The sequence below is a fragment of the Calypte anna genome, chromosome 5A (genome assembly GCF_003957555.1).
Source record: "Calypte anna isolate BGI_N300 chromosome 5A, bCalAnn1_v1.p, whole genome shotgun sequence".
Taxonomy (NCBI): Eukaryota; Metazoa; Chordata; class Aves; order Apodiformes; family Trochilidae; genus Calypte; species Calypte anna.
In genome coordinates this window covers 35,843,200-36,086,992 of record NC_044251.1, presented here as the reverse complement: position 1 = coordinate 36,086,992, position 243,793 = coordinate 35,843,200, and the positions used below count along the sequence as shown (strand labels likewise).

Here is a 243,793-nt window from a genome sequence, read left to right as displayed (position 1 = left end):
CAAGGTTCACATTTTTCACTGCATGCTATGTATTTTTACACAACTTTTACTTATTACAGACTTTATGGAGTGTCAAAAAAAATGAACCACTCCTCAGCTGCAGTGCAAATGTGGTTAGTGATACTCTTTTTGCTGCAAACCAAACCCCCCAGAATGGGAAGACGGCGAAAGCCTGGCAAAAAGGAAATGTTATCACCCTTGTTTTATCATACAGAAATGTGTGATATGATATGTATGATAAAACATACACTCCTGCCTTCCAACTTACATAAGGTCAGGAAGTAAGTTTCAGGGAATCCTCACGTTCTGCCTCAAGCATAAGACCCATCACTAAATCTGGAACACCACGGGCCCAGTGCTGCAGAACTGCGAGTACCCAAGTGCTTTGCCTGGTGCTGGCAGATGCTCACCAGTGACAGGGGAACACTTTAAAACAGAGGAATATAAATCAAATGCCTGTCTTTGAGAGGGAGGCCCAGAGCTGCTCCTCGGTAAGCATCTCCCGAGCGATCCCGTTTCCCCCGGCTCTGACCGGCAAAGCCTGTGCCCTCCCTCCAGCCCGGCCAAGCCTCAGGAACCCGGGGCAAGGGGCTGACAGGGTTCAGCCGCTGCCCGGGACAGGGAGGCGGTACCGTAACTGCTGTCTCCGCCTCACGGGAGACCCAAAGGCCCACCGGGCCGGACCTCCCGGTCGCTCCAAGCCTTTGGACCCCGCTTCGGCGCCGCCTCTGGCCTCGTGAACCGTAGCACCCCAAGTCCCACCGGGAGCGCCGGAGGCCAGGATCATTTATTCGAGGATGGAAAAGGGAAGCCCCGAAGTGCAGCGAGACGCTGGGAGAAGCCCGGAGAGCCGCTGCAAAGCCCTGACTGACGGCGGGTTCCTGAGCAGGCGGAGCCGGGGATTCGGGCCAGAACGGGCCGGGCCTCTCCGGAGAGGCGGGGAACGGCGGACGAAGTCTCGCGAGAGACGGCGGGGGCAGCCGCCGCCGCGCTCCTCCCCGTGCCGGTCCCGGCGAGCGAGGCCCTGAGCCCAGGCCGGGCTGAGCCGCGCCGGGCGGGCGGCGGTAGCGGCGGGGAGGGGGCGGCGGCGGTGGATTGGTGAGGCCCGGTCCCAGTCCTGGTCTCGGTCCCGGACCGGGAGGTGCCGGTGAAGATGCCGGGCGGGCGGGTGTGCGCTGCCTGCGGCTGCTCTGAGATCGAGGTGGACGCGGCTCGCGGGGACGCGGTGTGCACGGGCTGCGGGTCGGTGCTGGAGGACAACATCATCGTCTCCGAGGTGCAGTTTGTGGAGAACAGCGGCGGCGGCTCCTCTGCTGTGGGACAGTTCGTGTCGCTGGACGGTGAGCGGGACCGGGCTGGGCCGGGGCGGGGCGGAGCGGAGCCCACGTGCGCCGAGCCGGGTCGGGTCGGACCGGGTCGGGCCGGGGGATGCGGTGGTGTGCGGGGTATGGGGGAGAGGGGACGGCGTGAAGGGATGGGGTGTGCGGGGATAAGGGAGAAGTGGGTGGGAGAAGGTGTGAGGCGAGTAGGGGGCGATGTCTGGAGAGAGGATGTTGGGGGAAGGAGGGAGTGCGGTGGGGAACAAGTGACAGCAGGGAGAGGGGACAGGGACAGGGCACGGGGTGAGGCGTGGGGGGTGGGTGCTGAGGGTAAGGAGAGGGTGTAGGGTAGGGGGGACAGTGAGGTGTGGGGGTCAGAGTGGGTGGGAAAGTGCTGCGCAAAGGAGCAGGGGGATGGTGGGCAGGGAAGGTGGTGCTGGAGGGAGTGGAGATGGGAAAAGTGCTCTGTGTGTGTGTGACAGGAGAAAGTGCGTGAGGGGCTGGAGCTCCGTGGGGTGGGTGCGTGGGAAGAGGTTTGGGACTCTGTGTGGAAGGAATGGGTGCACAGGGAATGGGGAGGTACATGGAATTATTTGGGATAGAGGACAGGAGAGTTGGGTGCTCGATGGGTGGAGGGAGTATGTGGAGGCAACGTGTGATGGAGCAGAAAGAGGCTGGAGTTGAAGGGTCAAGAGTCTCTTGTAGATAGATGGGTTGGGGCGTTTGTGGGAATGCCCTGGAAGATAAGGTCTGTGTGCCTATAAAAGGGCCACGTGAAGAGAAGGTGTTTTGAAGGAGTGAGAATGAAAATGAGCATGGGGAATGTGTAAGGAGAAGGAAGCCTTAGTAAGAAGCACGGAAAGGAGCTTAACAGTGAAACAAGGAGGACTGATGGACTGTACAGCTGTGGTGGAGAGAGTAGCATTGTATATTGAAGTTTAGGAGTTAATTGTAGGCTAGGATTTGTCTGATGCCCTTCCTGCCTTCCAACTCAGGGTACTGGTATTACTATTTTTATTTTTTAATTTTTTTTAATAGCTTATAATCAGCTCTTATATCCTTCACTTTTTCCTGTAGTGATGTGGAGACTACATTTTAAAGGGCTTGTACTGCTTTTTCCCTCCCACTCAAAATTATGCAGGACAGATGGTATGTAAGCAAGAGCTCATTTTGGGATGCCTTTATCCTATGAAAAAAAATCACAAGGAAAATAGAGAAGTGCACCATATGAGGTTTTTTCCTTCAGAATGAATGAATTACACAGTATTTTTCTAAGTTGCTTTAAGGGACTTTTCCCCTTTTGTTCAAGAGATGCTGTTGCTGGCTGATAGTGCATTAATTCCTTGATATTGTATAGCTAGTTACCTGTTATGTGTTGCTTTGAAAAATAATTCTAACACTAGGGAAGACAGATAAGCACTGTGGTGATAGGTGGTTGTGTAAAAGTGAAAATGTAACTGGAGCACATTCTAGCATGCTTGTGGTGGCTTTTTCTGGCTGGCACAAGATGTAGTTGTAGGGGCTTCCCTGTGTGTTCATACAGTGATCCTTTAACAAGTCCCCATGTATGTATTTTGGTGAAGTGTTGTTTGTGGAAACAGTGAAACAGGACATTCAAAGCAATACTTTTTGTAGTTTTGCTGAGTTACTGCAAGGCTGAGTGTGGGCCTTGTTTCACACAGTAAATATTTTAAGGAAATATGAGTATAGTTGACTTATGCTGGTATAATCCTTTGTCTTCCAAAATAGATGCTTCTGTTGTGAAAGTTTGTTTGGTTTTTTTTACTTGCCTTAAACTAAGTGATGCAAGATAATCTGAAGTTATGTATGTGTCTTTGTGATGTGTGCTTGTCTAGTATACTTCTAGGACACTGATTTTAGTCCTTGGGAATGGAGAGAAATGTTCTTTTCCTGTGTGACCAAGACAGAATCCAAATATTGTGCTGGCTGGAGAATTTTTGATGGAGCATATATTTCTTTTAGGTTCGAAAACATGTACTTGCAGAAAGCAACATTTTCTGTTAAGTTGTAGCTTTCAGTCAATTCTGATTATAGAAGCATGCTTCCATCAACAAGCTTCCACGTGTTTTTAACACCTTTTCCTGTCACCTGTGTCAGCTCTTCAGGTCTGAGGGATCCCCTTGGTGAAATGCCTTGGGCTGAGGCTCCTTGGTTTGCAGTGTGGTGTTCATAGGCAGCCCTAATGTCTGGAGCTCTTGATGTGTCTGAGGTTCCTGGGCTCCTATTTCTGAGACCCTGGGGCTTGGTGACTGGCTCTGGGTTACTTGTAGACCATTGCAGACGTTTTGCAAAGTGTGAGAGCTGTCAGGTTCTCTGTTGCAGAGCTGAGAGTTGAGTGGGGTTCCTGGGGTCTGTGAGTTTGGAGCTCCTGGATGAACAACTCGATTTCTGAAACCCTCTCAGGATACATGAGAGCTTCTGTTTGTGTGTGAATGTATGTTGAATAGGTACAGGTGCCTCTATTCATAATTTATTGTCATCTTCATCATAAAAAAGCAGAAGGGGATGGGAAGCACTGAGATACCATTACTGATTTATCTTTGGTACGTCTCGCAAAACCTTTTATTTTGTCAGGCTGCATATAAAGGGTTCATAATCTGGCATTTGTTTGTGGAAGGAGAAGGAGTCCTGCACTTATTAATGCTATTAATACCAAGTGCCCTGTCTAGGTCATTCCAAGTCCTTGCTTATAAGCCCATTAATCTCACTATAAACTGTAGTGAAATGAGGCAACCAGGTGCCACTAATTACCAGCTGGTGGGCATGAGCTTGTGTTAAGCCCACCTGTGCCTGATTAGGGCAGGCCCCCACTGCGCATGAGCAGGACTGGGGGGGCCAATAAAAGGTGAGGCCTGAGACACAAGCTCAGCTCATTCCTGAGCAAGCCAGAGGAGAGGTTGGTCGAATCCGGAGCAATAGCACTGAGCCAAGCTGACCAGTCCTGAGGGCAACAGACTCAGAGCACTATTCGTGAGTTTCTGCTGGAACACTTGTTTGGACCTTGGAGCGCCGTGCCCTAAGAGAGGTTCGTCTTGCAACAATAAACCATGGAAAATCCCTTCTTCTGTTCTCTCTGCTTTGGAAGAAGGCGTGAGATCACAGTCAAGTTTTCCCAGTATTTTGTATTATTTTGTCTTTTGTAATATTTACATGTAGCTGTGAGTGTGTATAGTGCAGGAAGCCCCAGTATCAATACTGATACATTTCACAGAGATATTTGGTGTAGCCAATGTTTTCTGATGCAGGTGTGTGAGTCTCTCTCTTTCCATGGTTTTGACACTTTTAACCACCGAGCATTGGTGTGCTGACAAAGTGTGGGGTTGTGCTTGGATATGAGTGAGAGGCTTTGCTTTACTAGTGCACTAAGATTTGGGGAAATGCAGACCATTAATACTGTTGGACAAAATGGTAGAAGCAGTGAAGGACAAAATAGGTGGCTGTACAGGTTAAATATGAGGGAAGAGTGTTGTTTGTTTGTTTTTTTCCCGCAAACTGGCATTTCTCTCAGGTCTGTTGTCACTTTCTAAAGAGGTCAGTAAGTGGATAAAGTAAATTGTTATATTTGCAAAGGGAGGTCAAGATCCATCAGCAAAAGCTTTTAAAGAATATGAGCTTTCATGGATAAGGAAGGTCCTTACAGAGCAGAGGAACTGGTCAATTTGTGAGAAATGTGGACTAGAAATAATAGGTCTGCTGAAGGAGGTAGTAGTGACCTTCCATAAAATCTAGGCTGATGATCTGGAAAACAGGTGAATGATGAATTAATGAAATTTGCTGGCAATGCTAAATTATTTAGGGTAGTAAAGACTGTAGAGGATGTGCTATTTTTAGTACCTGGGTAGTGGGATAACAGATGGGATCAAGAGTTGCAGTGAGAGTAAGGATTGTTCCTTCCTTCCTTCCACATGTGGAATGTCAACATCTGGACTGGCTAACAAAACTTGGGAGGAGATCTCTTCATCTTAATGGATAGCTCTGTAAAAACATTTAGCTCAATTTTCATTTGCAGCTCAAAAAAGAGTGGGGAGGAGGATATTAGAAGTTATCAGGAAAAGAAAATGACAGAATATCAGTACACTTACATATGCACAACATTATCTGCAGCTCCCATGCTGTGTGCAAGTCTGGTGTGTTTTCTTTTTTCTTCCCCCTTCTCAATAAAACCTTTACTATAATGAGAAAATATCCAGAGAGGAAGATAAAGTGATTAAGAGGAGGGCTTCTTGAGAAGCTTCTCAGAATGACTAACAGACTCACCCCTTTCATACTGGAAGAGATGATTGAATGGGGACATGGCAGAGGTCTGTAAATACAGTAGAATCATATGGCAAGGATGAATGATTATTCATTATCACATAAAGAAAAAACTTAGGGAGTGCTAAGAAGTCTAGCAGCAAGCTTAATATAAAGGTAGCAGGTAGGAGGTTCAGAAACATTAGGAGGTCTCTTTCTCTTCCATTTTTTTTTTCCAGACAAAACCCCATTTAATTAAACTATGGATCTGTAGTTGTGGAGGTTAAAAAGTATGTGTAAATTAATGATTGAGCAAACGGAATAAAAGAATGTCACAGCCATTAAAAATGAACTATTTGTGGCTGAGGAAATCTTTGAGTGACTGACCTTGACTCTGGGAGATTATATCAGAAGTATCATGATGGCGTTTCCTCCTGTGTTTAGTGTTCACTTGTAGGCTTGCATATCAATGGATTTTACCATTCAGGGTTAGGATGCTGAACTACCTAGTCCTTTGATCTGACTTGCCACAGCTCTTTCTTTTGGGTATTCAGAGGAAGATCATATTCTTTGATTTCTACAAAGATGCTTTTGAGGGTTTTGACCATTCTTTTAAAACTGGTCCAAGAATTGGAGGGCTATGTTTTTGAAGCATGATATGTAGGTGTCCCTAGTTGTAAATACTGCTTTGTTTTTTTTCAGCTTGTGTTTTGCAAAGTGGTGAGCACAGAAGTCCTCAGACTTTGAATGTTATATAGACATGTTCTCTCTTGAAAATACTTAGCTAATTCTTCTGATTTTCCTTGTGAGAAGTAGGCAGTAGGTATGTTTGCAGTTCTGAGAGTTTGTGATAAGGTATCAAAAAACCCAGAATGCAAGGTGAGGATTTATTTAGAGTGAGGCTTATGAAGTTGCATATGCAGTACTTTGTAATAAGAACTATGAAATCTTCTCTGATGGTAGTTGGGGCATATAAAAATTGAGTTAGCATCCTTATATAAAAACACGGAAGTAGGCCATCCCAGTCCCTGTGAGATGCCCTTTGGAGGTGAACATGACCATTCTCAGCATAATATCTCCAATGCTCTTCATGGCCTTGGTCTTGATGGAAGTAGAGGGTATGATTGGAGGTTAGCCTGATCCCACCATTCTTTTTAATGCTGCCTTTCTTGGGAACTGGGAAGCCATTTCTTCTTGTGAAGTAGCTGTCACTTGCTGGGTCACAAGCTGGGAAGTTCTCAAGGGAGTACTTTCTTCCTGCTCTAGAAGGAAGCTACTTGTGTATCTTTTGGTTGATCTTCTAAGAGGAAAGTCCTCCCTAAGCAGAAGCTAGTGAAGGTATTCATAGGCCCTGTAATGGTTCTGTTAGTTTTAATTCATAATTATGTTGGAAATGGTCACAGTCAGGAAGGGTCCAGCTGTAGCGCTTAACCCTGTCCATATTATTCTCTTGAAGCTTGTGAAGACCATGCACTGAAATTGAGTTTCTGAGCTTGACTGATTTGACCCTGGATAAGTCAGTTATTTGTGTAAAAGGGTTGTTGTGCACTTTTGAGCTTCAAGGAACTTTGTGTTGATCGCACAGAAAAATATTTGATGCATGTTCTTTTCTTAGCTGAGTCAAATTTTGTAGAGTAACTGTAGATAGCCAGTTCAGACTGTCTCAAACTAGCCAGAAGAGGGTGCTCTCTGTGGCTTCTTGTCAAGTGTGGAGTGCATTTGAATTAAAATTCCTCATATTGCTAACTGGAAGAAATGTATCTTGCCTTTTTTTTTAATGATTTTTTAGTTTCATACCTGAGTTCTTAGCAGACTCTTGTCCATCATAAGATTTGAACACAACCCAGAATGTAGTACAATACAATACAGGGTCTAAGAGCAAGTTGTGTTTTTCCCTCTCCTTTATAGTGTAATTGCATGCTGGAAGATGGAGCTCCACCAAGCACTTTGCCAGTCTGCACTGGTTTGATGGGTGCTGCTTTTTTAGAAAGGCAAGTTGGGAGTCATGTGCTGTGTTTAAAGGTGGGAAATTCTCTGTTTACTCTTTCAGGGTAGGCTTCTAACTTGGTGGTAGTTGTTGGGATAGGCTGTTGTGTCTGTCTGGACTGTTGGAAGGAACCTTAAAGATCATTGAGTTCCAACCCCCCTGCATGGGCAGGGACACCTCTCACTAGACCAGGTTGCTCAGAGCCCCATCTACCCAACATTTCTAGGAATGGGGCACCTGCAACTTCCCTGGACAACCTGTTCCAGTGTCTCATCACCCGTACAGTAAAGAATTTCTTCCTAATGCTTAATCTACAGCTTAAAACCTTTCCCCCTTGTCCTGTCCTGTTGCTACGTGCCCTTGTAAAAAGTCCCTCTCCAGCTTTCCTGTAGCCCCCCTTAAGGTACTGGAAAGGACCTCTAATACTTCCCTGGAGCCTTCTCCAGGCTGGGCAACCCTTCTCACAGCCTCTCTTGATAGGAGAGGTGCTTCAGCCCTCTGATCATCTTTGTGACCCTCCTTTGGAATTATTTTTCAAAAGCTTTTAAGTAGTTCTTACTTAGCATATCTCTTCCCCTGACCAGTTGCCTATTTTTGCAGAACTGACAGAAACCTTGTTGTTCTGAGACCTCTGTCCCCCTCTCAGGTTTGTCTGAAGCTGTGCAGAGGGAGGGGTGGGATGAGCAGCACTGCTGTGTACCATTTTCCCTGAGGAAAAAAATGGAGGCTGTTGTGACATGGCAAAATGCAGCTTCCATAGTGTGAGACATCACAACTATGGGATGGAGAAGACAAGTTGGTGGACCTAGGGGCACTTATCAGCTCCAGATACAACCTACAGGATACTTTATCCTCAAATGTTATAGAGTGACTGCAGGTTGGCCACCAAAGTGGTTTTACCCTGCCTTTGGGGTCTGAGGTGAATGAACATCTGTGTGAGGCTGAACAGTGTGACGGTCTTGAAACAGGTTGACTTGTATGGTTGGTTGCTGGGAATTTCTATTTGTTTGGGTGGCTTTTGATTTAAAAAAATATGTATTAGATGAAGTTAAAAATTAACATTATTGTCTTTAAATGCTATGCTGACATTTGTTATTTGAGATTTACAGTAACAGGTGTGAATTAAAGTCTTTCGAGTTAGTGACTAATCCAGGAGGTTATAGAATGGTGACAATACAGACAAAGTCACAGAAATGGGAGGCTGCAAGGGGCATTGGCAGCACCAGTCCCACTTCAGCCCTGGAGTTGGTTCAGTCACATATCACAGAATACCCATGAGCTTGAGGCTCTTGTACAGCTTACATGGAGACTCCCTGACCCCAGGAGTTTGCAAGAGAATGGTTTGTGGCTGGTGGGAGTAACGGTGCTAGTAGAAAGTTATCTCTTTGCTTATAAGGAGAAAGCAAAGTTGTGAACTACTTAGTAGCCCTTAACACCCAACAAGTCTTTTGTTAAAGCTGACAGTGTCAGAGGCTCCACAACAACATAAGTAGGGTGCTTCTAATTGGAAGTTTCCTCCTGCTAATAGTTTTTTTGTTGCAAGTAAATTATAACCACCTTGCTACAGTGTCCAATTTCCTCAGCCTTTGACATACATAATGATTTTTTCTCTTTAGTAGAGCTGTGGTATGATCAGTTTTTCAGGTATGCCAGTGGAAGCTCACTGAAGTATTTTGTATTACTACTGTATCCTTAAACATTTGGTTTTGCAATGAGGAGTGTTAGCTATATTGACTCAAATGCAGAACTTGACTGGAGTTTCTCTTGATCAAAGTGTTTCACAGTCTTTTGGAGTTTGTGGAAGTGGAAAGTTATGGTCAGCAAGCTGGAAAGAAGAAGGACTGGATACAGGGAGGAGAAAGATTTCATAAAATTTAACTTAAGCTTACTAGCCATTCATCTTCTGTGCCTTTTTGTCCTCTAGAGCTCTGTAAGATGGATGATTACTGTCAGAGTAAGTGCTAGTGTGATGGTTGACAAAGAGGATCAACTCTGTATCATATTCTGTGGTTTTTGTCTGGTCAGTTATGTGCAATGAGGATTCTTCTGTATTTCTAATATTATGAAAGTGAAAGGAGTAGAGATTTTGTTTTTAATTGGCAGTTGTTAATTGGCTTTCATGTCAGAGATAATGATAGACCAAATCCTCACAAAAAGTATGTCTTAAAGTGTAGCCTTGAGCAGTCCTGGAGTGGGTTCCTCCCAGTAATACACACAATAAACTTGAAATGAAAATGCTGGGTACTGAAAAGTGAAAACAATGTCAGTATCAGCAAAATTTCTCTTACTTGTGGTCCAGACTTCTGGAGATGACACTAAGTCACAGTTAATTTTAAATCATGTACAGTGGCCATGATGCAAGAAGAAAGCATAGATTTGCTGGATTTGCAGAAAAATCTACAGAAATCCTGTAGAGCATTTGCCTGTTTTACTTTGTGCTAGGTTTTCTCATTACAAAACTAATTCATAATTATGTTGTGTTGGGAAGGAAGAGGAGAAACTTGCATCTCCATCACAAAAAATAATAACCTGCTCTGCATTTTAGTGAGGTAACTGGCTCAATTTTTGCTTCTCTTCTGAAATCCTCCAGGTGGCAATCTTGCATCAGAGTTAGGTGTGTAGTGTTTGGGGTTTTTTCTCTAGCATTGAGTCTTTATTATGCCATCCTTGTGACGGCAACAAATGCTCACTTGAAGTGCTGCAGAGTATACAAACTGCTGTCAGTTGTGAAAATGCTGAATTGTGCATCTAACTTGGACGTGGACTGGTTTCATAGACTTGAGCAGCCCTAAACTTGGGTGTGGTGGATGCAACACTATATTTATCTCTTCAGTGGGTAGTTCTGAAAATAAGCCCATAGCTAGCTAGCTATGATGGGCTATAAAAAGCTTGTCTATATAAGTTTATCGAGTGGTACCATTTCAGTGGATTGTGGTGTGTGCATATCTGTTAATTTCCATGCAGAAATGGCTGAGAAGAGATTGATTTCACTTACAGGCTTCAGTAGTTTTGAGCATTCAGAAAACTTCAGTCACATCATTTTGCTATTGTAGGCATGAATTGTAATGGGACATTTATTTACTCTCCTTTTGATTTTTATGGTCTAACTTAAATAGGAAGCTCATTAATTTTTTATATCAAGTGATTTAGTGTATGCTGGTTATGAAACCATTGGTGTGATGCAGTCTGCATTCCCTACCAGACCCAGATTTTGTGCTGGGTCTGTAAATACGTGGGTTTTCAATTGAAGGTTTTCTTCTACCTTGTAATGAAGAATGGACTGGTATTTTTTGGTTTTAATTTCACAGGGAAGGATTTTGATAGGACTGGTCTTATCAGATAGCAGATACACTTCAGGTCGCAAGCAGCTTCATTGCCTGTCTTCACTTGCTCATTTATGTAGAGGAAACAAAATCCATAAGGCTGGAACTGAATCTGTTTCTTCTCCAAGTGCTGAATCTGAAACTCAGCCTGTCACCAGCTCGCAGAAAAGTGCCCTTTAAGCTGCAGATGCCCGAGTGGCTGCTCTTTGACCCTTCTATATTGAGTGCTGTTCCTGCTATCTCTTGTCTTTTTACTGCTATTCAAGGTTACCTCAGACTTCAAGCTTTGTTGTCTTTTTTTACTGCTTGAGGAACATTTTTGAAGAGAAGCAGAGTGATGTCACTTCATTTCTTAGTGAGTTGGTGGAGCAAAACAGAAATCACCAAAGTGCCTGGGTCTGACCCTGCAGACAGCAGCTGTGTCTCAGAGCAGGGTTATGGGCTGGGTCTGGACCTGAGTAAGCTTTGTCTGACTATCATCATGTTTCCATGTTTATGAACCTTCAGGCTTTTTTTTTTTTTTTTTTTTTCTTTTGTGTCTTGGGGCACTCTGGCCCTCTGAGAGGACCACAGAAAATTGATTGGCTGTACTTTGAGATGCCTCATACCTTTCCACACCTTCTGCTGCCCAAAATTTCATGTAAATATCCAAAGCTAACTTGAGAGAAGGCTCCATTAATGCTAAGCTAAGAATCTCAATTGTTTTCTAAAAATAATCAGCAGATGACAGTGAACCTGGTGAGGCACCACCTCATGAAGGAAGGTGTTCAAATTGGCTTAGAGAAACGTTAATGTTGAAGATTTGGCAGGCAGTACTTGAAGACACAAAATAGTTCTTTAATTTGTTTTTGTATATCTTGAAAGCTGAATGTGAAAAACCAAAAGCCTGTTTAACTTACTTTTGAAGTTGTAGAGGGAAAAAGGAAAAGGTCAAGAAATGTAATAATTTCAGTTAAGCTGGGATATTAATTTGGTTGTGCTGAGCAATTGCTGTTCCTTTACTTTGTACTTTTGAAATGGGTAGCTTTGTAGGGATTTTTGTCTTTAAATGCATTTGATAATTTCACAGTTTTCTTTTTTTTACGAGTTTATCTTTTTATTACCCTGCTGAACAGTTACAGTAATGAGCTTGGTTTGCATCCTGCTTGTAAAGATTAAAGCTGATGGTGAGACTTCATAGTCAATGGCAACATTAGTTTGCAGTTGTGAGGGTGTAAGTGGAGTTTTCTCTCAGTTTTCAAAGCCAAATGCTAATTAGAGATGTGCAGTCTTTCCAGTTAACTTGCTGACAAGTGAGCACATCAGTTCTGATAGCAGAATCTGTCTTTCAGATAGCTCTGCTGGTACCTGCTGTAGACTCCAGAGCTTGAAAAGCAATGATTTTATGTGCAATGTTAATGTCTAATGAAAAAAATCTTAAAGAGCAAAACCACTACAATCTCAGCTTAGTTTCATTTTGTTTGTGTTCTTTCTGGATTTTAGCTTCAGAGTAAGTTAAATTATTCTGTTAATAGCATTGTTTATCACCACTCTGATTTGTTTTTGCCCAAGTGTTTTTGGTAGCAACAGGGAAACCTTTAAAAGAGTAATGTAGCTGTTTTGACAGTGATAGTCCAATGGAGTTCAGTATTTTGATGCTCACAAAAGACAGAGGGGACTGAAAAGTGGAGCCTTGGTGCAGAGGAGAGGGCAGTGGTGCCTTTGTGGCAAGTGCTGGGTGAGCCTGCTACCTCCAGCTTGCACATCTGTCTGGTCCTGCTCTTGCCTGGCAGTTTTTGGCCTCCTCTGCTCTCCTGATGCTTGAGTGTGCTCACCTGCTGCAAATCAAACAAGTGACGGTAGCCTGTGGTAAAGCAAACCTTAAAACAACGGGAAGGAGGGTAGCAGGCAGTAGGATTTCTGAAGAAATATTTGCTGCGGAAGAAAAGGAACATAAAACTATTGCTACTGTTTATATTTTTTGTCAGATAAACCGTTCTTATGCAATGTACATCACAAATGTTACCTGTGCTAGGGCAGTTTGGTAACATTTCTCTGTTTTGCCTCATTGGTTTGTTGTGTTGGAGCATCTGTGGAAATACCAGACTATGCCTGTAGGATTGGCAAGGAAGCTTTGCTGTCTGTAACAGTCTGGAGCAAATACAGACTCTGGAGTGTTGTCTCTGTATCCAGTGAGGTCACTGAGTATTTTTCATTTCTAATTAGGATGTTGAACTGAAGTACTTAGCTATGGGGCATTTACCTGAAAGCTTCTGATTATTGTTTGTTGAAAGGATCTGTTAATGAATGAAGGTGAAGTCAGTTTCTGTTGTGGATAGTACTGGAAACCTAATTTAATGAATGTAAGAAAATTAAGCTTTGAATACTTAAAGTAAATAATTCTGTAGGATTATTGGGTTTTCTGGTTAGTTTGTTTGTTGGTTTGGTTTTTTGTTTGTTTGCTGTTAGGTTTTTTCCATCAATATAGATGTATATTATATTTGAGTGAGAGGAGACTAGCTAAGAAAAATTGTTCACTCTCACAATTTCTCAGAACTTGCATCTGCTGTGGAAGTATCTTATTCAGGTGTGTAAGAGAAATGTCCTGAACTGCTTTCAAGTGCCTCTTCACTCTTCTGTATTTCTATCCCAGGATCAGTCTAGTTTGTTCTGGAGAACTGGTGTAAGATATTGAGACATCTACAAGAACTGGAGGAAAAACCAAGCATCAAAGGCAACAAGATGACTCTTTTCCCCCATTCTGAAGAGCAGACTTGCTTGAATTAAGTAGAAGTCCAATTACCAACAAATTACTTGTTTTCAAACCTGTGCAATTTAGCTTTTTGGTCTCACTTGCTGTTAAGTTGATAGGTTTGAATATTCTGCTTGAGGTAGCCTGGTTGTTTTAGTGAGAGACTATTTCTGTTCTTGGTAGTTTAATTCCATGTTCTGCAAGACTGGTTTGCTTGGGTAGGTCCACTGACTCCCAGAGGACTCTGCATTCAGGCTCCTTAGCATTGGCACGGATGCGTAAAGCAGCCTAAGTTTATGTTAATTTAAAATTCAAACTTAGTGTATTCTCCAGCCTTTCAGGGTATAAAAGTAGCAATTCCAGACCTTGAGTTTTTGTAACCCAAGTGTCACTGTGTGTGCTGCAAGTTATTTTAAAATAAGTGTTATTTCTGTAGTAGCCAACCCGGTCATTACAGAACGCTTAAGGTGGCTTTTGTTCCATGGTACCAGAAATTGGTTATTAAAGTTCTGTCTGGAATATTCTTCAGGCAAAAATATTAAGGAAGCAATTATTTCATAATTTACTTTGAGAAATATTTTACAATATTGATTTCACATTCTACCTAAAATAGGGTTTGCAATATTTTTATACTTTCTTTAGAGCTGAGATTGAGAGGGTTTATGGAGCTGTGTAATTGTTACATTAGTAATCCCAAGGAAGAAATAAATTGCTCAGGATTTGTACTCAGTGTCTTAGCCTTCCATGTACTTCTGTTGCCCTTCTTAATATAATCTGGCATGTTGTAAATTATACAGATGCTGACTATTGGCACAATAGGTTTTCATTTAATATTTCAATTCAATTACTCCATTTGACGTGTATCTTTTTTTCTTTCCTTTTTTTTTTTTTTGTCTTCCCTAATAGGTGCTGGCAAGACACCAACTTTAGGAGGAGGATTCCATGCCAATCTGGGAAAGGAGTCACGAGCACAAACTCTGCAGAATGGTACTTGCAAGCTTTAGTCTTGTTAATATGAATATTTTAATTATTATTATTAATAAGGTTGATTAAAATTAGTTCATAATTTTAAATGTGACCTCAAAACCTTGGCAGGCCACTCGTTATTCAGTGAGCAAGTCTGCCTAGTGCTGATTTCACATTGTGCTCTCCTTTGGTTGTTACACTTGATTTATGAGGTCAGGTAGCTGGCTGACAAAGGGTAATGGCACCTGACAATACTATCATAGTTGAAGAGGGCTTTTTCAAGGTTGACATGCCTATTGCACCTTTTTATTATCTGTAAACCTAATGAGATTTGTTATTTTATCAGTTCTCAGGGTTCTTAAATGCATTATCATGTTTAAGTATAATTGTTCAAATGCTTTTTTAAATGCAGTGTAAGTTGACATAATGCATGTATTTATGCACTTTATAGTAATTAAATGCTTAATACGTGACTGAACAGAGAGGTAAAATGGAAAAAAGATTTTAGTCTCCAGATTATGTAATAAATATCCTCATTACATGCTATATATTTTGAGATCTACATAATCTACACTTTTTTAAGATAGTGAATAAAAGCCGTTTTTATTGCAGAAACAGAATAGTATTCCTGTTTCAATTGCTGTTAATTGATATAAATGGACAGGAGTTGACATCTTTTGGATGATTAATACTCTCTCATGACTCTTGGAGATGATAGCTGATGGACTGTCACATCAAAGATTCAGAAGCTGATATGTAAATAGCCAAGGGATGTATAATATAATTTTAACTGATATTGTGCTTACATAGGTACACAAAAAATAAGATTGATCTGATATTACATCTCTATAGGTATAGAGAGGTTAAAGTTGATCCGTGTTACTGTAACATACCCAAATTGCTTTACTCAACATTATGCAGCTCATATATATACAGATTGTTTTATATGCAGAATGGTTTATTCACCTGTTTGTACTGAACAGTATTGAGCCATGATTTTTTGGCAGAGGAAAGCTTTCACTTTATGTGAGGCAGTTTCACTGTCAGGCCCAAAGGTACTATCTTACGAGTTTTAAAAATGCCTGTATAAAGCAGTGGAGTAAGACCCACTAGAATACCTTTTACAGTTAGTGAAGTTTGTGTTTGGATAAAGGCACTTTAATAAAAACTGTAATTTTGCACAAGCATTTTAAAAATAAATTGTCTCATTGTGCATAAGGACTGCCCAGTTCCTTGTCTTTAGTTATAGAAAAATAAAATGCTGAGGGGTGAAAATGCTGGCCTGTTGCTTCTTGGAGCGTTTGAATCCTTCAGAGTCCCTTTGGTTATGCTGAAAGTAATCACAATTAGACAGTGGAAGCATTTTTCTGGAGTCTAAACATGGCTGCTTTCTTGGATGAATGTTTGCTGGGAAATATGTCTGAGCATCTTCCTTCCCCACACCTTTTGTGCATGGGGCTCCCCTTATTGTATCCAATGACTCTGACTTGACTATGATCTGTCAGCATCGTATACAAGAATTTACAGTTGCTTTAAATGAAATTATTCCCCAAACAGTTTTGAAACAGGGAAATAATTTGTCTTTTCACTTAATCCTGTCTGAGACACTTTATGGTTTGTTTGGGTTTTTTGTTTGTTTGTTGTTTGGTTTTTTTTTGTGTGTGTGGCTACCTTTTATATAAGTTGGTCTTTGATTTCTGTAGCCAACCTGCATTTGTCATGTTGCCAATATGTCTCTGGGAAGCTTCTTTTCAGTGAGCAAAGTGACGTCCTTGCTCAGTCTCAGGGATGAGAATACCAGTTGATATTTCAGGTAAAGCAATTGGTGTTTGAGAGGTTTTTCTTTCTGCTGCAGTATAATGAGCTAGTTGTCTGCTGCATTTAGTTGCATTTTTAGCTTTATGTAGTTTTTAATTGCAAATTGAACTATGGCAGAGGAATTAGTATATCTCACCTTATCACTGTACTTGTGATCATGTCTTATTTTGATGAAATTGTGTTAATACCCATTGTATTTAGACTTGAAAGTGTAGCAAGGTAAATTAATATATTTGATATATTTTAAATAAAGTGAAACTGAAGTAAACTGCTAGTTGACTATATTAAAAATGAACAGTTATCCTTGGAGTGCTATGCTGTCTGATCAGAAAAAATGTTTAGTTACTTATTTGATGATGGAACTGGTTTGCATTTCCATAATTAACTGAGTTGCAGATGAACTGCTGAAATTAGCTCCCATCAGTGCTGGCCCAGAACAACTTGTGAGCAAGCTTCAGGAGGGCTGTTCCTGCAGCTCCCTGATGGTCAAGGCTGCATCCTGCCTCCAGTAGTGTAAGCCCAAGATTTTCTCCTACACTAGGCAAGCTATTGCCGAAGGGAAGAACCAGCCTCTGGAAAGCAGGGATGGCCCCAGAGCCTGGGTTGGGCTGGAGTTTTTCCCCAGAGAGCATTGGAGAGCAGCTGGGAGCGTGTGTGTGTGTGGTCTGAGAGCTCTCACACTGTGCCTGGTCTGCTTGCCAGCAACCTGCAGGCTTGTCATGATGTGGGGAAAAGTCCAGCAATGGAGCAGGGACTTGATGTTTTTTTTTTATAAACAACAACCTCCCCCTGTTTTCCTTTCCCTCCCCCATGGAGTCTGGGCCAACTTCTCCCTTGCTGTACTGTCTGTGTTTTCAGGAGAGGTGATTTGGCCTCACTGTCTCATTTAGTCACTAGCAGAGCAGTTAGGTTTGGATGAATGTATGATACTGCTGTTTTTTGAGGCTCCTAATGAAAGGATGTTTAGAACTAGATGAAAAACAGTTTTTCATTAGAATACCCATGGCAAGTTTACAAGTTTATTTTTTTTTCTTGGATTCTAAAGTGAAGAAGTGCAGCAGTAACATCTACCAATTGCTAAGCAGTTCTGGACCCTTCAACAAAACAGTTACTTTGTGTATTGGTGTTTTTATGTGTGTGTATATGTGCTAAACAAAGTCATGGGCAAACCCTGAAGGCTCTGTAGTTCCTAGTTTTGCATCAGAATGTCTCACGCACAGAGCTAAGTCTCCCTTGTCACACACCCTTTGCTGTATATTTCCTCACTGTTTATAATGTGATGGTGCATGGCAGAACGTATTCTCTGCCTTTCTTTCTTTCCTGAACCAGCTGATGTTTGTGGGTGTTTGTTTGGGAACTGGCTGCTTATAAAAACTGGAATCTTGTTTACACTTGTTGAAGTATTTATGCAGGAAGGTCCTAATACTGTCCTATTTGTTCATAATCAGGTTGATTTTTCAGTGTGGTACTGTGCTGAGTGCTCTGAGCTCTGCAAGTTCAGCAAGCTCATGTCCACAGAATGCTTCCTATCTGTTCATTTAGAGCTCATTTTTGTATTAACAACCTGCACATCTATGAGATGATGTGAAGGGTTGTTTCAACTGTGTTTGAAAAGATTTAACAAAATAGCCAAACAGTACTGTTCTTGTGAGAAAGAATTATGAATAAAATAGTAGCTCTGAACAGAGACCCTTTGACAAGACTGCTTCTGTTGCTTGAGCCTCTTCAAATTCCTACAGTATTGTCCTAGGTTTATGGTTACTTACAGGGCTGAAATGCAGAGTTCTTTAATTCTCATTTTACAGCTCTGTGCTGCATTGCATAATCTCTCTAAATAGCTGGTTTATTCTTGTTTCCTTGCAGGCAATCTGCTCTCACAATATCCATGTCAGACTCATAGTTACAAGGGAGTTGTTCTTGACTAGGAGCTCTGATACCTTCAGTAGTCTTCAAGTGGCCAAAAAGAAAAGGGAGAGGGGAAAGAAGGTCAATGGCATGATTATAATTTGAAAGCTTCAGTTGCAGATAGTCAAATTTGGTTGAGACTGAGTTTGAAGATTGCAGCTGCATCTAGGTTAATCCAATTTTTGAACTGTTAATGCTGTATTTTTAGTAATTTCTTTAAGTGAGTGTGTGTTTTCCCTCTGTCCCCTTAAATATTAAAATACTGGTGGCTGTATTTTGGTGCTAAATGGGAAGGCATTTCTGAAGATGTTCACTAATTGATTTTTTACTGTTTACATTTAAACAGCTTGCTTAATTCTTTAACCTTTGTCATCAGCACTATTTTCATAGCTGGTTTATTACAAGTGATTATGGAGGACTCTACTTCCTTCTAGAACTATACAGCATGATTTAAACCAGGACAATATGTTATAGGCATAAAGAGCAGAAGGATCCAAGAAGAGGAACAGAGAACACTATTTAACAAAATTGAAACGAGAGGAGAGGCAAGGCCTAGTAGAATCCTAGAATAACTTACTTTGTAAGGGACCTCCAGATGTCCATAAGGGGGTGGCTTTGGAACTGTGTTAAGCTGCTCAGAGCCTGGTGTAGCTGAGCTTGGAGTATCCCCAAGGAAGGATATGGTACAGTCTCCCTGGACAACCTGTTCTTTTATGCTTGACCACCCTCACCATATAGAGTTTTTTCATTGCATCTAGTTAGAACTTAGTTTGATGAAATGTAATTCTTGTCTCTTGTCCTTTTGCTGTGCATCTCTGATGATTCTGGCTCCATTTTCTTTATAACTTGCCACTGAGTAGCTGAGGACATCAGTGAGACCTCCCTCTTAGTTTTCTCATCTTAAGACTGAGCAGATTTAGCTCTTGGCCTCATGCCATGTGCTCCAGTCTATTAATCATCTTAGCATCATCTTTGTTGGTTTTTTCCAGTATGTCAGTGCCTGGGCTGCTGTAGAGGAGTCTTGAACTGGACAAAGTACTCTAAATACAGTCTTGCAGGTGCTGAACAGGGGATAGTAATTGCTTCCCTTGTCCTGCTGGCTGCAGTCTTAATAATGAAGCTCCAGGATGCAGTTTGTCTTCACCACTGCAAGTGAGTACTGCTTGGTCATGGTCGTCTTTCTGTCCCTGAGGATCTACAGATGCTTTTCTGCAGAGTTACCCTCTAGCCAGTCCCCAGCCTGTGTGGTTGCCTGCAGTTTTCCTGTCCCAGGTGCAGAAAAGGAATTTAATTTGCCTTGTTGAACTTCATGAGGTTTCTGTGAGCTCATTTCTGCAGCATCTTAAGATTCATCTGAATATCTGCTCTGTTCATCAGTGTATTGACCACTGTCCCAGTGTGATGTTTTCTGCAGGCTGGCAAGGGGAGGCTTCTGTCCCATAGTCCATGTTGTTAGTGAAAGCCTCATCAGTATTGACCTCAGTATCAGTCTCATGGCTCAGTGCTGACCTCTACCCTTTGGACTTGGCCAGATTTTCACCCAACTTGTAGTTCACTTGTCAAGTCTATCTCCTCAGTTTGGCTACCAGATTACTAAAGGAGAATGGTGAAATGGGGTGAAGGAAGAGCAGTAGTTACTTTTTACTTTGATTGCAGTGTGGCTTTTATTCCAGTCAGAGACAGTCTGCTCTTGTTAAATCTATTCTGGCAGTTCTCAATTACTTTCTTACCTTTTGTGTGTCTGCAAATGGTTTCTGGATAGATAAGATTTGTTCCATGCCCTTCCAACAAGCTGAATGGAGGCTGACTTACCTCTAGTGTCCTCCTTCTCCCTCTGGAAGAAAAGCCTGATGCTTGCTGCCTTCTAGTCAGAGTGAATAACCTCTGGTTCTTCCCTGAAGAAGGAGCTCTTTTTCCCAGCTCCCTTATCATCCTCAGTTGCATCCCAACTGGTCTACTTAACTCCTGTATGTAGATCTTGCTTACCTGAGCCTTTGTTCAGTCTTCTTTACCATGGGTAATGGTTCTCTTCCTCCAAACTCACAGAGACCCATGAGATCTGAAAACAGACCTCACAACAGAGACCAGGGAGACTCAGGATCTGCTCTGAAGCCAAGCTGCCACACATCCTTCCTGCCCAACTTCCTGCACATCAACGGGGAGTGCTGTGCTTTGGGGAGATTGTACTTCAAGACTGACCAATCTTCCTGGCTTGCTTGATCTTGATCTGAGGTCCCTTCCAACCCGGCTAATTCTATGATTCTATGATCTTCATCAAACCTTAAGAGGTCCTGCTTACCACTGCTCTAAACAAACTGAAGCCTGCCCTCTGAAATCTAGGGTTGTGATTAATGCTACCCATCTTCCTCACACCTATCAAGATCTTATACTTTATCATCTCAGGGTTGCTGTAACTGAGCCTGCCATCAAACTTTAAATTCTCTACCACTTCATCCGTTCTAGAGAAGGTTAGGTGTTCCCCTACTTGACATGTTCCTGGCATGCTCTAGGGGGCCACTGTGTTGCTTGAGACCCACTATGATTCCCTTCCAGCAAATGTTGAGGTGGCTGCAGTTCACCATGAGAACCAGAACATGTTGCTGTTGTCTGAAGAAGGCTTCATCTTTGAGATCTAGAACGGGTGCATTTGACTCTTTTCCTTTCGTCTTGCCTCTCATCCAGACCCATTAACTCTTTATTGGCCTGCCACTTGTTTTTCAGCAGAGCTTCACACATTCAGTCTGTTACTCTGTGTAAAACAAGTCTCCTGTCACCTTCCCTGTCTGTCCTTGTTATGGAGCCTGTAACCATCTCATTACTCCAGTCAGGTGAGCTGTTACACCCCTGTCTGTTGCCACCCAGTGAATTTGTAGGTTTGTGGTTGTGCATAGCCTTTGAATTCTTCCAGATTGTTTCCATTGCTGGATGCAGTCTTTTCTGGCTCTTTCTCCTGGATCAACTGCTATCTCAGGCTGAAATTTCAATTATGAAACTTCCAGTCTAGTCTCTCTTCCATTTTTTTGGTCCTTCTTGCTTTCATTTCTGTTGGGATAGAAACTAATCCTAATCCTCTCATCTCTACCTTTATTGGGTTTTCTCTTACTGTCTTCTAAACTAACCATTGCTTAAACTTCTCCTTTTCTGGCTTTGTCTTGTATCCTTCTGAATTTCTTTACTCCCTAGGGCTTTGAAAGACTTCCTTTTCTAGCCAGACCATTGCTTCAGTTTTACCCTCTTTAATCTCTTTACTGCCTTGTCCCTTATGAGTCCTTTGTTATCATTAGCAACTTCTGTCTCATTCATTTCCCTCATATTTCCATTTGATCTGTTAACTTTCTCCATTTCTCATTGAAGGAGGATAAAGAGCATCTTCCCCTTTTCATTTAGGGTGATCTTACATGTTTTTTGTGTGTGGATGTGTTTCGTTATGGTTTTTGTCCTTGTTTCAAATGCAACTTTGTTTTATTCTCAGCATACCACTTCCATCTAGTCCCATGTCATGACTTGAGTTAGGGTGGGATTCAGCTGGCAAAGTTTAGATGTCTGGGTGAGCTCATCATCCTGAACTCCTCTCAAGGTCTCTACAAAGAGGCAGACAGATTTAGGGTGTGATTAAGTGAATCTGAAAGGAAGTTCAATGACTCAGTCTTAAGTGTCTGTTTCTCTTCACTCACTGAAAGGAAGTCTAGATTGACTAAGCTCAGATGCTGGTTTCTGAAGATAAGGGTGATGAATCCTAGGCTTTAGTGTCTGCTTATGTTTCTCCTTTTTGACACAAACTTAATATGGCCAAAACTTAATTTTGCAGTTGCGTCCTAGTGCTCTGCCCTTCTACTTGTTAACAAGTTCAAGCTTCCTCCCTTTGAGGCTACTCCCAGCTCTCCCTCCTGTTTTGTACATCCATCCTTTTCAGCGTCTGCTAAAACATGGATGTGTCCTACCTGTAACATGTATCTGTTTCTTGCACTATTGCTACTTTTCCTTTGTGAGCAGAGCATGCTCCAGAGCCAGGAAAGCAGTGAAGTTGTGACCTGGAATGTTAAATCTTTGGCACCTCAACTTCTTCATCAATTATTTTCCTACCCTGTTTGCCATTTTACGTTTGTGATCACTGTTATGTATCACACAACGGTTCAGTGGGGAGCCTTTCTGATGTTCCCAGGCTGTCATGTTTGTGTTCCATTTTCCTGGACCTCTTTTCTTCTGAGTCTTGCTTGAATGTTGGTAGTTTTAGGCTTTCCTGGTACTTTGACGCAGGCTCTACCAAGTCACAGAAGCATAAGCTGCAGTTCAGATACTGGAGTCCCTTCAGGATATCTTGGTACTTTGCACACATTTCTCAGAGCTTAAGCTTTCAGGGTTTGCAGGCAGCTGCACTAATCAGCAAGGAGTTGGAGACAGGCAAATCACTTATTTAAGAAAAACAAACAGAAGAACCCCCAGAGGTAGAAAACCCACTTTTTAGCCAGCATAAGTTATTCCAAGAATTTGGATAAAAGCAGAAGAATGTATTTCCTTGCCTGTTTCCTTATTACTCTGGGAGACCCATGGTGTTTGATTCAGAGGCATCTGAGGAAGCTGGGATCCTCTTGGTACTGGTGGTACTGGTACTTTCCTCCAGCACATGGAGTATCTCTTTCAGGTGGCTGATGAGATCCTGTGCTTCATGATCTCCAGTTATCTTTGTTAAAAGACCAGTCAAGTTCACCAGCTGGTCTGGGACAACCTTTGATTATGCATTGATTAATTAGTTCCTAATTGAATTCAGATTTGAAAAATTTTATTCTCTTAAGCCTTGGCCATCTTTGTGAGGTTTTTAGGGAATGATGATTGAAAGACCTTTCTCTGCTAGCAATGCAGTAAAATGGCAGTATCAAGGAGAGAAATCCATGTATGCTTTAATGAGATCTGTTATGTTTCTAATGAAGAAGGTCAGAGATCCTTACATAACAGGTAACAAAATGGTAGGATGGACATGTTAAAACTTTAAGTACAGAATCCCACTTGGTTGAAATGAATCAAAATTTGCTGATCTTCCTTCTTCTGTTCCTGTGTTTGCTTAGCTAGAAAAGGCACTTCTAAAATGCCTTGGAGTTGTTTGGTCAGTCTTTACGTAGACTCAGAATGACCTCTTGCTACTTTTAATTTTGAGGATTGCCCTTCAAGTTGAAAAATTAAAGAAAAAAATCAAAGTCTTCATCAAATGAGTTAACAGATGACTTCTGTTGTCACAACTAGTAACAAAAAAGATTTGTGTGTTCAGTGACTTTGAATTGGGCTGTTTGTGACTCTGGAGTTAAAGGAGTCTTTCATGATTCCTTTGCTCTGTCTCCTCTCCTGTCTGCTCTGTCTCTCAGTTTATTAGTTGGCTGTGGGCAGGGAAAGTGTTGTGCCAGGGAAGCACAAATCTCTGCTCCATTTTGACAAATATAAGAAGAAATGCCTTCTAAAATTCTTCATGCTTGTCAAATTTCTTGCTTGGATATTGAAGTTTTGGCTCTTGTATCTTAACATTTTTCCTTGTTAACTGACAAATTTTTGTGACATGGAATAGGACAATATATATCACATTTGTGCAATTCACTGACAGAGATTTATCTCCCTATAGCCTTGTGTAGATAATTGGAACCTGTCATTTCTCTTGAGTGTAACTCTTTACTTAAACACAGTTTACCTAGCAGGCTAATGTTTATTAAAACATTTGCTTTTTACATTACCATTCAGAAGGAGATGAACTTGCATATTAATAGGTCTATGTTCCTTGTACTGTGTGACAGAAAACAGGGAACTGCTTCTCCTCCTTCCTACCCCTCTACTGATTTCTATAAAATTCTGTGCTAGTAATCTTCCTCTTCTAGCAAGCTCTGTATTATACCACTTGAGCTTTGGAAGGTTGTTAGACAAGCTTAAATTATACCTCAGGTAACATCTCTTTAGTTTAACTGTTTTTTAAGGGAAAATATGTATAGCACTTACATGCCATAGGACCATCTTTTAAATGTTTAAACGTGAGTTTTGAAGCATTTATGTCATTTTGCATGCTCTGTGGTTCAAAATCCAAGGGTGGGAACCTGCTCCAAAAACAAACAAACAAGCCAACTAACAAACAAAGCCTTCAGAAAAACAAACCCCAGCCCCATCGTGAGCCAGAACAATTCTGCACACACAGACAAGTTGTTTTGAACCTGGATGATTGCTGTGCTGCTGACAGGTAGCTGTGGGAGGCTGGAGAGCTGGTGTGCTGCATGGGTGGGAATCAGCTGTTGTGTAAAGGGCTGGGAATTCTTGGAGTGGTGTTGCCATCAGAGGCCTTCATCACTTAGAGCTGCAGCTCTGGTGGAGTCCAGTTCCATGATAAGCATCTCTAACAGCAAAGCTGGTTTGATCCCTGCCTTTCCCATCCTTCAGCTACTCTCTCCCATTCCCCTCTTCCAAATGTGTTCAGCCTTACTTTGGGCAATGCTTCCATTTACTGGGGCAGTGAAAAGATCTGGGTTTGCAAGCAAATTAAAAAAAAAAATAAAAAGAACCAATGCTTTTTTTTTTTAAATTTTCGTATTTCCCTTTGATCATTTCACTCCCCCACATACCACCACAGCGTGGGAGAGGGAATGGATGCCATAGAGATGAGCAGGAGCCTCTTAAATCAGCTTTGCAGAAGGAGAGGCTGAATGCAGGACCCCACTGCGACTCTTTCAGATTTCATTTTTTTTCAAACATGTATTTATAACCTATAACCCACTGTCCTGTTACGTTCAGTCCTGCACAGTCAGAGTGAAGGAAGGTGTTTTCTGTTCTTTTTGGCTTGACTTAATATGTGTGGGAAGCTTTTTAGAAATGTTCTGTTCATTGACTGCTGCTAGCAGATGGATGCTCTCTGCTTGAAGTGCCTCAGGCCTTTATATCTTCAGTTCTCTCCCCTTCCCTCCTCCCAGCACACACCCTGGAGTGTGCAGGCTGTGCTAATTTAGTTGCAATTTAAAGAGTGATGAAGAAGAAATGCTCAACTCTAATAGAATTCTTGTCACTCGCAGCATCTTTAGGGAGTACTTTTTCATTTCAGGATCCTTAAGGATTTTTGCAGCAAAGTGCATTAGATGTTCCTCAGTGCTTTGCTGGAACAGCAGTAAAGTTCTAAATGCATTAGGACCAAAATGATAATTCTGTTTATATATTAATTCAGAATATGCAGCATGTATGACATCCAGTTTGATTTTTTTCTAAGTGATTTTAAAAGCTGAGGCTTGACTGTTTCTGATTCTGAGGTGACCTTTCATCTGTATGAACTATAAACCAAATCTTTAAACAAACAGGTCATTAACCTACCAAGTTAAAACATTTGAAGCACTTCTTGAATTTTACTAAGCTGCCTGTTGCTGTGTCAAAAGCTTTCCCCACTTACCAATAGATGCTGGCTTTGAGGACTTGCTTAATTTATGATCAGAATCACAAAATGTTACTATTCACTGATACAAATTGCATGCATTTTTTACTGAAAAGAATTCCAAACTGTGCACATCCAGGATTAAAATATGTTCCATGCTGATTAATATGCCTTAGCTTAGTGGATGCCTTAAAAATACTGTGCTGCTGAGATCACCAGGTGGTGCTGTTACACACTGCTTACAACACTGAAAATAAGCTTAAATTCTGCCATTGTCATAGTTACTCAACTGTAATTTCATGGGAGGAGTGGTAAGAGAATTGATTTCATTAATAATGTCTTTAAAGTAGAGCTTTTCCTCAAAATTGTGGGTTTACTCTTCTCCTAGCTGCTCACAGTGAAATTCCCACACATAGGATAGGAATGGTATATAGGAAGTTGAAAGCTGGGTGAGTGGGACCATTCTGGGGGTGTAGCCTCTGTGATTCTTTCCTGGGCACTGAGTTCATGAAGGTTCTCCTTAGGTCATGAGGGAGGATAACATGCAGGTATAAGAATAGAGTGGTGTCTGAACAAGATGAGCATAACTTGTTTCCTGAATGACTTTTAATTTCATGAGTTCTGAAGGGCAAGAAATCCAGCCTGCTCTAGAAAGAGGCTCCTATGAAAAAAAAAAAATTAAATCCAAGCTCCTATATACAGCTTCTTTTTATATCTTCAATAGTTATAATGTTCTTCATCTTACTTAGAAAAACCTTAAGGTCATGAATATAAAATAAAGTTATTCTTTTTCTCCCTACAGTTGTACTGTAATTAGAGTTGTAAAGTTGCTTTTTTTCCTAAGGCTTTGCAGAACTGGCTATTTCTGGAGAAATTCTGGAGTGGGAAATAATGAGTTTAAAGTTGCTAACTATTCTTTTAAGATTTCTTCCAAACCCCCCGACCCCCCCATCCAATAATTGGATACTGAATAATCGAATACTCAATTGAATCAGTGTGAACAGTAAGGACAGCCAAGTACTGGTCTGCACAGACTAAATCTAAGTACCACCAACCACATAGGTAGAAATGATGGAAGTTTAATTGCAGGAGGGTGGGGGAAGAATTGTTAAATGCATAAGTCTCCTGAAGGCACTAATATTGCTGTCACTTTCCTGCTGTCATTCCTGCACTGAGAATGTAACAGAAATCATATTGTTTCCTACACAGGGAATTTGCTATAGAAATTGTGAGCAAGCAACAGAGAGACAGAAGCCCAGCACAGTCTCCTCAAACCCATGCTCCAGTGTGGATAAGGACTGCCAGGAGTGTGGCAGGATCTGGGTTCAGCAAGCTTTTGAGTTGTTTTGACCTGTTTTTGAGCTATGCTGTTTAGACCTACTCTGGGTGTCAGCGGGAGCTGTGTTTGCTTGGCACTATTGCTTGGGATTCCAAATGTGTACCTAGAAGTCTGGCTTTAATCATCTAGACTCAAAGCCTTCATGCTGTTGTAACAAAGCTATCCCAAACAAACACAGAATAAATTAAGTGAAAAAAGTAATTGATAGCTTAGCTGTTTAAAGTCAGTTCAGAGGATTCCCGCATTTTCAACCCAAAGAGGCTTCTCTTAAGTTTGAGCAACAGGAAAATCAAAAATGGTGTTTTCTTAAAAGGACATTAGCAGTGAGTGCAGCAAAACAAGTGGCTAATTATATTCAAATATGCGATTCTCTAAGAAATTATGCTAATTAGTATATAAAATTTTTTTTAATAAAATCAATTAGAAATGGGATTTTTAGAACAAAGCAGTATAATCTTCTTTTATGTGCTTTAAACCCACAGAGTTGTTTCGTAGTACTTTCAGGGAGTATATTATAAAATGGATATTAAGAAAGTGGTTTAGGATCATAGTTCTAGTTCCTGGGGGTATATATAAAGCTGGGTTCTTGGACAGGAATTAGACACACGTGTCCTTCTGTGTGACTGCCATTCATTAGACAGAATGCATATGAGTAGTATTTACATTGTATCATAGATATGCTATTTGATTGCTATTGTAAATCAATATTTGTGGAAAGCACATTTTTTACAGGAGGATTAATGAGCTGGGTATTACTACAAAGGGAATTGTATAAGGAAGGTGCAGTAGTTGCACTTCGCTTTATAGGCCATTTAGGATGAATTTCTGAGAATGGGTTGTTCTCCAGACACTGGTTGTTAGATCTGGTCTGACAGGTTTTTTTTTGTGGGTTGTTTTTGGGTTTTTTAGGTTTGTCCATTTGTTTTTAATAGGAGTATAGAACTGAACTCAAAGGTCACTTGTGTCCTGTGCTTGTAAATTGCCATATGAGACACAGCCATCTAATATTGGTCCTTTTTAGAAAGCTTTGTATTATCTTGCCTAAAAGGGAGATATAAATACTGCAGAATCTCCTGCCACACTGTCATGGAGTAGCATAGGTACTAAGCATGGGTGTTCATCCTTAGTAGTCATCTTGGTACTTATTTTTAGGGGCTTGTGGAGCAATTTGATGCAGAAAGGCTTTTTTTTCTTCCTTTGGGCTTGCTTGCATACATGTATAAGCTTGAACGGTTGCTTTATCCATGATAAAAGACGCTTTCTAAGTCATGTTAGGAAATGGATTTTTCTTCTGGAATGTGTATACTGCATCTTTTGAGGGAGTACATGGACAGCTGTAAACTCCTGCTTCCAAACTCTTAGGCAAATCATAGGAGTTGCACGTTACTGATGAACTGTTCCCAAGGCTTGCTGATGTACTTCTTGCCAGTGCTTGTCTCACTTCTTTATCTTGCTCTGGCTGATGCCTGCAGAAAACTGATTTTTCTTTTTTTTTTCCCCTTGGTTTGCTGCTCTGCACAAATCTGAAGAGTCCTTGGAAGCTGGTGCAAGGAGTGGTGGTGGGATGGATGGATGGATGGGGGAAGGTTGGATTTCCCCTTTCAACTGACTCTTGTAACTTCATCATCTGGTAGCTTACCTGATCCCTTAGAGAAAAGGAAATTTCTTCTAATCTCTAGACGATTAGGGAGGTGCTTTTACAAAATAAAAGTGATGAAAAACACAGCCCCAGCTGCTCCCAGTTGTACCTAGTTTTTAGGCTGAGATTTTTGTTTGTTCTGCCCTGTTTCTTGTCCTTGGGCTGCTGGGGAGTGAAGAGGGAAGCCAACTTTTCATGAAAAGGGGTAAATCAGTAATAGCTCCCAGTTCATCATTCACTCCTCTCTAGCTTCCAGCCTCCATTTTAAGTGGGAGAAGAATCCCCACTATTTGCTAGTCTAAATTAATCCTCATTTTTGAAGGTAGGCTATCTTCCTATCATCAGCAAATTGGCATCTGTAAATGAGGAAGATTTTGCAGAGGTTGCCTTAGTATTCTGAGCCCCGTGCAGTTTGCCAAATCCAAGCAGGTATTTGCTTACTTCCCTAGCTGTGAAAGCTCTGTGAGCTCAGAGAAATAGCTAGATATATTAAAAATTATTGAAAGTCAGCTGAAATATTTTAAGTGCTTTCAAAGCAGTACTAATGTGGGTAAATAGCTTTGCACCTTACCACCTTAAAAATATGTTTCTGTATCTAAAAGCTTCTCTCTTTTGGAAAGTGAGAAGTGGGGAAATTTAGCTGCATGAGATCTTTATAAACTTAAAAGGAAGCTAATTTACAGGCTTGCTTAGGTACACTGTGGGAATATTCAAAATCATCCCAAAGTATATTAGGAAATTATGGTTCCTAGCATGCTCAAAAAAAAAAAAAAAAAAAGAAAGAAAAAAAATACTGTTTCTGGTGTAAGCTGAATCAGTCCTTGAGCACGTTAAAAAAATACCACTTTTCAAGTGATTTTTGGAACAAATCCAGGGTGCTTGTGAGGTGACGTTTGTTGTCTGAGTGGTCTGTGTTATTCCAGCTGGCCTTATAGTAAGTTAACTCTTGCTTGCTGCCAGCTTCTTTCTTGAGTGAATGGGTAGCTGTAGCTTTGGTCAAAATAAAGTTGTTAGAAATCTGGTAGATCACTGTGAGTCTACCTTGCATGGATGTTAGATGGTCTCGTCAAGGTTACCCTGAATCCTATTTCAGATCCTGAAGAACTGGGAACAGAAATCACCGGGGTTTTTTTTTTTTTAAGGATTACTGTGGTGCTCATGTATTCTCTTTGCCACTGATTAGACAGCTTTCCTGCTGTATGTGTGGGTAGTTTCATTTTCCCTGAACTCTTTACTTTTTGATCTGACATATACAATGAATTTCCTTCTGAGATCACTGCAGTTTGATACCAGCGTTAAGAAGAAAAGGAAACTCGATCAAGTCTTTGACACAAGGAAAAAAAAAAAAAGGTTTGAGGTTGTTTTGAATTTCTGAGAAACGTTGATTTGTCGTGCCAGAAAAGTCAAGATGTAGGATTACAGTGACATGATAAATACCAAATATAATCCTAAGGAAACTTCAGCAGAAGATCAAGATGCGCATAAGGCAGTGTAAGCAGTGACATGGAAACAAAAATCGAGTTCTTCAAAGAGTACATTTGGAGTGATTTGTCTCTTCTGCATCTTGCAGCAGAAGTGAAGGACTGCCAGTTGCTTTTGTGGTTCAATGTGGAGAATCGTGGGTGGTTTTCCAGCTCCTCAAGATGTATGCATTCACTATTAAGCTGTGAGGGATCCTTATGTCAGATATCTATTCCTGATTTAGTCTGTGGAAAGCATAAAAGGGAGACAACATAATAACAGCCACTTGGAACAAAATGTTGTTGAAGTTTGAGTGCTGTGATTTCAAAATGATAAGAGGCACAGTTACCAGACACTAAAACCACAAGTAATTTGGGGCCCTCAGAAATGTTCTAATGTGTCAAGTTCAGCTTCCATCTACAGGAGCATGGCTTTCCATAGGAGCTGAATGCTTATGGTAACTGAAGCTAGAATAAACAAAAGTGGTACCTGTACTTCTTGTTACACAGTGGTGTAGCAGGATGGCATTTGATGATACAGGGAATTTCTGTTGTAGCTGCCAGGGCTGTGGATATGTGGATGTAAGGTGATTTTGCACAAAGCTAGATCAGAATTTCATCTGCCTGGCTGCTTTTCCTCACACTCTGGAGTAAAATACCAAAGGTCAGAAACAGATAGGGCCAAATTATAATTGTTCTGTAGTCCCAGAGGTTGATTAATGTACCAGTAGAACTTAGGTCTTCAGTGAGGAGCTACTTGTAGCATAAACAGGTCTGAGGCAGGCAGCTGATTGAAGTGTTTATTCTTGTGGATCTTAGAAGAGGTCAATGAATAGAATTTCCTCTATGGACTCTACCAAAGTAATATGTTAGTTAGGTTCAAGATGATGCTGATGTTAAGTATTCCTTAGGGTTCCTTCCTTGATTGCAGCACCACAAAGTCAAAGAGGACAACAGTAAAAACTCATATAGGTGTTTTTACATCACCTGTCTAATTAAAAGTCTGAGGCAGGTAGGTAGTGCTTTAGAGCTAACTTATTTGTAAAAGGAAATTTTCCAAACACTGTCATTAATCAGGGAAATGCTATAAATTTGAGACCTGTTTGCACTCAGACTCAGACTATATTAAATTCAGATACATCATTACCACAACTGGTGCTAGAACTATTTATGGGATATGTTGCAATCAATTTTCTTTCCTGTGTTGAACATCAGCATCTAATGTGTAGGAGCAGTAGTAGTATCAGGGGAGAAGAATCCATGTCTCCTTTAATGAGATCCATTAGGTTGCTGCATAGCAATCATCACATAAATCTACTGATTTCTGTTTAAGTCTTTAGTCAGTATGTGCTCTGGTAGCTATTTTTCTCCATGCCATATTACCTAGGGGAAAATGAATTAATAATGCACTTAGTCTTGGATATGTATGTTCAATGGATGATCTCATGTCCTATCTTGGAGTCAAACTGCATAGAAAAAACCCTGTTGTAATTGATCTTTGAGGTTTAGCACATAAAGAACAGGAAACTGTAATTGTGCTTACCTAAAATCATCTCTACTGGCACACTTAGAAGCAAGTGGATTTGCTAGAAGACCAAGGGAAGTTGTTATCTAGAGATTTCCTTATGGGCAAAATTTCTCAGTGTTGGTCAGAGTTTTGAGTTTTATTGTTATGTGTTGGTTTTGGTGTTGTTTGGGTTCTAATTGTGTTTTTGTTTGTTTTTTGGTAGGATTTCTTGTGGTTTTTTTGTTTGGTTTGGGGGGTTTTGTGTGTGTGATGTTTGACTTCTTTTTCCGTCTCCCCGTCTCCCCTCCTTTTTTTTTTCCCCTTTTTGCCTTCGTTTCGTTCTTTTCCTTTTTTTCCCCTCACAGAATTTCAGAACTGTCAGGGTTGGAAGGGACCTTTTAGAGATCATCTAGTCCAACTCTCCCACTAAAGCAGGGTCACATAGAGCACATACTCAGGACTTCATCCAGGAAGGTTTTTAATATCTCCAGAGAAGGGGACTCCACAACCTCCCTGGGCAGCTGTTCCAGTGCTCTGTTACCCTTGTCACTTCCTGTGTTCCAGCTTGTGCATGGTGCCCCTTGTCCTGTCACTGGGAACTACTGAGAAGAGTCTGGCTCCATCTTTCTTGCACCCACCCTTTAGATACCTTTAGACAAGTTTGGGTTTTTTTAATTTTTTTTTTTTTAATTGCTATTGCTTTCTTTGTCCTTCCAAAGTGTTGGTAATGCAGTATTTAATGTAGGAAAACCAGAATGGAGTGGTAACTACAGAAAAATAACGAGAAGGCGGGATCTTGCGTAGGTGGATTTTTGCTGTACAGGTCAGTTTGGTCACTCTGAATGAGACTGGATCTGTATTGTACTGCTGCCACAGGCTGGAAAGCTGTTGTACCTAGTCAGCAGAGACAGCTATTTGGGGGGGAAAGAGCAGGAGCATTTTTCCCCCTGTTCTCTACGCTCAGAACACTGAACGATTCTGTTATGCGAAGCAGCCTCTCAAGCTTTACAGGTTTGCAAGAGTCTAAGAACTTACTCTAACCAACTAAATCATCTTAGCCTGTTCTTCTTAGACAGGATCACTCCATACTGTGAATTTTTCTTGTGCTTTGCCCTTTCTGTATTCATATGTTCCAAGCAGTGGGAGTTTCCACCAGTTCCCTTGGGAACCTATTTTGAGGTCCAGTGAGTTTTGTTGTTAAGTTCCTGTTGATGTCGTGCTAACATTTTCCTTTGATTTCACATTATTAGTCCTTAGGCAGGAATTCATGCTCCTATCTATTTACAGCTTAAACTGTCTTCCAGAAATCTAGTAATTTGCTTTTTTCTTAAGAAATCGTGTTTGTGAAGGCTATAAATTCAATCTCTGGGTCTTTAAACACCCACTCCCTACTCCCCTGCCATGCTCTCCATCTTTAATCCTGGGGTGGTCAGGGTTCCCGAGGAGAGCCAAGTCTAGTGAGAGTTACCTCCTCCCAGAAGAGCTGGTGATGACATCCTGTATCTAAAGAGTAGCTCCATATAAATGGAAGGGATCACGAACATGCAAGTATATATTATTCAAATATGCCAAATATTTTCAAGATATATTTCTACAGAGCCATGCTAGTGCTGTAGAAATATATAGATGGCACTGTAATTTTAATGCTTTACTAGAGCAGTCTGTACATCTGACTTACGTAAATGTTATTTAAAAAAATATAAGGCTGTTACTGAAATATATGCATTTGCTCTTTAAACATAAATCTCTTTTCAACTCCAAGCCAGAGTAGATAGCACAAGAGGCTGGCTTGATAAATAGCATACCTGATTCACTACATTGTTTAGCTGAGATTTGTGACAGCCTTCACTTTTTTTTTTCTTTTTTTTGGGGGGGGTGTTATTTTTTGTTTGTTTTGTTTTGTTTTCAAGTTTAGAAAGGAAGGAAATGCAAAAGTTGGCTGAAGCTCTGTCCACAACTTCTTCCACCATCTATGGGCAGTACACAGATAAAATTATCAGGCACAGTTGTAGCTCTGATCTAAAATGGGCCTTTTGTAGCCCCCTTAGGTTCATGCTTCTTGTTATCTGTAGCTGATGGACTCAGCTGCCAGGGACAAACTAAGGGCAGAATTTCATTCTTTAGCTGCAGCCTGTATAAAGACTGATGCTTTCTTACCTAGCTTCTCTATAAAGGAAGAAGTATTTGACCACTTTTGTCAGCTTCATATAAAATACCTTAAATAAGTATTAACCTAATACAATCTTGCTTTTGTAAAGGCTCTGTGCCTTTCCCAGTTTGATTTTGATGCTTCTTATTCGGCTTCCATTTTTAGATCATGTTTTATCTCGTATCCTTTTGATATGATTGATATTTTGATGCCTCTTTTTCCTCAACCCCACTCAGCTACTTCCCTCTGTATCCTTTTTCTCTGAAGGCATTCTTACCATATTTCCAATTTTTGAGGTGATTTAGGAAATTTGCAAATTAGTTGATATTTATAAAATTTTTCCTTTTGGAATTACTGTGTCATACATCTTTGCCAGCTGGGTAAGGGCTGGCTGGGGGAACAGTGCCTTTTGTTAGATTTTCAGTTAGAATTAGGATGGAAGACAAACAAACAAAAAATCCCAGACAACATGAGTAGCTTTGGGCTCACATGCCTTTTTCACTCTGAAGGAAGCAGCAGCCAACCTTAAGTCAAGTACAGGTTGAGAGCAGAGTGGATTTTAGTCTCTGCCAGCAAGGTCTTTGCTGCCTACACTGTTGGAGGATGGAGAGTGAAAATAATTTACTTCTAACAGTTGTATTTTGACAGAACAAGTGGCGTGCAGAGGAGCAAGGCTGAGCTCTAGGGGAGCAAAATTCTTCTGCACGTCTGAGTACAAGTAAATTCTCAGACATGTTATAAAAGGTAAGTATTAGAGGTGGACAAGGAAAGCAGAGAAGGTGCACAGAGATACACACTGGAGCCTCTTGACAGGAAAGGGGAAAGGCTGGCCAAGGGAGGTAGATTTAAACAGGAAGATTTTTTAATGTTTACTACTTTTTACACAATCTAAGTATGCATGACCTTAGCTCAGAGCTGCTGCAGTGCAGCTGGGAAGTGTTAATTGTTTAGCAGTGGTAACTCAATTATTCTGCTCTTGTCCCCCTGGCCAGTGGGATACCTTTAGGTCCAATGTCTTCCTCATCTTCCTAGGCAAAGCAACTTGAGTCCCAGGGCTCCCACCTTGGTGTCTGCAAAACTCTGAAAAATGGCTCCTGTCAGTTTTCTCTCTTCTTTGCCTTACAAAAGCCCTGCTCTGCAGGAAAGGCACTAGAACTTGCTACCAGTGAGCAGATAACATTGTGCTGATTTATATGCTGTTTTCATCTGTGAAGTTTTCCATTGTATCAATGGATCCTTTTGTGTTGAGTGTCATTTTTGTTTGTTTTTAAGGATTCTGATAACTTTTACAAATAGGCATCAGATTATTTTTTTTTCCTATATTGTGCTGTATTCAGGAGTTTTTCTAGCTGTGTAGATTTATGACAGTCACTTGTTAGTTAAATGCTTTTCCTTTGTAGGTATAAAGCAAGTTCTGATCTCTCTAACAATGCTAGAATTATGTTTTTTTTAAACTTTCTGAAAGTGGTCTTTTCAAAACAGTCAGATTATGTCATGAGCAATTTTTTTTTTCTTGCAGTGATGTAGCAGTGATTTTGGATGGTTGAAGGTAGTGCTTGGATCAGCAGTAATGCAGTGTGACAGCAGAAGTGTTTACTTTCTTGTTGTGACAAGAGTAACAATTGGTAATTGATAAGTATGGGGGAAAAGCTTTACATATATATAGCTATACAAAAATCTCTCCAGAATAGCTGTCATTTAAAATGTAATTTAAAAAAAAAAAGAATTCACTGTCCAAATAAAACAGAGGATGATTAAAGTCAAAGCCTCACTGATGGTGCTTTCAGAAGGAAATCTTGCATGCTTAAGTTATCATTACCTAAAGATTCTTGGCATCTTAATTTTTTCCTTCTCATTCTTTCAATGTTGAATAGGTAGGGTCTGTGCTACATTAATCATACATGTGCTGACAGCTCTTGCCAGTAGTGCAGCCTTCAATCTTAGGTGGGTAAAAAAATGCAGCTAACAAATTTTTGAACTAAAAAAGGCCATATTTCCTTGCTTCCCAAATTAATCTTAAATGAACTGAAGCGTTCTAATGCGCAAACAACTAATGAACATGTTAGCATTTCTTTGAACTGTGATAAGTCAGAGTTGTGCAAGCTCGCTTGTATGAGAGGAGTGGTGTGGGCTGGGAGCAGTAGCAGGGAAGCAGCAGGAAGCATAGGGGTAGTGTGTACTTTTCTCTTTGACCCATTTAGGCAGCAGTCTGACATTTGCTTTAAGTTGATCCAAGTGCCTGGTGCTGCTGACAGCTTTTCTCCTCACGGCAGCCGCATTCTGATGGCGTTAGGGCTTGGGAGGCTGCTTGTTGAGTTACACCAGGGAACTGGTCCAAATGAAAATTTAACTTTTTCTTGGTCAGGCTGATTTTCAGCAGAGTGCATTCCATCATCTGTATCAGCAGGTGGCCACGTAAATGTTGTGCTGGAGGTGTGAATGCTGTCTGCAGCAGCAGCTTGGGCTTTAGCCAGACTGAAGACCACTGTGATCCAATGCTTTCAGATGTGAGTGAATCAACATACTGGGGATTTGTTGTTTGTGTTTTGTTTTATGTCCATATTGGATATGGTTGGATATATGATACCACATGGACAGCTCAGTAAGGACGTCACGAGCAAGTTCTTTACCTGTACTAGGAAAAAAAAAAAAATTGGGGTAAGAAGCAATTAAAACACTGCCTAAGGATGATGGGGCAAGATTAGCAAGTTACATGGAGGTCATGAATAAACTGTATGGATTCTCTACTGTTTTGAGGTAAGGGCAGCAGTTAGATGGATAATGGGCATGAAATGGCAGCAGTAGAAATGCCACTTGCAAGGGAAGCAGAATTCCAGGAACTGAATGCAAAAAGTCAGAGGAACTGCTTATGATGCCAAATTTTTCAGAGTGGGTAAGGCAAATTAATTCAGATGGCCATTTGCTGTATATGCAAAGAAACTGTCCATGTGGGAGTGGTATCATATAATCAAGGAATGGAAAACATTCTTGCGAATGGGGGTGGGGGAAGTTATGTGGGCACTTTGCAGGCATTAATGGAAGTAATTGATGGCATTAATGGCTATGCACAACAAGGACCAATTTTGAAGGAATGAACACTTAAAGACAGATAAACGTTGAGAAGAGATGTTAACAGCAGTTTTTCTGGGTGAAAGAAGAGTAGCATAGTATCAAGTATTTAAGAAGTGGCTGGAGTAGTGACCACTATGGAATTTTAGGCCATTAATCTTAAGGATATGTGCTAATTCTCTTTAGCTGAATGAATATTCGACATCCAGTGGAAGATCATTACCAGGAGAGATGGGGAGCTACACCTGGTAATTGGGGCACTCTCCTGGGAGGCAAAATGGATGGGTTGGATTGTTGTCAGCAGGCAGAGAAATTGAATACAGGTCTCTGTGCTGAGCTAGTCTGCTTCTGTCCCTAAGAAGATAAAACAGAAGCAGCAATCCCTCTGTAAACAGATCTGGATTAAGTTTTTTTTTAAATTTTTTTTCCACACGGTTATTTTTAACAAGGATCAACTTACTCCTTTGGTTTTCTGTGCAACCCCACAAGCAGTTGTGTTGGTGCAGCTGGTGGAATATCACAGGGAAAGGTCCAGTAACTGTTCTACTCTGCTCAGAAGAGCAGGAGCATGTCCTTGAGCAGTCCCTGAAGCAAGTCTGCCAGTTGACACAGGCATGGGGATGCATCTGCTGGAGGAAAACCAGGTGTGCACGAGCTCCAGGTTGCTCATCCCTGGGACTGGCGCGTCCTATGGAGGAGCTGGGGAGTTCTTGTGTGGAGAAGTGTGGGTCTGGGGAAGTGGGGTGCAGCCACAAGTAGGTGGTGGCAATGTGGGGATTTGGGGTTAGACTGCAGTTGGGCAGAGTGTAGGAAGGAGGCCAATGCATTCATTACTTTTCTCATAGTTATGTTGTTACTGTGCTGGGTCAGCACTGCTGTAATGCCCTCCAGTGCTGCTGCTCCTGTTCATTGGCCTTTTTCATTACAGGCTTGCAGAGATAAAGCTCCATCTCACTCCCCATGTTGTGCAGGTTGCTGGGAATGCTCAGGGTGATGGCTGCAGCCATTGCCTCAGATTCCTCCTTGCCTTTCCCTATTGTTTGGGCTTTAAATATTTTCTTGTCCTTTGATCATGGGAGTCTACACTTGATTAGGCTTCTGGGACCAGTCTTCATAAGAGTAGCCTCACTGATGTTCCTGAACTTCCCCTGTTGAGGATTTGTTTGTTGTTTGTTTTACTTACTTGCAATACAAATTACATAGAAGCCTGGCATGGAGCAAAGAGCAGGAAATTCATTCAGGCTTTGAGCTGGGACTTGGTGAAATTGGAAGATATAGCCAAACGTGCAGGGATGCCCACACATAAAAATGGCAATTTTTTCCCTTTTTTGGGAGAGTTTTTTTTTTATTTAGAAAATAAAAGGAGTGAAAAACCACATACAGATAAAATCTGTACATAAAATTCAATTGGCAAAGTAATTCAAATTCTGGAAATGAATATCCAAGCAAAATGCATCCAAAATGTTTCCTTTAATAGAATCTGGTGTTGTTACCATAACAATCCTTTTTACAATAAAAGGATAGTACTGTTAACGTGACTCCTTTGCCCAATTCAGGTACTGCTGATTTCCAGGGCCCCTTGAGCAAATTTCAGAAAGAGGAGAAAAATCTTATCTGTATGCCTGGATTTTGATGATGCATTTTAGTATTGTAATAACAGTTCCTTTAAGCTCTGGCTCTGTGGTACACAGGCCTTTTATTTCCTTGTAAACTTAAGCTTTGTACTGGAAAGTACTTTGGAACTGCAGCATTACAGTCTCTGTCAGGCTGAGGGGAAGGTTGCAGGTGAGCAGGCAGAAGCCAGATGAGAGTAATTTATAGCTGTAGCTGATTTATAAGGAATCCAAAAAAAGGTATGATTCCTCTTGAATAGTGGAAGAGAACAAGATGTTTCAGTAATAACGAGATCATAAAAGAAAGAAAAATGGATCTGATTTTTTCCCCTTTTCTATTGCTTCTGTTATAACTTAAGCTGCAGTTTTGCTATCAACTGCCTCTTGTGTAAGCATTTAGTATTACCAAGATTTTCTGCAAATCTTTTTGCGACAGTGATTTCTAGCCTACACATTTTGTTTTGTAATAACTACTGTTTCCACCATCAAAAGAAATGAAATTTTCTTAAAAGGATAGAAGCATTCAGTGGTCCTATCTGAACTCATCAGTTCAGGTCTTACATGCCAGTTCAAAGCACTGAGGTTGGCATCAGTTGAGAAGATGATGGTTTTTCTTTCAGCATACTGTGAGAAGCAGGGTAGAAATGCTTTTTTAGTAGGCTTGGAACTAAAAACTGAAAAGGGCCTTTTGTTTTTTGATGCAGATTCAGGAGCGTGATAAACTTTACTACTTGGTAGCCTGGGAACTTGGTTTTGTATGTTACTTACAGCAGCCTTTCTCTCTCTTTTCTTCCCTTGCCTACCTCTCCACCCTAATGGTATGATGAACCTTTGAGAAATAAATGGGAGCTGTCTGATGTGTCCTGTATATCACAAAAATTCCATAGTTTTTTTACTTTCTTTCTTTTGCTCTTTAAAGCAGCATAATTTTACTGTTTTACTGCTGAAGGAAGGGGGAGGACTTTTGTAACCTTGCTAAAAGCTTGTCCTGCCTTTAAAAAGGCACTGTTCCTTTTCCCAAAGATACTTAGACACCATTTTAATGCCATCACTAAATTGCAAGCATGAAGTGTAAACAGTGACCTTAAAGGATCTATTTCTCTTGGTTTAAAAAAAAAAACCTAGGATCTTTCAAAAACAAGTAACACCCCAAAGAGGTGACTCATTGCAAGCTACTAATAAAAGATGCATGTATTAGGAAACTCATTTTACCCCTGTATATTTTGTCTTATATATGGTACTCTTGTCTAGCAATTTAGAAAAAAAAGCAATATTTATTTCTGACTGTTCCACGTGAGGATGTTCCTTTATAGGACAGAGATAGTAGTTACAAATTTTCAGAGTAGTGTCCCACTGTAACTTTAAAAAAAAAATTGTTCTACTGGGTAAAATGGATCAGAAAGTCATGAAGCTCTTGTCTTGAGTTTTGTTTTATAATCCAGAGCATGGCCAGTTAAAGATGTGGCAGTTCTTTTTTCCACCCAGTAGAGCAGTTCATTTAATTTGAGTTTGTAAGACTGCGTTGTAATCTGGTAAATACCAAGGGGAGCAGATTGCTAATAAATTGCATTGTGATGTTGAATATTCCCACTGTTCTGGCTGAAATCATAAGGCTTGTTGCACTCTTGCAGGTAGCTGGACCAGCTCACTGCACACTGGGACCATATGGTCAAACTGGCAGAAAGGGCCATTGTGAGGGCTGACTGAAGCCATGCTGGTGGTCTGGAGCAAACAATGCAGTCAGGAGATAAACAACAAATGGAAGATTATAAAATGCCACTCAGCTAGTGAGGAGCAGTAGGAATGGGAGTAGATTCAAGTGTTGATGGATGGTTGGTTTGCTGGAGGGAATTGCTCATCTTCCCAGCTCAAAGCTGCTCTGCAGTTCCTCCCTACACTGACCCTACTGCTGGGGGAGCAGTCACTGATGTAAGAAGGTGGCTGAATGCTTAGCAAGGTTTGTGGCTACCATAGCACAATTAGGAGGACTTTTCATGTTGAGGGCTGGTGGTATGAATGTGTATTTGGTCCCTGTTCACATTTGTTGCTGGATAAAGAATTTATTTTGCACCATTATTTTCTTATTTGCAGCAGCTGTAAATCTGAACGTCTCCTTTTCAGATACCAAAAGATTTAAATCACTATATTTACGGTTAAATAAAATATGATGAAGATGCATTTTTCAGTTCTGAAAATGTCAGATTGGTGGGACTGGCAGAAGAGGTTGGAAAATACAAAATTGACTGGGATAAGGGCACTGTACAACAGTTTGGTACAGGGTTGGAGTACTGGGGCAGCTGCTCTTTAGGGGATACGTGTTTTTTCTTTGAGCTACCTTTTAAATGGTGATGCTTCTTGAATCTGTGAAGGAACCATAAGGATTACAAGGTTCTCATTGTTATTGTGTTCACTGTGGAGAAATCTAGAAGCACGATTGCTAGTGCTTTTTATTTTACTTCTCCAGCATTTTATTTTGTGGTTGTTAGTGTTACAAAAGATATCAGAAAAATAGAACTTTGTTGTCATGTTAAATTCAAGGGGTGGAGATGATGGGGGAACAGCAAAGCTTTTGATCTTTCTTTAGTAAATAGCAGACTGGTTGCAGGATGTAAATGTTTATCTTAGATGATGCTCTAAGCAGTACATTTTTTTCTCTTGTAACAGATAAGGACAAAACCAAGTTAGTCATCATGATGCACATGATTTCTAAGATGCTTCTTGTCCTGTGTTATGTTGTTCATTTGGAGGATCAATGGTAGTGTAACAGATGTCTTATTTTTCCACAAACTATATATGCTTGACATAATAGTACAAAGTAGCTTGAGAGAGCATTAACACACTGAGTTAAAGTCTTTGCTGGTCTGCTGAAGGCTGAGTAGAACATTCAATGAAATACCATTTCCTAACTGGCTGAGTAGCTTGCTGTGCTCTTAGGTCTCTTTGGTATTTGTCAGTAGACAATGACTGGTCACCCCTAGAGTAATTGCATTTTAAAATATTGATGCTGAATGAGGAGCTCGGGTAAAAAAAGCTTATCTTACTCAAGCAATCATTCTGTTTATCCAGGATAGATTATGATGACTTATATTTCAATATTTGAAATTAAGAAAAGGTTAAATACTCAGAGAATATTAATGGTACCTTGGGGACAGGACCAGCTCAGTGGGAAAAACAGCTTGTGAAAGAAATTAATTTCAAATGGCTTCTTCTGTGTTGTTTTTTTCTCTTCTGGAATGTTCTTTTTTTCTGAAGTGCCCTCTGTGATGTGGAGCCCTGGATGAGAATGCTGTTGTGAGGATTACCTGGGAATGGGGATGGGCCAGCGGAGTGCTGGGGGAGTGCTCATGTCCTGCTCTTCACTATGCATCTCTGGCTCATTTGGGCTGTTCTCTGGTGTGTGCCCAGGGCCACATCAGCTATTGCCATGCTGGTGGCATGGAAAGCTTCTTCAGTATCTCATCTTGGTTGATGGTAAACCATCCTGGTCCTTGTGGAGCCAGGTGTGCTCTACATACTTTCCCAAGATGCATTCAGGAGTGGACGTGGCTCTTCCATGGCAAAGGAGCAACTCTGTCCTCTCTGTTCTCACAAAGCTTTACTTACATGGAAAATTCAGGCAACACTACTAAACTACTAACAATAACTGCTGAAATAGTTTCCTTGTTTCTTTATTGTTTCTTTTTTTGACTTTAAGATGGTCCAATTCAGTGTCCTCACTTATATCCGGTGCTGCCCACTTGCTGGTGCAGTGATTGTAGCGTGGATCTCCCTGTAGCTAAGGGAGAGGTATAGAGGCATGGTCATGTCTGGGGTTTTTTTTGTGTTTGTTGTTTGCTTTTTGTTTGGTTTTTTTAGTTTTGTTTTTGGTTTGTTTGTTAATTGTTGTTCATCTGCATGTAGTACCTAAGATCAGATGAAAGTTCTTTGTCTTCATCTCAGAAGCCATGCATGGCAAAATGATGGCTCCACAGTGAACTTGCTCAGGAAGGGAAGCAATCAGGGAAGCTGCTTTTTTGCCACTGCAAAAATGAATTTTCATACTCAAGAGTCATCAGTGCATTTTTTTCCCCCACAGATGAGTACAAACTGCTTGTTTCTTAGGGACATAAAAGTCTTGATCCTGCTTCACCATACAGGTTGTGAAGTATGAAATAAAGTTAAGGGGAAGATGAGTGCTAGTTAAGTGTCTTAGTTTTGGGAAGATGTAGTATTGGAGGCTGCTGAGTGTGCAAGTCCAGGGCTTGCTGATGGCAGTGGAAAAACTATTCACTTACTGGGCTTTGGATTATGTTTGAGTAGCTTACTGTACCCACACCTCCTGTGGGAGGTGACATTTCCTTCCTCCGTCATCACTTTACCCATATGTCTCACACCTGGCTGACCAATGTGCCTTAAAGGAGGTGTCATTGGTGAGTGCACAGTAAAACTGCCACATGTGCAGGAAGGAGAAGCTGCTGCTTTTTGGCAGCTTCTATTTGGCAGGAGCCTTGTTGACCCTGGCTGTGTGTCTGGAGTCACTTTTTATTACAGCTGAATTGAAGCAGCACCTTTGGCAGAGGGTTGTTCAGACATTAAGAGTTTTTATCATGTTATTAGTGCAGCAATTTCTGTAAGGCATGCAGTCTGTACAGGTACTTGTGGTCTAGTAAACATTTTGTGGTCATCCTCACTGTCTGTGACCAGTGGTGGCTGAGGCAGATGCCAGGTGCCTCACCACCTTCAGCACAGACACTCTTGACATCTCTGAAAGGAAGAGGCCAGTGTTTCCTGTAAATACACAACTGGGAACCTCTGTCCGGCACATTGAATTAAAGGATCTTTTTTGATGTGCCATCTGACCCTGTATGCTGAGGAACTCTGGTGCTCTGTTTTCCTTATGACTTCCCCCATCTTTTTCTTAAGCTGTATTTTCAGCGTGCTCTTCCGCAGCTGGAGCTGTGAGGGTGGACCAGACCTTGCTTCCCGCATCTGTCTCAGCAGCTGTACCACTTCCTGCCATGAATCACCCAAAGTACACTTTTTTTTAAAATTATTATTTAGGAGTGAAGGCACATTTGTTTTCATGCAGCCACAAACGAATCTTGTCAGTCTAGCAGCCAAGTCTTAAGTGAAGGCTCTGGTGTGAAAGTGTTCAGAGGAAGGAAGTGCCTCCCATCTGTGGTGATCATGGACAAACTCGGAGCAGAGCTCCTTTCCTTGTGGGCTTTGGCTGTGGTCAGAGGAACTGCAGACTTTTTACTTCTTGGAGAGTTGCAGGAAAATGTCTCCTCTTTTTGTGTGTCCATTTCAACATGCCAGGACCTCTGGTTTTCAGATGTTCATCACTACAGCTAACCAAGTGCTAATTGTGACATGAAACTTGAAGCAAGGGGGGCATAATATTTTTATTTTTTGCTAAGAAGCCTTGGCTATGCTTTAGATCCTCTCTGGGGCTGACGTTTGCAGCTTTGTTTTCATTTTCGGGCTCATTGATTGCATATATTTCAATATTTTTGCAAATGCCAAAAACGAGGCACTTTTTTTTTATCCTGAGAAGCTGAGGATGATATACAGTTCCTGAAACTTGAGAGGTTATTGCATTTCACAGGGATATGAAACCTCCCCCCTCGATTTTGTCTTTTAAAGAACCCACAAAAAAATCCCCAACCCAAAAGCACATTGTTAAGAATTTTTTTTTCCTTCTTAATTTTTCTAGGGAAACGTCAGATTCACCACTTGGGAAATCAGCTTCAACTCAATCAACATTGCCTGGATACTGCCTTTAATTTTTTCAAGATGGCTGTGAGCAAGCGCCTAACCCGGGGAAGAAAGATGACCCATGTCATTGCTGCATGTCTCTACCTGGTGTGTAGGACAGAAGGAACTCCTCGTATCCTTTCACATTTTAAATAAATAAATAAGACATACTTTTAGCAAGTCCAACTATCGTGGTTAGATGTTGATTCAGAATTTGCAAAGGTAAGTGTTTAGGATAGCCTTGTCACTGGTGGTTTTACATAATGGAATTAATGGGAGTTTTCCCTATGGTTCAAGTAGTTTTTTCCCTTTCTAAATTTTCTTTCTTTCATACTTCCTATTTACAAGAAGCTATGAATGTCACTCTGCCTCCCATCAATAACTCAAAATTTCTTCTTTCTCAGTGTTTTCTTCCAGCATAAGATGGTGATTTTCCAGTGCTTTGCTAGGTGTGGTTTTTTTAGCCATTGTTTTGTTTTTTGTTTTTGAACCAATGAAAATCAACCAAGCCTCCTGTAGTGTCAGCATTGAAGAACAGGCTAGGGTTTCAGTGGGTTTTTCCATAAGTTATTTGGATTTTCTTCTTTTGATGCTGGTGGGTTTTGGGGAAAAGATATTTGATAAATTCTGAAATTTGCTCCAAGTCATACAGGAAATCACTGGCTGGAGGTGGGACTGGGCACAGACTGGAGTTGCAAGTAAGCACTCCCTGCCTCTAGACCATCCCTATTTTTGCCTTGTAGAACTACATGTAAGCTTTAAATACTGATGACCATCCAAATTTAATAGTTGATATTTTTTACTTATTTAATGTGTATTTCAGCTGCTGAAATTTGGAGTTGTAGTGTCAAACAATTTCTTCAGTGTTATTTTTAGCTCTTTTTGACTTTAAAGCAGTATGTGCATATCATCAGTATTCTATTTGATTTGCTGCTTTTTCTAGATTGCTGTTTCCATTCTGTATTTTAGCATTTGAACAGCTTAGCTTTCCTTTTAAGATTATTATTTTTAGTTTCAGAAACTGCATTCAGTATTCTAAAATTAGTGTTGTGGTCATTGCATTTTGTTGTTTTAAAAAAATGTGGTTTTGCAGGAATAATGGAATTAAAAGGAAGGCTTGTCTGTTGCACTGTTTTTTTTAAAGTCTCCATGTGAATTTTGAAGAGTATTACTCTATCATTACCGTAAAGACAGTGTTGATTTGAAAGAATTACCAATAATTTTTATGCCCATAAAATAAATTATGTAATTTATTTACAGTCATTATTTGATACCTCTGGATGATAGCATAGCCATAATATGAAAATCCATTTTTCCTCACTAGTAGTGATAAAAAAGCATTGGAAGCAGTGTAAGCTGTAATAGGCAAGTAGGAACATTGTAATGTAGCAGCCATCTATGCAGCAAGTGTAGCTGACTTTTCTAGCAAACAAAAATTCCTTTGCTTGTTTGACATGCAAGATGAACTGCTCTGGTTGACATATAATAAATACAGAAATTAATTCCCAGCCTTTTTTTGTTAAATGGAGGTAATTAGTTGTGTGGTACTTCACATAAAATACTAAGGCCAGGCTTTGAGTAAGACTGAAAAGATGGGTTCTGTCTTTCTTTGTCAATACCACAAAGTACTCCATCTTCATTTGCACAGGTACTGTGTCAGCTCTGGATCAAGAAGTTGTAGTGTGTGACTGTATGGCTCAATTTCGTTAGCAATGATTTTTTTTTTAAATCCATTAGATAAGCTTAATTTTGTGGTGCATATTAAAAATTCAACAGTGTTGTTTTGGCAGAGTTGAGCTTCTGCCTGTGTTCTGCTGTTTGAATTTGTAGTTTGGTATTCAGTGTTTAAATCCATTGTAGTTTGAAAAATCAAACTCCAAATAAATTATGGATTTGGAACATTGAAATCTAAGTTCCTTTTTTGATACCTTATACTTTCATTAGCAATTTGAAAACCTGAGAGACACAGGTGCATACTGCTGACCTTTGAAATGAAAATAGATTCAAACCTCCATAGATTAATTATGATGGTAATTATCAGCATGTTATATTTGCTTCCAGCCTAGTTCTGGCAATATAGAAATGGTGCTACAGAAGGCAGGCATATTCCCAGCGCCTTTGTTTTGGAGAGACTAAGAGCTAGTGTAGAGGATGGCTGTGTGACAAGATGCTGTAGCAGGAGTGCAGATACATGTTCAGCGTTAGAAGCTTTTCATTTGGTTTTGGTCTTCTGGAGAAGGCACCAGATGATGGCAAGCAAGGAAGAGGTGCTGTAAAAAAGACATACAGTATCTGTAACACTTCAAGATTGTGTAACACTGCTAAGTGTTATACAAGATTTACTGAGTTTAAAGTGTTCGTTATCAGTGTGTTGGTTCTAGAATTCTTATGGAGACATTTGGGAGAAATTTAGAAAGAAGATTAAAGATTGAATATTGGTCAATGGATTTTAGAGGAAAGAAGTGTATGGAAGAAATAGTGATGGGCAATGGCATTGTCAGAGCTCAGAGACAGCACCTTGGTTTTGGGTGGCCCAGGTGATTTAGTGGAGTGACTTGTGAGTCACAGAGGGAAGAGAGATTAACTGGGAACAGATTAGTTACTGTAATATAAGATACAGCATATTTCTTTTAAAATATTAAGGTAGAGGGTACAAAGTATGTTTGTGCCTGGGGAGGTTCAGTGGGATGCAGTCAGAGGCAGAAGTGGCAGAAAATGTTATGTTCTGTCCAGTGGCAGAACCAAAGGAGTGGGAAGCATTTGGAGAGGGGAAAACATAATTTAGTTGTGTCTGCATTGAGTGCAGTTTGAGGGACTGGAATGTATTTATCTAACACGAATATCTGCTTATTCTTCTTTTTTCATAATGTACATGTCGCCAGCCAGCCTCTGTGAAAATGTGAGGCAAAATGCAGCCAAGTCTGCTGGTGCAGTCTCAATCATGCCTGAAAAAACCTCAGTCTGAAGAGGAAAATATAAAGTTCTCCTTGGTTCTTATGTGTTCAATTAATTTCATTAATAAAAACTAATGCAAAAATGCAAAATATTCCATTACCACATTTTTTAAAATAAAAAAATAGTTCTGAAGCTTAAAGACAGCATAAATTTTATTTAAGGTATAGCTTTTATTTGTAGTTCTTCGGAGAGTTTAATAGTTTAATAGAGTATTTGAAATCTGAATTGATTTTACCTCAATTTATGGTTTTTATTAGCTTATTTGACACAAAACCCCACAGTGCAGCAACTTTGACATAGCTTTTCATTTGCTTTGCTTATATAACTTGTCAGCATTAATGTTCTAAAGGGAAGATGGCTTACAAGCCATTAGCTGAATATGGGGGGTGCTTCATCCCTTTGATGAGCTACCTATAAAACTTTAATTTATTACTCTCTTAATAAAGTGCATCTATATTATCCATGTCAGAAGTAAAGGTATAATGCAATAAAAATGCATTTGAAGAAGACAGTAATTTTTGATTCCTCAGGCTTATTGGAACCATTTGTTCCCATCCTAGGGGCTGCACGGTGCTGAACGTTTCCCGTGACATCTGACTTCAGCTGGCAGTGCCAGCAGTCTGGGCATTTCAGACTCTGGCCCTTAATTTATTTCTTGGAATAGTAACAGTCCTCAGTTGTTTTTCTTTAATGTTTTGAACAGCTTTTCCACCCCTGCATATATCTGAATGGAAACAAAGGGCTCTTTAGCTGGTCCTGCTGTTCCCAAGAGAGAGAAATTGGGAAGAGGCAGGCAGGGTGTTTGAGTGACTTAAGGGCTGGGCTGTAACCTTTGGCTGCCCTAGGGTCACTCAGGAACAATGAGAGCCTGGCCAGGATTTTCCAGGTGGGATATCAGTTTGTTTTAATCAAGGAACATTGCATTCTGTTTCTAATCCTTTTTACTGTACACAGCTGCTAAAAAAGCTGTACAACTTGCCACTATTTTGTTAGTAATATTTCCTAGTGCTACCACCAGGAGGTTTTTTTACAGCATGATTTTACATGGTAAATGTCTTTTATCCCCTACACATGCAATTTTCTTTTTTTTATCTCTTTATTCTTTTCCTTTGAAGCCCTCTGGAAAATGCACCTTTAATAGTAAACCAAATCCTGTCTTGTTAGAGCTTAGTAAATAAAACCTTCTCCACGTGAATAGAGTCCTCACAAAGTTCCTTCACCAGCTATCTTGTGTAAATATCCTTCTGTTTGCCTCTGGAGGTAAATTCAAGGCAGGTTTCCCCCCTCTAGTAAAGCTGAGCAGTCTCAATGCCAGGGGGCTCACGGAGCCCTCCCCACCACCCAGGGCTGGGCCACCTTCCTGAGATGGAGGTTGCCCATGTTATTCAGATGATTTTCAATAGCTTTGTGTGTAGTTGGAGGAAAGAGGTGTGGTCCTTCTGGGGTCAGCCAAGTGAGGCCTCTCTTCAAAAAAACTTTTCTGCTAAATGCCTATGAGAAATAATCTCTTAAATTTGAGTGCTGGGAGTGAAAGGCTGACAGGAGAAAGTTTGGTGTCTTCTATGTGTAAACTAGCAGTGGGTGGGAAAGTGTAAACTGTTTTTCCTCCCCGGCTTCCTCTGCCCTATGGACCTCCCTTTTGTTTGAGGGAAGATCACAAAGCCACTGCAGGATCCCAGCAGCATGAAGGATTTGGGAAAAAAAAAAAGGACATCTTGCTGAAAGGGGCAGTACTTTATTTCCTATTTGTCTGGTTTTTTTCTATTTGTCTTATTTCCTATTTGTCCTATTTGGACTTTAATGCCAAGCTATATGAATGCCTCCTGGTTTAATGTGTTTATTTTCATGTCACAGTAAGTGAAGGTGAGAGTATTTATCTTCATTTCCAGGTGCAGAACCAAGGCACTGTGACACATTCAAAGTTACCCAGGTGGACTAAGGAGTTGGTATCTCTAATCCTAGATTAGGCAGCAGCTACTCAGCCTTTTTGCCTTGTTGGTCCTTGCAAGAGAAATTCAGCTGATTTCCTCTTAAGCATTAGCAGGCTCTGTCAGCTTCCATACTGTCTTGGGAAGCTTTGTGTAATCTTGCCATGAAAGTCTTTGATGGGTACATTCTTTGTTTCCATACTAACACTTCAAGGTCTATCACTGCAAGGAAAAGGGCAAGACTTCCTTTTTTAATAGAAATGAAAAATTAGATCTCTAGCAATCTTTTGACCTCTACTAAAACTTCCTGGAGCCAGCAGGCCCTAATGTTCCCAATTAAAAATTTAAAGTTAGACTTTAATCAACAAAATTTTAGAGCTGTAATTAGGGAAGTTTATAAAACCAATTTCTATTTCTCTTTGATTAAGGACTTTCTTTTTAGTAACTGACCTTTTACTTTTGATTAAATACAGTAGCATTCAAAATGTGTTTTGTTCAGGTCTTGAGTGTGACAAGGAGATATGAGATTAAAAATGGATTTTAAATTACGCAGCTAAAATACATAAAATATTTACAGAAGCAAATTACTTTGTTTCATGTCACTAGATTTTTGTGTGTGTGGTAAAGGGCACCAAGATGTTAACTTCATAAAAAGTTGAAGAGAATATTTTCATTTGAAAGGGACCTACAATGATGATCTAGTCCAACTACCTGACTTCTTCAGGGCTGACCAGAAATTAAAGCATGTTGTTAAAGGCCTTGTCCAAATGCCTCTTGAACACTGACAGCCTTGAGCCATCAACCACCTCTCTTGGAAGCCTGTTCCAGTGTCAGACCACACTCTTGGTAAAGAAGTGCTTCCTGATGAGGCTTGGAATCTTGGAAAAGCCTTATCCACTTCATTTCAAAATGAAGTTTTAAAACTGGTAAGCTTTAGAGTGGATAGATTTTAGGTGGGAGAGTTTCAATCCACTAATGAAAAGTTTCCCCCATAAATAGATAGGGTGTGGCTAATGTTGTCCCATGTTATTAGCAACTATTTCCAAATAGTTCCAGTGTTTGGTAATGCTTGGCTTGTCTGGTCATTCCTACTTGGTACCACAGGAGAAAATGATGGAGACATAGGGAAGAGGGCAGCCAGGGGCAGCAATAGAAATTTGATTTCTTCACCTTAATTTCTCTCTGTCACTCTTCCTCCAGCCTGGGTTGGGACTACTGAATTTCAACAGCAGGGCCAATGACCTGGAGCCAGAATATCCAGACTTCTTTTCCAGGGAGTGAAGGAGAATCATACAATTTTTCATTTGTAGTTCTGCCTCACACTTTTTTTTTTTTTTTTTTTTTTTGTCTGTAAAAAGCGATGTCTATAAAGGAACTATGTATGCTGCAGAGAAAATTAGGTGTTTTGTGTTTCCTGTTGGTGGGAAAATAAAATTTTCCCCTCCTCGTGCTTGTTGACATTGTGTGCTCTGTTGTGTGGCTCAGATCTCTGCCATGCTGCATCCCCTTACTGCAAGGGCTGCTCCTGGCCTCCAGATGCATTACAGAAGATCCTGTGCCTCCCAAAGTCCTGTGTTGTATCTGTCAGTCCTCTCTGGATGTCTTTGTAGTCTCTGAAGTGATGCTGAACACTTGCATTGTTTCACTCATATCTGGTGATTTGCAGTGTCTTTTATAGAGAGTTCCCTCTTGAGACAGAAATAACCTGAAGCTTTTTAAACTGGTTTGTATGGCCCTGCACCTGAGGGACAGGGCTAGGGAGATGGGTCGTAGCACTCAGGTTTTCTCTTCTTGTCACCTGTGGAGGGAAAGCCACAAACCCCACTTGTGCATGACTCAGATGTGGCATAAAAAGAGTGTGTGATTGCTGACTGGCATTATCCTGCAGGGTGCCCTGTCACTGAAAATCGTGGAAGCTTTCCACAGGGAGACTGTAATTTTCCTGTGGAGATACTGTACTTGGGTGATTTTCTTTGTTCCTTTAAGATACTGGAAATATAAAAGGGGAAGGGAACTTTACATTGTGGCTTGTGTCAACTCAACATCTTACTGTTTAAATCCTTGTGCTGAGTGCCCATTATGGATGCTGCAGGGACGGAGGGGAAAAGCTGCTGTAAGTGCAGTAGTGATAATTGACCCACTTAAGAGAGCTGCTCTAATTTTGCACATTACAGCATCCTGGAAATTCAGATAAGAATGCTGATCTCTCCAGCTAATAGGATTTCTAAATATATCATCCAAAAGAAGCAGGAGAACTGTAATTTTGTGTGTGTGTGTTCAGACTTAATGTTTTGTTTAAGAACTGCACACTCAGAAAATCTGCTTTTCTGTTACCAACTCGGGATAAAATAGTATTTGACCTCTGCTGCTGGCAAGGGGAGACCTGATCCTTTCCCATGGAATTCACTGTGGAAATTCTCACCAGCTTTTGTGTGGAGGAGTGACCAACTTTTTTCCCCTCAGCATGCTGGTACCCAGCAGGTGACTCAAATTGTCAGTTTTTCCATAAAGCAGCATTAAACAAAGTATCTGTAGAGACAGAGGGGACAGGGTCACAAGATGGCCTATCAAGATTACAGATTTTGGCTGGGTTTGGTAGCTTTGTTATTTGTTTTCCTCATTTAAGGGAAATTTTGAGCAGTAAAAGTCAAAATAGACTTCTTGTGAAATGTAGCTGCAGAAATACATCATTGCTTAGAAAAGGGTGTTTCAAGTCTCTCTAGGCAACTCTTTTTCAAAGCACATGGATGGGTATGGTGGCTGAAAACCATGGGGTTTGCTCTCAATAAAGCAATTGCACGTAGATTGGTTTAATTTTGAAGATCCTTTGCCATTGCCCATTGTGCTTTTCTATATTGGGACAAAACCAGTGGTCATGGTCCCTCTTTGAATGGAAGGAACAGGCTTTATTCTGTAGGCTTATGGACTAGGTCCACTGAACATTATAGGCTTCAATTTTATTATGGGCAGGTAGAAGAAACATCAGTTGTTTGGCAGTCCTGTGCTCTGTCACCAGGTTGGGCCTTGTGTAACACAGAAATACTTAACAGCAGACACATCTGAGCCAGCTTGTTAATGTGTGTAATAGTGGTCTATAACTGCCTGCAGAAAAATAATAATTACTAAAATTCATTGCATAGTCTGTCCTCCTAGTAATTAGGTTCCAATTTGGGGTTCCTGAACTAATGAGACATTCTCATGGTAAAGGTAAAAGAAGGAAAGAAACAGAAGCGAGCAACAGGAGAGCTCTGAAGGCACCAGGAATACCAGGATAAAAATAAAAAGGGGCAGCCCTTACCAGCAGCACTGAGAGGGGATGAGGCTTTGAAACATGGTGACAGAGACATGGGAACTAATGAGTGGAGTGAAGGCAAGACAAGTTCTGGGTGATGGATGAGGGGAGGGAAATGTGATGGCAGAGAGGCCTCCTTCCAGTGAAATAAGTACAAAGGAGGGGTGATAAGAAAGGGGATCACACCTCTGATGTCTTTGACCTTGAGTGATCCTTGCATACTTGTGAAAATAAATATTTAACAATCTTCTTAAAGCTTGTTTCAAAGAGGAAATGATTAGGTTGGCTCTCTGCTTAATTCCAAAGTGTTATCTCTGCATCTGATTTTTGGTGCTTATGTCAGCAAGACCAGCGTTAGGACTGGGTGGTGTTTTGACCTTATGGAGCTCATATGTTGCAAACACTGGCTAAATAAAAAAACAGTGGGGTGCAGCTGGTCATTGTGGAGCACATACTTGCTTTTGTCAGAGGATATGGTGGATGTGATGTGGGGTGTGGAGGACACGCTTCCCCTTCCTCCCATGCGTGCCCATCCCCCTTAAGAAAAGAAAAAAGAAAACAAAAAAGTGTTATCTGATGGTTTGTTTAAATAAATCCTGGTAGCAAACATGATCAATTATGGTTGATGGTTTTGATCTGGTCACTGAAAAATATTCCTGGTTGCAGCCATCACTAATGTTTTCTGCATTTTAATACTTTAGAAGTCAATTAGAAAATTAAATGCTCTCCTTCATTTAAATAATTTTGAAGATTGAGTATTTGCATTTTAATGCAGTAAGAATGATGTCTTAGAAGACAAATTAATATTATTAAATACTTTAATTAAGATCAGTAATGCAAAATAGGATGAATAAAAACCAGTGCATTGAGACCTATGAGCACTTCTGTGCTTGCTGTCTGCAAATATTATTTTTGCTCAAGGTCTTCTAATACTGTGTCCACTTTCATTGTATTCTTAAGTCTTATGCAGCTCGTTTTTTTAGCTTGTGGTTTTTTGATGTTATAAGAACAAAGTGAAGGTATATCAGAGAAACGAGATGTGGAAAAATGAGATTAATTCTTGTACTTGTCCTGTCCTCATATGTCAGAAGTGCTCTTGTTAATGATTTCTTACATCCTAATAAAGTCTAAGCATTTTTAAAATTAGTAAAAGTACTTCTCAAGAGCTGTCTTATTTTTGAGATGTTTGTCACTAGGATTCTGTTTGTGTGACAGTCTTTGTACTCAAACTTGGAAATGCTTCTCCATGAAAGAGTGTTAGCATTTTGTGATCTCATGCCAAGTAAAACAATGAGCTGAGCCTCTTCTAACCTTTTCACTGTTAGCCTACCTTTATGGCAGACCTGTGTCCTTCCTTGAAGGCAAGAGAAAATGTCTTTTAGGTTTAACTGCTGGACTGGCTCACTGTTGTTTTAAGTACTAATGATGCAATACTTGATCACATGGTGGTATATCTGCTATTCTTCCCTGTTTGAGAGAGAGAATAATCTTTCCATCTTAACCAGTTTCAACTGTTTGGAAAAATAGGAGCCTTAGATGTACCCAAAACAACCAAAACCTTGATTCCTTCCAGAGCTTTCCTTTTGAAGCCAAATGTTTCCCTTGCCTTCTTTATTTTGACTTGCTAATTGGAAATAAGATAATGTGTGCTTTGATGCTTGTTTATTGTGTATTTTATTTAGATTATATCCTTTAAACACTTGACAATAAAACATAAATTGCAGAACTCTCATCTTTAGATCAGTTGTAAATGAATCATTTAAGTTTCCAACATCCTTCCAGTCTGGGAGCAATGCAGTAGACTCAGTGATGTTTTGACTGTATGTGTTGGTAAAGTGCTGTGAGATCTGCTAATCAGTATTTTTAAATGGAGATATGTAAGTGTTTGTTCATTGAAAGAGCAGCTTGTCTGCCAAAAATAAAGTCTTAGCTTATGCCTCGACAGGGAGCAGCAATCAGGGTGCTCTTCAGATATCTTTTGTATTGGTAAGCAGGGAGGGATGGTGAACAGTGTATTTTATGTTGCCATATATGAACTACTCATTTTGAAAGAGATGAAGTATATAGATTGAAAAATATCCTTTTAATGTGGACCAAAAAATGTCTAACTTAAGCAATAATCCTTTTAGTATGAAGAGAAACCTGTGCATTAAAAATGCACATCCAGCAACGTGACATGTACTAACTGAAGTGTTAAAGTCTTTATTACATAAAAAGCCAGATCTCCAAACATTGCTTCTTAGTGTGAGGAGAATTTCTCACTTTATCTGTTTTACAATATTTTTCTTTCTATAATTGATGCTTTCAACTTTTTATTGTGTGTGTAGAGAGCGTTTTGGCCTTCTGTTTTGCAAGGGGAAACTGAGTTGTTATTTCAGGTACTGTAACGGGCAGCAAAATCCTAGGACAGACAAAGAGCTGGTGTGTCAAGTAAGACTGCAGAAAACTTGAGAGGTTACCTAAACCTAGTATTTTCTGAGAAAGCACCACTGTGTTTCTTGCATTGCAGAGATTTTCTGCAAGCTAACTTGCATGAAAAATATTTTTTTTTCTTCCTTCCTAATGAAGCTGTCACTTCAGAGTAATAAAGTTCTGCCTACTTAGCTCCTAATTGTGAAATGCTTTTCTGTGACTTTTCCTGTTGGGCAAAAGAGCAGGGCTGCCTGAATTGAGAATATTCCTTTATACATTTGCCATTGAAATTACCAGTGGGCCATCCTTGATTTCCAGGGAAATGAGGAAAGAAACCTGAAATAATTGTAAGTCATTACTGAAGAAGTCTTCTAAAGAAACATCTGGAGGTTTCAGCTGCTGTGTCTCTGGTACCTGAAATCAGAGAATGCTCTATTCTGTACGTATCTGGAGTTGAAAGTTTGGTTTTCCCACATGATTACTGTTAACTTCTGCAGAATCTAGGTTGACTTTTCTATGTGAAAATTTCTGGTACTTAAAGAATCAGTCTGTTTAGAAAATGCAACAGATGGACAGCATCTGTGGTGCTGTCTCTAAGGGACTCCCAAATCACTGCATTCTTGTCACATCTGGAGGACTCAGTTCACTGCCAGTAATTATTTCCAGCACATATTCAGATCATAGATTTTTCAGTTGAAAAATATTTTTGTATTCGTTATCTTCTACCTAGATTCTAAGCTCTGACTATGGCAGAGGAAACCAACTCAAGTATTGGTTGCTGCTGTACTCATTCCTCAGTTTTTCAACTAGTGGCTTCAGTGTCTTAGCTGTTTCTCATAGTAACTCAATGATGAAACAAGAGAGTGCTCCAGTTTTGGGGTTTTGCTGATAATGTTGGCAGCCCTCCAAGCAGAGCTGTAAACTGGTCACTGTCCTCCTGTTGCAACTGGAGAGGTTGGAAGCACCATCAGGAGCCAAAAATATTGGCTGAGAGATAGTATCCAAAACATGAGAACAGCATCAAAAAAGAAGCTGCAAAAAACAGTAGCTTGAGAGAAGTGTTTCATCATAATGGTCCTTCCTACTGACAGGTTCTAGGATGAGAGGAAGGAGAATACAGAGCATTTCCACCAGCTCTCCAACAGTCAGGAGGTGTGATACACACAGAGAAATATTTAAACAGGAAATGTATCTGAAGGTGATGAAATATGAAGGAGACAACCCAGAAGGCCTGTGTCCCATGTAGGATCGTAGAATAATTTAGATTGGAAGCAGCCTCTGGAAACCAGCTTTACAGTTCTCCTCTCATGTCCTCAGTAGATAGCTGTTATCCTGCTCTGGCTGAGTGTTGGTTGTCTCTAGCAATGAACAGTCAATCTCTCTGGATTTTATTACCTTCATGGCAAAGATTTTTTGTTTTCCTAATACCTAGTCAGATTTTCTCTTGCTGCAACTTGTGTCTGATGGCTTTTGTTCTGTCTGTGTGTCTGGAGAGAAGTTGGCTTCATATTGTCTATACCCACTCATTAAATGGTTAAGACAGCATTAGATATTCCCTAAAGCTGAATGAGCTCCAAGCTTTCATCTTTTCTTCATAAATTACATGTTGCAGCCTCTCAGAGGCCCTCCACTGCAGTCGCTCCAGATTATTTGAAGTTGTATTTCAGAACCTAGACCTGAACATAGCTCACCATGTATAGTCTCCTAGGTATTGAATAGGGCTGCACCTTTGCCCATGCAGCTCTGAATGTGTTCAGCCTTTCTTGATGCAAGAGCATGCTGCTGACTGCTGCTCAGCTCATCCTTGGAGATCTCCAGCTCCTTTGTGCAAACTGTTCCTTAGCTCATCAGTCCCATCCTATACCTATATAAATTATATAGTCCCACCTTGGCACTATAACAAGGAGTTATTCTGTCTCAGGCGTGAGACTCTTCAAGAAGTTCAGAGACACATGCAGCTCCTGTCAGCCCAGTTTTCCAACTTGATAAGATCCCTCTGAATGGCAGCCCCACCTTCTGATGTATTGACTGCTCCCCCAGCTTGGTATCATCTGCATACCTGCCTAGGGTGCCTTCTGCCTTCCTGTCTCTCTGCTAATTGAGACAGCATTGCCCCTGAGGGATCCCTGTAGTACCTGTCTGCTACTTGCACTTTGTGCTATTAATCACTGCCCTTCAAACTTGGCAGTCCAGCCAATTTGTGCTTACCTTCTAGGCAAGCCAGCTGAACCATGATGTTTCAACACTTTGGCTTTGAGAACACCAGGGCAGACCATTCCTTCAGCTTTGCTTAAGTCACAGTAAGCATCATTCACCTCTGTGCCAGTTTCCCCCAAGCCTGTGTTGGTTCAGGTGCCACGTAAAACTGATGGGTAGGTGACATTTTGGCCAAAGGTGCAGCTGAATTGTGTTTTGACTTAGCAGTTTAAGTGCTTAGATAATGGTCTGTACAGGTAATTTCTCTTTGCTCAGAGTCCAGAGTGATCCATCTTCCAATGAATGACCCAATGACAGGTGCTCATTGATTATTTTATTATTTTTAGTGCTGGTCCCTCTTCTTGACTTGCAGAAAACCCAGATTCACTTCTGTAAGGAGAGTTAAAAGCCAAGAGGGCAGTCAGGGCTGAACCTGGCCTGTGTTCCTTTTGAAGCTCTTGTTGCTGTGCAATCTGAAACTCAAGAATTACAGGGCCAGGAGAAGAGCAAACACATGGAGGGTTTTGTAGGTGAATGGCCAGGCTTTGAGAGGGAGTATACCTGGTTTAGCTTCTTTCAGGTTATTTCTATGTGTTTCTTTTTTTTTTTTTCCTGATGTATTTATTATATAGTATAATGCCTTAACACGCAAACAGTTCTAGCAGCAGGACTGTACCTCCCTTTTGCTGCTTCATCACTGAGGGTCCCAGTGATGGGAGTGTAGAATTATAGTGTTTTATTGAGAAGGTAAATATTTCAATCCCCATCTTCTGGCTGGTGAAACTGGGGAACAGAAAGGAAGCAAAATGCTCATCCAAGCAGTAATACGATGCGGATATGTTTGTGTCCCATGTGCGTCTATGCCTCATACAGTCATATGATGACTCCCACAATCTAAGAGGCCTGTTCTGCAAATTACTGATTTTTCTAAGACCCTGAAATACATTTTTCCAAGTATATTGGCTAAACCACATGGAACTTTTAGCTAAAATTGTGAAGAATAGCAAGTTCAGCAAGCTTACTAACTCTGGTGCTGTACTGAACTTCTTATCAAAATCCTAGGCTGAATTTGTAAGTCTCATTGGTGGGGTAAAAAAATTTATAATTTTTTGAAAGCTTAGCAAATACGAGACAATCAGGGAGCAGCTGTAAACATGAGACCCACAATAGAAATCTCTGTTGTTGTTCAGAGCAGAGATGTATTTTAGGATCTTGCAGTCAGCACACCATAAAATGGTATTTGAAATTATGCTGCTTGGTTACAATAAAACTGCTGCAAGACTGTGTGAAAGGAGTCTAAGCAGATCTTTCCTAGCATATCACTGGCAGTTTTGACTTTCCCAGAGGCAGATGATATGTACATCATTACTGATTTATTTTTTTTTCTCCCATGGAGGATTCCAGCAGCTGAGATAAGTTTACAGTCTCTTAAAACTGATAATGAAAGAGCAGTCTCTGCTGTAAGAGAGACACAAGATAACTGCTTGCCATTGCTACAGCATTCAGAAGAAGATAATACAGGGAAAAAAGTTTAAAATTACATTTCAGAAAAATATTCCTCATTTTCCTTCTTGATTAAATCCATTTAATGAAGGTTGTTAACTTTTAAGAACATAAATGCCATTTGCAAGTAAAGTGACTCCAGTGTGTTCAGAAACTGATGCTGTGCAATATTGTCTTGCAATGCTTTGGGAATTCCCAATTAAGTGAAGTAAATATTGAGAATAGTGCCAACAGAATTGCAGTATCTGTGACAAGTGCAGAATTACAACAGATTGCTTACCCAAGACCTGAGTTTTCAGTGGGGTATCAGTATGTGTATTCTGGCCCCTTCAATACCCTCCTTCCCCCCCCTCCACCTTTCCTCAATAAAGGGTTTTCCTTTTGCTCCTTAAGGATCCTGTCATAAAGATGAATAACCAGTAAACAAGGAGTTGACACTTGCTTTATCATTTTAAACACTGAGAATAGATATGTATATTTATGAAGTTATTTTAGAGCAAACTGATGCAAAATTGAATTAAATGTTAAACTGAATAAAGGAATGCTAAGTTATTCTAGGAGCTTCTTGCGTTGTGTTTTGGTTAATGGAAGTGTGAAAATTAGGACTGGCATATTTGAAAGAAGTGGCTCTATCTGCAATATAAATGGTGTCTGTTCTCAGTGTCAGGTACTCAGGGTGTCACTTGGCTATTAAGCCCTTTTTGCCTGTTTTGGGCAGGTGGGCAAACTTCTGTGTTGATTTGCAAATCATAAACCCACTAATTATATCAGGACATTGCATTAAGACAGGATGTAGCTGGGGTCTTTCAAAGGCAGGGACATGGTCTGAAAAATAGCTATTGACCATATAGTAAACTACAGGAACATTACAGCAGAAGCACATTTAAAAGCTTGTTTCTCTGACCTTTTGGAGGGACTAGGGCAACATCTGGAGGGACCCTGAGTTAAAATGTGTGTTATTATAGTGAGATAATTCAAAGATTCCAGAGTATTTTACCAAGGAAGGGGCAACTGTTGTCTTCATTATAAAGATCTGTAGAAGGATGAAGTGTTTCTTGCAGGGCAGAGGCAAAGATGGAAACAGAAGCCCAGTGTACTGAGGCACAGCCTAGTGTTTGTTTTCTGGGGGAAAACTGATTCCAAAGGAGAAGCACTTATTTCCCACCTTTTCACACAGGTGAAATGGAAGGGTATCAAATGCTCATGACTGTATTTTCCCCACTCAATAGATGATCTGTAGGATTTATTCTAATAATTGAACTCTCCAAAAAGTTAGCCATCTTAAAGTCTCAGATATCATTCTTCCCTGCCATGAGAACTCCTCCCTCAATCTGCTGTTTTACACTTGTTCAAGGACCAAATTTAATCTTTTTCTACGGGCAAGTTTTCAAGACATAAATTTGTTTTAAATTGAAAATCCAGTATATTATGTCCTTGAAAGGGAATGTGTTGAGAATTGTATCCATTTCAAAAGATGATGCATCACCTGTGTCTAGTGTTGAAAAGTATTTAAAACTGATACTTGTTAAGCTAGTAAAGCTATTGAGCTATTGAAGTTTTTTTTACTGTTTGTAGCTAAAAGTAATCTCTTTGTTGTGCATTGCTGTGAAGTAGAAGTGAAGACATGATTGCATATTGTGTCCTGTGCACAGGTTGGTAAATTCAGACGTGCTCATTTAGTTACTTGTATTTGTTACCATATCCTAAAATACCTGGCTAACTGCCCGAGGAGGTAATGTGAGTTTTCTACTCCTATACTGCTAAATAAGACTTCCTTGAATATTCATACAGCAGCACTCTAAAGTGTAGCCTGTGCTAGATGCATTCATCTTTATTTGGTAAAATGTGTTATTAATAAATCAGTTGGGATAAGCTGCTGTTTTTATGAACCAGAAGGCAAGCCTCTTTTAGAAAATGTAATTTGCTTTAATAAAAACCAAATTGTGTATACCTCTATGCTGTTATGACTTCTGTAGGTTTCTGGTACAGTGAACATGTAGAAATTTTTTTGTATATTTAGTGTAGTCATTTCCTAAAGTGAAAGCAGTTGAGGATTTTTCAGCCCATCAATGCAGTGCATCAATTTAGCTCCGTGCTTTGCTAGTAATAAAACCAGACTCCTTTGAGGAGTTCAGCCAGTATTAAAGTGTGTTGTACTGATTTCCAAGCACTGCTGATAAACTAGTTTTCAGCTCCATGCAGTATTTAAGTTCTTTAACAAGGACAAGTGACAGGGGAAGTTACTATGCATTACAGCAATGCCTTGAATCAAACTTGGTTAGATTTACCACAAGACTGGTAATGAAACAGTTTGGTAGGATTTGCCAAAGTGTTGCTCAGCCGTGCCCCAGGAGAGAGCCAGAATAAAATGGTGTAGGTGTGAGGGAGGGTGGGCAAGCAGAGAGCTCTCCTGCTGAGGTGAGCCTTTCTGATCAGCAGGAACACACCATTAGGGGCAAAGCTATTCCTATCCTGCCTGCTTTCTAGGTACAAGGGCTCCCTTTGGTGCATGGCAAGAAGTGGCCAGTTCAAATAATGAAAGAGGTTTCTACAGGTATGTGCCTACAGGCATCTGATCCAGAAGGGCTTATTCTGTTATTGTGTTACATGACATATGCTGATATGATTCCCTTTGAGAAAGGGAAACTTAACACATCCTACCCCTGGACTTCTCACCAAAGGCTATTAAGGACTCAGCAGCCTCACAGTGGCAGGGATGTTTGTTTTTGAAGCTGTAAAATTAAGGCCCCAGTGTAAGAAACTTTCTGCTAAATGACTGGGACTGTTTTAAGTTTAAGATACTGGATGATGCCTATGCATGGATAAATCAATTTCACTGATACTGGCAGAAAGGAGCATCTGAGTTCCTGTGTCCCAGCGTTGGGTACAGCAGCTGCTGCACTCCGGTCCCAGCAGAGGTCTCTGAGATAATTCTCTGAGGAGCACTTAATACCAGCACATTAGACTCAGTATGGGCATGAAAGCAAAGTTGTAACGCTTGGCTTCCAGCATGGAAAATGTAAAACACTCTGTATCTACAGAATTTGGTTTTGTTCTGGTTTAATTGAGCACAGTAATGCTACTTTTAGAAAAAAATATAGCTGGATGTTTACTGTGAGTAAGCCAGAGCAGTGCTCTGATGAACTTTTACACAGGAACTGTGCATGTTCTTAAAACAAGGAAGGCGTTATCGGTTTTATAAGATTTTGGTCTACTATAAAGCAGTTATTCTTCAGGCTTTGGCTCCTTATTTGTTTTAAGGTTTCTCTTTCAGATAAGGTAGGGCTTTGTTTTGGAGCAAGCTGGGCGGAACTCAGCAAACTGTTACTTTTTCAAGAGAAATTTGAGAAGGTGGGATGGGTGACTGAGATACCGTCTCAGGCTTTAGTTTTGATGAATGCTTTAAGCTGCTGCGAGCTGGCACAGCTTCAGAAAAAAGTCATCTTGCTTTGCCCTTGCCTGCTCAGTCCTCCCCCAGTCCATCCCCGGCCTTCTATCAGCCCAGGTGTTTGTGCCTGTGAAATAGGGAATTAATCCAGTTAAAAACGGGGTAAAAATAGAAGGAAAAAAAATACTTATTTTTCCTCCCCCAGTCCTTCCCTGGCCTTCTATCAGCCCAGGTGTTTGTGCCTGTGAAATAGGGAATTAATCCAGCTGAAAATAGGGGGTAAAAATAGAAGAAAAAAAAATACTTATTTTGGATGTTGCCCTAGGCTCGTTTGCCATGTTCCTGCACAAATAGCAGCCAAAGGAAGAGAGTGGTGATGGCCAGAATCAAACCATTTTGGGGCAGACTGAGATTGTTCTGTTCATTCATGCTGGTGTAAAGTGCCAAGCAAACCACAGCTCTAGTACATAATTTTAATTTTTTTTTTTCTTATGTATCTTTCCAAACTCTTCAGTTTGGAGTTTTCTGACAAGCAGAGTGGGCAGCTCATGACAGTGCTGGTTTTCCTTTGCCTCTTCTGAGGAGGCAGGGATTTTTTTCTCTGCTCCTGGGTTCTGCTGCTTCTCTCTCTGAGCCAGCTGCTGTGTTTCCCTGGGTGTGTGCTGCTGCTGTGCTGAATACCTCACTGACATCTCAGAGGAGTTCTTCCAAATCTCTGTCTCTTGGGTTTTGTGAAACGTTTCTTTCACTCTTGGTACAAGTGTTGTAACCTTTACACATTTTGTATACAGGGAAAAGAGAGACAACTGAACTCTAAGTCTACTTAATTTTTTACTCTTGGTGTCCTTCTTCCCAGCTGCTTTTTTTAATGCCCACTTGATTATCAAATGCTCACTCTGTGCAGATTTTTGGGCCATGAAATTTCATACCTGCTTCTGTGTTTGAACTCTTTTCAAACAGAATGTTTTCTTCAGTGAGTTTACTATTTACTTTTGTTTCTTTTCCCTTTGCGGCCTGAGCTTTGCTCCTTTCCTGGTGCCTCTCTCCCAGTCTTGTCTGCCAGCCCCACTGTTCTTTTAAGTTCTTCCTTAAACCTTGCTTCTCCTAGCAACCTCTCTTGTTTTCCCTCACCAACACTTGTTCAATTTACTGTTCAGGGTACAGGGTCTCTCCTTCTTGTTTGGCCACTGTTTTTGATTGTATCCAACTGTTACTTATACACGGTCACTTTATCCAGGTTGATGGTTAATCTTGTATCTCTCAAAATGTTTAAATTAATACTTACATTTTTCATTCTATACCTCAATTTTCTTTTCCCAAAGCAAATACACTAACTAGATTATCTTTCAGTATCTTAGTATGGATTATTTTTAATATTGTATCCATCTGGTATGTTGAATAATTGAGAGTTGACTATACATGCACTTTGTGACAAGAAATCATTTTTTATTTATTTTCATTTCACTTTTTTCCATGTTGTTGCTCCACGTTTGTAAATTTACATACAACTGTGTAAACACTTTGCTATATCCCAGAAAGGAATTTATTTACTTGAAGTCAGTATCACTGGGGACACAGCCTTGCCAGAGTCCTTTGAAGACAGACACAACTCTCCAAAGGGGCTGCCTTTTCAAAAGTGCTGATCAATCGCTGCATATTCAGCGAGCCTGGCGTGCTTTTGAAAACATCCCTCTGAGTGGGGCTGACTCTGAAGACAATTATTAAGAAGAGCTACAGCATTAATTTAGTAAAGACTGAACTGTATGTGCACTGGGGAGTCTGGAGGTTAATGTAGCTGGCAGGCTTGGATCCATCCCGTCTAACAGGCTGAGGCGCCAGCCAGCAGCCTGCGTGCCCTAGAATTTGTCTGCAGTCGCTGGAGGCAGAAGAAGTGAGAAGTGGTGTCAGAGGCTAATTCAGATCTTAGGTGAGCCAGAAAGCTCCACTCCTAACCTGTCCAGTTAACACCATGAGATGAAGCAGGCTGAATGCAGCCCACAGTGCCTGTCTTGTTTCTTAATAACCTGCCCAGGTGGTTGTGCGCTGCTGAATTTCTGCTGTGAACTTTGTCTTCAGTGTGAAGATAGAGGTGTTGCATGTGCTGAAAGGGAATTGCTAGAGAAACATCCTCCTTTATCTGGGGAAGGAATACAGCACCACCGCTTTTTGCCCCAAATCGGGGATTTTAGAATAGAGAATATAGAAAAATACAGTTTCGTGAAGTAGAGATGTGCAGCTGTCTGCAAAGAAGGAAAAAAAAACAAACCACAGACCAAAATGCAGTTAATTTTTTGCTCATGCATTATTCTACATATATAAATAAAGATGGCTTTTTATGAAAATGGCATTTTTGCTTACCAGTTTGTTTTGTTAAATGCTGATTTTTTTTGTACACTTGAGTGCAACCTGTGATGTGTGGTCTTATTTGCCCCAAAACTGCAAACCTCAGGAACTTGGAAGCTGGCTCTGTAGGATTTCAGCTTCACAGCAAAGCTTTTATTAGTTATCAAAAATGAATTTTCTACAAAATAATTGGGTTTGGTTATTATTTTCTAATCATTTTAGTTCACTGTCATTTCAAAGAGAAATGTTTACTTTAAACAATTACTGCTGTCATTCAACCTTAATTAATTGCTAATTTAAATGGTGAAAGTTTGTAAAGCAGCAGAGATACAATAGCAAGACATAATCAGAAAGCACTTGGCATATGAAAATATGGAAAAGGAAGTTTGTGAATTGGGTGTTGAACTGAAAGGTGAAAACTGGGTTCAAGGCCAGCCAAATGATGCCACTAGTTTTTTTTACCCTGATATTACTCCATTTCTATGTCCACCCTCTCTTTTCTGTTATCTCCATGTATTTTTTATTGTAAGTGCTTCTGGGAAGTTCACATCTTTTATATAGATTATACAGAACCATAACACTGAAATTGCATATATTTCATTTAGAACTTGAGAAAAAAATATTATAATATTTAGTATTTTCCTTGTTTTTCAGTCAGTCTTCTTATTAAGCTTTGCATTTTTGTTTGCAGTTGGCTAAACTGCTCTTGTTGAGTACAGAGAGGGACTTAATGTTTATATTTTTTATATATCTAAAGGATCTGTTTTTAGGTTTTGTTAGAAACAAAGCTTAACCTTTTTTCAGTTGAAGCAAAGTTTATCTTTGATTAATGTGCAGCATGGCTCATGAATGGCAAATTTCTGATGAGTGTCTTGTAGTCATGATTCCTTAGCATTAGTCCTCTTTCTGTGGTATGGCTGATTTTGTAGTAATCTTGTAAAAATAAGTAAAAGAAGTTCTGAGGATAGCTTATGAAAACTAACTAACTACAGGAAACACTTTGTCTTCTCTCTGCTGTTCATATGTGCCCCTATCTCCCAGATGTCAGGCTACTAGTGGAAGCATTTTGATACTGTAGCATGAAATAATCTGTTTGAAGGTTTCCTGATTATTGTAGACTATCAGACACTAAAATAAAGATTTATTAATTTTAACTTATTTTTTTAAAGCTGGGGGAATAGCTGTGTTGTAAATGATAGTTGTTATTTAAAAAGCATCTTAACAATTTATTCCTGTGTCTCTATATGTAACTTTGGCCAGTGGTGAGTTTGCCTCCTGCTAAATGTTAATATTGAAAACCAAGGAAGTTTTGCTGCATGTAAGTACTTGAAAACTGCTGGAATATGTGAAATGTTGGCCTATCTGCAGGACAAACACATGCTTGTTTTGGTATTGAGGGTTTTAGGTTTCCGGTACTATTAATTTAATCCTGAACTTTTGTTTCCTCTGGTGCTGAGAATGAGATCATTATTGCTGTGATTCATGGTGCTCTCACGTTATCCGCAGATTATGAGATTATAAAAGGCAGAAAAGAAGAACTCTGGCCACTTGGCCTGACCTCTTGCATTATGCTGGTCAAAGGATTCTCTTGAATTAAATATTTTGAAGTAAAGCCTTTGGACTTATCTGATTTTGATTTTAAAGTTTCTAATGATGGGCAGTCAATCTCATCTTTGTGAAGTTATCGTAAAAAATAAACAGAAATGGAGAAGTGGATTAATCTGCTCATGTTTTTGTTTTGTTTTTTTTTAACCAAGTCCAGTTGGGCTTATGCCCTGTTATTTTGTATGGGTATATCCACAATATCAGTAGCTTTCTATCCCTTTAGAACTTTTCCATGTGCTTGCAGTCTCTGTATGTAAAGTATCATTGTTTTCTTTCGGCTTCAAAGAAAACATTTATCTTATGATTGTATAATTTTTGAATACATATTAAGTATTATCTGTTGTTTTCAGCTGTTGTATGTTCTCCTGAACTGTTCCAACTTTGAACAGGAGTTTGAAAACAACTGCCTGTTTTTACAACTACTTCCTGCTGATAATTGTGCTCACAATATTCCCAGTAAAGGCCAACTCATTGCTACTGCACGACTTAGATTTCCCCTTTGCTTTTGCTTTGCTGTAGCAGCTACACATCTGATCAGGGAGAGTGAGTGCTGGGGGCTACCTTAAATGAAATCCAGAAATGCCACATTTTTACTGTAACCTTTGCTTACAGTTTCAGTGGACATTTGAACTAACTGCTCTAAGGAGCAAAGCAACTGTATGTTAAAGCATCTGCAGTGTAGTCTGGACCCTGCAAGTGAATTTTCCATATTCTTAACTCTAATATTGTGTTGTTACACATGCCTGCAGTACTCTGTTTCTTTTTACTTGGAGAAAAATTTATATATTTTTTTTCCTTACAGTAATAGAGCCTAAGCACTTCTAATGTGCTATTATGTTTAGTTCTTCAAGTGTTTTTTAACAATTTGAGGTGGATGAAGAGTTGTTTGGTATACAGATATCATTACTATAACTGTGAAATACCTAGGTGAGGAAAGTTACACTGGCTGATCTAGCATCTGGACTGGTTTCTTTGTCTCCTGTCTTCAGAGGCAGCAGGCAGACTCTGGGACCACTTGGTTGCTCTCTTTGGTGCTTCAGATACTAATGAGCTGCTCTTCCTATAGCTTTTTGTTGGTTTTCTTTGGTTTTGGTTTTAAGTTGTGATGAAATCTATCAGTGAAGAGTTAGAATTTTAGCTTATCTCATTGGTGAAGGTATCTCAGAGCATGGAATAAGAAGACACTTTAAGTCAGTAATGAGCTAGGAATATTTTCAGACCTATAATGTTTCTCAACTGTAAAACTGGTGTAGTGATTTCTTCCTCTGTCTGTTTGAGCTGACTCATATTATGATTCCTTGGCAATTTCAGTGTTAAAATTTTTTCCATTTTCTCCTTTCTCACTCCTTCGACCAAGAAACTGTGTCAAATTCAGTAATGCTTTGTGTAAGTTTCTGAGCTCTATATTTTACAAATTGTTTTTGTTACCAATTTCCTTATTGTGTTAACATTCCAAATTACTTTAATGTCTTGCATAGTAGCATGCATAAGGAATTCTGGATTTTTTTTTCCAGACATTGAGTTTTCAGCTAATTAAATATCCATCTTTGCCGGGTTTTTCTTATGCTAAAATTAACTTTCACCAAATAATATTAATATATTATAAATTTAAATGCAAACTAAGGATAGAAATGCTCAAGGACAAAAATTCTTAGTGAGACAAATGTTTATAAACTGATTGCATTATCTGACTCTATTCTATGGCTGATAATGTTCAGAAGAAGTGTGTACTGTATTACTCTGGCATGCTTTAGGAGTAACTTACACTAATACTTGCCTTACCATGATGGACTGAACTATACTGACATTTTGCCCTTTTTTAAAAAAAAATAAAAAGTACTGGGTTTCTTAATGCTGCTGGGTTTCTACATACACAGACTGACATAAACCCTCACCTGCATGCTTTCTTTGCTTCTCTCTTGCCTGCTCTCACACTTCACTTGGACACTCCTTTTAATGGTAAAACTGGAACCCTTTTACAACGTGTGAGCCACACCTGAGTAGCTGATAGGAGACTGCGTTTGTTACTTTGATAGAGTGAGGAAGCTACCTTTGCACCTTAAGCTTAATGGTGGTGTTTTGTTTGGGTTTTTTTTTTCTTTTTCCTTTATTGCTATGACAACTTATAAGTGTGCTTATTTATGTGGAAATTTTTAGTAGTTTTGGCTTGTTTTTAGCTGAGTTCCAACTGTATTTGTAATGGGTTGTAGTCTATGTATTTTTGTAGTAGCATAAGATGTGATGGACTAAGAACTCAAAGGTAATGGATTGTCTTGGTGAGAGAAGAGAGCAGAGAAGAGAGGCTTTCTTTTTGTAGCTCTTTGATAGGTCCTTATAGAAGAGGACACAGGAAACTTATTGCAATTTTCTTAGTTTGCTCTTCCATCTTTTTTTCTGGTATCCTGGGCCCCTAAGATGGCACAGGACACTTACCTGCTGCTTTGTTTTTCAATAAATAATAAGAGTAAGTACTTCAATAAGTAATAGGAGTATTCTGTCTTGCTGGTATTATTGCTTTTTGTTATCATTGGGTCTTTCTTGGACTGGAGTATGTGGTGAGTATTGCAGCACTCAAGGTGTTGGCTTGTTCTTCAAGACCATCACTCCACATATGCAACTTGTGCAGTGGGTGCTGGCAGGAATTTCTGGCAGAGTTCAGCTGTGGGCTGGCTGCTGGCTGTTATCAGCAATGGTACATCCAAGTAGCTAACTCACATTTGGTTGTTTTACTATTAAACCTGCGTTTATTTCTTTCCTTTTATTTTGGGTTGCAAAAGAAACTAAGAAACAGTGTCACATTCAACAAGCATGTATATTCCTTGACTTCTTCACAGACATGTTACTTGACCTCAGTGATCTTCTTCAGGTATAGTATCTTTGGTTTTTTTATTTGAAACTTTTTAGCTAATTGTTAAAGATTAATTTGAAACAAAGAGCTGTCACCGTGGGCTGCTTGGGGTGGTTTCATTTCTCAAAAAATTCTGAATTGGAAAAATCACTGGACTTGTAAATCTCAGCAATTGTTCAGTAAAATGAAATATAAAATATTTTTGCTTTTAACACTGCAAATATACCAAGGGTTGGTATGATCTCCTTTCATCAGGATTCAGAGTCACTGCAATGACACGGGCTCAGATGTTACACATTTCTAAAACAACACATGTTGAAGACAGAGGTAACGTTTTTGGTAGATAATACTGTGTAAATGGATTAGTGCACTACAGAGGTGTGGGGGGTTTTATAAAATATATTTTGAGAGAAATACATACTTGCTTTGTACATAGAAATGGAAAAATTTACTGGCATATGCTCCCTTACCCTCATTCTCCATGTTACAACTGTTTTACATACAATGTGAGTAGGTTAGTTGCATCTATTTTTGTCCTCCCAGCTGTCTTGGTAAATGGCATCCTCTGAAGACTATTTATTGCTTGAAGCAATCTGCTGGAATTGCAATAATCAAATGAATGTTTAGTTCTTAAAATTAGTAACTTTTTTCTCTTTTTCTAAACTCATACTGAATTACTTGATTACTTATAATAAAATTCTTCATATGTAGAATGGGACGTGTATTTCTTTCTAAACACAGGTGATTTTCATTAAGATTTTTATGAGCTAGAAAGATCATAGTGTTGTGATTTAATCCCAGACAGCAACTATTAACTCTATCCCAGCTGAATCCAGGACATATAGTAAGAAGAACAGTCACACAGTGTGAAGAGGAAGAGGTATTGTATCTGTAAAAGAAAAAAGGATGTATTGGCAGCAGGAACAGTCAAGAAAATTGAATTATTTTTTCCCTTCTGTACATTACAACCAGAAAAGGTGTTGAGATGAGGCATATGAGGATTAAAAGGTTAAAGAGGGGTAACTGAAGAGATGGGAGAGACAGAAATAGATTAGTAGCAGGGAAATAATACTCCCCACAAGGAGAAAAAATGCAAAATTTTAGTCTCATGGTCTGTATTTATGTATTTAACTGTGTGGAGACTTCTGGTGTGCTCTACTTTGTAGCTTCTTTAAGGTGAATATGAATAAACAGGAATCTTAAAGGTTATTCTTAACTGGAGTTAGCCAGAAAATCCTGTTAAAGGACTTAGAAATGAGTTTTTCTGGTCCTAGCTTGATTCTTCTCCCACTTTGAATTGTTTTTTGTTGTTTTTTTTTAAATGCAACCAAAACAAACAAACAAAAAAATCTTGATGGCAGAACATTTATGGCTCAGGCAGAAAAGTTCAGCACAATCTGCATTAGATCAGCCTTTACCCACAGATTGGTGTGATTGTGTGCCTGAAAAAGAAAAGCAATTAGCTCATTAGATGGTACTACAATACCTTGAAGTGCCTTTTTTTTTCCCCAAGTACAGCTCTTCCATCCTGAACTTGGGTTATGAGCATCATTAAAGAAAGAAAGGTTGCTAACAGTAGTAGTAGGGGCAGTGTTGGGTTTTTTTTCCAAAATATTTAACTTGTTCAGCCTTATCTGTGTAAAATAGGTCACACTGATTCAGGTAGTTGTTTTTCTTGGTAAAATGAGATACGTGTCTATTTTATATCAGAAAAAAATCACATCTGAAAATCTAAGAAACAAACTACTGCAGACCTTCCCCAACTCTAGTTTAGATGCTTCTAGCAAATGTTGAGGTGTTTTCTTCAACATTTTCTATTTGATGCAGCTTAGTTGCTGCAAGAAATGAAGTGAACTGCAGGGCTCCTAATCATCTGACTGCAGGATTTTTTTCAAGAAAATTACTGAAAGCAACATCCTTAGGGAGTATCTTCAGGAAAACTACTGCCTGAAATGCAGAACACCTTGAAATAGATTCCAGTGGATTTGAGGGGAAAAAAAAAGAGTAACATCCTGTTGTGTATTGCTTCATTGAAAAGCAAAACAAAGAGTAAGCTTTAACTCCATCTACCACTAAAAAAGAGAGATAAAACCTGTGAAAAAAAGTCATTCATTGCTTCCTTTTGCCATCTTGGAAGCAATATCAGCTGTGCCATTCTGCATCCCACTTATGGAACCCTCCACAGCAATGAGTTTCAACCAACGTGTTGCAAGTGCTGGAACAGCCAACACCTCTTCAGCTTGCAACACAGGAAAGGTGGTAGCTAAAAGTAAGATTAAGGAGAATTGAAACTGATGTTACCTGCAACTCAGTATTTATTTAATTACATCTCATATTTGTGTTTTTTTCTCTGTTGTTGTTTTAACTTTAAAGAAAGAAAAACGGGAAGGGAAACTGTGTGTCCTCCTAGGCTCTGGTCTGTATTTCTTGTACAACCTTTTTATTGATTTGCTTTACAATTTGGACCCATTCTCCATAAAAATAACATTAAAAAAAACCCTGTCCCCTATAATATAATATGCTTTTAGAATAGTATTATGCAGCTGAAACTTCCCAGCAGAGGAGGATACTTTTCACAGTTGATGACAATCTGTTTAAGAATTCTTATCAGTTTCCCTCTTATGCTGATGACTGGGATGTGTTTATTTTGTTCCACTGGTGAACTGCTACGTCTCATAATGGGCTTTGGATTTTCAGAATTGCTGTCATCTTAGAAAAAGCCAAAATGTTGAGTGTAGGGGGTTTTGTGTGGTGGTTTTGATTTTTGGTTTTTTTTTATATGGTTGGTTTTCTTGTGGTTGGTTGCTTTTTTGTTTTGCTTGGTTTGGTTGTTTGGTTGTTTTTTAAGCTTTTTATTTTTGTGTGTATTTAATTGAAAAGGCAATTTCTTTGGTATTTTTTTTCTCTCATTTTAACTTGAGGTGAAATAGACCCTGTGCCTCAGAAACCTCCTCTTGAAAGTGTTGTCTGAATCAATATGCTTCTGGCACATTTAGACTTTAAAGCATTACCTGAAATAAACTGAAAATGTCCAGACCACTGCTACAAATCTGGCTCCTTCCTTGTGCAGAGCAGAGCCAGGCTGCATCTTGATTGAGTCGGAAGGTAGATCAGTCATCAGTCTGTGACAGGGAAAGTATTTGCTTGTATTTTCAGATACTGCATTTTACTTGCAAATAAAATCTTTGGAGAGGTCTGTAATCAGGCCTTTTGTTTGCCTTTTTGTTAGCCCAATCTAAGCGACAGACCTCACTTATGTGGGAGAGTTGTGAAGCTTGTCTTGCCTTGGCCCAACTTTTGAACACTTCAATTTGCTCATCTGTTTCAGAGCACGTCAGTCCTTCCACCTGGAGAACTAATTGGCTGAAGTTTTGATTCCAGTGTGGTGAAACTCTGCCTTTCTCATCCAGGGAAAGGGCAGTTTCTTTTTTAGCCTCTTGTAATTTCCATTCTCAGGGTCTTCATGATGTGCTCATAAAAGGCTTTGGAAAGAGGTGTTGGTGGCGCTTTGATCTCCAGTTTTAGTCTAGTAGAACATAATTTTTAGTATGCCTTGTGGTGTGTCCTGCTGTTAAGCAAGGATAATTCTTACTGAAAAGATGTTAGACAGAGCTGGGCTCTGATAGGAGTGCACGGCAGGAGGATTTGCAGCAATGGGCATAATTAAAAGGAGATGTTTTGACTTGGTATCACGAAGAGGTTTTTCACCATGAGGACAGTCAGACTTTGGAATAGGTTGCTTAGAGAAGTTTTGTAGTCTATGTCCATAGAGTTTTTCATATCCTGAGCAACCTGGTCTTTCTTGTAGCTCACCCTGCTTTGAGCAGGAGGTTGGGCTGGAGACCTGGTGAGATCCATTCTAACCTGAACTATACTGATTCTAGGTAAGGGAAGAGGATGTGTAAGAAGTGAAAATTGGTAACTGGTTCCTGCTTGATCTAGTCCTCCATCTCTCTTCCACTTCATACACAACTCTCATCCCCTGCTTTCATCTCTTCGGTTAATCTTGTCAAGTAACAATACTCTCTTGTCCAGATGGGTTTTTATTGTCAGTTATTTTCATACAATTGTTGGTTTTACTTATTTTTTTGAAGGATGGCATTGGCCTTCTCCTCCTCTATGCTTGGTGCAAATGACTTTCTGACTTTCTTGCATAATTGGTATGATAATGTTTATTGTACAGCTGTGGTGCTGAAGGAACAATGCTAGGTTTACTGCATATGTGATTAGCAAAAGTAGACTCTCCCTTCAGAGTCCCCAGAACTTGAAGGCAACTCTTTCAAGTGTAGCATGAGAGGAAGTTGCTTGATTTGGATTTGTGTCTCTGGTTGAACTGCAGTCAGACTAGCTGGGTTTGGTACATGCTTGTAGTTTTGAGAGTTGTCTTTTGAAGTTAAATGTAATGTTCTGGTGGCAGTATGCATCAAAAAGTAAGAAGTTTCAGGTTGTTGTGTAGGGCAGGGTAAAACAGCATTTCCTAAAGACAGTACTCATTTGCTTCATTTTTTAATACCCTTTGTTCATTTAAAGTTAATATCATGTTGACTGCATTTGCCTTTATTGCCCCTATGCAAATTGCTATGTTGATTGAGTTAATTTAAACAACCTGGTTGGGACCTTCAGGCATTACTATACTAGAAATGTTAATAATGAATCAACCACAGGTGCCTCTTTCCCCAGCAACAGACACTCTCCTTAAAAACTCATTTGCTTTTCATGCTTGCTTAATTATTTAGGCAAGCAGCCATGGATGTTTCACAGTGTGAATTCTCATCGCGTTCCAACTGCCCAGTCTTTGTCTTCCTAAAAGACAGAAGACCTTAAACACTGTCACCATTTGCAATATTTTTTCCAGAATGCCACACCATGATCTTGAAAAGCCTTTTTGGAAATTGCTCACAGTGATAGAATATTGATTTATAAATATATGGAAATTATGGTCAAGCAAAAGCATTCATTGAATGATTACAGCTTTCATTTTTGTCACTGCCCAGAAGGTAAAGTGACCTGGTAACTGTATGAATAGGAGATGCCTTATTTCCCAAAGAGAGTTTAAAATTCTGGAAGGTGTAAAACTGATGAAGAGCTGAATTCCTGTGTCACTAGAAAGGAGGTGTTTGTTGTTATTTCTAAAAGCACCAGTATATTGGTATTTGTGAACACATCAAGCATGATGTGAAAGCAAGATGAAATTCTGAAAGGATAAGAGTCCCTATGGAAGTGTCCCTTTGAAATCAGCATTTGATGACTGACAGATGTGAAATGAAAAGCCTGTCTCCAAAAAATACTGTGAAGGGCAAAGAGTGAAAGGATCTTTATAGAAAGATTTAACTGAATAATTAAAGCCTCTTCAAATGCCCCTTTTAACTAATAAAAAGCCTTATGTAACAAGGGCAGAAATTAACTATTGGTAGAGGACATCTTACAGTATGTTAAGTTCTCTCTAAAACCTTAGGGGTAAAAACATTGGGGGTTTTTTAATTTTAATTTTGGTTGTGGGTTTTTTTCAGTGCCTTGGTGAACATGTACATTTTGTCTGAAGGATGTCCTCCTACTGAAGAATCTTGTTGGGTTGTTGTTTTTTTTTAAATATATAAAGCCAAAACAGAACCCAACCCAACCAACCAAACACACAAAAACAACAACAAAACCCCAAATCACTTGCAGGTCCCCATATATTTGTAAATTTATTCTGTTAAATGTAAACTGATTGTAAAATAATATGGTAAAAACTATTGGGGTATGTAGATATTAAAATATCCTGACAGAGATTGACACTCCTCCTTGTACTAGATACTGATGTTCAAACCTAGTGATTGCCTCAAGTTTAGAAAATGTTAATATATGATCAAAATACATGAGAGCTCATGAAAGTCTATAGTAAAATTGTTACACTGGGGAGAATTTGGGGCAAATGCTGTTTTTCAGTATGATCCTTTTAAATTAAGGGGGGGGGACAAGTTGATATGGGAAGCTTTAAAGATGCATCAATTCCAGTTCAAGCCAGATATATCCTTTTAAAAGGGCATTTTTGTTTATTCACCATTCTAAGGACTCATAAAATTAGGTTTTATGAATGCAAATGTCATATGGTTCTAAATTCGGAGTGTTAAGCTTTTGATGGATTGGAGTATATGAATTTTTATAAGAAGTTCTTAATGAAGAAAGAGCTAGAAATTAAAGTAGGCCTCTAAATTAATTCTCTTAATTTTCTAAGCTTAATGGAGTGTGAAAAAAAATACAAATTAAGAGAGTAAAGAAAGACTTTATCTATATGCCTATTATATATCTATCATATCTCATTGGTCACAGAATGTGTGTGTGAGTAATAGTTAAAACTGGAGACAGTGGCATAAGATTTTAGTGAAAATTCCTCTAAAATCAGAAGTTCTTAAATATGTTTTAGCAGTTCAGTGCTCTGACAGATTTTTGGGTGAGCTTTATGCCATCCTTAATTTGCCATTTATGAGAAGTGTATTGTTTGAGAGGGGCTGAGTCTCTTTTCCTACTGATCTGTCAGGAAAACTGGAAGGAATTAAATATTCCTGATTTGTTTTGTGACTGCCCTGGCATTAAAAATGTGTGGGTTTCATGAGGAAAACAATATAGAGCATGTAATCCACTGTATATTGTGCTTTCTTTCTAAATAGGGAGTAACCAGAAACTGCAAAGAAATGCACTTGTGATCAAAAGAAAGGAATTCCCTGATGTATCATTTCTATTTGAATTTATTATTTTGTGTAAATATACTGCCTTCACCTTGAAGTTGCTCATGAAACACTGATGATGTGGGTGAAGTGGAAAAGCAGGTTAGATTTAAGTACCTTAGTTCTCAAGTAGACCAGGGATCCAAAGACTTTTAGTTAAGCCAAGGAAAGGAAGATAAAAAACAGTCATTGAGCAATTTTATTATGCATTTGCCTTTGCTTTACATTTAATTTGGCACCCACTTTGATTGTTAAAACTTCACTAAAATTTCACTGCTTATTTATGCCTCTTCATACTTATTTATTTGTTCTTTGATGACTGCATTTATGGTAACTTTGCTTGGGAGGAGTTTCTTAGAGAGTGACATGATTTGATGGGGACAAACATGAAGTATTTGGATGTCGTAAGAAAAAAAGCCAGAAGGAGAAGCACTTGTCTGAATCTGAGGGTTTTTTTGTAGTCTAAAACAAAAGAACTACATGAGTTTGTGAAGCCTCTGATGGAAACATCATATGTACTTGGCTCCATTGAAGTAACTTTATTGATTAGTGCAGAGAAATCATCCTTGCAGAACAAGATCTAAGTGATGAGGTTTAAGATTTACAGCAACTTGGTCAGCCAAGTTAGAAGGCTGAAACTACAGCCAAACCCCCACTCCTTTATGTTAATATTTCTTAGACAAAAGGTCAGAGCAAGCCATTCCAAACTTACAGTGAATGTAGAACATCTAAAGCCAACTGAAACATTGCAGATACTTTGCTGTCTCTGTGGCTCATGGAAAGTCAGATGCTCTCAAATTCCTGTATAAATTGCCAGATTCGGTGGTGCTTTTATTTCTGTGTAACGTTTGGTGACTTATTTCCTAAGAAATATTTCTAGTTATTCAGAGGGCATATTTTGTTCACTTAGCTCCCATGCCATAGTACTTCTCTGTTGCCTGGTATTTCAGGAAAAAAAGGATGGTAAATTTAAGACTCTACTTTTGTACCTTCCAGACCAGTCCAACCATTCATCAGGCAAAGCATGGAAGATATTAAGTACTTTGCAGTAAATATGGAATGAATTAACATCGTACCATGTACACTTGATTGGGCAGTCACTTTCAGGTTACATGATCACTCTGAGGATTTCTTTGAAGTTCTCATTTTTTAAACTTTTTTAATTTGAGAAAAAAAATCATGTGGGAACATTTTCCCATAAAGAAAGTTTTGAAGTGTTAGATGAAAATGTGTCAGGTTTGTTTGTTGATGTATATATGTTTATTTTTGCTACATTGGTAGAAGCATCAATAAACTTGGTGAAAAAAAGCTTGCTTTTAAACTAATGTTGGTAAAGCTGATTTGTGAAACTGAAAGAGAATATACTTAGTAACATTATTTTTTATTTCTAGAGGCTTGTACCACAATCAACAACTCAGCTGTGTAATTGACTGCTTAGTAAACACTTTCAGTACCCTAGCATAGGAAAGAGAGTGGCAGTTCTGTTACATAAGAGCAATAGAGTATATATTACCCTAAAAATATATTTTTTTTAAAATTGCTTGCAGTGTAGCAGGATGAAGATTTTTTTTCTCCTAACTTTGACCTTTATATGTGCCTTGGGGGGGGGAGCAAGGTGTTCTTGGAATTTCATGGGAATGTTTGGAGCTGATTAGGAACTAGAATATATCCTGTCTTTCTAGCTGACCACAAAAACACATCTTAAGATAGTGAAAGAAAACTTCCTCAGACTTTTAAAATACAAATGTAGTCACCTATGCAATAAATTGCAAATCAGAGTATGAAGAGTAACTCCTCCCCTCAGTTTACACCCTCCTTAGTCCAGCAGTGAAGAAGGGGATGGGAGCAGATTCTGGCTCAGGCTCCTTAGCAGGCTTGATAGTGTCTTTCTGAAGTTATTAATTATTTTTTTTTTTTTAAGTAGGGATCTGGGGCAATGTCCAAACAGTAAGAAATGACAAATAACCCTTGGGGCATGTAGCACCACTCCTTGTTTTGGTGGAAAAGTTTGACATGTGCTTGTGTAATACTTAATTATCTCACTTCACATGATCATGCAGAGCTGAAATTTGCACTAACTTGTGAGTATTTGCACAGTTTTGTTACATTACAAGCTGAATGACACTTTATATATACTGATATTAAAGTCAACAATGTTTCAAGATGTTAGATGTAAACCAGAAACTTGTCCAAGTACAACTACAGAGCAACACTGAGCTGACTGAAGAGCATAATAAACAACTTTTTGTAATTTTATCAGTATAAACTTATGCTTTGATTTACAGTGTTAGTTTGTGCAGCTTTTGATAAGCACCAAGTATTACTCTATACCTATGTGTATCAATTGCATTACTTAAGATGAATTTTTTAAAGCAGTTTAAGATTTTGTAAGTTGTGGTTATTTTTTCCTTTCTGCATAATTGTTCTATTAAAAATATTTTAGTACAGGATTTAAATAATGGTGTTTTCTGTCTTTTAACAGGTGAATGTCTATGTGCTGGGAAAAACTTTCCTTCTGTTGGCCAGAGAACTCTGCATAAATGCTCCAGCCATAGGTATTTTTTTTGAGTTGACTTTTGAGATTTTGGGTGCATTTTCTGCATGTTTACTTGACAAGAATATGTAGGTATGTGTGTATATAAACTTAGTACTGTGTGCTAAATAACAAAGTGGTAACTTAAAAATTAATCTGGAATCAGTCCTGGCAGAAGAGTATTGCTGACAGTGAAAGCCTCTTTATCTGAAGTTTTTGGGAGCTAGATACTATTTGCTTTTACAAATAACATTGTTGCTGCTTTTGAGTGTTGTTTAGACCATACCAGGACAATGGGCTTGAATGTGTAATGAATTTATGTGGGTATACAAGCTTGCACAGGCCTGTCACACTTCAGTCCAACAGAGATGCAACCTTTGATAAATATTTGCCAAGTTTACTATCTGTCCATCACCTGTAGCTGAGGTGTTTGGTGCTTGAAATACAAATGGCTTGGTGGAAAAGGAGGAGCAACTTTTTCCAAGCATGTGACTTAAGAAGTCATCACCAAAATCATTACTAAGTCAGAGGAAGGTGGGTTAAAGCGTCAAAGCAATTGTCTGGGCTGGAGCTTGTAAGCCAAGGGAATTCATGCCAATTCCAATTAAGAGTACACTTATAGAGAGGTCTTGTGACTCTTACCCACCTCTGTGCAGAAATTATCTTCCTGTATCTTTAGCCACACTCACTCCCACTGTTCTCAATCTGTACTGAGAGAATCAGATGCCTTTGTGTTCAGGAACACCACACATGCACACCCCTTCAGATCTACTCAGCTGGGCTGGCTGCTTTTTAGCAAGAGAACCAGCAGCTCACGTATAAAGCATCCTTGTATCCAGATAACATGTGGCAAAGCACAGCTATCAGCCATCCTGGTGTGCTGGCTTCATTAGCATAGCTTGATGTCTAGTCAAAAGTTCTTGTTTTCAGCAGTTCACTTGCCTTTTTGTTTTTCATTACTTTTTTAAAAAAGAGAGAACAGGCAGAATTTGTATTGCAGCATAGTTTCAAGGTGAAAATTAATGCAGCTTAGGAAAAGGGAAGTGGAAAACCTTGCCAAATTAAATTTACAGGTGCTTGTTGGACATGGAATAAATCATAAAATGGTTTAGGTTGGAAGGGACTTTAGAGATAATCTAGTTCCAAGATCCCAGCATAGGCAGGGGCACCTACCACAAGACCAGGTTGCTCAAGGCCCCATCCACCCTGGCCTTGAACACTTTGAGGGAGGGGGCATCCACAGTTTCCCTGGGCAACTGATTAGATTGCTCTTGGAGTCATTTTGAGAACAAAGATGTGTTAAAAACAGTATTTCTAGTTGGCTTATCTGTAACAATTTTCAGACTCAAGGAAAGCATCTACTTTTTTCACTCTTGAGAAGACTGAAGGCTACTAATTATAAAATGACAGCTGATAGTGAATGAAAGGGACTGTTTTTAAAACAGAAGGGGAAAGAAAGATCCAACAGCTTTTGTTTAAGGTGGCTTATTTATAATATTGAGTCAAAAAACATTGCAAGTATTTCTCTAATGTGTGAAGATAGGATATGGCTGCCAATACTACAGCTCTGAGCTAAATCCATGATAAAGCCTGTGCCTGCATTCATTGGTATGTCTTGGCTCTGGCCTTTCAAGTGGGGTGCAGTTTGACAGGTGCAAGTGTCAGTGTTGCTGATGTCTGGGCAGGCTGGGGGTTAAAGCATTAGAAGCCTTCAATTATAACCACAGGATGATTTTCATCATCTTTGATTACACTCATGGTTTGTCCCTCTTAACAAAAAAACCCCCAAAACAACACAAACCATGAGTTTCCACATATAAGCTCCTTTTTTTGTGCAGGAAAATAAAGGCTGCTGAGGGATAGTCTCAGTTACCAGGCAAGGGAACTGTTGTATTTGCAGTGATAGCTGATGCTCTGTGCCCAGGCACACAGGGGACAGACTACAGTATCATCACCCCTGTTAATTGTACTGTAGATAAACCAACAGACACAAGCCATAAGATCAGCAATGATCAAGTACACAGGACTTAGGACAAGTAAAAACATTTTATATTTAACAGATTCGTAAACTGCTCTAGTTTAGAACATTCTGTTTGAGTCAGCTGCGGTCTGCAAGTTAGTTATCTATATACAAAATAAATGCACAGTACGTGCGAAATTTAACATTTTTCTGCTTGTTGCAGTCTTAATAATTACGTCAAATAGCTTATGAATAAATAAATAAGATTAAATTCAAGAGCATTCCTTCACTTATTTGTATAGGCTGATGTAGCAGATAGGTAAGTAGCATAACATTCCATACTGCTGCAGCGTTCATAGTAAAATTTAAAAATCCCTTTATGTGCATCACTGCAGCATGGTAATACCAGCAAGGTGAAATGCCATCATGCATAGAAAATGAGCTCAGGTATTTGTCCGCCTTGTACTCCAGTGCCATTAGTACTGTCCGAGGAGCACTGGAACTGGAACGTCACTTTCCCGCACTGCACTTCAGTCATTCCCTCTTGCCCAAAGTAACTGAGTTCATTACCATCCAGAATAGCACTTACATTGTAAAACGTGTCCTGCTCAACCTGCACGGGGTGTTCAAACCACACAGAGAAAGTGTTACTGGAGCCGTCAGAAGTAACTTTGTCAGGTTTTTGAGCAAGGACAACTCCTAAGCGTTTCAGTTCGATTTTGACGCTGTACTCGGCTTTGCCGCAGCTCGACCCATAGAGCCCCAGTCCTGCTATAAATATCCGTTTGTCTACGGCAAACTGAATGCTGTCACAGCGCCCTCGGTACCTCCACTGATTGCTGCGATACGCAGAGGACTGGAACCGATGGCACCGCTGAGGTACGAGTCCTTTTCTTTTTGTCAGTGGGAACTCGAGTTTGGGTTTGTTGGCCGCCGTGTACCATAGGAATATGTTGTGAGTTTCCTCAAGGGTGAGGATGTCAGACTGGGCGGCTCCGTTGGCAAACTCTTCCAAAGTCATGGTCGGGATCCGCACCAAGTACAAAGCTTTTCCTAGTACGTTCCTCTTGTTGCGTGGTGTAACTGGCAGCCCTTGCCTTTTGCATTCGGCCTCTGCCCAGTTGAGAACAGCCTCGAAAACTACCACTTCCTTTGGTGTTGAGTGCCTCCCGGGTGAACAATGATCTCCAGTGTTTGTTGATCTATCTCACAGAAGCCCTCTGACTTCAGTGCCATTTCTGCTTGAGCATCAATCACTTCCCAGCAGCGCTGCGTCAGCTCTGGCTCCTCGAAGAGCCTGCTCTGAGACAGCAGGACACAAGCGTTCTTCGCTTCTAAACTGGTCTCCAGAAAATTGACGCAAGCCTTTGCTAGGGCCGGCACAATGTACTTCTTGGCAGCATACAATGTAGCCAGAACCGTGTCAGCTTCCAGGTCTATTTCATCACTATACATGTATCTAGATGGGGTGAAGAAAGAAAGAAAGAAAAAAAAAAAAGTAGTTTCTTAGGGAAAAAAATAGAGGCCGTGAAAGACTGATCTATAGTAATCCTTGCTGGCAGTCAATCTGACATTCAGTATTTGTCAGCACATTAAATAATCAGTAATAGAATGCATATTGCACAATGCCATTTAGGAGATGTATATGCTATAAGCTACTTTGATTCTGTCCGTGTAATTAGTAGAGTTGTAGTGGCCACTTACTTTAATAGGATTAGAAAGGCTGCAGGTTCCACATCTGGTATATGGATTTCAGATTTGACCTCTGCGAGATCGCCATAAACATGGCATAGAAGACAGAGCTACCAACTGCCAAAACATACTGCAAAATAAAAGAGAAAGAAGCCTCAGTAATACATATTGGTGTAATAGCTGAGCGTGCTGGCTTTTGATAAGAGCTACGCTTAGGGAAAGTTAAAAGCTGCAGTGGAGGGAGAAGGCTGCCGTAAGACTGTTGCCTTAAATTGCAGCGTATGTGAATTACTTCTGGATTAGACGAGAGCAGTAATTTAGAAAAAAATAAAAGCAGGACCTAGTTTTAAGGCAGGGGGAGAAGGCGATATACACAGCAGTATAAAAAAGCCAAAAATTATCTGCACAAACCTTATGGGCAGGAACTTTCTTCGATGCCCCGGCGGCCCCACGATGAAGTGAACGTCAGCCATGAGTTCGTTATTGAACATCAGCGCGTTCCTGCAAGCGAGGGGAGGGGGGAGAAGCCCGGTTAGCGGCGGGCAGTCCCTCACCGGCTGCCCCAGCCCCGCTGAGCCTCCCGGTGGGTCCATCCCATCCGGGCCGGCCCAGCCCTCACGCCTGGCCTCGGCGCAGGTGCACGGGGCCGGGCAACCTCTTTTGTCCCGCCCGCCCGGGAGGGTGTCGGCGTCCGGCGGGGCCTGGCCCTTACCTCTCCCGCAGCGTGGGGTGGAAGGACTGCCAGTTGGCACTCTCCAAGTTGTTGTTGTTGGGTTTTGGAGCTGGGGCGGCGGGGGCGGCTGGGCGGTCTGCTGGAGCTGCAGGGCGTTCTTTCTTGCTGTTGGCAGCGGTGGCTGTGGCGGCGGCGTTACTGTTTGCGATATTGGTGTTGGTGCTGGCAGGGTAAAGTTCTGCAGCCATCTTCTTCTTCAGGGACAGGGGCACTATCTCATAGCATCCTGGCACCTTGCCGTTTGACCTCACACTCTCTTTTTGGACTTCTTTAAGGTCTCTGGAAGCAGAAGAAAAAAAAGTCAAACACTTCATGATCCTGCCATTGAGGCAACCATGGGGCAGTGCATGAGCAAGAGAACTAACAAATCCCAAATGCGAGTCCCACTATCAGGATATTGGTGTGCTTCTAGATGCAGGGTGGTTTGGTGGTTGTTTGTTTGGTTGTTTTGGCTTTTTTTTGGTTGTGTGCGCGTTCTTTGGTTACAAGCCCGACGCACCTTTCCGGGGGGAAAGGGATGATGCTGTATCGGATCAGTGCCAGCGCTCACCTTGGCTTGAAGGGGGGTCCCAACCTCCACAGCACTGCCACGACTGCAGTGGGAGCCCGAGCAGGGCTGGCAGACAGTTCCTTCCCCCGAGAAAGGAGGAGAGAGGAAAAAAAAAAAAAAAAGGAAAAAAAAAAAAAAAAAGCCCAAATCCAGCAACAAAACCCCACAAATCCAATCCAGCCGAGGCGGTGGGTCAGCAGCGAGAGTCAATCCACAAATCCTCCAAGTGCAGCAGCCTGGCGAGGGTGAAGCGCAGCCAGCCGCCCGATCCCCGCTGCCAGTGACGGCGCTCCGCTCCGTCCTTTCCGCGCCCGGCGGCGGGCACATCCGCGGCGGCCGGGCCCAGGCGAGGCGGCGGCTCTCTCGCAGTCCCCTCTCCCGGGCCGGCCCCACCGCAGCTCGCACTAACTTTCCTCCTCTCCCTGCGGCGGTCGCCGCTACACGACGCTGCTCCTTCGCGCTGCTGCTGCTGCTCCTTCCTCCCGCCCGCCTCGGGGGCGTTGTGACGGCGGGGCGCCCCGGCTCCTCTGCGGCAGGCGGGCTGGCGGCCGCTTGCCGGGGCGCTCCCCTCACAGCGGCGGGACGCGGCTCCTGCGCGGGCCGCTGGCTCGGCGCGGCTCTGCCGGCGCCCAACCTCCGCCTCCCCCACTATCATCCAGGCAGGCCGCCGCTGCCGCGCGTCGCATAGGCCGCCCCGCGCCAAATGGGAAAGCGACGGGGGGAACACGCCCTCCCTTCCCCCGCCCCCGCCGTGTGTCAGTCCCGCTTGCGCGCCCCTCCCCGCGCCCGCCGAGGGCGGCTGCGCCTGCGGCTCCGGGCACCGGATCGGGCTGCGTGTACGTGCGCAAGACCCGGACGGTGGCGAGGGAGGGGGGGGACGGACCCTCTGCCGCTCCGCGCCCCGCTCCCAGTCGCACTGAGTGCGGGGGCGACCGGACCCGCCGTGCGGCCCAGGGGCTCCTGGAGCGGGGCGGACGGCCCTGGGCGCGCACCGCCCTTCCAGGGCGGCCCGGGCGGGGGCGCCGCCGCGCCGCACTGCCGAGCTCCACGGGGAGGGCAGGGCCGCCGCGCAGCCCGCCGGGGGCGGTACCTGGGGCAACTGCGGGACGTTGGGGACATGGCCGGAGCGGAATGGATTAAAAAAAGTTGTCAGATATTTCCTCCCGTTTTCGCAGGCCACCGGTGGTACGGGCCCTCCGCCTTCAGCAGTGTTTCAGCAGCCACTTTGACCCGCGGCCCCCTCGCCGTGAAAGTGCTCGTTTCCCTTTGGGGGTGGTGGAGCAGGCAAGGCTGCCCCGGCCCAGTCGTCCCTGTTACTGGCCGGGAAGTCCTATTTTACAGTTTCCGAGTATTTTTTTCTATATTACTCCTGTTAGTGGCTATGTGGCATGGAGTAATTCAAAAAAGTCCAGTCACAAGTCAGATAGAGAAGGGAAAGTCTTCAGAAAACAAAAATAAAAACTTTCTTAAATAATTTATTTCTGTCTGTCTGTTTCACAGCCCCCTTGGTCCTCCTTCATTTCAACTCATTTTTGCCTCACTTGAACTTGCTCACCCATGAGCTGAGGTTCCAGCCCCAGGGTCTCTCTGTGGGCAAACAGAACGCTCTTGGGAGGAGCAATAGTGGGTTTAATTGTGGGACGAATCGAAGTGTTTTGAGCTTTACAACTTCTAACAATCTTTACAACTTCTACATTTTTTTTAACTGTTTACATCCCACGTGGGATGTTTATGTTACCCTTGGCCTGAGTTTAGAGTATATATATTGGTACTTTGTATCCATTTGTGGCCTCTTAAGGCTTTTCACTTAAAAGCCACCCGCATATTCATTTTTCATTGTTTGGTAGCTTCAGAATTTAATTAACGATGTGCGATGTTTTGTCAAATGACCTGCGGGCATGAATGCCAGCAGAAATGTCTGAGCAGCTACAAAGCAAACGCGTAAATGCTCCAGAAACTCCGCTCGGAAAGAAAAATTGAATGCCTCGATAAGCTCAGCGGGCCGAAGGAGCTGGAATTGGGTCCTCTCGGGATAAGATGAGGGCAAAAGCACAGCGGGCATTACTTTGCATCATCGCATACGGTGGAAAGAAAAGTTCAAGTGTCTGTTGAACCCCAGGCTATCATTCTTGGAAGGGTTTTTTGTTGTTGTTGTTACTGTATTTGGAATTGCTACTTTTTGTTGAGTACAGGTTTACAGGATCAGATTTGGAAGTACAGAACCACTGCCCGTAATAATCATGGGGATCGGGTAAATCTTTTCCAAACGTTTGATTTTTAGGAGGAGGTGACTGCACTCGGGCATTTCTTCAGTTTTGAGGGAGATGTATTTGGAAGTTCTTGCTTGATAAATGCTTTCATTTCAATGCTTCCGCAGGGCTGACAGGCATAATCACCTACAGTGAGATCTTGGTAATTATGGATAGCAACAGGGCATCATTGTCAGAACTTGGTGCTAAATGAAACTGCTTTGATTAATTGTAAATCCCTAAGATTGTTCCAATATTTCGAGCTGAATTTTCATCTTTATCAGTTTAAGTGCCCACACAGGGAATCAGCTAAGGAAATTGAGTTGAGACTAATAGTTAACAAATTTGGTCAAGTGATAAAAGGCTGGCAGGAAATGAGAAATTGATACCTCAAATAAGAGTAAACATGTGTTAAGTGTAGCTTTTACAAGATTGTTTGATAAATTATAAATTGGTTTAGGCAAAGCACAATCCATGCTGACATATTTCAGTTAGTTTGAAGCTGATAACACTTGGAATAAGTTTTTACATCTGGAGGCAGATCCATGGCCAATCTAAATTGTCATAGTGCTGTTGATGTTAACTGTGTTCCAGCAATTTATACCAATGAGAATAAGCTTCAGTATTTGTAATAAACAGGGTTTTGTGTTGGTGGAACGTGAGTCTTGAGAAGGAGCTGGAATTAACTTTGAAAGTGTAAGCAGACTTTTGTTAGGGACATGGGATTTTATGCAAATGATTTTTTTCAAAGCTTAGTTTGTGGGTATTGAGACATGCAAAGTACCTCATTTTTTACTTTGCAGGAGATGTTAAAAGTTTTGGACCTAAGTTACATCCTCGTTCTGCAAAAGCTTTTGCAAAGACTTAGCTTTGGGTATAATTTCACTGATACCAGTAACACTACTCACATGTCGGAGTCAGCCAGGGACCCTGACAGACACATAGGAAAAACTTTGTGCAGTGCCTCAAAGGTCTCTTGTCTATAAGGCAGGAAAGGATTTTGTTTTAACTTAACTAAAAAGGTGCTTCTAAAGCTTAGTGATCAGAGGATCTGGCCCAGCAGCACAGTCCATGTTGTTTGCTGAGGTATGAAGCAAACAACAGCCCTGCAGTACTGCTGCTCAAGCACTGCGATTTCTGTCACAAAAGTTAGAATTAGAAATAACCATATTGCTTTCTGTTACAGATCCATGTTTGTATATTCCTCGTTTTGCACACATGCTGGAGTTTGGGGATAAGAACCACGAGGTGTCCATGACAGCTCTGCGGCTGTTGCAGAGGATGAAGCGGGACTGGATGCACACCGGCCGCCGCCCCTCGGGGCTCTGTGGAGCAGGTCTGTCAGGGGATGGGTGTATTGCCTCTTGGGCATTGGGCAGGAAAGTCTGAGATTTGGGAAAGGAGGAGAGTTTCTTCTTTCCTCAGTGGTGCTCACCAGGCACCCACAGATTATGTAGGTCTTCATCAAAATAGTTTCTGAAACTCAAACTTCATTTTTGCCCTTGCTGCTACGTTACTCGCTCAGATCCTTTGTACCTTATGTTTTGGGTTTTTTAACCTCCTTTCTGGTGCTCTTCTTGGTCCTATGCTCTGCAGGCTCTATCTGCTAAAAGGTTTTTTTGTCTGCTAAAATGACACCATTAGTGCAAGCACTTTGATTTGTGTCTTTACACAGAGTCTTATGCAAGAAATGCCCTCTTTGACCTGTTCTGTGAAATAATTCTCCTCTCCTTTTTCATCTTTTCCAAGATCCATCACTGTCATGATGCTTACAAAAACCCTGCTAGTTTGGGAGGGCTGGGTTAAAAGCCCAGTACCAGCCAGTGAAGGCAGGGTAACAAAGGGTGTACATAGTCACAGAGTTCATGTCTCTATTTTATAGACCTGCATGTGCATGCTGAATGAGAAATGGCACCTAGATCTTAGGAGCCTGGGACTATAATCTCTTGAAATTCTAGCCACTATTGTTAATAGTGATTGCACAATTGCCTCTATGGAGACCAGACTGGTCTTAATTCTGTGCATAGGACTATATCCAGATGAGCAATAGTTTAATCAACAGATTGAAGCAGATAGTGCTGAGTCCCCACATCCAATGCAAATGCAGATCATGTGGTATACCATAGACTGGCCATGTGTGTTTGACAGACCAGTTGTATTCAGCCTCTATGTTCCCATTAAAAAACACATACCTGAAATGGTATGCTGTATTCCAAAGGCTAAAACATAGAATTTTTTTGAGCTGTAATTTGTAATCAGTTTATTGTTAGGAAGCAAGTTTGTAAAGTCCAACTCAGTCACTTGTATTCCAAGCGGAGGACAAGCTCAGCAGAAGCATTTACAGCTTTTAGCTGAAGGCAGGGACATGAGAAGAGGGACACTTATCTGACTGTTTTTGCTCCAGGATGTTTTCCTTTTTTTTGACATTGGTCTTTCTCTGCTATTCCCAGCTCCTGCTAGTGGCAGCAAGAATGCATGATTCCGACGTACCGTTAAAGAGGTCATCAGGGTGGTCAAGGTTTGTGAGTCTACATTAAGGAAAAGTCAGTGCAGTTTTACTGCTTTTATCTTTCTTTACAGTACTGAAAGGTGGTGTAGTCTAAATGATGTATATCAGAGAAAACCAGGCTTCTTTTCCTTTTCAGAAAGTGCCAAAAAAAAATCAAGTACAGCGTGTTTTAGCTGGTCATTTTTAAGCACTGTACGCCTGCCTCTTATGTAAGGCCTCAAAAGCTTAGTAAAGCTGGTGAGCGACACTGTGCCCATTTAACAGGTGAAGAGTTGAAGGCAAAAAAAAAGTAGTTGGGTCAGCAGTTGTAACGGTGGTGTCATGTCCTAAGAAGAAGTAATTGATTGATACATTCTCAAAGCTGAAAATGTGCTATTTTGATGAAGCAGCCATCCAGTTTTCCTCACTTGTGAAAAGTTAAAAAATTCTCCTCCTCATAGTTTGGTAAAAAAAAATGACCTAACTGGCACACGTGCTTTCTGTTCTCTTTAGCTGGAAATTTTTGGTACCACCAGAAAAATCTGAAGTCTTTCCTACCAAGGTTTCTCTTTAACAAATCTCCTCTGGTGTCTCTCTTCCTATCACTTTTGATGAGACCATCTTAAGCACATTCAGACAATCTAATTCTTGTTAATAATATTAATTTTCTTCATTGTATAAAATATTTTTTTCCCACATTTTCATTATTAGAACAGGAAATGACACTATTTCCCTACCATCCATGAGTGGTATAGGGATAAATGTGAAAGTGTTTGAAGTGGTTAGGTTTATTAAGGATGGAGGCAGTACAAATGCAACTTTTTTTCTCATGTCAACAGGTCACGGTGTTTTAATGTGCATTTTCTATGATTAATGATTTAATGCACCCACAATCTTACTTCAAGATGCCTTTTTTAAATAGTTCATTTTTATTAAGAAAATTAGCATAATAAATTAGAGTTGGAAGGAAATTTAATTTGAGCAATTGTTTCAAAGCGAGAAATCTTACTTCAAAATTCATGCTTTGAATGTTTACTCAAGTCATGCATATCAACTAAAATTGACAGCGTTATTTACTTTGACAGGGTCAAACGTGACAGCTGAATTATTTTCATGTAGCTATAATTAACAACTTGGTATTTATCACGAATCTATAAATTTTGATTGATGTTTTTCAAATAACAGCATGTTATATACGTATTTAACGAAGGCAAATAAAAAAATACCTTTGAAATAAGTTCTTCTGCACTCCAATTTTTTTCCTTTTTGTTTGAGAAATTCCTCTCAAAATGCCAGTGAGTAGAAGTTGTCCGAGTTAATAAGCACTTGTTTCTTGTTCTTTAAAATTTCTTTGCTTCTCAGTGTGATGTACAGTTTTGTTTCCTTTTAATTATTGCTATAGTTACTCTGGTTTGTAAAGAGCTGCTGCTGCTGCTTTGTGCATTCTGAAGTTGTTGGTGTAGTTGAGTGAATGCTCATTTAATGGACGGTGCTGGATGCTGCACTCACCAATGATTGACTTTGCCCTGACAGCTCTTGAAGTGAAACCAAACAGGAATCCTGTTACTGCTGGAACATCCAGCCTGCAGTTCTGCTGTATGGTTTGATTTAGTTCCCAGTTGGCTGTGTGGCTCATGGAGGAGCACAGGCATTGGAAAGTTGATTCGTTTTGGGTAGTGATGAATTTCCGTGGCAGAAATGTTCAAGGGAAGGAGAGGCAATGAAATCAGGTGCCTTCTCCCATGCCCTGCAGAGGCATCCCAGCAGCTCAGGAGGTTTGGGGGACAGGGCTGTGCTGATAGTGGCTTAATTGAGGTTGTAGGAGAAGTGCTTTGTAAGAAAGCCCTGCTGGGCTTCTTGTTTTGTGAAGACAGGGAGGGAATGGGCTTCCTTCCCTCCTGATCCTGTGCAATGCAGCTGTGTAAAAGGGGGTTGGTTCACCCTGTTTGTCCACCAGCTGGAGAGCACCAACCCTAGGTCCCTGTATTCTTTTCCTCTTTCACCACTGTGTACTGGAGGAGTAGCTCTTTGGGAGGCTTTTCACAAAAAATATGACGTAGCTTCATGGTCATAAAAATGGATGATCTGATTATAAAGGGATGTATTTTGGAAGGAAAAACCAATGAAGTGTGTCATGTGGACCCTGTCACTCATCCTCTAATCAAGATTTTTAATTTAACCACCTGTTTGGTCGAAAAACAGTGTGTGTTTATTTTTTAATATTGTGGGGTTTACATAGGATCTTGGTAAGAAAACTTTGTAGTTACCTCACAGGGCCTTCTAGCTTTATGTTTTGAAGCACCCAATTAAAATGTAAAGCTTGTTGCTGTTGTTGAAAGCCAATGTAATAAATATTAATAAATGCACTGATAATTCCATCTCATTTCCAGTGTAATTGAAATTGTATTAACTTATATATCACTTTATATATTCAAAGTACTGTACAAAATATTAACTAATTAGTCCAAATTGTTATTTTCTGTGTAATCATCTATAGAGATAGCAGAAATTAAGTTTTAATAAGCCCAACCCTTTTATTTAGTTTAGTATTCACATTGTGTGCTGGTGTCCAATGCACCTGGTCTTTGCTGCATGCATTTTAATCTTTACATACTTTGCCTCTTCATCTGTTTATTTGCTTATTGCATACTCTCTCTGCATACTAAATTTCTTTCTTATCTGCAGTGAGAATAATTTTTGTGATACTTGCCATTATGGCATTATCTAATAATACGTAGCCCTCGTGCCTGTTTGAAGATCTTACGCGGTCTTTAATAGAAATTAAAAAATCAGCTTATCTTTGTTAACACTTGGATTTAACTTCTTGGCTTACTTTCTTTATCTTAAAATAGAGCTGCTTTTTACATAAAAAAACATTTCTTCTTGGTTAAAAAACCTATTTCTGACAGACTTCAGAAATAAAGCTTAATTTAGAAAGAACTCACAATAAAAGGGTAGGATGGGCTTAAAGTGCTCATTTTGGAGGTGAATGTTTTTCCTTACAAAAAAAAATAGCATTTTAGGGGAAGGAAGACAAGATCTGTCACAATGGAACTCCATTTACTAGTTGGAGACGTGGCAGGACATTTGTAAATAGGGTCCTTTGCTCCCATCCTGAGGGTCCAACTACAGCTCTTTCAATGGCTGCATTGGTAATTTTCTGGAAAAATTAAAGATTCATTCATAGAGATAAAATTTATTGCCTGTAGCTTTCTCACTTTCCTTTCTGCAGTATTTAGCTTACAGAAACTTCATGTCCAAGCTCCCAGTGCATTCTCAGCCAAGCAGGCTTCTTGTATCACAAAGTGAGGAGCAGGTCAACCTGTGAGTCTGGAATCAGGGTGGGTAAGAGAAGGTAATAGGGATGCAAAGTGATGATTTCTAAAACACCAAAGCCATATCAAGGCCAGAAATGAAGGGAAGGGCACAAGTAGTCTGTGTTCAGCTGCGATCCAAGTAAAGTGATGTTAAAATCCTGTGATAGGTAACTGCATTAAGTGAGAGTTCTTCACCTAAGGTTTTGAGCACTGAGAAGGGTGGAGGTTGTTTCATATGTCAGAGTTGTGTAAGTGCCCTTGTTGAAAGTGCCAGTGTAGAGAGGAAGCTTTCAGAAAGTAACTTCATCTAAAGGAGCTCATGGTGGTGTCTGCTCAGATCTTGTATCCAAGCCATGGAGTTCCTTGCTGGGCGCTGTTGTGGTAAGCTAAGACATTTTTTAAGAAGAATACAGAAGAAATTTTAAAAGAATATTTATGTCTCCAGTTAAATAATTTCAGTTGGCTTATAGATCATTTCTAGAAATCTCTATAGTACAGTGAGTGGAATACAACTTGATCTACTCAGGTTGGCATTGCATACCTTGGTAAGTTGGATTTCCTGTTATAATGAAAAAAGGTTTTATTTTTGAAGAATCTGGTATCATTATGTTCCACTTTATAAATCTGGCTTCTATACAGCTAGTAACTACACTCCTAATATACTTTGGTAGTTCATACTTATTTTTAAAATGTCATTTCTAAATAATTTGTATCTGTTACTTTTGATAAAAAATTATCTTATTAACACTAACTCGGGCTTAGATCTTGTAAACAGATTTCTCTGTGTTTGACTTTCCTCATCTGAGTTACTGTTAGGAAATTAGGTAGCATACTTTTTTTTTTTTCCAGGGGATCATAGAGTGTTTTTGACAGAACATAACGGAGGAACCATGCTAATGAAACAACATTTTAAAGAATGTTAGAGCATTTTTTGTCATTATTGTGGTGTGAACACATGAACCAGGGAAAAAGAAAAATAGCAAAATATTCCAGATGGTTTAGAGTGGTGGACTTGTGGGATAGCCAGGGACATCTGTCAATAAAAGCAACTAATTTTAAAAGGTGCTTTTATTCAGTAGAATAAATCTTTCAAGGTATGCATTCTTTACTACTTAGAAAAGTGCCAGAGAGTTGCCATCAAATGAGCACCATAAATTATCAGTCACAACTAATTTGCAGTAAAGGACTATGTGTGTATTCTCTTAGTCCATTACAAGAGATGAAATGTATTAATGTAGTACACCATGGAAGTTGTTTAAGTGAAAATATTTCTCTTTACAGTTGGATTAGGTTTAGCACAGACTAATTTAGCACATCTCAGGCGATAAGCTTTAAGTTGTAAAACCACAAGAACAGGATCACCTCTAATTTATCCTTGCCCTTAGTAATGAGATACTAATTCATAAAGCTTTAAAAATACCCTTTTTATATTGTTGCAAGTACAATGTAAAATTATTTATATACATACAGTGATTACGTAGAAGCAGATTGCACTTCTGTTTATTTACATACTGGTGGCTACTGGAAAACTTTTTTTATGTCATTTAGGAAACATTTAATAGAACATTTAATGATTTCTGATATATGTTCTCTATTAAGTATCACTTTCAGGGTACATATTCCATAAACAATTCATGCATAAGCATTGTACGATTTGGAAATAAAATGAGGAGAGAAGGATGATGGAATAGACTGTTACATTTGTACTGTAAAAAATAGTGATGGTTTGCTGCATCACTGTGAATTAAGAACTTCTTTCCTATGAGCAAATGCATGGGTTTGGAGTGGAAGGTAGTGCTGATGAATGTGAAGTTAAAACAGTGAGGACGTGGTGCAATGTTTTGGTACTTCTCTAATGTGCCCAAGTGCAAACTTCTTTTTGAGAGTTTGTAAGTGCTGGATTTGTCAAATCATCTGATCTTTTACTAGAATATTTGCAATTGATATGACAGTTAAAATTATGTAGATAATTACTTAAGGTTCTCATTGTATTGTTAATTTGGGAAAAATCAGAGGAATGTAATTACCACCACCAGCCTATCTTAAAATAAATCTCTTGCATCAATTTCTGCTAACAATATGCCAATATTCAGCTTAGTGTTTTGTTGGGGGTTTTTGACCCATTAATAAAAAAAGTTTAAGTACTTTATTAAAGGTTATGTGCTCACATTCACTCTTTTAAAAAACAGTTGCCAATGAAGTTACAATTTGTTTTCCCTGCTTTATAGGGTTCCTGCACAGATGCCTCTGCTTTATGCTGCCTGATTTCCTAGAGCTAGATGCTGATTTGGCATATGTAGGAGGACATTGGAGGTTTTCCTAAATGATCTCTGCTTAGAAGTTGCTCTTGGACATTAAACTTGGAATGATTTTGTTCAAAAACTTGAGGCATTTGTGAGTTGGACTCCAGAAGATCTTGTTCTTTTTAAGTGCTTTGTCGCACCTCACTGCTGCAGAATTTAAATTAAACATTAAAGCTGAGTAGCTATCTACACACAGGAGTCTTTTTTTCCTTAGCTGTAGACTGGGTTCATTAAGTCTTCACCAGATGATATCTCTGAAACAAAAACCAAGTGAAAAAACCGTTGCTCATAACTTCAAAATGACTGACCCATTTTCCCTTATTGGGAGCTAAATTAAGTGTGAACAGAATCGCTTTACTGTTTTTTTGCACAAAAGTGCTTTATCAGAAGATGAGGTGTGGGTTTTGTCTGTAAACAGATGGAACAAAAGCTGTGGAAAATTTTATATGGGAAAAAAAAAAAAAAAGGTTGGGATTAGGGGCAGATGACACCAAGCTCTAGAAAAACTTTTCTCCCAAAGGAATTTGCTTGAAAGAGTTTGCTGTGAGAAACTCGAAGAGGAGGGTTTATACTGGAAACTGAGCTGTAGTGGCTGCCTCTGCTTTGACTATAAATAGACAATACTTGTCTGCCAAATTGCAATTTTTAGAGCCCTTTTGAATTTGTGCCAAGGAAATAATATCTTAATTTGTATATCTGTTTATTTTCCTCCTTCTGTGCTTGACTTAAAATGGCAACTCTTACTAGATTTTTTTAGATTAACAAAAGTGCAAAGTGAACTTTGACATAATTTTTATGTGGAACTTAAAAAACAGCCTGTAGCTATTTTTTTAATTTTTTTTTTTCCAGGAGGGCACTCCCTTGCTGCTGAAATTAATGTGCTTATAATTAAGGTTGTGTCAGTTTTTCATAGCTGCCAAACTGATGTTACCTTGTTACATGCGGTGCAGACTACTGCCTGCATCAGTTTGTTGCCTTGGTGGCATGTGTCCAAACACTGGAGAAAATTAAAGAAATGTTTAAAAATACACAGACAGGATATCAGCCAATGTACAGTGTTGAGGCAGGCAGCTAGCTGGCAAACGCAGGTATTTGTTTATATCAAGTTAAAGGAGAAAATGTTGAGTGAACAGCTCGCTCTCCCACAGAGATGGTGCTCAAGCTGTGATCCTGATCATCAGGGATGGTTCTTCATTTCAGGAGGAGGGGTAGAGCTTTGTGGTTGAGAACAGTGAGAAGTTAAGAAACAACATGGTGCCCCAAATTAGGGTTTGCTACCAGCCTTTGCCTCCACCATCATGCTGGCAGCCCTCACCACTGGGTGGTCCAAGCCCCCTTGGGCTTGGATCAGGATGGAGGAAGAGAAGGGCACAGGGGTGGGACTGGGTGCTGGTATCTGGATTTGATGGTTGAACCATGCTGTGGGTTTGAGCTGCTGGGTATCACCAGCAGCAAACATGATGTCCCTGTCCCTGTGCACATAAACCCTTAGGAGACACCAGTGCTGCCGTTGTGACTCTGGGCTGTAGCTGTCACTCAAGAAGACTCGAGAAGCTCGTGACAGCTGGTGACACCTTGTCTCACCCGTGGATCAATGTGTGAGGGGTGCAGGGTACGTGATGTGAGTCAGGACATGGTGGACAAGGAGAGGGACAGACAGAGCCTCAGGTGTCCGCAGGGAGACGTGCCACGGGCTTGAGTGTTGAAACCCAACCATGGTCATCTCATCCCCAATATTGCTTCATGAGCAACTGGTTGTGCTGCTGGAGTTTTCTGTGTTGCTTCTCATGCCTAGAGGTGATGCTGTTTTGGCTGGTCTCTGACTGCTCATCTCAAACACAGAAACATGTGTGGGGTAAACAAACCGGGCATCTTTGCCAAAGTGTGTGTTGGCTTTTTACAGTGGGTGGAAAATAACATTTTAACTAGGTGAGGCTGGATGGGAGGAAAAGTCTTGCTGAATTGGGACTACCTGTGAGTGCATGATTCATATGTGGAGAGATGGATGACTGTAATTTAATGATGGTGGCTGGGGTGATACATGCTCCTAAAGTGATGCATGGATTTGGCATTAAATGAATTCTGAATTAAAATAATAATAACAATGCCTAGTCAGGTTTCTCCTCTAGCCTGATAGATGAGGCTCCCTCCTGCAAGATGGGTTATGCATGCTGGAAGCCCATTAATGCTGAGAAAGATTTCTAGTCTGTTAATTAAAAGCTGGGTGCTGCTGCTGCCAACAGTATCCTCCTCTCCTTTCCAATTTGATTTGAAAGAGAGGAGGAGGGAGCTGGTCCCTGGTACTCTGAGGCAAAGTTTCGGGCTGTCAGTCACTCTCAAGTGCATGGCTAATTTGGGGCTTTATGGAGATGCCAGAACTCCAAAAGTGAGACTGGGCTTCAGAGGCTTTCTTTTCCTCAGCAGCACTGATCCTGGCCAGCACAGCCGTGTGTGGGCTCGGTGTGCTGCTTCCTGCTAGTTTTATATAGAGGTGCTTGGCTCCCCCTGTGCATTTCATAGCATGAGATGCCACATGTGGCCTGTGGACCGTGCTCCAGAAGCAGGGTGTATGGGCTGTCTTGTCTTGTTCCTCAATTTGTACAACAAAAGTACAGGTACTGATAGGATACAGTGAGAGAGCATGGTGAAGTGCTTTTGGCTTTGACCCTGGAGTTGGTTGGAAGCTGAATTTCTGTCCTAGAGAAAATTCCTTCTTTGGAAGAAGTTGTGTTGCAGTCACAGGCAAAAGAGAAAACCGTGACTGAGTTTTGGAGAGGAGAAATGCTTAGGGGTCTTGTGCTGGGAGTACTGAATTGCTGTTTTTAGTTTCCTAGCTTTGCAAATGGAAGCTGTTGTCAGCTTTGCTTCCTCTGGAAGATGGGAATATTCCAGTGAAGCAGCTGCTGTTTTCCCATGGAAAATGTTGATAATATTAAAAGGGCACTTTCTGTCAGGAAAGCATTCTGCCAGACGCTTCCTGACCTGGCTTTCTACTTAACCTTTTGTCTCTTTTTCTCTGTCTGTAGAATGGATATGCTCATTCTCAGCCACCTGTACAAAATGCAGAAAATTGTGGATGAAGTTACAACGTGGTCTCATTTAAGACTCAGTTCCTTTGAAAGATTCAGCTGCTTTCATGGCAGTTCCCTAAGGAGCTACTCCATCTCTCACATAGATACAAACTTCTAAAATGCACACATTACACAAATACAAAGTATATTATTGTAAAATTACATCCATTCACATATTGCGTTTGTGCATCCCTTTATTTTACTGCTGCTTCTGTGTCCTGGAAAGATTGCTTCTTGTCCCTCTTACAGTCTGCTGAAGATATGCTACTTAAACATTTGCTTTGCATAAATTAATCATGCTTACATATCAGGAATATTTTTGAGCGTACTTCTGAACTATGATTGCAGATATTTTAGCTTGGAAATCTGTTTTGTTTTTTATAACAAAAGCAATGAGACATGAGGAATGAGAGGCATTTTTCATCTCAGTTTTGTCAGTCTATACTTAATTGACTACAGTGGCTGCGGTAGTTCTGTTCAGTCTCTGCTCATCAAAAACCGTGTGTGTTACATACTGTAATAACAAAAGCTAATTTGTGATACGAAAAGATACTTTCTTTGCAGCAGATGAAACAATTAGTATCACTTCAGTTTTAATGTATTCTGCAGTTGAGCCAGAGTTTCTGAATAAACATAAATATACATGTTTAGTCTGTAACAGCAATTTGACAAACTTTGATACTTTTAAAAAAGCTCTTAAAAATGTTATGATAATGTGCTGTATGCTTTGGTAGGTTGACAGAGTTTGAAGACACACCAACGAGTCAGCTAACCATAGATGAGTTTATGAAGATTGACTTGGAAGAAGAATGCGACCCTCCTTCATTTACAGCTGGTCAAAAAAAACTGAAGATACAACAGGTGACTTCTGAATCAGATGCCTTCTGTATTTCTCTCCTCTCTCTTCTCACTTTATATTCGTTTTCAAATCAGTTAATACTAAATCCTAACTGACCAACCTCTGATAACAGTTAGCTACATTTATTTGGAGGTTCTTGAGAGAAGGGTGAGCTCTAGTGCATTTGGTACTCATTAACTAGAGGATATTTTTTGTTTTACTGGCAAAGGGATAGCTTCCCAGTTACAAGGGAAATAAAAGGGGGGGGGGGAACCTTTTTCTCTGATATAATTTTTGCCTCCTCCTCAAGAGAGACATGTTCTGTCAGATATGTAGCTTCAAATGTTGCTTTTAACATCCCCTGATGAGGGATGGAAGTGTGTCTAAGCTAGGCACTGCAGGAAGCACAGACTCAGTGCTCTCGTTAGAGCAGATGAGGATGTCTGGGTAGCCGAGTAAATGAGCACCAGCTGAGCCTCTGTATTTTCCAGGGTACCAGTGTTCGGTGCTCAGTCCACAACTGCTGTATTTTAGATGAGGGCTCAGCACACTCAATGCAGATGCTCCCTGTTTGCAAGCTGATGCAGTTCTGTGAAGCACTGTTATGTCCTTTATGCTCACTTTCCTACTGCATGTGTGTATCTCTTCTTGTGCCCTGACTTTTTACAAAGCATCAGATCCTTTGTCCTCACAAAACTGGGGACCCTCATGTGACAAGTGAAGCTGAGCTTGGGGCGTGGTGGTCTAGAGTAGCTGTCCTGGTGTCAACACTTGTGTGTGCTGTATGGACTCTTCCACCCTGGTTAGCAAGGATCAGGGTTTCAAAGGTGTAATGCTTGTAATTGAAGCAGAAACCATGCACTGGTTTTAAGGTGGTACCCGTGGTCAGGAGAAGTGCCCTCACATACAGCTTTCTTTTTAAACACATATGAAAGCAATAACCCAATTACTTTAATGAGACTGCTGGGGTTTTGTGTGGTACAGCACCTGCTTCCACAGAGATAAGTTCTCATGTGGCTTAACTTCTTTACAAAGAAACATGAACTAAAGATGGCACAAGAGGAAAAGATTTTACCACCATCATAACCAAATCTTATGTTATTAATTTTTCAGGTTTTTTTTTTCTCTGTTCTAAATCCACTATCATTTAAAGGTCTGTAAGTGTGTTTCTCATGTTTTCAAGAGCCTGCCAGGTGCTGTAGGCACCTGTGTGCTTACATTCTGCTATCACCTGTGTGATGTCTCTGGACTGGGCACCATATTTTCAGCACTGTCCTTGTGCTTGCTCACACCTGCAGGCAGTCTTAGAATGTGGCTGCTGAAGAACAGGGCCTTTTATTTGCAGCTTGCCAGAGTGAAGGTTCCTTTTGAAGTACAGAGATGGGGCAGCTAACTTTTGATATTGGTCAGTATTTTGAAGCTTGTCTCACCTTTCTGACAGAAGTAATTTGAATTGGGTTTCAAAACCTGGTTATTTCTTTTAATATACCCTATTGTTATCTCTATATGGTTCACAAATAGTATGAAGTAGTGGAGTTTTTTCAGTAATTTCGTGTTTTTTTTTCATTTCAGCTTGAGAAGGCATTATCAAAAAAGCTGGAGGATTTTGAAGGTATAACTTGTTTCATGTAACATACCTCTCATTTGTTCAAATTACATCAATGATTGCTGAATTTTGTTTTTATTTCAACACCACAGGTGAAATATCAAGCTATCAAGATGAAATAGAGATTGAATTAGAAAACAGTAGACCAAAAGCAAAAGGCGTATTTGCAAATTTCACTAAAGATGGTAAGTCTAGAGTGTTGTGACTCCTTTAGTAGGAATGGATTCATACCCTGCAGGCAGTCTTAAGTGCATGAACTTTATTGTGATAAATGTGATCATATTTATACTTGCATAGTAGAAGATCTCTATTGCTTTGGGGTTCTCTCTGCCAGGTAGCTGGCTCATATATTAGTCTTCAAAACAATGACATAGTTCATTACAGTGACATTTCATTAATGATTTCAGTTGTTTTTCTTTGCTGGTGCCAATGTAAGCTTGGCACTGGCACCTGAGAATGTTCCTTTTCATCACTGAAAGTGCAGTAGACCAGTATGTAGACCCTCTTGTCACCCAGTCCTCCAGTTGACTGGGTGGTATGGAAGGACTTTGTGAAGATTGAACTGCCTATTTTTGATTTGTAATTACACCAGTGAGAGGCTGACTTCTCTTGCAAAGCCCTTTTACTTGCCATACTTTGATAACACAGTACTTCTATATGAAATTATTATTATATTCCCCAAAATGCATTTTGATAGCTAAGGTAACGAATTTGAGGAGCATCTGTAAACTCTATGTATTCATAAAAATATCACCAATTACACAATACCAAAATATTGTGTATTTCTTCTACAGATTTTCTCTGAAAGATTTTTATTCTTTAAGTGAGTGTCTATATTTATTTAGTTTCTGTAGCAGGTGGTATGCAATGATCTGTTGGGGCTTTTTTCCCATTACAGATTCTATAGAGGATAACAGCTCTAGCCTACTTGGAGAGGAGGAGGCAGATGAGGAACTAGAAGCAGCTGCTAATCACTTAAACAAAGACTTTTATAATGAACTTCATGAGAATGACACAGTAAAAAAAAATGACGAGGAGGAATGCAAAAATGGAAATGAAGCTCTTGTAAGACCACCTGCACTGGAATCCTTGCTTGGCCCACTCCCCACTGCAGCTAGTCTTGGCATTACAGAGTCCATAAAGGAATGTATCTACACTAAGGACCGAGAGCCTGGTGAGTAGGAGACCAGTTCAGCTTGATGGGGAAACTGGACACATACAGCCAGTTGTGGGTTTGTTGTGTAATTTCCATGTATTTTGATAGTTGCCATAGTAGAAATTCTGTGAATCAATCTTTACATTGAGGTATGTGAACTGTGAGGCTGGATGGGACCAGTGGTCTTGGTTGTTGATGTTGTTTGCTGGCATCTGCTCCTCAGGGAGCTGCAGGAAAATCTGGAATTCCTGATTATTTTCTGAGAACGTGTATCTCTGAGTCAGATAGATTTGCAGTCAGATGATAGCTGATGGGCATATTTAAAGCCATGCAGTCTCAATTAGGAAATTAGAGGAAGTGTATTCTTGTAAATATGACTGGAAATGAAAAGCCATGTGTGAGAATTGTAGATCAAGGCTGACTTCCTCAGGAGACATTTCACTGAAGTCAAACATGATGCAATCTGTCTCTCTGATTGAGAATCTTTGCAAATGGCAAATATTTAAAATGTTTGTAAGATTTAGTAACTGGTTGTGTGCATTTTTCTTTGGTACACGCTTTGGTGTGTGTTCTGGTGGTTTTGCTCCATTTTTCTTAAAACCCTCTGATCTCTCTGCATCATATAGCTCTGTATAGTACAGTAGGAGCACGTCTGATCCACTAAGGAAGGCAGTTTTGCTAGAGCCATTAAAGCAGACAGTGCTGCAAACAGCCAGTCATCCAGGCACGTGTGTTTGCTCTTTCTTACGTGTGCTTGAGGTTTATGGAGATGGCATTTTTTACAATTTCTTTTGCATCTTAATGACACTGAGAACAGAACCTATCTAAAGGGCATTTTATTGTTTTCTTCATCACAGATAATTTTTCCATCACAAGACACACCTGTCTGAATCTCTTTTGTCAGCTTACGTGGGGTTTGATGCAGCAGAACATTTTGTTACCCAAACTGTTCTGATGGAAATTTTTGTTCAACAGCACTTACTTACAATAGGTACTCCCTGCCTCTATAGATGAACTTAGTGCATTCAGGTTCTTCTTGAGTTAGTGTTTACATCCTAGAAATGTAGCAGGATGATTGCATGTGTATATTTTGAACAAACAAAATCATATAGAAACAGTTGAGTGGTTCAGTTTTGTTTTAATTACAATTAAGAAAATAGATGGCTTGTGGCTCATCTTTTTTCTGGAAATCAGCAGTTCATGTCGAAGAGAGGTCAGTAATGGCTAGAAGCTGTTGTTGTCTGGCTAGCCAATGACCTGTAAAAATGAGTACCCAGTGATGGACACTTCTCAGCTGGCATAGATATTGACCATTTTAATGGACAGGCTGAGTTTAAAGATGAAGCTAAGCTGGTATAGCCAGGTATGTTGCTTTGAGTCAGGTTTCAGGCAAGTGGGCAGGAGAGTGCATGGCTGCTCATGCTATGGCTTGTCTGCTTTTGCTGTTTGTTTTCTTCCAAAACTTGAGGACGTGCCAAATGAACTGAATTTCAATACTGAATAGGCTTCAGTATGTTCGTTCTCTTTTAATGCATCTGAAAAATGATTGGTTTTGAACAAGTACTTATTTTCTTAATATACTGTGAAGCTCATATGCTGAATTATTGTTGTATTGTTTTGGTTGTATTTTGATTGTAGATAATTTTTTTTTTAGTGACTTTGCTACTTTGTTTTAATAATTTGAAAGTTTACAGTCTCTGAGCCCTTGCCATGCAATGCCTGTGTGGTATGGGTGCATCATCCCCCTGAGGACCTGGTTTCTTTTGGGAAGTCATCTGAGTTCAGGAGCAGTAACAGAGCCTCAGTGTGTTTTAGATCATTTAGAACCAGGTCTGGCAGGTGGGCTGGGAGGGTACAGCTGCTGGTTATTATGCAGAAGAAAGAAAACCTCTTGTTAAGATGCTTCCCACTTGTGCATCTTAGCTCTGAACCTTGATGAAAACCAGTATAGAGAGATGTTTCTGTAACCTCAGGCAACATTGTCTTGAGTTCTGCCTCCCAGTTCTGGGAAATCCATGAAAAATCTGTACTTGGAGGTAGTATCTTTTTCTATCAGGCCAACTGGTATAGTTGTAAAAATTAGACAATTTCCAGGTTTCTGAGCCCCTCTTCAAAGTCTGAAAAAGAAGTCTTGGTTTTCAAAATTAATTATGGGATAAGAGCAGTTGCTCAGAGCTTAATTTGTGATGGCACATTCATAGATCTCTTGAAATAAAAGTAGTTGCTACCTGTGGTACTTTATGTTGCAACACCCAAGTCTCATGGGGAAGGAAGAGAATCAACATAGCATTGCACCCTTAAAGTGATATTTTTGTCCTTCTCTACAGCTGTGTAAGTCACAAACCAGGAGCCTTTCCCTTCCCTCAGCCTTCTTCAACCTTAAATCATCTTCCACTGTGTTGACCATTGAGTCAGGTTGGGCTGGAGACCTTAGATGGGATGATTTTGTATCTCCTGCTGGGCTCCATGTGTTGCCAGATGGGTGCCTTATGTCTGGTTGGTGCAGTGGCTGGAAACAGGGTGCCTGGTGTTGGGTGGTGAGGGTTCCCAGCAAACCCTTGTGGTGATCCACTGCATGGCTGGGCTGGTGACTATTAAATATGAGGAAACAGGTGCTGTTTGTGCAATGTTTGGCCTCCTGAAGTGCAGGGTCTCTCCTTTCTGTAATGATCTTCTTCCCTCTGCTGTAGATAACCTCCTGCGAAATCTTTTCATTTGGCTTTTGTGTGTGGTAATTCAGTTTATAATTGCCTACATCAGCTGCTTTGGGGAATCTTCCACCTTTGTGCTACAGTGGCTGGAGCAAGAGCAGAAGCACAAAATGCCTGTGCAGATAAGACTGAGGTGCAAAGCCTAAGTATTAAGAAGAGTTTAGTGTATTTTTCTCCACTTACAACTGGTATTTGAGCAGTGGGAGCTTGTCTATATGAATGTTTTATAAAAAGCATAGTATTTTAGCAAATTTGCATTACAAAGAGAGCATGTAAGGTACTGGCTTAATGAGTCTGAGGCAGTAAAATTCTTAGAATAAACATTTCATTTGACTTTTTTTTCACACAACCTGTATTAATTTACAGAGACATTTAAGCTGAAGTTTGAGTCTTTGCAGACTGCTTCTTTCTTATTCTTCATGATCTAAGTGCTCTACAGTGAGATGTCATTTTCAGAAGTAGAGATCAGGTACATCAATCTGTCCATTTTCCTGGCTGTGCAGCATCCCAGCATCCTCTTCACCCTCTATGTGCTCTTCCTGATTCTGCAGTTCCTCAGAACAGGGCACCATTTTTACTAGGAGACTCAAAGTCAAACACCATGAATGTCATTCTTGAAAAGTACATTCTCTGGTATAGAATTTCCCTTTGTAATTTATTTTTATGTCCTTTTTTTTACCACCTCAAATAATTTATCATCTTTTCTGGTGTTTCTGTCCATCAGACATTTGCTGGCTTTTACTCTGTCCTTCCCATGTCACACTCCTGAGCTCTACACCCCCAGTTTCTCTTCTTGCCACATAAATCCAAAGTGATAAACTTAAATTTTGGCTGGGGTCAAAAACTGAGGCTAATAGTGGAGATAAAGGTAAAAATACAGGGTGTAAGTTGCCAACTGACATATTACGTAATTTCCCCTTCATAATCTTGGTCGTGCTTGAGACCTGTCTTAGTTTTTGTTTTGAATCAAAATTTGCATGCAGTCATTTAGGGCAGTAGTTTCAAGTGGTGTGTGTGAAGTGGGTGGTGACGTGTTCCTGCACGTCCTCGTGAAAGTGAGAGGCTTTGGTGGTGGGAAATCACCCTTCGTGTCCCATCTTGTGCTTGGTTAGGCACCCAGCTGACTGCATTCACTGCTAATTTCACAAAGAATACATGAGAAAGGTTTTGTGCTTGTTCATAATTAATAGTTTGCTCATTTATGGCTCCTTGTGTTTATGCTTCCATTACTGCTGCGGGCATAATCTGACATGGGCTGAGGTCAGAAGATGTTGCTATTGATTTCCGTGGGTGTTAAAGACCCCATGCAGGCAGCCTTCATTGATCAAATGGTTGTTGTCCCTGTGTACCAGGTCTTTTCAACTACTGACTCAGGGAGAATGTGAAAAGTGGCTAAAGATGAAATCAAAGAGGGATGGGCTCATCTTCCAGGGTCTTAGTCTTTTCCTCCAGTTTTCATCCCCCTTTCCCCACCAGCTGCTGGCTCCCACTTCATACTTTGTCCTGGTCCTGGGGTTTGCTCAGTCTCTCTGTGAGCAGACTTTGCTCCCTAAATGAACAAGGAAGAGAGCATTCTTTTTTCTTTTTTTTTTTTTTTTTTTTTTTGGCATCAGCAGATGATCAGTGCTGGCAGCACTGTGGGTGGGGAAGTTTGCAGAAACATGACATTTCTAGCAGGGTCAGAGCTGTCATGGAAGGATGCTTAAGGGCCAGCAAGCTGCAAATGCATGGAGAAAGACTGTTGGCAGAGCATGTGCCAAAGAAGGTTGTTTGTCCCATCCAGGAGCTCCAGCTCAGATTGCTGCATGGCAGGGAGGAGACTTACAGCTCTCACAATTGCTGCTCCATCAGCAGATGGGTGTTGACCCCCTCTGTGGGCTGGTTTCTTCTAGCATCCCTCTTTCTTCCTCAGATTTTGTCTATGTGCACCAGTGCCAACTGTTTGAAAATATATAATTGTGTACGTGGATATGAAAGTATACAAAAAAGATATAATCAGTAATTAGAGAGAACATTATGAAGCCCTATTAAATCATAATTGCTGCATACATGAGAAGTAAAGCTGCTGAGTTTAGAGCTAATTGTCTTACATATGCAAAATACACTTGGTCATCAGTGCAGGCTTGTGTGTCCCCATTCTGGTTGCTCTGCTGCTGCTTCTGGCTTCAAGAGTGCAGTTGCTTTTGTGGCCTTAAGCCCCACCAGTGGAAATGAGCAGTTTGTGTGATCTGTTGGGTGTCACCTTCCTCGTGTGATGCTTTCTGAGCACTTTGAGGGTTTGATCATTATCTCCTTGTGTCATTTGCTCACTGGAAAATATTTTCTACAGCAGGATGAGCTCCTTTCCAATTTTGAGATCTAAGCAATAAAACCCCTGATACAAGGTAATATTTCTAATCTAGCCTTCATACGCCAATGTTTGGCAGTCCTGATAGACTGTGTCCCTGATTGAGCCTTCATTATGCTGTTAATGAGATGTGAAGAGCTTGTTGCAGCCAGCATGGTAATAGGAGACCACCAGCTGCTTTGAATGCAGTTTTTTGATACCTGAAATCTTGGGTATGAATTACAGATGACATGATTTTCTTACTTGACTACATTTGTCACACATCAGTATTGCATGTGCATGCGTTTCTCCAAAATACATGATTTTTCATGCAGGATCTTTGCATTTCATTGAAGGATAGGAGTGCTATAAATTTGTTCCATATTCATGCTGTGAGTTGGAAGGTTAAGGGATGAAAACTAATCATATAGTTTGGCTGAAAGATTTCCAAACAAATCTAGAGAGGACATTTGGAGAGAAACTTGCAGTTTGTAGTAGCCATCAGGAAGATAAACTTTGAATAAAGGCATAAGATGACTTATGTGGATACATTTTCAGAACATTTGGGGAGCTTCAGGGATTTTCCAAAGGTCTGGTTTATCTATACAGACAGTCTTTATAGGAAAATGTGTCATTTTTGTCAGAAATCTTGGTCAAGAACTGCCCCAGAGTAATGGATGCTGTGGTTGGAAGAAGGTACTGGAGGGTGGTGTTTGGGTTCCTGAGCTGAATGGAGCAGACTCATCTCCTAAACCTTACTTACTTGACTGCATCCCATGTGAATGTATCCCTTAGTACCTGGCTGACCAGGTTGTCCTGTTATCCTGACTGCTGCAGGAGTACTGGGTCTCTTGATGTCTTGATGCCCTTCTCTTTCCTTTACCCTTTATTTTTTTGTTTTGTTTTGTTTTGTTTGTTTGTTTGTTTTTGGGTTTTTTCATAAAATTCTTGTCTGGAATAGGAAATGTCTTAAAATCTTAAAAAGCTTTTCTAAGCCTGAATTCCTTTTTGCCCAACTCTTGCCTCATCTTGGCTGCTGAGTGGGCAGTAGGCAGCATGTTGTTTCTGTCCTGAATTTTTCCAATAAAAGCATGATGAAAAAGTCTGTTTTCAGTTTGAGCAGCTCAAAACCTTACGTTACATCTCCCTGCTTCAGCTGGCTGCTGGCCTCAGGCTTTGGGGAGAAGGAGGTAGCAGCAGGGATGTGTGTCCAGTTCTGAGTTGTGTGGCTGGGAGAAGAGAGGGAAGGTGCTAAACAGGGGCTCTGGTTTGTCCTGCTTCTTGGTATTCTGCTGGACCCACAGGACACTGTAATGGAGCAAGGGGAAGCAATCATCCTGAGTGGGTTTTTATGCATTGTTTTCCATTGTGTCGAAAGGAAGTCCAAGTTTGCAGTCATCTGCTTTACCTAGGTTTAGGTTTAAGGAGGTAGAAATGTCCAGGAGAACAGAGTCACACAAGCAGGAAGAGAAGCTCAGCTTTAGAAATTGTCCTTTTCCTGTGCCTAAATAGCAGAATTATGAAAACAGTTGTTCCCCAAATACTAAGGGAGGGTTGTGTTTCGTGGTTTACTTCAGTGCGTCAGCATTTCTAGGCATAAATGTACAATTTTCCTTCTGTTGGGGTTTCTTTTCAAGGTTTTATCCTGTCTGTAGCCACTAGCATCTGAAATGATGCTGGTTCTCAGCATGGGAGATACTTTCAAAGGCTGTTATAATTGCTCCTGCCTTTCCTAGGGCCAATTCTCAGGGAACCAGTGGAAACGTAACCCTCTCAGGGATCACTGCCCAGCTCCTAAATCTTGCTTGAAATAGGCTGCCAGTTCAAACCAGACAGGGGGACGTGGTACTGGGGGGTGGGGGTGATGATGCAGACACCTAGAGGCACACAGGAAACCTGGCTTAAAAAACCTGAGTAACTCCCTGCTAGTTTGAGAATTATATATTTCCTTTCTGCACCTGCCAGAATTTGAGCCCATTAGTGCTCATGGTTATTTGGTTTGGTGACCAGTTTGCAGCAGAATGGATATTCCTGTCTTGCCCTTCTGCCAAAAAGGAAGAAAAGTCCTTCACCAAAAGAATTCACTGAAAACTGGAATTGTTCATTAGAGTGTTGAGGAAAGTGAAAGGCTTGGAGGTTGTGGAGAGGACGGTGAGTTCACATGGAAAGCTGCCCACTCAGGAGGATGTTATTGGAGCAATTCATCATGGTGTCTGAAATGTCAGGAGGGGAGGCCTGAGCTCAGTTCAGGGAAGCTTCATGGTCTCAGTTGTTATTGAGAATAAATACTTATTAACGGATGTCAAAGAGCCACAAAATGTGCCCTTGGAAGAAGGAAATACAGGGCAGAGAGATTTGCAAGGCTTAGCTACTTGGGGTTTAATATGATGGGTAATAAATTCATGCAGAGTGCTGTGCTGGAGGCTGACCACTTCGTGTTTGTCTTGCATATTCTGAAAAAGCTGAAATAATCTTCCATTTAGTACTCTGTTTTCTTGTAGTACAGGTTCAGCTGCTAAAGGCAATACCTGCAAACTGAAAATCCACTGGAACAAAAAGCCTTTAAATCCAGTTTCATTTCTGCAAGGTTTTAATATTTTTCCGTAGCGGTTTGTTGTTTTGTTTTTCTTCAGTAGCTTTGAGTTTAGTTTGAAAAATTAATTCCTATATCCTCTTAAGGATTAACTTCATCACACCCCTACACACTTCATCTCTTTTGTTTGTTTGTCTGAAATCCGTAGGACTGTCTCCTCATCCAGATAAACATGTGCATGCATGGGTTGGACTGTGACTTGAGTAGATGACCCTTGTAATTAGGGATTTCAGATATGGCACTACAGGCTGTTGATGAAAACAGTCATGAGTTTAGCCTTCTGTAATTATAGTTTGACATTTTTGTTTTTGCTAAATGCTTTCATAACTAAAATGAATATATTATCCAATAGAGGAATAGTACTAATGTTGACACTGTTGGCAATTAAAAACAATTTTGGAATTTTACTACTCCTGATTGCTTTTGAAATAATTTGGTTTTCAATGTTACTTTAGTATTGGTTCATTTATTAGGTCTTTTTTTGTGTGACAATGAGATAATTGCTATTTATTTTTTTTCCTGTAAACAATTACGAGCAAAGCAGCCAAATATAGTCTGACCTGGCATCAGAGTGACCTGTCAACATGAGGCTACTCTGCTCTTCAGCTTTTGAATTTAATTTTTTTTTCATATGCAGTCACTGGAATGCATTCAATAGGGCTGAAAAAAACTGCAGTTAGTTTTCAGTGTTCATTAATTACAGTGGTGAAAAGCTGTTGAAACTGGCAGATAAGACCAGCTTTGGGTTGCTTATTAGTAATAAAAATCATGATTTTTTATCTAGGATTGTGTGGACTGTGGCTGGAAGAGGAGATGCTGGCAGGCTGTGTGGGGTGGGATAGCTGCAAATTGTAAAGAGTTGACTAGGGATTTTTTGCAGTCAAGTTTTGCTAAAAGGAAGCAGAAAATATTCTCTTTTAAAGTCAGCCTTAAGGTAAGGCTCAGCTTTAATATTGAACCCTATGTGTACACCTGAGATGGTAGAGTTGTTTTTTGTTACAAAATACCTGGATGTTTACAGCTGTGGAATAGAATAAGGGAATGAATATGAAATGGGAGAGGGTAAATAATGCTGTTAAGTAGTACTTGGAAAGAAATTCAGAGCAAGAAACAAGGCTCTTGAGATAGGCATAAATGCACAAGCTAGAAGTAGACAGCTGTACCGTGGGTGAAAGGATCCTATTTGTCAGCAAATTTGCTACTTAAATACTGTGTTGATTTAGTTATGGTTTTCCCAGCTTGCGTTCATAGATTGGAAGGAAGAATGCTCTGTGGCCTAATCATTAACACTTCCATAGGAACAAGGTGATTTTGGAAGGTGTGCTTACTAAAGCCCCGAGAAAGGTAGAAAATGCAAATCCACATGACTGTAGGAGTTGTGTATCGAAGTGCAGCAACATCCATATCAACATGAAATTGTGTCACAAGTGAGGTATTATATGGCAGTGTTTTTCATTAAATAAAACATAATTTAGTGAGAAGTTGCTGTTCCATAAAAACTCTCTTTGCACTTCAAGCCTGAATTTTTTTCACTCAGTGGGATGCTTTCCATGCTGCCATGTCTCACGGCTCTAGCTGCTGCAGCACACAGCTCCTGTGCTACGTTTTTCACCAAGACGAAAGATAAAATCCCAGTTTTATGGTTGGATTTGACATCCAGTTTTAGCAGGGAATAGGTGTGACAGGAAGTGATGGTGTGGGTACTGCTGGCTGAGGTTAAGAAATATCTTGCTTTTATTGGCTCATTCCCCTTGTATCTGCTGGTGTTTGTGCACATCCAGTTGCCTCCCTCACATGGGTCTGACAAAAATGTCAAAGGCTCGTGCAGCTATTTTTAATAACAGGGTCATTTTGGCAGAGGTGTGTTAGGAAGTGATGCCTGGGTGAGTAAAGCAGCCAACAGGAGACAGTACCAAGAACGTGTATTTTGGAGACTGGGAGTGGCATTCATGCTTGCACTGAGGTATCAGTACTGGAAAGGTTTTACAATCCACCAGTGAATGGGAATGAGTTGTTTCAGATTGCCCAAAATAATTTTATATCCAGGGTCTTTGTGGAGAGAGTAAGGTTCCTGCTTGAAGTTCAGCACGAGAAATGCTGCACTGAAAAATCTGCAAGCACTGAAGAGGTTTGGTTTAAGGTGGGGAGGGATTTCAAAAAGGTATGCTGGATTCACTCCTGAAAAAGCCTTCTTTTATATTCAAAATTTATTGCTTTATGTCACCTTTCAGAAAGCTCTTACAAAACTTTCTTACCTTTGAAAGCTTGATAAAAACTCTTGAAGTACTTCGACTGAAACAGAAAATTTAATAGTGAGGCAGTTTGAACATGGAATGATGTTTGTGGGCGAGTAATTTAAAGGGGTACCAGCACGAAACAGTGTTGTACTTGAAAGGCTACAATTGGTATACACACACAAACTGGGTAGAATATCACTGGGAGCAATAAAATGTAGGAATTCTTCATACTGCTTTCATTGCAAACAATTTTTATTGTAAGGCCTGTGAAGCAATTGAAATGCAGAGAGCTGGCACATCACTTGATTGATAATTCCTCTTGCTACTTAGAACTTATTCTCAGTACAGATGTCCCCAATTCTTTCTTTCTATCTATCACATTAAACTTTCTTGTCTGCTTCAATTTCATGTCTGCCTCAAATGTAGTATTTCTTGAAATTGTCCTCCCAATTTGTTTTTTTTTCATCTTTACAAGTTTACATCAGATGAAATCTAGCTGCTGGTTTTTATCGTAAGGTTTACACTTAAACTTTTAACAAGCTTGTTTTTAAGAACAATCTTTCCTTGAGAGAGCACTTGGCTGATCCATCAATAATTATGTAGTAATAAAGCAACTGTGTAAAAATGGCTCCTGTGTGCTGAACAGATTGGTTTGCAGAGCCACTGACAAAGATGAATGTTTATTGCATTTTACTACTTTTAGTTCTGCAGATGCAATATAGCTATTTTCTTTTTGGCATAAGCATCATGAAAAGTAATTTCCAATTGTGGAATGTTTATGGTAATAAGGATATATAACTAGGGAGAGCCCAGGCTGACTTTCAGATATGAGCATCAATTTGCAGTGCTGATAGTTCAGAAGAAAATTAACAACTTTTTAAAAAATTGTATTTCTTTGCTTAACAAATTTTTAAGCAATCACTTGGAGAGAATAGACAGGGAACCCTGCAATGTCATGTAGTTACTTTCCTGAATTAATTACTGCTGTATTAATTGTTGATTCACTCAAATTTGGCAAGCTTCCTTATTCTCCTTGCTGCGTGTACTTCTATCTAATTTTACTGCAACATGGAGAAAATGCGGTGTCTAAAAATAACACAAAAGCCTGAAATCCTTCTTGTTTCCCTTCTTTATTTTTTTAAGTGCCAGAATAATTAAGGCTGTGATTTAGATGGCTTTGTATTGTTGAAATTTGTCCTCTTCTTTTGGGTGCAGTGTGGGATAACATAGTCTGTAGGGTTTTGTGGCCAGTGGATGTGCAGTCATGTTGGTCAGTCGAGCTGATTGACTGCTGTGTCACCACAGTGGTGAAGTAGTCCTTCAGTAGAAGGTGAGAAACACCTTGAGAATTAAAATTTTGTGGTTGCAGACATTAGAATCCTTGCTCCTGAAGCCCCTGGCATGGTCTCATGGTGCTCCTTCGTTGGCTTTTCCCATGGTGATGCTGGTGGATGTGGATGCCTTGGCCCAGGCTTGCTGGCTGCCTGTCAGAGGTGCCCTAGCTATAATGTGTTTCCATCAGCTTGCAAACCTCTTCTGGGAAAAGGTCAAAAGCCACCAGTTCTCCACTGTTGCTGCCAGAAATAGTGATTTGGCCTTGTTTTGAGTCTTACACCCGATTTAGAGTGAGGGGGTTCGTTTGTTCCTGCTCCCAAAAGGCCCTCAATTGGTATAGCTGCAGCTTGTTCCCTGGGGGCAATGGCAGGGCTGAAGTCTGTGTGCCTGGTTCATCTTGGCAGAAGGTGAGGAGCTATTCTGCAAACCAGTTTGCTGCCATGGCCCTGAAGTCTTTGTGGCCACTTGCAGCTACATCAGCAAACACTTCCAACTTCCAGATCATTCGTTTGAGTTGGCAGTCGTTGACGCTGATGTTCCTTTGCTTTATTTTAGCATTTAAAGATTTTTATGTTGATTTTGATGGCATGAAGAGAATTGCATGGGAGTGTTTTTGTCTGAACTTTAGTATTCTCTGCTTTATCTGCTACTAAGATTAAATATCTCACTCTTTCAGGATAAGGCTTTTGTCTGTGCACCTTGTTAACTCTTACCTCATCCGTCCCTACTGTCAGCCCATTATATTGGGCTTAATTCACTGCAGAGTTAATGATGCTTCAGTCTGCTGTGGAAAGAGTTTGCCTAGGTAAAGCTAACATGAAGAACAATCCACCCTAGTCTTATCTAAAGAAGTAAAATAAACAAAGAAACAACATATAAATAATCATCTATTCCATAGGAAAGTATTGATTTTGAAATTATGATCTGGTAGGTTATGTTTAATTTTGTAATGAAGCAGTAAAAAGTTAACCAAAAAGTTAACTTTCAGGAGGTAACTTCATTTTAGCTAATTCAAAATAGACTTTACTCATTTCAAAGAAATCAATATTGCATTTAGTGCTGAACATGTTTAAATTCATTGATACACGAAATGCACATCCCTCTCTCCAAATGGTCTGCAGACACGTAGTAATCTTTTTGAGAATTGGTGCCATAATACAGTATGTTACAGTGAACTGAGATTAAGCCTCTTGGGAAAACATCGTTATTTAGTTAATTAAGAAGAACAACTTTGATACTATGCCATATGCTGTAAAATAAAATGGGTGCATGGCAGAAAGAACCACTGAATCCCTTCAGCAAATGTAAGACTGAGCCATGATTTGTGACTTTCTTCCTGCCTTTGTAATACTGTATTAAATAGTGACCTAATATATTTAATTAAAGAATTAATTACATGGAATGGGATGTAGGACCTTATCTTTTCCAGTGCTCTCTTTGCAAAATGTTACCAGTCTGCCTGGTTTTTGAGACTTACTAAAATATTTCCAAACTCATCACTTCACTCTGCATCTAATCAACATTTAAACAGGATCTTTTGTGTGCCTGTACCCCGGAGAATGGCAGATTGGTGAGAAACTGTAAGATCAGCAATGCGTAACCTAGCTAAAATGACATATTTAATATAGTCCTGTTACTGTATAAACTTTATATAAAGCAGTCAGATGTTGAGATTAATCAGAATGACAGGTTGTACAAGCATATGGCTGGCCTTTCTGATAGCCATGAGCTTGAAAGGCCAGCTTTGAAACTGGCTCTGTTATTTATAGGTGAATCATGCTACTGGGCTTTCTTGGAAAAAGGTTATTTCTCCAGCTCCACCGAAACCTCCTGTGCACTGAACTGCCTTTTTCCACTGTTCCTGGAGAATAAGACAGATTATTCTCCAGGAACTTTTCCACAACTTTCTTCTTTTGGAAAGTTGTGGTGTCAGAGGGCATTCCGGGTCTGTAATGATGGATCTCAAGCATATGGAGTACACATGCTAATTATGCTCTGCTTACAGTTCAGTCTACCCAAATGCCAAGGCATTGGGGCCTCAAAGCTGCTGCAGGCAAAATGTTAAAATCCTTCACCACTGTCTACTCTGCATCTGGGAAAATGTTTGCTGCAGTCCCTAAAACATCCAGGGAAGGCAGAGGAACAAATGCATGTCATCTCAAGAAGTTTGCTGCAGTACATGTGCTTTCTGCAGCAGGATTGTGCTGATGTTTGTCTGGATGCTCCACTGACACCTGAACTGCCCTGGCAATGCCTGTACTTTGCAGAGATCATAAGGGTATAGTTGCCCAAATGGATGCCAAAATGCCCAGGGACCCTTCAGTAAGACTTGTATGTAAGCTCTGTTTGGGTCCAGAGCAAGGTAGAGAAGTACTTTACCACCTACCTGTTTTTCAGCCATTTGGCATGGTCAGAGACAGAAGCACTTCATCTAATGTGAAGCAGTGCAACCTCTGTGATTTTTATTGAAAAGCTTCATCTGTGCTGGCTGTGGCCATCTGTTGTATAATGGACCAATGCTCAAAACATGGATCTGCATTTCTGTAGCCATTACCTTTTAAAAATGCAAACCCATGTCTCCTACTTCCAGGTCTGTAAACCCCAATTGGTGGTCCTGATCATTGATCCAGAGTCAGGATCTCTCTGCTCTGTGGCTCTATTACTCCTGGATGTATTGGGCAGTACACTGTCCAGTAGCTGCTCTGAATACAGCCCCCATCTGCTGCAGAGGGTTTCTTCTTTGGGCATAATTCCCTCCTAACTTCCTATTTTACAAAGCTTTTGCTTTTTGCAGGGAAGCTTCTGGTTTTGCTGCTTATTTTACTATAGTAATAATAATTAATAAATTAATACCAATACTAATAAAACAACTTTTGCCTTCTCTTTCCTCTCCCCATCACTTTAATTCCCTGCTTGCTATTTCTCATTAGCAATGAAGGAAGGAAGAAGCTGGGTAACAAAATGAGAAATTTCTTGCCTGATAATTTTCTTTACAATTAACAGCTTCTCACCATTCTCACCCAGACAGTGCGGTAAATGGTCAGGATACAAATTGATTTTATTTTCCTTTAAACAAGGACTCAGATATATAACTTCATACACTACATAGTGGTGTTATCTTAACGCTGATACTTGTCTGATGAGCAGTTCAGTAGTCCAAGTGGCTTCTGGTGACTGATGCCAAACTTATTTACCGTGGACCTGCTCTGAATCTTTAAAGGGGATGTGGGATTTAGCCCATCTTTGCTGAGAGACACAAAGGGTCATTAGTAGAAAGTTCAGCCTGGGCCTCTTTCTCCTTTGTCTGGGTGAGATATTTTGCAAGACTATATTTAACAGCAGCCCTTTGGTCTGGACCACAGTGAAGGGAGCAAGAGGAAGATTGCTTCTTTAATGGGAGAGATGGCAGAGGCCAGGTTGTCATGGATGTGAGTTTGTGGCCTTTGGATGCCCAGCACTGTCCTTTGTGCCTGTCCCAGAGGTGGGGACCTGTGGGGTGGGAGTGCAAGGGCATGTGAGGTAACTCTGACAGAGCTAGAGATGTGTTGGAGTTGGGCTGGGCTCTGGGTTGAGCTTCCTTAGGATAGTTCAACCATTTGTACTTCCACTAAAGGAAAATTACTCTAATTTTGGGGCCATTATCTCAGCCAACCATGGCTTTTCACTGATGTCCTAGCAAAATAAGCTAGCTTTGCTTTAGAGTTCCAATCAGTCAAATGAGCCTTAAAATGTTGCATTGTGAGTCTCCTCAAATTTTTCCTGTGTCTTCGTAGCTTAAAAGCTCTGTGTGTGTATATATGGCTGTATATACTTATACTTAATTTTTTTTCCTGATGGAACAGAAATTGATTTATGATTAAACAAAAATATAGATAAAAATAATTCAAGCAGAATTCTAGGATTTGCTTTTAAGGTCTCTGTAGTGTAGAACTCCCTGTCTCATTTTTTTGTGGTGCGGGGAGAGCAGCACATTAGAGGAGTAGATTTACTTCTCAATAAAACATATGTCCTTCTGCTGGGGTGGCTGGGCACTGGCCAGGCAAGGATCCTGGGCTTGCAGGGAGGGACAGCAGAGCATTTAGCACCCACAGCAAGATCTGGCTGCTTAGCTGGTGAGCTGCAGTTGAGAAATGATGCTTCAGCACTCCAAACATTAAACCAGCTGTTCCCTTTACAGCTGGCTCGGGTGTAAAGTGCTCGTGCTGTTTTTACATAGTGGCCTGGCAGTACAGAGAAAGTGAGCTGGAGGTGGATCTGAGCCTGGCTGCCTTTGCTGTTGGCTTTTTCAGAGCATTGGGCACCCCTCACCCTCTGCAAGAGATATGGCAGAGCTCTGCACTTTGCAGGGTCGGGAGAGGGGAACTGATTAAGATGCTGGTCAGTTCTTCTCCCTGGCCTCTCCCTTTAATAAACTGTTACTGTTGGATACCCCTGTGGAGATTAAAAAAAAAATAAATAAAATTGAGAAAATACAGGCCAGAAAGTGCAAAAAAAGAGGGAAGGGTGGGGGAAGGGAAAGGAGAGAAAAGATTCCAAGAACAGCATAAAAAGGCAAAGGTGGAAAATACAGCAGGGAACTGGTGATTGGATGGAAAACTGCAATAAGTAGGGGAATTCTGTGCTTGTAGTCTCATTAAAAAAACTAGAAGTCTATTTTAAGTCCATTTCAATCCATTTAAGAGTCCAATTCTAAAAGCCCATAATGACTTGTGCAGGAGGGGGTGAATGTATGGAAGAGATTATGAGTTGTGAGTGTGTGCCACCTTTGGCAGGAGCACTGTGATCCATCTGGATGTTGCTGGGCAGAAATCACATGTTGGAAAAGTGTCTAGGCATAGGAACTCATACCACTTCTGGGCTCTGAAGCTGTAAATTGTAATTTGTCCTAGCTAATTAGTGTGTTTTGGGATCAATATTTGTCAAGTTGATTATTGGTGGTTATTGGTTTCATCAGCAAAGACATTTTGCCAGCCATATTGTTGAGAGCAGCCTTCCTCTGAATCCTTGGTCATGGCATGTGAACTGAAAAAAGAACAGTGAGTTGTCTCAAGAAGGTTGCATAAAGGATGCTCTTTTTCACTCTTTTCAAAAGGTGCCGGGGGAGACACAAACATTATTCCAGAAGAGGAACATCTGCTGCTGGTTTTGAGGAGTGTCAAGGTGTTCTTCTGTTCCAATACTTAACTTTCAGCTGTATTTATTTTGGGAGGTGAAAGGATTTTTCTTGAGGGGTTTTTGTATTGCTATGCAGTCCAATAAGCACAAGCTTACCTTTTCAAAGAATAATCTTCAGAATCAGAAAGGCGTTGTTTATTGCTGGACTATTTTTGTGTTAGGTGCTTAAAAAAGCAAATATATTGTAGGGAGGATTTCTGGAAAGAATGGAGTGATTAACCTTTTTTTTGATGTACTGGTGTCTAACAAGTTTCCGTGTCTGTTAGACTAATGGCATAATTTTTAAAATGTGTGGATGCCGTTTGGTTAGATTTTCTGTGGGCTGGAAGGTGAAACAATAGCGTTTGTTTCAGTATAGATGTTCTGCCAGAAAAGCAGCAGGGTTGGTGGGGTGGTTTTTTTTCCAAAATTGAAATTGAATTTATAAAAAGATGTGTTCTGTATCTAATAATAAAGTTCTGTGAGAGATGACTGACTGTAGGAAAAGCTTTTCTCATAATTCATTCCCACATGTCATTAAGCACACAAATTTGAAATTCTGTTCCTGTGATGGGATAATTGTTCTGTGACTGCCGTAGGAAGGTGGCTAATGCTGTCAGATGTCAGTCAGCTGCTGCAGGACAGACATAACACCCATGTCCTGAGTCTCAGTGTCAGGAAATAAAGATGCAGGCACTTAATAAAGATGAGCTTGTAGTTCTGTGCTGGGTTAAGGTTGAATCTCGTAGGAAAACCTCCATCTGCCTACAGTGATGTGGACGAGCCTAGTGCAGTGACTGCAAACCATCTGGGCCTGATCCCACCTCTTGTTCCTTTCTGCTTTGTGAAAAGGTCTTTTAATCAACAGATAGCAGTGATGAAAGAGCTAGTGATTTTGTACATCCCCACTTTTGCATAGGCTTACCTTTCACAGCTCTCTCTTGCTTGCCTCACAGGGTATGTAGCTGATATGTGAAACTTCTTTATTTTTATTCAGCAGTATTTTGTTCCTCTTTGCCTTTCATTTGCCATACCCCCTTTGGGGGTTTGCCTTTACAGTTCTTACAGTCCCAGCATGAGGTGATTGGCAGTGCCAGGGCTGTGTGTGCTGGTGCTGCTGGGCAGCTGGCACCGGCCAGCAATGCCTCCCATCATCCCACCTCGGCAGGAACGGGCATCTCTGGGAAGAGGGGGCCTCTCTCTATGTAGTGTGGTGTGTTTGCTTTCTCTGAAGGAGTCAGCAGGCTGGAAACTTGGCTTTGGATGGAGAGGACCCCTTAACCTTGCCTTGGCAGAAGGAAATAATAAAGTGACAGTCTTCATTTATCTTTGTGCTGTATGTGTGGCCTCCTGTGCTCCATACATCATCAAACCTAAATCCTGGTGTTGAATTGGCAGTGTGAAGGGAGTAGGCTCTAATTTTCAAGGTGGCTTTAAGTAGAATAGAATAAAAACCATTTTCACCTAAATATGAGGCTAGACATTGTGGGGTTTTGGGGTTTTGCGACCGTATTTTGTCAGTAAGTGCAATTAATTTTTACTGTGTCCTTACATCTTTTTTCCATTGTGTATTGCTGTTATGACAGCAGACGATGACATTGCCAAAGGTGACCTGGAGGAACTGGAGCCCTTGGCAGCCATGGATTGCCTGCTGTGGGATGAGGGCATAGTGGGGCCAGCTGGGTTTGCACAACCAGATGCCTGATACAGAGCAGTGAGACTGGCAACAGCTCAAAGCTGCCAAGTATCCCCTACCCTGCTCCAGAAGCTCCTAGCCCTATAGTAATAAACTCACAGTGTACCCTGCTGGCACAGCCCCACAGACTCTGTGCACAACTCATGTGCAGTGGGTTCATTTCCTCACCCACCTCATGTGCAGTGGGTTCATTTTCTCACCTATTGATCCTCCTGTGCTGCACTTCAAGCCGTGCTGCTGCTGCTACTGCAGTGTTTTCACATCCATTTCTCTTCCCTACCTGATGGCTCCTGCACTTTGTCTGCCCTGCTGCCACTGCTGCCACTCTCATCCTGGTTACCCACGCTTAATGGCTGCTCTCTTCACACCCCCTGGAAAATCAGTTATCTTCCCCTCCAGATGGGTTCTTGTCCCCTCAGATCAGCTAATCAGTTACATTCTGGTGTGGTTGTGCAGCGTTTTCTCTGACTGTAAGCTACTGCCTTCCCTTTACACTCCTTGGAGCTCCCAAAGTGGCACTGGCGCTGCTCGCCAGATTTTGCTCCAAAGGTGTTTCTGCCCCATCCCTCCCACTGTCTCCTATGGGCCATACTTCCCAGAGAGTAACACTCAGTTCTATTATTTGGGATATCCCAGGCTCAGATTGTTTGGTTTATTGCTGAAGGATTTTTGCTAGTGACAAAGCCTCTTCCAACTCTTTTCAGAATTTGTTGTGCAGTAGCCCCAGAGTATTTCTTAAATGCTGGGGGTGCTTAGTGTCTGGTGTTGTGCTGAATAGGTGGAAGGGTTCTTTGTTTAAACTCTTTTGGCTCTTTCAGTGCCACAGACAGTGTGGTGGAGGGTGTATTTGCTGCATGGGACCAGAGCACCAAGTGCCTTCTATTATATCTGCTCCAGAGGATTTCCTGGGAAGTGTTCAGCCTCCATTTCTGTCTGTAAGGAAATCCTCTTATCTGAGCAGAGCAATAAATAGCACTGCCTCCTGTAATAGAAACAGAAAAACACATTCTTCATATGGCTTTTTTTAAAAAATGTGGGGTTTAAAGTATACAGGCTGGAATGATTCTTCTGTAATAAATCCCCGTAATAGCATGCTGTGCATACATTTAACTAGCCTCACAGAGGTAGGGAGAGGGGGAGACAATGTGTTAAGAGAGGGTTTAGTGTGCATTTGGTAATGGCAAGAACAGTAAATAATCCTACAGGTTTACAAACCTAATCCCCAGTGTCTGATTGTAGCCCTCACATCTACTAGAGTTGGATGGTAAAGATGTTAAAAGGCTGTAAAGAAAAGGCTTTGGGGTTTTTTTATTTCTAAATATTGGAGGAGCTGCTGGGTGACTGTTGGTTTTAAGTGGCATGAATATAGCTGCTTGGGGACCTTGATGGAAGGCTCTAGAAGTGTCCATCCTTCTCTGCCTGCCACAGAGACACTTAAGAACTGGATTTGAGCAGAGGAGGGGTGTGGGGTGTTATTGTTTTTAACACACACCTTATTTTTTGCCTGTGCCATGCAGCCAAGTGGTTGTTTTTCTTAACAGAAGAAATCCGCAATGTCTAAGAGCGATGCCACGTGATGCCATTGCTTTTAAATAAGCTTTTAAGAGGTTGGACCAGATGTTGGTCACATCTGTGTATTTATTTTGTTGAACATTTAATTTTGACTCTTTTATTAAAAGAGAAAATGATCATTTATAAATTGTTCTGAAAGTTTAGCAGCTGTGAAGATCTTTCTGGCATATAATAAAGCAAAGAGTTTATTTTGTGTACCCTGGAGTGAGCCGTATAACATTGAGCAGAGAGAACTTACAGGGAGCAAGGTCTACTCATTTTGGAAACGAGTGCCATGGTAATTTTCAGACCAAACTGGATGTATTCCATTATGAACTGACATTCCAGAACAAAATATGTATTTTTTTTCTCCGTGAAAGCATTAAAGGCACCATCTCTACTGAAAAGCCCCTTACATTTAATGAATGCCTTTCTCCTTGGCAGGAAAAAGGACAACTTGCAGGCAGAGGGATATCCTGCAATTACTGCCTCCACTGCTGTTATGGGGGTCTAAGAAATGCTTATTATGTGTAACTTGTGTCTGGATTCTTCTCTGCAGTTTAGCAGTTGGAGAATGAGTTTTCCGTCCCTGTTGCTAATTGATTCAATGAGAAAAACTGGCACCTAGTTCAGTAACAAGTTATATTTAAAATGACACGTGAAATTGTTCGTGGTGCCTGAAATTGCATCATTTTCAGTCTGGCATGATAGGGCTGTATAAAGGAACTTACTGTACTGTGACATATTAAAATTTAAACCTCTGATCCAAAAATATAGAGGGCTATAGGTGAGAAAGGTGTTTAATGATGAATAAAAGCAGTGGCAGCTTGATTTCAGTGGGATGTTTTTATTATTCCTAGGATTCTGTGGCATTTCACTGGAATTTGTATCTCAGTTCCAGCAGGAGGGACACATAGTGCTGTTTTGCTGGGTGCCCTGGACTCACACAGAATTCCTCTCTGTGCTTTGCATGATTACTGTTTGCCAAAAAAGAAAATTCCAGTGAGTTACATCAAAGAGGCAGTGAATTACCAGGATGCATTTTTCCAGGTTGCTTTTCCTCTCTAGCCTTAAACATGCTTTGCCATGTCCATGATCCCATCCCTACTTGCCTGGTTTGTGGGGTGCTGGCAGAAGGAGCTGGTGGCCCTGGTGCAGAAAGTTTTGCTCTTAATGCACCACTGGGAGATGAGGCCAGTAGAAAAGTGTGTGTACTGAGCAGTTACATAGTAAGTATAAAATCTTTCATAGTTTTTAAAGTGCTTGGGGGGGGAAAAGGTTGTAAAGTAAATATGGTGCCTGGACAGTTAATTTCTGAATGTAATGGCAATTGAGTATATTCCTGAAGGCCTTTTCAGTCGCATTAGCATAAGATTATTTGAGCTGGTAAAACTGATCCTGTGTTTCTGAGACAATCTCAGCAGAAAATGAAAGCACAGTGCTATGTGGCTCCTTCTGAACATTTTCTTTGTGATGAAACTCATTTCCTGTATGATTTCATGTGGAGGATTTAAAAAACTTTTCTTTGGGGTTCTTGAAGGTGCATTTTGAAAAAAGTTTTAAGTGCTTAGTGTCTGGTACTGGTAAATGTCTGTTGAGCTGGACAGCCAAATGGTTTGCACCACTTGTGGAAGCACAGCTTTTATGCCTAGCCAGGTGTTTTGGCTGGATTTGTGTCCTTGTGGTTTTAGGTACTTCAGGTGACTGGTTTAAACACCAGAGTTTTGCCAAGCAGAGCATTGTTTGTCTGTTCTGGTAATTCCTTGTAATTCCTTCCTTTGCTTATTTTCACCATTTAGTGCTCCTCAAGCTTGGAGACAAGAGTAGCAATAACCTGTCTTGGGTTCAGAGAGTTAGAGCTGCCTTTCCCCTTCACTAGCCCAGTTGCTCTGGGGCTCTGCTCTGTGAGAAAGCACCGGACTGGGGAACCAAACCACTTAGAGGTCTTGGTGGGGAGGCACATCCCCAGGACTGGGGAGCAGGAGCTGTGAGGATGTCAAACTCTTCTGCACCATTTCAGTCTTAATTTGTTATTGTAGATTGCTGAAACTTAATTTGTTTATTTTTTCTGCTAGTTAAACTGGTTAGGTCATCTCTTGTCTAGTCTTGATTAGGTGTAATGGAGATGACCAAGAAGATTGCTTCATTCCCCAGCCTAAGTCTTTGCTGAATAATTTATTTTCTTCTGTACCTGGACTACATTAATAGTGCATTACTACTATACATTAATGTGATGTGGAAAATCAGGTTTTGCTGCTCTACATTGTGCCAGTCCCAAATTAGGCCTCAGTTCTGTGCTGTTATGCTTTTTAATGGGCAGAATATAAAAAAATACGTGTTTTCAGAAGTCTTAATAAGTACAGAGCTAGGATAATTACAGTGAAATTATAATTACAGAACTCATTATAATTTAACATTTTCCATAGCTTTGAAAAGTTATTTTAAATTTTGGAAATGTAATGATTTCAGAGGGAAAAACTAGTACACATCTTTTTACAAAAGTGGTATGAGTAAGTGGTTCAAGTGCTAATAGATCAGAATCAAGAAGAAAGCCATGGAATGACTGTCAACATGATGTTATTCATCGGTCCAAGCTGCTTCCCTGGAAACAGAACATATTTTCTAAATCATAATTTATGGATGGATCATTGACCTAAAGGCTCTGACAGAGAAGTTTGTGTTATGATGAAAGAAAAATGATCGTCTTCCTAAAATGGTTTCTCCAGCTTCCTGCTGAACATTTGTGGCTGTAAATTAAAGTGAGGGGGGAAAAAAAAAAAAGCATCTGGAAGTGCCCAGCAGATTTTTTTTTACTTAAGAGGACCTCACCAGTTCCTCAATTTTGAATTAATTCAGTGTGGTGAATTTGTGCATGTGTGTGTCCTCATAGTGGAAGTACTCAGCAACGTGTTAAATCTCCTCTGCAGAGGATGTAAAACTGAAGGATGATTGTGAAGTGTTACTTTACCATAGAATTTGAATTGCAATTGATTTGGAACAAACATGGACCTAATTAAAGCATATTCTTTTCTGCAGGTGAGAATACAGGAGACGGTGAATTAGATCTGAGTGGGATTGACGACAGTGAAATAGATCGGGTAAGGTGGCCTCTTGTCCCAGCTCTCATTGAAAAATGTTTCTTATCTGGTTTATCCTCTTCTCTCACAGCCTCTTCACTTTGATCTCTTGAGATATTCAAGTAAACTCAGTGATCTGAGATCAAAACTAAGGGTGATGCAAGACTATGAATTTGATGTTCCTTGCTCATTTTATATACATACAAGACTGCTGCTACTGCTTACTATTATTGTGCTGAAATAATTATGTATAAGAATATCTTATATTCTAAAGAAGGACTTTTACAAGTTTGGTGGGGTTATAAATTCATTATTTCACTAGGATATATTCAACATAGGAGGCTGCCATGGAAACGAAACTGTAAAACCAGCATGTGAAGCTTCTGCATTCTTTCAGAGATTTCCGTAACAATTTTTGAATTTATTATTATTTGTGCATGAGCAAAAGATACGTTTTGCTGTAGAGCCTGAATGTGAAAAGCTGACAGCTTTGGAGAACAGCTTGTTGAAGGCCACACAGCAGTTCATGTGACAAAGTCCAGCTCTCCTTACTCTGAGCCTGATGCCCTCTCCAGCTGCCACTCTGCTTTAAAGTGTAATTTGAACAGATAACACCAGCACTAAAAACTCCTTTTAGGGTAAAGGATCATTGAGAGCAATGAGGTTGTGTAGGGGTTGCTGATCTGCAGGATGGTTTTGGTGATGGATGAAGGAGCAGCAAAATGCTGAGTTTGCCTTCAGCTGTGAAGGGGGTTTTGCTAGGCTGGGCTTTAGCTGGGGGGAGGTCTTGTGAGTCAAGCAGACGTGGTATGGAGGGAGTGAGGAGGCTCAAGGCTTTCTGCATAGCAGGTCTGTAATTTAAACATTTCATGGGGGAAGAATGAGCACATTTTCTCCTCCTTCCAGGCTCTGTGGTGAGGTCATAACTCTGCTTTTATGACCTCATGTTCATTTCCCTGGCAATAGACTGTACTGTTGTAAACCCAAGATTGCAAACTCGCTAAAAGCATAGGAAGATGCATAGCTGAGCTAGGAGGGAAGTGAATTTTACTATCACAGTTCACCTTTAATAGAAACAGATGAAAGAGTGAAAATATTGGTCTGATAAACCAGGACTTGCACAGCTGTTTACTTGCCATGTTTGCCCTTGGAGGAAGAATGCCTCTGCTCATCAGCTTCATTTGACAGGAGTTATTTTTGTCATAAAATCCTATATGTTCACTTTACTTCAGAGAAAATCTAAAATGCTCAAATCCATAAGATGGAGAAATCTCAATTTGTTTTTCTATCACTTAAGCATTATTTTACAAGTGTTAGGTCCACTGCTTAAAAATAAGGTGTCTTGTTCATGAAGGATGACCCAATTTGTCTTCAAACTGCAGAGAATTCTTCACTCCCAAATTGCATCAGCTCTAGAAAACTTTTGTTTTGCAATTGTTTTAACTACTGGGTTTATTTTTACATTTAATAGAAGAGGAGACGATCTATCTACAAACCTGCCAGCCTGCCTACCTATCTATTTCTTTCTTTAATTTATCTGAGTAGTTCTAAGTATGTTTTACATCTCCACAAGTACAATGATGTTCTCAAGACTTAAATGTAGTTGACTGAAAAAAGCCTAGGCATGGTTACTGAACCCAACTCTAAAAGCTAGAGAATTAGAACTCCAGCAATCTAAGCTGGTTTCATTCACACAGCACACAGTTGTGGCCATTGAACTAATAATCTCTGTAATTTAGCCTAAACTCTTGCAGAAACCTACTCAGAAGACACATGTTTCTGTTTTGGTAGAACAGGGCAGTGGTTCCCATTCTGTTTTGAATTACAGACCACCATCAAAATGCAGAATTACTTGCAGACAACCCTGTTTTCATGGTACTCTCTCATATCAGCTGAAAAAGATCATAAAACCAGGATCATGTTAGGTTAATTACAGACCATCTACAGTGAGCCCTGGATGATTGTTGGTCACCCCATCATAGTTAGAAACCAAGCACTGTGTTTTGAAAACATGCTGTTGTTTTTTTGCCAGCTTTGAAGTTACAAGAAATGCTCACTGGTCGTCACATCTTAGTTATGTTTTCTTTTATTAATGTAAAACATTTAAAAACAGAATGTGAATTTGAATTGACCTTGCCAGTGGTTTTTCAGTTCAGTTTTGCTCTGTGGTTTCCAAGTTGATTTCTGAAAGTTGATAAACTTGTTTTGTTTTTTAGTATATACTTAATGAAGCAGAAGCTCAGATAAAAGCAGAGCTGTGGATGAAAGAAAATGCAGATTATTTGAAGGAACAAAAAGGTAAATGTATAGGACTGAAATTCTCCTTTTGGCCAGTGTTGCTGAAATACATTGTGTTATCTTCATGCTGGTTTCCTTTTGTCATCTTTCAGAAAAGGAAGCAAGAATAGCAAAAGAGAAAGAACTTGGGATTTATAAGGAACACAAGGTATTAAACTGTGTGCTAGTTGTGGCTGTGTGAAAATGTCCTGGAAATTCATTACATTTGCTGATCAACTCCATGTAGCATGTATAGGCATAATGGTACAAGTCACCACTAAACCAACAAAAGCTGTTTTATCTCTACCTGTTATTGAAATACAAGGCTGTAATTTTTACAGGTGGTGAGTAAAATGCTTTCTTGCCAAAACTTATATTTTAAATTACTATTATGAGAAAATTCTGTGCATGGCAAAGTCAGAGCTGGCTCTTTGCATTTATCATTGCTGTCCTAATTGCTTGCTTATTTAAGTACAGATCTTAAGTCATGTGTGATTTCTTTTTTTTAATGTGTGCATGGGGAATTTGTACTTGCCACAACTTCAGTAACTTTCTTCTCTTACAATAATGATTTCTTTATGAACAACTAAACAGATCCTTGTTGCAGTCAGTTGAAGGAATATTTTGTTCTACCTTTGGTAAAGAATGTGACAATTATGTTAACAAATGGCATGTCCTGTCTCTGTGTTTAGCAGTTTAAAGCAGTCTAATTGGCCATACACTGACGATTTACAGCATCAGTATTTTGTGTAATTGAGCAAGTGACAAGTCAAATCTTCCACATGCAACTAAAATCAATGTTAGCTTTTAGTGTGTATATCCTCCACCTTTTTTTCCGACTAACACGAAAGACAGAGTTTCCTACTTCCCTAGGTATTTCAGCAATAAAACCAAAGCCAGACAATGAAACACTGTTTAATGCTTCAAAGTTTTTCATTCATCCTGCACTTACAGAGACATGGCAGTCTACCAGCAATTTCAAAATTGTGTAACTCGTTGGCACCACCAGGCAGCCCAAACACCCACCTTTTTGTTTGGACAACACAGGAGTTTTTCTCTAACTTTGTATTGTTTCTGACAGCTTGAGTAGAACTTGATTAATGTAGTGCTTTCTGATTTCAAGGTAGCACTTGACCCATGTAGGTAAACAGAAGGAGTATTATCCATTAAAAAATAAATCTCCTGCAGAGCTCAGTGTTAAAACCTTCCTTTGAAAAGGAAAATGCTGAATGAAAAACAGAGGTTCTTTTTTTTTTTTTTTTCTTTTCTGTGGCTACCCAGGCACTGGACATTGGCAGAAACAATCTCACATTCTCTGTTTCATTGGCTCAGCTGCTCTTTGTGCAGCATCAGCCTCTGCAGCTCAGTGCTGGGAAGGGCAGTTGCAAGGGACATTGTCACTGTGCTTGTGTGTTTGCAGCCTCAGCTTCCCACCCATCAGCAGTAATGCTGTTCCACATTTAAAAAGCTGCTGCTAATATCCTTGGCCTTATTCACTGTGGAGGAGGAGATGGGCAGATGCTCTCCCACATTGCAGTAGGACTTGCTATAAAATACTATTGCAGTTTCAATGCAGAGTTGTCAGTGCTTGGGGAAGCTGTGACCCAGCTTGATTCTAAAGGACATTTTAGCAGGGGAATTTCTTTATTTCCATGCTGGGTGATGCTATCAGGGTCCCTGTTCCTGTAACAGGAGTTCACTCTGGCTTTTTTTGGGTTTTTGTTTTTTTTGTGGTGGTTTTTTTTTTCATGTGTGAGAAATGGCCCATGTTTTTTCTCTGGCAGCATTACAAATACTAAGTAAAGAATTTGTAATAAACTCTGTGGGCATTTGGCAAAAGCAAAAACTTATCTTGTGGAGAAAAGAGACCTCTAGGTCCTGGTGCGTGGCAGGAGAAGGAGTGCTGGCTTAGCCTGGCCTCATCACCTGTGTCCCTGCATCAGCAGCACCTGAGCCAGGACTGCTGAGCTGGAGCTCAGCCTTCTGCTTTAGGGAAACTTTGTTTGTATCTACAGCACTAATTTTATATTTTAATTAAGCCAAAGAAATCTGCAAAGAAGCGGGAGCCAATTCAAGCCAGCACAGCAGGAGAGGCGATTGAAAAGATGTTAGAGCAGAAGAAAATCTCAAGTAAAATTAATTACAATGTGCTAAGGGACCTGAACAGCAAAGGAAGTAACACACCAAAGAAAGAGGATGACAGCACTGATGACAGCACCAACACCAAGAAGCTGTCAAGAAGAAAATCTATTGCCAGTAGGAATATAGCCAACCCTGTAAACAGTGTGGGAAAAAGGTACTGCAATTGTTCATTTATATCTCTGTCTGTGAGACTGTCTATGTATCTTTCTCAGCCAAACAATGTAGAGACTGGAACATTTGTTTGAGGCTAAAATAATGTCGGGGCTCTGTTTTTATTTATTTTGCCTGCAGTGTCATGGCAGCACCTTATTTATAGCTCCTGTATCAGAGGTCTGCTTTGGTGTGAGTTTATCATCCTGAAGCCCAAAAACAAAATCAATGGAAACTCACAAATGTGAATCTTTTAACTGGGACAACCTGTTGTCATATACTCCTGACATTTGCTGTCCTTCCTTTCTAAGTTGTCTGTGACACAAATTATTAGAAAGCTTTGTCGTTTTTCTTGATTTGAAAAATATAGTTCCCATCTGTTTTGACAGTTAAGTGGTTTGATTAGTCTTTATTCCAAACTTTATTCCAAGTTTTATTCCAAACTTTTGTTGTTAATTGGTGGCACAAATACAAAGCTTTACAGTAAATATGTTTGATGGTTTTCTGGTCTGCATTTGCAAATATTTTATAGTGTGGTGGAATCTATTTTAATGACTAAAATGCTGCACAGATTTGCAGTGTACTGTGAAGTGTATAAGGAGATTGATGTATCCTATATGCAATATTCAACTAACTTATTTGTCTTCACTTTATGAAATCATGTTGGATGATAATTTCAATCATGTCTTTGTATGGTAATTTCTTGCTTAGAAGTTAGATATATTTATTTGCTGCCTAAAATACATAGGTTTTTGCTTCCAGAAGTATAGACCCAATGCCCCAAGGAAATTTAGGTACTTCATTCTGAAATGTAAGATGGTATCTTTGTAGTTCAGATTTAGGCATTCCTCTTCAGTAATGGGACTACTTTCAAATGGCTCTAATTTTAAGCTTTTAAATGGTTAGATTTTGTTCAATAGTATTTCTAGGACTTCAAGTTTTTTGAGAGCCCAACTACATCAAAAGTCTCTTATAGAAACAATTGAAGGCTTTTTCTTGCCTCAGCTTTCCTAAAACAAGGATGATGAGCATTGTGCATCTAAACCTGAGTTTGTAGTTGCTCAACATTGTTTATTGCAGCCCTTAGCAATGTGTGGCCTGTGAGCCAGCTGTACCTCAAACATTTCTCCCTTCAGACTCCATTCTAGGGAGCTGGAGGGCAACTGGGCTGGTGAAGGGACTCGAGCACAGATCCTATGAGGAGAGGCTGAGGGAGCTGGGGCTGTTCAGCCTGGAGAAGAGGAGGCTCAGGGGAGACCTCATCACTCTCTACAACTCCCTGAAAGGAGGTTGGAGCCAGGGGGGGGTTGGTCTCTTTTCCCAGGCAACTCTCAGCAAGACAAGAGGGCAGGGTCTCAAGTTGTGCCAGGGGAGGTTTAGGTTGGATATTAGAAAGAATTTCTTTCTGGAGAGCGTGATCAGACATTGGAATGGGCTGCCCAGGGAAGTAGTGGATTCTCCATGTCTGGAGATATTTCAGAAGAGACTGGATGTGGCACTCAGTGCCATGGGCTGGGAACTGCAGTGGGAGTGGATCAAGGGTTGGACTTGATGATCTCTGAGGTCTCTTCCAACCCAGCCAATTCTATGATTCTATGATCCTTGTGGGTCTATTCTACCTTCAGATATTTCTATGTTTCTCTACTTTGCAGCCAAGAGCAGCTGAAGGACCAGGGAGGATGGGGGGGCAGCCAGCCACAAGGTGTGAGAAGTCATCTCTTCATGCAAAAATGGGTGACCCATTGCCATGGGTAGGGTACCCATGAAAACATGAAGCTGGCAGTGATAGTGAGTGCACTTCCCTCAGAAGCTAAGAAAAATAAGGATGACTAGACCCAACCCCTTATTTTGACTTAATTTGACAATAAGATTAGAAGCATGGTCTTCAGTTTTGCCTGAGAACCTTAGCTGTGGCTTTGGCTTTTGGCTTCTCAGTCAAAACTGAAGACCTCCCTTCTGGCCTTGCTGTCACTGGGATACAGGTTTTTGCAGTGTACCAAAGCTCTTTCTTTTTCTGCTGTACTTTCTTTATTCTGCATTTTAAAAAGTTGGCTTTGTCCTCATCCATCTTCTCTCCCTTAGCAGCTTTGCTTTCCAGCTGCTGACTCACAGTGGATTTTATTCTCCTCTATAAGTTGCTACTTAGGGTGATGTCTGGTGTCCCAAGCACATACATTTTCCACTAGTGAAGGAAAGTGAAAATGTGTTGTGGATTAACTAACAGCATCTAGCCTACACTTTCTTTGGATTTAACAGGTATTAATAAGTCATATGTCTGGTATTTCTAGTAGAGTATGGCCAGCTCAGTTGTCTGAAATGAAGGGCTGCTATGGGAAGTTGGGGGTTCTCAAGATCCCAGTTGCTTCTGAGATCTGCAGAAACATTGGGCACTCACAGCTCCTGTTGAAGTCAGCATGTTAAACTCTTAACAGGTGTTAAGCTCTTTGGAAAATCATGCCATAAATATTTAATTTAACAGTGGTGCAACTTGAAAAGGTTTCTAAATAAATACAAATCAGTATTTTCCAAAAGCAGCTAATAAAACATGTTTATTTTTCCTCTTGAGAGCCTAAAGTACGTCCTTAAGATGCATAAGAGTTTCCTGATGATGATTAGCAGATCTTAGATACAATGAATATTGCAACAGAACACTTCAGAGGAGGTTGAGCACACATGCAGATCTGTGAGTTAAGAAGATTTTACACTCCAGAAGCAGGCAGTGTTCTTTCTTAAATAATATCAAGGACCTGGCAAACCATTAGTTGGGCTTTTTTTTCTTACGATTAAAGATTTATGACATACTTTGGGGTTTTTTGCTAGTGTTCTAAATGCCATGCCTTTTAAATGGCATGCATAAATTTGTGTTCTGCATTGTTCTTGTATGCCATGCACTCATTGCCTTTGTGCAGCATTGTTCCTCTGAGAGGTGAATGGCTGAATACTTTCCCAGTGATACAAAAATCATGGTAATTTATATGCAATTAATAATAATAAAACCCCTGAACATTGCTCATTAGAAAATGAATGAAGCACATAATGTATCTTTATCCAGGAGCTGTTTGCAGAGATCTTGCTAACTGTTTTGGTTTGTAGTGATTTACAGTCCTGCACATTTATTTTTATATTTCTTGAATATTAAGAAAGCTGCATTTGACTGCCATAGCACCTTGCATAACCATGATTTGATCCAGTCCTTTAGTTCACCTGAGTTATTGTCAGATTTTAAAGAGCTACTGATTTGGTCCTGTTCTCAATTAGAAGGTAGGATGGTAGGGTTTTTTAATGAAGAAATCATTGCTTTCCTTTTGCAAGCCAAGATTGTACATACTTCATCAGGTTTGGACAGAATATGGAGCCAAATTTGCCACGTGTCTCAGGAATCACCTTCATATACAGCATGTAATGCCTTGGAAATAGGAAGTTGATCTCCATCTCCATCTTTCTAACTGTCCCTTGCTATGAAATACTCTGTGCTATTCTTTCTGGGAAAAGGATTTCCGATTATCTCTAAAAAAATTTTTGATCCAGACATGGTGCCACCTTTGGGTCGTTTTTCTTTTTTAATATGAGATAATGTATCAGTTGCACTGTTAGTAATTTCAAAATTTTGAACAGGCTTCTTTACTGGGAATACACTGCAACTTTTTGAGCTTTATAAAAAAGACATACTTTTCTCAGACACATTTCTCACAATTGTACTGGGGTTTTACTTGTTCTATCTGTCAAGATGGTAGAAGACTGGTAATGACAATGTAAGTAATGTTAGGAAATTTTATGTTTTATAAATGTATTTCATTACATTTCTTAATGCATTTTTGTTCCAGTGGGTATCACAATCGGTGCTTCATACACAAAAGCTTTTTCATTCTCTGTGTGTTAGAGACGTGGCATGGTGAATAGTGTAATAGATGTTGCAACTTTAATTTCAATTACCACTTGCATGGTTTATCTTCACTAATGTCTTCTGTGCATATGAAGCATAAGAATAATATGTTAAACTCCTAGAAAAGCACATTTGGCACTTTCCCCTACTTAAAAACTCCAGTTAGAGCCGTGTTGTACACTGGAGCTCTTCAAGTCCAGTAAAGAGGGGTTTTAGGCCTGCAAGCTTGTGGTTAGAAGGTTAATAATTTATTTTAGATTTACTTGAGCTGAATCTTACAACATCACTTGAGAAGTGAAATGTGTTGTACCAAGAAAATGTGGGAACAAGAAAGCTTTCAAGTCACTGCTTTTTTAAAATTTCAAGCCTATTTATTTCTATGTGCTTGAAATTGGTAATGATATCAGAAAAGACAGGATGTATTCTCAGGGGAATAAATGTGTCAGGTTAATCTCCTGAAGAATTTGCCTTGGAAGAAATGAAGTAGGACTGTGAAGTATAGCTGAATCTGTTGTAATGAAACAAGGTTGTTCTGAATAGAAGTGTATGAATACATAATAGAAAACAAAATCATACCTGCTATGAATATGACAAGAGCCAATGGTAGGGATCTCGGATTTTATAAGATTTGGACATTCACCTTTAAAGTCTCTCTATGGTCTCACCTGTATTTATTGGCCATCCATTTTCCTCTCCCATATTGGCATGGGCTCTAATCTCTGGGATCTGGGTATTGTGAACCATGTATTTGTAATACCAGGGACCTGTTCTACAGCTTGAGTTCCTAACCTGGGATGCAAACTTTCAATTAGCATCTGCTCAGGCTGCATTTTTCTTGGCTTATCAATGGGTATCGTGACCCCAGAAAAATCCCCTTTATTAAGGAGTATGTATGTAATACTTCTGTACAGCCTAGTGTTTATCATCAACCTGATAAATTACTTGATACTTTCTTGGCTCTAATTGGAATCACATGCCCCGAGGGGTGGGGGTGGTAAAATACGAGCAAAAGCCTAATTTAGGTGCTTTGGAAGACCGTGATGATCCCACACTGCAGAGGAAGCCTGGGAAGGCAGAGCCAGCTCCCCACCACAAGCCCATGGGAGCACTGCCCCCAGCTCTGACCCCCATTTACACTTGTCCCTTTCTAGTGTCTGGAGATGGACAGATATCATTACAGATATCATTCTGTAAGGTGGACACTTGTTTTATTGGATTTGCCAGATTATTGTTGGTAAAGTGATGGGAGGGAGGGGGCATGGTATGCTATTTATCACACCCAGCCTGAAAACTTTCTCCTCACTTGTTGATCCTGCAGATCTCCAGCAGAATCTGTATTTCCTTCTCCAGAGGAATAAAGAGGGAAGAAGCCCTAAGCCACCTGTTACCCTCTTATCCAGGGTAGCTGATAAGCCCTTTATTTGTAATTTTATAGTTTATGAGGGTGGAAGGATGGTGCTGACTGACTGGGTGCTTCTAACTCAGCCACAAGTCTGAATGTCCTGTATGCTTATTCTGCATTAGCCATGGTTCATAATTTATTTTCATAAACCCAAACCAAGAGGTTTTTTTAATGCACAATATCTTAGTTGATTTTACATTGTGAGGCTGGTATTTGTGGAAAGGAGAAGCATGAGCTCATGTTTTCCACATTACTTAGATCAATCCAAAACAGCGTGAAACAAAGCTCAGCTTGAATAATCCAAGGGATTCTGGGGTGTCTGAAGTCCTTGTGTTTGGCAGATTGGAAGCTTTTGAGAGAATGTTTTCCATGCTGACTTTGGTAGTATGCATTCTCTGTACAAATTGGTCCTTTGAGATGACGTTTTAAGAGTGGTTTTATATGCTTTAATTTTCCAACATATATTTTTATTTTTCAGAATTGCCTTCAGCTCTTAGTCTAATTTACCTTTGATATCTTCTTCTCTCTCTGCTTTGAAGTCTGTTACGTGACTTGGAATTCATGTGTATTTACTCACAGTGAGATATTAAATTTTATTTCTTGCCTTGTGCTGCTTCAGGCATTCTGTGTGTATGTGACTAACATGCTAGCACCAATGTTCCACTAGGAATAGAACTCCTTGCAGAAAACACTGGTAGTAATTGTTGAGGTGGTTGTTAGGAGTTTCTTCTCTAGCTTCATTATCATTTGATTGTTTTTTTTGGTGTTTCCTTTGGAAACAGTATCGTGTTGGCTATGGGATTAATTAGACTGTGATTCCTGGGTATGAATGTGCATGTGGTAGAAGTCTTCCTGTTGAGCATGTGGAGTCAGCTCTTGGTTTGAATATTATGTATGTGGTAAGTAAAGCCTCTAACCACTTCAACATAACTGTTTTCTTATGTGATCTGTGCTTTGAGAATTTTTTGGAGTGTAATTTTATGTATGTTTGTGCTTTGCTGTGGCATATAATAATTTAAATCAAAGGCTAATCAAAACGATTAGTCATTTTGAACAGGAAAACAGTGACGTTTGATAAGTACCTCCACTTAAAATAAACCTTACCAGTATTTTCCAGTCTTGTAACTTTTAGAGGGACAAACTTATACAAATTATGTTTAGTATTTTATTTAGAAAAAGACAAGTAAAAAAGGATTCAAGACTTCCAAAGTTTCGCTTTTCATGTCATACGTCTGCTTTATTAAAGTTAGTTTTATGGGGCAGAGCTTTACAAATTACCTTGAAAGGAGCTGACACATGCATTGACTTGTTCACAGTTGATTTGAGGAGTTGATCTAGTAAAGCCTGTAGTAATGGTGTAACGTGTCTTAATGCTGCAGGTTACTGCTGTTCATGTCAGCTAAGCAGACTCTTGTAATGATAGAAATCAGGGGCAAGAAGTGGAAAGAAATGTATCTGACCCAACACATTTTAAAATGTGTGTGGTTTTTTTTTTTTTTTAACTTCTGAATGCTAGAATGTGATGACTGCCAGCTTTTCTCTCTTTATTAAATGAGGGTGGTGGAGGAAAAATGCATTGCTTCTGTTCATAGCACCATGCTCCTTGAGAGTACATGGAGTTAAGCAAATGCTACTGAGAGACTGGGAAGGCAGGAGGCAGCACACTGTCTGGGTCACAGTGCAGCAAGTTAAAAAAAAAAAGTTCCTCAAACCTATCCTTCCAGAAGCTGGCAGGTGTTTGTAAGGATTTGTTGTTTATTCTGATTACTCAGGCTATTTGGAAGCTCAATTCCCCCTGATACCAGTGACAGCATTTTTCTTTCACATCTGATGGGCTTGATACCCCTGAAAATATAGCTGCATTAAACTCTGAAACATGCATGGGTAGTGTTTCTCCTGGCTGTGCTCTGTGCTGTTGAGCAACGAGCTCCTTTCCAGCTGTCATCCAGCATAGCTCACATCCCCAGCCAATGGGTTTGGGGTCTATTTCTGCCACTGACTCCCACGTCATCTCAGCAGTTACTACAGCACCTCTGCAGTTTTCTGTTTTAAAATAGAATGTTTTTCCTAAGAAACACAGTTTTTAGTTTTTCAGTTTTGAGTACTGGAATTAGTTTTTGAGTCCTGGAATAAAATGCCAGCATTTCAGTATGGCAACTAACCCACCTCTATTTTCACTCTTTTAAATATAATTGGAGAAAAATGCCCCTGGAATAGCTTAATGGTAGGAGAAATAATGTAAGGAAGACTTCTCAATATGAACCATACCAATTTCTGTAAGTTTAGTGATGCTGCCAATCTACTCTAGTTGTACATCATTCATTAAGAGCATTCAAATTTTATAGTATGGACATTTAATATTGTCAAAATTTGGTTTAGTGTAAGGATAAGAGAACACAGTCTGCTGGGACTGCAGAGGAGTGTTCCTGAGCTATCATTTATTTGGATTTATGGGAACCTTTGAGAATTGTATATAAATAAACCCTTAAAGATAGGGTGGGAACACATCTAGACTTGTGCGAGTGTTTTCAGCAATAACAAGCATCTGTCAAATCCAGGGCTTGTTTCCATTTACCCGAAATGATTAGAGTGCCTTCAGTTTAAAACTAAGTAGGCATTGATCTGGCTTGACCTTGTGGCCCAGACCCAGGTCAAGTCTCCTTATTTTTGCAGCAGCCTTCTTGTTTGTTTAATATAAATTGGATATTATTTTTCCACCTCCCACTCAAGAAAATCGTCTCCTTGTGGGATTCCAGGGGAGGTTGGTTGGGCAGCTCAAAAACGCAGAGTGGATTTTTGTATGACTCTCTGAAATAATTTTATCTTGTGTTCTAAGACCAAATAGGAGCAATTTTAACCCAGAAGATGATTTTGTGTGACAGTAGGATCACAAGCACCTTGTTTATCTATGTTCTCATTTTCAAGTTATAAAAAATAATGATTCTTCAAAGTTACACTGAGTGGGTCTAATGGGAGATTTAATATTCATATGTATGTGCAGACTCTTGAACTTTATTAGTGTGGTAGCAAAAATAGTTATATGTGAAGTGGCGGGTGGAGAGAGTGGGAAGAAGCAAAGAAATCTGAAGTGTGATGGCTCTTGTTCCCACACCCAGGAGGTGCATGTCCCGCTGCCACGGCTGAGAGTGCTTTAGTGCTGTGAAATGCTCATTCGCAGTCTGTAGATTTTTCCAATTTATTTCTTTGTGTTTTCACAGGTGGAAAATGGTTGGTTTCTGAATTGATTTTCCCTTCAGCCTAGTCCAGCAGGGTCTGCTTGTTTATCTTGACAGTATATACCTGCTTATTTTTTTTTTTTAGTATAAACTGGGGGAAGTCTGTGTCTGATGAGTTTTGATTTGCAAGTGATGTTGAGCCTTCAGTGAGTATTTTTTAAATATTGAAGGAAATGGGAAAAAAAAAAAGATTTTCTCACTGTAATATGGCATATAATATTTTAATAAGACTGATATCCAAACTAGTAGAGCACTTACATGGAACTTCTTTTTTCTTAATGTTAGTATGCATTTCCAGACTTAGATAGCTGGCAGTCATTAGATGGTCATGACTGCAGTTTTTTCACCGTGTCTAGGTAAAGTCTTGGAGAGTTATACCAGTTTGCTGCAAAATTTGAAGTACTGTTAGTTCCCATAATATTTAACATTATCAACATAATTAATATTAAATCAGCCAGTGTACTGTGGCTCAGTCATTTATCTAAGTGCTGTTCCATTACCCAGTGATGCTTCTGGTGTGCTGACTGATTTCAATTTCACCTTCCTGCAGTTGTTGCTAAGCATGGTATGAAACACACTGAGATAACTTCTAAATGTGGTCTTGGAAGATATATGCAGCAAATGTATTTTTTTCTTCTGTTGTTGAATTTCCAATTTATTATGAGACAGAAATTTCTTCCCACCATTTTCCCCTTCCTCCACTGCAACATGACAGATTGAACAACCCCATCACTGTGCTTAGGATATGCAAGAACAAAAGTAACTTTCCCACCCACTCCAGAGTAGCCCATCTCCTTCCCTTCTGTCATACAGACCCTTTCTGTGTGACCCAGAGGGAAGTAAAGGAGAAAACCACTGGCTTTTATGTGCATTTTCCTCTGCACACATATTTTACCCTTAAAAATAATAGAATCTTTAGAATCATAGAATATGCTGAGAATCATAGAATATGAGGGAGCCATCAGGATCATCAAGGACTGTGGTGGCTGGCAGGGAAAGGATACAATAAGGTTATTGCTGCCCTCAGCATGACATGGTGTGAGATTTGGAATCAGAGTTGAGTGCAACCTTGCTGAACTGGAGCACTGGAAGATGCTTGGACATTGAGAGCACTGTCAGGCCCCATACTGAATAGACATGTTGGGCATGTGTTCAAGAGTCTGTTGGCTCTTTATCAGAAGCAGTTTTAGATGTGGTATTTATGGGAAAGAAATATATGCTACTTTACAGCATAGTGTTCTTTTAAGAAGTTATCATCCTATTTAATCTGAGGGTTTTGAGATCTGAAGGACAGATACAAATTTGGAAGTGGAATGAAGTGGCTGGCTTATTTATTTTGTAAGGTTATCTTTAACTGTCTGGAGCAGTGACATGGTAATTTTAATAGAAAAATGGCTTTTTACACTTCTGCATTGATTTTATCATGCAGTATTAAAGAAACAAAATCATTTGGAGTCCTAACTAAAACTTTCGTTCCTGAAGTTGATCAAGACAATTACCAGATTAAAGCCGTAGTTGAATCAATCAGTCATCTGATTAATTAATAACGGAGATGAAAGTTAACAGTGAATCAAATTATTACGAGAAGCAAGACAGAAATCAGGGTGGTTTAAAACATATGACTGGTTATTACAAAGTAGTAAACCTAGATACCCAGCAAGCATTGCCTGCTGCCTGGCTCCTGGGGGCAAAGCTTATTATATACATGGATCTTTTATGGCTCAGATAGACAGCATCATACACTTTATGAAAGTGAACCTAAATACTGATTGATCAACTCTAAAAGCATAAAATGACAGTACTTCATTCTGTTCTATTAAAAAAAAACAACAACAAAAAAAAACCAAGCAAAAACAACAACTAAGGGGAAGCATGAAGGGAAGAAAAGACAAAGAAAGAGCTAATTAAGCATTTAAAGCCATTGGGGTTTGGGATTTTTTTGCAACCAGTGAACTGAATCCAATGTAGTGTGATGTGTGTAAGCCATAAGAAATCACAAATCCTGTGTCATGCAAAATAACTTACTATAAATGACTGACCAGCTACAGAGGTTGTGGTTGGAAGGGAAAGGTTTTTGTAAAAATTAACCTCATCCTGCTGACCTTTGCCGACCCTGGCTGCCTCTCTCTTAATCTAACCTGAAGAGATTAAAGAACTCTTAACATCAAAAGGAGCTGTAGACACAATTGTCTCCCAGAGTCTCATTGTATCCGGGAATGATTTATTGGTAGGCAATGAATCCTGCTCCTGCTCTGGAGCCTTCACCCGCTGGCACCCAGGATGCAGCCGTGGCTGTAGGTCTCAGCCCCTGCCTTGGAAAAACAATGCACAGCTCCTGCTCTGATGGATAGGAAACCTGATTCTGGGATTGATTTGCCCAGACTAATTTAGAAGATTTGCTGGTTTTACTGAATCAGTGTGTTTCAGGTACATTCTGTATTTTATCCTGGAGTGGATAAATAACTCTTATTTTGTCCAGCTACAGTAAACATGAATATAATCGCATTGGAAATTTGTCTTTCAGCACACGTAATCTTTGATACTGGATTTTTTATATATTATATATGTGTGTGTATATAAATATGCAGGTTTTACAGAAAAAGTTTTTCAAATAGCTACTGGAGGAAAATGCAGGGTTTATGCATTTATTTCTACCTCATTAGGAGAGCTGACAGAGAACATTTCTAAGATCCAATGATTACTAGGCTGTAGTTTTCTATTAGTTTCAAGTTGCAGTGTAAAATTGCTCCTTAAAACATAAGGAGGTCTTAAATTATGAAGCAGTAGTAAATTCCAAGATCCAAGGCATTGAGTGGGATTACATATATTCATTAGTTGGCTGCTGCTTCAGTAGGTCGAAGTTATTAAGCACAGTGCTATATTAACTTCTTCTGGTGAAGACCAGCCTCCAGAAAACTCAAGTTTATGGTTCAGCATTTGCTGATAGGATTTGCAACTCTGGGAAGTCCAGATTTAAAATGGTTTTTGCAGAGTACTTGCAAGAGGCCAGCCACAGTAACAGATGCTGTTTTGTCTAAATTACTTTGCCTCTCTTTTCAATTCCAGTATCTGCTTATTTCATTTTAAAACCCATTTTAAAGCAAATTAAATAGCTAAGACTTTTTCTTTCACGTTAATCAAGACCTTTAATATCTTCTCTTTCTACAGACCACAGTTCTAAGAGATGATGTTTGTGGTGCTGTTGCCTGTGCTGGCTGGGTGCTGGGTGTACAGTGTAGGGGGGAACATAATGGAGCTGGGGGTATCGTTATTAGGCTCTAGTTTCAAGTAGTTTTAAACACTGATGAAGATTCTCAGCCTATTACTGGAAGCTCCTCTTGCCTGTGCACCATGCTCCACATCACAGCTCCAGAGATACCTGGACAGCTTCCAGTTAAAATTCACTTAATGGGGTAAATCTGAAATGGTTTAAACATTCTCAGTTTACCACCATAACCAAAGGCTCAAAGCCAGAAACTGTAGAAGCACTAACATTCAGGAGAGTTTTTGAAGAAGAATTTAGCTGCTTTTAAAATGTCATTAAGATGAGATAGGGGATGCATTAGGTAAGTGATTTCAATCACCCAAGTCTTCTCTTAATTGCTGACCTTAAGGTTTTCCATACTGTAACATACCTAGGGCTGGCTGGATTTTGTCCCACTGGCCTTGGTGGACTTTGACTCACAAGGTCAAATGATGGAGCAATGTGTATTTTGGTATGTATGCAGGGACTGCAAAGACTTGTGAGACTCAGTCCCTAACAAGGAAGGTCAGTGACTGAAAGGATGTTCTCAGGCTTTGTGCTCACTTTTAGAAGGATATGGTAGAACCATCTATTTTAGAACATCTGAATTTTTGCCAATTAGTGCTACGGTTTCGCTGATAAATTGCTAAGCATGCTGTCTATTGCTATTGTTGCAAACAATTTTCTTTCTTTTGTGTGATAATTTTTAGGATGGACATCACTCTTGTGTTTAATGATCTTTTAATGAGCTTTTATTTAGTTCTTACCAAATGTGTTATTTACTGTCTTTCTGTCTTACTTAGGCTCTTACATATTGTTTTGACTGCAGTCATTCTCAAAAATCTAGAAAAAGAACCTTTCATTTTGAATGAAAAGGGAAAAAACAGCTGTGTTTTACTTTCCTTTAAACTTCAAAAGCATTAAAAAATATTAAATAGGAAAATAAATAAATAGAAAAAAAATAATTCAAAAACTTAGGAAGGTGCTCACTGATAAAACTGTAGGGGACATTCACATATCTGCTGTTTGGTCTCCTGAAGATCAATACTGTGAGACTAATCCATGATACTGCAGTAGGCTATAATAGCTCTAATGTATTATGTCTCAGAGTATTGTAACTCGAATAAAAATTGCTGGGTTTAAATTTTGAAGGTATTGGGATACTCATCCTGGCATTCATTATTTCATAACAGGGATCAGCAGTGCTCTCTGCACACACAGTTCAATATGCTTTCAAAATGATACTGAGGGGTAATCATCCTGTTCCACTGATCCTGTCCAATGCAGTTACCCTTGAATGGATGCCAAAAAAACCCCCACAAACAAACAAAAAATCCCCAAACCAACCAAACAAGAAACAGGCAAAAAAGCAAGCAAAACGTGACTGCTTTGTGTCTGATGCTCAGTGTTACAAAGGTGTCATTTCTCAGCTGGGTGAGAAGGAAAAGCAAAGGAGTGGCTGCATCAGCCTGATTTTACCCAGTGAGAGTCACAAAAATGGCCTGACAGGTTTTTTTTGTTTTAACTTCTGGTCTTAGATTAGATACTGGGAGTTTGTAATTTGGTGAGGAGAGAGAAGCATCTTCAGTAATGTATTTATTGCTGTATGGATAGACAAGTTATGAAGTTTGGGCTACTTATAATTTCTTTTGTCTCCAGCAGTGGATCTGAAATGACTCATTTGCTCTTGAACTATAGTAACTTTTGCTATTTAATCCTTTTTTTTTTTTTTTTTTTCTTTTAGACTGAATGCCATATTGCCTCTAAATTGTGAAAATATTAGATTTCCTTACCCTAATCATAGTGTCTTAGCTTTGAAATTATATTTTGAAACCCTTATGGACAGTAGTGAATACAAAAATTACTGAGGCTGAATTTGGAATCCTTTGTTAAAAATACAATTATAAAGCAAGCTGTGCCATGAGCAATGGAACTAACAAAGTCTGGTTTTCTACTCATTGCCATCTTCTTTCCCTTGGTCATTCCCTTCCTCCCATGGAGCAAGAGCCTCAGCCATCCTCTGTGAGCCTTTTCTGCAAGCAGAGATGAGTTTAGCTGTTGCCTAGCTGATACCTGCGTGGGATGTGGTCAACTCTGTCCCCCTTGGTGGTGGAATGCTTTTGGATCTCTTTTCTCTAGTTCTGATTTTCACAAATAGCACAGGAATGTGTTTATTTTTGTGACTTCTACATCTGTTGGGTTTTGTGGTCCCCAGATACTTCGAGTGGGCTGGATTGGAGAGAAGAGATGGATGGACTTTCAGCCTGTTGAATAGTTTCCCTTTTTTATTTATCTTTTGCATACAGTGTAGAGTGCACTTTGACTTGAAAATAAAACGTGAATTTCTATTATGCAGTAGGCAAATTATGAGGATTTGTGGAGTTGGGAGGGAGATTTGATGTTTTGTGCTAGGTTGTTTTTTCCAAATTCAGAGCTACTATCTAAATAGCTTCTAACATTTAGAAACTGTTGTTCTTGTGAGCAATTATTCATAGTGAATCCAAAGATATAGGATTGCTAGGGAAAGAATAATCTTTAGCCCTCAAAAATAGCTATGTTAAAGTTGCTCAATACGGGTAATGAATATGTAGGTGTGATGAGTTTTATCAACTTTGCTTGTAGCAAACTGAGGGGAGTTTGTCATAACAGGAGTTGCTTATTGATGACACAGTTCTCTGTGATTGATTAAAAGTGGCAGATTTATTTCAGCTTCAACTCTTTCCATTAGCATTCCTATCGACCATCTGGCAGTGGAAAACCTCACTTCTGAGACAGACTAGGATCTTGTTAAAAAAATTATAAGATTTTTTGGGACCTTTTTTTTTTTTTTTTTTTTTCCAGAGTCCTGATGAGCCAGAAACTTGTCACTTTTAGTGACAGCTCTTATTGCCCAGAAGGGTTGTGACTGAGGCTGGGTCAGACTGTGACTTGTTTTTAATGGTTTTTAATTATTGCCTTGATTGCAATAAACATTTAGTTAATGGTTATCAAAGTGTAATTTTGTGGGCCTTATAGCTCTGCCATAGCACTCAGTTACTGGTTAGAATGAGAAGGAACATGTTGCTTTCAGGTGGGAGGGACAGAGAAAAAATTTATTTCAAAATGGTACGTACAGAAAATTAGAACTTTCCCTGAATTACTCAATTATGAAAATGTCATTGGAATAAAAATAATTTGACCATTTTTAAGATGCCCTAACCAAAATAATTTGAAAATCACATACAGAAGAGGGATGTTTAAGGGGCAGAAAATAAGTTTTAAATTAATTGTGATGCTCCAAAATGTGAAGTTGCCTACACATCCATGAAGTGCTACCTATATGCACTAATATACCAGTGAAACATGGAGCAGGAGTACAATGAGAGATGAAACCTCAGGGCATTCAGAACTTCTGCAACAGTGCTATGAGTTACAGCACATTCTGAAGTGAAGCATCTTCTTTGGCCCCACTGTCCCCTGGTCAGTAAATAGAGCATCAGGGCTGTCTTTGGTAAACAGCTTGATGGGGCTTTTCTGCTGCAGTGTTTGGCACTTGGAATCGCAATGCTGCCTCTGGCTTCCCACCTGCAGCATCTTCAGCTCTCCACAAATCCAGTAATTCAAAACAGAGGCATGAAATCTTGTGGGTAGGACTCCTTACATCTAGATTTTATAGAGGACATAGTAAAGATTAATGTTATCTGTGTGTTGCAGAGAGGTGAGTTATGGACAGAGAAAACACATTCTATACGAGTTTCTCTGTATCTGCAGCTTTTCCTTAAAACAATGCTTTTAAGTCTTTTTAAGCATACTTTTTTTGAGAGAGAGTTTGAAAAAAAGTATTTCCAGTTCTCTGAGTATGATAGATTTCTGTCCGGGATCTCCAGGGCTTGACCTTGGTGGCAGTAAATATTTTAAACAGTTCTATGGGTATTTCAAGCCTGTAGTTTGTTGAGGCATAATGCACCAGGGACTTCTTCCTAAATGGACTCCTTGTTGCACTTAAACTTGCACAAACATTGAGCAAGTGAAGGTGTTAAAAAATAACATGAATGTCACAGTGACAGTTCTTATTAGGAGATTGTTGTTAATAGTTCTCTTGAAGAGTAATCTAAAAATTTATTCTCAATTTTGTATTTGATTTTGGAGATTGTGTAGAGGCAGCATAAAGATTGCATAAATGGTAGTTATGTGAACAATATTTAGCATTAGAAAGGAGATAAATCCCTTCTGGTTTTATTTTTCATCATTAGTAATGTTTATGCTGGAGGAGTATGCAATTTCTTAAAATGAAACGTTTTTGGACAGTTAGCAGGGATTATCTGAAACACATGCATAATGTATAATGCAATTCATTTGAAGGTCTCCCATGTTATCCTTTTTTTTTTGGTCTTAAATAGGATAATATTGGAGTAAAATTTGGAAGAAATTTATTCAACCACTGGAGGGCATTTTGTGGAGGTTTAAGATCTGTTTGGTTTAAAGTGTTTCTCAAAAATTGCTTCTCCTGTCCGCTATTTTAATTGTGCCATCACATCTGTGAAAGTTCATTATCATATTGTTTTATACAGGCACATGTCAAAGTGTTACTCACTTCCAACCATCCGTAGACTATTTGATGCAAATGCTTCAAAAATGAAGCTGCCAGTAGACAAGGCACTATCCCCTGATGAGAAAGTTTCTCAAATTTCCTTACCTACAGGTTTATTTGTCCTACTTACTATGTTTTCTTTCAGAAACAATACCTTTTGGCAGCTCCTGTTGTATTCATACTGGTTTTTGGATAACTGGCCAGACTTACTCACCATCACCCTCTCAGTGCACTCTTCTAGATCCCTTGCCAGTTGTCTGCTTGAAGACCATCTGTTCCTGGCAGGAGTTACCTTCAAATACCTAACAAAACAGGTCATGGGAAAAAACAAAATCTTCCAGGAGCTAATGGTGCTACCATACCCTGCTTCTCTATCAACATTAGCATTTTCCTTGTAGCACTTCAGGGAACTTGGACTATTAAGGCAGATTTTCTTACCTCGAGACCTTTCCTTCTGAGGAGTACCATGTCTGCCCAAGCAAACAGGATGGTGCTAATGTGCAAGAAGATATTTTGTGGAAAGCTCAAACAACGTGTGAAATCCAGTCCTGCTTCATAATGAGATGGAGAACTGTACTAATGAAATCTGCAGGAGACAATAAAGTGAGTCATACAGCAAAGAAAACTGAAGATGGCTGTGTAGAGCAGTGCCACAAGAAAAAAAATGTAACTGAGAGCAGGAAATAAAAAAGAGCATCTTGGAAAAAAAAAATAGGCTAATGCATCCAAAGAAATATAATCTGAAATGCAGACATACATGGGAGCAGGAGCTGTAAAAGCCATAAGGCTGAAAGAGATAGAGAGATAGTGGACTACAAATTAGATATGAGGCTCTACAAAAGGAACAATTTGGGCTGTGCATTGGAGAAGCAGCACGTGACAGATTAGGGAAGCATTAGGCCTAACTTGAAGAACTATTTATTCCCTTCTGCAGATGAGAGAATTGGAGTCATTAGGGTGATTTTGGCAAGAAACAAAATGGTGATGGTCTGAAGGAAATGCTGAAGTGCTGTCCATAGTGTGGTGGTAGGAGCCTACGAGTACCTGAGTGTGTGAGAGTTCAGAGTGTAGGTGAGGGAAGCTTATGGCACGGCAGAACTTGGCTGAAACTGAGGAAAAGGAAATTTTCAGTGGGACAACAGGAGAAAAGTCTCAGTGGCAGTGAGGCTGAGTGCAGTGTTTGAAGACAGCACACAGCATAGTCAAAAATACAGGTTGAGGGCCAAATACTGAAGTGACAGAAGATCTTTGCCCTTTTTGGAGTTGCATCTGATTAGATTAAGTCTAAATGTTTTCCTTCAGATGCTCATAGACTTGAAGAAAGAGATGAATGGTGAAACTGGAGCACTTTCTCCCTCCTGTGAGCCCTCTGTAGCTGGAGGTGAACTGAAACCTTGTCAAATCAGAGAGTGCTGCCCACCCCAGGCTGTGTATTGGGTGAGAGAAGGATGCTGGGCTGGCCCAGTTCCATCTTCTACATGGGAGTCAGCACCCTCAGATCTTTATTTTCGACTAATGACAGAAATAGAAGTGCAACAAGGTTTGAAAATATCTTTTAAATAGTTGGTAAATCACCAGGAGCAGTTTGTTTCTCTCACGGGAATTTAGCCATGGGATGGGGGCAGCCAACAGCTCCTGCCTGTGGTTGAGGGGAGATACTGGGAACTGCAGTGGTTGTCTTGACCCCTCTCCACCATTGCTTCTGTTGACCCTGTTAAAGTGAGTTTAGTCTTGAAGAAACAGATCCTCTGCAAATTGTGTCCCCATGCTGGTTGCCATAGATGTTTCTACTATTTTAAGTAGAAACAGTTATTTTAAATATTTTATTTTTAATTTTTTTTTAGTTCAGCAAGCAGAAGGGGAAACTAAAATCTGATTTAGTGTGATCCTGGATGCAGGTCTGCTGTTCATGTCAAAAAGGTTATATGAAAACAGGTTACTTGGTAATTTTGAAAATGATCCAGCCTGCTGCTTAGTAGAAATGCATTTTTCAGAGCCTGATTATTCGAACTCCTTTTTCTAGTTATTAGCATTAATTCCCTTGTAGCAGTATCTTAAAGTTGCTTTTTTGTCAGTCTTTTTAAATGTGGGAGCCTGTCTGTGAGCACAGCAGACAGCTTATCAGCCCAGTAGCCATCCCTGCTTGCCAATATCCTACGTCTGGTAAATGCTTGCAGTCAACCTTGAGAGTTTACGGACATCGGCTTGTGTTTCTTTCTCTCTGTGTTTCACTGCTCTGTTTAAATCAGAAGTATTAAAAATCCTGTTAAATGTAGAGAGAGGAGAGAATCTGTAACTATACCAGCCCTGCCTCCTTCCACAAAAAATGCATCTGCTGGCCAACGAGAGCTGGAGCCAGCCAAAGGGCTCGGGATGTTGGGGGGCTCAGCAGACCTTCCCCAGCAGCGGTTCTGTGGGTGCAAAGTGAGCCCAAAGGTAATTTATGACTTTGTCAGAGAAACGGAGAGGGAGTCAAAGAGCCTCCAAAACAGCACTTTTAATAGTTCAGGGTAGCTTTTTTTCCTCCTTTCAAATGTTTTTGGTTTATTATATCTGACAGCATTCACAGAGAGAAGGAAGCTCTTTAACCTTAACACAAATAAAACAGCAGCGCTTTAGAAAAAAATTATGTTCACTTTATACCTCTAGGCCGATGGTTCTGACAGACCAGGGAATTTAAAAATAAAATTACTCATTAGTTGCTTTTTCTTAATATGTTTAACTGTATCAATCCATTTGAAGTCTGATTTTTTACTTAGGAGGAGTAAAAATTTACCTATAGCAATAAATCCGTCTGTCATGCAGTTTATCTGTCTATTTATTCCCTAAAGACTTCAAAATGTGTTTTTTTTTTATTTCTATACCATTGCTGAAAATCAATTGTGACATTTTCTGTTTAGGCTGCTAAAGCTTTTGGCAGCTAGAACATGGATTTTGTCTTCTGATGGTGAATTCAATTCATCATTTATTGCAAAGTCCTCAAGTGTTTAAACGTGTGGTGATAGACAAGTAATGCTCCCGCTGTGCTCAACTCCACCAGGTCTCTTCAGTAGTTCTGCTACTCAAAAAGAATTGGGACTCGTTTCATCTGTTTTTAATAAATGTGAGGCTTGCACACTGTTTATATCAGAACTGAAGCCAACTTTGTGTTGCGGTTTGACATGTAGAGTCTAAGTTTTTAGCTTGTGCTCTTAAAGACACCTACTCAACATAATTTTGTTACATTTTTTAAAATATAAGGGGCTTGCACATCATCTTAACTAAACTGCAATGTCAACATGTGTTCGTGCAAGGAAAGCAAAAGCTGGTCTGCAAAAATGGTGGTTGGGTGAATGAGCACAAACCTGAACTTGCTTACTGGCCAAGGTGAGGATCACTGGTGTTTTGGAGTAAGTGGCTTTGGTTGTGTCCATCATGCTGTTGCTAAAGCTGGGGAGGAGTCTGATGGAGTCCTCTTTTGAATATCAGAAAATGAGAGGAAGGTGGAGCTGGTTCAGCAGTTCAGAGGGTCAGCATCAGCCTGGCATCTCCTGAATCATCTTGGAGAAACTGTTTAGGCGATGGCCATGGGAAAGGGTTTGGTTATCCCAAGCTCCTGAGCTTACTGAGAGCTGTAATCCCCTCATAGGCATGATATTGTGTCTGAGCTAACATGCATTAAATGCTCTCAGCTGTTAATGGGGGCCATGGAGGTATCACAGGGATCAGTGTGTGGCAGATGAGGAAGGGCTGTTCCAATGTGGTTTTCGCCAGACTTGCTTGTTGTGCTGCCAGGACTGATGGGCCAGGAACCCAGGGCGTGACCGCTGGGACAGCACTCGCTCCATGACTTCCCCATCTTTCTTTTGTCAAGAGATGAGAGAAATCTGCTCCAGGGCTCTCTGCATGGTGCTGCCATTTGGTCAAAAATACCACATCACTTGTATGATGTTTCTGAAGTGTATCTTTTCATTTTTGTCGTGTGAATTGATGGAGAATTTGAATGTTCAGACTGCTTACGTGAATGTTGTTACTCAGTGTGGAAATGCAGAGGCAATAAATGTTTGGTATTTGGTTGTTCAGCTTGTGCCATTATTGGTAGTTGATAGCACCTTTGTGTAAAGCAGGTTCATGGTAGAAAGATACATTTTTTTTATTAAAAATGGCAGAGGTTTATGCTGCTTCCTTGTCCAAATAAGATATTAATACTCAGAAGCCTAGAGGTAACAGGAAACTTCCTGGAGCTTCAACCATAATTTCTCCATTGAAGCTGGCCAAAACATTGCACTTCTGAACTAATGCTGTTGTGCTTGAAGAATACATGAAAGTTCATGTGCAAAGGTCATAAATGGCTACCAAAGCAATTTCCAAATGTAAGTATGTAGTGCGTGTGTTTAAATTTGATTCAGTTCCTTTAAAACCATTTACTCTGAAAAGCTTTTTCCATAAAAATCTGCACAGTGAACAGTGTTTACATTATGATATGGCACTTAAATTGCATTTAAAAATACTTAATGCATCTGTTTATTTTCTGTAACATTTTACTAACCAACTGAGCAAAGTCAGAGGGAGATGTGTGGTGTCATGCTAAAAACCCAAGTGAGAGCTTGCCAAGCGTTGATGTTCCCACAATACTTTGTAGACACATGGAAAGTGAGGCAAACTGAAATGATGCTGTAGTGCTTATAAAGGAAATGCAGTGGAAGGAGCATAAACAACTGAAAAGCAGACAGGTATTACAAGTGAATCTGTGCAGACTGTTCTCTCACTGGGGCCAAGCACTACTTAGGCATTTGCTGCATATTTTGAACAAGTACAGAATGTAACTTAACTCATTCAAGGCTAATGTTTCTTTAAAAAAGGGGAGGTGTCACTGTTTCTTTTTTTTGTTGTTTTAAATTAGAGGGCTTTTTCTTAACCAATGTTTCAGAAATGCCTTTGTGAAGTTAGCAAATACAAGTATAGTGATGAATGAGAACAAAAGCCATGTTGCTTGGTGGACTTACTTAAAGCTAAGTTGATCATCGATACAAATTTGCATTATTTTCCCAGCATGGCATTTGGTAACAACTTTTCCTCGGTGTGCTTTTGTTTCAGTTGACATTTGCTTGAATGGCCAAGGGAGTTGGCAAATTTTGTGCTACTGGTCTTTGAAGTTGTGACTTCAGCCCAAACAGCCTTCTCTTTGTGTACGGCGGGGAGCCCCATGGCTTTGGAGCGGGATGCAGGCAGCACAAAGCCTAGAAAGGCTCCATACATACCAAGTCTCACAATACTTCTTAGTACATAACTTTAAGCAGCTCAGGTCTTGTAGGAATATTGGTTTGTTTTCTGTGAATTTTTAATGCAAGGAGTTAAAAGTTCAAAAGTTCAAAGTTCAAAATAAAAATAAAAGCAGAAGATTAACCTGAAAGTGCTTGTTTTTATTGATCTTTGAACATAGGTTAGTATTTAGAAGGATTTAAATTACACTGGGAATTTACTCTCTTCTTTGTTCAATAGAATTGTTATTTCACAATGGGGTTTGAGTGCAAGCTCTCTTAGGTACAAAGAAAGAAGTAGGGATTTACTTGAGATGGATAGAGTTTCTTTCATGTTTTACTCCTTCTTGCTAGAGTTTTACTAAAATCTGTTGTATGTCAAAAATTGTCTGAACAACAACAATGCGATATGAAAAGGTGAATTATATGATAGGAAGGAGGAATTGCATACAAATAAGGCAGTGCAGAAGTATCTATTTATTGTAGTATTTACACATTTCATGGTCAGTTGAACTCCTTTTACAGTTCACAGTCTGTACCTTAGTAATTGTGATAAGAAAGCAGCTTGCATGGCATATATGTGGCCTGATTTCATCCCTACCTGTATGTATCTAGGGGAGCAGCATGGTGCTGAAAAGCTTTTTGCATTTCCATGATCACAAAGTTGATGATGTACATGAGCAACCTTTGGATGGAGCCTTGTAGCCGCAGTAATTTTCTTTTTATTACATCTTGTGTAAGTGGAGTAAAGGTTGTTGGGCAGTAGGAATCAGTTCCCTGCCTTTTGCTTCCCTTTCTCAGAAGCTGGATTTCTGATGGCTGCAGAACTAAGCACTGTGGGCCCTGATTTCTTGGAAAGCATGAGAAAATGAGATAAAGATTTTTAAAGAGAACATGTCACATGGGTTTTACTGTGTTTTGCTGTGATGAGGAGTGACTAATTCTGTTATAGAAGTTTTGGCTATGTGAATGTTTAAGATTGGGGTCAACCTTCTACCCGTCCAGGTGAGGGCTTGGAGGAGGTGGGAGCCATCTGGGTGGGCTGTAAGCCAAGGTCAGGGAAATGTTGTCCTAGCTGAGCTCAGCTGTTCCGTACTGCCCCTCAGATCTGCCAGATCTGCCTGCTGAGCTGCTTCTGCCAGTGCCCTCTGCCCAATTTGGAAAACACCAGCACTCTCAAAGGTCATTGTTAGCAAAGGTCTCTTTAGAGTTTTCCAAACTCTGGCTTGTTTTGACAGAACCAAATGAAGGACCAGTGGCCCAAGCAGAGCTGCCCTCTTCACTGGCCCTGTGCAGCTGGCTGTGGGCAACCTGGGCTCCACCTGGAGGGGTTTTCTGGTGGGTCTGGTTAAACCAGCTATACAGGCTGCAAGAGGTATCTCCCCTGCAGTTTGGATGAGGTTTCTATTGGTTAATTTGTATCTGCTAACATTAGTATTAAGCTGTATTAAAGCACCACTATTAAAGAAGTCTGCTTTACATGTAGGATCTCCTACAATAGCTAACCTGACTTAATTACAGACATGCAACATGGAGCTTCCACTAGACATTGAAGAAAATGGTACTGTCTGCTCCCCACATCAGTAGTGTCCTACTTTCTTGCAAGGAGTTGCATGTACAGTATGCAGATTTTAAAACTTCAATTAATTTTGTTTTCGTAGCATTTGGAACTTACTTTCCATAAGAAAATATGACTGCATTTTTGCACTCATTTATCTGTACCAAATGCATTGCTAAGGAGCTAGGCTTTTTATAACATGATGGGCTTCTGCAACTTAGTTCAGTGATTCACTAGTACACATAGGATGTGTGAGCAAGCACCCGTCATGTGTAGCAATGCATCTTTTAAACTTGAGTTGTATTCAACAATCAGTAGCCATTTTCCCAATGATTTGTACTTGTTATCCATGCATTCTTACACCCAAGTAGAGATTGCCATGCAAGCAGCTTCCAAAGTTGAAACAAAAAGAGTACAGTTTACTTCCTGGATGTTGTTTTTTTTTCTTCATTAATTGGATCCACAGTTGTGAGAGACCTATAAGAACTTGCAGGTGTATGAGAACTTTGATTTGGAGCAATATTGTTCTAGGAGACTATCCTGTTGGCTTTTTATGATGGGATGTGACATCAGCTTCATTGTAACTTTGAAAAAGGCAGTACAGATGAATGCAGTCATCTTCCCAGCATGTGCTGACAACTGACTGATTCATGCACCAGATGCAGTTTGATCTTGTTGCTGAAATGGTGCCATTTCGTTTCTCTCTCAGGTTCCCCAGTCCCTTTGGTACATCTTCTGGTGAGTTGAGAACAGGTATCCCACAGCATAATTCTAAGGAGCAGGGAAGCCAGATGTAGGCATTTAGGGTATCACAGCATGGGTGGCAGCAAAGCCTGGTGTACCCCGTGTGGCAGAGCTGGGAGTAAGACCTGACAGACCAGTCCTACAGGCTCCACCAGGGAGTCCAATTTACCCAAGACAGAAAGTACTTGGGTGGTTACATGGCAATCACATGCCAACCTGACTTGAGCCATCAGCAGTGCATGGCTATGGTTATTAGCTAATTATTTCCATAATGTGTGTCTCTACAAGTTATAATTAGAGCCAAGCCTTCCCCTAGTTAATTACAAGCTTGCTTAGAAATGTAGTTTATATAAAACTTTTTAAACTTTATATGGGGGAGATATACATCCACAGGCATTATAGGAATGATGTCTTATTTTCAAAATTAAATTCATAGGCTTTAGTGTCTGTTTCTCCTTCCCTTTATAGTTTTCTATAGAATGTTTTTTGTTGCATCCTTATCCAATTTTTTTTCCCAGAAATACTGTCCAAGTTTCCCCAACATCAAGCCAGTGATTTTTCAGTCTTCTGAGTGTTGCACTCACACTGCTGAGAGAGTAAGCCAGATGTTAAGATATCTTTCAGCATTGCATTTGGAGAAGATTAGTAAGTAATACTTACATCTTATATAATAAAAAAGGAGTTTTGAACACGGGGAAAATTTTTGTTGAACACACCCTTACAAGGTCTCCATAAGTAATGATCCATCTGTGGAGAATTGTTATGTGTTTGTGTAGACTGTGCTGCACCTGGATGTCTTCAGCTCTGTCTCTTGGGCATAAAGCAAAGCTGGCAGCATAACCCTGTTAGACCCAGCAGCAGGAATACAGGTGAGCCTTGGTGACGAGGTGGGTTGTGAACATGATGCATGGTTGTGAAGAGGACCAGAGTGGCTGTGGGTGTAACACAGCATGACCTGCACCTGGGTGGTCGCTCCCTGGTGTGGCTCTGGGTAACTATGGCAAAGGCAAAGGCAAAGCCAGGTGGGGCTGCCAGGGTCACCCCTGTCCTTTCACTGTCTTCTCTTTGGATTTTCTTATTTACTTCCTGTCCTCCATTCCTTTCTTACAAGTGCTGCTCTCTCAGTAGTGAGTGTTGTTTGAAAAGGAAGGGGAATATAGGGGAGCCTGTGGGTTGTGTGCACTTGGGTACACCTTTGATACCAGGAGATAGACAGATATCATCCATCACCACCTCTTTTTGGGAAGAAAAGGAGACGGGGGTCCATAACCTTCATGTATGTCTAAGAAGAGGAAACTGATGAAATAACTCTTGCAGCTGATGAATTCCTCCTTCCTTGCTTCTGTCTAGCCATTTTTGAATTTGATATTCGTTTGATTATTCAGGTCAGATCAGATTTAGGTCAGTTGTGATGGATTTTTTCCAAGTCCAGTTCCCTTGATTCCTACTGTAAACGCTTACCAGATGACATGATGTGAAGCTGGAACAGACTTGAGCTGCGTGATGACCGAATAAAATCTCAGTGGGAACCACTTCCACGTTCCTCAGATCAGTTTCTCATGTAATAAATTCTGTATCCAAAATTGTATCAAATACTTTTCTGACAAGAGTGAGGTTTTTTCTTAACAGACAAATCCCAGCAGAGTTATTTATAAGAAGCCTCTCTTGTGTTTGCACTCACATGCCTGTTACTCAGACCTACACTGAAGAACAAATATAAGTAAAAACTACTCTGTGTCCCTGCCAGTGCTTTTGGACCCACCCTGTTTTGTCCTGTCTGGCATCCTTCACTAGATTTCTTTACTATTCTTCTGTTGGTTGGAGTTGCCATAGGAAGCCACCATTAAAGACTTCTCACTGAAGGAATAGTCTGGATTTCTTTGGTGACACCTTTTCCTTGCAAATGTTTTCACTGCTTTGTTCTGCCTGATCCTCTCCTGGCCATGAGAGGTGAGGAGGAGTGACTGAAGAGAGTGCTTTGTGCCAAATGCCACACTATATGGATATGATAACACTTGCAAGCCCTCCTAGGGCAGAGAGTAGCCAGAGGGCATGTGCCTGGTGGTGTGTGGTGGTGTCCATCAGCTTGGAAGAAGGTCAGGCTGTATCTCAAATTCAAATCCATGCACTGGAAAAGCTGCTTGGGTTGTTTTGGGCTTTTTTAAGTATTAAATTTAGAGCTGTGTCCTTTCACTGTTAATTCCTAAAATGAAATTAGAAAACATCCAGAACTTCTTACTAGAAAAACCTCCAGCTGCTTCTTGTGTTACAGCCTCTTTATGCATTTCCTGTTATGGTAAAGGGAAGCCTTGACACCAGAGTTCCCCAAGGTGTGCCCTGGCTCACGTGTCACTACATGTCAATCTCTTCTGCGTTCAATCAGACAGATGAGACCTGTGTTTTCAGTTTTGGGAACTCCTGGTGTACCTGGGGACAAAGGAGAACAGCATCTTCCTCATATGTCTCCTCAGCGGCTGCAAAAGCCTTGTTAAATCCTTCTGCCATTTGGCTGCTTGATTAGATGTTCTGTGCCTACCTCAAAATATGTGATGTTTTAAAGCTAGATTTGCTATTTAAATAAGAGGTTTGCCTTAATTGGCTGTTATAAATTACAAGCAAGAAGGAATGATTTATTGCTTATAATTAGAAATGAGTTATGAAGGGGAATGTTGGTAATCATAAAATAAAGCTTGGAATACACTGATTTCCAGATGGCTGGCAGTGAAATTACTCTTTAACATATGATAGACCAGAGACAAGGAAAAAAAAAAATGTTGTCCAGTCTTATTCCTTGATGGATTACTTGTGTGAATCTATAGTTGCTTGGATTTTGAAATATTTGTTTTGCCTGCATAATTGGATGAGAGAAGCTTAATTTGCATGGTGGTCTGTGCTATCAAAGGTGATGGAAGAGGTGAGTTAGTATTTTGCCTAGTATGATTTTTGTCTGTGTAATGTCAACAGGGAAGATCTAATGATAAATATGGCATTACCTTTGGGTATAATAATCTCAGTGGATTGTTCTCAGAGACTGCAGGTTACTAAGATGTTTTTCTTTTCATCTTTTGCATCATTAGCTATTTTTATGAGGTTGAGGTTGATCAAAACACCTGTCCAAAAGCAACATGTGTAATCCTCCTTGCTTGAGTCTACAAAAATATACTGGCACCAGAAACAGAGACAGCAATGCTACTTCTGAGAACTTACAAATAGCATAATTTTTCTGTTCAGATCATAATGTGTCCATTTAACATTTTTAATTCCATTTCTATTACTGTAGTTCCAAGCATGATTTTTAAATTATTTATATTTGTGCTATCTGCTAATAATGGTGCTTTCTGCCTTAATAGATGCATTCTGCACTGTTACCATTTGAAAGATGATGCACAAGATATTTAGACATCTTTGGATTGTCACCACGAGTCATCTCATGCCCATGTTTTAAAAGTGACAGTGCCACTAAACTTGCTTAACCAAGACCATCGTGATTACTCATTTACCTTCATTAAGATGCTTCATAGCTTCCTTATTGTAAGTAGCTCTTCCCAGCAAGGTGCAAATCTGCCTTGCTGCCATCATTTAATCTGGAAAAATTTACATAGTGATAGGAATAGCATATATTTCAACTAATATTTTCCTGATCTGTGGAGAGATGAGCTCATCAGTGTTTTTACTGACAAACTCAGGGAGGTGTGTCAACCAGAAATATTAGATCAGTCGGCCTTTCTTGTCCTGGAGCAATTGTAATTTCCCATGGTCTGCAGCAATTTCGTTTAGCAGCAAATATGTGCAGAGATTGTTTTGGATCTGCTGCAGTAGCCTCATTTCAATTGGTCACAATAAGGAGGCCATAGATTTCATTCTTTTGAGTTTTACTGTTGAAAAGCTTTTGGTTTAGTCACTGCAAGGAACAGCAAGTTACTATTTTACAGCATCTAATTCAGGGATGAATGTTGCATCTGTGCAGGAAAATATTGCTCTCTCTGAGCTGGGTTGTTGAAGACAGATATTATGGCCTCTGCCCCTCTTAGAAAAGTGTGAAATAAGTGTTTAGTTCACTATACATTAGCAAAGATCCTGCTTTTTAAAGCGAATAGGTGACTGATGTAGATGCTTAGTTCCTTGCTGATAAATAATATCCTTTATTGAATGACAGAGGTGCTTATTTTTTGCCAGTTCCCTCCTGTGAACTTTGGTCCCTGGTTACTTGAGCCTGGGTATATGCTAGAAGAGACCGATCTCATTAGTGCTGAAGATGTTCTCAGCTCTATGTTGTCTGATGCTGTGCTGATGAAAGCAAAGCTTCTCTGATCCAGCATGAAAGAGGGCTGAGTGGGAATCAGAAGTGGGAACAATTTCTCATTTCGCTCTAGTTTTTGTTGTCACTTCAGCTTTACTTTTTTTATGCTTGAGATGTCTCTGTAGTATTACTTGCTTGGAAACAGGAAGAAAACATTGGCTGGGTTGGTGGAGTCCACCAACAGTATAAGGAGCTGGCTCAGACTCTGCTCAACTCATCCTCATCTTGTTGCCCAGGTATCTGGTAGTATCTACGAAGATTCAAACCCTACCCTGGCAGCACTTGAATTAGCCAGTTCCAAGGGACCTCACAATGTCATATGAGCTGAGCTCATGGCTGAAGCCTCTGCAACCCTGTCACTGGGGAGAGTGATTCAGGAAAACTGTCTGGAGCTTTTACACTGATGGTGAGCTGAGCTGCATGAGGGTCTGGTCGGTCTGACCTTCAGAAAGCCAAAAAGAGGTGTCAACTTCACAGTCAGGCACACACTGATTCAAGATGTGAGCATCAGAGGTGCTTTGTCTTTCTACAGAGCGTGATGTTGTATCTGGAGCTGTGTTGGTGTGTCATGGTGCATCCTTACACCCTGGCCACCTGCCTCCATTTCCTCTTCAGGGGAGGGAGCAGCTCTTGTGAGTACCAGCCAGAAGCAGATGTAAAAGATGGTGGGATCCACAGCTGGATGTGCAAACCCTGCAGTGCTCTGGGGTCATCACCCTTGGGAAAAGAGCAGTGGTCCAGGTCCAGGAAGGTCACCTGTTTCTCCTGACCTAATGGTAGAACAGTGGGTCCTAATGCTGTTGTGTTTCCAACAAGAGCACAAATCCTCACAGAAAGGTGATTCCCAGCTTTCCAGTAAGGTTAACACTGGCAGTACCTAATTAAAGGGCACTTTTAGCTGGGGTAAACATTTGTTTTAATATCCTTCTCACCAGATGTCTGGTGAACTGACCTCCTGAGGCACAACCATCTGGCCTTAGGTGGGAGAAGGATCTCGGACAGCATGGAGAACCTGACCAGTCTCTTACCAAATTGTTTCTCCATAGCTTTTTCCCTCACTGAAGTCAAACACATATGAAAGGCCTGTGCTATGGATATGTGGGCATTTATCTTAGGTGACCTGCATGATTGCAGGCCTGTGGCTGCAGGCTCTGTTGTATCTCTGCTTTCCATCGCATATTCTGAATTCATCCACGTATAAAATTAGGTGGTAAGCAGCAATAAGATGTTCCCTACTTGGATGGATTAAATTAGAATTCAGTAAGAAACACAGCTTTGGGTGACTTTCCAAATTACTTGTAGGATTGCACTGAGAAGATTGTTATGGTATTGTAAGCCTTTTTGGTGGGTGAGCAGCCTGATGCAAGTGAGGTGGTGTTATTGCACATTTTATGTACTGTGCTGTGTAAACTTTTGTTATTAAATAATAAGCAAAATAAAAACAGTTGTTTGTCTCAGCCAGCTTGTTTTCCAGAGAATTTGTGTGCTTTGAAAGTTAAGTCTGTGTGATCTCCAGCCGTGTCAGGAGCTATTATATTGAATTTTCTTTAAAATTGTTAAGCTGGAAGACAAACCTGGATGTTATCGTGCACGTCTCAACTGAGAGCAGATTCGGCAGGGAGCAGCCTCTGATGCCATGTACCATGCCACTAGTTTTTGTCACAAATGTGTCAAGATTATCTGCTTCCAGTGTTGCATGTGTTGCCTGACGTGAGCATTTCTAGATCTGCATAATTTTTGAAGTGGTTTGAAATGTGGATGTAACACCTGGGGCTGTGTGAAATCTTTTTTGTTTTTATTTTTTCCTTTTACAGATCCTGTTGCTGTTCAGAAAGTTGCTTGTTTTGCTACTCCCTCCCACAAAGTACTGTATTAATTTGCAGAATTCGTAATGCCCAAACTAGAAATCATAATGGATAGTGAACAACTCCTAAAACACTGGGAAGACCAGTAATAATACTACATTTTCAATAAAGGTTGTTGGTGCTTTAGCATAGAGGGATCATATCTCAGTGCAAGATATGATTATTTATGGAACTTGGCAACCCTGAATTCAAACTGGACTTTGATGGACGGGATTTTTCACGTATAGTGTGTGTGTGCATGCCTGCTTCCTGATAGCCTTTTACAAATGAGCTTGAGGTTGATGAGACTGCCTAGGATACTTCAGTTCTTTTTTCAAGCTGTTTTTTTGATCATTAAGTACTCAAGCCTCTTCCAGCCTGGAAAGCAGGCGTGCTCTTCCATGATGACACTTTTTCCTCCCTCTGTGGTGCAGCCAGACAGCAGAAGGAGCCCATATCTGTAGCCATGGCAGCCAGTAATTTATTGCTCCATATGGCTGGTGTGGCAGCAGCTGCTCTGGTTTAAGGAGGTCAGGGCATCAGGGCATTTAAGAAACAAAACAAAACCCTACTGTAAAACCTTCTTATATGGTTTTGTACAAGTAATAGCAGTAGCATTCTCCATAGGCGTAAGGAGAGCCGAGAAAGATAAATTAACCTCTTTTTATGTCTTTATAACTTTTGCAACTTTTATATGATTTTAATCAAAGGCGTTATTTTTGGGGGGGAAATTTTGTTGCTCTTCATGATGGTTTTGCTTTTTTTCTGTTTTCATTGCTGGTGCATGTAGGTAGCTCCCAGCACCAAGGGGTAGTGAGCTAGGCTGGGCAGCCCATGTGGCAAGGGACCCTCTGCAGCAGGTACCCAGCAGCCAGAACAGGAGCAGAATCCAACCCTCTGCTTTTGGATGCATTAGATGTTATGCTGAGAGAGAAATTGTATTGCCCAAATTGAATGGCAGAACTCTCCTTGTAGCAGTGAAGATGTGTGCTTTGTGAGCAATGATCACAGAAAAGAAATAAACACAGCTTTAGTTTCAGTTTGGGTCTGAAAACCACTCGCTGCTAAAAAAATGGTATAGAAGGGTTCTTGGATTTAGCACTAAAGTTTGCAAATAGGCTTTTCATAAACGTGGATCTTTTTATTTTCATTAGGGGACCATTTTAATTAAAGTGAAACTGGAATGTTTACTCTTTGCTTCCTGTAGCTGTGATTGTTTTCTTCACTATGTGAGCACATGTATAATTTGCTTGAAAAGAAATGTCAGCAGTTTCTGATTACCTTGTGAGCCTTACTCAACAGCTTGATTTTAACTGGGGGGAGGTAAGATTTCAGGGTGTTCCAGGGAGATCTGATGTCTTTTGGTAGCAAGAGGAAATAGGTACTATCTTTGGTACCATGTTAATTGCAATAATCACTACTACTGGTTTAAAATAAACGTCCTTCGTTTCTTTTGATGTTTTTTTCAGTCACATCACTGAAATACAACCTGTTTGATAATTAGTATCCTTCAAAACATAACCTTTTGACATTGCTACATTTATCTGTTTGTAAGCATCTAAACAGGGTGACTTTTGGAAAACAGTGATTGACAGTAGGTAGGTAGTCTCAAATGTTATGAAATAAGGAAGAAATTTTCCATTATAAGGGTGGTGAAAAAATGGAACAGGTTTCCTAGAGAGGTTGTAGATGCCCCATTCCTGGAAATATTCGAGGTAAGACTGGATGGATCTGTGAGCAGTCTGATATAGTTGAAGGTGTCCCTGTTCATTTTGCGTGTGTTGGGCTAGGTGACTGTTAAAGGTTCTTCCAACCATTCTATGATTCTGTGAAAGCACTAAATTCAGATCAGATAAAGGAAAGAGAAGGCCAAACACTTAGGGAGGAGTGCATCCATGCCTTCAGATATATTCTTTCTAAGCCCAGAATTCCACCAGGATTTGTAAGATAAAGATCATTCATGTAGATTAAGAGTCTCTCTTTCTTGAAATTTTACATGAATATGAAAAGAAGTGTCTGTAGCAGAATAATGTGTTCTGGATCCTTCAGTGGCACAGCTCCTGAAGCATTCCCATGGCTTCTTTTTAATTAGATCTACAGTAAGGAAGAGCCTTGGACTACTTGGGTTGCTGAAATGCCTTTCGGGTCTTGCAAAAAGCATTTCAGCAATGACCAGTGTCTGAACCATTTTGGAGCTTAGCCAATATCTTCTATTTTCATATTGTCATCTCCATTGGAGATAATGATCTGAATCTCCCCTGCTCGTTCTCTGGGGCTTTGTTTGCTTCTGCAGATTATTTGAAATAAATAAATAAGTAGAAAAACAAGCAGTATCTGTGTGTTCACAGGGAGGAATAACCAATAGAAAAATGAGAAGAAAGATACAGCTTATCATAAAAGACTGTATCTCTGGAGCCATAAAATTGGTATTCATTAAGTTGTTTGCCCAGACTTAGTTAAAATAGGTACTTGAGGATCTGTCTGAGCAGTGTTTCAGCATGGAGCAAGTCATCCTCTTCGTGATGAGATACATCTAGATGAGGAGGAGAGACCAGAAAGCAGCACTAAATGATGGATTGAGAACAGGCTTCCTGGCAGTAAGGAGACAACAGGCTAGGAAATGTTTTTCAGAAAGAAATATTTAATATTTAGCTGTAAAGTAACACTGATCCATCTTTTCTGCAGGTCTCTGATGCAGAACTTTTAAAAACATTTATGGTTCAATTTCTGCGTTTTTCATTCAAAGGACGTGGGCTCTCCTTGGTTTTGCTAATGATTTCTATAGCTGGAATTTAGGAATTTTCCTGTGATGATTATGATATCCCTTAGGTATAATCTTCCTGGTATCCTACATATTTCACCAAATACAGGGAAATACTTGTAGAGCAGTGCTGGATAATGCAGAGTGTGGCTCAGTTTTGCCACATCTGCAGTCTTCAAAAAAATCATTAGTTTTTTTAACTTTCTTAATATGTGACAAAATCATCCATTTCAAAGACCTTCAGGCTGAGCTGGGGCTGCGGGTTGAGATGAGGTTTTGCTGTTGTGCTTGTTGACAGGTTTTTTATTGTCCTAAACCGGGCAGACACTTACAAGGGAATGTGTACATTAATTATCATGGAGCCTGTGGTTCTCCACTCCTTATCTGCTATCTTTAAATAAGTAATTGCACACCACAACACTAGCAAAGTGCTTTCACTGTTTGGAGAGTGAATACTCTTATGTCAAACTCCTGTACATGGTGTCACTTTTCTGATGTTCACCATTTCTTCTTCTCTCCTTTGCAGATTAAGACCCTTGATTTCAACACAGTTTGCTAAAAAGGCTGCCACTGAAGAGGTATGTAAAGTCCAGCACTTCTAGTGCAACAGTTAGAGTTTGGAAGTTCCCACTATGCTTTTTCAGCCCAGTTCTGATAAGGTGGTAAATATGGGCAAAAGAAATTAGAATCTCTCTCTGATCAGACCAGGATCTGGTTATTGCCACCACTGCAAAGCTGAGGTTGCCTTTTTTCTAGCCAAATTTTGTCCTTGCTTACCCACCAGCCCCATAAAGGTGTGGTTAGATGGCAAAAATACTCCCTGCAAGCATCCCAAAAGGTACGTACAACTGGGAAGAGCTCATGACTGTTTCTCAGCACTTGGATCTTCCCCACGGAGAAGGGGGATGGTGGAAAATGCCACCTCTGTGGGGTGTTGACCCAAGGGAAGGGCTGGGCTTCTGCAGGAGGCTGGTCAGGGAACAGAAAGTGACAACTTATAGAATGGTTTACTCTATGATTTGTTTGTTTGTTTATTTTGAAAATGTAGACCTGCCATAGAAAATTTAGTACTAGTAAGTGGCCACCACCAGAAACCCTCCTTGGGTGGCTTCATGCACCCGCAGTTTCTGCCAAAGGGAGTATGATTATTTTTAAAGTCACAGCAATAACTGCTTTTTTTCACTGTTATTTTCAGACTGTACTGAGATGTGCATTTTGTGTATGATAAAGTAACTATCTACTGCGTATCTGAAAACTCTGTTCCTGATATACTGAAGGCACTTCCCTCCCAAATATGAACAATTTACACTGGGTAGTTTAACATGCTTTGACAATTGCCCATCCATACACAAAACTATGTGCCAAGCTCAAGTCCAGGATGTCTGGAAGTGAATTCAGGAAGTTCTATTTAGAGGTGTTGTTTGGCTGCATTATTTTTAAAATGACTAAAACCCACTGATTTTCAGAAACAGTTTGATATCCTGCCTGGGGAAATACATTTCCATGTCTTATGCAATGCTCATTAGAAAACTCTGCACATTTTTATAAGTATAGCAGTCTGGAAGTGGACATGATAATTAGAAGAAGGTCACATTTTAATTAGTATGGTGCAATTTTAAAAACTAATTACTCAATTGTAGCTCCTTTGTATTCACCCACTTTTTCAGAGCAGATGGATACTTTTAAGCATATAAATTGATATATATTATGATGCTGATTCGTCTCAAACTGTTGTGTGTATTTCTGCTTATACTGCAAACCTAGGTGGACTCATTTCAATGGCTCTAGAGGCAAAAGATGTGGTAGGAAATATAAAATAAACTGGAGGGAAGTTCCTCTAAATAGTATGATTAATTTGGGCATTAAAAAATAATGAAAACCTGTCATTGAGTGATCCGAATTTCTAAATACTTGATTTTCTATTAAAATTAATGGGTGTCTTTTGCCCTATTAATGAGCTATTGGAGCAAACCCTTAGGTGACTTTGAAAAACTCAGGCAGATTCTTTAGGTTGACTGTCATGGTATATGACAAGTTCAGGAACAGCTTTGATGTTTGAATAATTAGGCTACCAACTTTCTGGTACAGGGATTTTCTCTTATGGTGTATCTCAAAAGGGATTCTGGGAGTTAACTGCATCCCAAGTAAATACATTTATAAATAAATAAATGAATAAAAGTAATGACTGCCAATGGAACTGGAGAAGATGCAGCAGTACATATTTGTGTACTCTAATTTAAAATGTAACTTACTGTAGGGTGTTTCTTGTAGTAGGAACCAAAGGAGCTGGTGTTTCCTGGCCTCATTTGGACATTGCATTGTTATAAGCTCACCACTGGCCTTCCCAAGGAAGCTGTCCTAGTCTTTTCTGTCTTTCCTAGTAAGGGACATGACTCTTGGTGCTGATAACTGCTGACTGTTAAATATGCCCTCCTCAAAATTGCTTACATGTCAAAGAAGCCATGGTGGTTAATCTGCCATGTTTTTCAAGCTGTCACTAACAGGATTTTTTTGAGGGGACCAGACCACAAGCCTTAGTGTACAACCCTCAAGTAATCCAAGTGCAGAACAGAGGTGGAAAGTGTCCTGTTACAAAACTGGTGGAGATGAAGGTCCTGTGAGAGACCAGAACCTGGGCTGTGCTGAGGCAGCCACATGGTTTTCCCCTTTCCCAGATTTATCCTTCATGAGCCAAAACCAGTATTACCTTCTCCAAATTCACCTGGGTCTCCTTGTGGTGCTGCCCTTTCCTTCCCTCGTTGCTGTGTCCTGCCTAACTTGGAGCAGCTGGGGAGGTGAACATACAGAACAGATCCCAGCAGTGATCCATTCGCAAGTAGCTGTTTGGGGATCATAATTCTGATGAATTAGCCAACGTTACAGGTGCTGGTGTGTGTATTACCAATATATTGCTCTGCCACCACTTCAAGTGCTGTCTAAAGAGTGCTGCTTGTTCCACAGCTCATTCATTGTGCTTCCCAATAAATCCAACCAGAACCGTCAAAACTAATTCATGTCATTTCTTTTTTATTTGAAGGGTACATTTTTGCTATCATTAAAGTGTCAATAACATTCTTACTGTGTAATAGGCCTGATGTGCATCAAGCACAGTGAGGGAAAGGTTGCTCATTTTCCAGCAGAGCTCTGCTGAGAAACCTTCACTTCCAGGTTTCTCCTTACCTTCTGCTTTCAAGGGGATGCTTGTTCTGCTGTCACTGTCTCTGGGTATGTCACTTACCTGGCTATGAATTATGTGAAATCTGTGAATGTTTGTGCCTAACTTGTGGTTGGGCAGCATTTCATGGAGCAACTTTCACATTCCCTGGAAGAGCTGAGCCTTGAGCACTGGGGGTGGGCTTCTTATGTGGAAATTGCTAGTGTTTTGTATAAATATTGAATGAAAGGAAGGCCTGCTTTACTGTTGTCTCTTCTTTTTTGCAGGTGACCTTTCCAAATTCACAAGCAGAAACCCCGGATGTAGAAAAACCAGCAGCTGTGCTGGTGGAGAGTGGCCCAGTAGCTTATAACCCTGAAGAAGAGGTGGAAGAGGAAGAAGTAGAAGAAGATGATGATCACTGCATGAGTGCCTTGCAGCTGATGGGAGGAAACGGTAAGCAGGGATGCTGTGTGGATCAACATCTGCTGCTGCTGTGGGGTTTGTCCTTTCAGGGCTGAGGACAGACAGAGCTCCCCCGCTTGTCCCTGTCCTCCAGCAGCGGGAGCTCCTGTTGCCTTTCCAGCACTGCTCATTTCTGTGGGAAAGCCTGGAGTCACCCATGTCCAAAAGCTGACCTCCTTAGAAAACTTTGCATCTTGAGCTTTGGGCTAAAAGGGCTTCTCAAGAGCCTTTTCAGAATGAGGTTTATTAATGTGGATCTGGGGATTTACAGGGTCAGTAACCCCTACATCAGCAGTGCTTGGGGCTCATTGCCTCCCAAGCCAAGTGGCCCTGCTCGTCTTGCCTCCTCGGCTGGGGCTGCAGTGACATCCAAGTTGTCCCTGAGCCCTGGGGATATGGCTGTCCAGCTCAAAACAAAACAAATCATTGCACTCCATTCCTGGGTAAATTGTGAGGAGGAAAGTGTTCTTCCAGAAATTACATTTATAACGTGTGGCGTGCTGTATGGTGCACAGATGTGTGCTAATTTCTTTGGGTTACCCAGCAAAGGCACTCATTTAATTAAGTTTCTTTGCTGGCAGGAAAAGGCAGTATCCTCTCCGCTGTGATTTTTCCTAACTGGACACATCCACATTTATCCTTTATTGAAAACTTCCTCTTAGAAGTTAAGCTTTCAAAAATACACAATAGCATTTTCAAAACGAGAGCTGCTAACTGTGGGTTGTGAAAAAGTAAGATGGGAGTAAGTTTTCCTACTGAAATGCTGTTTACAGCAAAAATCTTTCCTGTACTATTAATATAGCTTTCATGGACAATATGTATACATTTCACAAAAGTGTCTGGTGCTTTTAAATTGAATTCTTCACTGGAAAATAATTGCTGAACTGTAGGAAAAAATCTGTTGCCTGCATTTATTATTAGAATAATGTTCCCAAGAAAAGCCACCCATGTGGGGGAGGGTGGGTCTATGTTTATTAATAACCCCCCCCACAAAAATAGAATAAAGGTCAATGAGCTTTTTTTCTTTGTAAATGTTACTATTTTTAAACCATTCTGAGAACATTCCACTACTCCCTGTCTGGTCTGGACAGCAGCTGAAAAATCAAGAGTTTAAAAAAAAAAATAGAAAGGAAAGTATTCCCAGAATTCAAACACAGGTGTGGAGAGCTGCTCAGCAGAACAAATAACCCTTTTCTAACGGCTTTCTTTATGGGTTTTAAACCTGTCTGCCTGGAATAACTGCAGGAATTACAGATGGTGAATGTCACCCATTCTACACAAATTATTATAGATTACACTTAATTCTGCTTCCGAGCATTTGCTTGACTGTTTTGGATGAAATGTTGCACTGTATTACATTTGGAATATAAAGGTTAACTTTACTGAATGCTCATATGTAATAATTATCCTTAGGTTTGACTTTGCAGCAGAAAATAACCATTTCACTGCATTCAGAAGCCCACAGGAGAGAAATTGGTGCATTAGAACCATGCAGCCATGCCTTCTGACACATGCATCACACAATCTTTGCACTCATCATTGTTTAAGAAAGCAAAACTGGATAAAAAAATCTGGGGAATATTTTAAATTGTTCCTAAAACTAAGTAGATGCAGGAGGTCTGATTCAGATGCATTGGTCAGGATTCGTTGGACGACTCCTTTGATGTTGATGGGAACTCTGAGCTGTCTCTGAACCCTTGCAGTTTCAGCTTATAAATACATGAATAGTGTAAACAAGTCATCTTTTTTCTTGGTAGCTACATCTCGTGAGAGCCATGCCTACTTGTGAATGTATGCTGCTGGTTCTCCTCCAGCCACCATGTTCCAAATTACTTGTGGCAATCAGGCTTGATCCACCTTAACCTCTAAATTAAGTACTTCATGAGTTTCAAGTATACGTATGCGAAGTATTCCTAAATGAGGGTCCAGTGAGAGCTGAGAAGAGATTGTTACACATACATGCTTAAAAATAATTTTATTTTGTTGAGGAAAGCACCTGCAAAAGCTTTTTATTTTGCCCTAAGAAAATACAAGATTTTTTTTAAAAGCTTACTTAAGGCAAAACTTACCATCTAGTTACACAGCAGGAAAGCAATCTGAAAGTAGCAATAATTTTGTTGCAACTTCCATCTACCTGGAATATTTGCATTTTTATATGCCTTTGTGTGTTTCAGATTATGGCTGTGATATGGATGAAGATGATGGCTATTAGTTCCAATTGCTTCCAAAGAACACGGACTCTGTCTTGTTCCCAGCAAATATTCAGTCTCCAAACTGTGTGAATAGTGAAAGAAGCTGTCTGTGGTCAGCAAATTTAATTGAACAATCCTTACTTTTGTAAAGTGAATTTGAGGTTGACATTGATTCTGGTCAGTTTACATTAACCCATAACCCAGCAATAAAAGTTGGGTTTGTACTTGAATTTTTTTTTTTTTCTTGGTGGATCATAGTTTGGGGATGAAATTAATGGGAGTAATGTTTCCAGAGAACAAAAGAAAAGAGACAATATGGACTGTGTTAGTGTGGCTGAAAGCATCGCATCTCTTATTTATATGACTGCTTTTAGGCATGCTGTTGAAAGGGAGCAAAAAGAAAGACAGGTAAAACCAAAAAGCCTGTTTGTTGATTATTAGAGTACAGTAGCATTAGTTGTCTCTTAATGGTACAACTGAAAGAAAGAAAGCATCACCAACCCCTATTATAAGCATGACCCTGCTATTGTATGCAAGCTTCCTTACCCAAGCCTATCAAAATTTAATGCCAAGTTCTATATCTGCAGGGCAGTATCGGTTTCTCTGAAATGAAGTAAATACTTATTTGTATTAATCAGTTCATAGGTTTCTTGAAAGATATGAAAATAGTAGGCAATGTTGGCAGCAAACAGTCTCCTCCTTCTCTGAGTCCCTGGCGGTTTGTGTGGAAGGAGGGAGGAGACCTGGGTGAGGCAAGAAATGTAGAGAGCAAGCAGGGGACACTGCTGTGCTCACTTGCCTGTGCTGGGTGTCCCTGGGGACAGCCAGGTCTGGCTGTGGCTGCTGTTGCTGCACAAGAGTCACTCTGGCATCTCTACAGAGCTGCTCGTGTCTGACTGAGTTAGAGTGAAGGTCTGCTTCCAAGAGCTGCCTGCCTCTCAAACCAGTTGAAAGAAAGAGAAAGCTGAGCTTTTTAATAAATAAGCTAGCATCTGCTTTGGCTGAATTTAATTTAGTGTAATTTATTTAACTTGCGATGGGTAAAATTCAAGGTCACCATGCAGGTGTCTGACTTTCGTGGCTAAAATCCCACCCTTGAACAGTCACTGCTGTGTGAATGACGGTGGAGCTCCAGCCCTGTGTGCCCCAAAATGTCAGCAGGCAGGTCCTTCTTATCCAGATACAGCAGCTCCTGCAATGCCGTGGGAGCAGGGAGCAGGGAGGGAGCCCCTAGTGCCATATTCCACCCTCTTGCCTCTGACCTGCCCTTTCCTGGCACTGCTGTGTCCGAGTGGGCTCTCAGCTCCGTGGGAAACGCTCTGTGCTCTGGATCATGGTCTTGATGACTGCAGCTGCAGGAGCCAAGATGTTTTCATCTCTCTCCCGTGTCTAGTGACAATCATGAATGCTGTAGGGCTGTAGACTTGTCTTACACCCTGCAAAGATGGTGGCTTCTGTTAAGCTGTCTCTCCTGGTCAGCTCATCCTTCTTACGCTTTTTGGGGAGCTCATCACAGAAGCCCCATCCATCCTCCCACAGTGGAGGGTGGATTGTGGCAGGAAAAGGAGCTGCCTTGGGAAGCTCTCTAGCTCCTGCCAGCCAGAGTGATGATGGTGCTTATACCTGTGGTTGTCAGCAAAGAGGGGAAGGGACACATGGCCTTCCAAATCTCTGCTGTCCCTCTCAGTAGCATGCCTAAGAGGCATGTGTAAGTAGAGCAAGAGTGCTTGTGCTTTTTTTTTTGGAGCAGAATTGGCTGGTAAATGTAGTTTGTTGGGTAGGTTTTATCTGCTAGATATTTTTTGAGCCCTGAAGAGGAGTATGTCTGCAATGACTTCTTAAAAGCAGATCTTGGTTACAAAAATGATGTAGTGAGGCTAATGGGAAAAAGAGCACTTCTGAACCAGATTTCAGTGACTTAGCTTGCAGCACTTCAGCAGAAAGAAGAGATTCCCTATAATTCTTAGGGGAAAAGCTGTTATTTTCACCAGAAAAATATGGATTATTTCCTGATACTTTATAAATACTGCACAGAAAATTATATTGAGGGGATAAACTTTTCTACCTCTCTTTTATTTACACCATGAATTCAAGATCATGCTATAAGCAGACAGTTTTTTTAAAAGTAGTTTGTTTTGTTAAAGTTCATGCTCAGCAAGTCTTTGAAGCAGTTGAGTTCAAGCATTTGGGTTTTAATTAATCTGCCAATAGCACTATTACAGATACTCATACACTCAGTACTTTCTCAAAGCTTGGATTTTATTCCAAGGTACACATTATTCTCTATGCAGGAAATAAACATGCATAAATAAACATGCCTATGACTCATGTAGGTCGAGTGCTTTTCTCAAATGCATGATATTGGCTCTTAAAGAAATTACTAAGATGTGTTCTTTATTGCTGTGGGTCTTGCCTTCACTCTTCTGTGTAGGTTCTCATTGGTTTGCTCCCCTACAGGATGCTAAACCTGCAGCCGGTGTAGTCAGGTTACGTGCAGGAGCTGAGAGTCCACCCCCATAATTACTGCTAATAAATTTGAATTTCAGTGACACATTGTGTTTCTGAGAAAATTGTTTCCTGCACTGGAAGTAGAGGAGTGCAGTTTCTGAATGCTCTCATATGATTTCATTAGGAAAGACTGTTGCATAGCCTGCTGGAAGGCACTTGGAGAGCAAAAAAAGCTAAAGAGCTACAATTCCATAGCATCTCAGTATTGCTGGTGAAGTTAATGGCTTGTTTTCTGAGCAGGAGAAAGGTTGTGGTGTTGGATAGGCAGACTTCACCCTGAGCATCATAAGACTTCTTAGGCTGTAGTGGTTATGTACATTTTTAATTTATTGGTGACTTACCGGGATTTTTATAATGTTCATTCCTTCTTGATTTAACTAAGCTCAGGAAATGTAAACAGATTAGAACATGCTAGTTTCTGTTTTTATAGCCAGTCATTAAAATGTAAAAAGATTAACACTGCATTGACTCTGTTTACTACTGTTGATGTATCTGGACAATTTTGTTGTATATAAATGAGCCTAAATTCACTTGGAGTAATTTGGACCCTGCTTTTCTCAGGATTCTGATTATAATGAAGAGGGCTTATAAGGCTTCAACATTTGTTGTTCTTAGATCTTCTTATTTGAATCCACACAAGCTGTGTATCATAGGTTTTGTTGCCTAAAGCATGTTTCTTGCTACAAGTCACTTTGCTTGACAGGCAAAACCCTCCAGCTGTTGCATCCAGCTTGTCTGCCATGCAGCCTTTTAACACTCTTGTGTTGTGGGAGTGCAAAAGGATAGAAATAAGGAAAATAATGAGATTCTTCACTATGGTGAGTGCGTTTTCAGTGTCTTAATCATCTGTGACATTTCTTTAAAATTACTGTTGTGTTCCCTACAGCAACTTTTAAATGGTGCCAGACAGCCTTGTCTTGAGGGTTAGACATGTTTATCAGAAAAGCTCTTGCCATCCTGATGGCTTGTTTGTATTCTTTGGATTGCATTGAAGCTCCAGTTGCAGATGTGTACAGTTAGTGTAGAGTTTGCCTAATAAACGTTCTGTTTCTTATTTTTGTGTTGAATCCTTGTGTTTGGTTCAGTTAGTACCAAGGAAATTAAACCTGTTTGATGTGAGTGTATGTATCATCCTTACACAACCACAGTATGAGCCATGTTAAGCTTTTTTACTGTAATATATTTGCTGTAAATAAAATGTAAAACCCTTGCATAACCCATCTTTTACAGTGCTCTCCTGCTAATTTCTCATGTTTCTGTCTTACTTATGAATGTTCATTTTTGATTGCTGCATGATTGGTTGATAGTGGCCAAAATTTGTAATTTAGAGTTTTCTTTTTGTCTCTGAATTGAAGAAGATGCAACTAATCAGGCAAGTGTTTTTTACGAGATACTGTTCCACTGATAAATGTGGATATTTTCTGTAAAATGCATAACATTAGTGAGGTTTTTCCACTAAGCTATATAATTAACTAACTGTGGGAACAACGTATCTTGTGTGTGTTTGGTGGAACTGTTCCAATACTTGTTTCTGGAAGCTGTATCTTGATAAATAAGGCGTGTGCTGAGTAAAAAAACATGTTATTCTATCGACATCTGGATACCACAGTTTGGAGGCCAAAATCTGCATCTACCCTTGGTATTTGTTCCTTTTATTTTTGTCTGGAAGTGGAGCTACTACTGGATCATCAGCAATGTCTACTGCAACGTTTTAGCATATAGTAGGACAGTGAACAGTAGCTTTGGGAAGGCAGTAAGTTTGAGTTATTCCAGCATTTCACAGGGTTCCCATGCTCTCATGTGAGCACTGCTGCTCTCATGTGCATCAGGATGCTTTTATCATAGTTTCTTTAGTGGTATCCATCATTGGTGCTCTCTCACTCATAAGATCTAAGCTGTGCTGGCCACCTTGGCTTTGCATTTTCTGCTCTTCCCAAGCTGTACAGATTATTACCTTTGCCCTATAATTTGTCTCTCCCCTACCACACCAGGCTTTCATAACCAAAATCATTTGGTCCCCCCCCAGCCATGCCCATCAAATACATCTCCTGTAAGGGTCTGAGAAGTTAATAAGGTTAATAAAAATCTTGCAAAGCTTTATATGAGCATCACTTGTCACCAGTAGCTCATAGCAAGCTTCTTAACTTCATGTTTTGTAATGTGGAAGAGGCTGTTTTAATTTTCTACTCCCTCCACATGTTTAGGAAGAGTTCCAGAATTTTATTCAGTGTTCCTCATGCCCATCATGATACCTGGCAGTTGTCTTGTTGAGTGGTGGGGGTTTTTTTAGTGAAAAAGGTTAAGCATATGAGAAAGGAGGCTGGGTGAAAACTCATGACTTACAACATAACAAAGGTACTTGCTAATATCCTTCATTGTAATTGTTTTTTTCTTATGGGACTGTTGTGCATTTTCATGGAAATGAGGAAGGTGCATACATGTCATAAAAATGAAAGATTGAAATTCCCATCTTGCCATGTGACTCTTGGAGCAGAGGATTTTATTACTTTTAGTGTGAGTCTTTGTCTTTGGATAGGTTGGCAGTAAGTGGCACTGTACTGGACACTGGGCTAGCAGTTGTATTATGTGTTTCTATTGCAAAATGGCAACAAGAATGCTTTTCTTACTGCTCTTAGTAAAGTTCCTAAATTCTTCAAAACCAGAATAATGCAGCAAATTAAAGGAAATCTGAACAAAAGCAGTGAAAAGAAACAGAACTAATCTGCCTATCAGGTAATTTTCCTTCAGTGCTTTTCTGTGTGAAAGGCAAAAGGTTTTATATGCAGGGACTAAGAGCAGCAAAAGCTGGATGTTGACAGGAGCAGAGAGGTGAGGTAGCACCTCACCTTTTTCCCCAAAAGAATTCCTGATTCATTATGTTTCATGGTATATCCTGCACCATCTTCATCATTTATAGACTGGGCAGTATTAAAAGCAGTAGAACACCTGACCAGGTAAGGAAGAGATGTTGGGGGGTTTCAATTCACTTGAGTAAAAACAAAGGAGTTTAATTATTTAGGGTGGTTTTAAGGGCTGTGGTTTGATGTTACAGATAAAGCTGCATTTTAAAAAAAAACATCAGAAAGATGAGGAAATATTTCATTGCAATGAGGTACCCACGGGCAGTGAGCATAGGAACAGGGTAGGGACAATACTTTCATCTCTGGTAACCCAGCTGGTCTCACAGCTGCATTAAAAACTGAAGTCCCATGCTGTGCCCATGTTGCTGACATACATCTGGTTTTGTCAGGTGTGATTTCTAACTGCCCTCAGTAGTCAGCTGCCCCTGGTTAAGGGATGGCAGCTTTCCCCACCCATGGGCTGGCAGACAGGTTTCTGGCTTTGTGCAGATGTTTCCTGTCCCCCTCCCACAGCTGCTTATTCCCAAAAAAGGATTTGCATGGTTTTTGGGGGGAAAGAAAACCCACATCCTCATTTTTCAACTCTGCATTTTTATAACCATGACAAAAAAACTAGGCCAAACCCCTGACTGCACAGCCCAAGCTGGCCCTGATGCATGTGTTGGAGGACAGCAGTCATGGATGATGCAGCCTGAGCAGCTTGGCTGGAAGTGAAGCTGGGAAACATTCTCTGATTCCTGTCCTCCATTTCGATGAGGGTCTATGAGTCTGCCATTCTTTCAGAAGTGCCAGTCCCGGTCCTCCCTAAATACTCTTGGGCACATAAGGATTTCTGAGCAAATGTTTTTGAGTAAAGGTCCTATGCAGAGCGTGTGATCCGTACCCTAAGCAGATACCTGTTGGAAATGAGGGACCTCAAGTTCCTAAAAATGCAACCAATAGGAAAGTGAACATGAAAATACCCATGGTAGATAATCACAGTTGCTGTAAATTGGTAGAGTTCCTGCAACTTCACATCAGGCAGTAGAAGCTTCACTGGTTTAGTTCAGCTGAATATCTGTGTCATTAGCAGCATCTCTGGAGGTGGTAGCAGCAGTGAGGAAGAGGGAGGAAAATACACTGGGGTGAAAACAATTTGTGATATCGGGATATGTCACCCAAAGCCATTTCTTACTCCATCTGTCAAGCACAACATATTGCCTTGCCTAGCTACCCAGCAAAATGGGAGTTACTTGTTCTGCTGATTTTAAAATCAGTGTGGAAAGGGAAGTTCAGCAGCGGTACAGGGCAGCACGTAGTGCATCCCTCTCCAGCTCTGCATGTGGATGGCTGCAGCTGTCACAACTTGCTCTCTGTAGGTGGTCAGAGACTGCTCTGACACAGATATGTTGTACTTAAATATTGTTCTTCAGCACTGTGGCTGGGAAACAGGCTAAATCCTTTTATTTGCTTTGATTCCTGCCCATACTCAGAGAACTCATGAAAGGAGACTCCACACACACATACCAGCACAGTTCCAGTAATAATCATGGGTTATCAATGGGTAAAATACAGCTAAAGCAAATGGTTTCAGAACCTTAGTCACTGTTTTCAAGCAAACTTTCACACAGGGAGTTTATTTGGTACTGCTGCATGCTGCATTAAATCAGTAGGACCTACCATAAGCTCTGAGGTGTCCAGCAGCAAATCAGTGTGGTGTGAGTCATCACAGAGACTTTTTGGGCCATCTGGCACCATGAGGAAGAGTCTGAGTGGATTTTGCTGCCTGTGGCAAGATAAGGGATCTTTTATCTTGTTGATCTTCACTGTGTATTTTATATTGGTCCAGAGGAGCTGGCTGCACTGCATTAATAAAATGCCATCTGAAGCACTTTTAGCCACTGTTTTGGCACACATGCAAGTGTAGACTTTCTGATCTCCCCTGGCTGTTTGGTAAGAAAAAGGTTTCTAAGGTTATATACAGGGTTAGTGCCAACCTTTGTAAAGTTGCCCAGAATAGACCCCAAGTAGTGTCATTTCTTTTAGGAATAATACTGATGTGAAAGGGCCTGCATCTCACAAGAGACATTGGTATATAATATTATATTGTGTTATGTATAATCAGGAGATTATATTTGTTCCAGTCTGCTGCACAGGTGAGTGGGGAGAAGCAGGTGTACTACTGCCAGTACTAATCCTTCATCATCCAGAAGGACCTGGAGAAACTGGAGAGGTTGGCCCAGGTGAACCACATGAGGTTCAAGAAGACCAAGTGCAGAGTCCTGCACCTGGGTCAGAGCAATCTGAACTATCGCTACAGGCTTAAGGATGAGTTTTTAGGTAGCAGCCCTGGAGAAAAGGACTTGGAGGTGCTGGTGGATCAAAAAGCTGGACACAAGCCATAAGTGTATGCTTGCAATGCAGAAGGCCAATTGCATCCTGGGCTGCACCACAAGAAGCAAGGCCAGCACATCAAGAGGGGTGATTCTGTCACTTTGCTCTGGTAAGACCTCACCTGGAGGTTGTGTCCAGCTCTGGGCCCCCCAGTACAGGCAGGACATGGATCTGATGGAGTCCAGAGGAAGGCCACGAAAATGATCAGGGGGCTGGAACACCTCTCCTATGAAGACAGACTGAGGGAGCTGGGGTTGTTCATCCTGGAGAAAAGAAAGCTCCAGGGAGACCTAATAGTGACCTTCTGGTACCTGAAGGGGCTCCAAGAAGGCTGGAGAGGGCCTGCAGTGGTAGGATGAGGGTCAGTGGTTTTAAACTAGAAAAGAGCAGATTTAGACTGAATGCGAGGAAAAAATTCTTCACTATGAGGGTAGTAGAAAAATGGAACAGGTTGCCAAGGAAGGTAGTTGAGGCCTCATTCCTGGAGGCCTCATTCAAGATGAGGCTTGATGAGGCTCTGAGCAACTGCTCTAGGTGAGGGTGTCCCTCCTTACCACAGGGAGGTTGGACTGGATGACCTTTAGAGGTCCCTTCCAACCCAAATTATTTTATGACTATGAATACCATGATGCAGAGCAGTCCTCTTGGAGTTCCAAGTGTTGCGTTCAGCCCGTGAACCAATCCTATCCATTAATCCCCCTTTACTACAGCATGCGTGATACTCAGAAGGAAATAAGCAGTTGAAGCCATCCATGACACCTCAAGTGAAGATCAGAAGTAGGAAGAATGAAGACACAGCTATAACAGGACTTGGATGAGGTTTGGAAGGAAGGCTCTGGCTCTTCCTGTGTCATTTCATGCCTGCATTCTCAGCCAGGTTTAGCAGTCACTAAATTCTTGGGTAGATTGTAGGTTGATTGGGGCACAGGGTGGCTTGACATCCAATAAAGTGCTTGGGGGTGTGGGGGGTGGATGTGGGAGTGTGTGTTACTCCCTCTACTGCCATAAATTGCAAGGACTGTGCTGGGAATTGCAGCTTTCCTTTTATGTAGAGTTGTCAGTGCCCAACAGCAATAACCAATCACTGCTGAAGAGCAGAAATGTTAAATGATACAAAAAGGTGGAGGAATCAGCCGAGATGGAGAGTTGTGGTGAAACTTGGAGAATGAATGCATCAGTTGCTCTGACAAGCCAGCGATGTCCTACATTGGATGTGGAGGAGCAAGGAGCAAACAAGAGTGGAGGAGACCTGGTCTGGTAAGCTGTCACCTGAAATTCCTCCTCATTTCACCTCCTAGACTGACTCTGTGTTTCCTAATACTGCAAAGAAGGTTGATGAAATTATCTCAGATGACTCCTTATGATATCCCTTATTCTTCACCATTAACTACTCTTGTGGGCATGATGCCCAATTTGCTGTCCTTCTGCTAGTGATTAGAGCTCCATCACTCCCAGCTCCTGTCCAGCTCTGCAGCTCAGCAGGCAAAGGGACTGCAGCATCCCAACAGCATCTTCTTTTCCTGTTGCTGATGGTTTTGCTTTATTATTTCTTGTTTCTTGTATAACTGGTTCATAGCTTAAGAAAATGGGGGAGCATAGGGAATCTGGAACCACCAAGGGCTTTTGGCAAGTTGGCAAGGGGCTGCTAAATCTTCTTTACATCTAGACACTTAGCACCTATGTTGCCTGCCCTTCTCTGTTATGTACCAATCACTGGTATCTTTGGAAGAGAAGGATGTTATGTTATGTTATGATATGTTTAGTTATGTTATTACTGGAAATGATGCTCTCTCTCTCTTGCTGCTTGTTTGGCAGTGTGGCAAAAGGCTGAACTGGGAGCATGGCACAGACTGTCTGTTTTAACTGGAAAGCAGGAGTGACAGCTAGTTCCCAGCCAAAGCCTGAGGAGAGCTTTATGGTTAGGAGTGGGTCTTGCTTCTGGATGGCAGCTCCTCAAAACTTTGGGCTGCATTGCTCAGCCTGTGCAGCCATCCATGCTCAGCAAGGCTGAATCCAATGCCACACACTCAACTTTGCAGTGGGGTGGAAATCCTAACTCATGGTCACCCTGTCTACCAGCAAAAAGGCAAAATGTCTCTAGAGGAAGGAAGATTTACCCATGCAATCTGTGACAAATATTTGAAGTGTGAAAAGGTAATGAAATGGAATGGAGTTGGACATGAAAATGAAATCTGCCTTTTTAAACTTGAGAACAGTGTGATATCAGCAATGCTGCAGGGCCTGGGAGCAGTCTGATGTGGATGCATTTAGGAATTATGGTATTCATAGAAGAAATGTTTGAAGGGCTGAAGTCTTCAGTCTCTCCAGTTAGTCTTGGGAGTGAACATCATTGGTTTTCTGTGAAAGAAAAGCAGATTGTTGCTGTTCTGTCTTTCTAAATACGTCCTATTTTACCCTTAGTATATTTTGTTATAAAATACAATACTAAAGCTTAAAAAAAATCTTTATTAGCTAGCAGATGGTTTTGCAAGCCACTTTAATGAGATGAAGAAAACTCTAAAGGCAGACATTTAAAGCTGTGCTTAAACAGACTACTGCCTTCGGAAAAATCTTGGGAATGTTTTCTTCCTGGTTTTGGTGGAGCTTGGCACCAGATTATGTACAAGGAAATAGAAGGGGATGATTTATGCCGACTGATTCCCTCCTGAGAGTGGTTTTACATCAGTGTAACATCATTGAGTTCCACAGTCACGCTGTGATTTACAGAGGTGCAAAGGGAGAGGGAAATGTCATTAACTTGATGCAGTTCAGGAGAAATATTACATTTCTTGTTTACTTGGCTCATTCCATTGCTGTGGTCAAGAGATTCTTTGGGAAGTTTATAGGCAGCCCCTTTGCAGGCAGGGCAGCAGTGTGCCAGCTCCTTCTGGACACCTCTTTCTGGATCTCAGTATCTTGCATGTGGGGTTAAGAAAAAGGACATGAAAAGCAGGTAGGGACACGGTTGTCAAAAAAAACCTTCCAAAACCTGGGTGGTTCTTCCAGGCCTGTATTTCTCTCTTGGGCAATGAACATCACATTCTTTGGAGGTGCAAGCTGTATTGTAATGAATATCCTCACGTCTGGAATATCCAGTTCACGACAAAGGGGGATTATATGTCTTTAAATATGCACGTTCTTGTTTGGGTTTTTGGGTTGTTTTTTTTGTTTTGTTTTCTTTTAATGTGAGCAGTTGCTGACTTTCAGACCTGCTTCCTCTAAGGGTTTGTTTTGGCTGTGCAGGGTCTTGGCCTCTGGGGAGCATGGAGTGAGGAGCGTGTGGTGATTCATTTGCACTGCCAGAGGATTGACTGTCCCTGCACATATTAAGAGATGAATCATGCTTCACAAAAACAATAAAAAATGCCTACTAAATGAGTAATTGCCTGGCTGCCTCCCTAGTCTGTCGAACCTTTTGTTCCTCCCCCAGACTGCTGACCCTGTTACACCTGGACAAGCTTCAGCATCAGCTTTTTGCACTGTCGGAGACCTTTGTCCTTCTAGTTTTTCTAGATCTAGCTGATCTAATCTCAAAAGCCATTTTTAAGATTTGGAAAAGCCTTGCAGCTATATGAGCTACAGAGGCCATTAAGGAAAGCCTTGTCCTGTCTCTCCAGCGAGAGAACGTGTTGGATCATCTACACACCAGCCAGAAACACCATGCTGTCATGGATCTAGGATCTGTGGTGATGGATTTGTTAGAAATGCCCACATCAATGTATAGAAGGGGTAACAGAAAAGTTTGCTGGGATGTTAAGACTCAACAGAGGAGAAGTTCTCTACCTTTGAGCTCTGAAGACCCCAACAGTTGCTCTGAAAAGCTTTGTGAGTGCCAAAGACTTGACTTGCAGAAAGTCCCTTTGATAACAGTCAATTGTTTCCCTGCCCCACTGCTCAGGAGGAGCCCAGGAAGGAGGCCAGGGCGAACTGCTCTTCAGGATCCCAGTAGCAAAGGTATCAAGGGAAGTCCCAGTTCTTTATCTTCTCCCCTGCTTTGCAATGTTAATATTAAGTAGCAAAGAGGTGGTTTCCATTGTCATTTTGTCACCATCCCTACAGTCATCTCCATTAGCTCCCAGGCTACTGTTTGGTAATACAGACCCTTGCCATGTTCTGCTGTTTTCTCTGCCTGCAGATGGGTATTTCTGTGGATGTCCTGAAAGAAAGGCTCTTGCCATGAGAAAAACATTCTTCTGTTTGCCAGGGAGAGACAAGAAGCATCTGTGCCCCCAGTGGCAGATGAACTGCATGATGAGAACATCTCTTCAGCCCTGCCATGTGTCCTCTTGTGGTCATGGGGCTGATGATTAGCAAACTGACATCCAGAGTGTTGTGACTCTTGCTGAATGAAAGTCAGCCCACTCCTGCCAGCTCTGCCAGGCTTGTAATTGCAGTGGTTGCAAGTACCCAACTCCTCTCAAATTGCAGTGTTGACTTGTGTGGTAGCCAAGGGAATAAATGGGCAAGATGATCCTCTGCCATTTCAGGCGGGTGAAGAAAGGCCATTGTGGCCGGGCAGGTTTCCAGGACAGGTTATTCTGGAAGCAGACCCACCTCTCCACCGTCACACAAAGATGTACAGGGATCTCACCCTTCTGCTCAGTTATGACAACACATCTTTGCTGTGGTCTATTAATCTCCATGTCTTTCAGCACACCACTCCATGCTCCGGGGTGTAGCAATGCCAGCCAAACCCCATAAATACATGTGGACATCTACTCCATAGAGCTCTGGAGTCTCTAAGAACATTTTGTTTCATTTAAAGCCATTATCTTTGCTTGGTGACTCCCTGAGCAGCCTGTTTCCACTGAATATAAAGGAGCTGCTGATGAGTTGTTGGGACAGAGTCTTTGCCTTTTGGGCACCAGGAGCAAGGTGAGGTGAGGAAATCCCATTCCCATCACTTTAAGCCTTCATTTAAAGTCCTAATTGTTCTGAAGAGAATGAGGTTTGAGTGCCTCCCTTCTGCTATTAGCCAGCCCAGCCATCATCTGCCACAAAATAAAACAAAAGAGCTTTTAATATATAGCTAGGCTGACTTGGCATCGTAAAATGTTTCCCCATAAATATCTTAGATTAATAATTTGTTTACTTGCCACTTCACAATAGGCAGGGGGAGTATTTGTGAGGCTGCTAAGCAGTGCTCATTGCAGCTAAATGTGGCGTTTAAAACCTGCTCGTGTGACAGGCATTGCAAAAACTTTGTGAGGAATGAAGACAATTTAAAATGTCTGAAGCACATGCAGAATAAATTGCAGCTGGCCTCTCTGCCCCACACAATACATGTGGCCACCCTCTTCTTTCTCTGGCATTTCCCACACTGCAGTCGTGTCACGTCCTGGTGCATGTGCATATTTAATTTGGGCTCCATTAATGAAATCTGGAGTTCATGTGAGCCAAGTTAAGCCACATCCTGAATGCTGCAAACCTCCTCCTGTCCCTGGCCTGCCACTGCAGTGCCTGTGTCCATATGCTGTGGCTGGGACTCAACAGAAACTGTCCAGGAACAATCCCAGTGTGCTCAGATCCCCCGAGAAGTGGCTGCTCTAACTGCCTCTGGAGGTCTCTTGACTCAGAATCACAGTGACTCTGAACTTCCTCCACCCACTAAAACTCAAGTATGCTTTGGGCTGGGTCGTGTCCAAAGAGAGCACAGGGGTTGCAGCATCATATGGAGCTGGGGATGAAACTCTTGCTGCCACTGCCCAGGAAGGGATTTGGGGGATGAAGAGTCATGCTGGATCTGGCAGCCCATGTAAAAGCCATAGAAAGATGAAGCTGTCCTTAAAAGCTTCCTCTGATCCTCAGCACTGACGTCCACCATGGGGCATCCTCAGCAGAGGAAGCACTTGCTACTTCACTGGGAGGAGGACTGGCAAAGTTGCCCTCATACCCAGACTCCAGAGCACCATGTGTGTGTATCCATCCAGATTCCATGTGTGTCAATGTCATGTGCTGGAGAAATGCTGAATGGAGAAGGTTGTGTATAAATGAAGTTTCACCTAAATAACCTCATTTTTTTCAGACACATTGATGAGCTGGGGAAGAGAGAGGAGAATTTTTGCCCTTTGCTGGGACACTGAGTTATTAAGGGGCTGGGCAGATTCTGAGCCGGTTCTAGGAGACACATCTTAGAGGGCAAGTTCTCTGTAGTTTAGTTGAGCAAAAGAGCAGGCATCTCCTGGCAGCAGGAATGGTCTGAGTTTCTGGCAAAAAGATAAAATTTTTCATGTCCCCTGGAAGGCTTCAAATGTGGGCTGTGGGAGAACATGGAGGGTGCTGCTTCTTGCCCAGGTGATGTGCCACAGGGGCAGCTTGAGGTGGCTCAAGGAACAGAGCAGCTGCATGGCTGTGAGCAAGGGATGGTTCCCCTGGCACCCTTGGGGTGCTAAATGGAAATATTTTTTTAATGTAATTTCTCCCTGGCTTTTACAAACACTCTTGATGGCAGTGCCTGTTTCATAGGGCCTAAGTAAGTGATATTTTGCCTGCACCTGGCTTATGCAAGCCAAGTGGGATTTAAAGAACTTGTGTAGTCCCATTGCTGTGCTCTCTCAGGAGCTGGGTAAGCCTGTGAGCAGGGCCCTGGGCATAAATCCCAGTGCAACATCTGTCTTCCCAGTGCCTTGTGCTGAGGCCATGGAGAGACCCTGGTGGTAAGAGCAGAGCTCTTACTGCAAGTGTGGGAGAGCCCACCAGCAAAGCCAAGGAAACAAACAAACAAAAAAGAGTTCAGTTCCTCTTAAAACAACTGCCTGAGTTTGAGCTGCCTCATGTCTGTGCCTGTGGAGAGCAGATGTGGCTGTGAAATGTCCTGGGATGTGACAGGGGGATGTACCTGGGGGACCTCATCCGTGGCTGGATGGGCAGCATCCAAGTTAATCAGGGGCAGCATCCTGCCTGCTCTTCCAGCTCCCCATCAAAACCTCTTGGGGAACATGTCCCAGACCTTTGAGTCACAGAGGAGCTGTCATCCTTTTGAGCTTTGTTTTCACGGGGCTGTTGGGTTTTGAGACATTTCCCTCTGACTGCTCAGTAATGCTCATTTTTGAAAGGGACAAAAAAGGCTCTGTTCTCTCAGGAAAGACAAGCAGCCCCACCCAAGTTGCACAGTGTGTTAATATTTCATTTAAAATTCATGTATGCATTTGTTTATGAAGTGAAGCAAACATGTTAGAGCCCTGTCAAGACTGTCATCTGGGTTTCCCTTGAGATACAGCCCCAGACTTTGCCCCTGCAACCAGTGGCCCCGTTGCCAATACCCCTGACCTCCCACCTCCCCACACCTCCACTTAGGGAAGATTTTCATGCTTCCCTCAGGCTATTTAAAATTTATAGCAAGCCAGGATCAAGTCTGGAGCTGGACACTGGTGCTGTGGATGTGGCACCACAGAAGAGCCCCAGTTTGCCCAGGCAGTGCTGGGATAGGGGGAGCAGCAGAATTCTGGGGACACTTCCCATGCTGTGCTGAAAGGCAGCCGGTGTGTTCGCTGCTTCCAGCTAGAATTGTTTGGGTAGAAACAGGCTTCATTTCTAACTGGGCAGTTTTTATCTACTCCTTAATGCTAAACACAGGCCCAGGGCAAAGCTGTGGTAGAAATTCCCATGGGAATTAGTGGAGAGCCAGAACAGGAGAGTCTTAGAGCTCCTTTCACTCTTTTCTGGAGCAGCACTGGAAGACGAAGGTATGCCAGCCGTAAACTGGAATTTCCTGTAATTTATCAGTTTTCACAATTCTACAGTTATTAAAATGATAATTTTCTCTACTTTTTTCCCCTTTGCATTTGCTGGATGCCATGAATCAGAAAGTGGCTGGAACACTTATCTCACTCCAACGTAATCCGAGTCTCTCTTCTTCCCCCTTACCCCCCTTCTGAGTATTTGATGAGAAACCTTTGTATTTTCATGCTTTAATACAATCTGGCACATAATTACAAATGACTCATAGATAATCTCGGTCATGGAACTCTCTGAAATTAGATGATAATTTAGCCTGGAATTTCTGTAGAAAGAATGAAGGAAAAGACAATTATAATTATTCTAATCAAGATATCTTTTTCTTTGCCTGGAGTATTACTCTGTGAACTGCCAGAGGCCTGAAAGTATTTGGACCATTTCTGCCACTCTCTGTTTCCCAGGCAAATACTGCTGCTCACTGTGTAGATTCATCACTGTGAAATTCCTGTAAGTGCTGCTGGCAGAGGGGAGAAGATGAAACATGCAGGGGCAGAACTGCAGAGCTGTGTGCTGGGGGGGTGAGCAGAGCAGCCACCAAAAGTGACAGATTTGAGAGCTTTGTGCAGTCCCCCAGGGTCCACACTGGGAAGGACCACTTCCTGTGCAGCAGTAAAAGGACCTTTTGTGACATCCATCACCAATTCCTAAGCAATGGATAGAGGTGTTGCAGCTGATAGAAAGCAGGGCTGGGTGCTCCTGTTCACATCACTGGATCACAGAATCATAGAATGGTTTGGGTTGGAAGGGACCTTAAAGATCATCTCTGCATGGGCAGGGACACCTCCCACTTGACCAGGTTGCTCTAAGCCCCATCCAACCTGACCCTGAATGCTTCCAGGGATGGGGCATCCACAGCTTCCCTAGGCAACCAGTGTCTCACCACTCTCACAGGAAAGGATTTCTTCCTAGTATCTAATCTAAATCTACCCTTTACAGTTTGAAACGGTTCCTCCTCGTCCTGATGCTACACTCTCTTGTAAAAAGTCCCTCCCCAGCTTTTCTGTAGCCCCTTCAGGTACTGGAAAGCCACCATAAGGTCTCCCCAGAGCCTTCTCTTCTGCAGGCTGAACAACCCCATCTCTCTCAGCCTGTTCTCACAGGAGAGGTGCTCCAGCCCTCTGATCATCTTCCTTGCCTGCTTTGGACTTACTCCAAGAGCTCCGTGTCCTTTCTGTGCTGGGGGCCTCAGAACTGGACACAGCACTCCAGGTGAGGTCTCACAAGAGAGAAGAAGAAGAGGAGAATCACCTTCTTTGACCTATTGGCCAGGCTTCTTTTGATGCAGCCCAGGATATGGTTGTCCTTCTCTTTAGGGCTGTTTACAACCTACTTTCCACCTAGCCTGTATTTGTTTCTGGTTTTACCCTGACCCAGGTGCAGAACCTTGCTGTTGGCCTTGTTGAACAACATGTGGTTTGCACAGGCCCATGTCTCAAGTCTGTTAAGGTCCCTCTGGATGGCATTCTAAATCTTGTGCATCTTCCCTTCCTTGGCTTTAATGCTGGTCCAGGTGCTTCCAGTCAAGTGCTGGGCTGTGGGAACAGAGCCACTGCACACAACAGGAATCGTGTCCTTGTCCTCACTGTCAAACCTGATGCCTAAGGACAGTTTGCAGAAGGGATGTCCTGACCATTGGACCCTGAGCAGGAGAGAGGTCACCCTGAGGTATGGCCCTAAAGGGGAAGGAGATGGTTGTGTGAGGCTACCCTTGGCTTTGTGCATGTGGGTACTGGATCTCCTGTCCTCGTCACTCTTGTAATGTGGATGGAAATACAAGCAGATTGGTAGGAAAACAGCACTTACCTTAGGAGAGACTTGTACGAGTGTGGCATGTCTCACCCAGCAAAGGCAAAGAGGGGATCTGAGTTCAATCTATAAATACTTCAAAGGGGCAAGCACTAGGGAAAGGAAAAAGCAAAGAAAACAAGGTTGCATAATAATAAATAAGAATAAATTAACCATGAAGTAATCTAGGCTGAAAACTGGAAGGTTTGCTGGTATTCTAGGGACTCTGTTGGTTTTATGTTCTGTTTATTCAGGACAGTGACATAAAGTCTGCTTCTTTCATCCCAGAGGATGTGTCTGAAATGTAGTGACCAGCCAGGACCATGCCAACTCTGCTGAATGTTCTATTGATGATTGCTTCTGACAGCAGCATAAAATTAATGTGTTTATGAATTATCCTGCAGAGGCCCTGCAGCCCTGATGGGCAGTGCCCTCCTTCCCATCCCACCTCCAGGGCTTCCTGGGCTGGCTCCTGGTGGTGTCTTGGACAGGGTCAAGCACTGGTGATGCAAAACCTCTCCTGATTAGAAACAAAGAGCTGCTAGGCCAATAGAAATGTCAATTAAACTAAACAGAAAAATATGATTTGCATGATCATTTTTGGCATTTAATTGAATATAATATATTTTAAGACTGTAGTGGGTGCAGGTTTCTCAGCCAGCCACCCCTGTGGGCTGCAGCATCCAGACTCCACAGGACCTACTGAGGAAGTAGTTAGGCATTAGAATGGACTGTCCAGGGAGGTGGTGGGGTCACCATCCCTGCAAGTATTTAAAAGTTTTAAAATATTTAAAAACTGTGTAGTTGAGGCACTTCAGGACATGTTCTAGGGGGCATGGTGATAGATACTGATAAATATATTTTATTTTACAGGAGTGGGGACTGTTGACAATTGGACACAATGGTCTTAGAGGTCTTTTCCAACTGTGACAATTCTGTGATTCTGTGACATGGCACACCAGGTCAGTGAGATCAGAGATGGTTCCAGCATTTAGGAGATGAAGGTTTCTGACACACAGGTCCCTTCCACTATCCCTTCCACAGGTTTTACATGAGCTTCACCTTGGTTGCCTGCTTGATCGAGGGATGAGGGCTGGTGAGGTGACCTGTGAATGTGATGAGCACAGACATCGAATGCCAAGGGCTGCTTACACAAATGAAGATATGTGTTAACAATTGAAATACCACCTTTTTTTTCCTTTTTTTTTTTTTTTTCCCCCTTGTTTCTTTATAGCTCCTGGCTTTTCTCTTGCCAGCTCTTTTCCCACCTACCACCACTTGCTAGCACACATCATATTGCAGCATCACGCCAGTCGGTGAATGAACCCACTGACTGGTACTGAGCAGAAGCCTCTTGAAAAAGAACTTGCCCATTTTTCATTTATTTAAGTAAAATATCTTCCCTGCTTCCCCATTTCCAGTGCACTGTGTGCTGGGATGCCATGTCAGCAGGGCTGGGAAACAAAGGCAAGGTGAGATGCTACTGCAGTCAGGCAAGGAGAAAATTCAGAAGTGCTGATGTACAGCAAAAGCCGCTCTGAGGCCAGGGAAGGTGATAACATTTAGTTAATTTTCTTTGCCAAGACACCATCTGGTTTTGCAGATGTGTCCCCAGCTTTGATTCAGACCCTGCCAGCAGCTCCATCTCAGATAGAACTCTCCCTCCCTTCCCTGCTGCGCGCTCGGCCAGGGATGAGGGCAAAGGGGGTTTGCTACAATGAAACGGGAGTTTCCCAACTTGCATTACAGTCCTCCATCTGGAATGGGGTTATCTGCCTGCTTTTCCCAGGAGGGCACATCTGAAAGTTCTTGGGAATAAGCCCTCCCATCCCCAGTCTTGCTCCATTGGGGCAGCATCTTCCCTCTGTGCCAGCTCAGTTTGTGCTTGAAAAACAGCTAAGCAGGAACATTCCTACACTGCCATAGGGTTATGCAGACAGTGCTGTTATCCTGATGGAGCTCATCCCTTCACTCCCTACAAAAGCAGCCAGCAGAGGCTCAAGTTATCCATGTTTTTCTGTGCTGCCAGCAAGTGGGAAGAGCTGGCTTCGGGCTGGGCCAGCGCTAAGGCTAAAGGATGCAAACCAGTGGCAGGCTTCGTGTTTCCCCCCCCTCTAATTTATTAATAGCACACGCAGGGCAGGCTGTGAGGATGGGAGGGCAATCTACTCCACATGAATGAGCTGCAGCTCGGAGGCTGGGAACGAGCTGGATTTCCCCCAGGAGGCTGCTCTGCTATGGGGTGGGATGCAGCAGAGCTGAGAGCTGGATGGGGCAGGGAGCTGGCAGGGCTGCTAGGCAGGGCTGTCCTGCACACCATGGAAAACAAACGCTTTCCTCATCCCCAAAACAAACACCTTCTGGTAGGAGGAGCAAAATGCATGCGGGCTGGGCGACTCCCTGGGGCTGTAGGTTCAGGCTTTGTGGTGGCCTCACAAAGTTCAAGGAGTTGGATTTTTTAGGGGCAGCTTTCACAAGAAGCAGGTGAGAGCACATTGTTCCTCACCTCTCAAACCCTAGACAGCAGGGGTGCTACTGATGCCACAGCAGTTTTTGAGCAGAGGGTGTGTGTGGAGGGGTACAGAGCCTGTGCTGGGGGGTGGTGGAGCTGGACAGGCAAAGCTAGAAACCTTGTTCTCTGTTTTACCCACCTGAGCTTGTCTGAACCACGTTAGAGCAGGGATAGGAGCAAACCCTGGAGACTTGCTTTCAGGGAGCTGATGTACTTTTACTTGCCTGCAAACACTAATGATCTCAGCATTAGTGTGAAAAGACAGCTTTGCTGGAAAGCAGCTTGTGTGAGGAGGAACTGCTCTGCCAGGGGTTTCTCAGGGCTGTCCTGTCTCCCAGAGCCTGTCAGAGCTGGGTTTTAAGATGCTGTAGAAGTAGCAGGAGACTAAAGTCTCCCATAGATGCAAAAATAGCAAGATCAGAGAGAAATGAGATTGGATTCAAAGCAGCTGCTGGGAAACAGACTCTCTGCAGTAAAACACAATGTTTGTAGCACTTGATGTTTGTGCTCTACAATGAAAACATCTCCAGTACAGCAGGCTTATTTTAACTACAGAGGACAGAACCTGTCAAATGAATGCACAGCCCCTGATGTGTTCTAGTTCATTTTCATGTGTGTTTTTTCTGCTCTTTGGCAGCTCTGGTAGGGCTTATTGAGGCTGATTTACTTGTGCTGTTTGGAAGGTGGGCTTTACGGGAAGCCACAGCCTCTGGTGCCCATGCAGAGATGCATTACCTGTGAGCTCAGACAGGACAGAAAAATAAGCAGGGTGATGATGGATGGATATTCAGGTTTGCCAGATGAACTAAAACACTGAATAAGAAAGAAAGAAAAAAAATATTTTATTTCACTTCAGATAAACTGTATTTTGTAATATTTATCCAATCCACACACACAAATCTAAGTTATCCTGATGGAGCAAATGTAAATTTGCTCTGATGTTCATAAGGGCCTCTTTGTTAACTTGTGAAACACTGCTTTAAAAAGAAAAGTTAATATTTGAAAAGAAGTAATATCATAATCAAGCTTTCTCCATCAGACAATACTTCTGAGTTATGAGTTCATCTGATTCATCTGAATCTGCATTTTCAGCTGCATAAGCCCTAAACAAAGAAGTGGCCTCCCTGTGCTGGAGAAAGCTGCTCTGCTTCTCTGCCCCAGTGTAATCATCTGCCCCTGCTCCTCACTTGCCTTTCATTCCCACCTGGGCAGTGTTCTCATCTCTCCTTTGGTCCAGTAGCAACTTCAGAGGGTAAAATAAGAAAGGGGTGTTCTGTACTGATGTCCTTGGTGTTTTCAGGGGTGCAGCTGGGGCCTTGCAGTGCCCCCTGCTCCTGGCTGTGCTCCTGTCTCTGCAGGGATAGTTTCTGACTCTTCCTCTGCTGATTTCTGAAGGAGAAAATTAATAGGCACGAAGCCAACAGCTTTAGAGAGGTGGGACTTCGTGACAGAAAGGGACTTTGGCTGTGCTGTGAGAGAAAAATTATTTCTATACAATTTAACATGAATGAATGTCTCTTGAAGATTTAAAAAAGAAAAAAAACCAAAGAAACGAAAACAAATCACAAAACAACCACAGCCTGAGGAACAGAAAAGAAAATGTGTTTGCTTTTAGCACCATGGTGGTTGTGCTGCTCAGTAAGGGACACTGGAGACTGATGCCTGCTCTGCCCGGGTAGCAAGGACAGCAGGGCTGGAAGCAGCTCAGATCTTTGCTGGTGGAGCAATCTCATCAGGAACAAAGCTACAAAGTCCTGTACATGACTGAGGTAGGTGTAAGGCCCACTTCAACCCAGACTGCGTGCCCTGTACTTGTGTAGTTTGGTTTGGAATGCTTTCTAAAGCACTAATTGCCACAGAGATGTGGAAGAAATCATGGAAAAGGAGGGTAGGCAGTCATCTGGTTCCTCTTCATCTGAAAGCAGCACTGACTTTTCTTTAGGTGCCCCAAAAAACCTTGTCCCATGGCTAACACCTTCCTCCTGAGGTGTAACACCTCAGAAAAATATATGGAGATGTGCATCTGCTCAGCTTGGTACAGATTTAGGGGTGAACTTCAGAAGCTCATTGATAGGGAAAAGGTTTTGCAACACTCTGGACACAAATCCTTAATGTACATAATGGCAAATCCATGAGGTTTCCATGTTGCTCAGCCCTTCTCACACTATCCTCAGAGTCCTATAATTAATCAGCTTTTCCTATGAAAAACCTACCCAGAAAGCTGCAAGCCAGGAATAAGAAAATGTTTGCTCATCAATACATATATAAATTGCTGAATTGAACCAAATAACCAGGGTGGTTTTGACAAATGTTCCTACCTCACACAGAGGTTACAATGATTTGGTGAAAAGAATAACTCAGCTGGCATGTACACGACTGCAAATTAATGTTTTATTCCTGATTCCATGTTTATTTTGAGGCATCACCTTCACTTTACTTTCCCCTTTACCTCCCTTCACTGGGGATGATTGAGTACAGAGGAATTTACTATCCCACACTGCACAAAAACCACAACAGACCCTTCAGCACCACCCAGGCACCTTGGGAAGAGCCATGGTGGCACATGGGCCTCAAACCCCAGAACCAGCTGCTGAGGGACAAACTTCAGAGGGAAGAGATCACGGATGGGTGGATACAGTCTGTTCATGGACAAAGATTTTCTTTTAAATTTGATTTATGGTAAGTAGAGAAAGGGCGGGACTTCCCAAAGCAGCTAAGGGAATTAGATTCCTGATTCCCATTGATTTCCTTCTGACAGAGATTAATGCACTGTTTGCCACTTTGTGATGTGCCCAGATGCGTTGGCAGGGCAAGATAATGTATCAATCAGAGAGTGATATGTCTGCTTGCTAACTTTGATGAACATTGGGCTCTGAATCAGGCTTTTGGCTGCCTATCATATTCTGTGTTGTGTTTATTTTATTTTTTTTTATTTTTTTTTTTTTTTTTTGGTGATTGCAAGATGTGTTTGCAGGGATTTGTGGGATACTGCACCACCAGTGGGTAAGGCTGAACTGTGGAGTGTTTTGTTTTTTTTTCATGGGGTGAGGCAGCATCAGGCTTTAGAGAGGCAAAAACTGGTTCATTTTCATTCCCCACAGTTCACAGGCAAAGAGAGGAAGAATAATTTAACTAAATGGTATTTTCCAACCACCTTAGGCGTTTTGCTGAGGCTGCATTTGCATGACAGAACTTTTTATTTTCCACCTTCTGATACTCAGTGGGAGAGGGACATTATTGTCACTAGAATATTCCCAATTCAGTGAAATTTGAGTGGGCTAATTAAATAATGTAAAAACCTTGCCAGAGACCAACAGTTTTGTGTGAAAGGAAACTGCATGGCATCTCCTCTCTTTATTTAAATGGGAGGAGAGGAAATATGTGAGTCTAATGAACTCTCTAAGTTCCTGTGGCTTGTTCTGAGCAAAGCAACCTTTAGAACTATTTGCATTATTAATATTCCAGATGGGCAAACTGGCTGATGCTTTACACCAGACAAAAATCACATGGTAAAACTTTATTAGCTTCCTGCTGTCTTCTTGGGATTCCTCCTCAGTCCTGAGGAACAACCACCACTCTTGCAAATGTGCTTGAAACGGTAAGATCTTTCTGTCTGTATTAATTTAATAATCTGTTTATTTAAGGACTCAAATTTTGGCCTAGGAAGTCAATACCAGGTTCCCATTCCTCACAGCTGACTTTGGACGAGGCACATGTTGCTCCAGGTCTTTTTAGCGAGAGATGTGAAATTCCATCTTGTCAGAAGGAACCCACCAGAGAGCCACACTTTTTTAGTTTTTAGGGAAATTCAAAGTATTTGCACACTCCTCTGTGCCTCTGCTCCGCCTCCAAACCTATCCTGCTTACTAGATGCCACTGTGGGACCAGTGATCTAACCAGGGTCCCTGGAGACTCAGTGGCACTGCAGGGTCATATCCAGATGTGACAGAAAAATGAACATGTCAGGCACAGATCACCATGTCCTTCTCTGCCCCAGTGATGGCTGAGGGTTATCTTGAGTCCCTAAATACTGAATATCTGAAATTATCCAGGTTAAAAATACGCTTCTTTGATAGATGCCCTTTTAACAGCAGGTGAAAACCAAGTCTCCTGTGGAGTCAGCTGGGAATGACGAAACTTGGAAACTGGATTTTGCCACCACACCTGGAGGCTCCTGATTCTTCACTACTTCAGCTGTAGAAAAGATGCCTCCCTGGCAGGTCAGATGCAGGAGGCCTGAAACACATCTTGTCCAGAGGCCATGCTGCAGTTTGTAACACAAGGATGCTGCTATTCCTCTCACCCTTCCATCACCTGTTCATATGACCAAGCCAATAAACCCAGGGGGATCAAGCAGCATTTCTGGTGTGTGCACATTCAATGCACACTTGAGGTACCACATGAGGTGCCTACAGACTGATGTGGAGCATCTAGGAACACTGCATTATGTCCAGGTAGGAGCTAGATGAGAAACCTCAAGCAAAAACCTGCAAGTGGCTAACAGGAATCTCAGGCTTTCCAGGAAGGGAGCTGTGGAGGATCCCACCTTGCGCTGTCTCAGGTAACCCTGTGGAGAAATGTGTCTTGATCTCCAGAGCTTTTGATTTAGGAGCCTGACAGTTTAGATTTGCATGGAAGATGTTTCATGGTTGGTGAGGGTTTTTTGGGTTTGTTTTTTTCTTGTATAACATCTGAGATATGGTGAGAAGAAATGCTCAAATAGTTTTGTGCTCTGATTGATGTTACAAGTGAGCGCCTAAGGCTAAATGTTTTTGAATGATTTCACTGTCTGGTCAGGACTGTTGATTCTGCTCCATCAGGTGCTGGCAGCTTGCTGGATGTGTTAAGAATTGTTGGGCTTTTAAAATGCCTTTAATACATAGCCTGCCCTTGCTAGTGCTCTGAGAAAATTTGTAAGGTTCCTAAAAGGTCAGACAGACCTTGGAAATGCCCCAAAATGTTTGCTGGATTAAGAGATGCTCTTCTGGTTTCACTGTCCTGTGAGAGAAGGCACTGCACCTCTCTTCCAGCCTCTCCAAGGCGTCAGCTCCAAAAGTGTGTGATTAATTTTAAACAAGTGAGGGATATTGCTCAAATCTGTAATGTCATGCATGTGCCTTACGTTTGGATTGTTGTTTCTTTCAGTTAGGGTTTGATGATTTATCTGCTTCCCTTTGTGCTTCTGCAAACTCTTCCTTGCTCCTGTGCCTGCTCCAAGCCCCAATGCTCAGTGTGTTAGTCTCCCTGGCCAGCTGTACATCCATCCCTCCCTGTGCCATTCCTGCACCCTGGCACTGGCCTGGTTCCCTCTCCACCTGTCTTGTTGCAGACCTGGGTTGTGCAGCACACAGGGAGAGCTTTACCCCTGCTCATCCCCAGCTCCACTCAGAGGCCAGAGAATGGATGATCCTGCAAACACAATCAGGCAGGAGGCAATGAACTGAAGAGAAGTGTTATAAAAACTGCAGCAGCTGCAGGTTGAGCTGTGTGTAAAAGTTTGCTGTAGTCCTGCTTTCAACCTCCTCCTGACATGGGCAGCAGCCCCAGGGGCTGTGTCTGAAAGCACAGCAGATGACAGGCAGTCCTTGCCACTGTTGTCCCCTCATGGATGCTCACCAGGGAATTCAGGACCCTTTCTCTTGTGGCTGTGCTGGAACTGGTGTGAAACCAAACTGGTTTTTCTTCCTCCTAAGAGGCTGGTCTCCTTCTGTGATGGTTCAGAGACCTTTTGTCTTGGTTTAATGGTCAGGGAGAGCAAAAAGTAGAGAACAGAATTTCTCTCTGTTGCCTATCTCTGCCCTCCCAGTGTAAAATAAAAGGAGAATAAGGAAAAGAGACCTAAAAGATGGAAGTTAAAACTAGAACAGGCTTACTGGAGGTAGGAAAAGATTGTATCATGTGGAATGAGGGACAAAGATACAAATATATACCAAACCTGATCTCAGTGACTGGTGATACATTCATCCAAAGATCTCTTGTGGCAGAGCTAATTTGGGGAAAGGGTCCACTGCTTCCATCCCAGATGGATCCAGATCCTGCAGAGCATTTGGAAGAAGGGAGATTTCTGGTCCCCCTGGCTTGTATAGAATATGGCAAGAAATGACCCCTCTCTGTTCTGCCCCCTGGATGCCTCAGGGTCCTAAACACCCTCTCTCTAGATCCTCATATTGATACCATAAATTTAGCCTGAGGCCCCTCAAACCATAACACCTATGGAGATGTGGCTCCATCATGCCTCTTCCTTTCTCCTAGGGAAGAAGATCACTGTGCCTGCCTGGGACTGTGCTTGTCATGTTTCTGCACCACTGTCTCTTCCCCAGAATCTCATGTGAGCCCCAAATTGCAGAACTTCAGAGCCTCTGGTGCTTCTGTGGGACATGAGCCAGTGCTGTGGAGTGGCACATGGTGTACCAGAGACCAGGAAAACTTTGTGTCCTAAAGCTGCCTCCTCTGTAGGGTCTGTTCTCATTCTTCCATTTTATGTGCTTTCTGCTTTCTATTTTAATCTGGTGCCTGGGTTTGCTGAGCAAAAGTGCCCTGAGTCACTCCCAATCAACTGCCTCCCCAATCACATCTGGACAAGTGGAAGTGTAACATATGCCCCAAATGGCAGAAGAACTGAAAAACTAGTGACTAATCAGTGCAAAGGGTGCATCACGGCCACCAGAGCCATTTTTGCTCAGCTCAGGCTAAAAATCCCAGGGCAGAAACTATTTATGTTGCACAGCACTTCAGAGGCAGCAATGCAAGAAAGCATATAGACAGAAATGAAGGTCAGTCCGGGCCTTTTTAAACACTACATTACTTAAATGGCTTTTCCTGCCTCAGCTGTCTTGCACTGAGATTAGCCCAAGTCCAAATGAGGAGGGATCTTTTCCCTGCCACTAAATCAAATGCATATTTCTGTGCTGGTTCTGAGTCTGGAAGATAGGGAGCAATCCTACACATTTGCAAACAATTGCTTACACTAAATGCCTTGATGGGGGATCCCTTCTAAAATAGTTAACAATTACCATGTATCTCCAAACTGCCTCAAACCTTTGATCTGCTTTGTGTTTAAAAAACCCCAGCAACTCATTTTCTAAATTGCTGTCAAGTCTTTAATTTTTCAGATACATAAAGCTGACATGTGAACACACCCATGTCTATAGCATAACTTTGGCTTCTCTGAATTTATGAGTAGCTTGGCAAAATTTGAATGATTGAGTTACTAAAATAACCTGATGTAATTAACATGCATTGCCTTTCCAGGTACCAGGGAAATTGGATAATTGAAGTTCAGGTGACGGAGGCTGCGCCGCTCTTTGTAAAAGCACAATGTCTGCTGTTACCTCTTTGAAGCAACCTCATTAAAATCAATAAAGCAGCACACTAAGCCACTGTGCAGTTTACGTTATTGGGAATAGCTTCTGCTCCTCTGTCATCATCATCATTTTCTCACAGAATGGCTGGAAAAGTGGTCAGGTGCTGATGAATGAGGGTTGGGTTTTGGAAGCAGCAGCATTCAGCGAGCACCAGAGATGCTGCAGCTCCTGTCTGAAGTGTTTGTGCCTTCTGGCACTTTGCAGGGGCCAAGGCTAGACCCTGCATCTTCAAAGCAAGTGTAAATCCAGATTTAGCACCCTCTGGGTCACAGATTTAATCCAGTATAACAGAGAGCAGCATGTGGCCCATACTTCAGAGCTATCAGTGGTTCTCGAGTAATAAAGCAGTGGCGCAGATCTGGATGCTTCAGAAACCATCTCCTGAGTGCCACCCCACCCTGACAACTGTGTGCTGCAGGAATGCCTCTGCCCTGGATTAAAATTGCCTTTACCAACATAGAAGTTAACTCAGCACTTTTGTAGCCTTTGTAATTTGAGTGGCTTCTAAAGGCCTCCGTGTACCAAAATGAGTATGTCCTTGACCCATTGCTATTTAGGTAGTTTGCCAGATTATAAATTTAGTTATTTTTCCTATGCTGCTTTGAAGACCTATAAAGCAGTGTGATGGCCCTGCAAACCATCATCTGCAAGACATCAGGAGACCTCTGTTCCAGGCTCTCAGAAAAATCAAGAATACAGCTCTGCATCAGGTGCCTCTGTTCTACATTTTGTAGCTTTTCTTTGGAAACAGAATTTGGAAGTCTTTTTTAGAAATCTGAGACACTTGCCTGTGCCAAGCTTCCATATCCTGGAAGGGCTGGAGCACCTCTTCTACAAAGACTGGTTTAGAGAGTTGAGGTTGTTCAGCCTGGAGAAGAGAAGGCTTCAGGAAGACTTTAAAGTGGCCTTCCAGTACCTGAAGGGGCCTACAAGAGGGAATGGCTTAAAATTGGAAAAGGGGAGATTTAGGTTAAACATCAAAAAGAAATTTTTTAGTGGTGAGACATTGGTACCTGGTTGCCCAGGGAAGGTGCAGATATCACAGCCTTGAAAGTGTTCAAGGCCAGGTTGGATTGGTTGGGGGTTGTAGCAACCTTCTCTAGTGGGAGGTATCTTTCAGTACCTTTCCAACCCAAAGTATTCTATAATTTTATGATCCTGAGAGGAGCTGGGCCCAGTGCTTCCTTTCACTAGGTATCCGAGGAGTGAAAGATCTCTTTTGGGTCTTAGCAAGACAGAATGTCCATTTGAGCACAAGGGAACTGTGTAAGTGCTGGATTTCTTCTTATGTTTGTTGACCAAACTGAAAAGGAAGCTCAAATTAAATCAGTTCAAAGTGGATTTTTTAAAAGTATTTTTTGCAAGATGAAATATTAATCTGTTGCAAGACGAACCTTTCTTTAAGGATCCGCGCCTCAAGGTCTAACTAGGTGTCGCAATAAAGACTTGTGAGCCATGCTCTAAGTCTATTACTCACAGAGTGGAACTGGCCTCAATCAGTCTGTGGCTCAAAGAGCTACTGACCTCTCTGTTGCCTAGCCCAAGAGTGAGCTAGCTCTGTGGGTGTGAGCCTCACCTTTTATTGGCCCCCTGGTCCTGCGCATGCTCAATAGCGGGCCTGCCCTAACTAGGCACAGGTGGACTTGATACCAGCTCACACCCACTCCTCGGCAATTAGAGGCATCTGGTTGCTTTGTTCCACTACATTAAGCAAAGTGTTTTGTTTCATCAAGAACATAAAGTCTAACTGCTCAGATACTTAACTTTGTAATTTTTTCATTATGAACTTTGAAATAAAGCCACATATTTCTTGCCTAAATTTCCAAGAAACTCACTGCCCCCCCTATTTTTTATTTTTTTTTATTTTTTTTATTTGGAATGTACCCAAGATGTTCAGCCCAAGCTAATAAAGTCTGACCATCTTGAAAAGTTAGAGCACCCAGTCTGATGCCCCCAAACCTTGCCATCAAGCCTCATCTGAAAGCTCTGGGTGAAGAACTGACATTTGTGGTGTTAAGTGTGAGTTCGGCTTGAAACACAGTGGGTACTTCAGGAGTGCATCCAGTGACAACTCAGGGCACTTTCCCAGCGATCAGGAGCTTTCTGATCAACAGATGGACTAAAATATGTTGGGAGGGAGAAACTTTTGTGCTCTGATGTATATAACCATCATAGTAAAAAGTCTGTGTGTTGCATGGTATGCAGGCTATAGAAATGCATCTTGTTTTGCAAGCTGAGTGTGATATCAGATCCAATTTAAAATAAGACAATAAAAATAAAATTTAAAAAAATTTTAAAAAATAAAAAGAAAAAAGAAAAAAAAGAAGAAAAGAGCTTAAGCCCTGGTTTAGAAAACAGTTACAAAGTTGATTCAACTCAGCCCTAGCTGGGACACCACTTAAATGTGTTTCTGGATTTAAGTATGTACTAAAACTTTACTTAAACTAGACCTTGAAAATACCTAAGTGCTTTCCAGAGCTCAGTTCATTGCTGTCCAGAAGGTCTCTATGGAAGCTGTTGCCTCTTTGGGTAGAGAGAATGAGCCTAGGGCACAGTATCCCAAAATGTAAAAACTATAATTAAATAAAATGGCAATAATTGGATTTATCTCATCCATGTTTTCTTTGGTGTGAAATCTGTCTGCATGTGGGTGAAAGGATTTCTTTCATCTTTGCATAAAACTTAAGAAGTTAAAAAAGTGAGAAGCTATAAACACATCCTTCAGCTGCAGGTGTAGTACTGAACTGGCAATTCTTCTGCAGCTGAAGTGAAAAGATGTTGAATATTACTATATTGTAGTGTACACATTAGTAGAATATTACACAAAACCAGTGTTCACTGTTCTCCATTAAGGAGAGATATATATGCATTTAAATAGGCACCTCATGACTTGGTTATATTGCACCAATATTTTATTTATTTATCACAAGCTTATTTTTACTGCTGACAAATATTTTCTGTGTAGTTTGAAATTCAAAAGAAATAGTCACAAACAGTCATTAATGTTTAAAGTCACAGGTTATTATTTAGTGTAGTGCTAGTTATATTATACATTATGCATTAAATACTTTTTGGTGGTACACTTATTAAATACAAATCAAGGCAAACCAATCCCTCAGTGGGAACAGACCTGCCAAATAGCTATTTTCTTTATACTTTCAATCTGACACACAAATGAAGAACTTTTGGATTTCAAAGCTGGTTTCCCCCCCTCTGCTCTCTTTTCAGCGTGGATTTCCAGGGCTATGGGGACTTGTTAAGGAAAGATCAAACATAATATATATATGTATTAATGCATGAAACAGATATACTTACCTCATAGGGGCACTGAGAATTAATTAGTTGCTGATTAGAGAGCAGTGGAAAATGAAAACCACTATCTAAGCACTCAGTGCTGTTTTTCCTTTAAATTCACAGCTGAAAAGGAGTCAGAGCATCAGGGGACATATGTGCTCTGCTCACAGTCTGGGCTGAGCTTGATGCAGTGTCAGGGCAGTGCCTGGGCCTGCTCCACATGGGTTATCTGATGAATTTATGAAGTAGTTTGCTTAGGTGAATACATTTAATGAAGTCAGCCCAGGTTGTCAGCCTCTGGCAGTGTTGTGGGTGTCCCCAGGTGAGCATGGTGATGAATTATCTTCTTCATGTCACATCCAGGGAGTCACTTGGCTGGGCTGAGCAACAGCCCTGGCACCCTGCAGGCTGCTGCTGTTCCTCCATCCTGGACACACAGGTACTGAGGGAAGGGAGTAGGAGCAGAGCAAATGTGAGAGAATGGTTCCCCTCAACAACCCCCCAGCCCACCCCATTTTTCAGACACAGAGCTATCTGTACTCTTCATCATCCTCAGAAGATTTATTTTCTGTGGATGGGTTTATTCCTTCCTGGAAGCTGGGTAAGCCCTCAGCAGGCCAATGCTACAAGGGGCTTTCAGAGGTTTATTGTGAGAAAACCCTCTTTTTCATTTGCTTTTCACCCACCATCCACTAGTTTGATGTCTCTTCATCCTTGTGCTGTGGGAGGCAGTGAGACACCATTTCCTGCTCACCTCTCCATGTTACTCCTGAGTTTATGGACCTTTATCACATCTCCCCTCAGTTATTTATATCTCCAACGTGAGAGGCAAGTTAAAATCTCTTCAGCTGTTTCTTGTGTGGGTTAATTTTCCTGAACCCTCCTCTAAGGACAAGGCCCATTCTGCCAGTGCCAGAGGATGGAGATCTTGGTAAAACTGAAATGACAAACCTTGAGTTTTTCTGCAATGCCTGTGGGAGGGGAGAGCTCTCATCACAGAGGGAGGGACAGGGGAGGGACCAGGAGATGGGCTTTGGAGATTTTTGTGGCTAGCTCAGTGTGTTGAATTACTGCTCCTCTGTAAATTTTTGTTTCTGAGTGCTGTGACGGGTATTAATCTAATACCTGTAATTGTAATTAGGAGGCTGGACAACCATAAGCTTTATGTAAATGTCTTCTTTTATGTAAATCTTCTATGTGTAGCCAAAGCAAGCCATGAACTGTCTGTACTGGCTGTCCAGCTCTCCTCTAACCCCACTGAAACCCATAAAGATCTTGGAGTCTGAGTCTGGTCTTCCTCTGTCACAGCCCCTGATGCAGCAGTCATTTGGGGCTGGATTTGGGTTTTTGTGTGGGTTAGAGGACAGGGGTATGATGGGTGGGGGGGTCACAGTGTCGAGTGCAGCCCCCACTGACACAGACAATGTGTCTCAGACCATCTCTTCTAGAGAGCACAGAAGGCTGCAAAAGCTGCAAAGGTTCAAAGAACGAAGCAAAACACTTAAAGAAGGGAAAGGAACAGATTGGGATGGTTTTGTGGAATTAGAAACCACAGCTTTTAACCATTGAATTTACTGCCAGTGCCTGTAGAGAGCATACCTTTAGGTGAGTCAGAGATGGGCTTTGAGAAATATGGCACAAAGGGGTTCCTTGTGGTCTCTCCCCACCTGTAAGACTTCAGCTAAAACCCAGGGATGTGGCACCTTCCATCAGCTGAGCACAGCTTTCAGTCCTGGCAGAAGCAGCTGTGTCCTGCAGCTCTGGCCATGCCTGGCTGCAGCTTTGTATCTTCTTGCCCACATGCTGAAAACACAGAAAACTAAAAAGAAATTTTGCAGAGCCACATCAAGGTGTGCTCTGAACTCCACCAAAGTTACCTGAAATTACATTTTCCCTTCCCTTGGGGACAAATAAGAGCATCCATCCACTCCTGCTACTTGTGCTGAGGATTGCTGTGAGAGAGCACGTACAGGTGTGCAGCTCCAGGCTGGGCTGTCAAGGTGCTCACATGCTGTCCTTTGCACTGCCCTTTGTAAATTTTAGCTAAGACCCTTTAGGTAGACATCTAGCAGCATCTCCCAACACTGGTCTTTCTGCCTCAGCAGTAGAAGGACTGAGCAGTGACTAATGACTTTTTTTCTTGCAAGCAGACTGAGCCCCAGCACCTGAATCCCTCATTAAACAAGCAGAATTACTGCCTTCTACTTTCATACAGATTTGGCCTCAGTCTCTTATCTGCTGTGCCTCCCACCCTGTCAGCTCCCTGTCTGGGTAGCAAGCAGCAGCTGATTCTGTGATTTACTGGGCATGATGCCTGCTGCTTGCCAGGCCAGCACTTGTGTGCCTTTTGCCACCCACAACTGCCTATAACCATAAGTCTGGGGCTGGGCCATGCCAACATTTTACTTACAGTAAGGCATAGTGTTAGGTGCTTGTTTTACTCATATCTTTTAGGCGCTTAATGTATTTGGATGCATCTAATTAAAGAGCCATGAGAGAGGGTAGGCAAGTCAGTAGATAGGCAGCAGCAGTGACCAGTGGGGTGACTGCTGAGACAGCCAAGATGAAAATAGAAAAAATAGGAAACAATGCTGAAAATAGCTCAGATTTTTTGAGCCATAGGTTCTTCTGTAAGCTCTGTAGCTTATAGGGAGGGTCATAAAAAAAAGGCACTTTTTTGTATTTTTACTTGCCACCTCAGCCCCCACTTCATTTGGGAAGGGGCTGGATGGTGAATGCCTCCTGCCAGGTGGTACAATGAGTTGAAGGGACAGAGCCCAGGACAGGTGGGTTTGCTGGGCTGCCTCACAATTAAAGCAACATTGCTGATCACTCCAGCATTGGTGGGAGCAGCATCACCCCCAGCTGCCTGTGAGAGGCTGGGTGATGGGGAAGTGAAGGCTGACTCCAGCTTCTCTCCTGGGACAAATCTTGGCAGGGTATGGATGGGGTGGTGGCTTTTCTCTGCTGACCTGGCAGCTGCTTGCTCTGTCTATGGCCCCATTTGACCCAGAAAGTGAGAGCCAAGATCTGGTCTCTAGTTGTCAGTCAGGAAGAACCCATGAGAAAATAGCCATGTCATAAGTTAGAAAAGAGCCTGTTTACATCTTTGGAGGAGTGGATGAAAGCATCTGACCAACCCTGTTTATTTTAGCAAATGTTTTATGGATCATCAGGAATTTTCATTAAAATGTTATTTTTAATATTTTTTTAGTCCTTCTGAATCAGGGGAGAGTGCAAAGCCAAAGAGGCCCTCCCAGTGCCCAGTGCCCAGTGCAGAGTGCCTGACAAAATAATTAATCCACGTTTTCTAAGAAATTCTCCTTCAAGTCTCACAACTTCAAAGAAAAAAAAAAGCCACAGTACTTCTGGCTGCCAGGTGTCCATGTGTTGCTGTATGACATCTGATGCAAAGGGGATTCATTCTCCCACATCCAAGCTGAAATTCCCCAGGTACTAATCAGCAATTTCACATGTTCAGCTTGAAATAATTTGTGTGAAAGCCATTAGATCCTAGGAAGCATGGTGTGTGAGAGATGCTCTCACTCAGTCTTTCCAGAGAAGAAATAATGTTTTTTATTTGTGTTCCCTGACTGGTGACATTTAAGATGTTTGCTCCCAAATTTTAGGATGTAGGAAGAACTGGATCACTCTGTGCTTCAGCACTGGTACATACAAAAATCTGGCTGTTGGGTATTTATGTGTTGTCTTAAACCTGAGCTTCCTTGCTGAGATATCTTCTTTAGTGGAAATTAAATAACATACAGTTGCCCCTTTCTACAAGGCTCATTACTGTCTGTCAGTTCTGACCATTATATCCACTTAAAATACCACAGGGAGAGCTTATTGGGATTCTTCTGATATACTGTTCCTCCGAAAGTCAATCAAAACCCAATCTACTGCACTTAAGGCTTTTAATGCTTTGCTGCAGACAATCTGGCAGTATCGGCTGATCTGCACAGCCTGCTGCGATAGCACAACGATCTTTAAGGGCATGTGAGAAGAGATTACCTACCTGTTTGTAAATGAGAATAATGCCTCGCTTTCAGTGGGTGTATGATCAGAGGTGACAAATGCAACTGAAAAAAAAAAAAAAAGTCAAAACCCAACAACCAAACAACCCAAGTGCGACGGATGTGGTTGTTTGGACTGTGTCATAAAATCGGCGGAGAGTTGCTTGGTGGGAGGAAATTGTCAGTGGGATCATTGATCAGGGAGGTGAAAGCAGGCACTGGAGCTGAGTTATTTCCCTGAGGTGGTGGTATGAGAAGCAGTCTCCAGCGTGGGAGGGGAAAGGTTTGTTTGCAGACGAGGTAATAGTCCCAAAGGGCTCTGGGGCCCTGTGCATCGCTTTGTTCCTCAGTACAGGCTGGGCAGTGGGGAACCAGAGGCACAGCTGTGCTGCAGGGTTTGGGGAGAGCTGCAAGAACTGAGGGCCAGGGACAAGCCCCTCCCGAGCAGACTGTGTGCTTCCTGCAGATGGGGTTGGATGGACAGAAGGGCAGGCACAGCACTGTCCAGTTGGATTATGAGAAGAGTTAAGAAAACACCATGTCCCTAAAGAGTGTCTGGGGCACTCCTCTGAAGTGGAACAGCATCCTCCCCACCACAGAAATGGGAAGATTGAGGCACAAAGCTCTTGGTAGTTTACAGCAAACCAAGGAAGAGAGTAGAGGTATCCTTGTTCCCCTGTCCTGCTTTAATGAAAGAGGTGTCTCTTTGCTCCTCTGATTTAAGTTTAATATTTATACTTTTCCAATGCAGTGTTTCTGAGGGTGGCTGTACTGGGAGTTAGTGTCAGTCTGGCATCCAGATGACACAGAAGGCATCTTGTGTATCCTCCCACCACCCATAACCCTACTGGGCTCACTGGCTTTGGGGAGAGGCAGCCCACATCCTGTGCCCTTTCCCTTCTTGCCCTCTTGAAAAGCCAGGGTCCTCCTTCAGTGCCAAACCTCCCAACTCAAGTGCTGATTTAGGCATTTTTCATGTGTAGTTGATGTGTCCTCTGCACAGTGGTACTGAGCACCTGAACAGAGAGGTAAGTTGCCCCAGTATAGCTCCATCTCAGGCAGAGAAGTGCAGTGGTGGGTCTTAGGACAACCTAAGCATCTCTCTTCTATGGGTATAGCCATAGTATTTTGTCCTTTGCTCATTAGAAATCACTAGTGGCCTTCACAAACTCCTTGCTGTTCAGGTATGCTCTTCCCTTCTGTACTCCATTCCAGAGAGTTTTTCTGATCAGGCTGGACAAGGAAATTCACATCTTCCTTTCCTGAACCCTGTTATGACAATTTTCATGCCAGGTTGTGCATCTGCTCTGTTAGCATATTGAGTGCACTTTGAATGGCCCAGGGTTTTTCTGTTAGGGAGCTGGACATTTGCTATGATGTTCCAGGATGCATTTTCAATACCCAGGGCTTCATCTCCCAGTTTTTGTTTCTCTTTCCCACAGGTGAATCTGGAGTCACCAAGTTTTCTTGCTTAGGGCATGTACCTAGGGGAGGGGAAGGCAGAACAAATTCAATGCCTTCTGAAGCTAAAATAATCCAGACTTGCCTGTGCCCTTCTTCAGAATCCTTCCTTCATGGCTTGCAAAGATGGGATGCAAGAAGCCACTCAGTTCTCTGGAACCAGAGAGGGATTGGCTCACCTTACCAGCTCCTTGCTTTCCCAAGAAGCTTGTTGAGTAATATTTCTTTTTTATGCTTTTACCATCTGAACATTAGGCTACAGGATTCCACTCTGGACATGCTCCTGAAAAACCTCATAAATGATATTACACAGATACTAAATGCATAGTCTTTTTCAATATTTAAGTTTAATACTATTCTGGAAGCACAAGAAAGGGGTCATTGTACCACAGGTGGTTAAATGATTTATGTGGTTCCTGATCTGAATAACATCTTTCAGCCCTCGTAGAGATTTGCACTTGCAGGGGGTGATCTGGGATGCACCATCACCATTCCAGCAATCCTGGCAGCAATCGTGGGGGAACAGACAGAGCCCAGGCTGCACTTGCAGCTCATTGCTGGGTCTCAGGTGCCTTCAAAGCTGATAACAGAGCAGCAGTGTTGCCTCCCTTCCTCCCCAGCCTGGAGGGAAGAGTCTGTTTCTGAAGCTAGCAAAGGGGGAGACGTAATCACTCCTGTCCTGCTGATTATTCAAAAGCAGGGGCTGACTTTCTAAGCTTGTGATTTTGCATGTCCTTGCACAGACACAGCATCTGACAGCATGGCAGAGCTTGATGTGTTTATCCTCAGCTCCCTGGGATGCAGAGGAGTGTGTTCCCCTCTTCTACTGTTTTATGGACAGGGAATGCAGCAGAGATGCTACAGCTCAGCCTGACTGCCTTGCCCACAGCCATCAAAGAAGTTCACAGAAGAGAAAGGAGTCTGTTGCCAAGTATTTCTCTCCCACACAGAGGAACTCTCTGGCATTGGCCAACAGAGCCACTGCAGGCACCAGGGAGGCCCTGGCTGGGTCTGAGGGAGCATCCATCATCTCGCCTGGGCAGCAGATCTCCCCCTCCAAGCCATGCTTAGAAGTCATCTGCCTGGAGTTCATGTCCCTGTTGCTCCAGTCTTGGTCCCTCCATGTGGGACAGATAAGGACCTCATTACCTCTTTTTTACCATCTTAAGCACATGCTGCAGAAGAGAGTATCCAGCTGCTCTGTGCACAATGTCACAAAGTCCAGATGCTGAAAATGCTTAACTAGGTTTAACTGGGTTGTTACATGTCAGGTTTGAACTGCTAAAGCCTGCATTTGCGATTGAAAACTCAAATAGTGTAAAAATTGTAAAGTGGTTCATAAAATGACTAACATGACACCTAAGCAGACATTCTCTACCCTTTTCAGTCCAGTTGCAGATTAATTCATCAGTCTGATAAAAAAAAAGTAATTAATATATTTCCGTCATGTATCTCCTTGCAGTCAGAATGATAAAATATTCAAACGAGAGGTGGCTTGGAAACATGAATTTTATGAAGATGATTTAAAAAGGAAGAAACTTTAATTAAAGTCTAGAAAGGTCATTGAGTCTTACCATCAGATAATGGCAAAATTATAAAACAGATGGCAAACATCCCCAAGAAGAAGAGAAGCAGTGAACTGGAAAAAAAGAAAGAGATACTGTTAGCAAAGTAAATCTCCACTTAGCAGAGGCATTGCTCTAACATCCTGGAAAGCAAAGAGAAGTGATCAGAGAATTTGGCCTTGCAGAAGTAGACCTTTTGACTACTCATTAAAGAATTGCACCTTTGGAGAAGGACATTGTATTTAGGTTTGTTTCAGTTATTTCAGTGATTTATTTTCTCAGGTATGCTGTGGTGGAGGAAGATGCTCTGGTGCCTCCAGAGAGGGTAAAGCTGAGTTGATTTGAAACTCTTGTTCTAGTTCTTGAGGCAAACTACAGGTGAGAACCCAGTGACTCTGCTGACCCTGGTAACTGTTCAGAGCTGAAAGGAGGCAAAGGATCATGTTGGCAACAGACATCTCTGTGTCTTTATCTCAGTGGCTGAGTGGGTTTTGTGTCCTTAGGAAGGACTTTGGATTAAATTGTGATATGATCACCCCAGGGTTAGAGCTCCATTGTATTAGAAACTTTAGACACACAGAGGACACTTCTGCACCCTTGCTATGTCCATCCCACCCAGCTACAGCTGGAAATGCAAATTGTAAAGAGGCAGAAGTTTTAAGTCAAGCTTGCAATCTGGCTGCATATTTTAGTGGACCTGCACTGTTTCCTGTGCCACCCTGCCATGTCATTGCTGATAGGAAAGAGAATAAAAGTCAGTCACATCATTCTGCAGTAGTGTCAGTGCTTGTAGAGATGACCAAACCCACCCAAAAAAGACCCACAGATCTAAAAGCACTGCAGATATGCAGGGAGGTTTGGAGTAGCTTCCTTGGATGCTACCCTTGCCAGAGAGGGGTTTTCACTTTGGGTGAGGGTCTGTCCTCCAAGGATGGGACAGAGGGCTCACAACAGCAAGAGCTGATGAATAAGGAATAATTAATAATTAAATGAATTTTTTTTCCTCTCTAATTCTATAGAATTCTATATTCTAATTATAATTCTATATTCTTCTCTTGGAAGAGAGTCTATTGGCATTTATTAACATCAGATGCTGGTTTTGGCTCAAGAAGCCTTCAAATTGCAGATTTTTGGAGCTAGGAGAGCTTTCTGAGGATGTTACTATACACTTGTCTCATCTTCCTGTTCTTCCTTAGGTGTTGACTTATTTTGGAGATGGGACATCAGATGAGATAGATTCATGGTTTCACCCAATAAGGCTGTTCTCATAATCCTATTGTTATGTTTTCATCTAGGTTAAAGCTACCCATATCCCTGCTTCTGTGAGTCCTCTCTGACCCCAAGGCCTTAATGGTGGCCACAAAACACAGCAGTGAAGACCAGAAGGAACTGCAGGAGCTCACCTCTCCTCTCTCTTGGCCATTGGCCAGGTCACCCCGGCCTAACTTGTTCCTGGCAGATGTGTCTGTCTATCCTGAGAAAACAGGACCATCTCTCCAAGGGCTGTCATTAGTGCTTTCTTGAACTGAGCATTAGTAACTGTTTCATACTGTCAGAACTAAAGACATCATCTAGACAATTTCTTCTCTCTATTCTGTCTCCATGGGGCATGAAGACCAGGGCATGATGCTTCCAACTAAGCTTCACCCATAACCAGAAACTTTTACATTTTAGAGACCACGGTCAGAGATAAGCACAGGAAAACCAAGCAGAAGAAGTAGTCATGAGATCGTAGTGAATGAATCATTTTTTTTTCCAGGAAGCTTGCTCCATGGTTTAGCTGTTATCTTCATGTTACAGGACTAGGTGACCTGCTGAAATGGAGGAACTGTGTAGCATTGCTGGGAATGTGATGCTATGAAGGTCCTATATCCTTTCTGTCTGTTTCTTAGGAAAGTAAGGAGGTTTCAAAAAAACCCTGAAAACATGGACTATTTTTAGTTGCCTTATCCACATTACTGTGATTACTGTCCAGTTCAGTACGGGCTGTTACATGTTTCTCCCTCAGAAATCCTACTGCTGCTCACAGAGCATTGCTCACATCTCAGTGTTAGGGAAGGCCAGACTCAGGGGTGCTCATGCAGCCCTAATTCACCATGATCTCATCTTCACTTACCCTGTCACAGGCTATTTTTTTTCCACTAAAACCTGTTTTGGGTAATGCAGTGAAGGGATCGAGCTCACTTACTGAACAGCTATTGGAGACATTTTGCTCCTTATTTATTGTCCAATGCTCAGCCCCAGGCCTGAGCTACTGTGCTTGCATTGAGTTTCCTTGTGCCCTTGGCTGCCAGGTGAGGGAATGGAGGGCTGAGGAGATGTTAAGAGCAAAGGTTTGCAAGGATGCAGACCACCTGATCTGTCAGACTACTTCATGTTGTTCTGTGACACCCAGGAGGGTTCAGCCCTCAGCACCAGCAGAGCCCTGGGTACTGAGCTGTGCTGAGCACACTGCAAGTGGCAGGAGAGGGAAGCAGTGGGATCAGACTGTCATCCCCTGCTAGACCTGATGGATTTCTCCTCCCAGCCTTTCTGTACCTTTCTAGCCTTGCAGAGAGAAGGCAGTAAATGCTGCCAGGCATTGACTCACACCTCAAGCACATTCATTATGGTCAGAGGCAGTGGCTATGCAATGAAAACAGGCCAACAAAAAAATCTCAAATTACTTGCCAGGGTCTTATGCTTCATAAACCAAACAGGAGGGTACTTTGTGAAAGAATCTCATTGGTTTCAGCAGAGGATGGGTTTCTCTTATAGTCTGAGTCAGCCTTGGAGTTGCTGACTATCAAACAGCATCCTTGGCATCTGGCTCAGGCTCTCAGCAGGGACATGTGTGACTTGAAGTGATGGTCTCAGACATTTAAATTGCAGATCTGTGCTCGTAGATAAAAGCAAGTGAAGATAATCAAAATTAAGCTGTGATACATGCTCCCTGGCAGGGTGGGCTGAAGGAGACAAACTGGTTTCTGCTTCTGGTTATCCACACCATTCCTCTGCCAGGTGTGACTCCTCCTGGAGCTGGGCTGTCTGAGCCTGGGCAGGGCGTTATTCCCCGAGCAATCATACTTCACAGGGATTTCTTTACTACTCAAAAGCACTAACAAAGATAGCAAGCAATTTTCCACGATGTCATGGTCTGCAAAGATGCAGGTGAACCCTACAGCCAGTGCAGGAGTCCTGCTGCCTGTGGCTGGGTGGGCAGCATGAGTGGGCACGGGTACCCCCACTGCTGCAGGGAGAGGGGTCTGTGAAGCTCAGCTGATGTGTGGTTCATAAACTGGTCTTCAAATGTCACCAGTCGAGCTCTGCATCCTCTGACCCAGCACCCACTCTCCTCTTCAGCTATTCAGCATTGCCTCTTTGTCCTACTAAACTCAAAGACCAAGCTAATCCCGATGTGAGTCTCTCATTCCTATAGCTCGTGTATGAAAGATCAAAGGTGGGCTTAGGGGCTGCTCTTTTCCCTCCCATCTGCAGCACCCCCTTTGGCTAGCTGAGATATTAGAGGCTTATGACAGCAGAGACCAAACTTTCTTGGTTATCTTTTGGGCACACGTTGGATGAACTGAGGCAGACAGAAAGCAGATCTGAATTCCTTTCTTTTTTCTTCCTGAAAGAAAATCCAGTGCCCAGGGGACAGGATTCTACCACACCAGGGTTGGACGATTTGTTTTTGTTTGTTTTCTACAGCAATTAGTTGAGTTTCTTTAGATTTCTCTTTTATCAGTTATCACATGTCTACAATGTTTTCCAGAAAATTTATTTGATTTAGAGTACACTATGGATTCTAAAGGAAATAACTCCCCTCCTTTTGCCTGTTTAAATAGTTAATGTGTTTAAACATATTCTTCTACTGCCAAAGGCAGTATAAAAAAAGAGCCTTTGCAGTGGCATCCTCGGGGTGATTCCCTGCTTTCATGTACATACCCGAGTTTATGCAGTTTCCCTCCATGACTTAAAACATTCCAGCATCAGAAATGGGGTGATATAGGTATACTTTGTAGCAAGAAAATTTAAATGCTGTCGCTCAAGGGATCCTTTTCTCATTTTTAACCCAGAGCTAATGCTCTTAAGACAAAAAAAATCAAAGCAAAACAAAACTTACTGCTAGATTATTGAAATCTAAAACCAAACTCTGAGTTCTGAATTGGAGCTCAGGAAAACATGCCAGAAGTTTTGAGATTTCGAGGAAGAAAAACTAAAAATAAGTACATTTTTGCAAACCGACCTTTTTCGTCCAGTGGGGAGAATGGAAACATTGTACTTTGAATATTTTAGAACATACCAAATGGATTTAATCTTTTAAAAAGTTTAAAACAATTGTAAATGAACTGTAAACACTTTGATAGATACCCAAAGAAAATACAGGGTGACAGCATCCTGCATGTGTTCACACCAATTTCTCAGTGGTGTTCAAGCGATTTATCTCCCATAAAGCAGGAGAATGTCACAGTATTTCTCCCAGCTAGGACTGTGTGTGGGGTCAATCCCCCAAAGGCCATTTGCATCCTAAAGTGACTGATTTCTGTGGGGTCTCAATTGAGAGGCATTTCTGAGCACCCTACATTACCATATGTGCATGCCTGGAGACAGAGCTCAGCTGGGGATTTGCATGTCCATGTGGGGAAAGTCTTCACAATGAGGGCTGCAAGCACCTGCCCAGGTAGGAAAAATCAGCTTATCCTTTAGTGGTTGAATGATTTGTTAATGGCTTTCAAGCACAGGAGATGACTGCACCTGGCCACCCTATTGAATATTTGCATTTCCAAAGACAGGAGAGCTTCTCCCCAGCCCAGAGGGAAAACTGCTGAAATTGCCTTCTGCTTGAGGAAAATCAATATATCCTTGATGCAATGACTGAAGGGAGCTTTGAATTTAAGGAAGAGAGCAACTAGCTGCACCAACCTTTATTTTTTCGTTTGTTTGTTTTGTTCCTCTGTGAATGCAGACTTAGAATGCAGAAAGGGCAACCTGGGAGCAAGCCCCTGGTGAGTAAATGCCTCCATATTGTTGACTTACTACAGCAGAGGAGCTTTCCTGTTGCTTCTGACCTTGCAATAACCATGATAAATGCTCTTTCATTTCTGTGATGATGTCTTTATGAACGTGGCTTGTGTTAATTGTGATTTCAAAATGATGGACTAAAATCAGGGTATTAATTTTTGTGGTATGGTGAATTCTCATGGTATGCACTAAGCTAGTCTGGCAGTGGTCTGAACCCAATGTGTATGGAGAAACATGCAGGTGAGATTCAGGGCAGCAGGAGCAGGGAGTGCTTAGATAAATCTGTGACAGGGGTATAAACACATGCATGCAAAGAGTGAAAAATGGATGAGATGTAACAATTGTCTCACATACATATAGCATAGATAGGATAAATGCCGAGTAAATATACTGAAGTCCACAAACACCTCTGCTTATTGCCAAAAGAAGCAATGTATTTGTATCTGGATATATGGGATGTATAGCTATGTTGTTACAATGTACTTAGACCAGCTGGATGTGATAGATAGCCATATAAGCACATCTAGTTTATTAACTCATACTTATGGTATAAGGCCATATAAACACAACGTATTCATAGCCACATAAAATCACTCCTACTTATCAGCTCATCATCTCACTTCCTATCTCAGCAGAAAATGTCTTCTCTCTTACTGAATCTTCTTGGCTCACACTTCTTGTTTAGATGGATGATTCTGCCCTTTAGCTTCCCTGCTGTAATGTGGGGATAGAGCTTGTGTAAAAATGCTTGGCATAAAACATATCGCAGAGAACAAGGCAGGCAGAGTCTTTGTGAACTTCTGGTGTTGATTCCTTGGCTATGAGTAAGGGAGGGCAACACTCGTGTCATCCCTGTGGAAATTTCATTACTACCCTGACAGCTGCTCCATTAAAGAAGTGCAGCAGAGCAGATCTACCCCAGCTCTGTCCCACCACTCCCAGGGTATCGGGTACCTCTGTGACTCCTAGTACTGAAAGGTGGATAGCAGTCCATTTTTTCCTCTTTATTTTTATTTCTCCTTGCTTCTGGTAGTGCCCAGGGTGCCTAAAGGACAGCTTGTCTACACCTGTATGTGGGATGTACTGAAGTGTTATTTCTTTATTGCAATAGCAAGTCAAGAAAGTGCTAACACTGAAGGCTATGTGACAGCAGGAGATTTGATGTAGTTCACAGTAACCTTTTCTTATCAGTTTCTGTTTTGAAGCCCTTTCTGAAGGGTTTAGACTAATGCCCTCATTTTTTGTAGAGGGGGAGAAACTGAGGTACAGGAGCTTGCTGGGGTCTTGGGTAGGTCCAATAACAGTATTATAATTGAAGTTTCTGAGCCACTTTACTACCAAATAAACAGCATACAGAATAGCTAATTCAGATGAAAGATTCTTGTCTATTTTATTGATTTACACAATTATCTGTGACCCTGATGCTGTAGGACAGATGATGCTATTACTATCTCACAGTAAAGAGATATTACAAAGGCTTCGTCAAGCTCGTTTTGATCTGATACTTGCTCTGGAGCATCCAAGCCAGAAGTAATTTATAATTTGTTCCTCCTAGGCAAGTTACCATTAAAATCTTTTAATCTTGTTCCCTCCTGTGTGTTGTGAATAATGCAGTATATTTCTTAGAAGAGCTATTCTAAACCATTTTCAGATAATTTACTTGCACCCCATATTTAACTTGGTTTAATAAAAAGACCAAGGCATATGCAAATACAGGAGCCATTCATATACAGTTTCTCCATCTTCTTCTTGACTTTTAATAAGGGTGAGCCCCTCAGTTGAGTCCAACTGTAGCTGTCAGAGGGATAGAGATCTTTAAGATTCTTGAGACTTCTGTGAAGCTGGCAACAGGAGGAAGCCCTGGGGGGCCCCCACCAGAGACTCCACAGCGACCTCCCCAGGTATGGACAGAGCTGGGTGGTAGGTAGGGAGCATCTGAAGGGGATCACAGGAGGGGAAGGGCATGTGGGCTGTTTCAGTAGGATATAGCAAAATCCAGGGTGCACAAGAAAACTAATCAGCAGGTGCTGTCTCTCTTGGACCATTTTTTCCCCTCTCTAAACTCTCCTCTGATACCTCTTGTGGAACTGTGAAATCTGGTTGTTTGAGGGAGGGGGTGGATAGTGCCAAACAAACCAGAACCTCCTGTAAGTCGCTTGCCAACTTCTTGAGACTTTGCTGTGCCATATTGGGGGGGTGTTCACATCAAAACCTGCATGCTCTGGGAACTCATGAATCTTGCCTTCCAAGGATGTCATGGCTCAATGGAATTTTGCTGGCTTCAGGAGTGCCATGCCAGCTTCCTCTTGGTGAGGATGCCTTCCTTCTTCAGCCCAGAGGGGGTGGTGATACAGGCTCTTAATTCTCTCACTGGTCCAGGACTGATTTGAGCTGCTGGGAAGGGGCCGGCTGGAGCAGTGAGATAACAAAACACAAGCAGCCCAGCTACATGGGTCTCAAACAAGATGCTCTGGTATGCAAGTGTTTATCTTGTCCCACCTTATGTTCATCCCCATGCTTTCCCACGAGATGCTGAAGTGTAGCTAACCCTTGGCACATGCAGTTTATTCACCCCAGGATGGAGCTGCTTGCAGGTTGCACGCTTGTTTTGTTTTAATAATAGGAGAAGCATCAAGGAAAGTCTCTGTCAGGTGCTATGCAGTTCCTTGTGCAGTGTAAGAAAGCAGCTGTCTGTCATTAATGAAAGCCCTGGGCAAGTCTGGAAAGAGGCTGGTGCACCAAAGATGAGCTGTGCTCACAAAGATTTGGGAGGGGAGCTTCCAACCTCCCCCCTGTGGTTCACTTGGTTCACTACTTGGGGTTGAGAAGATGATGCACCTGGAGAGAAGCTGATGTCTGCTGAGCAAAGCTGGAGTGCTCTTAGATGGTTGGTAAAGCAGTGAGGAACTGCCTGAATTACATTGGCTCAGCCTCCCAATTTTTGTCCCCCCCGCCCCCTTTTTTTTTTTTTTTTTTTTTTAAACCCAGTGCACTTCCATGACATGAAAGGCCAGTAAGTGACACTCAGCTGCTATCAACTCGGTTTTAATATGGCTTTTTCTGAGAGGAAAAAAGAAAAAAAGAGCTTCTTCCAAGGTCATTAGCTGACAATTGCAGCCTGTTTGAAAATTGCTTGCACTCTCTGCTAATTGGTCTACCAGACCTGTTCATTTGTTAATTTGATGCCATTAGGTAACTGGCACATCTCTGCTGCAGACAGAACAAGGCAGGGGCTGAGGATGCTGTTCTGGTCTTTGTGCTTTGAGAGGACCTGAGGCAGAGCACGTCTGGCCTGTGCCTGTCCAAGGGGGACCATGCTCAGGGGTGGTAGGACACTGTACAGAGATCCTGGGCTGGGTGTCACCCCTTCTGGGTGGTATAAAACCTGGGCTCTGGGGTGAAGGGCAGAGGCTGAATGAATAAATTGCTTTAGGTTGAGTGAACAGCTCAACCTTAAAGCAATTACTTCAATTACTTAGATTGGCCACAAATTGACTGCTTTTAGATTTGCAAAGTGAAAGAAAAGAAGGTGTTTCAGGGTTAAATGAATGCTTTATTTGACCTAAAATGGGTCCTATAAATAAGAGTAAAAGGTTGGACCCACAAAACTTGCACCAATACCTGCCATGTCCCACCTGTCTGTTAAGAGACTATAGTCTGGGATGAGGACTCGGGCCTCAATCATTGACCTTCCAGGAGGGTGCCTGGGGCATGGGCAGCTCTGCATCTCCCTTGCAGTTTGTGTGAGAGACAAATGGATGGAGAGGAGAAGAGGCAGATTGGCTCTGCCCTCCATCTGGTGAGGCCAAGCTCAGGATGGAAACACGGACCCTGGTATGTGGAGATAACCTGCCATGCCCAACACTGGGTATGCTTTATACTTGGTTAGGCTATTTTTGCAGTAGAAAGACCTCGAATTCAACAGGGATGGGTTCTGAACTGAGAGTAATACCTGAGATGCTGCAACAGAAGAGACATCAGCTGTGTCTCAGTCTGTGAAAGGTGCCAATTGCCCTGAAACTATTTATACATTTAAGAGTGCTCAGTGAGTGCAATCCACACGGTTTCAGGTTGGCTGAAACAGGATCTTTTAGTAGTTTCACTGTATGCTTTTAAAAAATTGCTCTTCCCTGTATCAGATCTGCCTCCTCCAGCCTGTTGCACAGCTGTGCCAAGCAGGAATCTGCAGTCATCTGCAGACCAGTGTGTTACTGGTTGATGGTATCTCTGTAAGGACCTGCTCCTGCTTTTTTGTTTTGTTTTGGTTTTTGGTTTTTGTTTTTTTTGTTTTTGTTTTGTTTTTTTGATTGGTTTCTTTTGTCTTTTTTTTTTAAATGGCAGCCTGTATCTTGGGTCCTGGAAAGATAGGAATATCTCAGACTCAAAACTTACTGCCTTCAAAGCACTTGCTATTTTCCAAAAAGTGAGTTGGAACCCTGCAGTTTGCCACCACACACATGAATTGTTGCTGCTCATGCCTCAATGAGAGGCAGCACAGTATGAGATGAAGGCTTGCACCCAGGTGTGGGAGTGCAAACCTCTCTTCTTTCTTCTCTGTAAAGGGCCTTTACTGATGGCAGCAAGAGCAGAAAAAGGTGTCTTGGCACCACGAGCAATGGTAACAACTTAAAAATCCAACTTTAGAACAGTTTTGCTGCTTTTAAAGTAGGTAGAAAAACTATCCTTGTTGTTCCATATTATTCTCTTTCCTGGATCTCACTGGATGAACTTTGCTGCCTAATACTGGTGCTTTTTTTAACCCCATGCACCTAAGAAAACACTATTTTTGTGTGTGACCTAGCTGCTGGGCACAGTTACTGGAGCAGATCCTAAGAGCATCACACCAGAGTGAGAAGTGAAGGGAACACTGGATCATACCTTGGACCTGCCCTTGTGTCAGGGCTAAGCCAAGGTCTGTGTTTGGAAAGCTGTTGAGCACATCTGGGGAGGACCTGGTTTTGAGTGGGTAAGCTGTGTTTTGCTGATGTTGAAGTAAAACAAACAAAACCCCCTGCAATTCTCACTAGGCTGAGGCTCTTGCCAGCCCAGCTATGTTAGTCCCAAATCACACCTCATTTTGCCCAGCAGTCTCAGCTAGGCTGGAAAAACCTTGTCACCTTCAGCTGGCATCAGGAGCTGGAAGATTTAGCGGGCTCTTCCTTGCTGTGTTTTGAGAATTTCTTAAGAAAACACTTTCCTTCCGTGGGTGATTTCACAAGCTGGGAGAAAAGCAGCTGTTGGTGGTTCACAGCTCAGATTTCCCTGAGAAGTGTAAAGTCTCAGCTGGACACCACGGTGATAGATTTTTATAGGTTTCCCCCTGCTCCCTCCACATCCACCATGCAGCTAAACCCAACAGTAAGTTACAGTGTGTTTCTCTGTGTTTAACTTCTCCTTGAGATAATCCATTTGCCTCTGTTCTTTGAAAACTTACTGAATAAGCCACTTGTTTCACACTGGTGGGGAAATAACACTTTGGGGGCCCCTTTTGTGCCTGTCTTATGTATAACAGAAGCATGGAGTTTTATAAAGTCTCATAAATACTCAGCTCAGCCAGATGTTAACTTTCCTTTTTTTTTTCCTTTCTTTTTTTCTTACTAGAAAGGAGGTCAGAATTTGAGTCCCAGACTTTAGCTGACTGCAAATAAACTGGGACTGTTTCAAAGAGACATGTTGTGACAGTGTAAATTATCACATTTTTGATGGTGTTAAATATAGAAACGCCACTTAAGAGGAGATACATTTTGTTTGGTTCCTGATATTTGTCTCGTCAATACATCCCCAGGAGATGATGTCTGTTTATTATCTTTCCACCTTTTTACTTCTTTATTCTGCTGACAACAGCTAATGAAGGAGTTGTAGCCTTTTCTGTGCTTCCTGGTACTCGAGGGGTTCATTATAGAGCCCGTGGGGGCTGACTCCAAATTTGTGTGTAGTGGAGGAATTCCCACTTGCAAGGTCTGCCCCTTCCTCCCCCAGAGAGTCCTCTGAGTGAAATGCAGGGAGGCTGTGTCATTACCAAGCTTCATGGATGGGTACAACTGGGGCAGAGGGACTGGAGGGTCCTCAGAAGGCAGGGAGTGAGGCTGGAGAGGTGGACCCAGCAAGGAGATGTGATGCAGACCATGTCAGGAAAGCCAGGGTGAGGAAGAAAAACAAGTTCCCTTAGGCTACAACAGGCAAAATTCACTGGAGTGGATAGTTTTGAAGTTTATTTGGCTGTTTTGGCTGCATCTAGCTCATTGATGGCTCCATTTTCTTCTCTCATTGGAAAAGCATGTGTTTGGTCTCATTTGTAAAATTAAAAAGTGCCATTTTCTTCATGGTGTACGCTTTCTGCTGCTCCTCAAGAGTGGTAATTGCATGGAAACTTGCATGGTTTATGCCTAAAGGAATCTGAATTTTAATACATACAAAATTACACCTATTTAAGCCTCATTTAGTTAGAAGCAGTGAGTTTTCCATCAAACACCTTTCCAAAAAGAAGCTGGTTTTGCACTTAAAGAGGATTCTCAGCTGTAACTTATCTTCTCCACCTTGGTCTCAGCTCCATTAAACTTAATCACCATCATATACTATTACCCGTTCAGTTAATGAAAAATAGCTTTCTCCAAAGATAAAGTGTTATAATTAAGGGCTCTGTGCAGCCACAATAGCTTTTGTGCCTTCAGCCTTTTTTCTTTCTTAAAACTGGTTCATTCTGTACAGAGAAGGGCAGAGATGCTTATGAAACGAAATAACTCTGCTCCAAGGATGAGAAAAATAATCACTTATGATTACATGGACACACATAGAATTTTGCAACTGGTTCTTGTCCCCACCATGGATCATCAGACAGATCTGATAAAACTCCTTAATAGGTTGGTGTTGCCCAACAAATTAACAGCAGCATTGTTTTTATTCAGAAAGATACTAAACTGCTTTTGAAGCAGAAATGAGACTTACACTTGGTGGTATATGTAGTCTGGCCAGGAAACCTGGCTGGTGAAGAAGAAAAGGTCCATCCCTCTATCCACAGCATCCATGGGCATGCCAGCAGTTCAGAGAGGTGATGGTTCAGGCCCAGCTGAGGTAGAGAAATTATTTGTTTGAATATTCACAATATCAAACTGCCTGGGGTTGGTTATTTGTTTTCTTTCTTTTTCCCTGTGCACTAAATTAGTTTTGCATTCTCTTCCTCCTCTCCTAAATTAAAAAAGTCCTGCATAGAAGATTCCTGTTCTGTGCTAATAAAAATCTTGTGTGTGTTCTTATGATGCTCTTCTAGCTATATAAATATAGATTATTTGTATCTGTACACAAATAAAGCGGGATTTTCAAAAGCAGTCTAACTACTCCCAGCCTGAACTATTTGGAGTAAAAGCAGGGAGAGTTCATAATTAAATTTACTGGGAGCTGTGCTAGTCCCCTGCTGAGTGCTTTCAAACATTCTCCTTAGACTCTACTGGGAGAGAAATATACTGTATTTATAGCCATCTTGTTTCAATATAAACATGTCAAACTGTAAATCTCAGAGATGGGCTCAAGCTGAAAAATTCAGATCCAGATTTCTGATGTTCTCTATTTCAGATCATCTCCCTCTTGGGCTTTGGGTTTGAGGATCTGGGGCTGGTTTCTCATTTAGGTCCAGCTTCTCCCCCTGCATTTGAAGAGGGCTGGCTCTTGGACTCCATGTCCCACTGAAGTCCAGTTGTACTGGGTATCCTGAATTAGCCCCTGATTTCTCCTGATTTTGAGGTGATTTCCCAGAGTGAAAAAGCCCTTTGAGCTTCAGCAATCTGTCCCCTATAACCTTGTTCCCTTCCAGGAGACAATTACGCTTTTCCTTTCTAATGGGAGCAACGTGTACCTGTCTTTGGTTTCACTTTTTTGTTCTGCGTGTCCCAGTGTCTTTCCTTCCATGCCCCGTGCTGGGAAGAGCCTAATAATACATCAGCAACAACAGAAATAGCACCGTGGGTGTTATTAGTGTGGGACAGGTTTTTTTGCCAGGAAAGAGTGGGTCTGTGAAATGTGCTGCAGGGTGGGGCAGTTCTCCTGCCTCCTCTGCTCCTCTGATACGAGAGGCAGGGGCTGCAGAGACTTAAGCCAAAACCCAGCAAACTTGGGCAAATTTGGGAAACAACAGCAGCGATTGGTGTGCTGGCAATCCAAAGCAGTCCATCCGAGGGAGAAATAGGTAGTGGGGGGGGAAGAAAATGTTTCCATAATAACAGACACATAAACACAGTTAATGTTCCTGTTCTATGCTCATGGCACATGCATCTCCTAACAAGGTGTGCATATTCTGCAGATGTTTTCTCAGAGTGGAAGATGTCCTAATAAGCAGGTACATTGTTCCACATATTTAATCATGAACAGCAGTGAATGGCTGCTTCAATTGTCCCGACCCTTTTTTCTTTCCTCTTGACCTTTTCTTTTCCTAGCCTGTCACAAATGAAGAATGATTATTAACAGAAAAAAAAAAAAAAAAAAAAGAAAGTAAGATTATACTTGAGGGAGAAGGGGGACTTGGGATCATAAAGGAGGGTGGAAGTGTGTTATGTAGCATTTGTTTTCTCTGCTGCCATTTTATTGCTTTTCTGGGAGCCTTGCCAGAAAAATGGTGAGTAGCACTTTAATTAAAGAAGGCTCTGTGTGCACTCCAGCTGTTCCTCATGTGACCAGCCTGTTTACGGGTAAAGCAAAGGATGCTCCCACCAGCTCACCCAAATCGATGCTAACCTAATTCCTGACCACATGCTGTCAAGCGTTCGTGCAAACCTGCAGCATTTAGGGCACTGCCTGCAAGCCAGACGCTCAGCTCTGCATCTGCATCCTGCTCCTCGTATCCTCACGTAGCTAAAGGCAGAATCTGGCACTGGGATTGCACACTAGGCATGGAATGGCTTCACTTAAAACATTTCTTTTTTCTGCCTACAGCAATATTTGTTACCCATGAACAGATAGGGCTACCTGGAAGGAAGGGTGTTTTGGGGCTGATGGTGGAAGATTGGTCCACTACTGAAGTTTCTAGCAGAAATTGGTTGTGGATGAGGATGACTAAATTTTCAGGAGTAACCTAGACCTGAGATTTTCAGTGATAGTTTTTTTGTTGTTGTCGTTTTTGTATGGTTTTTTTCTATTTTTGGTGGGTGGTCCTGTTTGTTTTGGTTTTGTTTGTTTGTTGTGATTTTTTTTTTTCTGGCTTTGAAGAAACAAAATCAGATGGAAAAGAAGAGGCCAGCTATGCCCATGCATCTAAGCTGAAAATTCAGCTCCCCTTCTGGAAGGGGGTGTATGAATTCAACAGCAATGTTACAAAAATACTAAGAAAGCAAAGCTACACAACAGGATGGAAAATTTTGTGATCGCCCTCTGAGAAAACTGACTTAGGATCTTACAGCTTATACATATTAAAATAGTTTTTCTTGTGAAATGGTCCTCTGAACCTAGTTCCATGTGGAAGAAAATGTGTAGTGAACTGATGTAGGGTACATAGTCCCTTAAGACAATAGGTTGGACCAAGTTCTTGTTTATGTTACAGGGCCCCTTTGCAGCCCTCTGCCAGTGAGGGCCATGAATATGAATGTGATGCTGTTTGTACCCACTTCAGGCCATTCTCCACTGCCAGGCAGGAGGCAAAAGGGGCCTCTCTGTAAGGGAGAAGGTAATAAAACCCTGCGCTTTTGTTGCAGCAGCTCGGTGGCAGTGCTGCCATCATGAACATCGCTCCTGACGTGCTAATTTAGGTGCCTCATGAAGCGACCAAGTGTAACCTAAAGTGTCCCGCAGCTGAAGCGTTTCATTGTGCTTACACACACCTCACCTACAAGTAAGTAACATGAAGCTGCTTCCTCCCACAGCAGTAGAGAGGTGAACCTCCCCTGCTGACCTGTGTGAGACCTTTTTGGGATGCTTTCCAACACTTTTCCTTTCATAGCATGAGAATCATTCCTTCTGTTTGTCTCCCTGCACACCTAGGTCTGTTCACACGGTTTACTGCAGTGGAGATGAAGTGATATAATACATTGAGGAGATTCAAGACCCAGCTATTGTATTTCTGAAAGTCAGCTTTGGATTAGTGGGAACAGGCTGGCTTTCCTTCTTCTTCAGCAAAAAGGAGAGATGGAGGCAAAACCTGATAAAGGGGAGATGTTATGTGGATGTGTCAGAAGGTCAGAGGTTTGGATAGTCTTGGTGTGCAGATAGGAGGTTAGAGATCTACCTTGCGTGCTTTTACCCCACCTTAATGTGTTTGCAGAAGGCTTCATGGTAGCTGAAAAGCTGTCAATGCATATAGAAAGGGTCAACTCAGTCCCTTCTGGTGGAGAAGCTATGTTGCCAGCTGTGGATCTTTTCTGAGCAGTAGCTGGAGGTCCTGGAGGCTTTAGTGCAATGTTTTCTTTGTGCAACCCAAGCGATGCTATGGGCCTCCTCTTTGCATGCCCACCAAACTCTCACCATCAAATTTTGGGTTTCATAAAATACAGCAGTGTGTTTTCCTCAGATATGGAAATACGTGTGTGTGCTGCATGTTTGTGGCCCAGAGTCTGGCCGTGGTCATCTCTGTGAGCTGGCTTCACACTCTCCTCTTGGCTGGAAATACAAGAAGTGAGGGGCCTTTTTCTTTTACACGCAAATGCTGATTGCATTTCAGTGACACCAACTGTTCATTTGCACCCCAGCTTGTTCCTCTGAAGTGATTTATCTGTTTTCTGCAGTCCAGTTTCTCTTTGGGTGATGCCGTCATGGGAGTCTTTAATTTCTCTGGTGCTTTCAGCTCAAAACCAGATTATTTCCTCTATCCGTGCAAGTTTCTTTTACAAGAAAAGTCATAAATTATTTTCCTTTCCCTAGACTTTATTTTTTCTTCACATACATCTGAGTGAACTTTGTCCTAGCTGCTTTGAAGTACAGGTTCAGAAGCAGAAACCACGTCATGAGCTAAAGATCGTTTGGGCTCATATAGGAGACCCTGTGCTGTTCTGTGCACCAGGTGCTGGGGGATAACATGACAGATTCTTTTTTTGTACAATGATACCAGTTCCTTATGAGCAGAATTATTTTCAAAATGTACCCAGAAGTGGCATTTGTACTGCCCTGGTTTACTTCTGATGCCTCACACAACTTTTTTCCCTTCTGCCACTCGGACACCTCTCTCCCAATTACAGGCAGGCTGCTGTGTCTTTTGCTAATGTTTATTTATGTATTTATTTTTGGAACAAGTGTTTGTTGGTTTGCTGGAGGTAGTGCTTAGCAGCATGCTGGCCACCTTGGGTACAGCTTTTACTGTCATTCTGTTGTGGTCTGGCAGGTACCCTCCTCCTTCAGGTTTGCTGGGCTTTCAACCAGGGTCAACTTTGCATAATCGAGACCTGCTCCAGGCTGACTGCTGCTCTTGGGTGAGGTGGTCTCTTGATGGCCCTCCTTTGGCTCCTTGAGATCTAAATGGGAGCAGCTGAGGGTTTTTCTTGGTACAAGCCTGGCTGCTGCTGCCACCCTTGTGGACTTTTAGCTCAGTGCTCTGCAGTTACTGACAGCCCCATCTCCATTCTGTCCTGAGCTGTACCTAAGGCAGGTGATGTGAGGTTCCCACCACAAACTGGGATGCTGTGTTTTGTCATTTCTTCATGGAGCATTTGGTGACCAGATGCAGTCATGCCCATCTAAGCACAGCAGTCTCTGGCCTGTGGTGTTTATTATAGCTGGATGCTCTGCTTGGCACTCTCTTAACTCTGTTTCCTTAATCTTCCATTGGCCTAAGGCAAACTACTACCCTGCACAGGAAACACAGATTTGTTTTTTGGACCTGTAAATCAATTTTCCATGCCTGCATGTTTTTTCCAATGGAAACATGGGTATTGTAAGAAGTTGAATAAGTAGGTTTTATTCCAACACAAGGTCAGGATGCAGCCAAGGTAATTACCTATCCTAGCAGCTCCAGCACCACTCATCTTACTCAAACATAACTATGGTTTCTCCATTTTGTGCCTCTCTAGGCTGACTGTGGCCATCATCTTTCATGTGCCTTGTGAAGAATGACAGTATGAAAAGATTCAGGTCTGTAAATCTGGAGTAGTTTAGCGTCGACAAATGTAGAAATGCTGCAGGTTCAGACATCCAAGATGTCTCTAAAATGTTAGGCATCTTGGAGACATCAGGGCTGGACTCAGAGGAGATCTCAGAACTGGATAAGGTCATGCTACATCGTGAATGGCACATTGCAGGCAGGAGAGTGGCTGTCTGTGGGAGGCAGAAGTGTCCCAAATTCAACTCTGCTTGTCTGGCTGATAACATTTAAAACCCTTTCAGACAGGATCATGGCTGTAGCTGGTTGAGGACATTCATTCAATGAGGGGAGCTCCCCAGGTGCCTCTGAGCTGTCTGGCAGGGTTGTCCAGCACAGGGCTGGACAGACACACCAGCCTGGTCCTGTCAGTGGGGTAGCTGGGTCACTCTGAGACGCAGGGAAATTGTCCTGCCTGGCCCAGCTCTGTGCTGCTGAGCCAGCTGCTGCTAAGAGGAGCTGGGATCTTGGCATGGAGCTGCACAGCCTTGCCTAACACCCACCCCATTGATCCTTCAGACCAGCTCCTACTACTGTGGGCCCAACAGAGACCAAACTGGCAATGTCTGATGATGAATAAATGGAGCAGGAACCCATCTGGGCTGACTATGTAAAACAAAACAAGCATCTACCTTGTGTCTTCCTGGGTCCAAAATGAGATACCCACTGGCCAACCATGGCCCTGAACTGCCTGGCAAAATGAAAATCAAATCTAGTGCCAGTACTAAACAAGATCATTTTAGAGCTTGGCCTCTGCTTAATTCAGTGTGCACTGAAACATGCCTGACTTTATGGTAGTAATGCACTGTACATCATAAATCCTGGTAGCACAGCTTTGGACACAGCCTAAAGCAGCTGCCAATGACTTCCTGCTCAGGAAGGGAGATGCTGCAAGCTCAGCGAGGTGGCTCATTAAACCCCACGTGCAGCACACTATCAAAGCCCTTAAATATTACTTGAGCTGTAGGACAACAATACCTTTCTCAAGCAGCACAAGGCAGCTGCCTAGATTCTCATGTAGAAACTGTCTGGGATACTTGGGAAGTGCTGATGGGATACAGCATCTCTGCCTGCCAGTGCTTTAAGTGCAGTGCAGGTGGGTATGACCACTTTCTGCTGTGGTACCACTGCTGATGCTGGTGAACCTGGGGGAGCTGCACTGACAAGGACAATAAAGAACCATGGTACATTCAGGCTGAATTGCTTTAGGGGAGGAATGGAGCTGAAAAAATACAAGGTGCTTTCAAGTTTTTTAAAAACTGAACTAAGTCCACTAGTTGTGATAGAGGGAGGATGATGACAACCCTTGTCAGTCTTTTAATAGAGTCAGGGCTTGGTATTGCCAGGTCTCTAGTAACTAAGAGCAAAACCCAGGCCCTGCCTGACAGTTTGCTGTTTAAGTACTACAACAGCAATAGCAGCAGCAGGCATGGACAGATGGGGCAGCACAAGGAAGCAGTGCTCTAATGCCAACCACCAGAGTAGGTTGTGGTGGAACCTCAGCAGCAGCTTATGAAGGATCCGGGTTTTTGGAGGTGTCCTGGCAAAAGGGAATCTGAAGGACCAGCTCAGTTCACAGAGCTAGATGGAGAAAGCTTCAGAGTGCCTGTCTGAATGTGTGGCTGTGGAAAAATGCATTGTAAGCTGAGGTCTCAGAGGTGGGCTGGGGGGGGGGCTTTGGAAGACAAAGAGACTCAAATTGTGGATGGTGGCTCTCTGCAGCAACAGTCAGAGTGGCCCTGGAAGGGTAAGGACTGAATCTGTGATGGCAGAAGAGGTGATCCTGAAGTAATCGAGATGCTGAGAATTTGGCCAGGCTTTTGGTTGTGCAGAATGACAGGAAAACCCACATCTGAGTGGCATCACATGGACTGAACCTGTAAGGTTTAGTTTGGAGATGCTAAACCTGGGGAAGGCTCTTGCTGGAAGTGTCTCCTGGAAGGGTGATCTTGCTGGGCTCTGGCATGGAAAGAAGAGGGAGGTTGGAGTCTGTCTCGGGGACTTGGTCTAGGCTTACACTTCAGTACAGAACAAGGCTTTGTTTGAGCAAATCTGGAGTCAGGATTGGGTCAGGAGCCACCCACATGGAAGGAATGGCTGAACTTGTGTCTGAGATGAGGGTGGTCTTACAGGCAAGTTGCAGTGAGAGAAGGCAGCACTTGAGAGCAGAACTCAGCAAGGTCCCCTTGTCAGGGGACAAGGAAGGTGAGGAGGACCTTTGGAAAGATTGGGAGGGAGGTATGACTAGAAATAGGACAAAAAAAGTGTCATGGAAGCCAAAGTAAAATATAGCCTCAGGAAGATGAATGAAGGCTGGGGTGAGTACAAGGAGGCTGGAGATGGAAAACTGTATCTGAGCTCATGAACACAGTTGTCTGAAAACGAGGCAGTCTGGTTGGCCAGAAATTCTGGTTTCTGTATGTCTGCTTTTGATCTCATTATGAACATAAGTAAAATATTTCAATTTTTCTGGCAAAGTGGATGTCCCTAGACCATGCAGCTGCTCAGTGAAAGCAGCTTTGTTATCAGGATGGTGGCCAACATTGCAACAACATTATACAGCTGTTTGGGGCCCTGCAGTCTTGTCTGCGTTCATCACCTGCCTTCGGTCTGGCCCCAGCTCTCATTGCTGACCCACTGGAAACCTCTGCTTTGCACCAAGCTATTGTTTATCAGACTAGAGAGGCTTTTAATAAAATAATTCCTGTTCCAGAGGACTTGGATGTTTTGACAAAACTTTGGAGATTGCAGGATGAGACCATTGATACCTTTGACGTCTGTGATCTGAGCTGAGCACAAGGAGAAGATGCAACATTTCTGTAGTTGGTGCCAGGCTATTGTGATGGCTGATGCAATGTTTTGGCAGCTAAGCCATAGCAATGAAAACTTGTGTTGTAGGACCCAGTTCTAGCAGGAGTTTTAAGGCCTTAATCTACTTTTTTTTTAAAGAAAAAAAAAAAGCCTTACTGAATTGGCCAACAGCCAAATCATAGTGCATAACCTCTGAGCACTCCAGGAGTTTTTTCCTAGCAGCTGGATGAGGAATGAGTTGATAGAGACAGAGCAGAGGGAGTTCAAAGTGCAGCCCTGCTGCTGATTTTTCACAGTGCTGGGTTGTCCCTTCAGTCCCTGGGCCAGAAACCCAAACCATGCTGCACCCCCTCTCCTTGGCCACCTCCACGGCAGAGCTGAAGGTCTCCATGTGCTGGGGCTGTGGGGTGTGAGGGAGAGGTGCTTTCTGCTTTCCATCCTGTGGAAAACAAGGAGACTGACCACAGACACTTCAGGCTGTAATATGGTAACAGGTTTGCTCCCATCATTCACTTCTGCTGCTACTTTAAGAGCAAGGCAGGGAAATTCCTCAGGTATGTGGAATCTCAGCTGTGGAGGAAACCAACAGTCCTGGTCTTCCCCACTGCTTTGTCTGAATGAAGGGCTGAACAACTGCTCTTCATGCAGACTAATGCCATGAAGTTGACATAGAAAATAGAAAGGGAACACTGAATGTATCAGATTCAGGATTCCCATAGAGGTGAGGAAGAGAGGTCTCATCTCTTCAGTAGCACTGCCTGGTCTTGCCTGGGACAGGAGGGCAGCAGGAACCAAATCCCCATCCCCAGCAGAGCTTCATGTCCCCAGCAGATAACCAGAAACCCCAGAAATTACCACCTAAATGCAAGGTGCACAGGCCATAGTTGAGTGATCTTACTTGCCTAATTTTTTGGCAGTCAAGAAACACATTTTCATGGTTTTGAATTTGAATTTGAAACACAATTTCATGGATTTGGGAGGACAGGCATAGAGGTGGGCTGCATGATGGAGTTGGATCTTGTGACTGTGTGGTACCTTCCTCCTCATTTAACCCACTGGCAGATGAATTTCCTGAACCAGTACATTCATGTGAGCACCTGTCTTTATAGATGCCACAACTGGTTTTTGTTCCAGTGAGTGAAGGCCTCTGTGGAGGTTGGGTTGAGCTTCCAACAGGACACTGTACACACACAGCCCTGCTACCTTGGGCTGGGTTGGAGGAGACTGGAAATAGGAGGGACTTCTCACAAGTTGTTTGGTACATTAGTGATGGAGCCATGGCAGATTGTAGTTGTCCTCAAGTGCCTTTGTGTCCACTACTCACCCATGGCATGTCCTGTGCCTGACTTTGACAGATGGAGATGTTCCAGTTGTGTTCTAATTTGTCAGCCAAAAGCTTTGAAATTTTCTTTCTCCTCTGAGGTCAGCAAGTATGGGTGGGAGCTGAAGGCTGTCCTTTTGCTGGCCATTTTGGCCATGTGAAGTTACATGGGAGGATCTCTCCTTGCTGTTAAAAAAACTAATTAGTTCCTCTTGGCCTTTGCTAGGTTTTTGGTCTTGTTGACACACACAGAGGACTACTTAATGTGGGCTGGGAAGATTGTACTGGGCTGGGAAGATTGTACTGTTCTGGGAAGGTGAACCAGGAGATGCTGTCTGTCATGGGGAGAGAGAGACAAGTTTTTTGGCAAGCCCCACTTTCCCATGCATTTGGGGTTCCATGAAGCTCCCCAGAGCAGACCATGCTGGGAGGGTGAGATACCCCTCTGTGGGACTTCTGGCTGCAGCACCCCATGTAGCAGCAACGAATAACTGTACATGTCAGTGTGTGCATCCACTTTAATCACTTTTAAAATATCCATCTCCTCTCCTCCCTAGCAAAGTATTGTAAGAGAGTAAAGGGGGTGTCCTCAATTCCCCTTTTGCTCCTGCAAAACCTGCTCATATGCTCCTCATGTCTGAGAAACTACTGCAGGAGAGACTTTCCATCTCTCTTTTTTTTTTTTTTTTTTTTTCATGTTGTAATGAGAAGAACATTGTTAAATTTTAAAAATAATTCTCTTCAGTGAGAATCCAGCTCCTACATCAAACAGTCCTGGCTGGACTCTGTACCAGAAAACTGTGTCAGGGAGGTGATGCGTGTCCGCCCGCCCCTTGCTTTTCCTCTGGGTTTCCCAGGAACTGCTGCAAAGCCATTCCCCACCAGTGTGGTCAGCAGGACAAGGTAAGGTCTGCCTCCCAGGCCTTTGAATGGTGTGCAGTCCTCAGATTGCGGAGGATTTTGGACAAAACCTTAAAGGAAAAAGCTCAGGAGGGATTTTTAGGGCAGAGTCTGCTGCCAAGGGGAGCGGCAACAGCCCGAAGCCGGGGTTGTCCCCCAGCCCTTTGTTCCTCTGGGTGGTCGGCTTCCTCCACCCGGTGTGGCACAAAGAGCCTTTGGGAGTGGGTCCAAAACTGAGGAGTGGCAAAATGCAGTTAGTTCCCCTGCTTTTGTAAAATGCATGTCAGGCTGCCAAGGGAAGTTTCCGTATCCTGCTGCCTTCTGTTTGCTGGGATTCAGCTGGGACCTCCTGTGCTCCTGCGTCCTCAGGCTGTGACTGGAGTCTGGAAGCTTTGCTCCTTCCTTTGTACACGGGTGGAGAAAATGGTCAAGTGTTAGGGTTTTTTTTTTCCAGTTTTTCAGCCATTACAAAGCTGGCTGCCTGGGCCAGTTTCCTGACATGGGTTGGGTGTCCTGGGGACATTTGCTTTGCTTCTGCCAGAGCTGAGCTTGTTCTGGACATGTAGGGTCTGGTTGGAAATTTGAGGAAGATGCTGAAAAGATGGCTGAGGGCTTGAGGGTGCCCTCTGAGAAAGACCCAGCCCTGAGCAGGGAAAGTGTGAGTTGCTTCACTGGGGAAGCAAATGTAGTGTGGGCAAAAGGCCACCTCCTAAAGACACTAGATAAACTACTTGGTGCACTCTGGCTTGAATGAATTATAAAGATTGTCAATAAATAAACTTTTTTTATCAGGTGTAATGGGTTCTTTGGTCCAGATCCTTTTCTTGTGGTTAATCTTGTGGTGAAGAGTGAGTTCTGCCAGCATGCAGGGAGTGGTATTGGGATAAATCATAGCACAGGCTTTGTAAAAGAGAACTGAAGAAGACTTGAGACACATGAGATAAAATCATTGTGTTTGCTGAGAATTACTGTGATGTGGAGAAACTTTGCACTGATTGATGCAATTTGCTGATATCAGGATGTTGCAAAAAGCATCCATGATGGTGCACCGGGCGAAGAGTTGCAAGGATGGAAGCAAGCTGTCATTAAAATGAAGCTGCAGTTACAGGAGATGTTTTATTTTATTTTGAATTTATACAGTGTGACAATTCAGAGAGAAAATCTTCCTACTTTGGGAAAACATGGAGCTTTTCATTTTGTTAATTTTCAGATTAGGACAGGGTTTCCAGTTCATGCACTGCAGCATTATAGCTGTCTTCTACAACCTCAGGGCTCCGAGCCAGGGATTGGGTCCATTGGACTGAAGCAGTTGCAGGCAGCTATCATACTGGATCAGCCAAGGATAGCTCAACCACACTTAATCTTGCATGCACGTGTAATATGAAAATAGGAATAAGTGAAAATCTGCCATAGGTTTGACAAGAGCACCCTGCAGTCTGTGGAGAGGTCTGCTCAATGGCCATGCTTCCTGCAGAAGAGAAGCCAGTGCATGCAGAAGAACTCTGAAATGTGTTATGTATTTGATATGAAAAGCATGCAAGACTTTTTCCAGTTTCTGGAGGGAATTAATATAATAGAGCTGTCATCTTTCATCAGTCAGATTTGGTGGCAGCTCAGCTCACGGGGTGGTAGTGAAAAGGAGGGCGTGAGAAAGGTGGGGAGAGAGCTTGAATTTGCAGCGTGTAGAGGAAAAGATTTTTCTCTGCATCCTGAGAAGTGGAGGGCTGTTCTTTGGGGTGTGCTTTTGTCAGAGATCTTGTCAGATTTGGGGCTGGGCTGAGCCTGCTGGAGTGGGCATAGAAAGCATCTGAGTGTGAAGCAAAAGTGGTTTGGTTTTTTTTTTGGTTGGTTGGTTTTTTTTGGTGGTGTTTTTTTTTTTTTTTTGGAAGGACTGTCAGGGTTATTTCGAGGTAGGTTTAAAATGTGCTGCTGTTTCCTCTGCAGTGAGGAATACCTCCCTCTGAACTCTTCAAGGAGGGGAAACTACACTGCCAAGTAGGAAGGAAGCATCCCTGCTGGAACTTGCATCTGAGTGTGTCCAGAACACAGTGAAGCTTACACAGTTCAGCAATTTGAAGGGCACTCCAGTACAGAATTTGGTCTTCTGTATGTAATTTGGTTATATCGCATTTACTCTATAAAATCTTAACCTATATATTCAGAATTTTTTATTAAATATGTATATGTACAATGTCAAGCACATTAACATTTGTTTTCTACTTGCTGCAGTCGTAATTTTGCTAGATGCTCCATGCCCCTGCTCCTGGTAGCCCAAGTCTTGACCTTACCAGAATACAAGGACCTCCTGGGCAGGCAAGAACATCATGAAGTCTCAAAAAGGGCAGTAGAAGAAAAAGACTCTCAGCAGCTCACCAAAGATTACACATCCTCTGAGCCTGACCATGGCACTGCTTGGCAGTCCCAGCAAAGCATTTGGAGGGGTTGTGCAGGGAATTTTTGGGCTTGGTCCCTGCCCTACTTGCCCCTGCAGAGCTGATGGCACTAGAGCTGCTGCTCTGAGGTATGTTTCTCTTGGGCAAATTTTATATTGATTCAGTCTTGGCATCTCTGAGGGTCCTGAGGTGGAACTGCCACAGTTTGCTGCAGGCATAAATCTGCAATCCTTCTAATCACTGCTCCCAAGGTTTTCAGCTCTGGCAATGTGGAAACTCCCTGCACCTTTTGGTGCTTTTACAGGAGCAGCAGGAGAGCTGAGTGACCTCAGAAGAGCATGCAACTGATAGGAATCAACAAGAAAGTGGAGAGAGCAAGTGTGATTTTCTTTTTTTCTTTTTTTTTTTTTTTTTTTGTAATGTCTGAAATAATGGGGCATTCTTCCAGTGACTAATAGAATAAACAGGAAGGGAGCTTGGCTCTCCTTATCAATGTATGCAATGAGAAGAAGGAACTGTGAACAATCCTTTTAAAGCCACAGAGCTGCAGGTAGGACTTAAGGCAGAGAACGGGATTTGCACCCTTGTAGGTGCCACAGCTTCTTGTGACCCCTGGAACACATCCTGAGGCCCTTAGTTTTTTTTCTAGAAAGCATTTACCTATGTGAAGCCTCAGGAGTTATCCAGTGGAGGTTGTACAGGTAGAACAGGAATGAAATTTTGGTGCAGACCTGGGGATCAGTTTTCTCTCTTCCAAGCATCTTGTGTAATGTGATGGGAGAAGAATCTGTGTCAGCTTTAGGCAGGCTCATTGGTTCCACCCAGCATGTTGGGCTGAAGAGGGGAAAAAGGTTTTGGTGTGGGGGTGGCCAGGTGGGGTGGTCTGACTTAAGCATCTTGAACACTCTGCAAGTTGCTTTGGGATATGGGCTGGTTTTATGTATAATGTGTACCTATGCAGCTGCACAGTGCCCAGCACAGAAGGGTTTCTGGTCTAGATTGGAGACCCTGGGTCCTCAGGCTGGGTGTCCAACATCTCCTCCTTTGGGGTCCAGACTGTCATAGCAAGAGGAACCACATGTGACGATTTTCCATTATCTACAAAGTAGTAAGCACTGCAATGACCTAACTTCCCATCTCTAAAACAACCAGTTTTGACTGAGCATTTGCTTGGCACTCAAACATTGAGCAAGAAAATACCATGGTTTGGAAGCTGCTTTTTTGAGCAAACCACCTTGTAAGCAAGGGGCAGATGCTGGGTCTGAGGTGGCAGCTTTGAATTCTGGTGGAAAATCTCCTTGCTTCAGTGAAAAACATAAAACATGGGGATCTTTTTACTTGAAGCATATCACCATCCAATCCTTCCACTCCCTGCAATCTCCAGCTGAGATCACCAAAGTCTCTGGAGTGTATTGTGTTCACAGTGACCTTCAGTAAACTCACACTGTGACCTTAGCACCGTGCCTGAAGCAGATCTCTCAGCACCTGCCAATATAAGTAGGAGTCTGATATGTGGAGCAGAAGGTACTGCTTCTTGGTGGACTGGCAATTGGCTTGAAACCTCCTGTTCAGTTTGAATTTCAATGTGGCACTAAATGTATTTTTTTGGTCTGGTTTCTTAATGGATAAAGTGCTTCATTTTCTTGTTTGGTCCAGTAGGTGTTTTTATACAGTCATGTTTGGCTTTCTTACAGGTTGGTCTTATTTTGCTATCTCATAACCACTGCTACTGCAGCCCTAGGAGACATTTTTTTCTTGATGATTGCATTAAAAAATGTAGGTTAGTCAGGCCAAGACACTGGTGGGACTTGTGACATGATTTGTAAGGTTCAAATGAAGCATTTGATGATCTCTTAGTTACTTAACCTGAAGAAGATGTCAAGCCTTCCTCCTGACATTGTACATGTTGTAAGTGAAAAATTGGGGAAAATCAGCTATAGATCCTTGCTTCTGCAGGCAGATAATGTACATAAAAAAAGGACTTTGTGTTATGTATTTGCATAAATAAAGCAAAAACAGCATTACTGTTAGGTAGTACCTGGCTGGCATTTACATCTGTCAAGTGAAAATGAGAGCAGAGTGTTTATGAAGTGGAATGATTTAACATGTCAGTCTTCTCACAGCTGTCATCTATTTCAGGAATTTCAAATCTTTCTAATTTAAGCTTATTTTTCCTTCTTGCCTGGCTCCAGAGAAGGAAAAACTTTACTGCAATAAACAAATAATTCATTTTAGTCAAATCATACTGGTGGGTGGGGGGAGGTGAAGACAGAACGAAATGACTACTCTAACTCAATGCAATATTAACATTGATAAGTGAAAGAGGATATAAAAAGGAGGCAGAACATGTGATTATCCAGCATCCCAAATGTGCAGGGTAAACAAAACTTTTGTGTTGAGGGAAGGCGAGAGATCTCTGGGCATGTCAGGGTGGAGAGCAGTTGCTCAGTCTGCTGGGAAGCCTCATTGCTCAGGTGATGGAGCAGGTATTCTGTATTTATGCAGCAGCTTTTCTGTGAGCCAAGAAATTGGGTCCTGGTATCAGCCTTGGACAGGAAAGCTGGCAAATTCTCTCTCCTTATCCTCAAAGAGTTTCTTCTAACACGTGATCCTGCATGGGGTGAGTTCTGCCCTGGCACTCAGTTACTTGTTCCTCAGGGAGGAATTGCAACTTCCAGACAGCTGGAAAAATCCTCTCATGACTATTCCAGATTTTCCTCTCTCACATCTAACTTTTATCAGTTCCCACTACTCTCCACTTGTTTTCTCCTTGTGTTCCTTCCCTTCTCTGTCTTATCATGGATTGGATCATCCTCCATCTCACACCGGACTGGTTCTGGCACAGGTTCTTTCTCCATGCAAGCTGGATGCATCTGGTAGGAGAAATCCTGCTGCTAAAAGTTGTGGACAGCAAACACGAAGCAGCAGTTAGTGTGACCTGAGCTCTTTGCCGTGGTTCAATTCCAGGAAACCCGATAGCCTGCAGCTCCCGGTGGTGGACTTAGCCAAGTCATTTGGTGTGGGCGAAATGAGGATGAAGTGTGAGCTGTTGGTGACTAATTATGCTTCCTCAAGGGCCTGGGGTTTTCTCGGAGGTCTTTTTCAATGCTAGACTTCCCCAAGGAACTCCTGATAGTTTCTTGTCAGCTCACCTGTCTGGTTTCTTATCAGCCTGCTGAGCTGTGAATCCCAGATGGGCATTAAAGCACCACGGACACCCAGCAAGGCTCTGACCCATTGCACCAAAGTCCACAAGAATCATGGATTGTGTTGTGTTTCTCTGAGGCCTTTGAAGCAGCAGCAACAATGGATTTAAAACTTATTTCAAGGAATAGGTGAGAGAAAAAAAACATGCCAGTTTTAATCTGAAGCAGCTACGGTTCCACTGCTGTGTGCCAGACAGACAGCTGGAGAGTGCTGGGGAGCATGTTGTGCTTTGATGTTTCCAAAATGCAGTCCTGGGGGATTTCAGTGTAACCAAAAATGTTTGAAGTGCTGGCCTCTTGCCACAATTTGGGATGAAGAATGTTTCTGAAAGCCTTCACAGTTTGGGATGGAACTGGAACGTGTTTTTCCCATGCAGCCCTAGGCAGGACTGAGACGGATGTGCTGTGGAATTGTCTTACGGCACCTCTAAATCATAACCCTAGGGAAAGAGCAAAATACTGAGGAACAGATTTTCATGACTTAACTCTAACTGGAGAACTTGTTATCTTGGAGAAAAGGAACAGCCAGTAGTTCACATTCCTTAAGTGCAATGTGTTTTCTGTTCCTTAGGTTTTTATAAAGTGGAAGTGTGATATATATTTGGTTTGTGGATATACATCTCTGCTTCTCTACATGCAAAGAGCCCTGTGAAAAGCAATGTTTGTTGTTTCTTTCTTTAATAACACAGTAATGTGTGTCCTCAGTTGAAGTGGCTGTAAAAGGTAAAAACCAGAATGTGAGCCATTAGATTAATCATATATAATTGTGGCCTGAAATGAATTAGTGTCACAGCTGAGGGAAAATAACTGTGCTTTTTTGTTATTCTTCAGTGAAGATTCAAATATAAACTATTCTGGTTTGTTTTCTTGTTCTTATTGTTCTTCAGTGAAGATTCAAATATAAATTATTCACCTCTCCATTAGAAAAAAGTGAGTTCTGGAATTTGTAAAATATTAGCAGGGAAGGGACTTTGTCATCCATTGGTCTTAGTGGGCTTTAATCAGCATGGATTGGCAGGATCTTGATATATCTTGTAGAGAAGCTCTGTGAAAGGAGGGCTTTCTCCTCACTCTCCTCATGGTTCCCTTACCATACTTTTCCTTCTCACCTCCCTTCTAGGTCTATGCCTGCATTTGATTTGCTGGGCTCACACTGAGTAGCTTTCAGAAAGGGGTTAAAAAGTCAGCCTTACAGTAGACAATTAGTCTTTTCAAGCAGTATCTTAATTAATCCTGTTATTAGGCTTTACCACTAATTGCTATAGGTGAGGTCTGACCCTAATAAAAGCCACACTCTTTGGCACGATACTTCTGCTGTGCCACAACCTGGGTGACTTGAGCAGCAGACACTCTGGATGAAATTACTTGAGCAGGGATGTGTCTTTGTACCACTTCATGGGCCACCACTGAAGATGGCACCCTGCAAGGAGTAATATCACCTGAAACCTTCCTGCACATCTGGGCAACTTGATTCTGGGGCTGGTACTGCCCTGCCTTGGCTCAGTGGGGCATCCCAGTCTTCAGATCCATGATGTGACACCGCAGCCTGCTGTCAATAAAAGCTTTGAATTAAAAGCCTTGATCACCTCCTGTTAATGCTTCACACCAAGGGTGCTTTTAAAAGGCTGTCTCGATGATAAAATGAGTGACCTTCACATCCCAGAGTTTCAGAAGTGCCAGCTATGGCCTCCCAGTAGTTTATTATTACTGGTTATAATGTCATGCTATAAATTGTGTGAAGACATAGCAGTGAGACAGGGCTATCTGTCCTCCCCGGTCTCCATCTCTCTGGGATGATGTTTCTCTTGGAGCTCACTGAACACTGTTTGCACCTTCAAAGTTTTCTTCACCCTGAATTCTGGTCCTCAGTGTTTTTTAAGCTGGGTAGAGTGTTTCATACTCCAAAGCAGCTTCAATTTTCTTGATAAAGCAACTGCTAGCCTCATGTAGGTGGTGTCAGGTGCTGCTGGCCCATCAGCCAGATGTAGAGCTTTCCCTGATGCTGCAAAAATTAGAGAGAACAAGGGTGGAGGGGAGGGAAGAGGACAAAGTGGGAACAAGTGACTTGGAACAGTGCTTTTGTATTTCAAAGGGTTCTTTACATGCCAAACAGGAACCTCTTGTTTTTCAGGCTGCATGTATGCCCTTGAATAGGCTGATGCTCACCTCTCTTGCTGAGTCCTTAAAGCCTCTTCCTGCTGACTCACCCAACCTCATCTCTCTGTGCCTGGGTGAATAACACAGCAGGGAGGGACAGTGCTGGGATCAAAAAAGGCTCTGAAACTGTAATGAAACACCTGAGAACCGAGCATGGATTGTATGCCGGGCAAATTTGAAACCCCCTTTTGCTCCTGATTTGTGGGCACGTTTTGAAAGAAACGCCTCTATTTCTGTCCTGGGCGATCATTAATTTTTCCTGTTCTGTACAGGCTTCCAAGTATTTCTGCTGCTGTTCAGTCTGCAGCCTTTCTTTGGGTGGGTACATCTGATTTGATGGGTGCTACAACCAGCAATAGGGACTGGTGGCAGTGGTTGTGCTCAGGTTACTCATCTGAAGCCTTCCATGCTTCTCTGGCTGTGTGTATCAGACTCTGGTTTGCTGGGTGCCTTGGAAGCAGTCACGAGCTGTGCATTTTCAGCAGGCTCAGGGGTTGCTCAGTATCTCTCGGAAAGCTCTCAGAAACCATGCATGTTGGGCAATCTCATTACTCCACTCTTGCTACCAGTGTTGGATGGAACTAAGCAAGACTTTCCTCTTTTCTTCAGGAATAGCATCCCAAATGGCTGTAGCAGGAAAAGCAACCCCTGTGCTAGGTCCAGCTGGCAGTTTTATAGCCCAGGATTTGCCTTAACCATAGTATTAACAGCAGAGGTTAATCCTGTTGTCCTCATTTCATGCCAGGTGAATCCTTGGGTATGATGAAAAATAAGATGCCTACAAGGAACCTTCTGACCTTGCCAGAAATTTGCTTCTTTAAACACAAGGCAGGTGCCTGCGGACATTACTCAGAGGGTAAAAATCCTCCCAGGAATGGCTTTTCAGCCAAAGGGCATGACTCTTCCACTCCTACTCACTGAATTAGCACTGTGTTGGTGGGGATCCTGCTGTGGGATTGCCCATGAGATAAGGTTGGCAGGGTTTGATTCAAATTCTGTGTCCCATCTTTCTGCTGGCCTTGGCAAGCTTACCTTCCTGGCCACATTTACAACTCAGGTTTATGGGTTTTCAGAATGATTTCTGGAGCACTTTCTGATCAATAGGCAGTAGCTGTCCCTCTCTGGAGGGCATATGCTGACATGATATTACCCTGCTATCCGTTTTCTTCTCAGTTTATAGCTCTCCTTAATATTTAAATGGGTTTCTTGCTGCAGTGCTTGTGCCCCATTTACCCAAATAATCTATAACTCAATGACCTCTAGATCCACTTCACAGGTAGTTATATTCATTATAAATGAATTGTGCAACCTGCATTACAAGCAGATATTCTCATCTGGAGGTTTGTGCTGAGGCCCAGCACGAGCAGCAAATATATTAGCCACATAAACCCCCCAGGACATACCATACCATACAAAATGAACTCTAACTACATGCTTTATTCCTCCTTATCACTAACATTCACCAGCCATTCAATGAAGATATGCTGCATGCACACCAAGCAGCTGCTGATGCAGCCACAGCACCTCGTACAGCTTCTACTGAGGTTTTGCAAGTGGCTGGCACTCCCAGCAAGGCTCTGTGGAGGTGGCTGGGTTGCAGGGCTCTGTAATTAGCAGTGTAAAATTAACTGATTATTCAGGAAAGGCCTGAACCAGCAGTGTTCTGGGACTGCAGTACCAGAGGAACCAACATCCTGTGTTCAGCTTCAAGCGTGTGACTGGTCTCACTGGTTTTGGCAGCACCAGGCTCACTGGCTGCTTTTTTTTTGAAGCTGGAGATGCAGCTTGGCATGGAATGGCCAAGGATTCAGCCTTGCCTCTGTGTCTTTGGGAGATTTATCGTTGCAACACTCAGCTTCATCTGCCTAAGGGCTTTGTCTGGTGGGATCTTAGCTCCTTTTTAATCTCAAATCCCAGCTGACTGCTGTGTTAAAGCCAGCTTCACAACTGCTTCACTCCCCAAACACCATGTATCTGAAAATCCTGTACAGACATTGCTCTTGAGATTTAACTTCCTTTTTAACTCTCCTTTTTGTGTTGGGTTTGGTTTTGATTTTGTTTGGTTTGGTGTTTTGTTTTTTTTTCCACCTCCATGGAATAGTATCTTTAAAAGGAATTGAGAAAAAAGGAAATCTGGATCTTGGAAGAGACTCCATACTCTATTCTGACAATGAATACAGGAGAAATAGTAGAACTTGGCAATATTCCTTTGCTTGTAAAATTTGATAGATTGAGATTTGACTGGCTTGCCTTGGATTGAGTAGGAATGTTATTAGTGCATGAAATTCAATGAGCTCTAATGCTATTTAAAAGCCCTAATGAGAAGGGTGCTTTTGTGTCAAATTCTATTGGGTTTTTTTTGATTCCTTTTCTGCTTTCTGTATTTGAAGAGTTCTAAAAATATATTTAACAGCTCAGGAGGGGAATAAACTTTTGTCGGAAGGACTTGGGGGAGGAGGGGAGCCTGGGGGAAGGAAAGTGAGTTGATTTGGTTGGTAGCTTTTACTGTATGTATGTATTCTCCTGTGAACCATTAAACTGGGAAGATCACTTGGGTTACAGCTGGTGCTAATTGTGATCTGAGGTTACTGCCTGACCTCCTTGTCTTTCCAATCAAGTCATTGTCTTTCCTGTCGGGATTTTTGTGTGATTTACAGGAAAGCAACAGCTTAAAGGACAAAGAATTAAGATGATCAGTTTTTGAAATGTGTGGTTTGTTTTGTTATTTGTTTTTTTTTTTTTAATGATCTTTTGATAAGTGCAATATTCCTGTCCATAAGACCTGGTAAGGAATTTTGCGTTTTGTTTGGCTTTGGTGGGATACACATATAGACTAAGGAAACCTTTACTTATTTTTAAAAAATACATGAGGTGAAAACCAATCTAAACCAGCATTTTTGATCTGAATAAAAATATTTAGTTCGTTGAACAAAACAGAAGCATCATGTTTTGAATCAGCTCATTCTTATATTGAGCCTGTCCATGTCTTAAAAGTGCTGCTTGCTGCAGAGACCTGGCTCCTTGAATGTTATTTTTGCTTTGACTGGGCTTTGTGCATCATGGAAGTTGTTCCTACAGAGGCATTATAGAAGGTATATTCTGGGTAAGGAGCCCAACCCACATAAGAGCAATCTACTCACAAACACCCACTTACAGTAGGCACTCAGGACCATAAACTGATGCAGTTACTGCCAAATAACCTTGAAGCAAGCTGTTTCTAACAGTTTATTAAAATAAGATCTTTCATGGTTTAAAAAAAACTTTGAACTTAAAATCTGAAAAGGACTTTGATACTTCAGGTTTTTTTCTAGCTTGAGGAGGAAAATGATCAGAATTTATGGTGGCATATTAAATACAATTTTTAAATTTTGTTGCAAAGCTACACACCCAAGCAAAATTGATCAAAACCTACACCTTCACATTAGTGTCTTTTACAATTTTATGCCATGTTAAAACAAATATATCTTAAAAGATTTCCGTTCCAAAAGCTTGACAGGTCTCTGTACAGAAAGCTCTAGGACAAGCAACCCCAAGTATACTGTTTCCTTCTTTCTCACTGGCCTCTCAGACTACATACGTTATGTCAACAGACAGAGCAGCCTTTTTCTAACTGCAGTAAATCTGATGATAATTTGCTTTATGTGAAGTCTTACGTAATGCCCTGTTTATCTCCTGGGTAGAATTTCTTTTTGACTTCTGACTTAGCTGAAAGTGCTTTACTGAAAGTTACTCCTGCAGCTCCTCCTGCCTCTTCTGCAAGAGCTCCCACCCTTGTGCTATCGCCTCTTCTGCTGCACTGCGTCCATGAGAGAGAACATTGGTTTTCAAAAACTCCTGCACCAGCCAAAACCTGGGGTTTAGGGTGGATTTTACTTGCCAGATCAGGTGTGTAGTTTAAGCTGAACCACCCAGAAGCCTGGAAGTATTCCAGCCTGCACCTTCACAAAGGATGTCAGGGCTGTGTCCCAGGGCAAGGAGATGAGCTGCTTCAAGGTGCAGCTGGAAGCTGTCTTCATCTTCATAGAATCATAGAATGTCAGGCTGGAAGGGACCTCAAGGATTCTCTGGTCCTACCCTTCTAATATTGTTTACATGATTATAGTCTCAGCACCCTGAGACTTAAACATTTCCAAAGTGGGGGAATCCACCACTTCCCCTGGGAGACCATTCCAATGTCTGATGGTCTTTAGAGTGAAAAATCTTCCTTTTGTGCTAAAATGGAATCTCAGCAGGAGCAACTTGTGCCCAAACCTTGTGGCCCTGGAGCTGTTTGCTCAGCTAAGTGTTTCCTAGAATAAAGTAAAAATGCATCAGGGTCATCAAGCTGGTGCAGCAAAGTGCTAGCAGGGGTCCTCTCCTCTTATCTCCAGAAGAAGTGAAGGAAGCTCAGCATCTTGTAGGATGCAGCCATCATAAAATCTCCTGTGGCATTGCTCATGGCATGGTGTAAATTATTAGAGCTCAGCAAATAATTATCACTAATTGTGTCCAATACTGGTTTCAGATCTGTTGCTCATTTTCTCTTTTCAGATTTTCTGCTCTGGTTGCCCAAAAGCAGAAGTCATAAAGCACCTTGCAAAAGGCAGCTTTTGCAATATAGTTTCTTCTCCTCTTTGAAGAGGATAGAGTCCTGTAAATCGTGCACAAGAGCCTTAGCTTGATTATCTTTTAGTCCAGACTGCAGACCTAAGAGAGAAAAAAATAATCAGCTCAGTCTGTGGATGCCTCATCCCCAGAATTAATTGTTCAGGTTTTCATCATTATCTCTTGGCTCTTTTGCATATATTTTTCCAAATTCATTTAAGAGAAAGCTAAAAAAGAAGCCTTCATCACAGTATCAAACATCTTTCTGTACACATTTAAAAAAAACACCTCTTTATATAGTTCAAGGATCTATTATTGTTCTATTAACTGTGTGACATCCACATATTGGCACAGGGTTTCATGCCCTGGTTGTTCTCCAGGGACTCTACCACTGTTATGTTGCTGGCACAGCCATTTTTCCAGGGTAACCAGTGCACAAGGGCAGTGCTATATTAAGTGCAACATATGCTAGAAATCAGAAATGGAAATGCCTCATCACTGCAGTAAGAGCACTAAGCCAAGGCTTAGTTAGCAGCTGGGACACAATATAAAAATAGTAAACCTGGGTGAGAAGGGCTCATATGAGAAAAATGCAATAAAAGAAGCAGAAACTTCTAATTTTCTTTTTCAAAACCGAGTGGGGAAAATATTCTTGCACAGATTTTTTCATCAGATTAGAAACAATGGACCCCCCAGCTGAGTCTGTTGAAATCATCAGTGAAAAATCTCAAAGGTTTTGGCTGAATATTCTTGTTCTCTCTGAAGTGGTTGTTCTTTTTCAGCTAAAAATGGAAAACTTCAAGGAAAGAAGATGATTCTTTTTAAAATACGCCTTTCATCAAAACCTCAAGTATAAACTAAAAAGAAAAAATGGAGATAAAACTTCTAACATTTTCAAATTTTTTTTTTACGTTTATTTACAGACCTTATTACTAATACTTTTTCTGGACCAAAAGAGTAATTATATTCCAGAAGAATACCTTGGTATGAATCTCAGTGTCTCATCACAAAGTGAAATGTCCATGAAATACTTGTAGATACTCAGGGAACCTAGGGATATGGACCAAACTTCTGGATGGGGAACAGGGGAGCAGGGCCTCAGGGTTTCTGGGACAGTGCAAGTGTCATTCATTTGTCTCCTTTGCATTAGTCTCCAGTGTAGCATTAGTCTCCTTTGCTATGAAGTGATGAACCCAACTTCATAATGTCTGAACTCCATGATCTTAAAGGTCTTTTCCAGCCTAAATGATGCTCTACACCCAAATGATTCTATAACCAAAGTGCTATGTGCTGTGCTGCTCCATTTGTGGGCCTTTTCTGTAGCTGGGATGGGTGCTCTGATACTTGTGGTCAAAAAAACCCCAAACAATTGCAGGCTAAACCTGGTGTGGCTTTTTTTGTAGTAACCAGTGGGGCAGACTGAATGGAATTCTGACCTTAAAGCCTGGGAAGAGGAATGATGAGCCTATTGGGACTGTATGGAGTGGGCTGCAGATTGACAAGGGTGAAGGTATCTAGAAGGGAATAGCCAGTGGGCAAGCAATCACAGCCTGGGAGAAAAAAGTCTCCAGGTTGGGAAGAAATTTTTCCATCCAAGGGAGGGGTTTGTGGTCAGGGAAAGCACAACAACCACCTCTGAGCAGCTGAGCTGTCTGCAGGTTATATGACTGTGCTGACTCCAAAGAGTTTGTGCATCCCCATGTGTGATCAATGGGCAACACCTGGGGCTTAGCATACCAGGCACTGGTTTAGACTCTGGAGATTCAGCTGATCAGGAGGTTGTTGTTGAGCTGTTATGTTCAATTTAACATTATGGCATGTAGCTCCTCAGGAATCTTCATGCCTCATTGGCTTTTGCAGCACCTGACACCAAAGTGCTTCCTTCCTGCAGCTTCTCAGAGTCAGCTCTTGCTTACAGAACACCCAGCTCCCTCCTGTCCCCTGCAACCAGCCCCACACCACAGCTGGGTGCTCCTCTGGGTCAGTGAACTGGTGCCAGTTTAAAATCCTTCCTCTTCCCCTCTTTCTTGACAGGGTTGTTTGCATGCATGATCATTCCTTGATGACTGCAGAGCCCTTCTGTGGGCACAGCTGAGAGATGACCCTTGGTGGGGGGTGGCAAGGTCTGTGTAGCCACTTCACTGCTCATACTGGGAGGCTGCAGACCTAAAAGATATTTAGATTATTCTCTAAAGTGCTGTGAGTGACAAGAACCAGCACAATAGCTGTGCCTCTTGTTTCTATCCAGCACTTCCATGTGAAATGTTTGGAACTATCCAGAAATAGTCAGTATGGGCAACTTCTCTTAAGGCCACTGGGTATCTTTCTTTTGAAGTTGGTTATGTGAGTGGCTCAGCAAGAAATGCTCTTGAAGCAGTACCAGGAATTTCTAAATCTTTAGTAAGCATTTTTAAAACCACTTTTGCAGAACACTGCGGGGTTTTGTTAATCTGTTTGGTCAAAAAACCAAACTGGGGTGATTTTTTTTTGCTAGAGTTTTAGGTGTTCCTTGTGCCTCATTTTCCTGTGCTCCTCAGATTTGTTCCTTTCTTTCCAACAGCACTTCAAGCTTCTCACTCACCCTCTCCCAGGGCTTTGATCCTTTGTGGGTAATGCAACACATTTGAGGATCTGGCATTATGAATAAGGGAATCAAAATAAGGAACTAAAGTTCCTATCAGGTTTGACAGCATCTATTTTTGTTTAAAATACTATTTTTCTTCAAAGTTTTTAGGGGAAATAAAGACATTCACAGTAAAATTTCAGTGAGTGGTAAGGTGATAACGCTGCTGGCAGTTTCCTCTTGAAATTTTGTTACTTTTTTATTCTGTCAGTTTACTGGTTCTCTGTTGCATCACATTGTAAAAGAACATGGCATGGCTGGTGAGCAAACTCAGAAACCTGATTGTGAGGCTGGCCCTTTTTGTTGGTGTCAGGAGATGCTGGTCTTTTCTTGTAGGATGTTCAGGTGTTTATTCATTCTAAAGCTTTCAAGTCTGATCAACAGGTACAACTTTCCTGATGGGTTGGGAATTGATGCTTCACTGTGGCATCAGCTTGGCCTCAGAGATTTTATTGTTATAGCTGTTCTTGTAGATAGTGAATGGGATGATGATATTATTTGGTTTCTTTTTTCCCTTTGTATCTTCAGCAGTCACTCTTTTTCACAGCAGGACTGACTCTTCCAATACATTCCACATATTTCACAAAAGACTTGCTGAATCTGACCAGAATCATGTGGACAGGGTTGACCTGGTCCTTGCCAGCCCTATCACTGGCGCTGTAAAAAACCTGGTGGATAAGTAGGAAAATCTTTCCTATGCAAGCTGGAAAAGCTGCCTTGACAGGTGTCTGGTCAGAAATGCTGTTAGGAGAAGTGATTTAATGTTCCAGGTGATACTTGCAGCCCACACACCTGACTGAAACCTTGTAAGCCAGGTCTGTCCTAAGTGTCACATGGGGCCAGTGACCTGAGAAAGGCTGAGAGCAGAAGTCCTCCTACATGTTACCTGGGCTTGGCTTCCCAAAGAGAGACACTGGTGCAACATTGGCTTCTGCTAATGGTGGATCTGCCATAGGTATGCACTAGTCATGAAAGCATGATCATTTTAAAATGGCACTTTGCTGTGGGTATCATATAAAAGTGTTCCTTGAAGCAGCAGAGGATACAAACCTTGTGAATTAGTTCAAGGATGCCCTGAACAAAACTTCCATCAGTGGCATCATCCTGCTGTGTGGTATCAGCAGAAAGAGCAGTCAGTGCTCTACCTTGCTCCACACTGAATTTGCAGACAACTGTGTTTCATCAGACTGTCTCTGCCAGACCTTTGAACACACCAGTGTGGGAGGGAGGGAAATGAGGCACACAAACACAGTTCTATTGTAGAAAAGTCATGACCTTACTGACCTCTGGCCTTGTATTCATTCAGACAATGCTGTGACTAAATAAAGCTACTGCCTCCAACAGATGGAGAGTCAATACAATATTGCTGAAGGATAATTTATTAATTTAATTTACACAGCTAAGAAAATCCAGAGTTTACCAGTTATAGCAAACATGTTTTGACCTCCTAGAAAATTTTAACAAAGCTGTAAAAAGTGAGGGAGAAATAGTAGATGCTTGCCAAATTAGGAGAAGAAATTACCTGAAAGCAGCGTTTGAGAGATGATGTTAGACAATTTTCAAATAATAGACTTGGAAACACAATGAAAATAGCCCTATCAAAATAGAATATATATGACAGAATTCTTACAAAGCTTCACAGTCTTCTGCAAATATAATATGCAAGCTGGGAATATTGGATTCAAAATAATAAAAATCTCCCAGTGAAGTTCTATTCTCATTGCAAGGAGCTGTAGTGGCTTTGGGCAGATGCTAAGACTTTGCAAGCAAGTGCTTAAGCAGTCTTACATAAGAGCTAAATATGATGGATCCACATGCAGTAGAAGCTCTTCTTAGGATAAAAAGACTCTCCAAAAAATCACAGCAGAGGCAAAGCTGGAAGCTGTGATGGATTCATCTGAGGCTACTGTATGAACTGTAACATAAAAGACCAATTAATCTCAGGCTATACAGTGAGTAGATTATAGGATCAAGGACTTTTTTGCATTTGGAAACCAAATGCAAGGTTAGGACAGAAAAGACTGGGAGGCAAGGAAGATCCTTGGAGGCAGTAGCTGGTGGGTATGGGATTAAGCCACTCTCCCCACCTGTACCCATGATTTTCCTGTGTGCTGAACCAGGGTTTGTAGGTGCAGTGCTGCCAAAAGGTGAGAGAAAGCTGCACAGAGCAGGCCTGATTCTCATCTTAGTAATACAAGTAAAAGTTGCACTGTAGGAGTGTACATCCAAACTGAGGTCTGGATTGCTACATTAGGCACAGTTCACTGCAAGGAGGGCTTTAGGCAGTGTGCAGCTCTAAAAACAGCTGTCTGGGGTGTATGCATGCATTCACACAGAAACACACACACACTTACACATTCCTGTGATGAATAAAGATGTACACAGGCTGCCTCTCCCAGCCCCTGGCCTGACTGCATAGTTACACATTTCAAGACTTAAACAACATGAGATGCATCCTTCTTTTTCCTAGAATACTCCCAAAAAATAAAATAGAAAGTTTAATCCTGTCCCCTCCCCACAACCTGTTCTTTAAACCTTCTTAAATGGTGTTTCTTTGTGCTACAATTTAGGATCTGTATAAATATATTCTGCTGCAAAGGGTGATAATTACCACACCCACACAATTTTATAATGAACATGTCTAATTGTAGTACAGTTATTTATGGCAGTCAAGCACTGAAAATATACTTTTATTGTATGCCTCTAAGCAATGATAAAGAAGTCTTTTTATTGCTACCTGAATATATCCTTTCAGGGCATTTTTATTTTACCTAACTAATCTGCTTTTAGATTTTTCTCTTTGTGTGGCTTTCAGAATTCCACTTCTGCAATTAAAAATGTGGATAATTAGTAGGGACACAAAAAGAGTCTCTGGGAATGTCCTGTCAGTGCGTCACAGTGTTCTGTGGTGATGCCCAAGCTGGATCCAAAAAAGGTGAATGCCCTTCCCGTTGTTCCAGAAAAAGAAATTTAGATATTGCCATTTCTTTTGTGTCAATCTAGTCAGGGCAGAACCTTGACCAAGGCAAGGGGAGTAGTGAAGGTCTATTTTTCATACTTTTATGTATGTCTTGCTGAAGGAAAAGCCAAGTCCTCCACTCTCCTTCTTTCCTTAGAAGCATCAGCCTTTTCCCCACAATTAACCCCTACTCCCAGAAGTTTTACCTGCCCAGTCCAACAAACCAGTGACTTTGCTCCCACATCCTGGTCCCTTGGTTGCCAGCACTCCGCTCGGGGGCTGAAAAGCCTCTCAGAGGCAATCAGTTGAATTTAAATCCCAGCATTGTTCTGGGAATGGATTGCCCCAGGGGCTGCTTCCTGTAGGCAGTCCCAAAAGTATCCCTATAGGCTGTTCCCTTGTCTCCTCTGAGTTAACGACTTGATCTACCCAGCCTTTTTGCCTTGGAGGGGCAGTTCATTCCTAAATTGCTTCCCGAAACCAGTATTTACCAGAGCTTGTTTCAGGATTTGCTGGAGAGTGAAGCCTCTGATCCCGAAACTCTTATTCCCTTATGTAGTCATAATTCCCAAGATTCAGGAGGTCTCAAAGGATTAGAT

At 41.5% G+C, this 243,793-nt stretch overlaps 2 protein-coding genes across 2 annotated transcripts; one reads left to right on the top strand and one right to left on the bottom strand.

Moving 5' to 3' along the window:
* The first annotated feature begins 1,079 nt into the window (after positions 1–1,079).
* BRF1 (BRF1 RNA polymerase III transcription initiation factor subunit) lies at positions 1,080–169,442 on the top strand. Its single transcript, XM_030451588.1, is given in 18 exon segments — positions 1,080–1,340; positions 14,521–14,601; positions 44,159–44,332; positions 68,656–68,687; positions 77,859–77,931; positions 86,280–86,429; positions 87,544–87,640; positions 97,007–97,133; positions 98,683–98,722; positions 98,809–98,901; positions 99,615–99,890; positions 122,512–122,573; positions 124,769–124,850; positions 124,943–124,998; positions 126,869–127,125; positions 160,430–160,481; positions 163,345–163,513; positions 165,697–169,442. Coding segments are annotated over 18 exon segments (2,046 nt in total). The 5' UTR covers positions 1,080–1,153; the 3' UTR covers positions 165,735–169,442.
* BTBD6 (BTB domain containing 6) lies at positions 79,937–83,387 on the bottom strand. Its single transcript, XM_008501057.2, is given in 8 exon segments — positions 79,937–81,022; positions 81,024–81,044; positions 81,046–81,328; positions 81,574–81,652; positions 81,655–81,691; positions 81,973–81,998; positions 82,001–82,062; positions 82,274–83,387. Coding segments are annotated over 8 exon segments (1,572 nt in total). The 5' UTR covers positions 82,609–83,387; the 3' UTR covers positions 79,937–80,293.
* Positions 169,443–243,793: the final 74,351 nt, after the last annotated feature.